The sequence below is a fragment of the Mesocricetus auratus genome, unplaced genomic scaffold, assembly GCF_017639785.1.
Source record: "Mesocricetus auratus isolate SY011 unplaced genomic scaffold, BCM_Maur_2.0 Super-Scaffold_4256, whole genome shotgun sequence".
In the NCBI taxonomy this organism is placed as follows: Eukaryota; Metazoa; Chordata; class Mammalia; order Rodentia; family Cricetidae; genus Mesocricetus; species Mesocricetus auratus.
In genome coordinates this window covers 88,141,211-88,413,348 of record NW_024429182.1, presented here as the reverse complement: position 1 = coordinate 88,413,348, position 272,138 = coordinate 88,141,211, and the positions used below count along the sequence as shown (strand labels likewise).

Below are 272,138 nucleotides of genomic sequence, written 5' to 3'. Positions count from 1 at the left end.
AATGCCTTGACTTCAAAATTAAAGTATAAGGATATGTTACTTTGGAAAAGAGTTTTGTTTATGTTTCCACAGAAAATGGAAAGCTGAGGATTCCTTCCAGGCTTCTGTGGTTTGATGAACCAAGACCCCCGGAAGCAGTGGCCCAAGTGATTCAACATCTAAAACAGCTAAGATGATACAGCCTTACAGACCCCGAAAATAAGGACTTATACAGGTTTCTGAATTTTGTCATGATCCCCATGGTATGAACAGCGCCCCCATCCAGCACGAAGCAGTTTGGAATGATCAACGTCCAAATCCCCATATTGTTTATAAATCTTTGTTTTCATTTGAATGGGGTTGCTTATAATTGGTTAATGATCACAACCAATCTCTTTTTAAAGGAAAAAGGGGATTATGGTATGGGAATGAGTACTTTGTATTGGTATGGTTTTTCATTTATTGATACAAATTCAAGGTCAATTTTGTGATGTGTATATTTCTCCTCTTGATTAAATATTGTGTTTATACTAATCTTTTAGAACATAATGCATAATTAAATACAGATTATAGATAGTTACTTATAATAGTCAGAACTTATAGTTAGGTAAGTTAGGTTTTCTAGATATACAGAGATATATTTGAGATAGATAGTCTTCAAACCTTTCAAAGACCTTTAGAAAATGGCATTTAAAATGGTTTAGGGTTTTTCTTAACAAAGAAATGTCTGCTCCTGGTATCACCAATTATGTCTGAGAGGAAGATGGGCATCGAAGAAACTCGTTATGGAGTTTGCTTTCAACATGGCAAGATTAGCCATTTGGGCAAGAAACTGCTCTTGCCTAGACTGCTGGGCTGTTGCTGTATAAACTGGATATGCAGGACCCACAGGGAAGTGACTGCTGAACTCAAATAGTCCTTCAGGGTTCCTGCCTCATGGAAGAGTCTATGAGACTTTCTACAGGACACAGAAAAATGACTTAGACTGCTGATGCAGATGGACAGTTTGAAATTTTCTGCTTTGCTGAGAAGTCTTCCAGACACACTGTGGCCTATGGGCTGAAGATGGATGCCCCAACATTACAGAGGAACTTTGGGTGACTGTTCAGGTAGCAAGATGTCTCTGTCAATTGTAGTGTTTATATATTATCCTTCTGTGGTCTTTGATAGAGTTGAAGGCAAATAGTTATAATCATAGTTTTCCTTAGTTATGATAAAAGATAAGCTACATATAGGACTTTGGACTCACAAGGATGGGATAGATGATATTTCCTTTAAATCTTGCTGAATGTTGATAGATAAAATGTTGTAACTGTGTTCTTGCTTGATAACTGTTACGTTATATATAATTTGACTATGTTAAAGTTAAGACCTTTCTTTTTGTTTAGACAGAAAAGAGGAGATGATGGGGAAGTCCTGTGTACATGTCAATAAAGCACTGTTGGCCAATAGGGAAGCAAGATAGGTGGGACTAAGAGTCAAGGAGTACTCTGGGAAGGAGAAACACAGGGAGCCACAATGTAGGCCACCAGAGAAGTAAGATCTTCCGACCCCTTTCTCCGGTAAGATAAATACTTAGATTAACAATTATGGAGTAGGCTGGGCGGTGGTGGCGCACGCCTTTAATCCCAGCACTTGGGAGGCAGAGACAGGAGGATCTCTGTGAGTTCGAGGCCGGGCTGGACTGATAGCCTCCAAAACAATACAGAGAAACCTTGTCTCGTAAAAACAACAACAACAAAAAAAACCAATTATGGAGTAAATACTTAAGTCAAGGATAGCCAGTAAGAAACCAAGCAAACTGCCAACAGCTTCATAATTAATACAGCGTCTTGTGTGTTATTTGGGGACTAAAGTATATGAAGAAACAAAGATAAAAGGGTATTATAAAAAACAATATAGAGAGATTTAGACTTTGATACCACACAGTGAGTTACTGTTTGTTTGATGGTCCTCAGGGTAGCTATTCATTCTTCTTCAGGAATCCATACATCCAGTATTCTTTGCTGAGTTTACCTGTGAAGACAAAAACCAAAACACTTCTCTTTCCTTTTATGTGGTCACTTTACCCATGGCAGAATATGATTTTATAGATGAGCTGTTATCTTTCCTCCTCCTGAAATGTCTTCTGTTCTGATCGAATCTTAATTAATTTCGATGGAACCCAAAGTTTTTCTTCTCCTGTGGAAACAAAAACAAAACCCCTTACCCAACGTAACACATATCCTGGTTTCCAGACTGAGGTCATAATATCCTTAAAATATACTGGTTGGCTCAATTCAGAAGTCTTCTCTGTAGTCCAGTGTCTTTCTACTGCAGTTTGTCCTTTTTCATCAGCATTAAGAAAATTCAATGTTAGTAAAGCATTATGTAACCTGTGTTTGGGGGTCTTTGTTCCCCCTGGCTGTTTATGAAGCATCTCTTTTAAGGTTCAGTTAGATCTTTCAACCACTGCTTGTCCTGTGGGATTGAAAGGTATACCAGTTACATGTTTTATATTATAATATTTGAAAAATTGTTCCAATTTACTGGAGATATATGCTGGAACACTGTCAGTTTTTATTTTTTTAGGTATGCCCATAACAGCCATCACCTCTAAGAGGTGTGTAATGACAGAATCAGCTTTTTCAGAGCTGAGGGCAGTAGCCCATTGGAAGCCTGAGAATGTGTCTATGGTATGGTTTACATATTTCAAACTGCCAAATTCTGGGAAGTGAAATACATCCATTTGCAAAAGTTCATTTCTGTGAACACCTTTAGGATTACAACCTGCTGGTAATGGAGTTTGATTGTAGAATGAGCAAGTGGGGCAATTTCTTACTATTTCTTTGGCTTGTTGCCAGGTGATAGAAAAATCCTTCTTTAAACCTTTGCTGTTAACATGGTGTTTCTTATGAAATTCTGAAGCTTCCAACACATTATGGAAAAGACTTCCCTCAACAATCAGGTTGTGCCATACCTTGGTTTATAAACAGTGATTTCCTGTTCCTTGTAAGGAAAGTCAAGTGGTCATACCAAAGCCTCACTTCCTGGCAAAGTCATCTTTTTCCTGACCTGGCTCACAAGCCTCAGTCATGGTGACATCTTTGCTTGCTCTAGATCCAATTCTAGGCCTTAACTAACACTGTTCTTTCTCCTGCCAAGGGTGCACATCTCAGCCAAGGTCCTTGTCACCACCATTTCCTTCTTCTGAGATGCTTACTTAGTCAGCTATTGCCAGGTAGACAACTGTCTCCCAAATCATCCTCTCTAGAGCACCATCTGGTTTTGCATCTGCTTGAAATATTCATGGTAGAGGCATGGGATGTATTGTTGCATACCTGTAATCCCAGCTACCAGTGAGGTTGAGGCAGGAGGATCATGAGTTTGAGGCTAGCCTGGGCTTCATAGTGAGTTCCAGGCCAGCCTGAACTACGAAGTAATACCGTGTCTCAAAACAAAGCAAAGCTTGGGGCTGGAGAGATGGCTCTGCAGTTAAGGGCACCCATGACTCTTCCAGAGCACTCGGGGTTGGCTCCCAGCACACACATGGAGGCTCACAACCGTCTGTAATTCAAGATCTGGGGTCTGATGCTCTCTTCTGGCTTCTGTGGGAACTCCACACATGTGGAAACTTATGTACAAGCAAAGCAGAAGCAAACAAACAAACTGGGAGGTGGAAGCAAGTGGCTCTTTCTGAGTTCAAGGCCAGCCTGTTCTACATAGCATAGAAAGTTCCAGGCCAGTCAGGAGTACATAGTGAGACACTGTGTTAAGCAAACAAACAAACAAACCCCCCAAACAAACCAAAAAACAACAATAATAGAGACAAGGGATAGAGATGCAGCTCAGTGGAAGAATCCTTCATGGTGCGTCTAGGGCCCTGGGCTTGATCCCTAGTATTACCACAAAAATAAACAACAACAGCAACAAAATCCTAGTAAGAATCACCCAAACTTGTTCAGGTCCTTCTTCACTTTACATTATCACCTGTATCTACTAAAATACTAACTCTGAAATTTAGCACTTATGAGACTGAGGCAGGAGGGTCAAGAGTTCAAGGCTAGCCTTGACTACATAGCAATTTGGAAGCCAGCCTAGGCTTTCAAAAAACAAGCATCTTCCACCCCAATTAACGCTAAGAAAGGTCCTTCTCTCTCTTCCCCTTTTTTTTTTAACTTTTGCATCTCTACTTAATGCACGGTTTGGAATATACTAGGTGCTCAATAAATGTATGTGTGCTATGCAAATGAGTGACCAGGTAAGCTAAAGGGGCCAGTTCCTTGAGATGTGGGCAGAAAAGGCATTCCTAAGTGTGCCTCTGGCACCTTTGCTCCATCTGAGGCCAGCTCGCCATGCAGTCTGTTGGTCCTATAAAAGGCTAGTGAGCAAACACTGGAGAGTCAGGTGATGCTGGGACAGTGGGTCGGGATTGTGACAGAGTGACCATACAAGAAGTTCCTGTCCTGCAAAGGTGTTGCTCCATTCCTCTGTCCCCAACAGCCTAGCTCTTGTACTGTAACAATCTATGACTTTCCAGGACTCTACAACTTACTGGGAGTAACTTTTCACGCGGCGACACAGCTCTATGGAGAGCAGCTTTAAGGATAGGACCCCACACACAGATGAGAGCAACAGAAAGACTGGAGAGGGGGGAGTTGGTGCCGCTGGCTCCCAGCTCTCCTTCGTGTGGGAGAGTCCTGGTGGGTGACAGAGTTTTCCTTTGTGGCTCCTTAAACAAAAAGGCTAAAAATGCTGTAATACTGTCACACTTACTCATAATATTACACCTAGGTCTGTTTGTATCCACATGATATGGCTCATAACCCATAATATTTCCCAAGTGTCTAAAACAATATGGTTAAAGTATTTGGCCTTTGGTCTTTGGTTCATAAAGCATCTTGGGACCAGATGCAGATGGATGAAGGCAAAAGGTGTGCAGAGAGAAGCCAGCACTCACAGGTATCCTCACAAACCGACTCTCTGACCTCTCTGTCTCCCAAGCTAAGCCAGATGGAGGAGCTAGAACCTCTCCTCCTTGAAGCAGGGTCATAAGAACCTCAAGTGGCACTCCATTCTCTGATATACTGTCCTAGTTTAGTTTCCATTGCTGTGATTAAACAGCAGGACCAAAGGCAACTTGGGAAGGAAACTAAAAGCAGGAGCCTGGAGGCAGGAACTGAAACAGAGGCCATGGAGGAGTACTGCCTACTGGGTTGCACCCCATGGTTTATTTGGACTCACAGTTAGGAGGCGCACAGTCCACCATGGCAAAGACATGGTGGTGAGAGCAGCTTGGTCTACGGTACTAACCAGGAAGCTGAGAATGGGGAATCCAGTATTCAGCTGGCTTCCTCCTTTGTTCCTTTTCATTCTACCCAGATATATTTCCATGGTGATTCTAAATTCAGTTAAGTTGACAGTGAAGACCAATCACAATGTATCCCCACTTCAGTATGGGTCCTGTTCTGGGAGGAGGGAGTGCTGTTGAGGGGCCAAGAACACAGTCAGGACTGGCTGAGTCCTCAGAGGCAGTTCCAGACCGCCTCTGTATCTGTCCTTTATAAGGTGTGAGAAGTGTTCTCCAGGCTCTGTGATTCCCACCCTCCCCCCGCCCCAGCAAATTAGTTGAACCAAGGGAAGGGATTGTGGAGTCTCCAATTTTTAGCCAGGCTGGGTGACATTTTAGAGGCTCAGACTTGATTTGCATTTCCCAGATGGCTAGGGATGTTGGGCACTTTCTTAAATATCTCTCAGTCATTTTAGACTCTTCTACTAAATTCTCTATTTAGTTCTGTATCCCACTTTTTGATTGGATCTTTTGGTACTTTGGAGACTTGCTTCTTGATTTCTTTGTAAATTTTGGAGATCAGCCCTCTGTCAGATGTGGGGTTAGTGAATATCTTTTCCCAATCTGTGGGTTGCCTTTTTGTCTTGTTGACTGTGTCCTTTGCCTTACAGAAGCTTCTCAGTTTCATGAGGTCCCATTTATTAATTGTCATCTTAGTGTCTGTGCTACTAGAGTTATGTTCAGGAAGTGGTCTCCTGTACCAATTCGTTCAAGGGTGCCTCCCACTTTCTCTTCTAACAGGTTCAGTGTGGCTAGATTTATCTTGAGGTCTTTGATCCATTTGGATTTCTATCTGCAATATTCTACATGTCAGCCTCCAGTTATGCCAGCACCATTTGTTGAAGATGTTTCTTTTTTCCATTGTATAATTTTAGCTTCTTTGTCAAAGATCAGGTGTTCATACATGTATGGGTTAATGTCAGGGTGTTCAGTTCTATGCCATTGGTCTACCTGTCTATTTTTGTGCCAATACCTAGCTGTTTTCAGGACTGTAGTTCTGTAATAGAGCTTGAAGTCAGGGATGGTGATGCCTCCAGATGTTGCCTTGTTGAACAGGGTTGTTTTGGCTATCCTGGGCCTTTTGTTTTTCCATATAAAGTTGATTATTAGAGACTCAGACTTGTAAGTGGCATAGTGACACTGACTGCAGGTAGGTGGTGTCAGTCTTGGGGCAGAGGGTGTTTCTGAGCGTTTGCCGCAGAACTGATTGCTTACTGGTAAGGAAAACCCTGCTTGCTGGTGAGGGAAACCCTGTGCATTTCAGAATCACAGAAGTGGGCCTGGGTTGTGAGTACACACAAGAGTTAAGTTTCTGTCATGTGCCTGTAGAGACATCCGTTTTGCCTCCCAGTTAGAGCTGAAATGTGTGGTTTCAAGCTCAGAACAGATATGAAGACACATTCTCCCCAGGAGTTTGGGCTGGAGCCTGGGACATGCCTATTTATCATGGTTTCCCTTCCTTTGTGAGTCTCTGTGGTTATTGATGTCTTTGGCTTGGGGAAAAGAACCAAAAACAAAAATAGCAACCCATTTATGAAACTAGAGGGAGAGACGCAATGTGAAGGTTTTGAAGAGTGGACAGGGAGAGAGGCAGAGCCTCTCAGAGCATTTCCTCCACAAGTGCCTGGGGAGGCCCCGGTGGGATTGCAGCATTCCCGTGGATCTAAGGGGGGCTGGGAGGGGTCAGGCAGGTGAAGCCTCAGAATGGTTCCAGACTGCTCACCGGCTCAGCATGCGCTGCAGGTGCCAGTGCCAGCTGTCCCGAGGAGAGCCCGAGGAGAGCTGGAGCCGGCTGTGCCTTGCAGCCCTTCCTCACTGCCAACAGCCTGTGGCTGTGGCTATCACTCTCTTAGCACTTTTGGGAAGAGGCAGTTTGAGAAAAATGCTCACTCATCTCACAGTGTCTTGGCATTTCCTAGCAATGTGTTCTTGTTGACTAACAGCCCAGTGGCCTGGCAAGCTTTCCTCTTGTGTTTTGCTTTTTTTTTAAAGAGAGCTTTAAGTGCCCCTGCCATTTTTTCTAAGATTATTCTGTTTTATTTTATATGTATGAATGTTTTGCCTGCTTATATATAAGGGCAACATGTGCATGCCTGGTGCCCACTGAGGCCAGATGAGGTATTGGATTCCCTAGAACTTGAGTTGCAGACAGTTGTGAGCTGCATGTTGGTCTTCTACAAGAGCAAGCACTCTTAACTCCTGGGGCCATCTCTACAGGCCCCTCCTGTCATGTTGAGTGATTGAGGTTTCTTTGGCCCCTTCACGTCCTATCTAGTTTTTAGTTTAGATTCTTCTCACAAACCCATGAACTTCTGTACTCTCTGGGACACCTATAAAGCAACGAGGCATGTGTAAGTTTGTCCTCCAACATTATGGCTTGTTCTACCATTTTTAGAGGGTTGGAGACAGTGGTTACCTGGCCTATTCCATATGAGCCTCAGGATATAATTGAACGACCCTACCTGCTGGAACGCAGCTGGCTTGCTGAGGCAGGAACTAGCACTCTGTAGGCATGGAGAGGAAAAGGGCCAATGGTGAAAACTACAAGCTGGCTACATAAACATGAGAACAAAGACATCACAGTTTAATTCATAGCTAGCAAGCAGATCCCTCCAAGGTCAGAAGTAGGCAACACCTGCAAGGTCATAGATGTAAGGAAAAAAGGGTCCAGCCAAAGAAACACACCCTGAGCAGAGCCAAAGAAACACACTTTGGTCCTGCAACCAGAACCAAAGAAATGCACCCTGACCCTAAAACCAGTGCCAAAGAAATACATTTTGTCCCTGGAATCAGAGCCAGTGAAAGAAATGCAAAGAATAAACCAAGATCTGCAGACCCCAGATGGTTCTGCCCCCAAATGTGCTAAAGAGTTAACCGATTTCTACTTAATTTCTACAAAATCTGTGAGCCTATTATTAGCCTTGTCTTTTTAGACAGTAAGTACTAAAAGTCATTGAGAGTGTCTACCATCCAACAAACACTTCTTTCTGTAAATATCCTGCATGTATCAAAAAAGTTCAGTGTGGGGCTAGATTTGCTGACAATCTGGATTGTAAGCAACAGAAACCAATTCTGGCTAGCAAAGAAAAATTTACTGATATGATGGTAGAGTATGAAAGGGACATCCTATCCAAGGGAGAGCTAGCATGAAAAACGTGGACATTTAGGGAACAGTTTTTGCCTGGCTTTATGGGTACCTCAGAAGGTGGATTTGGAGCTGAATCTGGTGTGGTCTCAGGAGCTCCTAGTCCCTGTTTCTGTTCTAAATCTCACATTCCTGGGAATGAGAATCTGATTGGCCTTTCTGGGGTCATATACCTGTTTTTGGACCAATCAAATTGAAGGATGCCGTAGCTCAGGCACATGACCTTGGGAGTGCCCATCTTTACATGGGGGGGTGTTTTCAGAGAAGCAGATTCACTCTGAGTCATTTATCAAAAGGCTAACAAGCACATGCTCATGTTTCTATCTGCTGGGATCCTGGTTCATTCAAATGTGGGTAATGGAAGAGAGGATTGAGTGGGAAGAGCCTGGGGCTGGCAGCAGTGTGTTGGGTTACAATCCCAGGCCTGAAAGAAGCGGCGTCTTCTAGGATCTGTGGAGGTGTGTTGTGCTACTTGGGAGGTCATCAGCCTTTCTCTGCCCCCTGCAGGGTGGGACCCAGGTACACAAGCACCAACGTGTCATGTGCCTCCCACCTTTCCATTCATTTTTCTAGTGCAGCTGGGAGGCAGAGGGCAGAGGGATCCCTGGAGTCTGTCTGCAAAAGGCCAGCCTTCCAGGGCACAGGTCAGGGTAGAGGAGGGTGGAGAGCAGATAGAGGGATGAGAATGGAAGTCAACACAGTAAACCTACTTTAGGGGGGAGTGAATAATCCAAAGTCTGGGGAAGGCAGTTAGTAACCCTTTAGGTTCACACAGTTAACTGGAGGGAAGTCTTCTGAGCTGACCTTTGGTTGTTTGTCTCTGTGTCTTACATGTAGCTCAGGTTAGCCTGTAACTCTCTCTGTAGCTGAGGGTGACCTTGAACTCATCATCCTCATGCCTCCCCCTCCCCAGCTCTAGGATTACAGATACATGCCACCACACAGGATGAAATGGTGGGATTTGAACTCAGGGCATCGTGCTAGGCAGGCACTCTACTGACTTAGCTGTGTCCCCAGCCCTAGAACCCACGCTTCTGGATGAAATTCTCTGTCCTCTTCCAGATGAAAAGCCTGAATTCAAATATTCCCAGAGTGCACCCACACAGTTTGGGTGAGAGACTATTTGCTCCACTTGCTACCTTACCTTTTAGCTGCAAGAGCAAGAACTCCTATCTGTCTCCTCAGAATGGTACGGAGAGAACTGGACATCTACGTTTTCTTCAGACTCTCTCCCTAAGGTTTTTGGGGACATGTGGTTTGGACACTCAGAGGAAGCCTTGGTACCATCTGTTCTTGAGTAGAGCACAGGCAGTCCTGCTCCCCTGCAAACAGGGATGCGGTGGAAATTTAAATCATTTTCAATTAAGCCTCGCTTCTCTCAGTCCTCAAGAGGGCACATCCAGACCCAGACATACACTTGTGAGAGCAAATGCCAGTGACAGGCGCCTGCTCATCACTCAGATGGGCCCACTGGCACCTCATCTGTCTGACCATTCGCTTGCTTGCCGTCACTTGGGGCCAGTCAGTCAAGCAGAGGGAAACCTCATTAATAATAATAATATTCCTTGTCTCATGGTTTTCCTCCTTTTTAGCCTGACATGCATTTACTGTGAATTAGGTATAAGGATTGCCTCATTTCATCTTGACAACAAACCTAGGAGGTAGGGTACTAATACTTAATCCCCACCTCATAAATGAGGAAACCAGAGCTTAATGTGGTGCCTATGGTAACATAACAAACAGCAGATCCAGGATCTGAGCCCAGGAAGATGCACTGCAGAGACAGCACAGCTTACCCATGATGCTGGTTAGTGTCTTAGATGACCTGTATTCATAAAAGAGTGGGCACTAGCTACTCTTCTCCCCTTTCAAATGTGAATTCTGATATATATATATATATATATGGAATAGGGACACAGTGGAGACTGCACGTGACACCAAATATGTGTGCTCTTTTTAAAAAAGATTTCTTTTATGTCTGAGTGGTTTGTGCATGTATGTACATGCATGTTTGAGTCTACAGAGGCCAGAAGGTGTCAGATCCTCTGGAACCAGAGTTACAGACAGAGGTGAGCTGCCATGTGGGTGATGGTAACTGAACCCAGGTCCTCTGCCTGAGTAGCTGGTGCTAACTGCTGAGTCATCTCTCCAGCCCCATGTGTTCTTTTAAAGTTCCCATTTCCACTGGAGTTGAGGCTGAACTATATAACCACTTCCTGTCTGTTAGATGGTGGCAGAAGTGGTCTGCATCATATTTTAGCTTGGGCATAACCCCCTCCCACCCATTCTTCTCCCTTTTCCTGTTTCCAGTATTGGAGGGAGGACTCTAAGCTGGCTGAGTTGCCACAGGTAAGGAGAGAGCCAAGCAGTGGAACTGACAACCTCTACTGAATGATAATATGTGAGGAATGGAGTTGTGTTGGTTTAGATGAGATTTGGGGGATATATTTGTTTTAATACATTTGCTAAGTACATGAAAAAGTCAAACTCAGAGTAAAATTGGACAGAGACTTTCAGAATGCATAAGAAACAACTCAACTATATACTCAACAAAATGTGTGTTAGCTTCAAAGACAGAAGCAGATTGTGAAGGGCTGGTGATGTGGCTCAGTGGGTAAAGGAGCTTGCTGCCAAGCCTGACAACCTGAGTTTGACCCCCCCCCAACCCACACGTGGAAGGAGAGAACCAACCCCTGCAAATTATCCTTGACTTCCATATGCATGCTGTGGCATGAAAGCAAACAAGACAGACCAACAGACACACACATACACCCCAAACAAAGAAACAAATGTAAAAAAATTAAAACAACAACAAAAAAGCTTTTTAAAAAAAGAAATAGACTGTGGGGGAGCAGGAAGGTTGAGTCAGGGGAAGAACAGAGGAGAGCAGGATGAGAGATACCATAATAGAGGGAGTCATTATAGGTTTGAGGAGAGTCTGTCACTAGTGAGATTTCCAGAGATCTACAAGGATGACACCAGCTGGCAAACCAAGCAATAGTGGAGGGACTACCTTAAATGCCCATTCCTGATAATGATTTTGACGACTATCTTATATACCATCCTAGAACCTCCATCCAGTGACAGATGGAAGCAGAGGCAGACACCCACAGCTAAACACTGAACTGAACTCCTGGAACCCAGTGACAGAGAGGGAGGAGTGATGAGCAAAGGGGTCAAGACTGGGCTGGTGAAACCCAGAGAAACAACTGACCTGAACAAGGGGAAGCTCTTGGACCCCAGACTGATGACTGGGAGGCCAGCATGGGACTGATCCAGACCCCCCTGAATGTGGGTGTCAGTGAGGAGACCTAGGCAATCTATGGGCTTTGGGTAGTAGACCAGATTTATCCCTGGAACCCAAATGGTTTTTGGGTGCCCATTCCACAATGAAGGATGCTCTCTCAATCTGGACACTTGGGGGAGGGCCTGGGCCCTCCCTGGAATGAAATGGCAGACTCTAGAGATCCCCCATGGAGGGCCTTACCTTCACTGGGGAATGGAGTGGGGATTGGGTGGGAGGCTGGGGGGGGGCTGGGGGGAGCGGGAGTGGAAGAGAGGGACAGGGAGCTGGGACTGACATGGGAAGCAAGCTTGTTTCTAATTTAAATAAAAGTGTTTAAAAAAAGCAAAACAAAAAAAAGAAAGAAAGGAATAGGCTGAAAATAAAAAGAATGATGTCTTGGTTTCTCTTCTATCGCTGTGATAAAACACATTGACCAAGGTAACTTATAAAAGAAGGCATTTAAGCATTTAACTGGGGACTTGCTTACAGTTACAGAGGGTGAGTCCATGACCATTATGGTGAGGAACATGGCAGTAGGCAGGCATGGAGCTGGTTCAGTAGCTGAGAGAATATCTGATCTGCAAGCAGGATGCAGAGGGAAGGGGACAGGAGGGGGAGAGGGGGAAGACACTGAGAAAGAAAGACTGAGCCTGGGCCTGGCATGGCTTTTGAAACCTCAAAGCCCAACCCCCAGTTACAGGTCTCCTCCACCAAGGCCACACCCCCTAACCTTTTCCCCAAACAGTTCTACCAACTGGGAACAAGCATTCAAACATGGGGGGCATTCTCATTTAAACCACCACAAATGGAAAAAGATATAGCCAAGAGAAAGCCAGTGTGGCTGCTAGCAGACAAAGTAAGTTGCCAGGCAAAAAACTGTTGTGAGAGACAAGGATAAACATTTTTATAATCATAAAACAGTCAAAGCAGCAAAATATGTAAAACTTTGAGTATATGTACATTCAATAACATAACCCAAAATGCATGAAGAAAAACTGGAAAACAATGAAGTAGTTATACAATAAAATTTAAAGAATTCAGCACCCCACGTTGAGTAGTACATAGGGCAACAGGACACATCACAGGGACAGTCTGGAATAAAATGAACTTCAATAATAAAAAAGGTATAATAGCAAAAGAACTCTCTAAATGGCAGCAGAATAAAAACTCCTCTCAAGTGCATCTGGGACATTGTTAGGAATAGACAAGACATCAGGCCATAAAAACAAAACACAATCCTCACGTGCAGAAGAAGCAGAGAAAAGAATAGATCTTCTAGAGACAAACTGAATAGAAGGAGGGCAAAGTTTGCTTCCAGAGAAGAGCAGGCAGTCCTTGAAATTAGAGAAGGCCTCAACAAACAGAAAGAGGCTCTGGATTCATGAATTCCAAGGCTTAATACTGTCACGATGGCTGTACTGGCCTAACAGATCTGTTCAGCCCAGACTCTACCAAGATCCAGCTGGATTCTTACAGAACTTGACAAGCTTATAATACAATTCATGTGGAAATACAGAAGATCCAAGATAACCAGAGACATCTCGAGAAAGAGCACAAATGGAGGGCTCACACTCTCTGCCTGAAATGTTAATAGACTAACCAACAGAGTGTTGTGTCGGTGTGAGTGGAGATACAGTGGTCAGTGGACATAACAGCATTGATTTTGTACGGGGATGTCAAGAGCATTCTGGGAAGAACGTATAGTCTATTCAATATATGGAGTGAGAAAAACTGAATAGCCGTAAAAGAGTAAGGCTGGACTCTCCCATAATGTACAAAACTTACCTTAAATTTTATTAAAGACCCAAGTGTAAGAGCTACAGTGATAATACTGTTAGATAAAAACAGGGGTGAATCCTCATAGCTTTGTGTTTTGTCTACATGCATGTACATGTACCATGTGCATGCCTAGTGCCCACAGAGGCCAGGAGAACTGGAGTTATGATGGCTGTAAGTCACCATGTGGGTGCTGGGAACCAAACCTGGTCCTCCACAGGGAAAACAAGTGCCAGCTCTACTCTATAATGATTTCTTTTTTTGTAGGGAGAGAAAAACATACGTTCTTAAAATCCAGGGTCCCATGGAAGACCCTAAGAGACTAATGAAAAGACAACACATAGAACAGGAGAAAACGCTTTCAAGTCTGATATGCCAATGATGTCTGATAAGGGCTAAGAACATATAAAGAACTATTATAAACCAACAACTAAAAAAATCTGTTTTTAAAATAGGCTGGCCATTAAGAGTTTAAAATAGGTTGGCTAAAAGGTTAACCATTAAGACTGAGTGGGAAGAGACCTACACACATGCCCAGGGCAGCCTGCCTTAGGCATCGAGGAGAAAACATGGGCCCGCCCCTTGGCAGTTGGGCACTATTATGGTGAGCAAATGTATGGTGTGGCATGGGAGAGAAATAGAGACAGTATGGCCCATGTCCTGTGGAGACAGGCAGATCTGAAGAGCTTGAAGGCAGTGAGGAGTGGGCTGAGATGGGTGCCACCCAGAGCCACGTTGATGTCTGCGCCTGGGCTGCCGCCAAGACCCGTGTCTGGGTTCATGGTCCTGCTGCAGCTGTGGTCTGTATTGATGTCCATGGCTCCAGATACCACTGAAGGCCTCGGGGATAGGGCTGTACAGAGTTGGTTCTGCCCCTCACTGGCTACAACACGAGGGAGAACTGGTCCTGCCCCTCACCTGCTGCAGCAGCATGCCGGACAGCATGTCCTGCACCTGGCTTGGGCAGCACGGTAGAGCTGACTCTCTTCACAGGGACACAGGTGAGCTGGCCCAGAGAACACGAGCATGGGAGAGCTGGCCCCACCCCCTCATCTGCCAAGTGGTGGCGTGGGTGATGGAAAGATGCCCTCGTCCCCTCTTGCCACCTGTGGCAAGTGAGAGCGCTGACCCGGCCCCTCAAATGCTGCAGCACATGGAGAGGGCCCCGCACCTCACCGGGCAGCACAGGAGAGCTGACCCTGTGCACAGGGGTGGGGGTGAGCTGGCCTGAGAACATGAGTATGGGGGATCTGACCCTGCCCCTCATCTGCTGTATGGTGGTGTGAGTGAGAGAGGGAGATTCCGCCACCACCACCTGTGGCAGATGGGCTAAGGTCATGAAAGCTAGAGAGCCGGTCCTGCCCCTCCCTGCTGCAGCAGGGTGGCCCCCGCACCTCACCTCAGCAGAGCTGGCACTGGTGGTAGAGGGGTGTGTGTGACACAGCCCTGAGGACATGAAAGCAGAAGAACCAGCCCTGCCCCTTGCTCATTGCTGCACAGGGGGAACTAGCTGGGATGGTGCTGGAGGGCTCACCCTGGTGGTGAGGGTGGGGGCAAGTGGGAGGGCTGACCACCCTGCAACCAGGCTATGAGATGGTCCACTCCAAACTAATACCTGCTGGAGCACATCAAGGGGCCATGTCTGTAGATCCAAAGCTACAGGATCTCTGACACATGACGACAACAGGATATCCAAGAGGAGTCCCAGTGAGGGCCCAGCATTGATAGTGCAGCAAAAACCAGAAGCCTCAAAGCAGACCAATGACTCTTTGCAATGAGCACTTTAAGTAAAGGTGCATGGACTAAAGGTTTTACTACATAACTTGCTGCGTCACACTACAGATTTTACAGTGAGATTTTTCTTTTTTTCTCTCTTAAAGTGTATTTTATTTTGGGGGAAATTTGCAAGGGCAGAGGGCAGATGCAAAGGGGCAGAAAGATGAATGGGACTGAGATGCATAATGTGAGAATAACAAAGAATAAATAAAAAGAAAAGAGAGATCTTAAAAAATAGGCAAAGGTAAAAAAAATAGGCAAAGGTTTTGAGAGGTATGCCAATAAGTGTACAAAAAGATGCTTTCTCTGTCAGACATCAGAGGGATGCAGACCAGACCCACAATGGGATGCCCCTTCAGCTTCCTATTCGATAACACTGACACAATCAAATAAAGACAATGGCAAAGGCTGCTGATCATATGGAGAGGTTGGAGACTCCCTCCCCATGTCTTATTGGTGGAAATATCAAATGGTATGACCACCTTGGAAGACAGTTTAACAGGTTTTTAAGATGCTAAACATAATCTTAGGAAGCTAACAACAGTAGTTGGCAGACTGTGCCCATAGGTCAGCTCTACCTTGTGTTGTAGTAAATGAAGTTTTATTGAGAAAAAAATGCTAAACATAGAATTACTGTATTATTACCAGTATCCCTCTAGGACTCTGTGTCAGAGCAATGCAATACACATCCATAGAAAAAGCTTGCACACAAAGGTATGTTGGCAGAATTATTCATATTAGCTCAAATTTGTCAAAGACCCTAAAGTAAGTGCTAAAAAGATAATATTCCCAAAAGGGAACATGTGTAAATCTCCATAGCTTTGGATGAAATAATACTTTCTTTTTTCCAAAAAAAAAGACTGTCTTAAAATTAAAGTAAGCAACCTATTATCTGTCAGCAGACGAGTAAGCCAAAAATGGTGTCGTCATTCAGCTTCATACCACACCACAGATGGACTTTGAAATATTCATCGAGAGAAACTAGACACAAGAAACCGTATATCATACAAATTCCCTGATCAGAAATGTCTAGAAAGAGACTGCTTTGAGGGTTTGTAACAGGTTTCTTAGACCACCAGTTCCCAAATCATGACACAGAGACTTATTGGTTATGAATGTTCGCTGTTATCTTATGCTTGTCCCACTAACTCTTATAACTTATTTTACCTGTTTCTCATACACATTTTTACCTCGGAGCTTTTTACCTTTCTTTCATTCTGTCTGTCCTCCTTTCCTGCTTCCTCCATGCCCATATGTCTGGTGGCTGCCTGGCTGCCTGGCCCCTGGTGCCTCCTCCTTAGCCCAGATTCCTCCTCCTACTTAGTCTTTCTGTCTGCCAGCCCTGCCTATCTCTCTACTGCTTAGTTATTGGCCATTCAGCTTTTTATTAGACCAGGCAAGGTAAAACAAATGCACCACATCTTTACAGAGTTAAACAAATGCAGCATAAAGAAAAGTAACACATCTTTGCCTAGTTAAACAAATATTCCACAACAAGGGTTGGTGAAAATGTTCTGAAATAAATAAAATTGGGGACTAGAGGGAAGGTTCAGTGGTTAAGAGTGCTTGATGCTCTCACGAGGACCAGAGTTCGGTTTCCAGTACCCACATGGAAACAGTTCACAACCATCTGTAACTCCAACTCCAGAGGATCCAACACCCTCTTCTGGCCTCTGCAGGTGCCTGTACACATGCAAGCACACACACATGAGTGAGTTCTGAGTTCAGTGAGAGACTGTCTCAAAAGATAGAGTGGAGAGTGACACCTGCTGCCAACCTCTGGCCTCCAAAGGCATAGTTACACTTCTGCACATGGACCCACATGCACATTTACACACATATATACTACATACACAATGAAACATGATGTTTACACATAATAGAATACTATGGAAAGAAAGAGATACCAGGGAAATGGCAGCATGTTAAGATATAGCAAACATATTTTGCAAGTATTGTAAGTTAAGCAAAATGGAATAAAACCCAGAGTATTAAAGTCAATGGAATTGGAAAAGCTGATTCCTTCTAGGTCACAGACAGAAAGATGTGGGAAGTGTAAAGGCTTGGCATGACAATGCCACAAGAAAAGTCTCAAATGACTAAAATGAGTAGTGAAAAATACTTGACTGAGGGTGTACTCCAGCTGGTGTCATTGCCATTTGGAAGGATCAAGAAGCTACAGGCAGGAGAACAAGAGACAGAATGTTTGAGACCCCTGTCTTGGCCAAGTGGTATTGAGTACGGTCACTGGTGAAGGGAACCCACTAGATAGTGACACTCCAGTAGCTCCTAGAGGAAACAGTAATGTTAAAGCGCCGGTCTACATAAAAACTCGGGAGTTAATTAATTAATCCTTTAAGCAACTTCAGGCATGAAGTGGCACCCCACCCCCAGTCTTGTGTTCTCCTCTGTTCCCTCTTACCACATGGCCAAGGGGAGTAAGGGGGTAGGAGGAAACTGCCCAGGAAAGGGGGGCAAGGATTGCAGCAAACAATGGGGGAGGGACTTCCTGCTTTATAATGTCTGCTGTAAACACCTTAGTATTGTTGAAGGCCAGTGACTCCATGGGATGCCTCAGAATTCCCTTTCAAGTGCTTACTTCCTGTCTCCATTCCGTGGTTTGTATGTTGCCATGAGAATCTGATCAGCGACAAAACTGCCATTTCAGTTCACAGGTCCACCCTCTAACTGAAGCGTGTCTGTTCTTGACTGGAAGGCCCATGAAATCCTGTGATAGATTTTTGTTTATCTTTTTGAGACAGTCTCACTCTGTAGCTCAGCGGGGTCCAGAACTCATGGTAAGCTTCCTGTCTCCATACCAGCTCCTACTTGTGGTGGCAGATTGGCCTTGGGTGGTTTCCCATGAGGCGCAGTAAGAGTTGGTCCACGTGTACAAACATGTTCATTCTGGCTGATATGTTGGCTAGTAATTTTCCTTTCTTGTAATGTCTGAATTTTTGGAACCAAATTTTTGCAGATTGTAAAAATGAGTTTGGATATTCCCCTCTGCTTGTATTTTCTGGACACATTTTTAGATCAGTATTATTTACTTCTTAAGTTTTATGATCCCATCTTGGCTACAGTTTTTTGTTGTTGTTGTTGTTGTTTTCCTGGGAATGAATTTACTTTCCTTGATATTTCCTTTGGCACGCTCACATCTCTATCTATATGACTATTAGTGATTTTTGTTTCTTTTTATGGTAATTTTGGCAAATTGCATTTTAAGGAACTTGTATGTTTTAAATACCAATTTATTAGCCTAAATGAAGGCATGTAGAATGCCATTTGATTACCATAAGGTTATTTATAATATCTGCTTTTGTTGTTTTATTTTGAGATAGGTTCTTACATATGTATCCCAGGTTCAAACTTACTACATAGCTGAGGATGACCTTGGACAAAAAATTTTCCCACCACCTCTTCAGCTGAGATTATAGGTGTGTCCCACTGCACCTGATTTTACATGGTGCCAGGGATAGAACCCAGGGTTCCTGTCTCCCAGGAAAGCACTCTGTTAACTGGCTTATGTCCTTCCCACTGCCTAAATTACAGCATCTTCTTTCTAAAATAAATTTGTATTATGTGGGGCGTGTGTGTGTGTGTGTGTGTGTATGTGTGTGTGTATGCGTGTGTGTGCACGCACGCGTGTGTGTTAGTTCACTTGAATGCAGTATAAAGCCAAGAGAAGATTTTGGATATCCTAGAGGTAGATTTGCCAGGCTTTGTGCTGAGATCCGGCTGAACTTTGGGCCTCTTCAGGAGCAGTGAAAGTTTTTAACTGTCCATCCATCTTTCCAGCCATTTTATACTGTTTTTTAATGAACTTTAAAAATTAATAAATAAATTTCCTGTTTGTCCTTAATTATCATGTTAGGAGTTCATCAATTACAGTAAGCTCTTTAAAATGTCCTTTAGTGTCTAAAGTTTAAACTGTGTTAGTGCCTTTCCTTGTGTGTCTGTTTTCTATTCCTCCACATCTGATCCTTCTTCTTCCCTTTGACTTCTTTGGACTTTAACTGACCTAGTCTGCCGTCCCCTCATTCCACAGGGGATTTTCAGAGTTTCAGGGTTGACTCTGTCCTGCTGCTGAATTTTGGGATCCTGTTCCTCCTCCTTCCCATCTCCTATTCCAGGGCACCCACAATTCCCCAGCATTGGCATGATATCTCTTCCTTAAGGAAAAGATTAAATCAAAGCTCAAATTCTCTACTACAGCCTCGTAGCTCTGGTTGACCTGGAGTTTATTATGTAGCCCAGGCTGGCCTTGAATTCAGAGAGCCACCTGCTTTCTGCTTCCTGATTGCTAGGATTAAAAATCTATGCCATCATGCCACAAAACATTTTTTTAAAAAATACTCATTTTCCTCATATTAAAAACACAAGGTCAGTTCTAAAGGGTGTAAGAATGGTGTGCTGGCTAGTTTGATGTCAACTTGTCACAAGCCAGAGTCATCAGAGAGGAGGGAGCCTCAACTGAGATCAGGCTGTAGGCAGCCTTGTAGGACATTTTATTAAATTAGAGGTTGACAGGGGAGGACCCAGCCCAATGTGGGTGGTGCCATCGCTGGGCTGCTGGTACTGGGCTCTACAAGAAAGCAGGCTGAGCAAGCCATGGAGAGCAAGTAGGTAAGCAGCGCCCTCCATGGCCTCTGCATCAGCTCCTGCCTCCGGGTTTCTGCCCTTCTTGAGTTCTTGTCCTGATGGTGATGTGGAGGTGTAAGCCAAATAATTAACCCCTTCCTCCCCACATTGCTTTGGTCATGGTGTTTCATCACAGCAATAGTAACCCTAACTAGGACAAATGATGAGCCACTCCCTGGCAAATTGGATGGTGTGGTCAGAAAAGAGTACATTACTGAGTACCTCAGTGAGGTGACTACTTAGACAAAGTTGTCCTTTGTATTAGGGCCATGATCCTTCTAGAGAGCCTGGCACCTTCAGCACCAGGGTTGTATATCCAGGTGCACTGGGGCGTGTCTGTACCAACTGTGGAGCAGGCAGGCTGCAGTCTATGTGCAAAAGTCTCTATGACAGCAGTTCTCAACCTGTGGGAGGCAACCCCAGAGACCATTGGAAAACACATTATGATTCATAACAGTAGCAAAATTATAGCTATGAAGTAGCAACAAAGGCAATTTTATGGTTGGGGTCACCGCAACATGAGAGCTGTATTAAAGGGTGGCAGGATTAGGAAGGCTAAGAACCCCTGTTCTAGAAGCCCCTAGAGGAGGATGGTTTTGTAGATGCTACTTGCTCTAGCTCAGCCTGAGAGGAGGCAGCTGTAATGGCATGTGATGTAACATGAGGCAGTCATGGAAACTTCTCTGGGATTACAGGGCCACTGTGCTGTGTGCTCTTTGTAAGAGTGACCACAGGAGACCATGAAGCATTGCAGGGAGGGTTCCTGCTCCCATCCACACTCATCATGATAGTTTCTGGGAAATATATTGGAAACAGCTGTGTAAGCCTCAAGCTGAGCTAAGTTACACTGGACTGGACCAAGAGGTCAAAGGCCTTCACACTGGGCTGCTGTAGGAACTGTCTGTGACATCAATGTTCAGCCTCACTGGGTACCACTCACCGCTATGAAAAAGGTCAGGGAGGTCAGAGGGAAAAGGTGGTGACCCTTAGGACTGTTCTGAGGTCCTCAGTTGAGGAGGGGGAGGAAGTGAGAGGGGCAGGTGGCCTTAGTCACATATATGATTGTTGCTGTGAAGTTTATAGCTTGCAGGCTATACAAGAGAAAGGAAGACTCCTCAGGTGAGGGTTTCTACATCGTGGTGGGTGGAGAGATCTTGTGAGGGGTTTGGAGACACAGGAGTGGATTGTGAGGAGAAATGCCCAGCAGTACAGCAATGCCCTCCAGCCCTCAGGGTTTCCCATGTCTTTCTCCACCTTTGTAAATAGTCCTGTTATTAAGTCAGCCATCCTGACTTGTCCCTCTACCCAGTCATCTTTCAGTGCTGTCCCTAATAGCCCTTCAATTAAATTATCTCTTAAACCTTCATCCCTGATGCGTGTACCATCTCTTGGGATCCGCTGATAGAAGGGCAACTCCGTTAATGGCCAGTGGAGGCCTCTGAGATTCTAGTTCTCCATCACTGTGCAGATGGAGGTTTCCTTGTCAACTTGACTAGATTTGGAATCCCCAATGGGAGACATCTCTGGGTGTGTCTGTGAAGTGTTTCCAGAGACTTTAGCGAAGAGGAAGACCTTCCTTGAATGCAGTCCTCTTGTAGGTTTGGTTTCTCACTGAATACAAAAAGAAGAAAGGAGGAAGTGAACTGAGCACTCTTGTCTTTGTGCCGTATGAATGCGGATGCAGTGTGACCTGTCACCTCACACTTCTGCTGCCATGCCTTCCCCACCACGACAAACCAAAGAAACGCTGCCTCCAAGAAAAGCCCTGCGTATATGATGGGTGTCTTTACTACGTAAAGGTGAGGGTGCAGCCCGGCACACCTCAGAGACACACTGATAGGAATTTGGTTAACCTTGGAGTCTGACTCATCAGGATAGGCAGAGATTAGGGTTAATTTGAGGAAGGGATGGTGTCTTATTTTCTCATTGATGATGTCTAATACCTGACAAGAGGCCACATAAGGAAGGAAGGAAGGAAGGAAGGAAGGAAGGAAGGAAGGAAGGAAGGAAGGAAGGGTTGGTTTGGCTCCTGGGTCGAGGGATACAGTCTATCGTGGAGTGGAAGGCATGGCAGTGGACCAGCTCCTGTCCACGGGGATGGGGGCTGCTCTCTCACATCTTTGTGGGCCAGGAAGAAGAACAAGAGCAAGGGAAGTGCTTGCATTCAGGTCATGTTCTTTCTTTTCTCTGTTTATTCATGGACCCCAACCCTGAGAATGGAGCTGGCTGTATCTTCACCCTCTCAGTTAATCTTCTCTGGGAATGCCCTTAGAGATGCACTTAAAGGTAAGTAATGTGTTTCTCGACCCCTTCAAGTTGTTGGAATGAACCATCACAGAGGTGGAATTAAGAGGCAGGTGGCTACAGTAAGGCCAGCCACCGCAGCTAGATCCAAAGCATCTGCTCTCTGGAGAGCTTAACAGAAGGCCAGGTTCTGGGGAAGCATGGGTAATTGTAGCTGGTGCCTACTATGGAAAGTCATGGGTGTACCCGACCCAGGAGAATTTCCTTTTGTGTGTGTGTGGTAATAAAATTTTATTTCTTCTTTTTTTTTACATACTAATCCCAGTTCTCCCTCCTTCTGCTCCCCACACCTTCCCATCACTACCACCCCCCCTTTAGCTCCTCAGAGAGGGTAAGGCCCTCGGCCCTATGTCTAGTTTGAGCAAGGTATCTATCTATAGGGAATGGATCCCAAAAGGCCAGTTCATGCACCAGGGATAGACCCTGGTCCCTCTGCCAGTGGTCTCACAAACTGCCCAAGCTACAAGCTGTTCCCTGCATTCAGGGGCCTAGTTCGGTCCTATACAGGTTCCCCAGCTGTCAGTTCAGAGTCAGTGATCTCCCTTTAGCTCAGGTCGGTGTTTCTGTAGGTTTCTCCATCTTGATCTTGACCCCTTTGCTCATATTATCACTCCCAGGAGCACTTTTATGAGTGGACATCTCTATAACCACGAAGGGAAAGCTGGGGTGTTTATAAATAGCTCTAGGCAGGAGAAGACTTCCTGCACTGGCTTCAGTGTCCACACACATGGAAGGAATCCTTGGGTCAGGAGAAGCTGGAAACACGCAGAAAATACCAGGGCCCCAGGGAGAGTGGGCATGAGGAATTTAAAAACAGGTTTGGGAGAGATCTAATAAATGCTGGACGAGTAACAGGGTTTGGAAACATTGATTTTTGAACAGCACTGCCCTGGAGCGCTAAATGTGGTTTTGCTTACCCAGGCTGTGTGCTACTTCCTCTCAACAAAGCAAGAAACACACACACCAAAACCCAGCTCTGGCTTTGTGACTGCAACAGAACATCCAGTCACAAACACCTGAGAGAAAGAAATGAGAGCCGGGTATTGTATTGTGTGTATGCATTGTCCTAGGGTCTTTGCACGTGAGTTTCTCCTGCCTGACGCCCCACCCTTTTTTTTTTCTTCTCTTTTCTTTTCTTTTTTTTTTTTTTTTTTTTGCTCATGTCTCTCTTCCATCACGGTTTGGGGTAGCTTTTTGAGGAATGTCTTGTCTTGACCATTAGCTGACAGTCTTCATGAAGGAGAGGACTACATTCTACCCTCCATTGCTCCTCTGGGACCTAGTGTTGACACCTGCTAGGTGCTCTGTAAATGGCTTCACAGATGACAACGTGTTTGAGGGTCCTTCCAAGTATGGATTAAAACTGGCCTCCTCTGTAAGAGGAGGGGAGGTGTAGTACCTGACGGTGGTGACTTTGAGTCTGTGTGACCCGAATTTCTGAGTAAAAACCTCTTTCTGCCATAACTGTAGTGAGTGGAACGTAGTGTGTGATTGATGCCAGTGTGGTTCCCTCCATACATCAGAGCTTCATGAGCAATGTAGTGAGGGCTTTGAACAACTCACACTGTGCCCTCAGCATGGAAGAGACACCCAGCTCCCTTTGACGTCCTTAAAGTTGCCCAATGTTTTCACTTAACTGTGGCTCTTACGGTGGCTTCTGCAACACTGCAGACACAGTGGCTGGGGGAGTTTGGAGGTGGGAAGATAGCTAAATTGCACTGGGTTGGTATTCTCTGTTTACTTTAATGTGAGACGCTAGGCCTGGCGCAACCAAATTAGCCATGGAAATCAATGGCAGTTATATTTGGAAAGGGAATACCATGGGGAAGTTATAAATGAGAAAAGAAACATAGACACGATTGGTTAGTGATGTTCTAGAGAAACTTGGAGTGGCCCATGAGAAGGTATTCTGATGGCTCCCTGTAGTGACATTTGATCTGGGCAGACTGTTCAGTAAGTAAGCACTGCCCATGTAAGCATAAAGACCTGGGCTTGATCTGCCAGGACATATGTGAAAAAGCCAGGCACAGAACTCACAATGTGCCTGTAAGCCCAGCACTTATGATAGGGATGCAGGAGAATCCTTGGAGTTCTCTGTCAGCAAGTCCAGTCCATTCCAATTGGTGAGCTCTGGGTGTCTCAAAAAATACATGGAAAGACAGTGAGGAAAGGATCAGCCATTGGCCTCTGATTTCTGTACACACACACACACACACACACACACACACACACACACACACACACACTTGGCCCCCTCCTCCCTTTTCCTTGTTCCATGGAACACAGCTGCAATTTCCAGAAGAAAAATCTTTCTTTGCTGTAAGGGTGAGGGACATATTTGAGGGATGGCACAGCGTGGGCTGGAAGGAGCCTGGGGGTTTGTGGAGTGGTATGCAGTTTTCAACTCTTAATTAGGAAAATGTTTTTCTTTTCTTGCTTAGGTCGTTATTTCAGGTCTGTTACCGTCAGCTGAAGCTAACTGCCAAAACCTCATTGTGAAATATTAAATTGTTGACGCACAAGTATTCACTGTGTTTATCTAGATAGGATCTGAGCTAGGATGGTGGTGTAGGGCTTTTAATCCCAGTACTCTAGAGGCAGAGGCAGAGGCAGGTGGGTCTCTGTGAGTTCAAGGCCAGCTTGGTCCACATATGGAGTTCTAGGACAGCCAGGGCTATAAAGAAAGACCTTGTCTAAAGGAAAAGAAAAGAAAGGAAAGGAAAAGACAAGAAAAGAAAAGGATCTACACTTTGCCATAGGTGATGGGGAGTTGATTCAGTTGGAATAGGAATTACCCGAGGTATAAGACAGACATAAAATTTACAGATGGTGGAAGTCAGGGGCTCATCTTTTGGGAGCAGCTGACACATGACAGACACCCATGATTCCTAAGAGATTTACTTCTCTATCCCAAGGACTTGGCCATTAGACAAGCAATGAGCTGAGGAAATTGTCACTTACCGAGAGCTGTTGGGGTTTTTCCAGTGCCTTCCAGGGTCTGAGGACCTGGACCCCTGTGTCGTAGTGACTGCTGGGTCTTGATTCCTCACATGTGCTCTTTCCCTGGCTCTGTCCTCCTGTTCCCCGGCCTGGCCCTTCTGGACTGTGACTTCCTGCTCTGCTTCCCAGAGCAGCCTTGCATCCTTGCCCTGAAGGGTTGTGGGAAGTTGCATAACTGATAACTAGCCATCTGCCCTGTCCTGTTCATGCTTAATGATGCAGAGAAGTAGTGAAATTCTGAAGTAGCATTGAAATTCCTTTTCAAGCTTTTGATTTGTATGTCCTTTATATTTTTATGATTTTTTATTATTTTTATAGACAAAAGGGCACATGAGTCATATGAGGACATAAGGTTAATTTTCTTCCATAATTTTTTAATATGGAAAAACATATCTAAGGAAAATTTGCCACTTTTACCATTTTACATGGGCAGTTTGGCAACACCAGTTGAATTTGCATAGTTGTGATAATTTCTTGTTCCTTTGTTTTAGAGACAGGATCTTGGTTTGTAGCCAAGGCTTTCCCCAAACCCTCCATCCTCCCAGCCCTAGGTTTACAGGCTGGGACCATCATGCCTAGCTTTCCTCACAAATTTTTTGGTATTTTATTTTCTGTATCAAATTAATCCCTTCTTCTCTCCCTACTCTTTTCCTTCTTCTCTTTCTTCTTCTCCCCCATGACTGGATCTCATGCATCCCAGTCTGCTTTGAACTCATTGTCAGCAGAGGATGATGACCTTGGATTTAGGATGCTCTTACCTCCACCTTTCAAGTGCTGAGGTTAGACCCTATGCCTGTTTTATTCAACATGGGTTAAACCCAAGGCTTTGTGCATGCTGACAAGCACTCTACCGATTGAGAGACATCCCTATCCCTTCTCTTTACCACTGAACCATCTCTGCAGGCCATCCCTAGCTCTTCTCATATCAAATTCTTTTCTAAAATGTAGCATATTTATTAGTTAATTGAGAATGCCATGCATGCATTCATACAATGTATCTTGATCCTATTCATCCCACTCCTCCCAGAAACTCCTTGCAGGTCTCTCCCCCTCCCTCTCACTCCTTCTCAACCTTACATCCTCCTCTCCTTTTAAATAACTATTGAGTCCAATTTATGTTGGATGTGGGGTCATTTGCTGGAGCATGATCAGCCAAGCTGGGTTCAAGCTCTTAGAGAAACTGACTCTCCTCCTGCAGCCTCCAGCTGCCAATAGCCCCTAAGCTGGGGATCTGGGCTCCTGAGCCCCTCCCTCCTTCCTGCTCAAGTGTTGATTGGCATGCTTGTGTGCAGGTAACCACAGCTGCTGTGAGTTTATAAGCATGATGATCCTGTCCTGTACAAAAGACAGTTTCACCTGAACCTCTGGCTATTAAAAACTGACTGTGCCACCCCCAACCATATTAAATTCTTAAACAGACTGTTTTTCCCTTGCCCAGAGGTATCTTATCCCAAGAGACTATAAGCTCATTCTTAAAGGAGTTCAGAAGCTTGAATCATATGCTTTTCTTTGATACAACTTAAGCTGGCCCTCTTCCAGGTGTCCCTGATGGAAACCACAGTACTATGGATAGTACAATGAAGGACTGATAGGAGCCAGCCTTCCGGAGCCTGCCACACAAATTTGATGCAAATACTGTACAACAGGACAGTTACATACCCCGCTTCTGCTCAGCCTTTGCTTGATAGCTTGCTGATTGGTTGTTGGACAGTTAGTCCTGAGCCAAGTAGAGAGAAGAGGATGGTCCAAGATTGGGAGTATTAGAAGGAACACTGGGAAAGAGTATGGCCTAATAGAGATATATGTATGAGTGTGGTGTGGTGTGATGTGAAGTTAGATCAATATGGCGAGCTCATCTCTGGGAAGCAAAGGTCCTAGCCTTGTCTGAATTCTTCACACCTCCCTCTCCTTATTCCCAAACATTATAGAGAACCACATTAGAATTAGAAACCCAGCTTTTAAACCACAAGGCAAGAGATAGTGGAGATTGAGGGCTGATGATTCAGAGTAGTTCCAAGAAAGGGCTAAATAAGCAAGGATATTTAAGGCTGTAATTCCTGTGTATGAGGAGTCAACTGTGTTCTTGCCAGAATCTAATTCCTTGTGTCACCTAGTTTGGTTTTGGATTGAGTCTTGGAGAGAGTGCAGTGACAGCAGGCCATTCTTGGATGAGAAAGGGACTCCTAATTTAATTAGACTTCATCTAATCGAAGAAACCATATGCTTGTTAGGCATTTTCCCCAAAGAGCATCAGCACCCACTGTGCTCTCAGACCAAGGAGAAACACAGGCTGTGGGCCCCAACCTCGAAACCCGGTTACTAATCTCCTTCAGCACAATCCGCAGAAAAGTGAGGGCCCTAAGCCCAAATACCCTGGTCCCCAAGAGACCAAAGCCCATCCTCCCGAGCTGTCTACCTGCCCCAGCCCTAGTCTCTTGAGACACCGATGAACTTCCTCTCCACTCCTGTCACAGACCCAGGAGCTTGTGCTTTGTGACCAGGGCCAAACTCCCCAGCCTGATCTCTCAAATGCTCAGACGGGACTGGCTCTTCTTAGGATCCCGTCCCACAAAGCAGGAACTGGCACTTCACAGTGAAGGGATCACTCCACCTTCTGCCAGTCAATGCCAGCTTGCTCAGGTTGGCTTGTCTCCATGGAGTTGGAGTCCTAAGAAGGAATCAGTCTGCAGCTGAAGTGTGTGTGGGGAAAGACTTGTACCCTGCATACCACAGCCTCTGGTATGCCATACCATACCATGTCCCTCTATGGCGGGAGCCCACACTGCTGTCCTGGGCACTTTCCCCCCAACTACTATGTATTCCTGCTGCCCTGTTTCTTCCCTGCTGTCAGGCCATATGCCATGACTTTAGTCCACTCAATTCAATTAGTAGCTGCCCTCAAGCCACTCAGGTTGGGAGCTGACAGAGGCTTGCTTGCACCTTTAAAACACTCTCAGAAGCAGAGCCGTCCCCTACGGCCTCCTTGTGGGGCTGGGCTGTGCAGTTTGGCTCCTCGCACAGGAGACCATGAGAGGAAGCACACCCATCTTGAACGTGTCCATGTTCATAGTGGGGCACCGGCCCAGAGGACATCATGCCTGCTTTAACTGCTTCAGCAAGCTCCACCCCCAGTGCATCAGAAGTACTTCCTGGGGGAGGGGTCCATGTCTCTGGCTCCATGTGTCCTCTAAGATGCCGAAAGGGCTCAGTGAATAGAACACTTCATTGGAGGCGAGGACCCAGTGTGGTGGGCTGTTTTCCCCTGGAGACAGAAGCCTGAAGAAAAGATTGTTGTGTGCGCTGCTGGGGCAGCCAGAGGGACAGGTGTCTCGGGGGAGGTGGCTGAAGTGGCTGAGGCTGTCTAGGTAGTACTCATACTGACCTGAGTCAATGGAAGGGAAGGCTTCATGGCTGGTCTTTAAAGTGAGGTGTGCGGAGCAGCCCCCCTGAAACACAGAGGAAAGCAAGAATCAAACCACGTTTTGTTTAGAAACTTCTCATGCCAGTATCTACTAAGTAAATCCACATAGGCACTCCTACTCCATCCCTAGTCTGGTGTCCATCATACATAGGTGGGAAGGGAAGGGAGCTTGGGAACCCCTGGTCCAGGTGCTTTCAAGTATAGAAGGGGGTGGGGACTTCAAACCGCTTCCAGCCCAGGCAGTAGATAGATGGAGTCTGCTGAAGTTGTTCTCATTAAAGGGTGGGTGGGTTGGGAAGACCCCTGCAAAGGCCCAGATAATGATATAAACAGCAGACTCAGAGAAGCAACAGAGTTGATGAGTTCCTAGGAGATGCCCTGCTTTTCCTTCTCCCTCTCCCTCCCCACTGCACAGAATTCAGGCCTTGTGCATACAATACACATTCTCTACCACTGAGCCCCATCCTCAGCCATGGGAAACTTCTTTGGGCTCTCATTAAAAGGTAAAATGTCAGGTGGCTTCTTTGGAGGACACTGCCTCTCTGTTTGCCATGGTTAAAGTGACTGCATTTGTTAAGAGAGCAGACAGTCATAAAGTGCCCTGGCTTACTTAGGGTTTCTGTTGCTGCGAAGAGACGCCATGGCCACAGCAACTCTTATAAAGGGAACTTTTAATTGGGGTGGTTCACTCACAGTTTTAGAGGTTCAGTTCATTCTCATCATGGCGGGTACACATGGTGCTGGAATAGTAGCGGAGACTCCTGCATCTTGCAGGCAACAGGAAATGGTCTGAGCCAGGCATAAGCCAGACAGACCTCAAAGCCCGTCCCCACAGTAACGCATTTCGTTCAACAAGGCCACACTTCCCAAAAGTGCCACTCCCCGTAAATTTATGGGGGCCACTTACATTCAAACTACCACAGGCACATATCAAAGCATACTCAGAAAACATTGTGAAGGAGTCAAAGAAAGGAATTTAGAATGTATAATGTGTTATGCAAGATGGGTATAGGCTTGGGTGTAAGTTGCTAACACATTCCATCTTGTCTTTGCCATGTCTTAGCTAGGGTTTCTATTTCTATTGCTGTGATCAAACACCATGTCCAAAAGCAACATGGAGAAAAAAAAGGGGCCTACAGTTTACAGTCCATCATCCAGGGAAGTCAGGGCAGAGACTCAGGGCAGGAACTTGGGGACAGGAGCTGCTGTAGAGGCCAGAAGGAATGCTGCTTACTAGATTGCCTCTCATGGCTTTCTCAGCTTGCTTTCTTAAGGTACCCAGAAACACCAACCAGCCTGGGGATGGCACTGCCCACTGTGGGTAGGACTGTCCCATGTCAGCCATTAATCAAGAAAATGCCCCACAAACTCATCTACAGGCCAGTCTTATGGAAGCAGTTTTCTCAATAAAATTTTCTTTTTCTAGACATATCTAAGTTTTTGTCAGGTTGACAAAAATTAGCCAGTAAACCATGCTTTTCCTCAATTAACCAAGTTAGTTCTTTGATGATTTCAGACATATATGTAGTGCATTCTGGGTACTCCTCTCAAGCCTGTCATCCTCCCCAGTCCTATTTCCTGCAGTCCTTTTCCCAGATTCATCACTTAGTTTTGTTTTATGTTGGGGCCAAATATGATATTTTGGATATAGGCCTCAGTTCAATTCCAAGAGCTCGAATCTCCTATTGTCTTTCAGATGTCGGCTGGTGGTTACCTCCGGATGGCCTGGTCACAGTGGATGGCCCTATGCCCATCATAAGGGCTAGTGGGATGTGCCTGAAGACTGGAGAGACCTGCTATGAAAGTCTGAGGGTTTGGGTATGTGCTGTGAGTTCTAGGACCATCTCTAGGGTTAAAGGAAGTGTTTCCTAGTCAGCCCTATATACATGATAATGGATGTTTTCTGCTAGTTTACCCCCCCCCCACCCCCGCTTTTGGAAAGCTATTTAAGAGGATGCTTGAATAAACAGTCATCTCCAGTATGGACTGAGAGCCCTCCTGAGATGACAAGATGTCTCTGTCTCATCTTTAACACCGATAGGTAGCTAGGATTTCCCTGATCCACACTCCCCCACTCAGGATTGGACCTGGGCTGTTTGACTGGTTCTGAACACAGTCCTAAAGACATCAGTACAGAATAGATTGCCCTTGCAGTGTATGGATGATACAGGCTGGACCCCGGCAGTTTTCTATGCCATTTAGTTTACGAGGCCCGTTGGACTGGGGTTATCCACTGGAGTATGGGGGACACTAGTAGGCATGCAGCTGAAGGGAATGACTCTTTCATTCCATGAATCTATGAGTGGGGAATACTTCAGTCCTGAGAGTTAAGGACCTCCAAGCCTCTGTTTCTTCCATGTCTTGCTGTTGATGGACCCACTCTTGGGCTAATGCAGGGCAGCCCACAACTGTTGAGCAATTCTGATTGCAGAAGATCCAGGTTCTGTACCCAACATCCCATAACTTCAGTTCCAGGGTATTCAATGCCCTCTTCTGACCTCCTTAAGCACCAGGCACACAGATGGTGCACAAACATACATGGGACAATAGTCATTAGAAACAAGTATCCCTATTAATTGAACTCAGAATAATATCTTCTAGTCTCATTAACTATTAAACTTAGCCTTAGTAAACTATTATTAGGGTTTAGTAAATTAGTTTAATCATAGTGCTCTCACCAAGCAGATTGTGGAAAACTTTAAAGTGAAAAGAAAAAGATACAACATATTATTTATTAAAAAGAAAATAATTTCTGGCCTTGATGGCACATGCCTTTAAACCTAGCACTATGGAGACAGAGGAAGGTCTACATAGCAAATTCTAGGCCAGCCAGCCAGGGCTGCATAATGAGACGCTGTCTTTTTGTTTTTTAGTTATTGGTTTATCTTTATCACATCTTTTAACACTTGTTAGTGTGCTTTGTAATGTATATTAGCAGTCATGTGTGTGTCATTTATAAATAACAGATTGTAAGCATCAGGCTATGAAGTAGAAAGAATAAAAATTGGTGCTTGCATGAGCCAGCTGTGAAATGGGTGAAAACACAGAGTGGCAGAAACTTAGAGAAAGAAACACAAGTCAAGGATGGGTCCTCAGTGTGGTTTAAAGACTGGTGCTTGGTGATGCCAAGGCTAGAAACACAGGCAGGCCATTAGGAGTTGGACCGGGAATCTCTGATTGAGATGCTATTATATCAGCACCTGCAGCTCTGGAGCATTTGGGCCTAAGATGGGATTCAACAGCTATCAGCAGGCTGTTAAAACCATGGGGGGATAAGCCTGGATTCCCTGAGTGAGCTGAGGGAATGATCCAGGCAGCTGGCATCCTGAGACTCCACAAAGCAGGAGCAGCATAATGGAAAAGCAGGCCATGGAAGCTGAGAAACCGGTCACGCAAGCCTGTGGAAACTGTGCCTCACACAGCGTGGTTGTGCGGGCGGCAGGCAACCGGTGCTAACTTTGGGAGCAGTGTTCCAGGAAGGAAGGCGTGGTCAGCAGGCTCCAGTGCTGGGAAGAGGTGAGAAAGGAAGGGTACACAAAAAGCTCCCGCTGGCCTTGACAACTCGGAGGTCATTTCGGACTTTGAGGGGCGGGCATAGAAACCAGACCGCAGAAGGCTGGAGAGCAAGGGAGTGTGTGTGTGTGTGTGTGTGTGTGTGTGTGTGTGTGTGTGTGTGTGTGTACAAACACGTACGCCTGTGTGTTGGGAGGGGCAGGAAGGTGATTCAAGGGACCCGGCAGACACCTGGAGAAAACCAATGCTTGATGATCGGTTTAGCTACCGAGAGTAAGTGTGCTGGTGGGGCTCGAGCCTATAGAATCTCGTTTTTTGGGAAAGTCCTGGTAGGGAGGAGAGGAGGTCGGCAAACACCTTGGGGCGCGGCGTTGCAGCTGGGTTGGTGGTAGCGAGGCACAGAACGAGTATCCCTGTTGGTATCTGACCCCGGATAGTGTCGCGGCCCCAAGGAGCCCGGGTGGAGCCGGGCTCGCTTCCGGCCGAAGACGGGGCGGCCACCGCTCCCGGGTGCTCAGGTTTCCTCCTGGCAGCGCGGCCCAGCGCCTCCGGTAGCCGCGGGTCCTCCAGGTAGTGTGCGATCCTTTGCGCAGGCCGCTCGCACGCTCCTCCCGACCGGCCACCCGGGCCCTGCCGCGCAGCGCTCAGCTCGGTCCCTGCCAGTCACCGGCTCCTGCCAGGTAGGCACCGGCTGCGAGCGCGGCCTGGTCGGGTTCAGCTCGGCGCGCCCGGCCCCGCAGACATCAGTGCACTGCAGCCGCTACCCTGTGCGCCCTGCCTGGCAAGGCACCTGCGCTTCAGCCAGGCAGCCAACCCCCATGGCCCTGCCCTCCGAACCGGGTGAGTGCGCACGATGCTGCGCCGCCGACCTTGGGCTGGCGTTCTGCGTCCAGTCCCCTGAGAACGAAGAGACCCGAACCTCTGCAGTTCCCACCCCAGACCTTGTCCCCTGTCCTGTGCTGCCTTTTCCTACCCGGCAGTGGCCTGGGCTCCACAGGCCTCCGGTGAGCCTGAAGCATCCAGGGTTACTGGCTAAGATCAGATTCGCAAGATTTAGGAAAATTTAAGGACTCGGGACATTCTGGCTCTTGAGCTCCTGGATAAGTTTCTAGGTGCTGGAGACCAATGAGATGTGTTTGGCTGGGGTGGACTTCTAGTAGGAGGCAGAGGTGTGGACGGGATGGGAGGGTGATGAGTTGTTTGAGGTCCTCTTCCTTACCTCCTCTGTTACTGGGCAAGGGAAGAGAACAGCCTTGTGCTCTAGTGGGTTGGGTTCCACATTGAAGTTCCTGTTGCTGCTTTGCGAGCATATTTGCTAATGGCTGGTCTAGGCTGACAGAGGCCTGTGATGTAAGAGAGAGAGGCCCTGGACAGGAGACTCCTCCTAACTAGATTGTCCCCAAACTGTATGCAGCCAAAAGCTTCTTGATGAGAAGTGCGTCAAGTTACTGAGTAAAAGCTGGTAGCACCAAGTCCAGCATGGTCCTGAGCAGTCGTGGTCTAGGCTGCAGCGCTGAGAAGACATGCCTCCCTGGATTCAAAGAGTCAAGGAGGAGTTGCTGCGGAGCCTCTGAGCCAGGCAGGAGCCTCTGTCGGCTCTGTTCCATCATCAGCTTCACCTCTGGGGAGCAACAAGGAGGGACTTGGCTTGCTCTAAAGAGGGTGTCCTCTCTAGGTGGGTTGGTGGGAAGACTCTTTCAAGCCTTAGTCCAGCCTCAGACCTGAAGTCTTGGATACAGGTTAATAGGCTTTCGCCTACATCAAGAAGTTCCTTGAGATAAAATGTCTGCTTTTCTTGCTCTCACTCTTGCTGGTCACTCTTCAGATGACTTCTAAATCAATCACAGATCTTGACAGTATCTTGGGCAAGTTAAATGTAGGCTTAGAATTAAGTAGAAATATACTCTTCTCTCCTAAAGCAGTGCATTGGCCTGGTTCTGCTACCAAGTATTCTAATCTATTTCCTCCATAGGCTGACTTCAGTTCTAGGACAAGAGACAATGGCTCTGTCTTTTAATACACGGTATGAGGGATGGATGAGGGTACGGGCTGATGGGTCCAGGATGTTCACAGTCACCAAGAGGTAGCAATGATAGAGGGGATAACTCCCCCACCCTTCAGGTCTGGCTTCACATTTAGGAATGGCTTCTGTCTTCTCATACCCGGGTAGGAACTTGGGAGAGTACCAGCTCCACCATGGTGTTTGATAAATGTCAAATAAAAGGAGTTGGTGTCTGTGTGAAACTTCACATTAATTTTCCTGCTGGACTCTCTGTCGGATATCATGATGATGAAGATAATGATGCTGACAGATAATACCTACAAAATACATATGCTGAGCTAAGGATGAGTCTAAACACTTCTCATGTGCTGACCAATTAATCAGGGCATCTCAAGGCATTGTTATTTTTTATAGGAAATAAAAAAGCCACAGAAAGTTTCATCATCTGCCCAAGGCCATATAAACAAGTGGTGGGACAGGATTTAATGCCAGGTAGTCTGGCTTGAGTCCATATTCTTAACCATACACACAACTGACTTGAGATCACCATAGGGGGAGTCTACCTCAGCTTAGACCATTCACTCATTCGTTGTCTTATGTATACCTCTATTTAACGTGTGTGTGTGTGTGTGTGTTGGTGCTGAGTGCGTTGGTACTGGGTTATAATCGCAAATGAGACAGGTGATGTGTGTGGAGGTGATATTTTGCAGCTGCCCAACTCTTGCCATACACATCACAGAAATAAAAAGCCTGTGCCTTGCTTTTAGAGAGCAGAGTGGTGTGTTTCATGATGACTCATAATTTGATTCCAATCTTTGCTTCCATGTAGGAACAATTAAGTGATAAAAGTGAACACACCCTGGTCTCTGGAGTAGGAGACTCAGGCCTTGGGTCTTGTTATCTTAGGTCATCCTGATACCCACTCAGGAGGGATCAGGAGGGAAGTGAGGAAGCTGGGAAGATGGCTCAGTGGGTAAAGCGCTTGCTGCTTGAGCATGAGGACCCGAGTTCAGATCCCCAGAACCCACATAAAAGTAGGAGATCAAGGCCAGGCTGGTCCGACAGCCTCCAAAACAATACAGAGAAACCCTGTCTCGTAAAAAACAAACAAACAAACAAACAAACAAAAAAGTAGGGTGCATCAGTGCTCATCTGTAACCCCAGTACTAGGACAAGACAGATTGATCCTAGGGCTTTCTGGCCAGGCTAACTGAACAGTGACCAGCTCAGTAAAGATAAGGAAACTGACATCAACCTATGACTTCCACATGTCCAGGTGAGTGCACCTGCATACGCGCACGCGCGCGCACACACACACACACACACACACACACACACACACACACACACGGAACTGAAACTTTGAGTAAGGAACGACATTTAGTCCATTGAGGCAAACATCTGATGGGCCACGAGAAACAATGGTGTGCAGTCTCAAGGTAAACCATCAGGTCTTGAGCATCACAGGTCCTCCTGAGATGGCTGCCCTTGGTCATTTAGTCATAAAGGCCCTCGGCCATTGTTCTTCTCCTGTCGTCAAAGCAGATCTGCTTCACTCCTCTGTCTAGACCTGGTGGAGTTGACCTCACAGTTAGCTTGTCTTGGGGTGGCAGCTTTCTCTAGACTGGAAACTGAAGACCAAGTGGAAGGTGTTTTCTAACTCTGATGCCACGAGATTTTAATATGTGTTCCTTTCCGTGATGGGATGGCCAGTGAAGTGTGCTCAATAGCTCTCTTTATTGTGGGACTTCTCACTGATGTATCTGCCAGTAGAAATTGTGGGGACTGGGCTGCACTTAGGAGACAGAGGCATGTGGATATCTGAATTTGAGGCCAGCTTGGTCTATGTAGTGAGTTCCAGGACAGCCAGGACTACATAGTGACACCCTGTTTTGAAAATAAAACAAAACAAAAAAACCAGAAATTGTGTGGGGATCCCTATAAAAGAAAACAGTATTTTCAGGTCTTCTTCCCTTCTGGATTCTACAGACTATACTTTATTTAGACCAAAACTGTCTAAAATCCCATTAAAGGTAGAGAATAAAATTGCCTGAGTGTGTTGGACTTAAGAGACATGGTCCAGGATGCTCTGATAACTTTCCCCACATATCATTGTCTTCCCAAGATGCCAGCAGTAAGAATCATTTGTCCCATTTGTCTTTTGACACTCTGTGTGTGTGTGTGTGTGTGTGTGTGTGTGTGTGTGTGTGTGTGTGTGTGTGTGTGTGCAAAGACCAGAGAGGGTGTCAGAGCTAGAGTTATAAGTAGCTGCTGGGATTGAACTCAAGTCCTCTGTAAGAGCAAGAAGCCCTCTTAACCACTGAGCCATCTCTTCAGTCCCTTGATAATTGTAAGAACCTGGCTTCCCCTTTCCCTATGCTATAAGCACATTAAATTATTTAAAGAATAAACATCCCCCCACTTCCAGGTTGTGGCCTGCTGACTATACTGTTTATGAAACAGTTGTATGGACAGGTGGATTGTGATCTCTGGGTTGCTAAAGTCCAGCACCAGGTCATGTGTCAGCACTGCAATCCTGCTCTGGGCTCACAGGCCTTACAGTGTGAGCACAGCAAGGCACGGCCTCTTGATTGGACATGAGGTGGTGACTCAGGTCCAGAACAGGGCCACAGCTAGCCTCCTGGTAAACAACTGACCTGTTCTTTCTGGGCTCCTTTCCCTAGGATTTCAACAGCGTCATAGAAATAGCCATCTCACTCAGGGGAATTTCCTAGACTCACAGTTTGTTGAAGTCACGGGAAGGCTGTGTGTATCGCCACAGTCTCCCCATTTTCCTAAAGCTCTGAGGAAAGGGTATACACAGGGCTTGTGTAAACCCTTTGTGTGTCTCTGTTGTCCTCTGTGGGTCACTTAAGAAAGGACAGTTATAGAATCCAGCCTGCACTTTGGGATACTACTGTGAGTAGTGGGGAGAGGAGGAGGGCTGGAGTGAACTTGGTCAGGTCAGGTTTGGGGTGCATCTGTCCTATCTGTGAGAGTGGTGTATGTACATGCATGTGTAGGAGAGAGGCAGAGAGACAGAGAGTGATCATGTTGAAGGGAGTCTGGCAGCACTTGTCAGGCTGTCCAATCACCTGGATGTATGGCTTCTTTTGTTAGGGTAGGCTTTTTGTCTCAGCTGCCTGCCCTTCTGCTGTCTGCTTCTGTGTGGAGGCTGCCCCTTATTCTGGGCTCTATTCTTTCCTGGCTAAGGAGGAAGCAGTTCATAGGCCTTTCCTCTTTCTTGAGGGGGAGGGGAAGAAGGAGGTGGTGTTGGGCTCTGGGTCCTCTGTCGACTCGTGGGGTGCTTGATGGGGCTTCTGAGAGCAGGCAGAGCAGTTCCAGCTATAGATGAATCCCCTCGATGACTTGAGCCCTATTGTCCCATCAGGCCTAAAATGGGGTTCATACAGGAAGCAGCCAAGGTGATGGTATCACCAGTCTCTGCTCAGCTTTCATTGGAGCCTGGGCGTTGGAGGGAGGGTAGCTTATCCTGTGTGGCTGCCCCGGGCAGCAGAACGGGCTGCTTTCATTTCTTCTGGTGAAGGCTGGGAGCAGAGCCAGGACATGGTGTTCAGGATCCTACATCCATTTTGCCTTGGATAACCGGCATTACCTGAGGCCTTTAGAGCTTTTGGAAAATTTCCATTTGCATTTCGTATTCGCAGGAGAATTTCCAGGCCAGACTTTTCCTGCTCACAGATATGCAAAGCAGAGACCTCCCACCCCAGTCACAGCAGGGAGGACTCAGCTAGCTGCTCCCGCCCTGACTCAGCTCCAGGCAGCACAGGCAGCACAGGCAGCACATCGCCTGGGTGGCATCCTCAGAATCAGTTATGGAGACACCAGGCTCAGGTCTGTGACATGGGTTTCTGCATTGAGGTTCTGGCAAGAGGAGGGAACAAGTTTGTTAGTGTATGAGAGGATTTTGGTGGCATTGAGCCACCTTTTCTGGTGGGGTCTTAGTGCTATGCAAAATTGCTGTTTGTTGAAACTGGTGGCGTTTTAGCGCTTCCTAACTCCTAGACAATTGTTCACGCTCATTAGAGGGTGCTGTGTGTAGCATTAAGATAAGCTGTATCGTTAGCCAACTGATACTGGTGAATTCACAGCTAAGCCTCACATGCCTGCTGGCTTCAGTTGGCAAATGATTGAGAGCCAGGCATGATGGGGCCGCTGGAGCTGAACTCTACTCGGCATCTGCAGAGTGGGCTTTCCTTAGCAAGGCTGGTCTGGCAGGTGCTAGTAGTTTGGGAGGGGCAGGATGGCAGGGTGTCCGTCTAGGATGCCCAGAAGGCAGCAGATGTGCAGCAGGGTTCGAGGCCCACTGAGGTCCATTTGCACACAGGTCCATTTACAAGACTGGGACCACATGAAAGCCTGGAACCCCCCATGTGTGTGACACTCATCATAATCCTTTAGCTGGTTCATGGCAGTTCTAAAAGGAAAATGATCTCAGTGGGAGGGTTCAGGAGAGAAGAGAACATGTGTATGTGTGCGTGTTTGTGTGTGTGTGTGTGGGAGAAATGACTAAAATATATCACATACGTGTATGAAAATGACATGCTGAAACCTGGTATTTCACGCAGTGAATTTACACTAATAAAATATTAAGGGAGAGAAAAAAAGGGTCCTATGGGAAGCACTATTCCATGATCCCGAAGTCTTGTGTGCCTGGTGGCCCCTGAGAATTCAGTGTCTCCTCCATCATTGCTCCAGGCTCCACCTAACCAGCATGCATCTTCTCTTGGGGCCCAGTTTGAGGGAGACTGACTCAAGCTAGGGAAGAAGGGGGAGGACCAAGAGTAAGGAAGATGTAGATGAAGAGTATGTTTGGTTGACTTGAATAAGTTAACAGTGTTCAGGGACGGAGATGGTGGGCCTTGGGTATAAGGGCTGTCCCAAATGCCCCTTCCTGAGGGGGTTCAGAGTGGAGTGTCTGGCTTAGGTTATGTGCATCTATTGGGCAGGGGGGGTGGTGGTGGTGGTGGTGGTTGTACACAGGATAGGAGCTAGGCAGAGAGTAGCTTTCTGAGTGGGTCAGCCAGGAGAGGGCCCAACTGTCAAACACTGGAGGAAGAAGTTTGACTTATTTTCCTCTTAGGGAGTCTTAAGACCACCATTTTTTCCCTATTATCTTAGTATCTTAAAAATAAAAATAAAAATTAGCTAGGTGTAGTGGTGCACACTTTTAAACCAGCACTCAGGAAGCAAAGGCAGAGGCAGGAAAATCTCTGTGAGCTGAAGATCAGACTAGTCTACAACAGCAAGCTCCAGGTCAGTCAATGCTACACAGTGAGCTCAAAAACAAAATGAAAATAGGAAATTAAGTTATAGTAGCATTAATTGTTAAAATAAGATAGCCCAGCTGGGTATAGCAGCTTATACATTATAATTCCAGAACTCAGGAAGCTGAGGCAGGAGGACTGCTACAAATTTAAGGTCAGCTTGGACTAGAACGAATATGAGGTTAGTCTGGGCTATATAGCAAGATTCTATCTTAAACTAAACAAAAACAAAGCAACCCAAACCAAAACAGCTATCCCCTGCCATCTGATGGTTTTGAGGGTGTAACACTCCCATGGCCCTGATCATAAGGGAATTCATTTTTATATCATTGCAGTCAAAGCACAGCACAATTTCATACATTAATTCTTTATTTACAATTATTTCACAGGGTTTTGAAAATGTGGCTGCTCCTGTTTCCTTAGTCCAGGCTATCTTCTTGGTGATTTCAGGAAGATTCACTTGATGCAACAGTGTTGCATCTGCTGCCCTTTGTCTGGGTCTCTCTGTGTCTACTTCTGAGATGTGACCTGAGGTTTAGGATACTGCACTTGGCCGATGAACTAGGAATTGGGGCACAGGCTCCCACTTTGCTCCTGCCCCAGCACCTGCCCTGTCACCTGCATCTTGAGCCTCTGCTCTGCTGGCCCCAGCCTCCCACACAGTCCTCTCTGCTTCTCTGTCTCCTCGAAGGGGACAGGCTTCTGCTTGTTCTTCGCTGATGTGCTGTCCCTGGCTGCTCTTTGGACCCTCAAGGTTGGATGCTGAGGTGGCCCTTCCTCCCCCTTCCCTTCTCATCTTCCTTAGACTGAGGGCCCAGGAAAGGCACATGTCTGGAGTGTGGGGGAGGGAGGATTTGGTTTCAGAATCAAGACCACAGACATGGCTCTGTTTTCTTCCTTCCTGTGTGTGTGTCATGAGTTAGCCACACATGCTACAGAGAAGAGCAGTGCCTCCAACACAGGAAACCTCTCCACTACCTAGAATTCCACCACTTACAATAAGAGGACCCAAGAGACCACTTACAGCATCCCTTAATCTCACAGATAAGAAAAATTTGAGGCCTGAGTGTGACTGACCCAAAATGGCCTAATGGGCCCTGCCCCTGTAATCGCTTCCTGTCCTTGACTGAGAGCAGCAATACCTATCCCATCCTCATCTAGCCTAGCCAACGAAAACACTGTCTCTTGAAATAGCCTTAAAGAAACTGGTAATAGGTGGTGATGGGGGACCCCTCCCCATACCTCACAAAGCTCCTGGGGAAGGCATCAGGACTGTTGACAAGGTGTATTTACCCAGTGCACAGGACAGAAAGGAAGAAGGAAGAGAGGGGGAGGGGGGAGGGGAAAAGACATGTGAAGGAAGGAGGATGGGGAAAGGTTCTATTAGGAAGTTAATTTTCAGCCGAGCAAAGAATGTTACTTTTCAAAGCCTTTGAAGTATTTGCCATTAGATAGTTCCTGTATAGTTGCTGTCAGATTGTGTTCTATTTGATAGTTCTGGAAGGTTGGGGGAACTTGGGATCCGAGTCCTTCTTTGCAGCACAAGGCCCCATTGCTTGCATGAAGAGTATTCCTGGATATCCCTGGGCTCTGCTGAAGCTCACAGTTAACCCTGAGCTTGGGCCTTTCCTCTTGGAGGAAACTGGGGTGGTGCAGTGCTGCCCGCCCCCTCCCCCAGGCAGTCTTGAGAAGGGCTGTTCTGCGCCCTCTTCTGACCCTCTCAGTTTTGATAGTGAAGAGGGTGGGGCTGCCATTCCCACAGGTTGGAGAAATGGAGGAGCTTAGATGATGAGTCCGTTCTTTGGTTTCTGACATTTGCTGCTTGTGAAATGTGAGCCGCCCTGTGCTCTCCACACCCACTCACTTATGAAGCTGAGTTTGAAATCTGGCCTGCTGGGCTTGCTCTGGGTTCCCATCCCACAGCTGACTCAAGGACCAGGCCTGGGGTCAGGGGCCTTCTGTTCTTTGGGGACTCAGGACATCCACAAAGCCAGGAAGGCTCATGTTTGTTCTTTCTTTGTCAGCCGAGATGCCTCGCCAATTCCCCAAGTTGAACATGTCCGATCTGGACGAGCAAGTCCGGCTGTTGGCGGAGAAGGTGTTCGCTAAGGTGCTCAGAGAAGAGGACAGCAAAGATGTTATGTCCCTGTTCACTGTCCCCGAGGACTGTCCCATCGGACAGAAGGAAGCCAAGGAGAGAGAGCTCCAGAAGGAACTGGCAGAGCAGAAGTCTGTGGAGACGGCAAAAAGGTTTGTTCCCGTGACCCAACTTTCAAGTGTGTAGAGTTGTGTGACCTGAGTTGGGACACCTGAGAGAGAGGACACATCCCTGGGTCTCTGATGCTTTTTTAATCAAGGCCGCTAATTCACTAGGTATTTTGTGAAGGATGCCTTGCTGTCTGCCCAGTTGAAAAGATCAAAGGTCATGCTGTTTGTGTGTGTATTCATGCAAATACACGTGTGGGGGTATGCATGCATGTGTGTGCACCTACATGTGGAGGCCAGAGGTCAACCTCGGGTGTTGTTCCTCAGAAACAGTCCACCTTGATTTGCATTGAAATGTTTTCTTTTCATTTAAAATGATGCGAAGGCATGTGTGTCTATGTGTGGGTATGTACATGTTTGAGTGTGGATGCCTGAGGAACCTGTCTGATACTCCGGAACTATAGGTAGCTGTGAGCCACCTAAAGTGGACTTCGGTCCTTTGGAAGAGCAGTATGCACTTTTAACTGCTGAGCTATCTCTTCAGTCCTAATACCTATTCCTGTGCGTGTGTGTGTGTGTGTGTGTGTGTGTGTGCGCTAGAGTATGAACATAGGTCCTTAAAAAGGCCAGAAGAGGGTATTGGCTCCCTTGGATCTTGAGTTACAGGTAGTTGTGAACTGCTTGAGTCAAGCCCTCAGAATGAGCAGTTTAAGATTTTAATTGCTGGAACATCCAACTCATTTTTTGGGTCTCTGACTGAGATCTGGGGCTCTCTGATTAAGCTAGACAGGTTGAACAGTGAGCTCCAAGAACCTGCCTGTCTCTGCCTCCTGTGTACTGGGATTATAAGCGTGTAACACCAGGCCCAACTGATTACATGGGTCCTGGGGACAGATCTTAGGACTCCATGACTGTGCTGTGGGCACTTTACCAAGTGAGCCATCTCCCAGGCTCCCCTGCTGCTGTTGTGGTAACAGATCACAGATGGAAACACACATCATTTTCACATAGCATTTCTCTCTTCGGGAATTTGAGGGTTTAGGTGAAATACCAGTTTTACTTGTTTTCATTTCTGTTAACATGCTTCACTGTTTGCCAAGCATGTACTGGAACTGTAGGTATCACAATGTGTACCATAGATAAAGTTTCTTCTCTGTGGATCTTACATTGGGTGGGGACGAGAATTAAGTAACTGTATAAATTAATAAAGGAATGACAAGTTATGATAAGAACTTGACTAGTTTCTGGTTAGACAACCAGAAAACAGGAACCACCCAAATACTAGAAATTGGGTTATAATGTAAGGAATTGGTTATATGACCCTGGAGATCTGAGAATACAAATAGAGGCGAGATTTGCCAGAGGCTATGTTCAGTAGAGGGTAGTCACCATCTCTAGGCGAGATGGAAATAGAGAAGATTCGTGGCTGCATCTGGGGTTGGGTCACCTGGGAAAGTTGGACTAGGCAGCAGCTGAGAACTGCCTTCAGGGCCAAGGATTCTTTCTTTTTTTAGCATGTATTAAATATTTTTATTTTTTATTAATTTATTTTTTACATTCCAACCCCAGTTCCCCCTCCCTCCTTCCCTCCCACCCCCTCCACTACCCCCTCCGAGCATCTGCTCCACCAAGAGGGTAAGGCCTCTCCTAGGAAGCCTACTAAGTCTGTTCCATCATCTCCTTGAGGCAGGACCAAGGCACCTCCCCACCCCCACACCCCTGTGTCTAGTCTGGGCAAGGTGTCTCTCCATATAGAATGGGCTCCACTAAGTCAGTTTGTGCATTAGAGTTAGATCTTGGACCCATTGCCAGAAGGCCAGGATTCTATCCCTTGCTTTACCCTTCCTAGACCTCTGTGTTCTCACAGTCTCTGCCATTGGCCAAATCTAGTTCAGAAGCCGGATGACACCTGGGAAAGGAAGGAGGGGGCATAGGTTAGATTGGAGGCAAATGGGCCTAAGAGCGGCACAAGTGAATAAGGAAGTGTGTGCATGGGGGGGGGGCTAGGAGTTGGGGGACGAATGAGAACAATGTGTAAAGGTCGTTGAGGGTGGCTTTAGTCCATACTAGCTATGGTTTGGCATGCGGCAGCCTGACAGGTAGACAAGCTAAGTAGAGCCATTGGCCCTCACACCTTCAAGGAAGCCCATTCAACCAGCAGGAGCAGTGCTCTGCTCCGTGGCTGGAGATGAGCTGGGACCCATCAGGCTAGCTTTGTGTTCCTAATAAACAGTGCAGGTCCCAGGTAAGAGCAATGGGGAAGTTCTCATTTTCTTATTTTACCGGGCAAGGAGAATTATAAAGGAATAAGGCTTCCAGGGGTCTCTAGTGGGGCTGTTAGCCAGGTCCCTGCTGGTCCTGAACCCTGCAGACTTCAGCAGCTAACAATGCCTTGGACCTTAGAATTCTCATTGAACATTCCTCTAGGATAGACCTCTTACGAAGTCCTCACTTTATTTTTTAATTATTTCTTTTTTTGAGGCAGGGTCTCATGCAGCCCAGGATGGCTGTGAACCTTTGACTCTTCTGCCTCCACTTCCTACACTCTGATGATACAGACGTGAGCCACCATGCCCGGTTTATAAGGTGCTGGGGAAGGAACCCAGGGTTTATGCATGCGGGGCAAGCCTTCTGCCAGCTGCAGCTGAGCCATTCCCCTAATGCAGAGGCCTTCCCTTTGAAAACAAGCCCCGCTTCTTTTTTCTTGGCAGGGTAGGATTTTGGCATTTCCTTGGAAGGATGAAGTTGATATTTGTCTGAAGAGGCAGGGGCAGAGCTTGGCCATCTGGAAGATCAGTCTCTGCTTCCCTCAGATGTGTCTTTGAGCCCTTGAAGGAAGGGGGTCATCGCTAGCCACTGAGTGCCATCCTTGTGTCAGGAGGTAGCTGGCTCCAGACCTACTGCCATGTCCATCTTTGCAAAGTAGGAGTCAGACTGTGGTGTCCCTTGTCTACACTGCCCTTGCATCACAAGGGCTCGCCTCAGGGGCTGAATGCTCGGCAGGGCCTTCAGTGTGCTGTCAATAGGGCATTCTGGGCCTTCATAATGAAAGCAGGAGTCCCTGGCATTTGGTATTACCAAGAATAATACGTGTCTAAGGCAAGTTTCCATCGACATCTTCAGAGGGAGCCTGTACTTTCCCATCAGAGCCCAAGAGCAAAATGGAAGCTTTGTTACTCTTGATTCAAATGGCACTCTGTGGTCTCCAGAGAGCCTGCTGCAAACTGCAGAAATGTATTCCGTCTTTTCCTGCTAGGTGGAAGTTTCCTGGTTTGTATCCATCTGATTCCCTGACTTGGGAACTGTGTCTGCCTCTCATTTCCCAGGGTCCAGTCTAGACCTCAGCTAGATTGGAGACCAGTGGGTGTCAGCAAAGAAGAAAGGGTCCTGCCTCCCAGTTGCCACCATGCATATGACAGCTGGGTTCTGCTACTCACTAGCATGACTCAGGGCAAAACAAAAAAATCTTTCTGGTTCTTCCCCATCTAAAAATGGAGGGTGATAATGGCCAGTCTTTATGGGGCATTTTGAAGAATGATGGAATTAACATATGTGAAAGGCTTAGGACATCATGTCTGGGTCATAGTTCACCATGTAAATATTGCCTCCTGGCTTCCTGCTTCTGAGATGGTTGGCAATAGCGCCCACTGCTGTTGGATGCTGGTGGTGTGACAAATCCTAGGCCTCCCAGTTTTGTAGTCCTTCTTTCTCTTCATATTAAGCCTGGAGTGGGTGCTCTTGGTGTCCCGAGTTGGCTCACCAGGCAAGTACAGCTCTTGGGAGTTGAATTGACTTGCACAAGGACACAGTAAGTGACAGAGCATGTCCTGTGACCCCACACTTTAACCAGGACACTGTCCTGCCCTCTGGAGAGACACCTGATGCTGCCTCCTGGAATGTCACTGCTGCTTCTGAGTGACATGTAGAGGAAAGCCTTCCATAGCCTCATTTCTGAAAGACACCTGGATCCTTGACTATTTGTCAGATGTCCCAGGGACCCCCGGGGCTGAGTTTACTCACCTCTTGGCTCATTGGAGGTGCCTTTATGCAGCCATTCAGATGCCAACATCTCCAGGGAGGATACCTTCCCAGCTCCTCGTCCATCCGTGTGTCCTCCCAATATTCTGGGATAAGTGGTGACAAGGAGCTTTGGGGCACAGGCCTGCCAACAGCAGCAGGTATCCAGACCCCCAGTCTATGATCTGTATTTCCAACTGTGACACAAAATGGATCTTCTAGTTTGGGACACACCCCTCCCCCACACTCCATCTGCCCTGAATGCCTGTGGTGCTCTTTGGACAAAACAAAACACCTACATCTTTTAAAAACTCTAATGTAGAGGCGCAAGCCGGAAGCTGAGCTGTGAGCAAGAAAGATGAGCACCTGTCACTTGGCAGCCTGCCAGGTACAGACTGCCAGCTCTTGGAACAGGGCAGGCTTTAGACACAGCCCTGGTGGAGTTGGGGACCAATTCAAGGCTGCTCAGAAAAGTGCTAATTTGTAGGTCAGGCCCAGGTCTGTAACCAGCAAGACTCCTCCCTGAGGACTACCTCCCTCTGACAATAGTGGGGGTGGGGTGGGATGGTAGGGAGGGGGGGTTGGGGTTCTGCTAGGCAGGTGGGTGGGTGGGTGAGGGTCTAAAGAGGGGAGGGTGGGCTGCCATTGAAAGTCAAGTTTGGAGGCAAGCCCAGACTGGAGGGCTCCGCCAGCGGCTCTTGCATTCCCTTTGAGACTCACATGTGTTTCCCAGCATGTAGAAGGCACAGCTCACAGAGAGCATTAGAAAAATCAGAACTGTTAAACATGCAGGCTTTTTTCTTCAAGGAAAGAAAATGACTGGCACCTGTTCACCGGGAAGGCTGGGGTGAATGTTGTCTAACAACCTGGTGATCTCTTGCTATTCTAAGAGCCAGCCTTCCTGAATCCCCCAAATCCTGAGCTTTGCCTCTCTGTAAATAGAAACCATCTTTATGAAAGAGGCCCCTCGGCAGTGCTCAATTAATAGACCCTGTCTTTAAACCCTTCCTCCCTAGGCCCCACGCCTGAGCACTCTTTGTCCGTCAGTAGAACTCATTCTTATGGGAAAGGTCACAGGTGCATTGCTACAGGGATGTACTTTCCAAGGGAGTTCCTACCCTGAAGCTTTATTGTGATAACTGCCACACAAAGAGACTTCCCCCCAACTTTGCTGTGTTTAAATGTGTAAAAACAGTAAACTACTTGGTCAGACTCTAGAAGCTTTTGACCCAGCATCAGCTAAAAGTGCTGACCCGAGTTTCATTTTTAACCTCACCTGACCCCAACACTAGCAGAGTTCACATCCTACTAATGCATGTACTGGAACTCCGCCAAATTTGAGGACAAGGTGGAACATTTTCTGAGTAACCAGTGTGCATGCTGGAGTGCCTCCATCTCTCCTGTTTGTTTCTTTCTGCCTTTCCCTCTTCTTTTTCTTTTACATACAATACCATGCAATCCATCCACTCACCATGTGTGTGTAATTCATATGTCACCAGTATCATGAATATATATATATGTGTGTGTGTATATATATATATATATATATGAATGAAAGAGAGAGGGGTGTCTTGCTATGAGACCTATACTGGCCTTGGGCCCATGGTCCTCCTGTCTCAGCCTTTTGAGTATGAGATATGTACCACCGTGTCCAGGCTTTGAACTTGGTGATCACTCCCAGAAGAAACCCTTGACCTGCCACCTCTTAGATCCTCCCACTTCTTCTCTTGTCTCATTTTAAGACATGTTCTAATAAGTGTGTCTGTTACGATAAAGCTCTTGCATGGGGGGCCTTGGCAGATTCCATGGCAGGTGAGGCTGACCAAGGCAGAGGGACAAACACACCAGGAAGACAGAGCTTAAGTGAGAAGTTTTATCAGAAGGGGGGGAAGAGACACAGACACAGAGGCAGAGAGAGAAGAGGGAGACAGGAAAAGTCCTGTCTGCCCCTTCAGAGGAACAGAGGGAAAGAAAACAGGCAAGAGGGGAGCAGGAAAGAGGCAGTAAGTGGGCCAGGGTCTTTCTTTTAAAGGGGTCCTTTGCACCTGGTGCAGACTACACAGTCATGAAGCCCTAGACTGACCAGGGCACTGCCTGAGTGCATTCTGTCAGGTGACAGGGGCAGGCCAACATAATGCCTGAATCCTTACAGTGTGTATCTTGCTTTCCAGTTCCATGGTAGGTTTGAACAAGAAGAGTAGGAACATGGATTTTGGTGGCCTGAGCCTGTCTCTTGGTTTGTAACAAGAATAGGATCAAAGGACCTGCCTCGGGAGCATTAAAGGAATGAAATGGACTAGCACCCTTGGCAGCCAAGCACAGTTCTGGGGACAACCCCGCGTTTGTTTGGTAGTCAGCAGTGAGGGAGGAGACAGCCATCAGGAAAAGTAAATGTGAGGACTGGAAGCCTAGAGGTCAGGGACTCAATGCCTCTAAGATCCTGACTGGGTACCATGAGGAGAATTTCAAGTCCCGTTCTGTGTGCTCTGATGGAGAGCTCAGGATTTAGGGATTTCCTTGAAGAATGCCTTGTACAATTACTTTTTAAAGAGTCAGCATATAAAGGGGGCAGACTTAGGGGAAGCATTTGGCTGTTTAGAACAGCTGCCTCCCTGAGAATGTCTTGAGGAAAATCGATAAATGGGTATTTGTTTTGAATTGAGTTTAGTATAGCTGAAGTGCCATGAAGTTACCTTGTTTTATGAAACTTACTAAACCGGAGATTCATAGTTATCTTTGTCTGAAACATCCAATTCATCTGCTTTTACAGCAAAGAATAGGGTGTGATGTTTACTGTGAAAAGGGTCTGGGGAGATGGCATCATTTTTAAGTGCCCGCTGTGCAAGCATGAGGTCCTGAGTGTGACCCTCAGCACCCACACAAAGAAGCTGGTCATGACTGTGTGCACCTACTGTTGCAGCTCTGCGAGGGTAGAGGCAGGAGGATCCCTGGCTCTGCTGGCCAGCCAGTCTAGCTGAATTGGCAGCTCCAGGTTCAGTGAGAGACCCTGGCTCAAAAGCTAAGGTAGAGATCCACTAAGGAGGATAACTGGTGTTGACCTCTGGCCTCCATATGCACACACACAAACATGTGCATACCTTCTTCATACATGTACATGCACATGAGCGTGCATATAAATACAGTAATGAATAAACAAATTGCAGTAAGGACTGTGCTTCAGTCTGACCACTGGGGTCTTTCAGGAAGAAAGACAGACGGACAGGGCTGGGGGAAGTGTGATGAGGCCAGGGGAATAGTGTTGAGGCAAATGAAGACCTTGGTTAGGCTGGGAAAGCAGGACAAAAGAAAAAAAAAAGGTGACCAAGAGAGACCCAAGGCAAATACAGAAGGAGGGCTGTGAGCCTCTATACCTCATGGGCTTCTGGGTGTAGAAAAGTTGCACCCTCCTAGTCAGGCTGCTGGTCACCTGGCCATGTCCACAGAAGGAGCGGCCTTGCCCTTGTTCCCTGCACATTGTCTGTGGATGCCTATTAGGGCAGTTAGCATGCAGCATGCCCACTGCCAGCTGTCTCCATGCCCCCCCATGGGCTGGGATCTCTGGTGTCAGGCACACAGCATGTGCCAGCCCTTCAGCTGCTCCCTCCTTACACCCGGGGTCTCATTTCCACATGGAACAGTTCAGTGACCACAATAAGCCACCAGAGCAACTGAGTCTATGAAGGTGCAGAAACCTGCCCCTCTCTACAGCATGCAGAGCAGGCTATTAACCATTCTTTGCTGGCTGCTGTCTCCAGAATTTAGAGTCTTGCTTTTTATCTGGAAGTGGAGGGACCACTAGAATGAACCAGTATGCTGCAGGGATGAACCCCGAAAGCCTGCCGTTCTGAGAAGCCCCCTCTCTCTCCCTCTGTCCCTGTTGCTCCATCATTCCCACGCCCAGTCTGGATTAGGTGTCTCCTCTGGGATCCCAAAATACCCCATGACACGGCCACATTGCATGTTAAACATCTGTCCAACTTTCCGGGCCCATCTCTGTGATCCTAGTGAGCCCATGGAATCTGGGGTTGTACCCAGGCCCTCAGGGGTTTATAAAGTGGGGTCACGAGTGGTCCCTTGCTTCACTGTGCATTTCTGAGAGCTTGGTGAGAGCCTTGCATTGGCTCTTCTGCTTGGCTAGCTGGCCTTGGACTAATGCACGAGAGCAGAGGCTTCAGAAGGCCCAGAGAAGACCCTCCATGCTAACTTCTGGACTTGGGTTTCGTATGTGCATCAGATATTATAGTAAGGTCTTGAGGGAATGGGCAGAGTGGGAGTGGGGACATGAATGGCAGGAATAGCCAAGGACTGTAACACAGGTGTGGACACCGGATTGGTACTGGGAGATAACATACCAGCTATGTCTTGAGAGCCTGGTCAGCAAGAAGCTCCCTGTGGCCCCATGAGGATGAAGCTACTCCCAAGCCCAGGCCTCAGGCTTGGTATGGAATTGGTACCTTCACAGTGGCACACCCTGCCAGCTCCTTGGCAACCAAGGGTATTTCTGCTAGACGGTTGGAGGTAGGAAGGAGCAGGCCAGCTGTGCCAGAGTGAGCTGGCTAAACCTGGTGCCCTAGAGGCCAGCACAAGGCGTGACAGGTGGGCTGTGACAGACAGTTGACGAAGTGCTTTATATCAGTGGCAACAGGTCACACTTTGTTCAGCTCTATGAGTGCTGGTGTGTCCTGCACTGGCCTGGCCAGGGACAGGTGTTTGGTAGATGTTTAATGAATGACTGATGCTTCACGCAGGAATGTAGGACTGGGTATATAGCCTTTCAAATTTACCTGTCAGAGACCCTATGGTTCTCTAAGTCTGCTGAAGCTTTTGGTACTTCTGTGTGACTTTTTATTATTGTGACACATGGAGGGTTCATACAGCCTTGGGAGAAGAGTGCATGTACGGCATATGTGCACACACCCACATATACGTGTGTGGATACTAGCATACTTGTCTACAGTCTATTGTAGGTAGAACTAATCGATTAATTAGTTAGCCTTTGTGTGTGTGTGTGTGTGTGTGTGTGTGTGTGCATGCATAGGCACATGTGTGTGTGTAGAGGCCAATCTTTATCAGGCATCTTTCTCTGTCTTTTTTTTTTTTTTTTTTTGGATACTGTCTCTTACTGACCATAAAGGTAGACATTCTGTCTAGACTTACCTGCTGGCCTGCAAATCCCCAGGATTCACCCATTTCTGCCTCCCAGGGCTGGGACAGGCATGTATCACCAACTCACAGATTATATGAGGGTTCTGGGATCTGAACTCAGGTCTTCATGACAAGCACTTTACCCTTGGGCCATCTCTCCACACCCCATAGGCAGAATTTTTAAAATGTCTCTCTCTGCCAAGATGTTGCGCTTTGATGTCCAGACTGTGCATATAAGCTGTCACTCTAGTGATTACCCTGCAGAAGAAACATCACCTGACATCATGATGGGGAGGCTGTCAGTGGACTGGATCTAATTACAAAGGCTGTCAAAACAGCATTTGTCTAGGCTTAGCACAGAGGAGGAAGTCAGAGAGACTGGGAGCACCAAACACTCAGGGGTTTCCTGACTGAAGACAGAGGGGTCTCCTCAAGAATCAGCATGTTATCTGTTATCTGTAGGGGCCAAGGTGACCTCTAGTCAAGTCACCAGGGAGCTGGGGATCTCAGTCTTCACAGTCATGTCGAACTGAGCTCTGCCAACAACCTGACTGATCTTAGAAGAGAATTCTTTCCAGAGAGCCCAGTGCAGCCAATGTCTGTTTTGGCCTTTGGATGGCCTGAACTTGGAGCCCTGCCAATCCCAGTTGACCTTCTCACTAACAGAACTGGGGAGTCACAAGTAGGCATTGGTTCAAGTCGTCAGGTCTGTGGCGATGTTACATAGGAACAGACAATAACATTTCTACTTCTAGATGCCAGCTCAGTGATTCCATGCCCCCACCCTGCCCCTCTCCAGGATGGTAGCATTGAGGAGGTGGTCCAGCAATTTTAAACTACCCCTGGACTTGTAAGTGTGAGCTCTCAGCCTGTGAATATTTTTGTATGACAGTCTTTCTCATGTAGCCGAGGCTGTCCTTGAACTTGCTGAATATAACACTATGTCCTTTAATTCTGATCCTTCTAGCTCTACCCCATGATTGATTCAATTATAGGTGTGTGTGTGTGTGTGTGTGTGTGTGTGTGTGTGTGTGTGTGTGATCATTCCTGATTTATGTGGTACTAGGGATCAAACTCAGGGCTTTGATGAATTCTAGGCAAGCACTCTATCAACTGAATCATATCACCACCCATGTGTGACAGTCTGGCTGGAGCCACATTGAATATGGGCAAGAAGGATAATTCTCTGGGTATAGACTGGTGGGTACTAGTTTCCTTAATGGAACAGATGTACTCATTGAGAATACATTCAGAAGCCTAGTAGGTTCTTGGCTTAGGCATCCTTCCAGATTATTTTTTTCAACCTTTCTTACCTGTTGCTCACCTGAGAAGTTACTCATTGCTTCTCCTTGGTTGGGCCAGACCTCAGGCTAGACTGAGGCATAAGGGGATAATGGTGTAGAGCTGAAACAGTGATTGACAGGCATGGATATGACACAGAAACTGGAGTCTCATGGGATGATTTGAGCAGAGTCAAGATGTCCAAAAGATGCCCACAGGAGAACCCTCTGTGCTCAGGGTGTATCTATCTAACACCCAGGATTGGCTGACTGGCCCACACTGGCATCCATCCTCCTTGGTACAGGATGTTGGCTCAGTTCCAGGTGAAGGAAAGCAGGCCAGGGAAACCTGAGGTGAGGTTTCCTGGGGCTCCTGAAGCAGCCTGGTTTGTCAGCCATGGGAGCTCTGGGGCAGTGCCTCCTGAAGGGGCCAGTTCCATCTCTTAGGCTGTAAACAGCCTTGTCTCAAGCGGTGGTAACACAGGTCCGTAGAGAAGGCAAGTGAGAGCCAGAGAGGACCATGGCAAGCAGGTGGGGTGAACTGGGTTCTGGAAGGTTGGACAGGAGGAGAGCTGGGTGGTGCCAGCAGGAAGCTGGCTGTTTCTGGGTGAGCATGGGCCCACTTGAGATGGGCTGCTTGCCCACACCCAGTGCCATCTTAGCTACTCTTCTATGGCCAATGAGCAAGACAGTTTATAGAAGAAAGCGTTTAATTGGGGGTTGCTTATGGTTTCAGAGGATGAGTCCAGCTGCTGCTGCTGGCATTATCCCGGTGCTGAGTCATTTCCTTCCTGAGGATCCCAGAACTTGGAGTGATGCCAACTGAAACATTCTTTGTTTTGTTAACCAAAGAAGTCATCACAAATCAGACTTACAAGTAACCATGAACTTGCAGCATTTTAAACTAGCCCAAGGATTCCTCTTTCAGTGCCAGAACCAGAGAGGTCCAGGGTCCAGGCCTCACACTGGTGCTGGTCAATTCCTCTCCTATAGCAGAGATGCAGCAGATCTGTGTCAGCTCCAGCTTATGCCAGGATGGCAAACACCAGGCTGGAGGAAGGAGAAGCTGGCTAATGGCTGGAGAAAGCAGTGCCTTGCTGTGTGATTTTGTTAAGGGCTCTTCTGTCTCTGGGCCCTAACCAAGGAGGCTGACAAACTGACTACTCCCATCCCTTCTGGTTCCTGTGCCTAGATTTGTAATTAAAATACAATGTTGTACCTTTGTAACACTGTCCACCATCTTCCTGGAGACTTCATTTTTCAGGGCTTAAGTTTGGCTTATTTGAAGAGAGCTGGCTGTCTACACCTTGGGGAATGCCTCTCGGACCCAGTGTTACTCTCACGTTCATGCGTTGTGGTGTTGGAGGCCCTGCAGTGCAGTCTGAGTCTGTCTGTTCCCTGTCACATTGACACACAGCAGTGAGGCATGACCATAGGTGCAGTGTTGGAAGGCTGGGTAGAGGAAGTCATAAGCAACCAGAGACTTGCATGTGTGCAGGTGTGAGTGTGGAGACCAGAGGTTGATGTTCTCTATTGAGCGCCACCTTATTTTTTGAGATAGTCTATTCACTGAGCCCTTAGTCTCTTCAGCTAAATTGACTGACTAGAGAGCTCTCTGTGGTTCACTTGTGCAGGGTCACTGATGCCCACAGTGATGTCCAGCCTTATGTGGGTTCTGGAGCTCAAACCTAGGTCCTCATTCTTGTGCAGCAAGTACTTTATCATTGAGCATCTCCCTAGCCCACCAGGAACTTCTTAGTGGTACCCAGCACCAGCTATTTATGAAAGTGGAATTTCCCACCTCCTGAGACTCTCCCTGTTAGCAGCTGATGTATCCCCTGTCCCTTGTCCTTGGCTCTTAGAAAGAAGAGTTTCAAGATGATCCGGTCGCAGTCTCTGTCCCTGCAGATGCCAACACAAGACTGGAAGGGACCTCCAACTGTCAGTCCGGCCATGTCTCCTGCAACCCCTTTGGTCCCTGGAGCTACTTCCAAGCCTGAGCCAGCACCCTATGCCATGCCTGAGTACCAGCGGGTCACTATCAGTGGAGATTACTGTGCAGGGGTAAGGTCATATCCACCCTTGAAGCCTGGCCCAGTGTGTGTGTGTGTGTGTGTGTGTGTGTGTGTGTGTGTGTGTGTGTGTGTGTGTGTGTGGTGGTGGTGGTGGAGGGGAACCCAGGAACCTGAAGAGAAGGGAGGCCCTAATGGAGACTCTGGGGTGTGGACATGTCTCTAGAGCTGCCCTATCCTGGTGTGCAAGACAAGGGCTTCAGGCTGCCATGCTGTGGCGATGCCCAACTAGTTCCCCAGCTCAGAAATCTGCCCTCTGGGAAGACTGCCAACTAGACCTGTCAACATTCCCAGTGTCCAGTGGCAACTATGTGATGGTCTTGACTTGTGTAAAATTAGCTCTTATGTGCTTAGGTCAATATGTTTACACATAGGCTAGAAACCCCTCAGTCAGCAAGACAAGCTCTTGATGAGAAAACGAATACGCTTTTTCTAGAGATGATACCATATTAATTTATGAAAGAGCTTCCTTGCTCTTCTTTATGGGTACATAGCATTCCATTGTGTGGTTGTACCGCATAGTGACTTCTTGGGGATGGGAATTTAGATGGTAACTAATGCATTTCCTTTTTGTCCAGGCTGCTGCTCTGCCAACTGGTGGCTTTCAGCCTTAGCCACCTGACCAGGGCGTGGTGTCCACATCACACATGTAGGCAGAGTAATGGACTAGAGGATAGAAGCGGGCTGAATGCATTATGAATGGAGCATGGGAGCGTGCACTGTTACCTCCCTTCTTCTTCCGTATCTAGAGAGCTAGGGGCTATGAGAGGCCTTGATGAACCTGGTGCCCAGAGGGTCTGGGGCTAGCCACTGGGCCTGTGGGGCCCACAAGCTTGGCTAATGGCTACTTCGTCCTGGGGACCCTGCACCTTCTCTGATCTCCTTGGTTACTTCCTTGTCAGGTGGAATCCTTTAGCTTTTCTGTGGGTGGGGACATGGCTTTCTCTCGGCATGTAGCTGCTATGAGGCCAGCCGCCTGGAAGGTGCAGAGAGGAATGAACGCACACTGGTGTGGGTATTTGAGACAGAACGGGCGGTGCTTCCACTTTGGGAAGCAAGAAGTCAGATTTGGTGAAATGAATGAGCAAGACCTGTGCTGACCGCTTCCCTCTGATGACAGAGTATGGCGAGGGGGACCGGAGGGCACTGTACCCTTGCCACTTTATTTATCCACTCCTGAAGGGCATCTGAAGCAATTAGGACAAATGTGAATATCAGGGCCTTGGGAGACAGGTGCACAGATGTCTGTAGATTTTCAGTCAAACCAATGAGGCTATGAAGCAGAGGAGGAACATTCCAGGTCCAGCTTCCCTCACTCTGCTCCTTCAGCCTCCTGCACCTCGATGTTGGTGTCCCTCCCTCCTGTCATGCCTGTCCAACTGCATCTCACAACGCAAATTCAGACTTCAGTGACGTTCGTCCTCACTGAGTGACTAGGGTGATGGAGGCTGGGAAGGCAATCAGAGATCTTACAAATCTCTTAGAGTGAGGAGAGCATCCTGGGGCTTTGTGAATCAGTCAGATCAGGGTCTGAAGGTTGACTTTGTAATTTCCTGGCAGTGATGGATCCTTTCTGGTCCTAGTTTCCCCAGTTCAGAAACAGAATGAACCCTATGGAAACACCTAGTGCTTAACATGTGACTAAGAGCCTGCTGACATGATGAGGCGGGTGGTGGCCAGATTGACTGACAGTTTGGGGTGGTCAGAGAAGCAGCCTGAGAACATAGATATTTTGCCTTTAGCATTTGAGGACCCATGGATTTTCTCAGCTGAAAATGATGGTGGTTGTCCTCAGCAGGGACAAGCCCCAGGTTCTGTATACTGCATGCAGCCACAGGCTTCTGGTTCAGCCAGCATCTTTGGGGCCAGTCTGGGGTGTGCAGACTGAGTATCCTTTTCCCTTCTAGCAACCCTATCTCTCTTCCTGTGTCTCCTGTGTCAGGGTCTCCAAGATCACTTGCAGGCTTTGGGACTTGCTAGAAGGTCTCTCAGGATGCAGAACCTGGTTGCACCTACAGTCTCAATTTATTACAAAAAGAACATAGAGAGAGTCACACAGGGTGAGGCCTGGGGGAATACCAGAACAGGCTCTGACAGTCTCTCCCAGTGAGGCACCAACACCTAGTGTCCACCAGGGAAGCTCATTAAAGACTTGGCTTTGTTTGCTCGTCTGCATAGCACATTCCCAATTTCAGACTCTTGGAAGGAACTCAGGTATCCAGCAATAATCCTGGTGTTTGTATAAACAGATCACACACAATGAGCCCCTCTTATCAGTCTGATGGGAACTGTTCTGAAATCCAGGCTCATGGGGGCCAGGCTTGCACAGATCTCTCCAAGCACAGTTGTCTCTGGCTTGTGGGCAGACTCTTTCTTGCATGCCTTCTTGCTGCAGATCACTGTCGAAGACTATGAACAGGCTGCCAAGAGCCTGGCCAAGGCCCTGATGATCCGGGAGAAGTATGCACGGCTTGCCTACCACCGCTTCCCACGGACCACAGCCCAGTACTTGGCTCACCAGGGGGAAAGTGTACCTTTGGAAGAAAGTCTCCCAGGTATGATGTCTTGGGAGCAAGTGAGATCCTATGTGTGGGCCTGACCCAAGAGTTGGCTGGGACTTTTTGTTAGCTGTGTATTTTTCCACCAGTAGTGTTTTTTGGGTGGGGCTCCTGATTGAATGGGCAGCACAGGATGTGCTGCACGGGATTAGAGACAGCGCCCATGTGCTCTGGCCAGAGGAAGCAGACCGTGAAGTGAAACACACTTGTGTTTGTATCTGGATCGTGCCAGTTTCTTGGATTCTGGGAAAACTGCTTCTCTAAATTTCAGTTTTGTGGTCTAAAAAATGGAATGCCAGTAAAAGCTGTCTCCCTGAGCAAGATTATGTGAATGCATGTGGAGTGTTTAGTGCATCTCTGGCATCTATCTATATGCCAAATTTAGGGACAGGAAATGAGAACGGGCAGGGTATCTTCCTGACATAGTGAGGGACCTAGGAGCAGGAGAGATCAGAAATGAAGTCACTAAAACAATGGCATGGTGACCTTTACCCTTGAAATCCAGGGATGGGGATGAGATGAAGGCCTGGGGATTACATCCAGCCCAGTAACCTGGCTGCCTTGGGGTAACAGGTGCTAGGTTGTCCCTGTTTCTGGCCCAGTTCTGTGCTGAGCATCCATTAACCCCAGGGAGGGGCCTGGGTAAATCTCAGCCTTCCCAAGGATATTGCCCTGTCTGTCTGAGGTGTGGGACCCCAGTAATGGAGGGGACACATGGGAATGACTGTCAGACATGTGCTTTATGTGGCAGAAGGCCTTGTGTTTGGGCCACGAGTGTGGTGAGATTGACACAATCTCTGGGTGGGTGGACTGTGACTTCACACGGGTCTTTCCAACTATCTGCCCCCTCGCAATCCTAGCACTATGGAGAGGTTCTTTGCTGGCCTCTTGCTGTGCCTGATGGGCCATCGACTTCCTGCTCTGCCATGTTCTGCTTTCTCTGTGACCATCACAGCTCAGGGTCAGCCTGTGCCAGAGTCTGAGGCAGGATGTTCTGGGCCCTGGGTATGTCTTCCAATCAGGAAAGGTTCCTCTTGCCTGGCAGGCAGCCGACCTGCAAGGTGCTGGCTGACTTTCTGTGTTTATTCCCCGGCCAGAGACAGCTGCTTAAGAGCCACAGAACTAATTAGAATGTAGATGCTCTCGACTGCTGATGATTTTGTTTCCAGTAAACCAATAGGAAGCTGAAAGTGCCCTAAGTTGAAAATGCATTTAATACATCCAACCTATGTTAACCATGCTCAGAACATTTCTGTGAGCCTACAGTTGGGCAAAATCATCAATCTACTTAGTAGCAAAGTGATGAATATCCCGAGTAACTCACTGAGTATTTTTACTGCCCGACAGAGACACTACACAATCCTAAAGTCAAAAGAGAAATCATTAAGTTGAGCCATCATAAGCAACGCCCTGAGATCCTTGTGCAGGGCACACCTGCTTATAAAGCATCCCCTCCCCACTTTTTACAGCGCTCACAGCAGCCTGTTGGGTAGGGAAGGGGTGTCCCAGGCTGGGAGTCAGGACCTGAGAGACAAAGGGGAAACAGCAAAGGTGCCTTACTGCTTGGGATGGGCAGGCTCTTCCCGGCTCCCTGCTAGGCAAACAACTACATCCTGGGCAGTTCCTGGGGGTGGTGGGTGGGGTGAATGGGAAGTTGGGGGCATGAGGGATGGGGGCAGGGAAGGGGGTGAATGGGGCAAGGGCCTGGTTGCTGCTCCTTATGCTTTTTGGGGGGGCAGGGTGGCTTCAGTCTAATTCCTTGTCTGTCTTGGGTTCAGAGAAAAATGTGGGAAAAGGGCATTTATTCCCCGCAGACATTTCCAGTGCTGTCTATTCTCTTACTGGGAGAATACTCAGCCATTCTGTTCTAAAACTAAAATAAAAACAAACATTCTTGAGGACCAAGGAGGGCTGAAGAGGGTGAAGTCCATTTTAATTAAGTGAAACATATACTTATGCACGCGCGCGCACGCGCACACACACACACACACACACACACACACACACACACACGCACACACACATTGATGTGCCAGCCTTGGGGACAGGGTTTCTCTAGAGACTAGACTATAGTAGCTAACAACACAAATCAGTGTGACTTCTGGTACCCGAGGTGTGAAGAACAATTGTTTCACGCAGTGTTGAGACTTTTACAAAGCAGTGAGGCTGGCAGACTGCACAAGGTCAGTAGGGTCACTTAGCCGTCACTCATCCTGTTTTGCAGACTTCCACCCTCCCCCACTGCCCCAAGAAGACCCTTATTGCTTGGATGATGCACCCCCCAACCTGGGCTACCTGGTCCGCATGCAGGGAGGCATTCTTTTTGTGTATGACAACCAGACAATGATGGAACGCCAGGAGCCCCACAGCCTGCCCTACCCCGACCTGGAAACCTACACCGTGGACATGAGCCACATTCTGGCACTCATCACTGATGGCCCCACGTAAGCCAGTTACCTGACTCCCCCTTTCACTGTGTGGGTGCTGTGGGAAGGAGCAGCAAGCTTTGATGCATGCGAACCATCCTGGGTTTTTCTTGTTGGGGTGGCACAAGCTTAGAGTTGTCGCTGTTGGTCCATGTTGCACACATGTGTGGCAGTTTCTGTGTGCAGTGGCTATTTGTGTACCTTACATCAGCTGTCATCCTCTCCTCAGGCCAGGAAACACCACGGAGAGCTGCCAGCCCAGGGCCTGGGCGAGCAAGCGTGGAGGAAGTCGTGAAGACTCTTGCTTTAGCCCTTGGGCTTTCTGTGTTTTTGAAAGTAGCATGCAGGGAGCCTGGGGCCCTTTGTGTCCCCACGCATGCTCAAGGGCTTGACTGGAGCTGACAGGGCAGGTGGCTCTCTTCCTGGCAGGGAAATGAGCTAACCCATGGTGAAGGGTCAGCTACCTGCACCTTGGGAATTGGAGTCTGGGGAAGGTGAAGGGCTGCCAGAGTGCCATGCGCCCTCTCTCCCATGCCTCCTGCCTTTTGGGTTTTGCTGTGAAGGGTGCAGGCCTAGTCTCTGAGAGAAAATAGCAAGACTGGTGAGGGTGGGCAGTAACTCTTGGTCCTCACTGATCAGAGGCCAGAACTAAGACCCCCTGGAGAGGAAGGAGCAATTTCTGGAAAGCCTTGCTTGACCAGGGGTGTGAGCAGTGACTGTTGTCTGAAAAGTTGTCAAGGAGAGACCTTCTTGGGACAGACACTGGACAGAGTAATGTTAACCTTCCTTTCCTACCCTGGGACCCCTGTGCTCACCCAGGGCTTCTCTCTGCATATAGAAGACGACACCGCTGTGCAGTGGCATTAAAAATGTTATCCTTGGCGGGCGGTGGTGGTGCACGCCTTTAATCCCAGCACTCGGGAGGCAGAGGCAGGCGGATCTCTGTGAGTTCGAGGCTGGGCTGGACCGACAGCCTCCAAAACAATACAGAGAAACCCTGTCTCGTAAAAACCAAAAAAAAAATGTTATCCTTGCCATTTACATATATGTATGTGTGTATATCTGCATATGAGGAGGTCAGAAGTCCCAAGGTCCCCTGGAGCTTGAGTACAGGCAGTGGTGATTTGGGCCCTTGGAACCAAGCTCAGGTCTTCTTGCGAGAACAGTATGTGCTCTTAACCACTGAGCCATCTTTCTAATTCCAAGAAGCTGCTCTTTGTGGAGGCCTAGGGGACTAGGTAAGAAGGCAGCTGCTGCCTGGGGATACTGTGGAAGCAGGATGACATGAACTGTGGTTAATTCTGTGTGGCTGGGCAGCTGAGCTGGGTGTGGGAGACATCTGGCCATAGCAGTGAAGCTCGCCAAATGCTGGCTGAGGAAAACTCTGTGAGTGCTTTCTCTGGGTGGGGAGCCTGAGGTGTCAGGCCAACAAAGCTTCTGTCCCAGTGCTCCTCACCTGCCTCTCACTGAAAATGTCCTCTTCTTGTCCCAAGAGTCTCGGAGCCCTCAGGTCTTGGGATCTAGGGCGGTTGATCATGGGCAAATGGCTGATATGCCTGCATCCCAAGCTAGTAAGGTTGTACAATATAGTCTGACTGTACTATTGATATTCTGGGCAATGAATTTTATCTTTAAAGGGTTAGGGGGGCTGAGGAGAGGTAAGGAGAACAATGGGAAGGGCTGCCCAGTCAGACACTGGCCTCATAACTTCAGTCTGGGGTGTTACCATCTCCATAGTTAATACATAGGATGCTTATCCCTGTGCTCAGACACATAGGACAACAAAACCCCACACCGGCCCAGAGTTACTGCTTCTCTCCCCTGTGTCTTAACTGTCTCCTCACGGGCATGACGGCACAGGCCTGCTGGCCAGGTCTGAGGGAAGCTGGAGACATCTTGGCATTTCCTCCTCATCCTATCAGAGCCCGACCCTTCCACTCAGGGGTCACTACCCTCTCTGGAGGTTGATAAACAGATGTTTGATGTGACTTCTTACTGTGGTCTCTATCGCTCACTGATTTGCAGGAAAACCTATTGTCACCGGCGACTGAACTTTCTGGAATCCAAGTTCAGCCTTCATGAGATGTTAAACGAGATGTCCGAGTTCAAGGAATTGAAGAGTAACCCCCACAGAGACTTCTATAATGTGAGGAAGGTACGTGGTGGTGAGTGTTCAAACCACTCACCTGGCTCCATACTGGGCCTGGGGAATGATGCCCTGAGTCTGTTTAGGACCAGAGCTGGGTGAGTGTCAGGTGTCCTGGCTGGTCAGTCTTCTTGGCCCTAGGATCTGGTGTGATTAGGTCACATGTGCAGAAGGAAGACTGTGGACTGCATCCTTAGACGGTACCACCCTAGATCCCGTGGCTGCCTCTGTTGGTACATGTCTCTTCCTCTGGAGTCAGAGCACAGCCTGCTCATTGGTCCCAACAGTTAAGCACTGGTGGTAGTGGATGTGTTAGAGTCATCTCAGAGGGAAAGCTGTTAGCTCTTCTTTGGACTTAGGAGGTGCGGGTTTACATCCTTTGGACTCAGGTCTCTTAAAGCAAATCACTAAGATGCTCCTGTCTCTGCCTATTGCTCTTCTAACTATGGAATGGCTGAATGTCTCTGGTACCTTCTGCCTGCAGGGGTGGCAGCAAGGACAGGTGTGTGTGTGTGTGTGTGTGTGTGTGTGTGTGTGTGTGTGTGTGTGTGTGTGTGTGTGTGTGTGTGTGTGTTAAGGGATCCTGGCCGGGAGCTTTTCCACTTTCTCCAGGTAAGTAAGACACACTGAGGTTTGGAACCATGCTGAGCGTGGCTGAGAGAGCAAGAGTCACTTCCTGCCCTGAAGAATTCCCAGAGATAGGGCTGTTATGAGGGTGGGAGTGACTTTCACAGAAAGGCCAGAACTGAGCAGGGGAGGCAAAGAGTGACAGAGGGGATTCCCACGGAGGCGCGGCACATGCAGGTGTCAGGAGAAGGGGAGAGGAAGGAGAGACGGGGAAGCAGGCAGGGCTGGAACTTAGGTATCAGCGAGGTGGGCAGAGGAGGCTGCAGGGCCCTGGGAAGGTTCTGAACCATGGAAGCCTATGGGCTTCTTAAGAATGCCAGAAGTCTCTGACTGACCACGAGGCTTCAGAAGTGAGAGTAGGGTTCGTGGGTTATGACAGGCTTCTCTAAGTATGCCTGGGCAGGGGTGAAAGGTCATGTCTAGACTACTTACCTAGACACAATAGCTACTATTCCTTCCCTGGGAACCTTAGGTGTTTAGTCAGGTGGTTCCTCAGTTACTGTAAGAGCTCAGCGCAGACCTGGCAGACCAGTGAAACACCTTACTGAGTCCAGCACAGCCCTGCCCGCCAGAGGCGTGAGCGCTCTGGGCCTCCTCCTGATGCTTGGGGCCAGGCTGGCCTAACTGACTGTGCTTCTGATGGCCATCCCTGGACTGCCATGGACTATCCCTGGGCTGTTCTCAGCCACTCCTTGGGACTGTGGGGAGAGCACAGAGATGATTCTTGGGGTCCCCTGGCAGTTTGGGGTTGATGCCGGCTCTGTGACACCAACAGTATGGTCTTGGGCACCTTGGTTAGTCCATAAACATAAGTCCAGAGCTTCTGAATTAGGCCTGTTCGCTCCTCCAGGGTGGGAAAGCTGGCCTACTGGGTGCTGGAGGCTTTATCCCCCCCTAAGACCTGTGTGCTAGGGACAAGACTGGGATTTAAAAATCCACAGTGGCTGGGAAGGGGCATCTTATTTCTGTGGTGGCTGTCATGTCATGTTCAGAGCCAGGCTCTGAAGACAAGAGCCTGGGCATGGCATGTGTCTGATGGGTGGTGGGGATGAGTTATGACACTGTGAGCCCCAACCAGACAGACCTTTAACTGAGACAGTGTTTTCTGCCCAGTGCTTAGACAGAAGGGTTGTGTTTGCCAGTTGCTAGTTGGGTATTAGATGCAAATGGGCATTGTCCACTTTGGTTATTAAAGTGTCACATCAGGGACACCATACATGTCATCTGGGCCACATCTGACCAGTAGGGATTGGCTCCTTGAAGCTATTCAAGCTTAGAGAAATAATAGTATTACTGATTACTCATGGGTGTGGGAATGGCCAGTGTTAGCTCCCAAATATCAGCCAGTCCTGCACTGGAATGTTACCGTTTGTGTGAACCTGAATCTCATGAGATGGTCTTCTGGTGAACTGAAGACACTAACCTTTAATGAAGACCTTTTTGAGTCACTTTGAGATTCTGAAGCTGGGACTGTGTGACTCCTGGATGGTCCAGCTGTTTTCATTCTATATCCTGTGACTCATGGGAGCCATGACAGGCAGTGTGTATGACCAGGAAGCTGGAGGACACAGCTAGAAGAATGTGTGGAGTCATGCTGAGATAGTAGAGGGAGGCCAGTGCTCGAGCCAGGCTGATCTGGTCTGGTCTCAGCGCTGAAGTGCTGGAGCCTCAGCCCTGCTCTGTGTGATGCTTCGGGCTTCGCAGCCTTGAGTTGTTTCTGTCTTTTTTGGAGGAGTGTCAGAAACTGATGGCAGGAAGGACCCTGTTGAGTGACTGATGTGCCTAACACCATGGGCTGGCTGGGATAATGTACACAGGAGTCCAATAGATCAAATGTCTGGCGTGGCATGGCTTACAGATGACCAACCAGCTGTAGACAGCATTCCCTGGCTGGAGGTCAGTACCTCCTCACCCTAGCCTTGGCAGAGGGCCCGTAAGCTGCAGCTCCAGGGTGCAGGCTGGTGTCAGGGAGCACCTCTCTTGACCTTCTGGGGCTCATGAAAGGTGACCCAGCAGGGACACTGAGACTTAGTCACCTCTTCCCTTAGCCTGGTAGGTGGAACATAGTAAAAAGAGCAGGAATAGAGGTGATAGGGGGATAGGACAAGGCAATATTCGGAGTGCCCTTGTCTTGGGTTTCTATTACGCTATAACCACAGCAGCTCTTACAAAGGAAAACATTTAATTGGGGTGGCTTACAGTTCCGAGGTTCGGTCCTTTATCATCGTTGTGGGACATGGCAGCGTGCAGGCAGACGCGGTGCTGCAGAAGGAGCTGGGAGCTCTACATCATGATCTGCAGGCAGCAGGTGTGAACTGAGATGCTGGGCATGGCCTGAACGTACATGAGACCTCAAAGCCCACCCCCACAGTGACACACTTCCTCAAACAAGGCCATACCTACTCCAAAACCCATCTCCTAATAGTGCCACTCCCTATAAGCTTATGGGGGCCAATTACATTCAAACTACCATGGCCCTCACCCTAAGATTAATGATGGTGTTTTCTGTTTTGTTTTTAAATCAACTCTAGCTTGTATGTGTGTGAGGTTGGCATAGTTGATTGAGGACAAGAGAAGTTGCAAGAACCAGGAAAGGGGTCCTTTTGAACTCGGGGTGAGAGTTCCTGGGGTGGCAGTGAGGTTGGAGCACATTTGTTTGGAGGGTACAACTGATGGGGTTGCCTGGTACTGGGAGAAGGGGACAGGAAAACTGCACATGCCCCATTTTCCATGGTGAGCATTTGAGTGTCATTTCTCAGATCCTGAGGCCTGGGAGATGGTCAGTCTGGGCTGTGGTCTGAGACGGAGAATACATTTTGGGGGGTACATAAATTTGGAACCATCTTTGAGTTTCTCAAATAGAGATGTCAGATAGGCAATTAGGTAGTTCTGGAGCTTTCAGCTTTCATATGTGGGAGTTGTTGGTGTAAAGAGAAAAGTTAGAGGCACAGATGGAGCCCAGAGAGATGGCTCAGTGGTCATAGCTCTTATTCTTGTAGAGAACTGAAGTTGAGTTCCCAGCATTCATGGCAGGAAGCCCACAAACTACATGTAATTCCATCTCCTGAGGATCCAGTACCCTCTTCAGAATTCCCCCACAGGCCTCCCCCTCTCTGTCTTGGGATCCCCTCTCCCAAGCCCCACCCCATTCTCCCAGGACACCTTTCCCCAGGACTTCTCTCTCCTCTTTCTCCTCTCTCCTCCACATTCAGTCACAATCACATACACAAATAAAAACCTCTGAGGGCACAAGTGGCTTAGGTCTGGGGTGAGGATGAGCTGTCACAGGAGACCAAGAAGAGGTCAGAGGTGAAGAGAAAACTTGATGTTCTAGGAGTTTAGCATACTATGGAAGACCTGAGACATTCTACAAGGATGCCAAGAGCCCGCTGGGCTCCTTGCTGGTGCCTCCTCTGAGGAATCTGTGTTTCCAACGAGTGTAGGGCAACCCAAGCCCCAGGTTCCTGTCTGAGTTAAAATTGGCTCTGAGGTCCGAGTCCACAAGTTGGCTTAAAGTCAGAACATCTGTTGCTGTGCAGGGCTCGGAATTCCTGGGTTGGGGTGAGGTAGAATTGACTGAGAAAGGTGGGGTGACCACCCTCTTACCTCTATTAGGGGGATAGCTTTGGGAATTCTCAGAGAAGTTAGTGGGAAGAGTGGAGTTTCAATAGTTATTTGAAACCATTGACACTGACGGCACCGTGGGTTTACCCATTCACTCATCTACCCATGACTCTCCAGATACTTTGGACCAATTCTTGAGTAGATACTGTAGACCTGGATGCAATGGACCCATCCTTGAGAAGATCCTAGGTGGATAGAAACATATGAGAGGAGTCAGGAGGATGTGCCCATCAGTGTGGATGACTGTACCAAGTGCCCAGGCTGGGCAAGGGAGAGAATACTCTAGCTGTGCCCAGGGGATCGGGATTGGCTTTCATGTGGAGGAGGTAGAGGAAGCAGATGCACTTGGTGGGAAGGAAGATGACCTGCCGGGCTGAGGAAAGGCATGGGCAATGTGATGCAGCATAGCTTGATGCCTGAGAAGCCATAAGAGGCTCCCCGAGTGTGGTGCAGGCAGCAGGAAGGGGAGAATTGAGTTTGCATGCAGCCCTGATTCCAGGCTAAAATTTTGGGCTTCCCCCGAGGATGTGAGGGCCACTGAGGACTTTGAAGAGGGGAAAAATATAAACCAAAACAAGAATATCTTAATGCTGTTTGGAGGTGGCAGGGCCACAGGGAAGGCGACTGAGGCCTGGAGGAAAAACAGGAAGAGGGATGAGGGCACTGGCCTCCTGCGTAGTGCTCAGGGTCTGTGCTTCACATCAAGGGCTGGGACTCTTGGGTCACCAGGGGACAGGAAAGGCTCATTGGCCAGTGGGGGATGTGTTCCAGGTGGACACGCACATTCACGCAGCGGCCTGCATGAACCAGAAACACCTGCTGCGTTTTATCAAGCACACGTACCAGACAGAACCTGACAGGACTGTGGCCGAGAAGCTAGGTCGGAAGATCACGCTAAGGCAGGTGTTTGACAGCCTGCACATGGACCCCTACGACCTCACCGTGGACTCGCTGGATGTCCACGCGGTAAGTGAGCTTCTGCCCTGGTATCTCTGCCCACAGAAGCCTCCATACTGTGCTGGGACAGTTGGTGGCTGGGGAGTCTTCTTTCTCTGCTTGAAGCAGAGGCTGTGGAAGAAGTCTGGCGTCATTGAATCATGGGGCTGGGAACAAACATGGGCCAAAGAAAGAACATGTGGCGTGAAGTCAGATGGTTCCAAGGTCTAATCCCACTTAGGAGTCATGTGCTCTTAGGTGACTCATTTAAGCATTTCCCTTGTCTATAAGATGACTGTGGGGCTGGGGAGCCAGCAATTAAGAGCGCTTATTTCTCTGGCAGAAGACAGGTTCAATTCCCAGAACCCACAGTCAGTAGCTCACTAGTGCCTGTAACTACAGTTCCAGGAACCCTGGCGCCCTCTTATGGCTGTTACAGGCACTGCATGCACTTGGAACACAACCAGCCAAATAGGCACACAAACAGAAAAAGATCAACACATAAAAAGATTTATAAAGTGATGGCTATTTTGTATCTTGTTAATTTTCAAAGTTGTGAATGATTGTGCTGCTGTGGAAACAGCATAGTGGTTCTTTAAAATTCAGAATTTCACATACACTTGAAGGCACTGAAAACTGGGACATCAATAGACACTTGCAAACTGGTATTCATAGCAGCATTACCTTCAATAGTCAAAATGTAAAAAGTAACACAGTATTCAAAGACAAGTAAGTAACCCAAACGTAACAAATACACACAGTAAAACTGTTCAGGACTAAAAAGTCACAGTAAAAACTATTCTTTTTTTTTCTGATTCCATTTTTTGTGGTGTATGCTTTTGCACATGTGTGGCACAGGTGTGTACACATATGTGGAGGCCTGAGGTGGGTGCTGGGGTTCTTCCTGGATTGCTCTCCCATCTTCATTAAAGCACGGTCTCTCAGTCAAACTTAGAGCTCACCATTATGGCTAGTCTTAGGCGGCGTCTTTGTGGATCCTCTTTCTGCCTTCCGAGGATAGAATCACAGGCAGGGCCACTACCCCTGTCTGGCATTGATGTGGGTTTCTGGGGATCTGAACTCTGGTCCATACTGTGAAGTAAGCACATTATCTGCTCAGTCATCTTCCCTGAGGTTGAATTTGTGAGCTTTGATTGTTCAGTGGTCTTGAACCCTCTGCTCTGTATGCCACTTGAATTCCTCGAACCTCCACCACTGCCCTGTCCAAAGAGCGCTATGACTGACTGAGGGGACCTGGTCCTGGCATTCAGAACTTCCAAGGTTCTAATGCAGGAAATTATGTAGAGCTGGGCATGGTGATTCATGCCTGTAATCCTAGCACTTGGGCAGATGAGGCAGGAGGACTGCAAGTTTGAAGCTGCCTTGCACTACATAGTGATATTCTATCTAAAAGAAAGGGAGGGAGGAGGGAGATAGGGAGGGAGTGAGCGAGGGATGGAGGGAGACAGAAAGATGGAGATGGGGGGTGACGACATTTTCCAGTGTGGCGGCTATCTTGTAACGGCCTGGAGAAACACATTTGGTAGCTACAGAGAGATGTGGTGGAGCTGGCTGGTGTCTCCTCCTCACAGGGTCGGCAGACATTTCACCGCTTTGACAAGTTCAACTCCAAGTACAACCCCGTGGGGGCCAGTGAGCTCCGGGACCTGTATCTAAAGACTGAAAACTTCCTGGGAGGAGAGTACTTTGCTCGGATGGTCAAGGTGGGTGAGCCTCAGTCTCGTCAGATTCCTGACATAAACTGTCCTCAAAAAGTAGGGACGTGTATGACCTCTGTCTCTTCCTCTCCCTGAAGGCCTCCCACCACCCAGCACAGACCAGTGCTGGTCTCCTGCTCTCAAGCATGGGCACGTGTGTTGTGTGGGCCAATGGCAGGGAAGGGGACAGAAGGGAAGAACTCTAGCCTCCTGGTGCAACCCCTGTCTGTTTGCAGCCTGAACTTGGCTGGTCACAGGCTGGCTCCAGGTGGAGACACGGCTGCTGCCCAGCCTGGTTCTACAGCCAGGCCTGTTTCTACTGCATGCCGGTGTCAAACCCTGGCCTCCCTCCCAGGAGAAGCCTCGGCTGGGGAGTGGGTGCTTACGTGGCAACACCAGGGATTTAGATCAGCCTTCCAACCTATGAGCAGGTAGCTAAAGGATCCCAGGGCTCACCTGGGGATTGGGGTCTCCCATGTGGCTGGGGGTCTCTTGGGCTGACTCCGTTCTTTTTGGTACCAGGAGGTGGCCCGGGAACTGGAGGACAGCAAGTACCAGTACTCAGAACCACGGCTCTCCATCTACGGCCGAAGTCCCCAGGAGTGGTCCAGCCTGGCCCGCTGGTTCATTCAGCACAAGGTCTACTCACCCAACATGCGCTGGATCATCCAGGTGCCCCGGATCTAGTAAGTATCGGGCCTTTGTCTGCCCTGGGTTTTCTGGGGACCACACCCTGTCCTGCACGGCTCCTGTGCTATTGAGGGGCAGGCAGAGCTGCCGGTGCTTGGCTCCCAGTACACGTCACTCTTGCTTTTGAAGAATATACGGCAAGGCCTTGGTGGGGGACTACCATCCCACCTTCTTCTCATTGAGGATTTGGGCCAGCCTGGGGCACGACATGACCGGCAGTGTCCTGCATTGCTGACCTCTCCCTGACTGTCACTCAGAGTGCCTCTCTCGTCCCCAGCTGGGCTGGGCATGGGGTTTAGAGCAGCCGAGTGGCAGAGTCTGCTCACTGGAAATCTGAGGAGTCTCTCATCAGATCTCAGCTAGCCTGAATCCCTCCACTTCACTCTCGGAGTGGCCTCTGGCTCGATGGGCACTGGAAGATGTGGAGTTGGCACAACACTCACCGTCCTGGGTGCTTGCTCTGCTGAGAAAGTGACGGGGCCACCTGAGAGATCAAGTCCTAACGAGCAAGCCTTTAATTTCCCCAGTGACATATTTAGGTCAAAGAAACTACTGCCAAACTTTGGGAAGATGCTGGAGAACATCTTCCTGCCCCTTTTCAAGGCTACCATCAACCCCCAGGACCACCGGGAGCTTCACCTCTTCCTCAAATATGTAAGTGTTGGGGCCTCTGGTGAGCTCAGTGTGGTAGAGGAGGGCTCAGCTGTTCCACAGGGGCCCGGCCTGGATTCTTCCTGCGCCCATTGCTTCTTTCCCCAGCTCCTGGACTCCAGGCCTCGGCTGCCAGCTCAAGAAGCTGTTTAAAGAAGAAATGGAGGGGAGGCTGCTTCTCTGTCCCCAGCAGAGAAGGGCAGCCAAGGGCAAGAGTCACCAGCTCTGAGCCTGGAGGCTGGTGTACCTGGTAAAAAGGATTTCCCAGGGGGCTCAAGATGCCTCTGGGGCCACTGCTGGGCCTGGCCAGGGCCGTTAGGTCTGTTGTTAGGCATCCTGGCGTCTCATGGTGATACCTGACAAACCCAAAGGAATCATCTACCCATAACACCAAACCCAGCCCTGACATAGAGAATTCCTAGTTGGAAGGCTCAGCCTGGCTCAGCTCTTTCCTGGCTGGCTCTTTGAACCTAACCTGTTTCTCTTTACCCGCTTTTTGCCTCTTGGCTACTACAGTTCTTCCTTCTGTATTTCTCACTTGCATGGCTGCTGCCTGCCTGGCTTCTGGCCCTGCTGTGTCCCTCTTTCTCGCCTCTCTCATTCTTCTCCTCTTGAGCCTGCATTTCTCCTATCTATTCTTTCTGCATGGCAGCCCTGCCTCTCCTTTCTCTGCCTAGCTGGTGGGCCATTCAGCTCTCCATTGGACCAATCGGGTGCCTTAGCCAGGCGAGGTGAAACAGATGCAACACGTCTTTACACAATTAAACACACATCCTTACGTTGTTAAACAAATGCAGCATAAACAAAAGTAACACACTTTTCTACAGTTAAAGTAATATTCTGCAGCATAAACGAGTGTAACACCTCTTTGCCCAGTTAAAATAATATCCTACAACAAGTCTTGGAGCCTGTGTGGGCCGAGCCTGGTCATTCTGTTTGCACAGCTTCCTAAATGGTACTAAAATGAGGCTTCAGTCACCCTTGCCCACACGGAGACACTTGAGGACCAACTAGCTGGTGAGCGGAAGGCCAGGAGGACTTGATGGATGGTGCATGGCACATCAAGTGTCCCCTCCCACCTCAGCCTGCCACTGCTGCTGCTGACTGTGGCTGCCATTCCTGCAGCACTGGCCTCTTTGGCATGGCAAAGGGAAAATGTGGCAGCTCGGACTCGCCTTCATCTGGCCCAGCCTCGGTTTCCTCATTTTCTCCACTGCCACACAGGGGCTGGGCTTTCTCGATGCTTGTCTGCTGGGCCCGTTGGGAAGCCTGAGGGGACAGACTGAGGTGCTGCACCCCAGCTCTATGCCCTTGAGGGATAAGGCTGCAGAGGCCCAGGGTCCCCAACAGAAGTGTGAGTGCCTGGAGCTGAGTTCAGTCCTGGATGATCCTACCCTGGTTCAGTGCCAGCATCCTTACTTCCCACACAGGTGACAGGGTTTGACAGCGTGGATGATGAGTCCAAGCACAGCGACCACATGTTCTCAGACAAGAGTCCCAGTCCAGACCTCTGGACCAGCGAGCAGAACCCACCCTACAGTTACTACCTGTACTACATGTATGCCAACATCATGGTGCTGAACAACCTTCGCAGGTGGGTGAGGTGGCCCTGGAAGAAATCCGTCCATGTTCCACACCCATGTGATCCTTGGGTCTGTGTTCACTTCTGCCAACCCGCGCACCCAAATTGATACTTAAATTTATCATTACTGCTCACACATGGGCGTATGCATGAGATGAGTCATGATGATAAGGATATGTGTCATATGTGCACATATATGTTCATATGTACATACTCACCAGTACATACCTTCATGTGGACTTGTAGATCCCTGAGACAGGAGAGACGCAGGGCATGCCAACACATATGCGTGCTTATTTACTGCTATGCAGCAATCTGCACACATGAGTTTGTGCTTTGGAAAAATGTAATTACCATGTGATGGGCACAGTCCAGGCACTGGGGAGATGGGGAGTAAAGCAGACTCAGTCTACATAAACCTTAGGGTGGTCTCCCGTGCAAAGGCTCCACAGACTGGAGGAAGCACATGCTGGCAAGGGCCCGGTGGCACAGCAGCATTCTCTTTTCTATAAATCTACTATTCCGCACACGGTCTTTCAGGGGAGGGGGCGTGGCTACTCACTGGCTAGTTCTGAGCCAATCCAAGTTTGTGGTGTGGCGGTTCAGAATGGGGTTGAGAGAAGGGCCTGGGACCAGGGTGGAGGTGGTACTGAGCTGAGCTCTGGGAGATGGGCTTTCCAGGTCTGGCTTTGTCACTGAGCTGCTCAGTATCTTTCAACACCTGTCACCCTCTGGGCCTTTACTCATTTCTTTGGCAGAGTTTGGACTTGGTTTCTCATGGTGGATGGAGGTCATAGTCCTGGAAAGCAGGGGAGGGAAGAAGGGTGAAGGAAGGCCAGGGTCTCTCTCTATAGGTAGTCTCCTCTGCCCTGAAAGCCATGTCTCTCAGCTTCTATGTTATAGGAGGGGCTGTTTCTAGGGTGCACTGGGTTAGCTCTGCTGACTATGTCTTGGGTAGGTCTCCCCTGGACAGGGTCCTGGGCTGGGAGTGTGGGAAGGATAAACCAGGGTCACATCCTGACCTAGAGCCTCCATTCCGCAGGGAACGTGGCCTGAGCACATTCCTGTTCCGGCCTCACTGTGGGGAAGCTGGTTCCATCACCCACCTAGTGTCCGCCTTCCTGACTGCAGACAACATTTCCCATGGGCTGCTCCTTAAGAAGGTACGTGGGCCACTCCAAGGCCATGCTGGGTGTGCTGGGATCCCATTCCCCACTCAGAGTGTTGGCCAGTGGTGCTGGGGCCATGACTCCTGGAGGGCTGAGCTACTTATAGTCTTTTTGGGTTCACTGACAATTTTATTTAATTTTTTCATATACTTTGATCATATTCTTTCCCTTCCAACTCTTCCCTACCTCCCTTCACAACTTCGTGCCCCCCCCTCTCAACAAAAGCAAATAAATAGCAGGAACAACAACAAACAAAAACAGTTGGGTTCAGCCTGGTCTTGGTGGCGCACACCTTTAGTCCCAGCACTCAAGAGGCAGAGGCAAGCAGATCTCTGTGAGTTTGAGGCTAGCCTGGTCTATATAGTGAGTTTCTAGACAGCCAGGTGTGTTACACGGAGAAACCCTCTCTTGAAAACAAAAACCAAAACCAAAAAACAAAACAATTGGGTTCACTTTTAGTCATAAAATAACCAAACACATGATTTAGATTAAAAAAGCAAATGGAAAGCTCCTAGTTACTTTAAGGAAATGGCACTACCAGTTTAGTATTTCTAACCCCCTTTTTCTTTCTTTTAAAAAGACTACTTTTAAAAATTATGATTATGCATGTATGTCTGTGTGTGGGTCTGTGTGTGAGTGCAGAAGCCCGTGAGGCTGTTGTAGCCCTTGTAGCTGGAATTACAGGCTGTTGTGAACTGTCCCCATCTGCACTCAGGTCCCCTACAAGGACATTACATGCTCTTAACTGCTGAGCCTTTGTCCCCAGCCACATTCATCCACAGCATAACTTTAACATAATGTTAAACACAGAATAGTGATTCCTCCATGGACCAACAACCTTTGTTCTGTGCTGCGACATTCCTAGCCCCCTCGTTCTAAAGGCCTTTGGACAAAGGATCCACCATTGGTCAGTAATTGACTTAGATCATCCCCAGGGTGGGCCCAGTGGCCAGCTAGCTTTTACTTTGTGTAGAGGATGTCACTGTGAATCTCTTCCAAAATATCCCCTTGCTCTGGTCTTGACATTCTCTTTCTGGCCACACTTAAAGGGACAAGTGCTATATCAGACGATAGCACAAAGCCTGCCTCTTCTCTTCCCTTCAGGTTAGGTCCCCGAGGGCTGGAGTGTGTACAGCTCTCTGTTAGTCAGTCACTTCCTCACTGCTGTGACCAAATGCCTAACTGTTGTAATTTTAAAAAGCAGCAAGTGAAAGAAAGACACCATGCAACAGAGCTTGGGTGGAGGGTTTTTTTTTTAATTATTATTGGGGGAAAGTGAATGGGGAAAGCGGGGAGGGAAGAGGGGGGACAGGCCTCTGGGGACAAGAGCAGCAGAAGAGAAGAGAGAAGGGGGGGCAGAGAGAGAGAGGGATGGAGGGATGGGAAGGGAGAAAGGGAAGAAGGGGGAAAGGGAGGGAGGGAGGGACTAGGCGGGGCCCTTTTAAAAGGGACTATAGTGAATGTGCACAGGTGGTACTTTTAGTGGCTGCAGCTGAGGGCGTATCTGGTCAGAACCCCAAGGACAGGCCAGTACAGATGCCTGAACACTAACACTAACAAGGAGCATCTTAAAGGGGTAGACCTTATTTTGGCTCACACTTTGAAGGATACAGCTCATCATGGCAGGGATGCAGTAATACCCAAGCTACATTGCATATGTAGTCAGGCTGTAGAAAAACGGGTAAGAAGTGGGTCCTAGCTATTATAAAACTTCAAGGCCCACAACCAGTGACCCATTTCCTCCACTGAGGCTCTATTTTTCTAAAGGTTTCACAATCTTCCAAAACAGTGCCACCAGCTGGAAACCCAGTACTCAAGCACACAAGCCTACGGGGTTTTATATCCAAACCACTGAGAGTGTGAACTTGATGTGTCTACACATATGGGGGCTCTTCTGGCCTGCCCACCTCAGAGGGCCTGTGGGGAGTGTAAGATGTGGCCTCCCTCCCAGAGCTAATCCCTACAATGTGGAGCCAAGAGTGGGGGCTTCAAACAGTGGGCAAGGCTCCCTGCATGTCATAAGAGGAATGCAGGCAGCATAGGAAGGTGGGTCTGGGCATCCCAGCTTTCCTGGACATGGAGGGGTCTCCAGCACTGCCCAGCCTCTGGTTTCCATTGGTATTGGGAACACTTCTCACACAGTACCCCCACTGGCACATGTCACATGAGTGTTTGTTGGATCTTTTGCAGAGTCCTGTATTGCAGTATCTCTACTACCTGGCTCAGATCCCTATTGCCATGTCTCCTCTCAGCAACAACAGTCTGTTTCTGGAATATTCCAAGAATCCGCTTCGGGAATTCTTGCACAAGGGACTGCATGTCTCTCTCTCTACTGATGACCCCATGCAGTTCCACTACACCAAGGTGAGGATGTTGGGGATAGGGGTGGGTGCAATGGTGTCCCAGAAGGTATCAGTCTTGGCCTGCTCCCCAAGCCCTGCCACTGTGAAGATGTGAGTCCACAGCCCAATTTTGTTTTGGGGGCAGTGTGGCTTGATGAAGACAAGGGGTGAGCCTGTTGTGATGTGAGTCTTTGCCTTTCTCTCCATTCCACATTTTTTAAATGTATCTCTGTGATCTTGGTAGAGTTATTATAACTCTTATGTATTGTATTCCTTTTTATTTGTGAAGTGGGCATAAAATCATTTCTTCCTTAAGTTAATGGAATCTAACTGGTAGTCTAATAGTCTAATACACCATGCATTAAAAATTGTAACAAAATTTTAAAAATTAGTAGTATTTGTCCCTTTTCAGGGGAGGGCTGTGTAACCACGGCTGACTAGAACTTAGAACACAGTATGTAGACCAGGCTGGCCTTGAAATCACAGAGATCCCTGCCTCTATCTAGGTATACATCTAGGGCACTGTGATTAAAGGCATGTGCCACCATACCTGGCTTTGTTAATAGTATTTTATGATTATGGTTTCTGGGAGGAGAGAAGAGAAAGATGATGTTATGAACGGGGAGCAGCCACAAGTATTCCCAGCATATTCTACTGGTGTTGACAAGATCAGCCACTGATTAGCTAAAATTGGAAGCTGCAGTGTCCTGGGCGGGGCTTCTGCAGGCGTGTAGCACCCGGACCCTAGACACCCAGAATGGAAGCCCTCAAAGAGCTGCCTCCCCTCTTTGTTGTGTCTGTTGCTCTTTGTGGTGTGAGAAACTAGGGATGCTTTAAAAAATATTTACAAACTCATTTAAAATTTCTCTTCTGAGTGTAAAAATCTTTCACCTTTAAAAAACAGTAATGTATCAGTTTGATGCCTATAATCCCAGCACTAGTGGGCTGAGGCAGTGGGACTTAGAGTTGGGGGCTGGCCTGGGCTACAGATGAAACCCTGCACTGAAACAAAACAAAAACAACCAAGAAACTAAAAACAATGATGACAACAACACCACACATAGACACACACACACACACACACACACACCCTTTACCCATCCCAAAATAGTAATGGAATCATTAAGCATTGTATAAATAGCAAAAAATGTTATGAAACTATTTCCCAAAACAACAATCCCAAGAGGAGTGGCGTTGTTCTGCGTTTGCTTTAATGTCTCACTTAATAGAAGACAGCTGGGTTCCCATCTCCGCCTCTGCATTCAATTTCTTGAAAAGTATGCTAAAGCAATCCTGTCTCACAACAGCTACATAGTTGGCAAATGGAACTGGCAAAAGGTCTGAGTCCCAGAGGTCTTTGTAACAGCAGTGCAAGCCCCTCAGCTGGAGGAGGTGGGGCAGGAAAGAAAGGACTGGTGATGGATGGCAGAGAGTTCTCAGCCAGAAGATAAACCAGGGCTGTGACTAAGCCAAGCCCCTTAAGGATTGCATCATGTCCTCACGTGGAGGGAGTCTTTTACATTTTATTCATTTTAACTTTTATTTTTGAACATTTTAATGAAAATCGTGTTAAATAAAAAGCAAAGCTAGCCAGGTGTAGTGGTGCACGCCTTTAATCCTAGCACTCAGGAGGCAGAGGCAGGTGGATCTCAGTGAGTTTAAAGCCAGCCTGGTCTACAAAGAAAGTTCCAGGACAGCCAGAATTGTTACACATAGAAACCCTGTCTGGAAAAACAAAACAAAAAAACGAAACAACAACAACAACAAAAAAAGCTAAGAGCAGGCACTGAAAGTATGCCTGATGGGGCCTGGAGAGGTGGTTCAGCAATTAGCCAGCACTGGCTGTTCTAGAGGACCAGGGTTCAATTCCCAGTACCCACATTGCAACTCAAGTCTAACTCTTGTTCTAGGGGATCCAACACCCTCACACAGACATAGACATAGGAAAAACACCAATGCACATGAAATAAAAATAATTATTAAAAACGTGCCTGACTGCAGGGTGCTGAACTTTTGAGGCAGGCGGTTGGCGCCAGGATAAGGGCCAACAGGTCAAATCAATCTAGACCTTGATTACAGCAATTCAGCTCCAGTTCGTTATATGAGGCCCTGGAACAAAACTAATTACACTGCATCAGTTAATTACACGGCAACAGTTAACTAGTTGAGCTTCTTGACCAATCTGTTGCCAGTTAGGGTTCCCTCTGCTCATGTCTGTTTTTCTGTCAAAGCCTCCATCACTTTGTTGGTCAATCTCAGAGGCTGCTGCTTTGGGGAGCTGTCCCACTCACAGATCCTTGTTTACACAAACTCCTACATTTTACTAAGGAACCTCCCTTAATAAAGACTGTCCCAGAAGAGCGGGACCCCAGCTTTCTGACACGCTTGGCCCTAGGTACTGGTGAACAAACAAATCTAGACGTTTCTTTGATTTCTATTTGGTAACCCACAGTTGCACATAAAAGGATCTCAGGAGCTTGGAGTTTAAGGTGTGAGTTTGTTTGGTGATGCAGGAGCAAGCAACTTGAGGACACTCATGGGAGAGTGCTGTTTGTGTAGCAAGGCTGGTGTTGTCTCCTCTAACCTGTGTGCTCTGGGGCGGGGTCTAGGAAGCACTCATGGAGGAATATGCCATTGCAGCCCAAGTGTGGAAGCTGAGCACGTGTGACCTGTGTGAGATCGCCAGGAACAGTGTGCTGCAGAGCGGCCTCTCGCATCAGGTGAATGTGGGCTTGTCTGTCCTGCCTCCCTTCATAAATGAGCACACACAATTCTGTGCACTTCTAGGCACCGAGATAGGTGACAAGCTGAGGAAATCAAGTCTCAGGAGCACTGACATTCAGGCTCCAGCAGAAACCTTGGGGGCCACCATGGCTGCCCCTCATCTTAGACCTGCCCTCAGCCAGGCCTTCCCTGGTTGTCTTCTCCTTCCCCCTTAACCTATTTTTCTCCATAGCCTGTACCACTGCAGACACTGTGCCATGCATTTCCTTCTGTGTTTTCCAGTTTCCCCTTGGAATGGATCCCCAGGCCCTAAAGTCCTGGCAAGAGCAGACACTGAGTGCACACACGAGTCTCAGCAGCCTTTGTATGGGTTCTTTAAGAGTGGGGTGTGGAACCAACACTGAGAACCTGGGCATCTGCTCAGGGGATGTCATTTGAAGGGGAAGAGGTGGTCTTACAGGGTCTTGGAAGAGATGACAGTTAAAGGCCTAAGTGACAGCACTTAGTTGCTCTGGGATCCAGCCTCTCCGGGAACACATGACTGCACGCCCATGTCACCCCTCAGGATGGGTTCCTTGTCCTGGTTCTTTACCATCCAGGGTAGGCCCATCAGTCCTGTGATTCTCTCTCCTCTCACAATGGAGGGAATGGCCAAGTAGTCAGGGTCATAACATGGAGGGTCCAATCCAGGGATTGGGAGTCCCATGGGAGGAAGATGTCCCCATTGAGGATCAGCTTCAGGGGCACTAGTCTATGTGCTGGGGCTCATGTCAAAGCTGCCTGTGTGGATGTAGAAATGAGTCTGGTCTCACTTTTCTTTCTCTTGGCCTACAGGAGAAGCAGAAGTTTTTGGGACAGAATTATTACAAAGAAGGGCCAGAGGGCAATGACATCCGAAAGACCAACGTAGCACAGATCCGGATGGCATTCCGCTATGAGACTCTGTGCAATGAACTCAGCTTCCTGTCTGATGCCATGAAGTCAGAGGAGATCACAGCCCTGGCCAAATAGGTCCAGCGTTCCACTCCCATGTTTTGGTTTAGTTTCAAGCGTGCTGTGGCTAATGGTGGTTAGGGCTTTCGTCTGTGACGAGGCCGCCTCTGGAGAAATCTCAAACTCCTAATTTTGGTTGCACCTGATGACCATGCCCATTTTGTTAGTGTTTCTGAGCCGGATGCTGACCACCTCCCATGGGGAAGCTGGGAGCTGGCACTTGTATGTACTTGTTCCTCATTTTCCACATTTCTCTTGTGATTGCCACTGCTTACATGGCTGAGGCTGGGACTTAGCAAGGTTGAATGCCAAGTGACACAGGCCTGTGTGGTGTCTACCACACTTCTCTCAGCGTGCCCTGTAGTGTAGTTCTCATTTCAGCATCTGGCTGGCTGGCTGGCTGGCTGGCTGAACCTCCCTTCAAAGCTCCCTTTCGTAAAGGGGCTGCCTTAAGAGAAAATATGAGGCTCCCCTGCTGATTTGTTAAGCTCATTTTTAAAAATGAGTTTCTTCACCGGTATAGCCTCTCCTTCTTTCTCGTTAGGAAGCAGTGCACTCACTGATGCCATCCCTCATCTGTGTGTTATCTTTCTCATCCAGGGCTCCACGAGTCATCTCGAATTGTGTTCTGTGACTCCATCTCATGGACCACTCCAGGGCTGGGGAAGGTGCAGGGTGAGGTTCTGGCGCTTTAACATTGTATTTTCCTTTTAATGAAGGCCTTTGAAGAGCACAGGACCAGAGGGTCCGCCCCTTGTGGCTCTAATGTCCTATGACTGCAGCTGTTACCACCTCCCCAGGAGTCAGACCAGGGCAGTGACTCTCTCTTAGGAGCACACAGGATTAGAACCAGGTCCCTGAACCAGTCTTTTCCTCACTCTTCCTTTAGGCTTCACAAGTGTCAGTTTTTTTTTAATCATTTTAACATGGTGCATTTTATTTTAAAAAACAGATTTCTTCAGAAGCTATCTTGGTCCCAGGACCAGGTAGAAAGGTTTTAAGATCCATATGGAGTTAAATTTGATCAGACTACTTATCTTTGTTACTAGTGCCTAGAACATAGTAGGTGCTCAATAAATGCATATGAAACAACTGAATGACTTTCTCTTTTGGCACCTGTATGTACAGAATACTCAAACATGTTCAAATACCTTCCTAACAAGTTACAAGGCAGAGGCCCTTCTGAATCACGGTTGGATGAACCCAATTTTATCTGGAAGATGCTTATTTGATTGTAGATTATCTTATCCTGTGATTGTCATTCTCCCAGGGGTCAATGTGGCTTATGGAACCATGCCATCCTTTTACTAGACAAATATGCTGTCTTACATGGCTGATCCTGAAACCGAATGAAAACCTGTCATCTGAGGGATTGTTTTTAAAAAGCCTCCATTTGTATATATTTGCCCAAACATAGCAAGTATTGTACAGTTTTTTTTCATTGTATAAAATACTTTTAAAAAACCTACAAATAAAGTCTCATAGGACTGTGACTTGGTAGAGCACGTGCAACATTAAGTTGGGGCTGAGTGAAAAGGTCTGAAGTGGAGGGCACTCATGAGGAAAACCCAGAATTTGCAAGTGGAAGCTCAGACCTTGCGGTGGTGTCTGGCACCTGTGTGGCTCCTGCCTGCCCACAGGGCATCAGCAGAGCTGCACCTGAGTTCTTTCCCTGGACGTTGTCTTTGTCTGCTTGCTAGCATGTGATGGGTCTTACATGTCCTGAAAGCTTCCCAGGCTCCTGTTTCTCTAACACTGCATTTTATCACATCCTGTACTTCACTGACCCTCTTGAGGGGTGGGAGGTGGGGGTGAATCCCTGCTTTTGCTTGTTTTACAGTTTGGAAGCAAAGGGAAGTGTATATGGACCCAGGTTTCTAAAGCAAAAGGTTCCAGACAGTGCTTTCTGGCTGATTCCTAAAAGCAGATGGTTGCCTTATATCCGACTTAAGTTGTGCTGTTGAATCTGTTACCTTTGAATGAAAGCAAGTCTGTGAGCATGCCTGGCTTCCTCAGTAGTTACTGCTTGCTGGGGGGGGGTGGGCTCATGAAACAATACTCATCTTCCCCTGGTCTTAAACACTGATGAAGGTGGTTGGTTGTGATACACATACTGTTCTGTGTCTGCACTGTGACTGTTAAAATAACCATAATGCCAATAAAAGGAACACACAGCGCAGACGAGCAGCCTCTGGCTTCTGTGCTTACCTCTAAGGGCGACTGTGTACAGCAGAAGGCAATGAAGAGCTAAGCCTATGGAGTGGCATATTTATCAAAGTACATCTGAGGAGGCTTTGTGATTCAGATAGATACCAGAGTGTCCTTCCCCACAGTGTGGTTGATGGGCACCAGCGAACTTGTCCCTAAGCCACCGCCTCCTTCTGCTTTCCCTCGTGGGCAGTGAGACTCAAGGCACTTCTCTACTGACATCCCTTTACCCAGGAAGTGCGGTCAGGGTGCAGTGCTAACCCTCTATTCTGTCTAAGGGGCAGCAGGGCAGAAAAGGCCAGCAAAGCCACACCACTGTTGATACCGCCATTGTGCTGCCACTCACAGATGTGTGTGGTAAACTGACAAAGTAGCCTTCAGTCCAGAAACACCCCCCAGAGCAAGGAAACTCTCAATATTACACATGCAAATTATTTGGACTATTTTTTAATGAACCCAACTTCCCAGTGTTAAAAATCAGGGAACCAAAAGGTTTCCAAGCAGCCTTATTACCCAGATATATATTAATATAAGGAAATCATCAAAACATAGCACGAAAACACCATGATCCTCAGAGCACAATATAAAACATTCTTCTAATAAATATAAATATTTAGTACATAAGAATGTGAAATTACATAAGCAAAAGTCTTTTTCATTAGCTAATGTTCACTTGCAAAGTTTACTTATTGCACACTGTATCAGTTTTTCCTAAGAATAAAACAGGTTCTGCTGTCTTTACACCAGTACACAGCCAAGTTCATTTTCTGAATCCAGTGTCTACAGCATCCCAGTCAACCCACAGTTACTGAATGAGCATAGAACAAAAACTCCCTAGAGCAGGAGGCAGCTCACACATCTCAGAAGGCACACGATTCTCTACCATGGTAAATGCATTTAAGTACTTCTTATTTTGAAAAGACAAAACTGTACAGAGTAGAAAAGTGTCTATTTACTCAGGAGACAAAGCTACAGCCTCTCTGAACAGCAGGTGGGCCCTATACCATTCACATCTGAAGAAAGATGGAATGAACAAAAAGCTCTGCTCCTTTACCTGATGAGGCAAGCAGAGACTCCGGCATTTCACAGTGGATCAGTTCGAATCTTGGAGCTCACACTATAAGGAAAGGGCTAAGGGCAATATCAAGTTACCAGACTCATTATTAATTCCTTCAAAAGTGAGGGATTCTGGGGAATAAAAGTTTTGGCTACTGCTGAAAGGAACCCAAACCAATAAAACTATGTTATTTACTTTCAGAAACATTTTTCAATTAGGCAATTTGAATTAAACCCAACAACTCTAATCCAAAAAAAACAATTTAAAATTTTAGGGTTGGAAAATATCTCAGAGGGTCACTTATCCCAAGGTTTTAAAACAATGTTCCATAGAGCACTTGAGAATCAACACGAGAGGTTGAATCATCTACAAATATAAATTTTAAAATGTTTTAAAGATTTATTTGTTTGTGTGTGTGTGTGAGAGAGAGGGGGGGGGAGGGAGGGAGAGAGAGAGAGAGAGAGATTTGTGGGGGTACCCTAGGAGGTCAGAAGAAGAAGAGGGTGTTGGATCTCCTGGCCCTGGAGTTAAAGGCTGTGGTGATCCACCAATGTAGGTGCTGGGAACTGAACTCTAGTCCTCTGCAAGAATAGCAATTGCTCTCAGCTACTGGACCATTTCTCCAACCTTACCACACACAATTTTTTGAAACAGGGTCTCAGTGTAGTCCAGGCTGGCCTTGAACTCAATATGAGTTGAGGATATCCTTGAACTTCTGCTTCCTCCTTTCAAGGGCCGGGACTACAGACATACACCACTGTTTGTTTTTATGCAGTGCTGAGATGGAATGCAGGGCTTCATGTATGCTAGGCAAGAACTCTACCAACTGAGCTACACCCCAGTCCTGAAATATTATTTTTACACAACAGAAGCTTTTTATCATACAAATATGTTATTCACTAGATTCTAATGAAACGGCACCACCAATCACTGTGACATTTTCCTACACTGATTTACTTTATAGTGACTATACTAAGTTTATAAAAGGACACCTGTATTAATAAAATGTAGCTTCTACAGAATGGGGTAGCATGTATACATACACTCAGTACATATGAACTCTCAAAATTTACTTGAAAGAAGTTTCACTGTTAAGGGTTGAAAGCCACAAATACAGTCTCAGTTTCTCAACAGAAACCAACAGTAGAGTAAGGCTGTCTCAGGCTGGGAAACCGTCACTGCACAGCTAAGCTAGGAGAGAGGACAGCACTGCACTTGCCCACACACCCGGCAGGTCGACTTGGCCATTTTATACTTCACTGTTCTATTGTGACAGTCAGTAGACAGTTTAAGTCTTTGGTATGGGGGAGGGGGTGCAGAATCAAGCCAGATCTTTTTCTTTGAAAGGGATTTTATTTGCATGCCCATTAATATCTTAATTAAAAATCAATAAGCAGCAACTTCAATTTCATACCTTTGTACTTAGGAAAATCTGCAATTAATCAGTGAGAAAATGGAATGCTAAAATTTCTTAACGGTGACTTGAGTTCATGCACTAGTTTTCTTATAGGCTGAACTGTTAACATCAACATTCTTATTCCAAGAGTCTCTTTAGACTCTTGAAGGAGTGCAGAGAAAAGAGAAGAAAGTCAATCACTCTCTGGATTTCAGGGTTTACAAATACATGGTGAAGTTTCTTCTGATCTTCCTTTTCTTTTAGTCTAAGAGACCTAAGGAAACCGAAGCCTCTGAGAGTTGCCTTTACCTAAGATAAGCACACTCTAGTTCAGTACTGGATGACTCAGTGTAACCTGGAAATACAAAATATGTATATAAGATAAAGAAAGATTTCCTTCTGAAAAGCCAAGCTACATGGGCATTATGAAAAATCCAGTGAACACCTCCCCAGGTCTGGAGAACAGCCATGACGATTCTTCCAGTAGAGTCCATTTGTAAGACGAAGTCCCAACCTCTGTGTGCTTCTGTGAGTGCAGCAGCATGGCAATGACACAGAATCGTCCTGGAAACCACTGCCGAAGTTACAGGTAACATCAGGAAGCAATTGGGCCACAGTAGTGGAGGATCCAGAATAAACCACAAGGGGGCAGAGTGCACTCGCTCAGGTCCCAGCAATAGCAACTCCCACTGAGACATTAGTTTCAGTCGTTTATCTCAGATGGTTACAACTTTCAACACCCTAAAATTTAAACCTAGCTAAAAACACCCCTCCCTGAAAAGTAGTTATGTCAAGTATTGCTGCTATCTGTAGCACAGGGCTCAAGAGCAACAAAGGACAGGTGGACAGTGGGGACTATGGCCAAACAGTAGCAAACTGTAGCCCACCCTACATGGAAGACATGGAGTTTATTTAAGAACGGGACATATTATCAGAGTAGCAAAAATAAGAGGGTGTGAACACTGATCTTCCTGTGTGTGCCACACATCCCTCTACTCCTCCTCTATGACCACAGCATATCTGTAGCTCATAAAAACAATCTTCCCCATCACGGCCTGTGGGGCTGGCCTGCCTCATCGGCCATATTAAGAATATAGTTAGCCATGTCATCTTCAGTGGGAGCATCTGACACCACCCACGATTCATTTGCTCCAGTCATTTGTAGGCGACAAATGGGGCAGTTCCTGTGCCGATCACTCCTGTCAGGGAAGTCCAAGCAAAACAAGTTTCTTTCTTTTTCTAAAAAAAAAGTTTGTTTGAAAAGTACACAGCTTTAAAAAATGAAACAACATAAAAGTACACAGTGAAGAATTAATATTTCTCCTCATCCCAACCTTTAATTCTCTTCCCAGGGTCAACCAGTTGTCTACATATTTTACCAGGGATGAATTAAAAACCTCAAGTTTGTAGGAAACGAGGAAGTAAGTATGTGTCTCACTGACCTTGTACTGCTATCCAAACATCTTAAAAACCATTTCGCATCAGCATATATTATGTTAGTCTTTTTGTTTTTTCTTTTGAGACACAGTCTTGCTATATCACACCTAGGCCAGCCCGGAACTTGCCATTCTCCTGCTGTCAGCTTGCTCAGTGCTGGAACTGTAGTGCATATTGACACACCTAGACTTCAGTTTACTCGTTGTTAAAAACATGTACTGTGTGGAGATGCCATAAAGTATCCAACTAACCTCCAGGGGAAAGAGCCTAGTCCCCATCTTGTCACACCAGCCAGGGTCTTTAATTCTTATTCCTGCACCCCCAGAAGTTTTCCTTCAGAATAAAAATTCCTATGAGTAATAAGAGGAAGCTACCTCGTACCAGTGGGAGAGTTGATCAAAGTGTAATGTTTAAATATTTATCTTTATTTAAGTAGAATCCACTGTGCCTTGGGACTCATGTTTGGCCAGTGGTGGGCACATGGTGGCATTACTAGTATTTACTAATTAGTATTACTAATTATTATTCTGAGTAATAAAGACCTTTTTTTTTTTTTAAGATAGGGTCTCTTTGCAGCCCTGGCTGGCACAGAACTTGCTATGTAGATTAGGCTGGCCTTGAACTCATAGATCTGTCTGCTTCTTCCTCCTCAAATGCTGAGATTAAAGGCATGTACCACCACATGCAGGAAAATACCTTTGACAAGTTAATTACAACTAAAGGTCTGATAAAATATTCTTTTGTTTAAGACCAAGAAAATGTTAGAAAATTGTACAAAGATGGATCATTTGAGGGTTAAAGCAAGAGATGACACTTATATACAGGATAATTTTCTGATACAGAATACATATATGATTATTTAAGACTATATTTTTTCAAATGGATTCTTCATCAAATACTACTTTGGAAATGTAAATACCATATTTGAGTTTCAAATACATTATGAAAGGAAACCTTCTCCCAGTGAAATCTAGGGCCAAAAATAACCAGTTCATCAACTGTTCTTTTGCTTTTGTGTAAAAACTGAGAAACTTATCCCAAAAACTAGATGTGCAATTTGGAGTTGGCATATATTATCCAGTTGATTTTAGGATCCCCAGAGATGGTTTATAAGATCATTATGTGTGCTTTCCTGTAAATAAAACATCACAATTTAAAAACAGCCAATTTTTGCTTCTGGACAGCAGAAACATGATTTATTTTCTGTGTTGGTTTAAAAGAAAATGGACCCCAAAGGGAGTGGCACTATTAGGAGGTATAGCTTTGTTGGAGTGGGTGTGGCCTTGTTAGAGAAAGGTGTCACTTGGGGGCAGGGTTTGAGGTCTCATATATGCTCAAGCCACACCCAGCGTCTAAGTACATTTCCTGTTGCCTTCTGCTCAAGATGTAGTTAGCACCATGTCTGCCTGCATGTCTCTGCGATGATAATGGATTAAACCTCTGAAAATATAAGCTACCCCAATTAAATGTTTTTCCTTTATAAGAGTTGCTGTCATCATGGTGTCTCTTGACAGCAATAAAAACACTAAGACATCTTCCCACTTAAAACAACTAACACACAGGACACAATGTCCAAAAGAATGGTGTTAGATGAAGTTCCATATAAAGCCCTGGACATAGACAAGAAGTAAGAAGCAAAGTGAGTCTGTGGTAGCAAGTCAGCTGCCCCGTGAGTTTCCAGGACTCAGAAAAAGAAGTAGGGGACCTGAGGCCTGCCAGACTATTGCAGCAACAGCTGAGGCGAGGCAGTTAGAGTTCAGGGCAGAGCACTGCCCAGCAGAGAGCCACACAGAGGGCAGTGTCAAGAGACAGCAGGCCCTTCACTCAACGACAGAGCGCACCAGTGTGAGCAAATGCCAGCAGCTGAAAGTTGAGAGGTGCACGCACAGGCCTCAGAGGGCACAGGGTTGTGTCCCCACAGCTAGACTGGACCCTTCTAACTCTTGGAGCATGGGGAGAGCACTCTGAAGGACTCTGCCACATCCGTGGGAATAAGTAAGAGGAAACTAAACTTTGTTCTGTTCCTGCTAACAAACTGTAACAGTAGGATCCCAAAGAGTCAAAGTACTTCTAAGGAAGCAAAGCTTGAATGTCAACAATAATAAAAAAATTGCTAACTAGAAAGGTAAAATTCATAATATTTGGTACTTAATAAAAACTACAAGGCAGATAAGCAGCAGAAAAATATTGTAAGACACAATAAAGAGGAAAAACAATAAAAATAATGCACAACTGACATGACATTAGAACTAGCTGATGAATGAGAAGCTGTAACTTTAGTCCACACAGTCAAAGTACCATACTCAGTGGACACAGAAGTGAGCACTAGAACATACAAGGCAAATAAACATCTAAATACTAGGGAGTGTGACAACACAGTGACTGCCCAAATGAAGTACAATTCAGAGAGCATAACACACAGTAATGGAGGCCACAGGGACAGAGTGGAAAAGGGTCATATAAGAGATATGAGAAAACAATGACTGAAAAGTTTCCAATATCAACAAAACCATGAACCTACTATAGCAACAAACTCCACGCACAAGAAACCTGGGGTGACAACGAGACATCTCCTACTCTTGCTTAAAAGAAGTTAAAAGATGAAGACCTTACAACAGGCAGAAAAGAAAAGAAGGCGCACTGCCCAGAGGTGAACAACAAGGAGACAGCTGCTCCTAGGAACACAAAGCAAGACGAGGTGGAGCCCAACACTAAAGTCTGGAAGAAAAAACACTTGACCTAGAATTTTGTATCAGAAAAGGTATCTTTGAAAAGCAATGGTTAGATGTTTAATAGAATTACCAAAATGTTCTATAGAATCTGCAGAAGAAAGTTTCCAAAATAATATGTGGTTCAATAAGACTTCAGGATACAAGATGGATGTGAAAGGACTATTGTCTTCTTATATACTAGCAACAAACAAAAACTAGTTAGGACAGTGCAAAACTGTAGAATACTCAAGGACAAATCTGTCTGATATCTGCAACACTGTGCACTATAAAACTGCTTGCAGAAATCAGAGGGCTAACTAAACATGATGAAGCCACTGTCCCAAACTGATGTACAGTATCAATGAAGGTCTCTGCAGGCTCTTTTGTGGAGCTTATACACCAATTCTAAACTTCTTATTAAAACGCCAAAGCCCTGGGCCAGTCCAAATGACGTTGGAAAGGAGGGGTTTGTAAAGCTGCAGGAAGCAGGACAGCATGTGACTGGAGTGAAACAGATTTACATCAGTGGACAGAAAAGTCCAGAACTGACTTATACTTGAACAACTAATTCCAAAAAAGGTTCAAAGCCAAATTTAGTGAGACAGTCTTTTGTCAAACTAACTAAAAATGTAGCATGTACTTAAATGTGAAATCCTAAACTTGTAGAAGATTAATAACTTCAGTGCCCTTGTGGCAGGAAAAGAATTGATAGATAGGGTCTCTCTCTGTCACAAATTGAAATTTAGCTTCATTAGAACAAAAACCTTCTTCTCCCTTTGTCTCAAGACAAAGAAGACAAGCCACAGAGAGGGAGAAATATGTGCAAATAATATGGTAAAGCAAAACTCTCAATAACAAAACAGGCAAAGACTTGAACAGACCATCATCTAAGATGCACAGGGCAGGAGCCACAGAGAACTACCCATGCTTGAAAACAATGCCGGCTAGCATGGCTAACGACAGTGGAAACTCCTATGTAGTGCTGGAGAGGGCACAAAAAGGGTAAGAAGCAGCCAGGCGTGGTGGCACACATCTATAATTCCAGAGTTGGGAGGTGAGGCAGGAGGATTGCTGCAAGTTCCGATTGAGGCATGCCTGGTCTATTACAAAGCAAGATCTTGTCTCAAAATTTTAAAAAAGGCTTTTCCTTTTAAAAAGTATGACTGCTTTGGAACTGAGTTGGCAATTTCTTGAGAAACGTCTGTTATATATGATCTGGCCATTTGAGGTAGCTACCAAATTAAATTACATGTCCATAAAAAATATTTGTTCACAAACATACAGAAGCTTTTTCTTGGTACTTACCTACACCTACAACATGATTAAATCTGAAGATAACTACACTGAAGGAAAGAACCTAGACAACAGAGAGGGCACCATATGCTGCCACTTTAAAAAGTCTAGCAAATTCAATTTTCAGCAAATGAAAGCATTTAACAGCTGCTTAAGGATCAGGTACAGGTGATTCTGGGGCGTGATGAATTGCTCCTCATTTTGTCGTGACAGATTTCATTAGTATGCACATAAATTACAGCATACCAGATTATATTTCAGATACATGTATAGCTTATTGCATGTCAATTATAAATTCTCCTAAGTGTGCCATTATCTTGTAAGCATACGACTTTAATTAGTTGACCAAACATCCCTCCAAATGAAGATCGTACAGCTGAGGATTTGTTCCTCTACATACATACAGTGAATTATGTATGGGCGGGAGGGGAGCCAAAGAAGGGGAAGTGTTTGATTCTAGATTCAAACCAGGCATCAGGATTCTTACAGTGTCAGGCAGGGCAGTGGTGGTGCACACCTTTAATCCCAGCCCTCAGAAGGCAGGGGCAGGCAGATCTCTGAGTTCGAGGCCAGCCTGGTCTACAGAGCACGTTCCAGGACAGCCAGGGCTACAAAGAGAAACCCTGTCTTGAAAAACCAAAAAAGCTTCTTGCAGTGTAAAAACCAAGTTGTGTCTCCACACTTCACAAACATTTGGTATAAAAAGTAGAACTAGTGGGCAGCACACCATAAAACTCAAAGGTACTAAAGAGCAAAGCTCCAGTGGCTAGCATTGAAGCATTTGCATTTCCTGTGGTTTATTCACAGTCCAGCTGACCTCTGCTATCTCCAAGGGCAGTGGATAACTTACCATTTATCAATACACTTCTGACAGAAGCTGTGAGCACAGGGCAGGATGAGGTCAGCTCGGCCGTCCATGCAGATACAACACTCCTCTTCATCAGTCAGCTGCTTCACCCTGAGTGTGAAAACAGCTGGAACAATGGCAGTCTCTGTCCACAGGCTTCCTACTCTGTTTCACTGCCTTAAGAAGCAGCGGTAAACACCCACAGCATAAAGCTCAGCATGACTTATGTGTAGAGCGAACAGGACACCATAATTAACATCTTTTGGGGCTAGCAAATACGTTAGGGAAGAAATTCTGTGCAGACTAAAGAAAATGAAATCTGACCAAAAACTGCATATTCAGGTCTTTCTGAAATAACTAAGTCCATTTTAGGCATATTGGATTTACATATAGGAAATGAGCCAGGCTATCATTTATTTGCCATAAAGGACACAATGCTGCCTCGTCAGCTGGGCCTTACAATGGCACTGACAGTATCAGAGAAGAGAAGGGACAGCACAGTGGTTAAGCATCAGATGCCACAGGAAACACAAAAGGGCTGGAGCCCACCTATCTCAGGGCTCCCAGGAAAAACCTTCTCCCCCTCAACCAAGAACCACAGGGACCGTGCTCCTTTGCAGGTGGAATTTAGTCAACCAACTCCAGCAGCTCAGCTTAAAACACCCATCTCCTTCTGCTCTCAAAATCAGATTCTGCCTCAATTAAATGATTTAAAAATTGCATACAGCTGTTTCATGGTGAGCCACCCCATAGGTTAGTTTTTTTTTAAATATAATGTTCCTTAAAGTGATTTAAAATGTTGTACTCTTTGTGCTTTTCTGTTGTTTTAAAGTATAGCATTCTTCTAAAGGTAGGAGCTGTGTCTGATGTATTTCCACCTCCTACTGTATTTATAGCATAGCATGTAAGGCATGGCAATAACAGAATCTGTTGATATGAACATAATATAGACAAATATCAAATGTGCAGCACATATAGTATGTGCTAAGTAAAGTAAATACTTTTGGAAACATGAGAGAGAAATCACAGAATATTGACAGAGAACATTCTAGGAGCATGAAGTAAGCCACGGAAGCATGAAACAAAACATGAAGTGTGTGTGTGTGTGTGTGTGTGTGTGTGTGTGTGTGTGTGTGTATGCACGCGCGCGCGCACGCGCAAGCATGTACCTGTGTAAAAGGTTGCATAATGTTCAGGCATTAAACTGAGAGAAAGGACTGCTTGGTGGTGCACGCCAGAAACCCTGTCTCAAAAAAACAAAAACAAAAACAAAAACAAAAACAAAAAAAAGAAAAAAGAAAAGACAATCTGATTCTTGAATATTAAAATAATAAATATGAATTTGTTTTACGAGGCAAACTAGAAGCAGTGTCTAATCAGGGGAACACAAATCCCCACTACTACAGGACTTCAGAGCGTGGAGAGAGCAAGGGGCAGTCTAGAGAGAGGGAACAAGGTAGAATCTTATCTCACAGCACACTTGAGAGACAGCCGGGGCCTGGTTTAAGAAGAATTAAACAGACATCATCAGGGTGGGGTAACAGATTAATGTTTGATTCAATCATGGAGAAAAGAGTGAAGTGGTGAAATGGGTGGGAACCTACATGCATGTGATCTGATATGTGTATTCATACATACATACATTTGTGTATGCACACATATATGCACATACATTAGTCACATACAAATATGCATACCAACATTTATACACATATACTGACACTTAAGCACCTTTTCAAATCCACACCAGATCCATATGGTTTAGCACTTGTGCTTATGATCGTTCAATCGTGACCTGAGGGTGTCAGCAGCTGAGAGCGCAGCCGAATCTACAGAGTGACAGGGTGTCCTGGCAGGGAAGTTTCAGAGTCAGGAGCAGAAGGCCATTACAAAGAATAGCATGGTAGCCAGAGAAAACGGAGACAGACTGCCAGTGTAAGCTGCTCCATGCCCACGCTCTGCTACCTTCCTAGCACAGTGAGCAGGAGGAAGGAACCTTGCTCTCTCTGACCACTTGGAGCTGGATGGGTGCCGCTTCCTACCGCAGCCCTGAGAGGCACACTGGCAGACGAAGATCACACAGGACACCAGTGCAGGAAGAACCCAGGAAACAAAGGCTGGAGACACTTAGGCTCAGTAGGAATTTGACTAGTTTTCAACCTTTGAAGGACGGAAGCAGTCAGACTTGTTTGGTGGAATTCCAGAGGCCATGCTTGGCTGCTGTACTGAGCAGGGCACGCTATACTTTAATAATGATGGTGACAGTTGATGCACCCACTATACCGATATGTGCCCGGCACTATTCTGTGTCTCATCTATTAACTCACTTAACTCTCTCACCAGTCCTCTGGGGCAGATGCCATTGCTCTCAAACTGAGGAGAGAAGGAAGTTAAGGTTTGAACACAGGCTGGTTAGTTCTAGGGTCTTTGCTGTGCTGCTTCCAGAGAGCCAGACTGAGATTACTCTGAGGATAAAGGCAAAAAGAAAACCTTCACAGTGGTTAAAGCTATCTGGATGTGAAGAGGATTGCTTCTCTGAGGCTGTGAGTCTCACAAAGCTGTGGGAGCTAGTGGTACTGCAACTTGTAAGTTTCCATTGGGTGAACTATGACACAGTCTTGATCCTGTAGAGCAGACAGAGCAGTTGCCTAGGATCAGCAGCATTGGAGCATCTCAGAGCTGGGAAATCTTTAGCTCCTCCTCCAAACCACTGAGCTACAATGGGCTAAATGTGAGTCTTTAGCTATGTCAATCACTATCTAGTCACACTTCTTCCTCTAAACCCGCTTCCTCACCTGACCAATTGTATTCCTGTGGAGTAACTGTTAGGATTTAAAGAACTGCAAGTGCTCAGCAGACATCAGCCACTAACAGAACTGTGCATCTAAGAGAAGCAGGACTGCAGAAGCCCTCAGGCTCACCTTCTGCTTTGATCTGGGTACCAGGGTACCACTAGAAGCCCATAACGAATGAAGCCAAGTGCTGGCTTACCTAACCAACTGGCACAACTTTTCCTAGTCTTTAAGAGCCAGTACTCGGGAGGCAGAGTCAGGTGGATCTCTGTGAGTTCAAGGCCTGGCTGGACCGATAGCCTCCAAAACAATACAGAGAAACCCTGTCTCGTAAAACCAAAAAAAAAAAAAAAAAAAAAAAAAAAAGCGTTAAAAAAAAAAAAAAAGAGTAACACTTTCACCATCTTCCTGACGACGACCCTAACAGGAAGAGAAAGGCTGCTTGCTTTTCAGTGGCTACAGACATAAAAACCACTTTCAGCTTTCAAAACACTCAGAATGGAGCAAAAATGCAACTGTGAATAAAGCAATAAAAGGAAAACTCCTGTCAAACACAGACTTAACTTAAGAAGGACACAGTCAATGCAGATTCTGCCATCTCCCAGTGTCCCAGTGAGACAAGATAACAACATGCCTGGAAACACAGAAGTCCTTTTCCAAGGAGGCACTAACAAATTCAAATATGCCATGTCAAGCAGCAGTAGGGAGCTTGCAACACCAAAAGCATGGACAAAGGAAAGTTCAGACAAAACACTAATATATGAGGCCTGAGTAAGCAGGTGCCATCATGGTAAACCCCAGCTGACATCATTCCCTCCTGCTAATGCAGTATCCATATGCAGACAAATGTTTGTTCTTTCCTGAGTAAACTGCCAAGGCCTGGAAACAACATTTAAACATTTAACTTCCAATTAGATAATTTCTGAAACAATTTTGCCAGATTCTTGGACCTAATTATAAAAATGGCTTTGACTATCTAAAAACCTGTTAAAGAGAAGGCATCAGTCATTAATGCCACTAGGTTCAAGAGACAGAGAGTGGGTTCCCAAAGAGTGAGCTGAGAGAGACATTTCCTGTCGTGAGCCACCTTAATCTGGGACTGTGAAATGAATGGAAGGAAAGGATAACCTATGATCTGGCTGTAACACAGATGGAGGCAACAGGACTGAGGGTGTCACCAGGCACTAGGGAGAATGTCACTGTAATCTCAGAAGTTTGCTTATTCACTGTAACTGTGTTACATGGTACACACATACCTGCCCATCCACAGACTAGCCTGACATGACATTGCAGAGGACGGGTTCCCATCGGGCTCTTCAGAGATGGAGCTCTGAGCCAACACTCCAGCAGCTTGACTTGTGATGTCTTTATAAAGCTGAATAAACTGGTATAAATTCATGATCCGTGATGCTTCCACAATACCACTGCTTTTGTTAATCTAGAAAGATAATGGGGAAAGGGAACACAGACACACGATTCAGCCAAATATCCTAGGAAACAGATTTATGGCATGGAATGTACCTAGGAAAATAAGAGTCTGATTAAAGAACACTCACATCTCTTCAGTTGTGGAGTTCATTAGAGAATTTACAAAATGTTCCCTTCCGACATTCAAAATAACCTTGCAAAGTTGATCAGGCATCCTGTCTGGAGTTGATAACAACAGGGTAGGACACTGGCTACTTGCTCTGTCAGTTTGAAGTTCTCTCACTTGGCCTGAAACTTTCAACAAACAGACTACCTGTCTCTACCACCTTGCTTCTGAGACTACAAGCATGCTGTAATGCTTGGCTTTTTTTCCCCCAACATGAGTTCTGGAGATCAAACTCAGGCCCTCAGGTTTGCACAGTGCACAGTGCACTCTACCAACTAAGCTATTTCCTCAGCTCCGTTCTTGAACATCTTTATGCTACTTTGTACTTTTAAACTAAAACCTAAATGTTACATTAAACTATAAAAAGTTACTGAATTTTGAGATTTCACAAAATTTCATTTCCTATGAAGTGGAACCAGTAGTCTGGAGACAGTTCCTTTGTAGATTGTTCCTCTACCCCTTCCACTTGACAATTTGATACAAGATTCTTGAGACAAGGATAGAATTCACTTTCATAAGACCTGAGAAAACCAGAGTGGAACATACATTATCTTTTAAAATAACTGAAGTCAGTAGAATGAGTCTATAATGCTTTTGAAGTGCTTGAGATAATCAGAGATTAGTCATAGGCAGGAAGACTTCTTTTCAGCAGATGAGGTGGTAGAGAGGCCTCTATGGTGCTGAGAGTGGTGGTACACCCCTGTAATCCCAGTATATAGGAGGCTGAGTAGCAGGGATGCTTCAAGTTTAAGGCCAGCCTGGGCTACATAAAGAGACCCTTGTCTCAAAAACAAACAAAAAGTACAAACAAATAAATAACAATATCCAAAGACTGTGAGAACAGAATAAGTTGAGAAATCTTATATGTGCATCAAAATAAATGGAACTACAAGGTTAGAAACGATGTAGAGATATGAACTGGCTGGGTGTGGTGGTGTACACTGAATGATCCCAGGACCCAGGAGGCTGGATGTCACAGCAAGACTGTCTCAAAAAGACAGAAAAGGGCAGGGGCAATAACAGTGAGCCTTAGGATTGTTAAATGTGCTCATGGAAATGAAAATATGAGAACACAGACTGTGCATAGATTTAAAATTATTACAGCAGTATCTGAATGAAAATGGCAAGGTATAACTAATCATTTATTAATTGTTTACTATCTGAGAAAGTAGCAAAAAATATTGAGACTCAAGAGAAAGGGTCAGATTCCATACTGTGAAAATGTAGAATCATATCGAATATTCAAAAACCTGATTAAATTTTGGGAAGCTAATATCTATGTGGAGATTCAAACATACAAGATTCTTTGCAATAAAAATATAGAGAGAGAACAAATAAAACATGACAGGGAATTCACAGAAACATTTAGAATAAGCCTTCAGAGCTGAGAAAAGTGGGCCAGTGTTCTTTTGAAACTGTATAACACAGAATACATTATGAGGTGATTCATATAAGGATCTTACTGTATTAGTGAAATGGGACATACAGTAAATATTCTAACCATAGAGTCCTTATATTTATTGAGTGTCCACAATGCAGGTGTTATGGGCATGATGTGCATTGCTTCTAGGGACTAAAGACAAAGTGTGTATAAAACAGAAACCCCTGCACAGACTAGGGGAGATGGAAATCAGTGTGGTGGACAAAAGGTGGGAAGAGAGAATTCTGAGGGGCAAGTAAGGTCCCAAGGTAAAAGAAACATTTAAGAACTAGAAGAGGGCCGGGCGTTGGTGGTGCACACCTTTAATCCCAGCACTCTGGAGGCACAGGCAGGTGGATCTCTGTTGAGTTCAAGGCCACCCTGGTCTACAGAACTGAGCTCCAAGACAGCCTCCAAAACAATACAGAAAAACCTTGTCTTGAAAAACCAAAAAAAAAAAAAAACAACTAGAAGAGGTACTGGAAGGAGTCACATATGGCTACCTGGGATGTTAGATGGAAATCAGTGTGGTGGGGATAAACCAGGGGGAGGGGACGCTGAAGGACAAGGAAGGCTTCAAGACAAAGGGGACATTTAAGACAAGAAGAGGTACTAGAATGACTAGACATTGTTGATATATTTGTTGCTTGCATATATTATATTGTACTTACTGTATAGTTTTTCTTATGTTAATTACCTTTTTATTTTAGACAAAAAAGGGGAAATGTAGTGATATCTTGTTTATATTCTAACAAATAAAGTTTGACTGAAATGACAGGCAAAAAAGCTTGTGAGAAGTGACAGAGCCCTGAGTTTGAGGCTAGCTTGATCTACAGAACTAGTTCCAGAACAGCTAGAGCTGTTACACAGAGAAACCCTGCCCTGAAAAAAAAAAAAACAAATAAACAAAAAACAGAAAAAAAAGGAAAGAAAGAATGTCAATAGAATACACTAATTTAAACTTAACTACACAGTAACATAGTTAAAGTTGCTGGGGCAAAAAAGAATCTGACTAATAATAATATCAAATAATAACTCTGTATCGAAAGGAGCAACAGAAAACCAAGGGATCAGAAGCCAAATACTACATTTATATTCTGATAGTTATAGAGGTCTCTTCCTTGTAAACTAAGTATTTTATGAAATAAAGATGGAGAGTGAGTATAATTTAGATAACATGTATGCCAAACAAAAGGAAAGTCTTAGCCCTGGCCATGCAAAGGAGAGTATTTCTTCAACAGGTTTTTGGTCATGTAGTACAAGCTGGGCCGCCAGATGCAAAGCACATATTTCAGCCATGACACATAGTTGCAAGGAACAGTTCCCGCCCAAGGAGCCTAATGGGGAAGTGAGGGACTAAACAAACTACTCTACTCTTTTTTAATTTATTTTTATTTTATTTGCATTGGTGTCTTTGCCTGCATATATGTCTGTGTGAGGATGTCAGATTCCCTGGAACTGGAGTTACAGACAGCTGTGAGCTACCATGTGGATATTGGGGATTGAACCCAGGTTCTCTGGAAGAGCAGCCAGTGCTCTTAACCTCTGAGCCATCTCCCTAGTCTATTCTTAATACTGAATGTTAGTGGTGAAGTAGAAAACGAGAACCAATGGAATTTAGAAGAGGCTAGAAGATTTCTGTGAAGGGAGACCATGAATGAATAAGATGGCATCTGAGATGGGCCTTTGGAGACATCATGTTTCAACATGCAAGAGTGACGGGAACAGCTGCTGACTGTTCAAACCTTGTTCCCACTTTAGTTGCTGGCACACCTGCTTTTATTTTGGCCTTCTCCGCTCCCTAAAATGTCTTAGGAATCAATACTGGTTAGTCTGATCTAAGCCAATCACCCCTCTCTGCCCCCCCCCCCCCCGCCCCGCCATCCCCTCCTGTGTGTGTGTGTGTGTGTGTGTGTGTGTGTGTGTAGAAGGTATGACTGAATATTGACCAATGGGTTATGGAGATCTGCTGGGCCTGTAACCACCTCTGGAACCGCTATATCAGGATTTGCTGATGCATGAGAAAATAAACGGTTTTTGTTTAAACTAGTTTAAAACAAGTGTTCTCTGACTCATAGCTGATGACCATTAAAGGTGAAGGAACAGGCATTCTAGTTGAGGGAACTCAATAAACAGAGGGTGTGAGTTGTAAAAGTAACACCTTCAATTCATTAACAGTGGCGGACATGCAGAATGCAAGGGGAATAGTGATTAAAGCAGAAAAGAAGCTTGGAGTGGTGGTAGGAGCCATGAACGCCACATACAAGAAAGAGCAGGGAGTTTTGTAGGCAGTGAGGGCTGTAGAGTGGTAAGCAGGCTAGAGAGCTGAGAAGAGCTGTGCATCACAATAGTCGTTTCACAGCAGCATAAACTGGAATCTGGAGGATTCTGGAGGTGTGGAGATTAGCAGAGTCTATGGCATTCTTTCTCAGAAGGGACAAGGGCCTGAACTATAAACAGTTTCCTTAGGACATGGCATTTGCTTGCACTAGTTCTAGTGTATTGCTCACATTTCTGCTTGAGTAAACAGGAAATAAAACACAGTGAGGTAAACCTGACAACTCACTATGGAAATGTGACAGACTACCAACGTAGTCTCTGGGCTCGGTGACTCACCAGCATTTATTTGCAGTATATTATACCATTTATTCTAGTGTATTACATATACTATCAAAAAGGTTGTTTTTCTTTTTTAATGATTGAAATCCAATGTTCTCAAAAGAAATCATCTTCTGAGATAATTCTCTTAAGACTGTCCTTTGTCCTTCAAGATTTGCTTAATAAGATTAGATCCCATCCATGTCCATAAACACAGTATTATCTTTTATATAATGTATTTCAGACTGTCAAGTGACTCACCTGGGTGAGAGTTTGATTGGTCAGGAATGGACATTAGGGCATTCATGACTGTGTAAATTATGGCTTATATGGCTTATTTTAGTTTTTAGAACAGGGATTGAAACTGAAGGAGAGCTAATAAAATTCATTTCCTCTCAAAGGCCTGTGACTAAGAACTGCTATTCTAATTAACTTACTGGGAGCAGGAAGTTTTCTAATACTCTGTAACAGCTGCCAAGATATTTTTAGCAGTTACCTAAAATATTAAAAACTCAACTACAAGATAGTACATTTCTGACAAAAGTTAACTCCATAACTCAAAATCAGCACAGCCTCTCCAGTGGATATGGTTTTTAAATGAATGTAAAACAATGTTCTCAAAAGAAGGAACTTCCTGAAATAAGTAATTTTTAAGGTTAACACCTCAGAGTTAACTATATGGTATCTTCTGAGGGCTCCATAGCTGATGAACCCTCAAAAGACAGATGTTGGGTAAGGATAAATTTACTACCACTTCCTCCCAAGTATAATAATCTCTACGACTTGGCAATTAGACAACAGTGAGATTCAAACAGCTCAAAAGCAACAAAAGTATCAAACAATGCTTTCAGGGCCAAGAAGGCCATTCAGCAAAGTGCCACCCACACAGGCACGAAGACCTAAGCTCAGGACCCACATAAAATCTGGGTACAAAGGTGTGTGTATGTAAGCCAAGCACTAGGGGAGCAAAGAGTAGACGATCCTGAGTATGGGGTGGGTTTCCTGGCCTGTCAGTCTAGCCAAAATGGTGAGCAAGTTTCAGGTTCAGTGAAAGACCCTGTCTCAAAACATAAGGTGAAGTGTGATAGAGAGGCAGGTGCCTGATGTCAATGTCTGGTCTCAACCATGATGTTCACATGCATACACAGACTAACACATTCAGTAGGCAAGTTCACACACACACACACACCCTATGTTCTACAGAATCAATAACATTTATTTATAGTCTATTACATTATTAAATGTGCCTCTAACTACCAAGGCAGTGTCAGCTCTGAAACAGAAGACTACCAATCTTACCTTGGTACAGACCACCCGTACAACCACTTTCCAAAAGGCAGAAGAATCAGACCCAGGTTGTACCTCAAAGAGAAGATGCTTTTCCTGGCCAGCAGCTACCTTAGCAGTTCTGAAAAGAGGCAAGCACATTTTTATTTTATGAAAAGTAAAACCAAATTCAAGAAACACTTTCCAACAGGGAAGGAAAAAAGCAGAAGTGACTGCAAAATGCGGATTCCCACAGCACAGAGACAGAGAATGTTTTCAATGTTTTTACAGTCAAAAGCTGTGTGGAATACTCGTCTCCATATCTGTATTTCAATTGTCTCTGAGTGTCTAAAACTGATTTTTGAAAAACTTCATCCTAAGCTGGGGATGGTGACACTAGCATGTGATCTCAGAGATGGAAAGGAGGAGGATCGGGAGTTCAAGGAGAGCTTGAAGCCAGCCTGGGCTGCATGAGGTCCTGCCGAAAAGAAAACATGCAATAACAATTAACCCTGACAAACACAGCCCAAGAAACCTGGCACTTTAGGTAAAAGTTTGCTGGTTTAATTTACACAAATGCTGACCAAATACACATAATTCTGAGGAATACCTTATTCTTGATTGAATCCTGTTTACATAACCACATTCACATACTTTTTTGAAAGCTTTTAATTTATACTAATTTTGGGTTCAGCCAAGTAAAACAAATAGTTTGTGATATTAAATATAACTCTACTTCCACAAGAAGTAGTTACAAGAACTACACTTTCAGAATCTTACTGTCAACACCAACTAAAATGGAGCTGAAGCCCTAAGACAGTAGCTCCCATTATCACTGCTGGCTTTTCTCTGAGCACCAGCAGCAGGAGAGTTGTATATAATCAAGTGCCTTCCAGCTAAGTAAAGCAACTGGCCTCAACAAGCCAGCCAAAGGGAGTAACTCAGACATGCCAGCTTCCATCTGTTTCCCAGATACCAAGCCACACCTCTGTGCAGGTCTGACTTCATGGTTGGTAGACATCAGGGAGCACTGTACTCATGAAATGCCAACTCTAGCCCATGGAAACAAGTTTCAAATTACACTGTTAGTATTGCTTAGTGCACAGCCAGCAGCAAGAGTTTAATTCTCAAGTTACCCACAATGGTCTGTAACTTCAGTCTTAGTGAATCCAGTGCCCTCTTCAGGCTTCTACAGGCACCAGACACGTGTGTGGTGTACAAACACACATGCAGGCAAAAATCTTATACAGATAAAATAAAATAGAAATATTTTTAAATATATCATTTAAAGTTCTTAGGCAAGTTTTAATTAAATTCCCCAAGAGACAGAAGATTGATACAGAATAAAGAAAAGTAGGAGGTGCTACCAGAGGAAGGTTTAAGAGAAAAAAATGTTACCCATACACCTGTTGCAGGGAATTGGGGGAGGGGGCAAACCAGCAGTACTGAGAAAGTACCAGGGTCTGAGACCATTCAAGGGCAAAGACCCCTTTGTACTTTAAAAAGCTTCTACATAGATCAACACAAAAACTGAGGTGAAATCCATAAAGAAAGACTAAGTTCAAGGTGGAGAAATTTACACTATCTTAGAAACTCACTCAGGATTGTTAAGCAGACTGTACTTCAGTGAAGAAACAGGCGGCCACACTCAACGGGCACACTGTGGTGCTTCTGACTGTCCAACTCTTGCTCTGGTGACCGATGGCAAATTCTCTTTAAGTCAGTTACAGCCTCTCAATACAGCTGCTGAGCTGCAGTTGCCACACCTGCTGCCTGTGTTCTAATTTTCATTTTAAGTTCCTCCCACCCCTCTGTTCCCTTTCCATATTTTAAAAATAGCTACATTAAAGTCTACTTGGAGCAGTCAATGTACTTCCTAAGTTATGCTAAAAAATTTCATTCTCATCATCAGTACATTTGGTTACCTTCTGTACACTCATAACCAATGGGATCACACATGAGGGAAAACAGAACGAAGAGGAACAAGGCTTACACATCATTGAGTTCAGCTACTCTCCCAAGAAATTCTTCATAAGTTAAAGAACTACTTTCTCGAACCAAGGTGACGTGTTTTGCTACTTTTTCTGGTAACTTGTTAATAACCAACTGCGTCTGATCCGAGATTTGCTGTCCCATGGTGAAATGGTGTCTTTCAGAATTCAGAGTTCTGCTTCACATAGTTTCTGTTAAATACAATGCAGAAGTCATTTGTACATAATTATAAAAGATACCAATATATTCATTGTCCTAGTTAGGGTTACTATTGCTGTGATGAAACACCATGACCAAAGAAACTTAGGGAGGAGCGGGTTTATTTGGCTTACACCTCCACATCATTGTTCATTATCAAAGAAAGTCAGGACAGGAACCTAAGGCAGGAACCTGGAGGCAAGAGCTGATGTGGAGGCCACAGAGGAATACTGCTTACTGGCTGACTTGCTCCCTGTGGCTTGCTCAGCAAACTTTCTTATAGAACCTAACACAGCCAGTCCAGGGATAGCACCACCCACAATGGGCTGGGCCCTCCTCCAGTGATCACCAATTAAGGAGATGACCTACAGGCCGGCCTATAGCCTCATCTTATGGAAGTAATTTCTCAATAAAGCTCCCCCTTCTCAGATGACTTTAGCGTGTGTTAAGTTGATGTAAAACTATCTAGCACACTTGTCCTTCAAAAAGCATACAAAAACTACAAGAACCTTAAGGGGGAGTCAGTCAACTCAAATGAATCTGAGATGCAATTTATTTAACCATATTTATGTTAAGTTTTTCAGAATCATACAGCTAAATGGTTCACTTATAATAATGGAAGAGGGATGGGCCTCTTAACTACCAAAAACAAAAGCCATTCACATACATTTTCTCTCTCCTCTCTCTTTCCTCCCCCCTCTCCCTGTCTGTGTCTCTCCTCCCTCCCTCTCTCTGTCTCTGTCCCTCTCTCTCTGACACACACACACACACACACACACACACACACACACACACACACACACACACACACACAGAGGCAGTCCAGTGACTGCATTTTCCTAAAAACATTTCCAGACTGTCTACTATATGTCAGATTCCAAACTAAATGCTTTCCATCTATGACATCATTTATTACCCACAGCATCCTACAGGGTAGATGGATTTTTTTCTCCTCTCTTTTTTTTTAAATTTAAATTAGAAACAATCTTGTTTTACATGTCAATCCCAGTTCCCTCTCCTCCTCCCCTGCCCCCCACTAACCCCCATCCCATCCCTTTTCTGCTCCCCAGGGAGGGTGAGGTCTTCCATGGGGGATCTTCAAAGTCTGCCTAGGCCCTCCCCTGTGTGTCTAAACTGAGAGTATCTCTCTATGTGGAATAGGTTTCCAAAGTTGAATTGTACAGTAGGGATAAATACTAATCCACAGTAGATGGATTTTTTTATATCCTCATTATATGGATAAGGAAATGGTTAAGTCTACGGTATGGGATAGATGTGAACTTTGAACTCCCACCTCAGGAAATTCCATTTTGTTTACCATCTATCTTTTGCTTTTACTCAAATTAACCCCTTTACCATAAAGCAAGTAAAGTAGTAACAATTAAATAGAAAAGAATTTCAGCAGAAAGCTTGCTTTATCATTTAATCAAAAAATGATACTATAGCCTTAAATAGAAAACATGTGACTTTAGGACTAGCAAGGTGGCTTGTAGGCAACTGCACTTTCTGCCAAGCCTGAGTTCTATCCCAGGAGTCACATGATGGAAAAAACAACCCTCAAAAGCTGTCCTGACCTCCATACATAAGGGTGTAGAGTGTGTACCCTTAGACACATATATGTATACACACAAGACAAAAAATGTGACTTCAGCTGGGCAGTGGTAGTGCGCGCATTTTTTTTTTTTTTTTGTGGTTTCTCTGTGTAGCTTTGTAGACCAGGCTGGCCTGGAACTCACAGAGATTCACCTGCCTCTGTTTCCCCCAGTGCTGGGATTAAAGGCCTATGCCACCACCTTTTGGCTTTTTTAAAAAGATTTATTTATTATGTATATAGTGCTCTGCCAGCAAGCCAGAAGACAGCATCAGATTTCATTATAGATGGTTGTGAGCCACCATGTGGTTGCTGGGAATTGAACTAGGGACCTCTAGAAGAGCAGTCAGTGCTGTTAACCTCTGAGCCATCTCTCCAGGCCCTGGTGCATGCCTTTAATCCCAGCACTCAGGAGACAGAGGCAGATATATCTCTGTGGTTTTGAGGCCAGCCTGGTCTACAAAATGAGTTCCAGGACAGTCAGGGCTGTTAACACAGAGAAACCCTGTCTTGAAAAACCAAAAAAAAGAAAAAAAATGACTTCAAACTAAAGTATATAACCACAAATATGTATCACTTTCAGTATTAAATTTAATGTACTATGTGGTTTTTTTAAAGTTACTTTAAATATAATAAAAGCACAATTACACTAAAAAAATAAATTCCCCTATTACTATTTTGGATCTGAACCTATGTGGTAACAATAAGTACCATACTAGAGGAATAATGAAAAAGGAAACCTAGACTACTAAAACATAATCTCTGAAGGCAAAAGATTATATTTTAAATATGTCCAAGTATAACAGACTCATACCAACTATAACCAAAGAGGAACCATTAAAATTGCCAGCTTAGAGAAGGTGTTCAGGGAATTTACATTAGTGGTTTTTGGGCAGCACAGACTAGTGACATGCTAAAACACAATAGTGTTGAACTCCATTTTATCCTAAGCAAACACAGTTTCAAAACAAAAATTCCCAAATGCCAAAAACCTAAGAAAAATGTAAAAAACAATGTCATTAGAGTAAGTCCCTATCAAGAAAAGCAGTAAGGTCACCCTGCCATTGAATATAGATATTTAAACACATGCTATCTTTACTTTTCAGGTAAGGTCACCCTGCCAATGAATATAGATATTTAAACACATGCTATCTTTACTTTTCAGGTTCTGATTCAAATGTGTGGAAACATAAGCAAATGACTACATAACAGTTGGAAACCACTGTCATACATGGTCTTCCTAAAAATTCTGTTTAGCCAGGCTGTAATGGGACATGCCTCTCTGCATTCAAGGCTAGCCTGGTCTATGATATGAATCAAGTTCTAGGACAGCCAGGGCTACATAGTAAAACCCTGTCTTGAAAAACTAAAAAATAAATAAATAAAAATTACATTTAACAAGTACTGTTTGTGGTGTTTATGGCCTGGGGACAGGATGGTAAGCAAACAAAATGAGGTTTCTTGGCACCACAGGGTATCCAATATGGTTAGGGATGGAGCAATAGTCATACAAGTAAGTCTATAATTACAAACCAAGAAACAGGAAACCAAACAAGTACAGAGTGTCTTGAAAGCCTAGAAGGGTGAGAGACACTAGTCTTGAGTTGGAAAAGAAATCCTGGGCAAACACTTGAGTCCAGAAAGTCTGGGTTTGAAAGAGAGTCAGGACATGGTGGGGGGGGGCATTTTTATGCAGAGGTTTCCAAGTCTCTGAGATAGGTGGGCCATGGTGCCTTTGAGGGAGATAAAAACAGAGATTCACCTGCCTCTGTTTCCCCGAGTGCTGGGATTAAAGGCCTGTTCTACTACCTTTCGGCTTTTTTAAAAAGATTTATTTATTATGTATATAGTGTTCTGCCTGCAAGCCAGAAGAGAACATCATATTTCATTTTAGATGGGAGATGTTGACACCAAAACAAAATCAAGATAGGTGTTTAAGATTTTTCTCAGACAACTGGAAGACAATATTAAGTATGCTTGCCAATCCAGCTGACCAGGACTGGAATGAATGAATTGTATCTACTAATAAGTCTCTGGTTTGCTAAGTCTATAAATACAGTAAGAAGTTAATTCTTCAAAGTATGCTGAAAAGCTGACTGCACGAAGGAACCCAGTTAAGATGTGCTTTAGAGCAGCACAAAAATAGGAGTCCTGAGGTTTTAGATTAAAGTAACAGCACAGTAGGTTAATCAGGGATCTCAAAATAACCCTAACTCTTGCTAGAAGCAGATGTCTATAGTATCAGACATTTCACTCAGCTCAAGGCAGCCACACCTTTAAAGGAGTGTCAATACATTAGAACACATTCAAAAGTCATGGGTTTAGAAACAGAAGTGACTGACTGTGGCTGAGTACAGCTATGTAATGACCTGTGCAGCACAACGGCCTGTTCAAATATTTGAGGAACTGTCACAAGGAAGAAGAACTGAGTTTTTTTTTTTTTTACATGTCGATAAAGAGCAGACTGGCCAATAAGTACAAAGGGGAGGGCCAGACTTATGTAAGAATGACCTACCAACACAGCAATGGAAAGTGCTGTTGTAACATATGTGAACTTTTCAATGACATAATATGAACATGTTTAAAGATTGGAAGTTCCTCTAATGAGTGACACAGCAGAGAATTTTCCAGGTGCAAAATGGAGGTGCTAACCTATAATACCCAGTGGTTCTCAATCTGTGGGTAGGGACCCCAAGAACAGCCAGAAAACGCAGATATTTATACTCTGATTCATAAGTCACAAAATTAGTTATGAAGTAGCAATGAAAATAATTTTATGATTGGTGTCACCACAACAAGAGGAACTTTATCACAGGGTCACGGCTTTAGAAAGGCTGAGAACCACTGCTCTAACCTAACATTTTGCTCTCAAAATGAGGCTTAACTTTCCTCAAGTTTTTCTGCATTAATTTAATAAACAGACTAATCAGCTAGCCTGATACTTACAATTCCAACTACATTATCTAGCAGAGAAAAATAAACTTCTGAAATGGCCTCAATCAAGACTTAATGGAATTCATGACAACCAAATCAACATTTGTAGAGGAAGCAATAGTCCCCTCCTCTACCTTCTCAGGGTCCCCAACTCTTCCCAAGATTAACTAAAACTAACAGGAGAAAATTATACACATTTTGGTTTTGTGTTTATATATGAGGAAGTCCTCACAAGAAAAATAAGACCTTAAATAGGACCCAAAGCACAGACACTCACTAGACAGAGCACAGACACTCACTAGACAGAGCACAGACACTCACTAGACAGAGGAGTAAATTGTGAAAAGATGACAAGAGGCTGGGGCTGCAGGAAGTTTCCCAGGTAAAAGGCCAGTGCTTTTACATGACTGCTTCATCCCTTTCTCTAGGAAAGAAAAGTAAGTCCCAGCACACTTCTTTTATCTGCTACTTTAGAAAGTATTTGTACCTTAAAGACTTCTTATGCACTGATTTGGAGGGAGGGTCCTGCATTTAACCAATGTCATCATTGTGTGAAAATATGATGATTATTTATGTGTAATATAGAGGCACTGACAGGAGTATCCACAAGAGCAATCTGCTGAAGTCACACTTCAGTCACCAGCCACAACCGTTTCAGTATCACTCTCTGATGATCTATGTGTTACTACCATAGCATGTAGCACTCACTCAATTAAATCACTTACATTCCTGCCCCATGAGATCTTCAGGATACCTACCTGTGTTCTTGCCTCTGGACAACAGGTAAGTGTATATTTCCCTAGTCAACATACTGAATTTTTTAAATCACTCATCTCGTATTCTTTTATTAGCTCAGTCATGCATCCACACTAACATGGAGTTGAAGTGAAAATATATCTACGGAAAATGTAAAATTGTAACAACTTATCGTGTGTGTGTGTGTGTGTGTGTGTGTGTGTGTGTGTGTGTGTGTGTATACCTGCACAAAAATATCTCCCTTGAAATCCCAGAACAGTAGTGCTGCTTACAGACATAATTTTCAGGCAAACCATTGGCAATAAAATTCAACAAAAGACAAGTCAGTGGTCAAGACTCCTCAAAGAGCTACTGGCTCTCAAACCACGGAGCCACCTCTAGCATGGCCCCTTCTAACAAGAGTTGTGTTTCCTGAAAGCAGCTGGAGGATTTTCTAAATAAGAGCTGTTATTTTGAAACTCACAGGAACATCAAGGATTCCAAAAATGCCACATTCTTCAGTGGGTGGCGCAGACAGTTGATCACTTCTTTTTCTAACAAGTGAGTTGTTGTCACCCAAGTATTCCTCATTAGAATACAACAACTGCATCACTAATAATTCTCACACACGGGAGCTCTAAAAATTAACCATAAGCCATTCATAAATGGATTGGAGGAAAACTGAGACAGTAAAAATGCAAGATGACTAGATAGGGCTAGAGAGCTCAGCTAGGAAGTGCTTACAGGAGGCACCAGAACCCAAGTTCTATCCCTGGGTCAGCATGAAAAGACAGTGTTTGCACACTTGTAATCTCATCCCTGGGAGCTGCTATCCAGCAGGTGTAGTTTGGTACGCATGCACTCACGCACGCACGCACTCACGCACGCACGATGATCAGTTGACATGGGCTGTGGTATTGAAGGCACCTTTGAAGTCTTATATTTTGTAACATCTTCAAGATTAGTAATAAATACTAAATCCTACAACTGGGGAGTCGGTTGGGTATTTATGTACATATACATGTATATATGTATGTACATATATATATCTACACACACACACACACACACACACACACATATATCTACTGCTCCCTTTTGTCAAATGTCAAAAGTATGCTTGAAAACCACAATCAAACTGAGGAAACTGAAACCAGATAGCATGAAGGGGGAGAGGGGAACCCATGCTACTTTTGAGTGTTCTAAATACAGGAGACATGTCTTCTCAAAGACAACTATCAGGACCATGGGTTGTTAGGCAGCTCACTCCCAAGGTAAAATTCTGAAGGATGAACTTCATTGCATAGCAAGAATGACAGGGGGAGTGGAAACTATCAACTTAGTTCAAAACATATGACTTAAAAGCAATTGGGAGTGTTACTGCAGTTACATAGATCCAAAAGAAGGACTTGAGAGTCTGGGCATCATGAAATGGAGCTGGGCCAGAATATGAAGGCACACTGTCATTTATTTAATAGGTAGGCTGGAGAAAGTCCAACAATAGTAAACCCACATTCTGTAATGAAACTGCACACAGAAGGCGACTTACCCTACAATTACGATTAGCAAGGAAACTTTTTAAAATGTTAGTTCTCAAGGTAGCAATTAGTTTGACAAGAAAAGGCCCAGGTAGACATCCAGGGCGCGTTCAGAAGGAGGGTTGGCCAACGCTACAGGCCTAGGCTTCCCCCTCAGGAGCTCTGCCCTGTGCCACCCTCCCGTCTCGGCCCCCGCCCCTCGGCCCCTCCTCGGCGCACCTTCTCTGCTAACCAACAGCTAAACTGCTTATTGCGCCAGCGCCAAGATTCAAAACAGTCAGAGCTGGTCGGAAACCTCTCCTCAGCACCACTGCGAAGGCGGAACCAGCGCATCCACCCTTCCTGGAAGCCGGCGCCCCAAACCCGCAGCCGAGGCCCTAATCAGGGCGGCCTAGCTCCCCCGAAGCCCGGCCCCTCCGCAGCCCGATGCTACCCGGGCCTCCACTCCCTGCTCCAGGACTGTGGAGCGGCTAGGAAAGGACACGGGAGGGGGCGGCGCTGCAAGGCTCACCCCGTTGAAGGCATCGCTCTCCCGGCTGCCTCGGCCGCTGCTTAGCTAAACCCGCTAGGCGGCAGCGGCGCAGCGGCGGTCCCAGTCGCACCTCAGTGACGCAAAGCCACTCCCTCGCGCGTTGCCCGGAGACGGAGCTCCACCCCTCCTACTCCCTTTGGAGGCCTTTGTGGCTCAAGGCTGCTGACACTTGCAGGCAAAATACTCACATATATGAAAATCAATTAAAAAACATATTTTTAAAAGACAAAAAAAGAAGAGGAAAACGCTGGCTTGGAAAGAGCAAAATATTTTTAACAAAGGACTTCTAATTAGAATACACAGACAATTCTTACAACTCAAAAAAGAAACAAGCACTTTTTTCAAATGGCCAAAGACTGGACAAGCTTTCTAGATTATGGGTGGTAAATAAGCACATAAAATGATGCCTGACATTATTATTCATTAAGGAAATGTAAACTAGAAGGAAAACGAAGTGTCAATGCACTACCACAAGAGTGGCTAAAATTGAAAGGACTGTATTAAATGTTGACAAGAATGCTGAACAACTGGAATTATTATTGTAGATTGCCTGTTGCATGTATGTACGTGTGTGTAAGATGACACAGTCATTGTGGAAAGAGATTGTGGCCAACCACATAATCCAGTCATCCTGCTTATAGCACATATCTACACAAAAACTGGTACTCCAAAATTGGAGTTATTTATAATATACCCAAATCAGAAACAACCAAATGCCTGTTGTTGTGGTTTAAATGAAAATGGCCCCCTAGATACACAGGGAGTGGCACTATTAGGCCGCGAGGCCTTGTTGGAGTAGATGTTGCTGGAGGAAGTATGTCACTAGAAGTGGGCTTTGAGGCTTCAGATGCTCAAACCAGACCCAGTGTCTTATTCTCTCTTCTTGCTGCCTGCTGATCTAGATGTAGAACTCTCTGCAGTACCATGTCTGCCTACATGCCATGATGCTTCTTCCTACCATAACAATAATGGAGTAAACCTCTGAACTGTAAGCCAGCCCCAATTAAGTGTTTTCCTTTATAAGAGTTTGTATAGTCATGGCATCTCTTCACAGCAATAGTACACTGACAAAGACACTTGTCAACAAGTGAGTGGGTTCATTTTTCCATACGTTCATAAAGCCACACGATGGAATACTACTTAGCACTAATAATACATGATTAACACACTCAACAATGTGGCTGAAAGAAGATAGGTCTTCCAAAAAAAAATCTAGAAAAGGTTCCTCCTTCCCCAAGGGATCTTTAGTGACAAAAATCAGATCAGTGGTTGCTTAGAGAATGGTGTCAGGTGGGAAACACTGCAGTGACAAAATGGGGACTAGAGGTGGCTAACACAATGGTAGAACACCTGTCTAGTTTCATGAAGCCACGGTTCAGACTTGAGCACCACCCCTCAAAACCTTCAAAAGAGTAGGAAGAAACATCTGAGGGTGCTAGCCATGTTCATTGGCTTAGTTGCTGATTTTACAGACATAAACACAATAGAACATCTCAAATTGTGCACCTTATCCATCTGCAATTTATTGTAGGCCAACTACACTTCAATAAAGTTATGGGAAAAGATGTAGCTAGTTTATTTTAAAAGGCTCATGGTTCTGCCTAATCTGAGTTTAGAAGTCAGAAAAATTACTCTATATATTGTCTACACTTTTATAAGGTGTATTCCTTTTTATAGCGAGTACAATGAACATTGGAATAAAAGAGAGATTTTTAAGACCAAAATAATATAAGGTGATAATCAAATGAATAGCATCAGTGATAAGTCTAGACAGTTGTTGCTTAGCATAAGTTTTCTTTAACTTTTTCATAAGTATGATGAATTAACTAGAACATAAAACAAAATAGGATCACTATCTTATTAATATGTGTTACCCTAAACATATGTTAATCACTGTTCTATTGCTGTGAAGGGACACCATGACCTTGTGCAACTCTTACAAAAGAAAGTATTTAATGGGGGGGGGCTTGCTTACCATTTCGAGGTTTAGTCTATTACCATCATGGCAGGGAACATGGAGGCATGTATAGTTGAGAGCTACATCCTGACCCACAGGTTGATAGAGAAAGAAAGGGGGGGGGGGGGGGACTTTTGAAACCTCAAAGCCCGCCCCCAATGACACACTTCCTCTAACAAAGGCCACTAATCCTTCTACTCCTTTCAAACAGGGCCACTCCCTGCTGACTAAACATTCAAATATGTGAGTCTATGGGGGCCTTTCTTATCCAAATCACCACAAAGTATAAGTGATTAGCCACCATCTGTCATAAAGCTATTCTATAGCAGGGCAAGGAAACCTTTTTCTTACGTATAACAAAGTGTCAAAATGTTTATAGGAAATCATACATATAGATGATAAGTTATATAAGGACCTTTTTAATTTTTTTATAAACACTGTAATTTGTCATGAGTACTCAGAGCTCCACAGTGTAGAGATTTTCCAGTGAGTGATAACCTGAGGATTGAATGCAACGTCAGTGAATACAGACAGTCCTGTAGTGAAGCTCGGAATCTTTGCCTTTTGAAACGTATAATCGTGTTTCTAGGAAGGCGTGCCCTAGGCTTCCTTGTCATCTGTAAGGTCACTAAGCACCTGTGACAGGACTGTGGGGATACTGAAGGAAGACTGTGAGTGCCTGTGGATGGTAAACATTATCGACTTCCTGAATGTAGTTGATGAAACTGCAAGATTGGCAGGGCTGCCAGCATGCTTTATAGAGGAGGAAAACAGAGAGCCAGAGGTAGGAAGTGATTCACCCAAGAACTAGAGAGCAAATAGATGAAAACTGGTTAGACTCCAGATTTCTCTGGCTGCCACTCTAGTGCTTTCCCTCTGAGCACGGTACTGCCTTCAATTCTCGGTGCAAAATAGAGAGGAACTAGTTATCGACAGCTAAGATCAACTCTCTGGCTGGGCAGTGGTAGCACATGACTTTAAGCCCAGCTGACACCATTCTCTTGGGAGGCAGATACAGGTGGGTCTCCAGAAAACAGTCTGATCTACAGAGCAAGTTCCTGGGCCCAGGGCTACACAGAGAAACCATGGTGTCTCAAAAAAAAAAAAATCAAGGCCTCCTTGTGCTTACCATAGGCGGTGTTCTTACACTGACTGTATAGAAAGAGGAGGCAGACAGATGGAATCTGCCTGGGAATTTATCCTTATGGAGAATACAGTCAAAATGTGTGCTTATTCCAGCAAGACTAATGGAGGGACTCATGAAGTTCCACCCCTAGCAAAACTGGAGGTGCGCAAGCAGGCAAAACCTCCAGAACTCAGTGAGTGGGTCATTAAAACATGATGAGATGAAGATGGATAGAGCATGATATGAGCAAGAGACATTGTATTTACTATGCAACTGGTAAAGAATAAAAATAAAAAAATAAAAAAGAAAGAGGAGGCAGAATAAACCTACCCCATGTACACCTCAGACTAGGCCATTGTGCCCGGTCTGTATTGTGAATGGGGAGACATGGATTAAAAAAAAAAATCAAATCCCTGTCATCTTCCAGGATGCTGCACTCTGAGGCATGCTCTGCCCTTAGCCCTCTGATTTTAATTTTAGACAATTTGGGAGCTCATGCCTTCCTAGCACTAATTTTATGTGTTGCTAATTTTTATGTTTCTTTTGCAATCCAATCATGCATTGCCGTATTCATAGAGAAGAGCTTCTATGGGCACGAGCAAACTGTAGCAATGGCACCAAACATCAACAATTTTCACATCAAGGTAGTAGCTTCAGGATCCAAGCATCAGTGCTGAGGTCAGCAATAACAGCCAACGAGATGGCAGTGTCTGTTGTTCTCGGTGGTGGTGGGAGAAAGGTGCCATTGACAGGGAGCACTGTGATACCCAGGAGAGTGCCGGGGAAGCAGCATGGAGGCTGGCAAGCTCAGTGGGTGTGGCAGTGACAGGAAGGTATAGAAACTGTGCTTAGTGGAGACAGTAGACCTGGTAGATGAGGTGACACCTTGAGGAAACGGTCTCAGTGCTTGTTGGGAAGAGGAAAAGCCAGCGACGGTGGTTGGTGTCCTCTACAGAAAGTGCAGTCACTGTGAGCAGAGTAGAATTAGGTCAAGAGCAACGGGGAAAACTCAGTGGTGTGTGGGTGGTAACCACACTGGCTTGTGGACACACTGAGTAATACGCTTGTGGGTAAGCCTGGAGGGTTGTCACATTGATCCAGGAGTTCCCTTCTGATTTTAGGCAAACCAGAAGAGTTGCGTTTCTGCTTTAACAGATCAAGGGGAATGAAGGCTACAGCAGTGCCTCTAAAACCATGGTTTTGGGAGAGGAGAATAAAGGAAGTCTATCCATTACAACAAAAATAATTAACCTCTTTTCCTTGCCATGCTGTGTTAAATCAGCCTGTTGGACCCAGTGCGGAGGTCTCTGTGGAAGCTATTTTGTGCACATAGCTGGAGACTTAAGTAGGATTTATAATGAGAAATATGTAACTGGAGCTGCAGATCCATTTATCAGACCTTGTGGTAGTTTGAATGTAATTGGCCTCCATAAGCTCATAGAGAGTGGCACTATAAGGAGCTGTGGCTTTGTTTGAGTGGGTATAGCCTTGTTGGAGGAACTGTGCTATTGTAGGGGTTGGCTTTGAGGTTTCTTATGCTCAGGACACCACTTAGTGTCTCTGTTGATTTCCTGTTGCCTGCAGGATGCAGGAGTCTCGGCTACTCCTCCAGTACCATGCCTGCCTGCACATGGTTATGCTCCCCACCACGATGATAGTGGACTGAACCTCTGAAACTGTAAGCCACCCCAACTAAATATTTCCTTTATAATGTTGCTGTGGTCACGATGCTTCTTCACAACAACAGAAACTGTAACTAAGACAGATCTCATTTCTCAGTTCTGATTGAGCCCACAAGACTCTTCCTCCATACACACAAGCAAGGCTTAGCTTACTCACTGAATTTTTGTCATGCTGAGCGAGCATCTTTGTGTTTGGGTTTACCTGCACTGGGGTTTCCCATGCAGGGCAAGATTCCTGGCAGACAAAGCCTTGCTTCCTTCCAAGTTATGCTCAGGGTTATCTCTTGTCTCTGACATTGTTTCCAATGCCTACCAGTTCCATACACCTAAATACAAATAGACAACAAAAAAAACCCCAAAAATTTTCACATATTTATTATATTCTTGATTTCAGAGGTGAGTCAATTTCAACTCAGAAAAGTTAATAGTCTTAATTTATCCTTTGGTTAGTTCACAGCTGCATTCTGCACCAAGAGAAAGCCATCAAACAAAACTTAGGTGGGCAGGAACCATTGCCTGTATGGTAAATATTCTTAGCACTTTGCCCGGTAGTGGTGGCACCTGACTTTAATCCCAGCACTTGGAAGGCAGAGGCAGGTGGATCTCTATGAGTTCGAGGTCAGCCTGGTCTACAAAGTGAGTTCCAAGACAGCCAGGGCTGTTACACAGAGAAACCCTGTCTTGAAAAGAAAAGAAAATATTCTTAGCACTTATACAGATAACTGGTCTCAAAGCTTTTATACATTCACTCATTCAGCATGTGCTGACAGCTACTTTGCTTTTTTAAAAGCATTTACTTATTTTTATTAGTGTGTATGAATGTTCTGTCTGTATGTATGTCTGTGCACCACCACATGCATGCCTGGTGCTCACAGATCAAAGGACAGTGTTGGATCCCCAGGAACTGGAATGCCAATAGCTATGAGCTGCCATGTGGGTTCTGGCGTAGGTCTTCTTCAAGAGCAGCCAATACTCTTAACACCCAGCCACCCCTTGCCCTCCGAGAGCCTTTGTTGCTTGTGATACCTCTGTGTATCTGCACTGAAGGCAAGAATGAAAGGAAAGATAATGTGTGTAATTATAATAATGCAAGGCGGCATATGCTAGCATGGCAGCAGGAACAAGCTGCACGGGAACAAGAAGGATTCATTACTGTAGTAGGAGACAATCTTCTAAATTGGCTCCCCAAGTGCCCGCATCCTGGTATTGTATAAGCCTCACCTTCTAAGCATGAGTGGGCATAGAGAGACTTATTTCTGAATAAGGGGTTGCTATTTCCAAGACTAAGTCTAAAAGACTATGATTGCTTTCACTCTGGGTCTTGTTCTCCGGCTCTTCCTTCAATGCCTCTCATGGGAACTCTGAAACAGATTGGGGTGTGGGACCCAAAAAAAGGATTGCTGTGTGTGAACTTGACTACGTAAGTGAGTCTTTTCTCATGGCTGTGACCAAATGCCTGAATAGAGAGGAAGAATTTGTTCTGGTTTCGTTTTGGCATGGTGGTGGGAGCAACTAGAGCCGGTGACAGCAGGAGCATCAGGCCGCTGGTTCATGCCACTGTGATCCAGGAAATGAAGAAAGGGCAGGAAGTAGGGCTGGGCTATAAACCTTAGAGCCCACCCCTAGACCTCTTTCCTCTAGATAACGCCTAGCTCCAAAGCTCCACAATCCCCCAGTAGGGCAAAAACAGGAGCAGTCCAATTGTTCAAACACACAAGCCCATGAGACATATTTCACATTAAAATCATGACACTGACCAACTTAAATGAGACTATTTGAAGGAAAGACAACCCACAGGGTGAAGTATATGCTTCTGTGTCCATTTTAGTTTTGCTAAGTATGGATTATGATGTAGGCCTTGAATTTTGCACAAGTGGTGTTTCTATGGAAATAAAAGAACAGAAGAGTTTTCTAAATGCTTTATTTGTTTGGGCCACAACATTTCTTCACCTCTCAAGTTCTCCTTTCTGGGAAAGCGAGAGCTGGTAATACGTTTGTTAAAGGCACGAAAAGATATGTGTTTGTATGTAGAGGTAAGAATACACTTTCAAATACGTTAATAATAAATTAAGGTTGTAGTAGTTGCTGTATTAGAGAAAACGAATGGATTAGCTTCAGCAACAATTAGTTTGGAAGAAGATAAGCTAGGGATATCAAAACTGGAAAAATATTAGCTTCAGACAACAATCCACTATTCACAACTATTTGAAGAACAATATTCAATTACAGAATGTCATACCTTACCTAGCACCAGACAACTTTGCTCAAAAATCTGAAAATCAGTCTTTTACCAAATCTTGAGAGTCAACATGACACCCCCAGGGGAAAATGCCACACAGTGAAAGTTTATCTCATGGGAAAAGTTATTTTTAAAATATTGTGTCTACAGGTATACATGAAACATAAGTAAATTTCATATTTAGACTGAGTCCCTCTAATATATCATTATGTAGATGCAAGTATTTCAGACTTCAAACATAATCTGAAAATGATTCTTAATGCTGTTGGTCGCAAGCATTTCAGGTAAAGGATTCTCAGTCTGTAGCAGATTATCTGGCATTTTTCTTTTACTTTATTACCTTTACACATATTTGGTTTCTCAGAATGGGTCTGTAACAGGTAAAAATGGAAATGTGTGTTTTTGTTTGTTGTGTTGTGTGTATATGGGGTGGGTAGACTCTGGGGTTTGGACTGGGAGCTTTGTGCATGCCAGGCAAATGTTCTACCACAGAGACACCCCCCAGGCCCCTCTGTTTTTGGTTTCTTACAAAAGTATATCTAACTATAGGGAACACCAGCAGCAGTAGAGAGAAAAGAAAGTGAGAAAGTGTTTCTATGTTCTAAAAAGTAACTCTGGTCTGTTTTTGGAGTAGTTTCCTGGCCCAGCCTGTATTTACAGAGGCGGACAAGGTTGCTATCAGTACCAGCCTCCTCCCTCCCCCCTTTATAGTGCTCTGTTTATTTTGGCTTCCTAGAGATTAATTAGGTCTTAAGTCACCTGGCTCTCCATGACCTCCTGTAGCTTTCCTTTCCTTATTTTACTTGTGCCTGGTTCCAAAGGATCTGGCCAGGTGGCATGTTTCTAAAGAAGACTTTAGACTGTGTGGCTGGCTCTGTCTCAGGACTCTGGCCCTTGGCAGTGTCAGGCAGCCCCGAGGCCTGTTTATGAATGTAAGCTGAGGAACTGTTTAGGTGCTTTGAAAGTTCCCTTCACTCTCTGGCTGGGCTGCTGTAAGACAGACGGTCTAGGGAGGTTGTGGTCAGGTTGGAGGTAGGAGGGTAGAGTCCGGAGAGGATTGCAATACGGAAGACTCTGTAGCCTTCGGCTAATTAGGAACCAACAGTGGTTTGCTTCTTTGGTTGCCTGGCATGAAACTTGCATCAGGTAGAGCCTCTCAGCTCTCTCTCATCTAAACTTCAGCTTCTAAGCATCGCACAGTGGTTTTGGGTGGACTCTTGGGCTCCTCTGGGTTTTTATCAGTTTTCTTTGATTCTTCATTAGAGTTGATGTCATCAGATTTCTCTTCCTTCACTACCTTGGTTTCGATCATTTCCTTTTTTTGATTCTTGCTTGTGAAAGGGAAGGCCTTCACATACCTGTAGGTGTACACATACATCACAATGAGAGACTTCAGGTGACATGTATCACAGCAAATAGCACTTTGTCCACCTCTGGATACGCTGCCATAGTCCCCTGGGCACCTTTATTTTGATGGTAATATAGGTATACTTTAATATATCACCTCCCATTTTAGTGGATTCATTCATATTGGATAGTACCTATAGGGACAACTCTGGATGTCTTCACGATTCCTTCACCCAAAACAAAGACCCCCCAACTCAAATACAGCCTAAGATGTTTCCTAATGTTGATCTCTCCTTTTTTATTTCTTGAGTTTGGTGCCCATTGACCAATATCAACTGTCTATCTAGATAACACACTTATGCTGAGGTTATAGGGTAGGGAGGTCAAGAGGGGTGCCATCTCCATTTTGACCAAATTCCAGTAACAACCATTGAGCACAACAAAAGTGACAAGATCAGAGATGTGTCAACAGCCTCACCTTTTCACATAGCAAACAGCTAGAACAGCGGCGGCTGCAAAGAACAGGAGGGCGAGCACCAGCAGGGTTGTGGGGACACCTGGAGGAAGACAGGTTTGTTGGTCTTTTGCTTGCACATTATGTTGTCTGTGCACACAATGATTTGTTTTTACATGTGATGCGGATGAGAGCTGGCGCAGAAGACCCTTCTCTGTGACTATTTTTAATCATACACATATAATTTTAGTTTTTACATTGTGGTGTGTGTGTGGGGGGGGTGGGTGGGTGGGTGGGTGGGTGGAGGTGGGTGGGTTGGTGAGGTGACTCTAATGTGACACTGTCCACATGCACAGGCCAGAGGACAACTTGTGAGAGTCACTTCTTGCCTTCCATTAGGTGGGCCCCGGGGATTGAACTTATGTCGTCAGGCTTTGGCAGCAGGTGCCTTCACCTACCCAACCATCTCCCCATCCCTCTACTTACAATGTGGGGCGTTCTTTACTTCTCCTTTATCATTGCAATGTGAAAAGTAGACCAGTCTCAAAGGTTCATGTGAGAAACTGGTGTTTGGATTGAAGTGATAGGCCATGCAGATATATATTTTTGTGTCTACAGTAAAGGCTAATAATTTATTTGTGAAAAGCAGTGAAGGTCTTTTATGCTTATGATGTGTGACATGACCCTTGAGGCTCTTTGCAGATCTAGTTCTAGTCAAGCTTGTGCTAAGTTTTTGTTTGTGCCCGGTAAATGCTGAGTGATCAGCCTGGGGATGAGTTGGGTGATGTGAATTTGTCTGCCACACACAGTTGCCCATGCCCAATAGACCCAGAAGACATTCACCTCCAAACCCAGCCGCTTCACTCTTGAATGCTACTCCACTTTCAACAATTGGTTCTGTTTCTGCAGCTACGGTGTTAGGTTCCGTATAAACTTCTGTAAAACAGATCTTTTTTGTCTTCCGTGCCATGGAGGTGGATGGTGGAGCCCGGGTTGTAGCAGGGGCATTAGTTGTAGAGTCTGGGGATGAAGCCGAGTAGGCGCTGTTGGTGACAGAGAACTCCATTTCGGGTGTCTGAGTGTCGACCATGGGGTCGAATGTGGTGATGATTTCTGGTATGCACGAGTTAGCCCAGGTGTCTGTTTGAAGAAGAAAAAGGAGAAGTAGGCATAGCAATAGGACCCCACCAGACCCCTCACTGCAGTCAGAACCTAGGTCTTACCAAGATTCAAATCTAATCTCAATTTCCTTCCATAGCATACTGCAGCTTCACTGTAGAATCAGGACCTCAATGACCAGCAAAGATGATAACATGAGGCTAGGAGACTCAAAGCTCGAGCTCTCTCTCAACAGTGCTGCTATCCTGCTAGCCCTTCAGTTCTTGCTACACTTTCTTAAATCCCTGGATTTCTCAGTGATCCCTTTTCCACCTTTAAAACCTCTGTCTGATCTTTACTTAGTCAATTCCCCCCCCAGGCTTCATACTTCTCTAGGCTAGGTCTCTAGACATATAATCTTGTCCTTGCCTGATCTTAATTGCCATAATTTTGTCTCCCTCCCCACTGACTGTGAGCTGCTGGCAGTAGAGCACTTGTCGGATTGGATTATTGTGCCTGGCATGCAGTATATGCTCAGTGAAATCTGATAAAGAAGAAATAAAGAAAGGAAAAGATGAAAGGGAAGAAGGAGTAACTTGGGGGAGTAGATATTACTCTAGAACAAGATCTAAAATAAAATCTCTCGGTGTTGAAAGAAAGGGGAAGAAGGGGGAGGGAGGAAGAGAGGGAGGAGAGAGAGTAGTGTTTTCCAATCTGTTGGATAGACTTTCAAGGAAACACATCTGTCTGTCTTTTAAGTCTGAGTCAGCCATGTTACCAGATGTATCTCATGAAGCACTTATCAAGCCTTCATTTACACAGAAAGATGCTGAAGTTCATAGATGCTGAAGTTCATAGATATCTAGTTCACTTGCTCAATCATGGTTAGGAAACGGCAGGACTGCACAATGTCTTACAACACAAATTTACATCTATTTTAAACCCCTGATTATAGCACTGGATACCACTGGCCAGAATTTAAGCTATACAAGAAATTGTTTCAATATGTTGAAGGTCAAGAAACTTGGTGATAAAATGTTTGACTACACATGCATCAAGTGAATGTTTTATCCTATTCATGGTACTTTGAAAATAGCCCTGTTCAAATAACCATCATTGTTGACTTTGTGGCTCTTCCTCCAGAAAATGAACATTTTTTTAAAGCAAGGGTAGAAAACACAGAGAACTCAATAGACACTGTTGAGTTCTAAAGCACACAGACACATAAAGGATAGTTCCTGCTTCTGGCCAGAGGAACTTGGGTGAAGTGTGGCAGTCTGATGGTGTACATTCTGCAGATACTTACGGGGTACCATCTCCATGCCAGGCATTGCTCTAGATACCAGAGACAAAGTCCCTGTTCTTAAGAAGCTTCTAATCCATTAGAAGAATAGAGAGAACAAAGGATAAACAAGCCATGAATTTCAGGAGATTTTAAACAGTGAAAAGAAACTTAAGCAAGGTAGGGGTTAAACTGATAAGGGTGGAGATGAAAGATGGATACTTGGCTAGGGTGGCAGCAGGAAGTCTCCTGGGGAGGCAATACTTAACCAGAGCCCCAGTGGTTAAAAGCAGCCAGTCACTGGAGATCTAGGGCAGATGCTGGAAGGAAACAAAATGTACAAGAGCAAGAACGTGACTATGCTGAGCCCATTGCATGAACAAGAAAGCAAGCCAGTGTGGCTGAAACAGAGCAGAGCTCATCTGTAGGGAGAGAACAGGATATCCTGGTCAGCAGGATGTGCATGGTTCAAGAATGGAGAAGTGGGAAGGTATAGTCAGGTCAGGAGAATGACAAGGAGCATAGTGTGGCCTCAGAGAATGGTGTGAGTGTGACCAGTAGGAGAAAGTTTGCAAGCAGGTGCGGCTAAAGAGAAAGATCTGGCCAGGATATCAAGATTGTTAGTTGCCCTGTTAAAGGGCTTGGGGTTTATTCTGCAAGAAAGGGTCTTTTCTATGGAGATGTGCAACCCTTTTAAACCATATCTAGAGTTTTCATATGCATTTACTGTTATATGCAAAAGACATCACATGCTACATACTACATTATATGGGAAGTCACCCAAGGCTGTAGGGCAAACAGAAGAGTAACAGTTACCAAATGGATGAGTGTGTGTGGGGGGATCAGATGTAAAGGGAGAAAGGACATCCAGGAACAGAGAAACAGGGTTCTTGCAAATTGCACAGAAATAGGATCTAGAGATGTCTGGTTCCTAAAACTTAGAAAGATTAGGAACCACACAAAAGTCCACTGATAGAAGATGGACCGAATAAATCACTATATAGAAAATCACTGGAATACATTGAAAACACAGCCATTAAAATGTCTCTATGAGTCAATCTAGACTAATTTCACAGAGCCATGTGTGGTATTACACTTTCTTTTTTGTGAGAAAAGCAAACAGTATCCCACAGATCTTTCTATATGACCAAAACAAAGGCACAGACCAGAAATGAAAAAAACAGAAAGACTAGGAATAAGTCCTCCTTGACTATTTTGGACAATTTCAGCATGTTGATGTTGTATGTATTTGAGAAAACTAAAACAATAAAATCTGTACCCTATAACAGACCACAAACAGAAACAAACGAACCTCTTCTATTTAAAATGAGATTCTAATCCCAACAGGGGTGGGTTGTCTGATCACTTGTCACCTGTCCTGGCAGGAATTTCTTTGGGGGCAGTGAAGAAATCCTCAGTTATACTCAACATATTTGTTTCCTAAAGATACTGACTTTGCTATTTTGAAACTGTTGAAGTACAAGAAAATGTGTTCTTTACTAAGAACTAAGATATTAGGTATAGGAGAAGACAGATAATGTGAAATCAGAAAAGGTAAATTATTAAATCTGAGTTGTAAACATCAATATAAATGCATGGTTTACATTCTCTCTCTCTCTCTCTCTCACTCGCTTATTCGCTCTCTCTCTCTCTCTCTTCTCCACCAGGAGCAGAGAGAACATAAAATAAGCCAGGGCCTGTCCACTGCTAGGAAGCAGTAGTTACCTCTAGGAATCCCCCATGCCAGATTTGGAACATGTACATGACTTAAAAGAATAATGAGTATAAAATTTATTGTCATATGCTTGGCACATTGAATAAATCAAATGTCACATGTCTGCGGTGGTATAAGGTGGAGAAAGTATGTGTATATGTGCATGCATGTGTGTGTTGTGAAGGTGGGGCTAGCTAATAAATGTAGAGAGGAGGGACGATGTAGAAAAACCCCTACTCTGTAGTGCCCTAGGTAAGAACCATTTTCAGCAAGGACCACAGTGGTAGTTTGGAGTGAGGATATTTACATCCTAGATTGCCTACTAACTACAAAGGAGAAAACTTACCTTCTCATTTCATTTTTAGTCTGTTAGTCACTGCCTTAATCAAACACTCAAAGTTAGAGCAATCAGTATTGGGAACTACTGATATTTGACGCCATTTGCAGTGATGAGATTCCCAGCTACACAACACTACCTACACCAGAAAGTGAAGCCTCTTGACCTTTTAGGGTGTAGGAAATAACAGGGACTAAGAGTACAATGTAAAGGAAAGCAAGAGGAAACAGACACGTCTGAGTCCCCTTCCTCTCCTGTTTAGTCCCGGATGGGTACCATAGCACTGTGCTGCCAGCAAGTGGAGAAGCAAGACAGCCAGGAGGCAGGGCCAGCTCCCAGGAATGGTGGCAATGAGATAAGCAGGCACACAAATCACTAAGTTCTCTAGCTAGGACAGGCTGGCTGGAGGGTCAGAGAAGGGTGGAGACAATTCATCATTTTGAAAGGAGAATCAACTAGAAGTCTTGACTCTACCACTAAACTCCCAACCCAACACACACACTGAACTATTGGTGGCGGGAAGTAGGACAGATGTCTCTAAGAATCCTTCCTATGTCAAAGCCCTTTAGTTCAGAGAACTGCTTGGAATTCCTGGACTCAATTTTGCTAAAGTTGATTAATAAGCATTATTTATCTCTCAGATCTTACAAATCAATATTGATGTCTGTCTGTGTACATATGACCACTCACTAGCTGACCTTCAGAAAGTTGTACATATGAGCATATGTGAAAAGAAATGGGTCAAGCAGCCCTCTTATGACACAGAGAACAGCTGGGTATTAGTTGAAAGAAATGTTCTGAGAAATGACTTAGGAAAACCACTAGGTTAGGGCAACCAAGGCCGGTGGACAAGACCATCAAGATGACTACAAACCATGAGCCAATGATTCCTACTCTCTATGTTTCTACTTCTTTCTTCAAAAGGGAGATGGGGCCTTGTTTTCAAGATGTCAGGTGCAGCATGTGAGTTATGTGGGACAGTAGAAAGAATACAATGTCAGAGTTAAACCCAAGTTTGAACCTCTTCATTGAGACTGTACTCTGAATATGGGTCCCAGCACCCCTCAATATTTATGTGTTAGAATCCAATGGTGCAATGCTAAGAGGTGGTGGAACCTTTAAGGGGTGGAGCCTAGCAGGAGATCATAAAGGGTAGGGAAGAGATCAATGAGCTTTCCTGGGACCCTGGCTGGACCTGGGAGAGCATTATATTCCTGAATCCCTCTCTGGCTTTCAATCTCAGCACATGAACACTCACTCTTTTTCCCACACAGTCCTGCCTTTGTGATGACATGAACACCTACATCTCCATTGTCAAGTTGTCGCTGTGCCTAACTGGGAGCTAACCTTCCTTTCTTTATAAATTGCTCAGCTACAGTTATTTTATCACAGAAATGGGGAATGTCCAACACAGAAACATTAGACAAGTGGATCAAAGTCCCCAGAGATACATCTCATTTTATGAAGATGGGAAGAAAAGGCTTCCTCAGAGGAAGTTCAAGGTTCTTTGAGACAGCTAACCTCTCAATTGCTTTATCCAGGGGGGATGCATCATATACATCTATTTCTTTCCCACTTCCTGTTTACCTTTCAGGAAACCCTGAGCCCTGGAAACGCCCTGTCCTTATGCTACCACCCAGTTGTATCATCTCTAATCTTTTCCTCTGAGAGGCACACTGATGTCCCTAGCCTTGTTTCGGGACATTTAGATGACCCATGACTGCTTCTGCTGCTGCTCAGAGTTACTCATCCCAGACAGGTCCCAGGTCATAAGACTCCCAGAGAAGAAGTGGGTCCCGACTTACCAGATGAGTTGTGACAATAGGCTTTGAACTTTAATTTGAGTGAAGCGTTCCAAATCAAGACACCTTTCCCATTCTTCCCGCACTTGGGGTTTGAGAAAATCCGAGGGATGACAGAGATCCGTTCTCCAACCCACCCGTAGCTGTAGAAGAATACACATTGGTTGAATGGACAGAGGGTAGAAGGTAGCAAGTCTACCCCGAGCAGGACACCGGCTTTAATGAAGCTCTTTCTGACCTGCAAGTCTCAAAGCCAGACTTCTGCGCTGCTTCCACCTGGTCCTTGCTGGCCAGAGTCAGCCCCAGCACCTTGCAGGCCTCCTCGGCTTCTGTGAAATTCATCTGTTGGTTTGCCTTCCTGCCCACGAGGGCGACCCCCATGTATCTACATGTGGAGATGGAAAGTTCTGGAAAGAAATCATAAAGTCCTCAGTTTGCTTCTGGTTTGCTCCCAGCTCTCAGGCTTTCCTTCCTCACAGAGAATCATTGTTTTGATCCAGGTCTGTGAGGCTGGTGCTGGACTTAGAAATAACAATGCAGGCCCAGGAATATCCTGCAAGGACTGCCTGCTGGGTTAGATCCTTGTTCTGCCTGGTGGAGGCTGTAAATCTCCAGATCAAGAGCACACAGAGCACTCTGCACCAAGGAACCTGCCAATCACATGAGGGCTTTAGCTATCCATCAGTTCCTGGGGTGGGACCTCGGGGATTTAGATGCCTCCAACATTGTTTTTGAAGTCTATAAAAGGAGGCCTCTGAGACTTCGAGGAAGATAGAAGTCAGACCTTTGGTTAACAGAATAATCATTAGCAATACTCCAAGTAGTGTGGCCAGGGACATTCCTGTTTTGACAGGGGCTGGCCATGTGCTTGCTAGAAGAGAATGTGAGTTCTCCCTTTCAGTCCTTTCTGGCCATTGGAGGACAGGCTTACTCAGAAATTCCTGAAGGAGCAAGCAGGAAATCTTGCAGGGCAGGGGAACTAAGTAAAGGAAGTTGAGTTTGAGTTAGGGCAGGGCTTGGTATCACCTATGCTGTTCTGTAGCTCTAAGACCTTGTGCTTGTTACTCAAAAAGATATTTTTGAGCCCATTTTCTTATTTGGAATATAGAGAGCAACGGTGGGAGCTACATAGGACTCAGCATAGCAGCTGCCATACTAGGTACTAATAGATAACTATAGATAACACTGTCATTTGGTCTTTAAACATTCTGGTGTATCCACCACAGACTGATCCTCCTGGGAAGGCTGAAGCAGCTGGACTTGTCAGAATATTTTTTTTCTCAAAATATAGTGGATTTGGGAGGTCTTTTGACCTACTTTACTGGTATGGACCTATATAAAATTACCATGTTGTATTATATTCTAGTACCTTACTCCCGATGGACTTTATCTATGAAGGTCCATAAAAAAAGACATTTAGCCTTGTAAGTAATGGCTATGCAAGGCCCTGGCAGAGATGTCCAGCTTTCTGCTCAAGGACCTCATGAACCCTAAAATAGCTTAATGGCCCAAAATTGTAAATGTAAATTTACTTAAAGCAACATGAAATTTTCTTGTGAGATACACACACACACACACACACACACACACACACACACACACACACACACACGGCTTTATCTATGAAAACCCATTTCAAATTTCCAAGCCTGTGCTAAGTACTCCTTGCCTCTCCTGTTGGCTTTTGGGATCTTGGGGACAAGTCAAAACTTTCATCTGTGAAATTACACCTTGTCAGGCCTCGTGTTTGGAATTAAACCAGGTAACGTGTACCTAGCAGAGCTTAGATCCATGGGAGGCAATCAAATACAGAAACTTCATGCTTTGCAGTTTCATTTAGAAATTCTGACACCGAGCTGGAATCCAAGGGTGCACTCCTATCACAGTTTCTATAAGAGTTCGTAGAAAACATCACAGATTGCAGGAATAGTGTGTTCTTGGGAATCATATAACGCAGAGTCAATGGCAAGTGCCAGTATTTACTACTTGCATGACATCAGTCAAAGTCCTTGACTGCACTAATGCTTTTTTTTCTATAAACAATGTTTTATTGAGCGAGGAATCAAAGAAACTCTACCTATGCTCAGTTCTGAATCTCTCTGTAACAAGCCCTTTAAGAAGTTCCTGTCTGTGCCCACTCACCACATCACCAGAGTCCAGTAAGACTTTCTGCTGGTAAGCAGCTAACTTTCAGCTCTTTCCAAGAGTTTAATCTCCTTGGGAAAAAGTTGCCATTATTGAGGATGAAGCAAATAGGTAGAGTCATTGTGAAAGAATGGTTTCTAAGGGCTAGGGATATGGCTTAGTTGGGAGAGCTTGACTAGCATGACATAATGCCTTCAGTTCACTCTTCTTCATAGTTAAGACTGGACATGGTGGTACACATCTATAATCCCAACAGCCACAAGGTGAATGCAAAACGGATCTGGAGTTCAAGGTCATTCTTAGATATGTAGTGAATTTGGGGTTAGCCTGGGCTATAAGAGACCCTGTCTTAAAAAAAAAAAGACTCCAAAATAACGTGTGTAATGGTAGCATTGTGTAATGGTAACGGGAAAGTGTGAATGATCTCCTGATGGGATTTCTAAGAGGAATAAGTTTATTTAAAAGTTACATTTCTGGTATTTGGGGGTGGAGAACTAATCATCTAACTCTAACCTCTCATAAAAGCCAAGTCCAGCAATATATCAATCAACACTGAATGTCTATTCCTGATACAACTCCTGTCTCAGGGCATCTTCAGCAGAAGAATAGATTTTCCTTAATAACCCCGTTACATCACTTGCCCAAGAGTGTAACCAGTGATTTGTGGTTCCAGTGTTTTTCCTACTATACAGAAAGAAGTTTCCATGCATGCATCCCGCAAACAGAATCCACAGAGTCTCTCCCGTCATAGCTGCTAATGGTAACAATTTAAACCTGTATTTTTTTCAGTTAATTTCCTGCATATTAAATTTACTGCAAATTAAAACATTGCATTTCACTAGTGGCAGAATAACTTTGTTATTAAAACAATTTCACAAACAGTAGTATAAAGTGGGTGATATTTAATAAGTTACCCATTCCTCTTCAAGCTTAGAGATTGCTTTAAATATCCACAACCTTGACTTGCTTCTTAAATGAAACCCTTTGAAAACAAATGACTTGTCATGTTTTTATTTCACACTATTATTATTATTAAAAGTATTCAGTGAATGTAAGTCATTTTGGTAAAGCTGTCAACATAGTGAAGGCATCGTTGGCTGAGCAATAAGACCCATTCAATCTTCTGTTGACCCCAAGACTCTCCCGCATTCCCAATAGTTCATAGTCAAGAGCAGAGTGGGCTTAGGACAGTTCCCAAGACCCTGTCTATCCTCAATTTAGAAACCAGGTAAGACACCTACCTTGCACTCTGATGGCACCTTGGACTGGGAGCCTAGTTGTCCAAGTAGAGGTGAGAAGCAACACCAGGCTAAAGTGCTTGATCATTGTGCAGACCCCCTCAGAAGCCCTGTAGCTGGCCACCAGCAGTAAGGGAGACAGAGGCTCAAGCACCAGGCTGGATGGAGAGTTCTGGAAATATGTTGAGGATTTCCCTGCTTTCAAGCTTCTTATTTGTCAAAATCACTAGAGGAAATGAGTGACATCCCTTGAACGCCCAGGCTGTACTTTGTGGATGGCTTTCTGGAACATTTAGCTAATGCTGACTCAGAAAGCACACAAATGAGGAAGGCAGATAGCACAGTGTCAGCTGCCGAAGATTTCCCCAGTTCCCATATTCCCCTGTGGGCCCAGTTCCCACATTCTTCATTGTGCTGGTTTGCAGAGCCCATTCATTCATATACTCCTGTGACTGTCTTTGCCTCCAAGAGAGACTGAAGATGAATTGTGTTTCTTTCCTTTCTACAATCAGTTGCCCCCCCCCACTTTCTCAGCCGCATTGCTTTGTGGTGTGTAGAGAAATAGTAGTGAGGCTTATTATGATAGCAAATGCTCATTTAAAAAACATTCATTCCTTTGGCATTTCTTATATATATTGGACATATCAACATTGCTAGGAGATTCATTTGTTTTCAAAAAGACCAGACTAACAACGTCTCATGCAGAGTGGCTCAACAGTCAAGAGTACTTGCTGCTCTTCCAGAGAATCTGAGTTTGGATCCCAGAACCAACACTGGGCAGTTCATAACCACGTGCAATTCCAGCTCCAGGGCATTTGATGCCGTCTTCTGACTCACTCATACTCATTGCACATACCCACTCATAAGTTTGCATGTATACATGCAAATCATCTTTTAAGATTCATACTTATAAAAACAGAAATAGGAAACGATTCAGTTTTTAAATTAGACATTTTGCACCCTATAAAAAGAGTTTTGATTTGTGTGACAGTTATCACCATAGAGATTATTTATTTATTTTGGCTTTTCAAGATAGGGTTTCTCTGTGCAGCCTTAGCTGTCCTGGAACTCGCTCTGTAGACCAAGCTGGCCTGAGACTTGAAGATCCACCCACTTCTGCCTCCTGAGTGCTAGGAGTAAAGGCGTGCACCTTCACTGCCATGATTATTGTGTCACAATTTCCTTAGTAACTTCTGCTGTATTCTTGTGGAATTCAACTTAGACTCCATCTTCTTCATCTGAAGCAGATAAGAGATACCCACACTGTGTTAAGTCAGAATGCACTGGGTATTTCCAAACTGAATTTTCAATGGCTCATCTTCTTCAATCATTATAGTTAGAGCTCTCGAGTAATACATTGAGCAAAGGTTTGTGAGTTTTCTACAAAACAAGTATCCATTATGGGCTTGGCATTGCCTTTCAAAGATTTATTTTGATTATTTTTAAATTAATGCATATGTGTGTGTCCATATGTGGGTATGTGCACATGAGTGCAGGGATCCAGGGAGGTCAAAAGAGGGTGTCAGATTCCAAGGAGTTGGAGTCACAAGCAGTATGAACCATCCAACAAGGTGCTGGAAACTGAACTCTGCAAGAACATAACTTATTTTTAAATGCTTAGTCATTTCTCCAGACTGAATGCTGCCTGTTTATTTCAACACATGCAATCACAGGGGTAACTAGTTCTACATAATTGGAACTGGTAACAAATTTAGACATATGTGCAGAAAATACCAGCAATGAAAATCTTTTCTTCACAAACACTGAGAGCTTCTAAGAGACCAGGAAATAGCCCCCTGAATATCTCCAATGTAAATGAGTTACTTATTTGTGCGCAAGCCCTGGGTACTTCATAAAAAAGTGTGACGCTAGCCCTGAATTTCCAGAAAGAGAGGTAGGAATCGTGTCCTTTTGTGTTATCTTAATGCTTAGCATCATGAAGGGAAGAATAAACTATCACAAGAAGGGAGAGGGGATGGCAGGAAGGGAAAAGTTAACTGCAGATGGCAAAGCATGTGAGAAATAACTTAGGAGAAGCCAGAAGACACTGACTTTTGTAAACAAATGGACAGCTGGGGAATTCTCGGATAAAGAGGGTCTGAATGACTGTACTGAGGCTGAGCAGTGAGTTTCCAAAATAAGGAAACAATTTGTTAATGACCTGCGTGAGAGAAGAATTTAGCCACTGTTAGAATATGACTGGAAATAAATATTTTCAAGACAGGTTCTTATTGTGTAGCCAAAGCTGGCCTGGGCCTTTTTTTTTAAAAACAATTTTACACATATATATAATGCATTTTGGTCATATTCACCATTGCCCTCTCTTTTTGTCTCCTCCCACTCTTTCCCAGCTCCCTCTTCTCAGCAACTCCCCCCTCCTGTGCTGCCTTTCCCCATAACCCCTGATTTTAAATAGATTGTTTACATGTGCATGGATGTAGGGTTGTTTCCTGAAGAAAATGGATGATTTCTTCTCTGGCAGCCAGTAACTGCCAATAGCTGCTCATGAGCACAATCCCTCCCTGGCTGTGATGGAAGGTGCATGGTCTCAATCTTGTCCAAGTGACCATAGCTGCTGTGCTTCTGACTGCAATGGCGCAGTGTTTCACAGCTCTTTTTCCTACCACAGCTCTTACAGTCCTTCTCACCCTCTTCTACCTGTATTCCCCCAGTCGGTCTTGGATGGGGTGGGGGTGGGGTGGGGAATGGCATAATATTCCATTCAGGTCGGAGCACTCAGCTGTCACCTAACCTCAGAATTCTGAGCTGCTATGAGCCTTCTGTACTCACCATCTCCTCCTGAAGAAGGAGATTCTCTCCCTGAGATGGGTGATTGGAAACTTGATTGGAATTCACCGCCTCCCAGAGTTAGAATATGCTCAGTATCAGCCTCTAAGCTTCTGTATGCAATAAGCCTATTCTAGTTTCCTCTTCTGTGGCTAACATAAACCAGAAAAGGCAGCATGGTGAGGAAAGCATTTATTTCATCTTACATTTCCAGGTCCCAGTCCATCACTGGGGGAAGTCATGGCAGAACTCTCGTCAAGAACCTGGAGCAGCTGAAGCACAGATGATAGACGCACACGGCTTTACAATTTCTGAGGATGTGCAGGACGAGGAAGGGTAGCCCTCCATGCTGTCCACTTCTAAATAACAGCTCATGCTATCACCAAAGAGAACCAAAAATGAGAGGAGAAGTTTGTACAATTAGGAATTTGTAAAATAAAATGAAGGGATTATCCATTAATTTCCAAAGGACAGCAACAAATATGGACTATGCAGGCCAATTTTACTTCAGGGTTATTAAAACCAGGATCAAAAGTTCATAGGTCACCAGACCAGACCACAAAGTACCATAGCTGGACCTGATGCCAAAGACTGAGCTTAACTCAGAGATCATGGGCTTTGATATGAAGAAGATTTTTAGTTGTCTTTTAAATTCAACACATGCAATTACAATTTAAATAGAGTGGAGGCTTTGCAAAGTGGCAGCATAAAAGTACAGTACAATCCAGAATGCTGGGCTGAGGACGGTGTCCGCATTTGAGTTTAAATCTTACTAACACTAACAATCCATGTGTCCTTGAGCAATATTTTAAGGAGCCCTGAAATTCCCTGGGCCTTGGTTTCATTGCCTATCAAAGGACAGAGTCACATGAACTTGAAAATGGCAGTAGTTCTATGGTGGCAAATATTATAAAGATTATTTTTAAGAAATGTACAGGTGCGTCAGGCAGTGGTGGCACACACATTTAATCCCAGCATTCAGGAGGCAGAGGCAGGAAGATCTCTGAATTCATGATCATCCTGGTAACAGAGTGAATTCCAGGATAAACAGGGCTACACAAAGAAAACCTGTCTCAAAAAAAGAAAGGAAAAAAGGAAGGAAGGAAGAAAGGAAGGAAGGAAGGAAGAAAGAAGGAAAGAAAGAAAGGAGAAAGAAATACACAGGTGAGCAAATGTATTAGTCATTGCATTCTAACTACTGCAACCAACACCTGCATGCCTCAGTGGCTTACTTGAAAGGTCTGTGTGGCATTCCAACGGCTGACAGGTGGTGATGGTAGTAATGGTGTGTGTGTATAGTGAGGATTCCACAGCACAGTTTATTCAAAGATAGAGGCTGTTTCTACCTGATTCCCATGGCACTCCTGTCTTCTAATATCTCTGAGTTCTCTTTCTGGATCTTCACAGTGAACCAGCAAATGTAGATAATGGTGTTGAAGATTGCCTTTGAGGCCAACCCTGGAATATATCACTCCTGTTTATAGTGGGGTAATCAGTACTTAGTCACATGTTCCCATCTAACCTGATTAAGAAGTTTTAATTCAGCTATGTACCCAAGAGTAAAAAGTGCTTGAGTGGCTGGAGAGATGGTTCAGCAGTTAAGAGCACTTGACTGCTCTTCCAGGGTCTTGAGTTCAATTCCCAGCAACTATTAGGTGGCTCACAGCCATCCATAATGATATCCTCTGATACTCTTCTGGCATAAAAATAGAGCACTCATATAAAAAAAAGTGCTTGAGTGTCCCTGCCTAGTCACCCAATATTGGGCTCACTATTTCTCCCTTTTGCAGACCACTATACTCTTCTCAAGGAAGGCCACCCAAGGTCCTACCCTGCACAGAGTCCTTGATCTCAGAGTTATTCCCTGCCTTAGTTAATTTTCAGTTTCTATGATAAGTCACAACCAAGGTAACTTATAAAAGTAAACATTTAGTGAACAGTTATAGTTTCAGATGGTGAGTCCATGACCATCATGGTGGGAGCATGGTGTTGGAGCAGTAGCTGAGAGCTTACATCCTGATCCACAGGCACGAGGCAGGGGAAGCTAACGGGAAAGACTTGGGACTTTTGAAACCTCAAAGCTTGCCCTCATTGACACACCTCCTACAACGAGGCCACACCTCCTAGTCCTTCCCAAACAGTTCCACCAAGCTGGGGACCAAGTATTCAAATAGATGAACTTGTGGAGGCCATTCTCATTCAAACCACTACATGCCCAGTACTCCAATCTGTGGCAATCTGTAGTCTTGCACCTATGAGTATAAAGGGGTGTATACCACTCCCCGATGTACTAGTGAGGCAGGGTCTGGATGATCTCAATGAAAGCTCCCACTTGTCAAGGGGAAAGATGGCAGTCACAGCAATTACCAGACTAACATGGTTCAGGAATGCCAGAGAAGTGGCATGATGAAGATCATTGCTGTGGACAGATGCAGTTTGAATGTCACTCAAGGGTCTATTGTAGGTAAATGGTTGATCTCCAGGGTGGAACCATATTAGGAAGAGGGGTTAGTGGGAAGTTTTCCTTGTGCATTTCCTTTGGGAGCTCTTGGGATAGGGTTGTTATATAAGGAACAAGGCCACCCCTTTTCTCTCTGCTTTTTTGACACTTGACTGCTTGCTCTAATATCCACTCCTGTCACTATCATTTGCCCTTCACTAGAAATGAACTGGCGAAGGCATCATGACCTTGAATCTCCAGCACTGTGAACCAAATGAACCTTTTTTAAAGCTGAATGTGGTGGTGCATGCCTGTAATCCAACCACTCATAAGATGGAGGCAGTAGGATCACGAGTTCAAGGCCAGCCTAGGCTACAAAGTAAGAATTGGTTTCAAAACAAACCATTAAAAACAACCAAGGCTCAGGGGACTGTTGAAGTGATTCTGTGGGTAAAGGTGTGCCTCACTGAGACTAATGACCTCGTTAGATCCCCAAAACCTATATGGTGGAAGGAGAGAACTGACTCCCACAAGAAAATAACTGGATACTCTGTCTTAAGGCTAACAGTCCCATAAAACCTAACATATGAACAAAAGTTGTATCTCATATTCAAAAGATGGAGGATGGCCATTGTCAATTTTACCAAATTTAGAGTCATCTAGGTCCTAGGAAATGAACCTATGGACATGCCTATTAGTGGATGGTCTAGATTAGGCCAATTGTGGTGGGAAGACCTGCCCACTGTGGGGGGTACTATTCCCTAGGATGGGATCCTGGACTGTATGAAAAGGAGAAAGTGAGCTAGTTACTGACTGCAGCTGCAGTGTGACCAGCTGCCTCTAGTTCCCGCTGCCAAGAATTCCCCACCATAACAAGCTGTACCCTTGTGAGCAAGATAAACACTTTTCCCATCAGGTTGTTTTTTCCAGGGTATTTTAGCCCCAGGAAAAGTCACAGACATTTTTGGAGAAAGATCTAATCATTCCAAATTAGATCCTGACTGTGTTCCCCGAGAGAAGTTCAGATCTACAGTTCTCAATGGATCTAATTCAGCATTGGAGAAAGATTAGGGTTCAGCTTCACATAACAAAGAGGCATTTGACTTCTGCCAAAGGTTTGGAAATGTGCGTTTATTTTCAAACTCATCTATGTGACATTCTACAGTTCAACACTAGCACACCTACCTGTGTGAGCCTTAACATTAGGGTCTGACAGCCGGTGATATGCAAGTCCAGTGTCTCCCTTGCCATTCCCTCTTCCAGGCTGCACAAAGGAAACAGACTGCATGGTGGCTAGAGAGTGAAGTTCCTTTTAGAAAGTGAATCAGTGGTGATGCAAGCACATTGCTCTGAAATAGAAAGCTGCAACCAGACTCGCAAGGCTAAGCAGAAATGCCAGGTTTCGGAGGCATCTTGAACGGGAACCTTTAATTTTACTGTTATGTCTGGAAACACAAGGTTGGCTTCCATGTCACTGACTATGTGAGGCAGCATCTGTAACTGCTTCAAGTTATCCCTTCTTTTCTTGAAAAGGTGGGCCAACACCTGTGTTTTCAGTCATGCTGTCCTAAATATGGCTATGCTCTTTGGAGATGTCCTTTTCCTCAACTGCCCTTACAGATGGAGTAGTGTGGTTGCTGATCTAGGCCCAAGGACTCCTGCAGGCTTCAGAAGCCTGTGACAATGCTGAAGCAGTTTATACATGCTCTTCTTGACTTTGTCTCACCTAGAACAGGGGTGACAATCTGTGACCAAATGGACGATAAGCTCACTCAAGTTGTACCTTCTTTTGGTGTGGAGATTAGACATTGACTTCCTAGAATCCTAATGGCTGTTCTCTCTGCAATCCATCTACAGCTTGTCTTTGGCTATATGATGCTACTAGTTAAATCTCCTTTGACTGGATCTAGTCCCATGGAAGACACCAGGAAAGCCATCTACCTATGCCTGCAAAATCCCACTGCCTCACTCTGAACCTCATTACCTTTAATGGTACATCCTGGGGCTCCTCACTCAGCCATGTTCCAGCCACTGTAAAGGGTGCCCCTTCAAAACCAGTGTTTTAAAGTGAGGCCTAGTTGGGGTGAGTTGTGGGGGCATGTCTCTCTAAAAGTAGTGATTGCATGGAAGCTTGAACTTGGGAATGGGATTTCTGTAGTCTCGTTTCATTCTTGTTCTCTCAGAGTAAATAAAGATAAAAGTAAGCTAAGGTCAGGAATTAGTCATGACAAGTTTCTCATGGAGATAAGAATGGTCCTGAGGGAGATGGTATTGGGAAGCCTCAAAATTTCATGTTCTAGGCTACTCTCCACCTTGAATGGTCACTTTCTCTTTTATCCAACATTAAATGACCCTCTCCAAAGTGTTTGCCATATTAAGTACCTATCCAAGAGATGGTGAGACATAGTATTTGAGGAAAATGTCCAGGGAGACAGATGTATAAATGGGTTAGATAGTAGGTGCAGGTCAATGATTGAAATTTAACAAGTGCCAGACGCACTAAGTGGGGTGCCACCATGATGTTGGGTATGGTAAGAATGTGGGAGGAGGTCTCTGAGGGGTAGAGAGGGATGGTATTTGTGCTTGAGGGGTGGTCCTCAAGAGTGGTGAGAAGAGGACAATGGCAGGAGAGATGCTTATGGGTTAAAGTGCAGTGGGAAGAGTAATTTCATTTGAGAATCGTGGCTGGTTTGGAACAACTGAAAAGCCAGTTGAGAGAGTGGGATCAGACTGGAAGGCACCTAGGAGACCAGAGAAGAGTCAGGAATACAGTCCCTGGGGCCAGACCACTCTAGTTTGAATGATTTAATTACTAGCTATATGTGCTTGACAAGTTGTTTCTCTCTCTCTCTCTCTCTCTCTCTCTCTCTCTCTCTCTCTCTCTCTCTCTCTCTCTCTGTGTGTGTGTGTGTGTGTGTGTGTGTGGTCTTTCTGTGTGTGCATACTCTTTTATCATTTATGCTTCTGTTTCCTTATTTGTCATGGAGAGAGAAATATCCATTTCAGATTTTGTTTTTCTTGAGGACTAAATGAATTACTACCTATATAACACTGAAACACTTTGGGCTCACAATAAGTTCTACATGAGTATTAGCAACAAAAACAATGAAACCACAATAGAAGCTCCATCTCCAACTGATGAGAGCTGAATGAGGTTGACAGCTGAGCAGGGTGAGAGAAACCATGCTGGAAGCGGGATGCGCTCCTTCTGTTTGGCGCTGAACAGGTCTTCGGTAGGACACATTTGGGCCGGAATTACATGAGAACAGCAGCCCTGAGGTGCAAGGCAGAGTGAGAGTCTGGAGTGGAAGGCACACCTTTTCTTACCCAAGGGGTGGGTTAACTGTATAAGATCACTTTCAAATGCAGCACACAAGCAGGGAACAAACTGTGCAGCTCCAAACTGGCATCAGAAGTGCAATGAAGAAGACACGATTTCTTGGGTTCTCAAACATCTTCAGAGGTGTGGAGGGCTCCCTGTACGGATGCCTACCGACTACTGTTCCATACCTAGTGAAAACCAATTGGTTGTCACAACATGGATACCACTGAGCAGAGCATGCTTCCAGAGAGTGGGTGTCTGTGCACAAACACGTTGTGTGTACTGTCCATATGTATAAAGATAAGTTATATATTAACTCACATCTTCCTGTTTCCTTTCGAGCATGGGGCTACTTTTAACCTGTGTACTTTTGTGAGTAAGCTTTCCCACTCCAACAAGAAATGGTGATTCTGAAGGGGAGAGAGAAGGCTAAAGATTGTTCATAGGAAGTGGGAAGACATCCACACTGTGACTCCAAGTACCAGGTCTGATCCTTATGGTCTGTACTGGCCATTAAGTACCATTCTTCCTGATTATGAAACACAGGGAGGATAAGGAGGAGAGCAGGCTTCTCACTGTCCCCTGAATGAAGGGGTTTCAGTTCTCCCAATCCATCTGAGCCAGGGGCAGGACTCTTCCCTGGGGCCAGAGTCCTTTGCAAAGGTCTCCATCAGACACTTTCCTGCAGTTTTGCCGATCTCTTCAAAGTATCAGGTTACTGAGTGAGAGTAGCTTCCATGGAGGCGATGAGGGTGAAGAGAAAGCCTCTTGGTTCCCCGATGGGATGGGTGACCACATGTGCACATGTGGGCCTGACACACTGAACTTGGGGGCAGAGTGTTGGGTGAATACACTAGAGCAGGGCATGGCTGAGGGGTCCAATGTCCTACTGCTCTGCTGGCTGCTCTTGCTGGAGTCCTGAGCTCCACCAGGAGTCCCGCTGGGCTGCGGAACAGGTGGACCTCCCAGGGGGCCCATCAACCTGCTCTGTACAGGAGTTATAGGAGCTGTAGAGGCCAAGCACAACACTCAAGACAAGCATTACTGAGGCCATCATCCAGATCACTTGCCAGTGTTGACACAATTTGGGATACAGGACTTGTAGGAAGCGGACCAGTTCTTCAAGTTTGCTGTCAATGAAATACAGATAGATTAGTATATCGAGCACGTATCTGATGCCCAGACCAATACTTCCCTGTCTGGGGATACCCTCTATGCTGTCTAAGGCAGAGGTTCTTAAGCTCAACGATACAGAGAATCACCTGGCAGATCATATTCAAAATTTCCCAGGCCTTCTAATGAGGATCCCAGTTAGATCTAAGAATCCCTGGGTGACTCTGGTGCCACTGGTCCACACTGTGGGAGACTCGTGCAGATGTTTGTCACCTTTATTGTACCCATCTTCCACTTTGTTCCTCCTTTTCTCTCCACTCTCTCTAAAGTGTTCTCTCCATCCCTCTTTGTCTCTCTCCTCTGCATCTGTCTCCTCTACTTTGACCACATTCACCCTTGCTTACTTCCCAGCTTCCTCTCAGCCCACCCTCTTTCTCTTCAGTTTAGTAAAAAAGACATTTGATCAGAGTCCCATCCTAGAGGCTTCTGGAGATGTCCTGTGCATTTTAAGCAAACTATACTTTTTCTCCTGTGTCTATTCCAACTCTGTGATTTGCAAAGCAACATTACTGAGGGTTACCAGATGGAAAAGGTGGGGAGAGGGACTGAGGGCTGCCTGTAGACCACATGTCTCACAAAGACACTGTAGTTAGTGCTCGGGTCAGCTGCTCAGGAGGATGGCAGCTTGAACAGAGAGCGGGTGGGAAGTAGATGGGTTGCCGTAGAATGAAATACTCGGCAAGTGCCCTCCAAAGCCAGCTTCTTGAAATGCTTGTCTTGGATGCCATGGCCACAGGGGACAGCAGTTGGTCCCGTGTCTGTATGAGAACCCAACAAGCAATTTCAGCTGTACAAGTCATTACATGACTTGGAAGTGGACCAATTTCAGCTGTGCAAGCCATTTCATGACAGTTTAGTACATTTGCTTCTAAGGAAAGTCACTAGCTATTTATGCAATTATTAGGAAGGGAGAGATTGGAAGTGCAAGCTTCCTTCCTTCTAACCCCATTTATCTTTAGATTCCAGTGGGACATAGTTGGAGTCCAAAATGGAGTCATTTTTGAACTGTATTTTTGTGCTCCCAAACAGGCTGTTGGTGTGGGCTGAAGCCCACTCTAAATCTGCATTTATAGATTTCCTTTTTAATTATATGTTGGGAGTAGGGAGTATGCCCACTAGTGCCCATGTGTCTGTGGAGGCCAGAGGCATCAGATCCCTGGAAGTGGATTTACAGGAGGTTGTGAATTCAGGTCCTCTACAAGAGCATAACGTTCTCTTCATTGCCAAACCATCTTTCCAGCCCCTTAATCCATTCTCAGGCTACAAAAGAGGCAATCAAGATCTGGGTAAATGATCCTTAAGAGAAACTGGAAACAAAATTAAGCTAGAAATAGAAAATTCCTTTGGGTCAATTTTTGATACAAAAGCTTCTGCTTTCAGAGGATTATTGGAAAAGTAAAGGCACCACTTAACGGTCACTCAGGCCCATAGAGCACATTTGAACCAGTGGTGAGAAGAAAGAGCCGTTTTTCTGTCACGTATTGTGAATCTCAGCTGTGTTACAAAACAATCTACAGACCACGTTAAGAAGGTGTTGGTTGCTCCACACAAAGTTCTTCTAGAGATCAATATTTATAATAAACTAGTTCATTATGTGGAAGATGAAACTTACAAGACTTAGAGTTTGATGTTGAAATCAAATAAGGAGCTAGTTACTGGGCTTACTTCGTTCAATGTTTCTTTATTTATTTAATGTGTGTGTATGAGTGTTTTGCCTGCATGTATGTGTGTGCACCATGTACATGCCTGGTTCTCATAAAGGTCAGAAAAAGGCATCAGATCCCCTGGAAATGGAGTTAGGATAATTGTGAACCATGATGTGTATGCTGGGAGCTAAATTCAGGGACTCTGCAAGAGCAACAAGTGCTCTAAACCACTGGGCCATCTCTCCAGACCCAGCGTTTTGTAAAATGTACAAAACAGGCATAAAAGTCTCTGTGTGTGCCGGGCGTTGGTGGTGCACGCCTTTAATCCCAGCACTCAGGAGGCAGAGGCAGGCGGATCTCTGTGAGTTCAAGGCCAGGCTGGACCAACAGCCTCCAAAACAGAGAAACCCTGTCTCGTAAAACCAAAAAAAAAAAAAGTCTCTCTGTGTGTGTGCATACGCATGTACATGCATGCATGGGTATGCGAGTGCATATATCTAAGGATGCACATGGAGGCAGGAAGAGGGCATCGGATGATCTTCTGTATCCCCTTCTCCTATTCCTTTGAGGAAGGGTCTCTCTTTCACCCTGAGCTCATGTTTGCTCAGGTAGTTAGCTGGAAGTCAGCCAGCTGCAGCGAGCCTTTCCTCTCTGCCACTCTTGGAGCTGGGGTTACAAAGTGTTCATGGGATGACTGGCTTGTTCTGTGAGTTCTGGAATCCAAACTCCAGAATTCGACTGAGTAGCAAATATTCTTAATAACTGAGCCATTTTTCTAACCCATGGAATTTTTGATAGCTTCGGACTTTGCTTGCTAGTGAGGTGCCAACATGTCACAGGGGACTCATATTCAAGTGAAGGTTTCTACAAGCAACTCCACTTCTAAGGGACTCTACAGTGGGCTGAGCATCTTCTGGCATTAAGCACGACAGCTCTTGCAACCAGTCTGGCTTGGGTTATGGGTGAGAGAGGGACTTTTCTGCAGTGGGTGCACAGTTTATATGATAAATTTCCTGAGAAGATGGGCTGAGCCTGAAAAAGTGAAGCTGTACCCCTTGCTGAAGGCTGAGGACCCTGCTCAGGTCTGGGATCAGCCATCCAAGTAAGTCATCTATTCAGAACCTAAAACAACGCCAATCAGGCATGAAGGATGGGAGTCTGAATGAGGCCTCTAAAGATTCAGGTGCAGCAGACGGCCATTGCCAGAACGGCTCACAAGGTGAGCAGAAAAGGACCCAGGCAAAACATTGCTTCCCCGAGCTTTGATGAGACAGGAAGGAGCTGCCAACTGCCAGAGATGGAGTTAGGTCTGCCTTTTGTAAGCCAGACTGTTTACAGCCACATGCTTGCTGTTTATTTCTCTTTTGTTATTTTGCTGTGTGTGAAAGTGTTGGAAATTCTAGCCTGTCTTAGATGAGTTCAAGGTGCCAAAGGAAGAGCTTGGGCTTAACAAAGGCAGCCTGGTGGTCTGCAAAATAAATGCAGATGACCCGCAAGAGGAAGGTGAGACGGTAGGAGGACCGGATGCCGTTGCTTGGAGTCAGGGTTGTGTTTCCATGGTTAAACTTGAGGCTCTTTCAGCAGAGGGGGTGGTGTAACTGGCACAGGCATGCTCACCCCGAGGAAGCATTTGCCCTGGCACTCTGAGAAAGCTCTTTCATTGACAGTGGGGTTGACCCAGGCAGGCTGAGTCCCCTCCTGCTGGTTGCATCTTCCACTACTGGGCTCTGTCAATGGCATCTACAGGCTTGGAAACCCAGTTATCCTCTTTCTAATCTTCACTTACTACTTTATTCATTGCATGTGAGTGGGTTCTGGAGCTTGCCAGCGGGAGGCTCAGATTACAGACACTGTGTCTGGGATCAGGGGCAGGTGATCATACAGCTAATGGTTTTGTCTGGAGAAGTTCTGGACTCCAAGATAGTCGAGAGTATCTAAAAGAAGATTTCAGTGAAGTGTTCCAAGGTTGCTACAACTATATTTAAGGAAAACAAAACAAAACAAAAACAAGACTTATGGCTTTGATGTACTGATGGAGATAGTTGGGCAGAATATATGACATTGGGGCTTTTTTTTTTTTTGGAAAATCTAGAGTGTTGGTCTGGTCCTTATACTAATAAAACAGTGCATGCCTCCTCCTATGGATAGTTTATTCTGTCCTTAAACATACTCCTATGTGGGATAGTCCTGGCCTATAGCATCGTGACCTTATTATATAGAATACCCTGCAACTAGACAAGGTTATTTCCATTGTTCTTGGTGTGGGGATGTATATCAGCAGAAGAGTGCTTGCCTACCATTTGCAAGGTCCTGGGTTCAAACCCTGGTACCAGTTTTGTTTTGTTTTTAATTTATTGTTCTGTACGGTAAAGTGAGACCTACAGCTGTAGTGGAGCAAGTCGTAGGATACAGACTTTCTTTCTGTGTCCCATCTCCTCTTCCACTCCATAGAAGCAGATATCTTGAAACAAAAGAGACGTTATTTCCAGCCTAAAGTGAAGAGACTGCAAATGAAAGTGTTTGGTCAACATAGCAGGGACCTGTTAGAGACTGAACTTTGACCTGAGCAAACTTCCCTGCCTGACACTGTTCCCTCTGTTTCTCTCTACTGTTCTTGTTTTTGTCCAAACCCTCTCAGGAATTCAGGCCAGCTCCTTTGATCTGAACTCATCTGTGGTTGTGGCTGTGGAATGGCCTGACCATAGTGTGGCTAGGTGTCCACTAAAAGCACCTCTCCCTTTCTCAGCTCCTAAGAGCTAGTAATGGCTTTCTGCCCTGCCCATGACCTCTGACCCATCAGCATTCGCAAATGTGCCATTCCTAGCTTAATTTTCTCCAGTTAGTGCCTTCTTGAGTTCTGTTGTCCGATAAATGTAGGCCCCAGACCTACTGCTGTCTGGGAAAGGCATTTCCATCCCTTTTGTGCAATTCAACAGTTAAATGACTTGAGATCCCTTTGGGCTCCAAGTGTAGGCTTCCAACCTGCTTCTCTGATCTGTCTCTTCCTCCTCAGGTTCTTCTACCTCCACTGGTTCCTCGGGACTCTCCGTCTTCTGTTCTTCCTCCTCCTCCTTTAGGTCTTGAAGTTGTTCGGCCTTCTTTACCCCTTCCTGGCATCTGGAGAGCAAAAAGGAAGAACTGTATCTGGGAGGGTTGGACACGGGACATTCTTGCCTGAGACCCTGGGGGAGGGGACTGAAGAACCTCCACTTCCTGTGGCTCCATACGACAGGAAAAAGCTGGGAAGCTCTGTTGAACCCCAATACGACTCATGTCAGTACCATTTCCCCTCACTCCTCAGCCATCCTTCCTGTTTATGTGACAGTGTGACAAATTGATTGGGGAAAGAATGTGGGACAAGGTCTACTGCTGGTTGTTATCCTACAAAACATTCCCCAGAGATAAGATTGCATTTTCCCTATGGAACCCAGGGGCTTTAACTTTGGGGGACCTTCATCTCAGGGTACTGGGGCGTGTTTCAGAAATGCCAGGCTTGACATTGGAGGAACCCAGACAATGTTCATAAAACCAATAGAGGGACTTTGCTCTTAAGTCTTCTGAGAAGAAGCCCACCCCCCCACTCTCCACCCCCCCCCCAACCATGAAGCCCAGAAGTGGTGGCGCACACCTTTAATCCCAGCACTAAAGAGGCAGAGGCAGGTGGATCTCTGTGAGTTCGAGGCCAGAACTCACAAGGCTAGTTTCAGGTCTACAGCACTACTTCCAGGACAGGCTACACAGAGAAACCTCTCTTGAAAAACAAAACAAGAAAAAAGAAAGAAAGCCTCCCCACCCCCGATTCCTCTTGGAATCAGTATTTCCCTGAACAGATCTGCTCACTTGTCTTACATACAGTCAGGTGTCTAACTTTACTAGCTTGACTGGGATGGCCCCACCCACCACTGAGTGACTGTCATACAAATACCATAGGATTCTGTGCCCATGGTAAGCTGAACCTCCCTCAGGAGCCATGGAACACTATGCTTAGTTAAAGGTGAGTTTCTATCTTGAGTCCTGGGCCTTGGGCCCTGCCCAGTGCTCTCTCCGAGTGGCTGAGCTGGCTCTGGTTGTTAAAGTGGCTCCTTTAGAGATAGGCAAGGGTGGAAATGGGGGGCAAGGGCAGGAGAGAGGAGCTCTGACTTATAGGGGACACCAGGGCTATTCCAGGAAGCACAGTTGAAGGTGCCCCTGGGCACTGTTGGCAGCAACATGACAACACTACACATGTGTCAGGAAGCCTCGGGCAGTACCAAGAGGAACCTATGCCAGGCTTCTGATGTTTAGTTCTAGGCAGTGGTATCATGCCTGAAAAAGAGAGGGGTCCAGTTGAAGCTAGCTGTTGTCTAAGCACATCCCGTGTCCTGCTTCCCTATGTAGGGCTTTCTTGACTAAAGAGGTTTTGGGTAGCTGGGTGGTGTTGGCACACGCTTTTAGTCCCAGAACTCATAGGCAGGCAGATCTCTGTAAGTTAGAGGCCAGCCGGGTCTACAGAGTGAGTTTTAGGTCAGGCTCCAAAAGCTACAGAGAAACCATGCCTTGGAAAACAAAAACCAAAACAAAAAACAACAAAAAAAGAGGCTCTGGGCCCATTGATTGCTTGCCCTAAACTCCCCAGAAGCCAGGGTGTGGGAAGCTCCCTTCTGAGACCTGCCAGTTGCCCTTGGGGTGGCCAGGTCTGACTCACCCTTTGTTGTAGGCGTCTTCCTCTGCCCTGGCCTTGGTCTCCTGGCTCATGTCCTCCTGGCAGCTGGGGAGCGGCACAGGGGCACAAACTTCACAGTCAGCCTCTGCATTTGTCTTTCCACTAGTGAGAGGAGGGAAGCACAGGGTGTCATTGCAGCGACAGATGGAACAGCTAAGGACAAAACCGTGTCTTTGACCTGGTTCCTGATTCAAAGAGGAAACTTGGACTCTTTCACTGACTTTTGAGTTTTTAAACATCTACCTTGAGACAAGGTTTTATAAAGAACTGCTCTACGAATCTTCACCAGCCCATGGAGGAGGCAAACACTACAACAGTTCTCTTAGCCTGATGTCCCCAAATCCAACTTTATTCTTATTTCAGGAGGTGCTGTGAGTGGACAGGCAAGTGTCACAGTGTCACAGACAGCAGAGTCCTCCACGAGGAGGCAGACTGAAGCATCCTAGTTCCTTCTTTTCTCATAGACTGTGTCTATGACTTTCACTTAGTCTTTCAACTGTGCATTGAGTGTGATAATGTGACACATACAAGGTAATGTGGAATTATAAAGAGGAAAAGATAAATCTCTTTTTTGCCAATGTAGAGTTTTATAGAAGGAAAAAGTAATCATATTAATTATGAATTATAATATTTATGAAAGAAATTATTCAGTTACAGAAAATGAAAAAGAGAGGGTGTGTTTAGAGTGGATGGTCAAAAACGGCCTCGATGAGGTACTGAAACAAAAACCCTAGCCTCAAAAATGAGATATGCATACAATGGCCATCTGAGGTAGAGGATGGAGGATATATAGACTTGGAGATGCAATGGGTGCCGGGAGACCTGAGCTGATGAGAACAATCAATGTAGCAGGAGCTAAGTTTGGAGCGAAATAAATTGTCATGCACATGAAGTGTCCAAGAAGAAATGTTGGGTAGACACTTGGAGATGCCAAGCGAGGCAGAGACACTCACTTTATGTTGTAAGAATATAAAGGATGGATGATGGCCTAAGGAGAGATCACAAGGAAAGAAAAGCAGAGATCTCAGAACCAATTCCCAGTTATCTTTAAGAGCCAACTCCCAGTTATCTCCAAGCTCATCTGATGAAGATGAGGACAAAGACAAAAAGACAGAGAAATAGAGAGGGAGGTGCAAGCCAGAAGGGGGTGGAGGCTTGGGAGTCAGGGAGAGAAGGCTCACTGTGTTTCACTGTGTCTTCTGAAAGTTTGTGTCCCTGGTGGGGTTTGATAATGCAGGGGTCACATTGGGCCTTGAGGTAACGATGAATGCGCGATAAGGAAAGGGAAACGAGAAAGGTACAGCCATGATTGGGAGTGCATTGACAGGGATGCTCAGCTGAATGCTTGGGTCAAGGGCTGCAGGACTGTTCAAACACAGGTAGAAAGGGCCCAGAGGAGGCAACGAAAGAAGATGGCCAAAGGGAAAGTGCCTTTGACTAAAGGAACCACGCCTTTTGAAAAGTAAGAGAAACCTCTCCTTGATTGGACAAAGAGTAGAAGAGAAGGACAATGAGGTGGGGTCCTGACGAACAAAGATGAGCTGACTCCTATCCAAATGGGAAAGCTCTTTGTAAGAACAAGGCCAGGCCTTTTGCAGAGAGCAGGAGTAGAGGGTCTGAGAAACAGCAGGAAGTGCAGGCATCATGTGGAAAGGTAGGGAAATCACCTCAGGATAGCTGGGCATGCTTGGAGTCCATCTAATGTATGAGTGCACCATAAGTTCAAAGGAAGCAACCTAACAACCTAATAAGATGGATTCTGCAGCCATCTTGGTGCCCTTAATCTGACTGAGAGTGGTGGCATCATGGAGGAGCCCAGAAACAGCACCACATTGTAAGATGAACCTTCTAGAAGGAAGCTCAGGGTCACTGCTACTTTTCCTTAGGCAGAGTCCAAAGTGAAGCCTGCTCTCTGCTCTTAGCATCAATTTCCTGTCTTGTAGCTTTCCCTCAGACCTTGAAAAATATGTTTCATCAGGCTAGAAACCAAACCCCATCATGAACAAGAAAGATAACGCTCTAAAAATACCAGCTATTCATAATGTTTCTCCTCCTGCAAATTATACTCTCCACTCCCTTCCCCGTGACCTTAGCCTAATGTGCAGTTTCCTATTTGTCCAATGACTGGAGCAAGCTAAGAAAAACACAACTAGAGTCAAGGGTGGGGACAGACATTATCTCGTGAAGTGTATTTATATATTAGAAGTGAAATATGGTCACCCCACTTTTTCTTTTCTCCACAGCTGCCCACATTAGAGAGTCCTTAAAGCTAAACGAATATGAAGAGACTATGCCTGAGACAGACCTGGTTCAAACCCCAGCACTGCAGGCTCAGAGACCTTAAATACCAGCCTAAGGCTTTGCAATCTTGTAACCCCTTGCCTTGCAGGAATGAGGATATTCCAATGGAAAAGACACCTGTGGCCTCCCCTTGGCTGACAGACTACCTGAACAATGTACCCCGAGAAATTGAAATCTCCTCAGGAATCTCATGCTGGTAGAAGCCTAGGGCAACCAGAGGGGAAAATTGTCTCCCAAAAAGAACCTTGTAACTTGCCAGATCACCTTTCAGGACAAACCAGAGCTGATACTGTAGGGGGTCAATGATGGGAGGGACCACACCTTGACCAGAACTTTCTACTTACCCTTATCTCTGGCTCTCTACTTAAACTCAACCCTCCCTCCTGTTGGGACTGAAGATGTATTGGGTAGAGGGTCACTGGATCTCTTTCTTTTTCTTCCCAATATAGCCATATTGAATAAATCCTTTTCTGCTTTCTACTATTAATTTGGCCCTTTTAATTGGCTGATTGGGCTATGACATTAACTCCAGTAACAATCAGTGTGTGGGAGAGCTCAAATTTGGCCCTGTTGCAGGTTGGTTCTGACCCATGCTTTAACTGTACTACTATCTACCGTCCTTGTGAAGCATTCCTTTCTGGCAGCTAAGAAACACAAGCTCACTACTTGCCTACATTCACATTACTGATGTTGGCTGCGCTGTTCACTTTGGCCCACTAGCTTCATGTCAAGATGAGCTATCTTCCTTGGTCCCTCCTTCACTTCTCTCCTGAGGCTCTAAGTGGTGTAGAAGGCCCAAGGAATTGACTGAATGAAGCTATCCCCATCACATTCCCATAGCCAGCAATGCTCCTTTCTCCACAGACTGCTACAAATATGAGAGATTTTGAGGGCCTTGGTTTACCACCAAGCAGGATGCTGGAATTGGAGGTGGGACAAATATAGTAATATATAAATTTTGTTGTTATTTTCTGGCTTCTAGCCCAAGCTTGGAGTTCCCTAAATACCTTCTCCAACTACCTGGAGTTTCTCTTCATGTACTTTTAAGACTCATATCAAATCCTTCTCCTCTGTGAGACCTTTGCTGATTTGCTACTGTCTCCCAGGCCAACTGGCTAAATAAAGTGGATCTGTCACCTCACCTCCGTAACAAAGGGAGAATGTTTTCCCACCTGCCCATCTCTCCCTCTGATCATGAGCACATGGCAAGGGCTGTGTTTGCAAGGTGCCTGGTGCAGACCGGAGTGCTTTTATTACTCCAACGTCACAGTGGCCTGTCTAATCCCTGTTAGTGAAATGAACAGATCCTATCCGTAAATGAGGATTTCCTGAGAACCTAGAATTCAGCTTGGGCTAAGAGAATCTGTATTCATCTCTGTAAGTGAGAGCTGGGCACAATCTGTGCCCATTCCAGGGATAACTGGGTGGATTGTGTTTTCCATTCTTAGCCTGGAATGCCGTGCCTTCTTTCTGGAATGATTCATTAAACTGTGGCTGTGTTATCACTGTGCTTGGCTCTCAGTCACTTGAGTTCTTTTTGTTCAAAGTAAACTGTTGGCCAAACTGGTTATCAGTACATTGGTGAGCAGTATTTGAAAGTGACTTCAAGCCTTTCCAAGGGGCAGATATTGCCTCTTGGATTCATTGATGTTACTAAATCATCCCAATTCAGTGGCTTCTTTTGATAATCCCACCCTAGAGGACCTTAGCTCTGGGGCCTTCCTTACCCCCTTACATCCAGTCTCAGATTCTTGGGTGATAATTTTCCTGGGATATAATTTTCTCCATAATACAATCAATAAGGGGATAGATTGCTTGCTGTGCAAATTTAATGACCCTGGCTGCTTTAAAAACATAGAAAACAGTGATTTTAAAGACAATATCTAACACTGCACTGTGACACCAGCGTCATGGCCTATCCATAAAAATAATCTACTAACACCCCCACACCATGGCTTTGCTGATGCTTTGGTGAGTGGCTCTGCACACACCGTCTCATATCCCACTCTGTCCCACTCTCCATGCCCATATGACCACCGGGTTCTCCCTCAAAGAGGTCTCCTTCCCACCCTTTCCTCTATAGTACCTCTGAATGTCCTCTGTTCTGTTAGGAGGTTAAGGGCATGAGCCAGGCAATCTAGCTGTGTAAACTCAGGGAGCATATCTCTGGGCATCATCTTCCTCATCAATAAGACAGAGATATTAATAATGTATCCACCTCATGAAGTCCTTGGCAGAGTTAACAAGGAATGGACAGCAATTAGGGGGAAAGGTACCTGGCACACAAGGAATGAGTTTTAACTAAGAACAAGAATTGTTATCACCACCACTGTAGCCATCATCATTCTTTGAATTCACCACTACCTTGGAATGCTGTCAATCTCTTATTCACCTAGCTGATGGTAAAAACCTTTAGGCTTAACTTTTAAAGCAGATTCCTAGGGGGAAACATTTTCTGAGCCCCACCCCATCTTACACCCACACAGGGTTAGGGGCACATTTTCTCATGTGTTGGTCTCTTAGCAACAAGTACTTCCTTATGACAACATTCATCGCACCATGGAAAAATAGGCTGCTTCCTGTCTGGCTTTCCCACTAGACTAGCTCTCCTTGAGAGCATACCACGGGACTGACCCTGAGAGCACTTGTCAAAAGAACAAAAGAATAAAAGACCACGGACATATAGCTCTCCCTATACATATCTTTAAGGATAACTAAAAACCATTCTCTGGCCATATGTTTAAATCTATGCATTTCTAGACCTTTGTTGAGTTGAATATTGTTTTTCTATGAAATAGCCTACAAGAACAAGACTGGGAAAGCTCTAAGCTCACATTGGATAGACAGTGTAGTCAGCTGCTCTGTACTATGGACTGGCCATGGGCTACTTGATCATCCTCTCACATGCCTAGCCAGTTCCCTTCCTTATATGGAACACTTAAGAAATGGGGTATCATTTAACAAGAAGCTCACTACAACTACAAATATCTGATAAATTATAACACATTATTTCTCTTCAACAATGTGACTAGGCTAATAGGAATTGGTGCATCTATATATAACTAGAGAGGACATGAATTCATTTTCACTTGAAAATTGTTTCATTATTGACCACTTGGGGTCTATGATGCTTCCAGGTCTGTGCATTTGGAGGAAAAATCAGTTTATATCTTTTATAAGTCCACGGGGAGGAGCTGCTATTGTTTGGAGTCTCTGGGGTCCCTCCTTCCTTTAGAACCCCCCCTCTTTGCAACCATCTTTTTGGGTTTTTTTGTTTTGTTTTGGTTTGGTTTTGGTTTTTCGAGGCAGGGTTTCTCTGTATTGTTTTGGAGGCTTTCCTGGAACTTGCTTTGTAGACCAGGCTGGCCTCGAACTCACAGAGAGCCGCCTGCCTCTGCCTCCCGAGTGCTGGGATTAAAGGCGTGTGCCACCAACACCTGGCCCTGCAACCATCTTTATTTGGAAATGTTTCTAGTAGGTGAGTCAACCACAGTGTACACATGGCCAATGACAGTTTCTAACTAACCTAGGAAGGAGCTACAAACCCATCCTGGGAACCTCTGGCTTGAATCTGAGTCTCACTTTGGCCTTTTAGCTCCTGATGCTAAACCTATGAAAGGTGCCACCATGCCTGATCCTCACTCAATGATACTGAAGATTTGGGGCTGTCCCTCAGATTCTCTTACAGAGGTCATCTTGAGTTCTTTATAGTCCCCATTGCCTTGGACATGAGCTCTCAGTTGTCCTGAACATTAGTTATGAATGACAGTCTATCACGAAGAGCTGAGACCTAGATCTTCCGCCTTGACTGTGTCTGTAGGCCTACAGCTGGGGAGAGGACTTTGTTTTAAATGCTCTGAAATGTATTGATGAGCCCAAAGTGAAGGAAGACAGAACTTCAGAGAGTATAGGTGATCATTTCTCGGTAGATTCAGAGGCCAGGAATTAGGCATTGTGGTTCTATGTAATGAGATTTTGTAGCCTTAGGTACTTGTGTTTGATGACTAATTCATCATCTCTTGAGTTTCCTTGGAATAATCAAGAAATGGGAAGCGGATACACTCCATGATGAAAAGGAAGAATATGCTGGTAGGTGACAAAGGGGTCAAATACTGGGCAAATATTGACAGTTGCCAGAGGGGTCTTGAGTGGGAACTTGGCAATCACACACCGAGAATGAGGAACACAGTCTGGAGATAGGGAGGTTGGGAGTGTCTCTGAAGAGACAGAGGGCCCAGCAGTCACACTCCCTGCCAGACGACACACAAGGCCTACTAACAGCAACAGAAAATGAAGGACTAAAGCTGCTTCAAGGCAAAGAAAGAGAAATGAGGTCTGCACTCCACCAGCTGAGGGAAGAAGTGGCAGCTGTGATCCAGATGTTTTCCAACAAGCAAATGAAAACAGTTCAAAAAGTAAGCCGTAAACCCTCCCATCTCCTAACTCCCCACCCCCCACCCGGGGTGCAGAAGAATGCCGTAGAGCTCTGGCTTAGCATGAGAAGGCTTATAAACTGCATGGCTGCCTAGGAAAGCCAGACCCAGGAGGCCCTCTCGGCTCTTGAGCAAGTATGTACCTTCCTTCCCATTTCTTGACAGAAAGACTGCTTTCTGTTGTTTTTAAAGCAATTTACCCTTTCCAAAGTCACCATGTTTTGAGGAACCTCTCCCCATCTCTAGGATAGTTTTAAACCCATATAATGATTCTATTCCTAAGTGGAAGAATTGTATTCGTCTTCCTCTAGATATAGTCTTGTTCAAAGGGAGCCACGGGGAGCTAGCATCCCACCACGCTGGAGCAGCCTACCCTGGACTTGTATCTAAGCCCTGTTGAATTAGAGCTTTTTTGTCTCCATAGCCCCAAAGAATGCCAACTAATGAGGAGGCTTTTTCCCCCTCAGAGGGTCTTAGGCAGGGGGTACTTGACCTCAGCCATAGCATCTCATGGTTCAAGAATTGTATAAAGTAAGACCTGAAATCTTTGCGGGTCTCAGAGTCCTATTCAATTCTCCTAGAACTTGATTTTCTTTCTATTTCGGTTTTGGGTTGAGGATGAGAATAAAGAAAGGGTTTTTCTTTGCCTAAGGATCCCCAATATTAAGTGGAAAATAGAGAAACTTACTTTTCCAAAAGTGCAGGCAGCACCGGGGGGACAGATGTGTTGCCTTTTCCGTTGGGCGATTCAGACTGGATGGAAACAGGAGCCAGAACTGAGGATGAGTGATGAAGGAAGCAGCCAGGCTTGCTGGCCTCGGGCGATGCTGGGGAGGGCTGCTGCTGCTGCTGTCCCTTCTGTCTCCATCCTTCTCCCCCCACCACTTTGCAGTCTGCATTCTGAGGCTCCATCCTAGCAGGGAGCCATAGGTCTTCCTGTCCACGTTCCTGAGTACGGACCGGTAGGCCTCCTGCCAAATGTGGGTCTAGAATTCCTTGGGATGGACTCACATAAGCATCACTGTTCCCACAGGGACTGTTCCAAGTACAGAGTCAGGAGATGCCTGATATCACAGACATTTCTGTGCAGTTTACCTGGGCCCCTGTGCTGCTCTGCTTCAGTAGTCCTTGCTAAAGCATACACTTTCAGCTCTGCGCCTATGCTAGAATCACCTGAGTTTGGGTAAATAGTATGGAAGCATTCCAGAGTTTGGGGGTGCCACCCACAACTAGGATGTTTTCAATGTAGCCTTTTCGATAAAAAAAAATAGTTCTCATTGTCAACTACTTGTCTAAATTTATACATTCTGAAACCATAGTTCTGTTTAAGAAGGCCTATTGCTAACTACTCTTTCTGGTCTCTTAAAAAATTTCAGTTTAAAAAATTTTATTTTATGTGCCTGAATGTATGTCTGTGCACTGTAAACCTGCATTGCATGTGAAGGCCATAACAGGGTGCTAGATATCCTGGGCCTGGAGTTGCAGATGGTTGTGAGCTACCACGTGCATGCTGGGAATTAAACTTGGGTCCTTTGGAAGAATACCCAGTGCTCTAAACTGCTGAACTATCTCTCCAGATCCTCAGGTTTCTTTGTTTCAGTGATTTTGGAGTTTAATCCAAAGACAAAATAGCTATCAGTATGGTGGAGCTTGAAGCAACGTGGTCGGTTTCTTGAACACTTAACCTGTGCTAGTGTGCACATGATTAGAGAAACCACTGCAGAAGGGTGTTTAAAAGTTTAGAGAGAAGCCACTAGATCCATAAAGGCCCTAGGTATAGATTTTCTTGGCTGGGCATTGGTGGCGCATGCCTTTAATCCTAGCATTCGGGAGGCAGAGACAGGCGGATCTCGGTGAGTTCTTTGCCAGTCTGGTCTACAGAGCGAGTTCCAGGACAGTCTCCAAAACAATACAGAGAAACCTTGTCTAGAAAAATCAAAAAAAAAAAAAGAGAAAAGATTTTCTTATATATAGAAATTGCCTTCATCTGGAATGAAACAGACTTTTTTCTCTGCCTTTCTTTTTATACCCTATAGAAATATAAAAAATGAAGAAGAAAATTAAAGTGATCTGTTTTGTTTTATCATTGTCCAGAAATAACCAATATTGTGATGGTTAATTTTTAATTATCAACTTGCCACAGCCTAGAGTCACCTGGGAAGACGGCCTCAATTAAAGGATTGTCTAGATGAGCTTGGCCTGGGGCCATGCCTGTAGGTGCTTGCCAGCGAACACAGGAAGAACCAGTCCATCGTGGGTATAGGAAGACCCAGCTATGGTCTGTGGATGTAACAGCTGAGTTTCTGCCTTGATATACCCTTAATGGTGAACTATAACTTGGGATTGTAAGCCAGATAAACCCTTTCTTCCCTAACTTCTTTTGGTCAGGATATTTTATCACAATAGAAATGAACCTAGAACAATTATTAAATTTCAAATGATTTCTTCCATAATTTTCTGTGTTCTACGCAGAGACACCATTTTTAAAAATACAAAACAGGATGCTGGAGAGACAGATCAGTAGTTAAGGGGACTTTCCCTTCCAGTGGCCCTGGGTTCAATTCCCAGCACCCACATGGCAGCTCACAAACATCTGTAACTCCAGTTCCAAGGCTTCTGACACCTTCACACAGACACACACACAGGCAAAACACTAATTAACATCAAATCCAAATAAATTGTATTTTTTAAATAAAAAACAGAATTATATTACATATACTCCAATGTATGTGTTTATTATATATAGAAATTGCTATTTCTTCATAATAAATCATGGGTAATATTCTACAGAAATGCTTTATGATGCTATTCACAATTTGCTTGCCTATCTCCTGTTGATAAGCATTGGGTTACCCTCAGGGTTTCATCCCTGAAAACAAGGATGAATGAGTTAAAACAGCATGAGATCAAGTTCACGAACTCAGACTCTGCGATCAGAGCCTTGCTTCAGATCTACCTGACACAACCCACTGTAAAGTTTGCTTGTTTTTTGTTGTTATTTTTTAAATCATCCCCTCCTTAAAGGTTTATAGTTCCTATTGAAAGGGGTGGCTTATTTTGAGGTACACCTCCTGAACCATCTGGGATTTGCTTGGGAGCCCAGAGACCAAGTCTCAGAACAGTGGCATGGTTTACACTGGGTTACTTTCTGTACCTCCATCCATATTCTCTGCTGGAAATTTCCTACCCCTGCTGACCCTGAACCCAACTGCATCCTCTCCATAGCACTGGTGCGAGGGAAATGTAGAAAAGGACAGGAGGCAGGCGACATCGTACTCACCAGAGCAGGTAGGGAGGGGATGGGTGATGAGCCGGGGCCTTGGCCAGGAAGGTTCAGGGCATTAAACTTGGGAACCACAGCAACACTGACCCTCCGGCGGGGCATGTTCTATGGGAAGAGAAGCGATTCAGGCCTCCTGTCTTGGGAATAACAACAGTCATAGCTCTGAGGGTATTGGAAAAGCTTGCTAGTTTCTAACATTCAGTAGATTATTTGGTTTGGGGGTGGTGACTGTGTTAGGAATCAGCGTGGAAAGAGTGAACCAAAGTTGACTCAAATTTTCTGTTGGTCACAAGTGATCTCTCAACACATCACCACTTTACATTTTGAGACCCCATTCTCTGAGTAGCATGCTAGATAGTGTGCAAAAACTGCCCGTGGCAAAGCCAAGGTGTATGCATCAAATGCAGTGTCGGGAAGACTACAACTTAGCAAGAAAGTTGGGGCATCAGAGGCCGTGTGAACAAGTGTGAAGGCTGAGCACCCTGCTGGAACCCATAGGCCCAAGAGTGAATGAGCTCTTGAGTGACCATGAAAACTGTCATGCTTCTTCTGGGAGCCCTGGGCTTCCTTGACCATGCATACCTTGCCCATCGTGAGGGACATAGATCGCGCCGTGCGGGGGACCCCATCCTCTATAGTAGGAAAGAACAGAAGAAAATGGGTGTGAGTTTCAGGTTGGGGTCCAACAGGACACAGAAAGGCAGAAATTAAGCCAAGCTACCTGTGGGTCATAGCTGGCTTTGCAGGGATGGCTCAGAATTCTGGGTATTAGGGATCTTTCATTCTTCAATGTTTCACCCTCTAAGAAGACCATCTGCAGCAAAGGGACCCACTTGACAAAATGTTTATTCTATCTCTACTAGACACTATGAGGAGCCCCAGTCTTGGGCTTCTGGGCTTTATTTGACATAGCCTCTGGGGTCACCCAAGGAGGTGTGTATGAACAGACCTCAGCAAGCTTGAAGCATATGGATTCATTCCATGTTCACTCAAAGGATGGCAGTTGGAAACACTATATCCAAGAAAGATTTGATGCTCAGAATGAAAATTTGCTAACTGAAGTAGTTTTAATGTGCTACCTACACTATGACTCAGCACAAGGGAGCTACCACTTAAGACCTTTTTCTCCTTAGAAATGCATATTAAAAGACACGATTTATATTCAGTGTTCAACACCATATCTGCATAAGAGTGTTGCCAGGAAACAGCTGGGTACATGAAAAATATTTTTATTTTTCAAAAGTGTAAATCTTGTTCTTTTGAACTTATTTCCAAATATGATTTGTCCAAAAATTATCAGAAAATATCTTCAAGATCAGTTGAATTTGATTCAGTCTTACCAATATCCTGGAGTCTGTATGTCTGTCTGTCCTCAATAGTCCTATATTTTATGTATGGTCCTTGAAAACCATATAGCTGCGTGCTTTATTTTGTTTTTTTTTCTTAATCTGAGGATCTTTGTCAACCAACAGCATTACACTGTCTATAATTCTTGTGATTATTAACACATTTATGCTTATTTCTATCATCTCATTATCTATATTTTATTTACCTTGATTTATTTTTTGTTTTTTTTCTAATTTTTCCCATTCTAAACATCAGTTGAGAAATTATCCTTTCTAGTTTTAATCTTTGAGACGTGGCTTTAACTTCTGATATTATTTAGCTTTAATTTTAAAATTAATCAAGATCTCTAGTTTTCCTAAATAGAGCTCAAAGCAATAACTCTCTCCAACCTTAATCATTTTTTATATCACCTTGTGTATCCCCAAGTTATGCATTATTCATCCAAATAGCTATTACCAGATGCTTCTTGGCTCTGCTTATGATCACATGCTTATGATCATCCTTGATCACCATCCTTTCTTGCATCCTACTGATTTGTGCTTCATTCCACCCCCACCCCAGTACATTATTTAATTGTCCTTTCAGCAAGGACATATGAGGGGAGCAGTCTCTTACTATAGCCTTCCCTAGCCCTCAGCCTTGTATGACCACCCATTTATTTCCCCTTAGTTCTTTGAGAGGAAAAGCAATTGTCTTCTAGTGCTATTGTTGCTCTTGAGAATTGTTGTCTACTTGCAAATTTTCTTTTCATTATTTTAAAGATCTTTACCTATCTTTTCCTTTTCTATTTGTATGTGAGAGAGAGAGAGAGAGAGAGAGAGAGAGAGATGCACACACGTGCACCACAAGTGTGTGGGCATGCTCATACATGACTGGGGTCAACATTGGACATTTCTTTCTATCTCTGTTGACCTTTTAAGATAAGATTTCTCACTGAAGCTGGATCTTGATGTTTCAGCTAGACTGCCTCTCTCCAATTCCCCAGCACTGGAGTTACAGGTGTGCCACCGTACTTGAGTTTTGTGTGGGTGCTAGGAATCCAAACTCAGGTCCTCATGCTTGCAAGGGCTTTACTCACTAAGCCATCTCCCCACTCCTTATTTTATCTTTTTTTGCATTTCCATTTCATGCGCATTAATTTTTTTCATAAACTTTCCTATACTACTGAGCCCAGTGATTTGTGTCTTTCTTTAGCTATGGAAAATGCTAGGTTTTTTCTCTGAAGATTTTCTGTGCTTCCCTGTAGGGACCTCCTGGCTAGTGGACTGTAGGCTCTTCTCCACATCCTGTGTCCTAAAACCTTCTTTCATATTTTAATCACTGTATCCATTTAACTGTATTTTGGATAACTATCTCAAATCTCCCAGTCAAGATGAACAGGTTGATATTCTGGGAGGCTGGCATTCATCAGATTAGGAGGAAGAAAACCAGAGCCATTTGCAGGCTAGTTCTTATGGGCTTCAGGCCAGATGCGACTTGGCTCACCCACGAAGCCCTCCACAGTGCCTGGTCTATCTTCTAAGGGATAGAAAATAAGACAGGGGAGGAGCTCAGCACTGAGAAACCCCCTCTACCATGGCTACCACACCCTCCACACCTTCCAAGTCTCCCTTATCCCTGACTTCTCATTTTGAGTTCTAATTTTTTTATAACTGTTATTTAGTTGTGTGGGCTTTTTGTTGTTGTTGTTTGTTTTAACACAGGGCTTCTCTGTAGCTTTGGAAACTTGCTCTGTAGACCAGGCTGGCCTCAAACTCACAGAGGGCTGTCTGTCTCTGCCTCCTGAGTGCTAGGATTAAAGGTGTGTGCCACCAATGCCCAGCTTGATCCTGCGTTTTCAGTCTGCCTTTTCAGATCTCGGCCGATTTCAACATTCTAATTACTATTTGATGTTCTTAGGGTGTAATCTTATATTTGGTGGATCTAATGATTTGTTTTCCCAGTGGGCTGTTTCACTGTATATTTTCCCCCCGTGAACTTGTCTCCATCCAGGCCCTGTGGAGGCTTCTGTGTGTCCTGGTGCAGGGTGTGCCTCTCTGCAAGGACTGACAGTATTCCTGGAGACACCATCCTGCTGTTCTTTCAGATTCTCCACAGATTGCATCACTGCGGCTGTTACTCGTGTACTTTTCCTATGAGGAAGGAGAGAATATTTTGTTTCCACCAGGGTACAGGGTGAAACAGGCAAGCTTCCGTATTTGCTTCTCTGCTGGCTGGTGGGGGAGAGTTCTTATTCCTTGTGTAGATTCTACCTCAAGGCAGTCCCTAGAAGGCCTTCGCTCCCCACACAGCGCAGTGTCCACTCTGCGCTCTGCCTCCGGAGCTCAAAGGCTGCTCTCAAGAGAGTACTGAAAGCGAACACTTAGTTCCAGATAAGCAGGGTGGCTCTGTCCCCAGCAAGCCGCAGGGTCAGTGTGGTTTCAGTTCTCTTCTTGTTTCTGGCTATTTCCATTTCCTTTCTTGCGGGCTCAGCTGTTCTTTTAGACGACCTGTTTTATTTTGTCCAGCAGGAAGTTGTAAGCACTTCAGTTAAAAGATTTTGAAGTTTTCTGGTTACCCCAAAGAGCAGAACCAGAAAATATCCAATAAGTGAGAGTTCAAATACATTCACAAATTTCAGTCTTGCAGGTGGAATAATCAGAGAATTCACAAAATAGACATGTAAGTGCCTAACAATGAATCAAAACTATGAGACAAAGCAATTTATGTCTGTAAAACCATAAATATGTTTCAGAGGAAAGAACAAGTTTGCTGACCAATGTACAATGTACAATCAAGCATTTTTGTAACCCACTAAATGACTATGCCAATGGATTACTTGAAAATAAGTAATTTTTAAATATTTCTTTTCCCTAATATAACAGTGTTTTGTTTTCATTGTATTTTTAGTTAGGAAGCAAAAGAACATGTTTTATTATGGCATTTCATATGTGCATGTCATTGTAGGTAGGTTTATTACATATGTGCATGTCATTGTACTAGGCTTATATCTGCCTACCTCACTGCCTTCCCTGTCCCTTGCCCACTGGTCTCCTTCCTCTCTACAAATACACTCCTCTTTCAGCTAGTATTTATATTTCTAGAAGTTTGTCCAAAGAAAATAATCCAAAATATTGATAGTCATGCTGCATGTTCAAAAAAAATTTTTGAGACAGGATTTCTTTGGTAGCCTTGGCTGTCCTAGAACTGGCTCTGTAGACCAGGCTGGCCTCAGACTCACAGAGATCCACCTGCCTCTGTTTCCCAAGTGCTGGGATTAAAGAATGCCCCATCAACACCTGGCTCCAATTTTTTAAATAAGCAACTTACTTTTTAATCAGGGGATATTTTATTCCATTATAGTCTTCAAAGTCTCAGCGAAGGCAGAAGTCATGTAGAGGCTTTTTAGAAGCATGCAGTTAGAGAATGGCCATGACACATCGTCCAGACATACCCGTGGACACACAGATGTACTGGTGCTGGACTCTCCACAGCAGCTACAGTGGAGGCAGAGCTTGGAAAAACAACCCAAGTGGTACCGAATATCTCCAACCATTATTCTTTGGTTAGGACTTGCTCTTGAGTTTCTTTTGCTATCATTTTCTCAGCTCCCAGACTGGATTGTGGGACTCTGGAGTCTACCTCACTCCAGAATTCTATATTTCTCCGTGGGTAGATGCACCTGTTCAGGTGGCTATGTGCAGTGTGTGTTAAGGAGTGTGTGCATACAGAGTGCCTTCCTTTATTTCTCTCCACTTTATTTTTTAGATGGAGCCTCTGAGCCAGGAGCTCACCAATTTGCTAGACTATCTAGTCAGCAAGCTTCGGGGGCCCACTTGTCTCTTCCTCCCCAGCACTGGGGTTACAGATCAGTGTGGCTGCATCCAGCCTTTTCACATAAGCCAGGGATTTGAACTCAGGTCTTCATGCCTTCATGACAAGCACTTTATTCACTGAGCTATCTCCCCAGCCCAAGAAACCAGCTTACTTTTGTTGCAGCACTAGGACTGGAGTTATGTCATGTGGGCATACCAAAAGTGCTCAAAAGCATCCTAGAATGAATAAATGAGACCCCTGGGTAACAGGTCACTCCATAGAGCATTTTGATTTTTGTTTTAGACATGTTCTTGTTCTATTGCCCAGGCTGGCCTCAAACTGAGAGTAATCCTTCCTTTGCCTCCCAGGTGCTGACGTTGTAAGCATCCACTGTGAAGACACTAATTTTATCCCATTAAGTGTAGACACACTGGTTTGCAGGAGACCCTGAACCTTGTGAAGAAATAATTACTGAACCAACATACTAGGATTTTCTTGGAATCACCTCCTATTTGTATCCAAGAGCAGTTTGTTAGGGGCCCAGATGCCTGTGGGTCAGGAACCTGGCTGCTAAAATGCCAAGCAGACAGCCCTGAGCATGTGTACATGGCCTTTGGACTCTGGGAAGTGTCGCCGGTACTCCAGGAAGCTCGAGAAACAACCTGTTTATAAAGGCTTCTCTGTCTGTTATACTTTCCCTCCTCCTGCTCTTGGTAACACGGATGTTTGCATTCCAAGGGGATTCCTGATGTGACAAGCTGCTTTCTCCAGCTACTCACCCTCCTAGACCAAACTCTGACTCCTGCAGCACCCAGGGAGAGATTCTGCTCCAATGCACTGAAATTTCCCTGCTGGACTGAGCAAGAGCCTCTGAGCTCATCTTTCCCCGCTTCAGCTTTGACACTACTAATGCATGGTGCTTGCTGAAGTCAGAGTAGCACAAAAATAAAATATGGACGTGTCATGTGACATGCTCGCCATCGACTCTCTGCTCCTACAAAACAAAGGCCTAGTAGCTAGTGTGTTCTGGAAGATGGCCTTGGTCTGCCAAGTCTTATGTTCAGCCTCTCAACATGGTCCCAGCACTGCAACTATGTCACATGGGTTGTGCCATCCTGTCCCCACTCACACCTCCACCCCTACACACACTGCTTCCTCAGCCTGTTTGCTGACTTCCTCCTCTGATTTTTACTTTCAAACCCTGCAGGGGTGACCTCCCTGAATGCATCTCCATCCTTGACAACCTTGAGCAGAATCAGATGGGCCTTTCTCTGTCTTCTTGCACCAATTTGCGTAGAGCTTTTAAAACATTAAGAAAAGAATCACTGAAGCAGGAGTCTTAGCCATAAACCTGCTGTTTGTCCACAATAGCTCACTTAGCTAGGCTCTCATTGTGCCCCACTGACTGGACCCCATCCCTCCCCTGGACTGTTGCAATATCCTCACAAATACAGAGTGTTTTCTGGCTCTGCTCTTTTGGGGCTGGAAAGCTTAAATATCCTTTGGCTGAAATGCTTAAACATTTCTGCTGGACACAATGAAATGAGCTGTACCGTGAGTTTGAGGCCAGCCTGGACTAGGAATGTGATTTGCTCCAGATACATGACTGATGTACTACACTTAGAGGGTGAGCTCCAGCCAGGAATATGGTCATCCATTTCCCTGATGGAAATCCTTGGATCCCTGATGCTTTCCAGAATAAAGTCCAAATTTCTTAGCATGTGATGCCCAAAGGGTGATCCCAGAACACAAAGACTCATGGAGTCCGGACACTCATAAAGTGGGTGTGGCATCTGTCATCAGCCTTGATTAACTCTCAGGAGTTGGGGGGCCCTTGCTTCCTTTCATGTTTTCTGATGCTAGGACCCCAACCTCACTGAGCAGCTGCTATAAAAGCCTCATAAGTAGCTCTGAACAGAAGTGTGGAAGGTTCTCAAGGCAGAAACAGCCCTGAAGCAGTCCTGATCCCTGTGGCCCAAGCTGAAAGCCATTGGGAACTTGACCTCACAACAAGGACAGAAACCCAGTTCCTTACCAGAGGGACCACAGCTGCGACTTGAATTCTGATTTGCGAGTTTTTTAAATTCCATGAGCTCGGCATGGTCCTTCTCGTATGTTCTCTTCAGATTCTCCACATACTGCATCATCACTTCCGTTGCCTTTGACATACGCTTTTCCTGAAGGGAAGGAGGACACAGTTGCATGGAGGAGGACAGTGGAAGAGAGGGCACCATCCACACTTGACCGCTCTGAGCTTAGCCCTTGACTGCCAGAATAAGAAGGCTATGGGGATCGTCAGATGGGAATCTGTCCTGGGAGTTTGTTGCCTGTGGCACTGGACTGAGAGGTGCACTCTGGTACCCATGTCCAGGGAACAGAAGGGCAGTCACACACCGTAAAAGTGAGAGGAAGAAGGGATTGCTTTACTCTGGGAGAGAATAGGTGGGGATGGCTTTGTGGTGATGGCCTGGAGTCACAGATGTGGGGTGTGGGGACATGGACATGGGCAGAACAGACAAAGGCCTGAGGCCAGGGAACTTCAAGGCATCCGGAGGCAGAGGCAGTTCCTCATAGGACTTGTACGTAGAAGATTTATCCTCCAGACAGGAATCCTTTAGAATGAAAGTGGGCACCATTCCATATTATGCTAGGACACAGCCATTTCAAGGACTTCTGCAAGTCAGCTTAGCACAGACATCCCGCTTCATATCAAAAGTCAACAAGCTCTTGGGTTTTCGGGGAGGAAGTGCTCTAGGGCTGGGTTGCGAAAGACTTTATATGCTAGATGAAGGAATCTTGGCTTACTCTGCAAGAAAAGAGGAATTTCTGAACGTGTTAAAGTGAGGGGTGACTGAGTATGAATGGAGACAGGGCAAGAGTAAATGAGACTAGAAGCAGTGACAGCAACAGGGAACAAGTGTCTGAGCTGGTCCTAAGGAACCAGTGAGGAACCCCAGCACTGAGACAAGGAAAACAGGATGGGGCACCGCAAGGCAGGGTGGGGGACCACTTTAAGAAGGCTACAGATGGGGTGGTGGTGGGACATGCCTTTAATCGCAGCACCTAGGAGGCAGAGACAGGCGGATATACATGTGTTTGAGGCTAGCCTGGTCCACAGAGTGAGTGCCAGGACAGGCTCTAAGGCTATACAGAAAAACCCTGTTTTGAAAAAAGAAGACGAAGAAGGACAAAGAAGGAGGAAGAGGAAGGAAGAAGATGAAGAAGGAGGAGGAGGAGGAGGAGAAGGATTTAGGTCAGGCATGATGGTTCATGTCTGTTCCTTAGCACTCAGGTAGTTGAGACAGAAGGGTCATGAATTGGAGGCCAGCCCAGACTGTATATTGAAATCCTGTCTCAAAAAGTAGGGGCTAGAGAGATGATCTGTTCAGTGATGAAGAGCACTGACTGCTCTTCCAGAGGACTCAGGTTCAATTCCCAACACCCACATGGTAGTTCATAACTATCGGTAACTCCAGTTAGAGACAGGGATACCCAGGGGATCCAATGCCCTCTTCCGGCTTTTGCTGGCACCAGACAGACATGTGGTGTGCAGATATACATGCAGGCAAAATACCCATGCACATGTAAAAACAAAAATTTAAAAATAAATAAGTAACCATAAAGAAAAGAATGGTAAAATAGAATCAATAATATGTTAGGATAAAGTTTGAGGGAGACCTTGGTGGATTCCATGGCAAAGGTGAAGGAGGCTGGGGACAAACATGCCAGGCAGACCGAGCTTAAGTGAGAAGTTTTATTAGAAAAGGGAGGGAGGGGGAAGGAAAGAGAAAAGAGGTAAAGACACACAGAGACACGGACAGAAGAGAAGAGGGAGACAGGAAAAGTCCTGTCTGCCCCAGAGGAACAGCTGGAAAGAGAAAGAGAGGAGCAGGAAAGAGAGCATAAGTAGGTGGGGTCTTTCTTTTAAAGGGGTCCTTTGTACCTGCAAGCTGACCAGGGTACTGCCTGACTGCATTCTTCCAGGTGACAGGGGTAGACCAGCACAATGCCTGAATCCTTACAACATGGGGAACCAGAAACATAGTTGGAACTGTCCCCCCTCCATACTTCCTAGAGTTCCCAAGAGGACCTAGCTTAGGCACGGTCTGTACTACAGGGATTTCCCTATGAAGGTCCCACAGCCATGTGGGACTGAGACCCAACACTTCCCTAGCATCCTTCTGGTGTTGTTCCCATCTGGGCTACTTGCTAAGTCACTCTGCTGAGTCAGGCGCTCTTTCTCCAGAAGGACGCAAGGGTGGGTCAGCCCGGTGGCTTGGCTGCCGTTCATTTCACAGACAGTGCTTGGGGATGCACCCTCGGAACCACGCACACAAGCAGTGTGCCAGGACATGGTTGCAGCAGTGGTCAGAGGATCTGCGTGCTTTAAGTGCATCAGTCCTATATGGCAGGCATCGTAAGCACCCCTGCTTTACAGCCCAGTGACTCTCGAGTGTGGAGAGCTCTGTGAAGTCCAAGGCCACAGTGCGCATGAGGAATAGAGCCTGGAGGGGAACTGAGGCAGTGGTCACTGCAACATTTTGTGAAGGCTCCACGTCCTTCAAGACTTCAGAGTGGCCAAGGTGCGGAGTCTAACCTGAGCCTGCACCCAGCTTTGCCACTCACTAATGCTAGAACAACTTCAGTATCCCCGACTTGAGACACTTACTCTAATGTTTGGGGTTTTGTCAGGTTTGGGAATATTGCATATACACAACGAAGTATCTTAGGAATAGGACCCATATCTAAATACATTACTCATCGTATTATACATGTTGCCAAGAGATAATTTTGTACATTTTTCGTGCATCTTGGCTGTTTCTTGTCACAGAAAATTAGCTATTTTCTGATGGGAAATGTCCTTCTGTATGCTTTGAATATATGTTTCTCTTATTGGTTGATGATTAAAGCTGTTTTGGCCAATGGACAGGCAGGAAGTATAGGCGGGGCTACCAGACTAAGGGAATTCTGGGAAGAGGAATGGAGAAAAGGAGTCAAGGGAGAGATACCATGTAGCCATCAAAGGAGAAACATTCCAGATTACTATGGGTAAGTCACAGCCTCGTGGTGATACATAGTTTAATAGAAATGGGTTAATAATTAAGAGAGAGCTAGCCAATAAGAAGCCTGAGCTACCGGCCAAATAGTTTATAATTAATATAAACCACCAGAAACTTCTGTCAATAATTTTCTACTTGGGACATGATGAAGGCACTCAAAACATTTGGAATATTTGAGAATTTCTACTATCTGGAAGCTATCTTTCTGAGAACATGCAACTTCACTGGAGACAGAGATGAGGGATAGAAGCCACTTTATGAGGTTACTGGGTGAATTAGATGAAACAGCACATTTCCCTAGAACATGCTCTGCCCAACACTGGTTCTGTAGGTGCTGAGTATGTATTTTGTGAAAACAATAAAGAGGGAGGGGTTCCCCAGTCACATATATTTACAAAACACACAGGAAAAGCTAAATAGAGTTCTTTCATAGAGAATTCTCTAACTCAACTATAGTGGGCCAGCTCTAAAGGAGGAAGGCAGTACATAGTCTACCTCAAATTTCAAAGTCTACAGAAAACAATTCCCAAAGGAATACCTTAAAGTCTCAATAGGCTCCAACTATGTTGAATATCTCAACAACCTACATAGAATGCCTGGGGTAAGCCAGTCATCAAGGGAGGTACCTCTTCCTGTCCCTATTTGTGTCACGGTGCTAATTACTCTGTAGGAACAGTGCCAGCCAGCAAGGACCAGTGCTGCGGGGCTCACCTGGCGCACAGCCCCCACCACTTCAGCCCGGCTGGAGAGGCGGGCAGCCAGACGATGCAAGACCGCGATGTCTTCCAGAAGCTTCTGATAGGTCTCTCGGTGCTCACAGTTGTACCAGATGGATGCTGAGGACTGAGGGATGACAAGGGGTATCACCCAGGGTCTTAAAACTGCTTTTCCACATAGGCATGCTGAGAACCTAACCCCAATGTGCAGATGAGAGAATAGGCCTTTGGGTGGAGCCCTTGAGAATAGGAGTGGTGCTCATACATCAGGGGCCCAGAAATTTCTCTTACTCTCTTTCTACCATGTCAGGCTATAATGAGAGGTAGGCAGTCCGCAGGTCTGAAGATGTCCTCAGTAAGGACCTAACTATGCTGGAACCCTGAGCTTGAACTTCGAGCCCATGCACTAAGAGAAATAACATGTTTGCTGTTTAAACCACCCAGCCAATGGTAATTTCTTTAGCAGCTTGATCTGACTAAGATGGTGCACACCAAACCTGGATTCATTTTCATGAGACAAGCTCTGGATCTCATGTGGGCTAGGAGAAGAAATTCCTACAGAGCTCAGGCTGCAGTGTCTTCTAGATATTGGAGAAGCCCAGTGGAGATGCGCTATACATCTGACTGGCCTGAAAGGAGTCCTATCCAAGCTAACCAGCCTCCTCTTAAGGAGCTGCCAGGGGGTCTGAAGCCAAACCTTCAGGACCTCTGCCTCAGCTCCTCCCTGCCCTCTGAGGAAATCTTGTCAGGACCTTGACTCCCGTCTCACTTCCAGATACTATTTTGTTAGTGAAAGAAGTGTGATATTGGGCATCACCCTTAGAGACAGTGAGTAGCTCTGCAAGGACTGCTTAAACGGGACCCCTCAGTTACCGTTATGGAAGCTTTGAAGTTTTCCAGTTCCTTCTCAGTGTTCTCTTCGGTTAGGTTGCGTTCCCTTTCAGCCTGGCTAATTCTAGATTCCAAGGTGTAGCTGTCATTTCTGAAGGCCAATGACAGTTGTATAAACACGTTCTGTTGGGAACAAGGGTGTAGTTGAGATGCTAGAGGAGTCACTGCCACCAGCAAGGTCACGGGTGGGATTCTTGCTCAAGCCTTTCACCAGAGTCCTTGGAACTAGTCACCAAGGCCTCCATGTGCAGATGAACTCCCTTCACAGTGAAGTACACAAACGTGGGCAAATGGCAACCCTTGAGATCCAGAGGACAACTGTAACCACCAGACAGTGGCATTGTGTCTTTCCCCAATCAAGAGTGTGAGTGTTTGGGTTGAGATAGATTTAGACCAGTGCAGCTGGCTGTGTAAGCAGTCTGGACTCATACTGGGATGTAGTGTGTGTGTGTGTGTGTGTGTGTGTGTGTGTCTGGAGGATTGGGGGTTTGCATAAAACTCTGTATCTAAAGAAGTGCCAGGTGAGTTTCAGGCTTGTGAATTTAAAGCAAACTTCAGTCTGTAGCCTTTTTATTTATAATTCCTATGCCAGCTTTAAGTAACTTCCAGATTAGACAAGTTCGGGCCTGGATCTGTTAAGATAAACTTCCAGAAATAAATATTCCAGCCCAAGATGAAATATGCCATATGGAAAGATTTTTTTTATTTTTAAAACAGTTTGTGTGCATGGGTATTTTGCCTGCTTGTATGTCTGCACACAGTGTTCTCGGAGGCCAGAAGAGGGAGTTGGATCTCCTGTAATGGGAGTTACAGATGTTTGTAGGCCCCCTTATGGGTGCTGGGAATCAAGTCCAGGTCCTCTGGAGCCAGTATTCTTAACCACTGAGCCATCTCCAGCACCTAAGAATGAGTTTTTAAAGGTGGCATTGATCAGATGTGGAATTCCTAGGGTAACAGGAAGCTACCAAGAATTAGGTTCATTCTATTAATACCACTCACCATAACATATCACTATTGGGGAAGAAAAACAGACAAATAGACTCCACACAAGAAATAAGAATGGAGGGAGGGAGAGAGGGAGGGAGGGAGAGAAGGAGGGAGGGAGGGGTCTTCGATTCCAATTGCTTCATCTGCCCTGCCTGAAGCAAGTGGGAGCAGCTTGCTTTCTTTCTCTTTCTTCTTTTATGGTATGTGTTGCAACAGCATACATGTAGAGGTCAGGGAGTCAGTTCTTTCTGTGTACTGTGGATCATGAGGTTGGCAGACTTACTCACTAAGTCATCTCACCTGCTCATACTCTGTGGTCACTGACTCTGCCTGGCTTCTGAAGTTCATATAACATGGCCAATGGCAGTTATCTCCAGAAAAGAGCCAATTCCTACATGATGATGGTGGTTCTACTCAAAATGACTCTTTATTGATCATTACATTATTGTGAATTTTGTGAACCTTGCTACATTTGACCCTACAACATCTCTCTGGAGTGAAGACTCTTACACCCATTTTATAGGCAAAGAGACCAAGACTAGAGACATCATTAACTTGTTCAAGATGACAGAAGAGGTAGAAGAGCAAGGACTTGACCTTAAATGATCTAATTCCTGAGTCTGTTTTACTTCCACTGTGCTGATGTCCATGCTAGCACACATCGAATTGGGCAATAAATGAGCTGCTGTGGTCAGTCTCCATAGATGCTAGAGTGGGCTTTGACTCACAGACCAGTGATGGAGGTTCTTTCTTACCCAGCCTCAGTCTGAGAACAATTCTCAATGCTTAGCTCTCTAAGCTTAACTCAAAGGGTCCTGAAGTCAGCTGGAATATTTTTGCAACTATTGACCTGAGTCTGGGACCTTGAGTGAGCTGTTTTATTGCCCAGCTTCTCTTCTGCTTTAAGTCCTGCTCTATCCATTTTGCAGAGCTACTAGATCAGTTGCATGGACGGTTATGAGCATGCTACAGTAACAATGTCTGGTTCACGGTCACTGTGCTTCCTGGCGGTAGACATTTTGGGTTATCTATCTTCCTTTGTTTGCTTATCTGGTTCACTGCACCAATCTTGCCTGTCTCACCTCTGCTATGTTTCTTGTCCATCTGTCCCTTCACCAGAATGAAAGTTCTTCTCAACTCATGCATCTCCCAGCATTGGGATTAGAAGGCCCACAGGATCGTCATGGTCAGATCAGAGAAGGCAGTGCCAACAGCTTTCACACCATCACCTGAGCTGGCCTTCTTGCTGCCCAAACTCTCAGAGGCAAGCAACTTTGTCCTCCAGACCAACGTTTGAAGCTTGAAATCTGGCCACATTTTTAAAAATTGAAATAAATTTGATGTAATTGTAAAGTCTCCGGGCTGACTTTGTATGTCCCATCCATCAAGGGACATTGACAGTCTTTGAAGGTGGAGGCATCAGCAACCTTCTCACTGACAAGACTTGTCAAAACCTCTCATGGATGGAGGCAGGCAAGGGAAACTCAGTAGTGGGCTGGGAACAAATATCCAGACTGTTCTGCAGTCACTTATTCTCACTCTTGTGTAAAATGGTTAGGGCCATGGGCTAGAGGAAGTAATGTTTGGATAGACCTCATCAGAGAGGATCACTGAATTCCACAAAACCCTTGAGTCACTTACCTCAACTTCCTTTTCAGTGAGTGGAGGGGCGCTGTGAAGAAGAAAATTGAACAAGTGAACTTTATCCAGCCTAGTAAATAAAGCAGAAGGTGACTTTGAATGACCAGCCTGCCATGCACTGCCAGAAAGGAAGAGGACGCAGAATCTTCTTTGTCCCCCCTTTCATCTGTGAGACCCTGAGCTTTACAGAGGTGGTGGGGAAAACATTAGATGTTGGGCCCAGCCCTCTGGGACAACCACTATGAACACTCTAAATTTCAGCTTGCTCATATGTAAAATTAGAGTAACAACATCTATCTTACATAAGCCTTATAAGGAATATACATACATGCATACAAACACACATACACACACACATATATATATGTTTGCACATACACACGTATATGCATGAATGTATATGTAGCATTGTGTAAATACAATGCAGTCTTTTACACACGCAAGTTCCATATTCCTGGAACCAACCAACTATATATTGAAAACAATTGTGTCTATACAGAATCTATTCAGACTTCTTTTGGTCATATTCTCTAAGCAACACAGAATAGGAGCTATTTACATAGAACTTCTACAATATTGGATATTCTAAATCATGTAGAGACTATTTAAAGTATGGGAGGGGTCTATAGACTATATGTGAGTGCTGTACCATTTTATACAAGGTCTTGAGCGTTTGGATTTTGGTATCTGTGCTGTGTGTATGTGTGTGTGCTGGAACCAATGCTCACTTTGAGTGTTGGCATCTTGGTTATTATCATTATTCACCCATAGGCTGTGAGGAATCAGAAAACACACGTGCATTTGTCACTTACTAACTACGCATTTGAGCTGAACTGTAGCTTTTAGGGGCTTCTAGCTCTGCAAAGACTGGTCCTTCCTTCCTAGACTCTGAGGGCTGTGGCAAACATCTATTAGGTCCACAAATTACAAGATAAGGTAGAGATCCTTGCAGCAATGAACCTCTGAAGTCAGGGTGACGGGTGAGTACCAGCTGAAATAGAGGTTCCTATGCAGTTTCTACAGCCTGGCCCAGTCAGCAGACTCCTTGTCTGCACGCCCACTCCATGTGGCTGCCAGTGCAGTGCTTAGTAACTAAAAGCTGGCCCCACTGGAAGCCCAAATAACGTAAATACCACACAGGCGCTTTCCTGTGCTGGGTGGGGAGGCCAGGAGGGGTCCAACTCGCGTCAGAGGACTTGGCGAGCAAGCAAGCCATCAATAAACTTCTCAGGAAACACAGTTTTCCTCCCTTGGATGGGTATGGAGGGACCCCGAGAGCAAAGGTAGGGGTCAGCCATCTCTGCAAAGGGCTGGTTCTCACCCTTGACAAGGGACATCGAGAGCCTTCCTGTCAGGATGACACAGCAAGGCCCTGTGACCATCAAGCTGTCAGAAAACAGAGCACGGGGACAAACAATGGCAAAGATGTTCGATGCTTTCAATGCTTGTCACAGCCACACCCCACAGGCTCTGTCCTCTGAGGGTCAACACACTCACTCCACTGTTGTGTAGACCAGTCATATACTGTCTGGGGGTTTATCAAAGTGCTCAGAGTGTGCTTCTGACAGCTGGGTTCATTTGGGTATTACATGAAATTTACATCTTCCCATAATTAATTCAGTGAGCTTTGTTCTTACTTTGGTGACATTCTGCCTTGGGCTACAGAACACATCAATATATATGGTAAGGAACAGGATGGAGTGATGCAGGCCAAGTAGTCACATGGCACAGCTGGTTCTTAAAGCAGAGCTCAAGACTTGCATAGGCAGCAAGGAGGTGAAATATGGGTCTCCAAGACAATGGAATAACGGAGTGTCTTCCCACGTAATCCTTGTGCTCTCTTTGATGAGTCTGTTTAAATCCTTTGCCAATTTTGAGAAACTCTTCATCTAAATATAATTGAATTACAGGAATTCTTTATAGACTGTAGAAATGTGTACCTTACCAAAGTGAATATTTTTTCCCATTCTCTGTGTTGCTCTTCACTTTCTAGACAGCATCGACAGCACAGGCTTTTTATTGGTATTATTAAGATGATGGCATACTTTTCACCTGCTCTCTTTAAATCTGCTTGTGATTTTCCTGTCCTAGCTAAAGCCACGAACTAGCCCAAGCTCATAGCTCATAGGATTGCCTCTTGTAGTTTTTTTCTATGCATTCTACAGTATTATCCCTTGCATTTAGGTTTGTGGTCCATTTTGAGCCGGGCATTTGAGTCTTATGGTAGCTTTACTCTTTCTGCCTGCGATCTGCCAGTTGTCTCACTGCCATTTCTTAGCCCATTCCTTTGTGTTGGGAAAGCTGCTCACCAATTCTTTGCAAGTGTGGCTTCTTCTTGTGTCCTGGACCTCACTAGCCTGTCATAAAGGTCTTTTTGGCTCTCCCAGTGCCTCACTCTTTCACCATTCTCTTACTGCCCTGTCTCATGGTCCTCCTAGCAACGTCATTATCTCAAATCCCTATGCATTATGCTCCAGTCCAGTTGTCAAGGATGTGTCCTGTGCTGATACCGTCCCAAGTCCCACCCCACAGATGGTCGCATTTAGTGTACCCTGCCAGTGGAAGAACACCTACTACTCTTGTAAGGGCAATGAAGCCAAGATTCAGAAAGTAGACGTCTGGGAGCCTTTCTGCCCAGTTCTTCACGTGATTTTGGATGTCCCACAGATAAATGGTTTATCTGGATTGAACCATGTGTCCTCTGGTCCAAAGCCCACCACTCTCACAGCTCTGGTGACCCTTATGTCCTCAAAGGTTCTTGCCTGTGAATCCTGTATACTCCAGAAGTTGGAAATGCCAACATGGCCATGCTTGCACTCTGTGTTTGGAGGCATCAGCTCTTCCTGGACCACTGGACTGGGATAAGAACCAAGACTGATACTCCTTTGTGTTCCACCCAGGCTCTAACATTGGTGGCCCCTGAAAGATTTTCAAAAGCTGATGTTCTGATTTTACCTTCCGGTGAGTGACTTGTGAACCCTCAGTTTGCGCAGCAGTAGGTCAGAAATGTTGGGCATCACATCCAGACCGCTCTTTGACTCTTCCTCCTCAGTTGCTGGGGCGAGTTCAGAAGAGACCCCTGGAAAATAGAAGTGCTTCCCTATAGGCATTGGCTTCAGGTCCCAGGAACCTTGTAAACATTTTGTTATATGCCAGAGTGCCAGAGACCTTATAATTGTCATCGATCTTACTTTATCCTCACAGTGACTAAAGAGCTGCTTCTCTGCCATGCCTTTTTACAGGTGGATAATATAAGGCTCGATACAGTTGGTAACTTGCTGGAGATTACAGGTATAATGAATGGCACAGTCTGACTGCAAACCAACATCTATCTTTCCCAGTTGTTTCTTCCCATAACTCTCCACTGTATCAAGTAGGATCGCATGTCAGTGTCTAGTTGTGTTGGTTTCTGGCAACTGGAAGCTGGTTGGTTCTTTGGTTATGGTGTTTGGGGAAAACCTGTCTATTTGGCAGACTCTTCAAGGGACCTCTTGACTGATAATTCTTCCACAAATAAATTCAAAAGCGTTATCTTCTAGCTCCTACCTAGAAATCAACATCTGGTTTGCCACTAGATAGTAACAGAAGTGGGTATTTTCCAGGATAAAACTAAGGTCATCAGCCCTGTCACAGATCTCAGAAATACGGATGCCTGCTAGTCAACAGAGCCAACAAACAGCCTTTACTGCCTCCTGAAATGATTCAGGATTGTATCCGGGAAGCAGAGAGAGCAAACCATAAATCTCTCTTCTGCTTGAACAGCTCTTGTACCTATGCAAACCAGACGTTTCCTGGATCTGTCCTTCATTTCCCAGTTGCCCTTTAGGGAATCCTATGGTTCATGGTCTCTAGACACCAACCCTTGTCTATATATAAGCTGATTTGTTGCTGTCTGAGAGACCCAGATGTACCCTAGCAACTTTAACAGGGGATATTGGCCAACCCTTGGCATTGACCTTCGAGTACATGCGGGATAGACTTGCTTTGACTTACTGTGTATTCACAGCACATTTAAAGCAAAGTAAAAGCCTCGGACTTCTTTCATTTGAGCCAGTTCAGGATCCATACTATAGAGCGAGTGTTCTGTATTTACATGTATTTTCTACTGACTCCTGGGGCCTTTGACCTAGCAGTGTTTCAAACTTGCTTGTCCATTTACCAGAATTGCAGGCCACGCTAGAGATCAGTACTGAAGGCAGAGTTGTAGTAATTATCTGAATGGAGTTAAGGCTGGGACTCCTATAACCAAGGGAGACAAAGCAGGGAGAGGAAGAGGAATACTTGGGTTCACAGTAAATAAATTTTAAACAGTTCAATCCTTTCCAATACCAGAATGGTATTATAGGTTCCCTGGTATTTCAGTTACTCAAATGAAGGCTAAAGGACCATCTGTCAGGGACAGAACAGTTAGAACTGCATTTTTGGGTATAACATTAGACTAGATGTTCCTGTAGCTACTTATCAACTCGTGCGTTTTCCACTGGCATTTATTGCTCCTGGACAGTTTCACGTGTCAAGTGGCAAAGCAGTGTCACAAGTGGTCTCATCCTATATTTATGCACCACACTTGGCAGAGGACAGGCACCCCCACCACACTTAGTTGAGAGCTAATAAGGCAGGGAGCTCCTGAAACTGGGTCTGTGTGACTGAAACATATCAAATCTAATGTCAAGTAAAGGACATCCCAGAGGCTTCCGTATAAAAAATTCCTCTAAGTTGAGAAAAATGAGGAGAAGGAAGAGGAATGAAGATAGCAAGGAGAAAAGGAACTAATCAGTGTTTCCAGCTCTTGTAAAATAGCAATCCCATAACTGGATATCAGAACCAAACACCATCTTCCTGGATGCAACCAAATTAACAACCAAAAAGAAAAAAATCTCTACATGCAACAACATTCAATATTGGAAAAGGCAATATTTTAAAAATGGCTAAAGACAGGATTTCCTAGAAATAAATGTGGTACCCCCCACCTTTGATGTCCATTCTTCACCCCTTAAAAAAGCGGGGATTTTGTTGAGTTTGTTTGTTTTGAGATAAGAGTGTCACTGTATAGTCCCAGCTAGCCTTGAACTTACAGTGATCCTCTTACTTCCTGTTCCTGATTGCTGGTATTACAAGCATGCATCTCAACAGCTGACTCAAGAGTAAGTTCTGGATAAGAGGAAAATGTCCAAGAGTGCAAGAGCATAGAACAAGAAAGGAAGTGGACAGAGTGAGTAGGCAGCCTGTGGAGGGGAGTCAGAAACAAAGTTTCTCTAGAAGGTTCTACACTCTACCATACCATCACTGTGCCTGTCTTGGCATGTAGCTTTTCTTGCCAAGAAGGAGGGGAGAGGAAAGGAGGAATGGGTGTCTGATATTGTATTAGAATTTTTTATCTTGAATAATATGTTGGGGATTACTAGAAGGGAAGATTAAAAATAAACAAATAAAACAAGCCCTTCCAATGGAGTGAGTGGCAGGAGACATATGGAAATCTCCAACTGACGCTACCTCATGCCTACATGCCTTCTGAAAAACAGCACAGTGACCAAAGTCCTGGAATTTTGTCTATCTTTTCCTCCCTTTGCCTGGCAGAAGAGTGAATGGTTCTTGGGAAGGGTTGGGTCAAGTCTGAGCAATAAACATCTGTGCAGACTCTTGCTATAAGTCTACCCTAAACTGTGTTCCAAACCCCACTAATCCCCAGCTGCAGGAACAGAAATATCCCAATTTGGCACAATTCACTCAAGTTTTAGACTCTGAACAAAGTTATAGAAAAGAAGCAGAAAGCTGATTCTACAAAAGCTGCTGCTCGCAGCTTTGTCTGAACTTCCTCTTTCTTCCCACCCAGGCAGCAAAGAAGCTCACATGAGCACCCAGTCTGCAACTAAACTACCAAGGAGGAGGACAGAGAGAGCTCAGTGGAGGCAGGAGGGAGTGAACGAAAATTAACCTTCCCCACATATAAAGAGAAGAGGGGAAACCCAGGTAGCAATGGCCAGATCAGAAAGAATTGAAATGAAAATGAATGACATGGCAAATAGACAAAAATACTGGAGTTAAAAGAGGAAGGAAAGACAGAAGGTAGAAGGGAAGGAAGAATGGAAACACACAGGAGGCAGATGTCAGCATGGCCATAGAGATGCAAGGAACACAGAAAAAAGCAAAACTGCATTTCTGTGCAAAATATATACTGTAAATGCTTAACTCTAGGGGACATTAGAATCTGAAAAACTCCAAAATGCGAAACCAGAACAAGATAAGAAGATCAAACATAGATGGACAGGGATTTCTATTTAAGGAAACAAATTAAAGAACAAGAGAAAAATGAATAAGGAATTGAAAACAGAACTAGTCGGTATATTGGAAAATGAGGATATATATATATATATATATATAGTTTTACTTGAATTAGTAAGGTGGTTAGGACAGGTTATGATCATAATGAATGTAAAGAGAAAAAGAAGGATGGAAGAAGGTGAGTCCTAAGTTGAGCCCTATTGACCATTTCGTCATGTAAATAAGATATTAAAAAACAAAATAGGAAAAAATTGTCCTCAGTGGAGGGGAGAGATGAACTTGGAGGTTGACTGTACATAGGATGTTCTTGTCTTTAAGGCATGTCTGCAAAGAAATGCAACTGCTGTTGTTTGTAACAGAAAAATATAGAGACACATCACTGTGAATGTCACTGGACACTGGAAATCAGCTGGCCTTGGGCTCTTATACCACACTGAACACAGTGGGATGACAGCATTGCATACGAAGGAGTTAGCCAAGAATTTTATAACTATGCAGGCTATTTCTAAATAAGACAACGTTGTCAAATATGCTACAACTCGGGACACAGAATACCTCTGGTACTTCTCAGGGAAACCACTAAATAATGAAGGACAGCTAAACAAGACATAAATCAAAATAAAATGCTTAGGAATGGTCAGCCACAGGAAGGAACTAGTGGTAAATGTGAAACCTCCTATTCCAGTCCAGCTAGACAACTGTAAAAACTGGTTGCAGAGTGGAATACAAATGTTATAACCTGGACAACATTGGAAGAAGAATTCAGCATTTAGACAGGCAGAGACAAGAAAGCAGGAAGACATCGCAGGCGAAGAAAATGCTTAAGGAGATGTTCTGCTCTTTTTGTTTTCTCAGTGCTCCAGCTTTAGAGCCTTTTTAATCTGGGCAAGACTGCCTCTCCTAGACTGGTTAATTACAGAAGGGGGGGAGAGCTCTCCTTTGAGTGTAATTTTGACATCTAAACCAGCCCAACCAATCTAGAACCTATATAGCCAACCACCTTCTTTATCCTCCATCTCTCATACACCAAGTCAATATTCATCCTTGCCCTACCTCATCAGGTAGCCAACACTCAGACACCTCTCTCCCTTCCAGAGCCTGCTAAAATTACTCAGACCATCTCATCCTAAGCTTACTCGGGGTACCATGAAAACCCCAGGAAAGGGACTGAGACCACCTCCCATCCACCTTCTACCTCCTGCCTGACCCTGGTCTTTTCCCAGTTGGCTCAGGTGGTACTGTGTCTCTTATGTTAGGGAATCTATGAGTATAAACTTCTCTCATGAAAATTATTCCTGGATCTTCGTGTCTTGCCATACATGACCCAAACTTTGCTCGTTAAAGAATTTACAACAATTACCTGAAACCAAAGCATTAATGCCAGAAAAATCTACCACAACTCTAAACCCTTAATGTATTTCCTAAAACATTGTCAGAACTAATTTCTCCTCTTTGAAGGAAGTAATTACAGAGATTCAGCAAGTTGTACAGTTTCACTTCACTTCAACACAAACTCAATTGAATTGTAATCTTTTTTATCTTGAAAGGTACATCTAGTATACTCCCCTTCCTGCCTCTCCTCTTCTGTATTTGCGGGAAAGGGACATTCTGATGCAAGAAGGTAGTTTTTCCTCTCTTCTATCTTCCAAGGTTAAAGCCACAGGTTAAAATAAATTTCTTTGCATCTGTTTTCTCAGAAAGGCATCTTTCCTGAGTGAAACTTGTGATTGTGGCCCAGCCTTAAGGTAGGTAGAAGAGCCATCTACCTACATTAGGATCCTGCTCCAGATATCCAACCACCCCTTAAATAGCACCAACTGTTGAAGTTGTGTTATGGTGTATTATAATGACTCTGTCGATCCTTGAGTTTCCTGTCACAGATAGTGAAGGTGAGTCCATTCATTCATGAATTATTTCCCTATTGAGCAATTACTTTGTCCCAGGCAAGGGGAAGGGGTGGAGCTAAAGATAGATTCCCTGCTGAGCAAAGCAGTCAACAGATGTCCCTCTCAGAGTTACTATTTAAGAGGATGGAGATTAATCAAAGGAGAATCCAAAATTGGAGCCCACTGGGCAAAGGAGAAGAAAAACTTCCATAAAGAGAGGAAAGAGTGTGCCCATCTGAGAGATGGAGGACAAAGGAGCTGCAGAAGGAAAGCCCAATGTTAACAATTCAGGAGAGAGCGGGTCTAGACGATGCTTGGGAAGTGAGTGGAGCTAACCACAGAGACTTGCAGGGCCCTCAAAGGTTCATTGCTCATCCTGAAAGCAGAGTGAGGCCTCTGAAACTAAAGTGCACTGCTGAGTCTCTGGATACTGTTTGGTTATCAAGGAGTCGAGAATGTGGACTAAAGGTCCCATTAGGAGACAGCTGAAACAGTAATGGATGTTGGAACAAGGCCATCTCCTTGATGGTATGGTCTGAGCCCCCATGCCCTTTTTGTATCACACTCCCAGATAACAACCCAAGGAGTGGCCCATATCCGCCTCATGTGTTTACCTTGAAATAATGACCAGAGAGTAACACATTGTACAAAACACTCCCTGAGAAGGAAACAGGTTGAATTGCCGGGGAAGTCAGACTGATCAGGGAAAAGAGTCCTCAGACAATGAAAGAGCTGAGCTTCTGAAGACTCCAGAATGCTAAGATGAGGCTTTCCCATGAATGGCCAAAAAGTTTCAGTGTGAGGATTGCTAGTTCTGGGTCAGTTCAGGCTGCAGAATGAGACTTTGTCTTAAAAAGCAAAAAAGGAAGGAAAGAAGGAAGGAAGGAAGGAAGGAAGGAAGGAAAGAAGGAAGGAAGGGATGAAGGAAGGAAGGAAAAAGACAAAAAACCCACTAAAACAACATAAAACAAAAGAAAATAAACATAATCAACAATAAACAGGACCCCTGCTCCCCCATAAATATGCCATGAATGTAACATATGACTGATTAAGTCACAAAGAAATAGAAACACTACTAAAATGTTATTGTAGTTATGAGCTCTTAAGTCTTAAAATATTTCTTAAAATGAAGTTCAGAGGGCATTCAAGACCATCGGTCTAATAATATTGATCTAAAAAAAATGAGTTCCAGGCTACATAGTCAAAAATCATAATACAGTGCAGCTTTTAACTATGTGAAGCATGGCATGTGCATTCACCCAAACATCATGTGGGGGCATGCCCTGAATGCCCATGCATCATGCTCTCTCTCTCTCTCTCTCTCTCTCTCTCTCTCTCTCTCTCTCTCTCTCTCTCTCTCTCTCTCTCTCTCTCTCTCTCTCTCTCTCTCTCTCTCTCTCTCTCTCTCTCTCTCTCACACACACACACACACACATACACACACAAATAACAAACTAAAAAGGTTTTAAATATTGGAGGTTGGAAAGATGGCTCAGCAGTTAAGAGAACTGGCTGTTCTTGCAGAAGATCTGAGTTCAATTCCCAGTATCCACATGCTGCCTCTAACTGAATGTTACTCCAGTTCCAGGAGATCCTATGCCTTCTGGTTTCTGTGGGCCATGCACAAACATGATGCATAGATATACATGCAGGCAAAACTCCCATGTACATAAAACAATTTTAAACACTGAGAGAAAACATTCAGACAAAGCATTTATATCTGTTATGCACAGACATCACATATATTATTAACAGACAAAAAAACTAATCTGGGTCCCAAATGGGTAAATATAAACCAAAAAGTTAGTACCAAAAAGAAAAATTTAACTTTAAGCGTGCTAGAAAATCAACTGAAATAAAAACAAAAGTGTCATCTTACAGCACTAATAATAGCACATTATAACTGTCATCTTTTTTGTTTGCTTGTTTTGAAATATAGGGTCACTATGTAGACTATGTAGCCTGGGCTGGCCTCAACTTGGGGTCCTCCTGCCTCAGCCTCCTGCTTGCTAGGATTACAGGCATGCTCTACTTTGCTTCTCTGTTGCTGTGATGAAACACTGACCAAAAGCCATATGAGGGAGGAAAGGGTTTATTTGGCTTAGGTTATAGTCCATCATCATCGAGGGAAGCCAGAGCAAGAGGCTCAAGGCAGGAAGCTAGTTCCTGGAGGTAGGAACTAGGGCAGAGCCGTGGAGGAACACTGTTTACTGGCTTCCATTTTAGTTGATTCCAGTCAAGTTGACAATAAAGCTCAGCCACCATCTCTGGTTATGATGTCATGATTATTGATCACCTGTTTCCTATTCTACTATATTCTGGCCAGAAGTAGCAAGTCAAAGCAAAATTCAGAATTTGTCATGCTTAGAAGAAAAACATACACAAATGTTTGGAGCATTTGATAAGAGACAAGTATTTCTACATGCTGAACCGGAGACTCTCAAGTCTGAGAATTTATCCCAAGGGAATTCCTTAAAAGAAAGAAGAAATAAAACAAAAAGAAACAACCACACAAGCACAAAGACAAACTGTTTATAACAGATAGAGAACTATAAACGTCTGAAATATTTACAATAGAGATGGTCACACAGAAGGAATACATCTAATTAGTTATGATAACTTCAGCGGAATATATATATATATGTATATAAAATCAAACAACAGGAAAAATTGTAAAAACTGGAAAGAATAGAAATGTGATGGGGCTCCGTATAAAAACTGTTTTAAAAATTTCTTTATTTTATGTGTATGAGTGGTTTGCATGCATATGTACTATATAGATGCTTAGTGTTGGAGGAGGCTAGAAGAGGGTATTGGCTCCCTGGAACTAGAGTTATAGACAGTTATGAGCTGTCCTGTGGGTACTGGTGAGCAAACCTATGTCCTAGGCAAGATCAGCAAGTACTCCTAATTGCTGGGCCATCTCTCCAACCTCATGTATAGAAAATAGTGAAGAGGAACACATTTAGAAGAAGACCTCTAATATGGTTAATGTTTTTGTGTATGTGTATTTATGTGTGTATGTGAGAGAGAGATATTTATACCTGCGTGTGTGTAGAGAGGGCAGAGGAAGATGCTGGGTGCTCTTGCTCTGTCATTCTTTGCCTTACACCTTGAGCTTTCTGTAGGTAAGCTGACAGCCAGCAGACCACATCAGTCCTCCTGATTCCATCCCTCACAGCTCTGGTGTTACAGACTTGCATTGTGGCCACAACCAGCTTTTTATGTGGGTGCTGAGGACCCAAACTCAGATCCTCATGCTTATAAAGTAAGAATTCCTACCCCTGAGCTATCTCCCTAGCTCCAAGATGGTTTGTTTGTTTGATTGTTTTGGCTTTTTAAGGCTGGATCTCAATACATAGCCTGGAACTCATTCAGTAGACCAGGCTGACCTTGAACTCACAGAGATCCTCCTGCCTCTGCCTCCAAAGTGCTGGGACTAAAGTATTTGCCACCACACCTGCCTCAAGATGGTTAATTTAAAAAAATAATTCAGTCCTTTAAACATGTTTTCCTGGAGATTTTACATCTGGGAGCCTTGGTAATGCTGAGTGGGTATTAGTCATTATATTTCAGCCCAGAAATTTTCACTCCCCAGTGATACCCAGAATTTTATGTGATGGTTTATGACTCACACCATCCATGGGCAGCCTGAGGGGGAGTGTGCCTTTCCAAAAGTGTTCTCTGAAGCCTGGGACCCACTAGTGCCTACAGGAGAAAGGTAGAAGTTTCCAGAAAGTGGTCTTGCAGTCACTGTCCTGCTCCCCGTAAGCTGGCTTCATCTCGATTAGCTTATCTAAAATAAAATGAACCTAAAACATATTTTAGAACAGCTCCTGGGATGGCAAAACCATGTGAAGTCAGTAACTCTTTGGGCCTCAGTTTCCCTAACAGTAAGACGAAAGCAAAAATCCCTGCCTCTTAGTTTCCTGGGAGAAGATTAAATCTGAGTCCCAACTGACTTAGAGTCTGCAATACCCTAGAGAGAATTTACTGGGATGACATTAAAATATTAGGGTGGAATCTTGTAGGGCTTCGTTTATGTGAGGGAACTGGGGAAGGCAAGGGGCTGGGGGAGGGGCAGGCATGAGCAGCTGGTGTCATTGGGTGTGGAGCTGCAGCTGGGGAAGACGGAAAGGTTCTGTTGCTGGACAGTGATGACGGCTGCACAACATACCATGGCAGGACTTAAAGCCACCAAACCACATGCCGGAAATGATTAATACCATGTATATGTTATACATAACATTGTATACATCACCACTTAACAAATCAGTAGATACCAACAAAAGAAAAAAAAGGTGTGGGCATAAATACAAAACGAGCGAGGAAAGGGGTTTTAGAGCAGGTAGACTTACCATTGCTTTACCCGCAGGTACAATGGTTCAGAGGGGAGGGGAGGCGGCAACAGAGCATATACAAAGCATAGAGGCAAGGTGCTGAGTGTCCATGGGGTACAGGCCTGGGGAAGGGGGAAGGACAGAGAGCCCGCCTGGAAGCGTCCCTCTGAACACATTCATTCTCTGACCACCGTGGCGCACTCTGGCTATAGGTTGCTTTTATGTGTCTATCTCAGAGGCTCCTATGTGAACTCTTTCACAACCTCATCCATTCGTTCATTCATAAATACTTACTCAGGGCCCATTAGTGCCAGGCACCACTGTAAGCATGTAGTCTACAATATGTGCACAGACACACGTGTACACATAGATGAACCACCCCCCCCAGACAGATACTGGCTCTTGGGGCCGCCAGAGATCTTGACATGTACCAAGTGTTGTTCTAGCTACACTGTAAATACATTTTAATTCATGTACTCTTCTTGATAATCTTTAAGGCAACCATGACAGCCCTGTGCTATAAGGTGGGGCTGCAGATCGGGTTCTGTGAGGCCAGGCAGCTTGTTCAGTCAGTAGCAGAGCTAGGATAAACAGTTGTGCTTCTCACTGGAGCATCAGTGAACTCAGGAAGAACAGACTAAGACAGGAACAGGGAGGGTCCAGCCTCTTGATTTATTTTCAGAGAAGTATGGTAGAGCGTTTGTGGGGGTGGTGGAGAGCGAAGCCTTGGAGGAAGGGATGTGCAGTCACCCAGGAGGGCAGGGCTGGGTTGTGGACTTTGTGGTGGCAGCAGATTAGAAAGAGAGAGCTCTGGTGTCTTGAAAAGAGGAACCAATCTGTTTGGGTGGCTTCCTGGGTGTGAGGGAAAAGGCAATGTCAAAAGTTCAGGCCTGGGGCACTTTCCAGACCCACTGTCACTAACAGGGCTGGGGATGAGGGTGACAGGAAGGAGACGGACTTGGGCATGCTGTGCCTCAGTGGGCTACTCAGTTGGCTTCCATCACTCATGCCCAAATACTGATGAGAAATCTAGTGTTCACACGTAGAACACCCTTGACTTAGTAGGCTAACTAGTCCGGGGGGCGCACGAGGACAAGCAGGAGGGCAAGCCGGCCCCAGTAACCTACCTTTGTCCTGCTCTGCAGCTTCACTCAGTTCGGGAAGCTTGAACCCCACCAGGTTCTGGTTTCTCATCATGATGTGTTCCTTGGCGAGAAGAGGAAGAGACACAGTTCAGACAACGACAACAGACTAGATTCTTCTCTTTGCTCCCTAGTGGCTCTGTTACCACTCAGCCTTAGATGGGTTTCTAAAGACTGGCCAGAGTGAGTGAATTGCCATGACAAGGTGTGGTGAGGCCAGAGGGGCACAAGGTCCTCTCCAAGCCCATAAAAGGACCTGAAATTCCACCATTTGTGCCACGCTCACTGTGTGAAGAACTACCTCCGACATGACTTGCTTGTTGAAGACGTTGTGGGCCTCAGGGGAAATGAACTGCCTAGTCTGACTGTGAGGAAAGTGTGTAGGACTTAGGACTTTGGGGACAGTAATGTCCTAGATACCCATGCAGCTGCTTTGGGGAGCAATTCTTGAAGTACTCATAGCTTCCTGCCTGCTCTTCTGTGTAAGTGTGACACTCCTTCCTCAGTGACCTTTATGGCCTGAGAGTCCCTGCCTAGGGAACTGAGCAGACACAGCTAGGTTGAGGGTGTTGGACCCAGTAGGCCACCCTTTCTCCAAGTCAATTCCTGTCAGACTAGAGCCCTCTAGTGGGATGCCTGCTTTCTCTCCTGGTCCCTGGTGCTGTCCAAGGGTTTTCATCCTCTCTGGTGACAGAAGTCACTTGAGTGACTGGCCAACAGAGAGTACTCAGGATCCAAACAGAACCCAGATATACTCAACAAGCCAGAGGTCCAGAGCCTCTCAGCTGTCAGCACACTAGACAGGGTACAGAGTGTGTGCTCAGTTGTCAGACGCTGGTGGCATGAACTTCCGTGCTCTCTGCAACCTCCTTTGCTGAGTGAGAGTGACCGGAAGAGGTGTGGGGAGTTCTGAGGGAATGGCTTACTCTCCCAGCATTTGAAGTCCATGAAGGTGATTCCCCAGATAACTGTCCCTTCATTTTCCCTTGCCTTCACAGATACAGGATGTGACTCACTGTGGGTAGCTCTGCCTGGCCTCGTTCTAAGCTACCAGGTACCCTGGGATCCAAATTGGAGGCTGGGGATTCTATGTGAATTGTTCATCTTCCTAAGCCTCTACTCCAAAACATCATAGAAGATTATGATTTTCTATCTGTCTGTCTGTCCATTTATCTACCATCTATATCTATCTCTGACTGGCTTCAAAGTCACTATGTAACTGAACGTGACATTGAATTTCTGATCCTCCTGTCTCCGCCTCTTGGGCAATAGGATTACAGGCCTGAGCTACTACCACACATGGTTTTATGTGATTCTGAGAAGCCAAGGTTTTGTACACACTGGTGTGCATGCATTCTACCAACTGAACCACTTCGTTAGTCTGTAGACACTCTCTGAACAGCACAGTGGCCTGTCAGGATGTGTTCTTGCTAGCATAGATATTCTCATTTGAGCTGGAGCACAATCAACCCTCACTTCCTCCCTCACCCTCACTCACTCAGGAGAAGAACCAGAATCTCCTTGACTGGGATTGACATTGGCCTTCTGAGAGAGAAGGGACTGGATCATGACTTTTTTTTTAATCCAGTTAACCCCTCCCTTTTACAATCTGGCCTCCTCTTCCTCCTCAGCAGTTACTCATTGTATAGCAGGGCAGCCCCTTGACTGACCACTGTTCCTAGTTTGATGACCAATGGAAGTTATGGACACTGGGTGAAATTCACCATGGAGGAGTAGCTCCTAACCCTAACCCTAATCCTAATCCTAACCCTAACTGTAACTCTAACTTTGTCATAGTGGTTCTTGGGTCTAAAAACCTTGGTTAATAGGTACCAGGAAGGCAGGCTGAATGCCATTACAAAAGAAAAACCCTCTTATCCTGGTCTTGCCCAATTCTAAGCATGACAAGATACTCCATCAAAGGCTCTTGTCACCATGTCTAGCTAGGAGAAGAAGACAGTGCAGGATAAGAAGTCCATATGACCAACTTCCTCTGAAGTGTGACCACTATGTGTAGGTGGACTTCTGTCTATTAACAGAGCAGAAGGCACCTTGTGCTGCTGCTTGCTATGGAGATGTGATACTGATGGGACCAGCTCCTCAGGGTCAAGAAATTTGGGACTCCTTGAGGTCAAAGCTGTCCTGTCCCAGGGCCGAGCCTGAGTACGAAAGTCTGTAGCACATGGGGAACCTGGCGTGTACACACTGAGCAGCGGGGCAGGAACCCACCTCCCGGAGCTTGGTCAGTTTCTGCATGCGCACTGGTTGTACTTGTATCTGGAAGTCTTTGAGCCCAGGTGGCTTGGCTAGCTTGGCTTTGCCTGGAAACCGCTTCTCTTCCTCTGACAGAGGCAGTTTGGCAAGTACCTTCTGCAACAGGGGACCAGGTTCTTCAGGGCTGCTGTCCCAGGAGACTCCCCGTATCAAGGGAGGCCGGGACACAGGGGGCCACAGCTCAGATTTGGAGCCAGCCTTAGGTCCCACAGACTCTCCAGCAGCACCTTGTCCCTGGGGATGTGAAGAGCCAGTTCCTCCTGAGGCTTGGGCTGTGCCTCTGGGCAGAGAGCTGCCTTCCCTTGCTGTCTTCAGGAGCTGCTTCCCAAGCTCCATCTCAGCAGGGCCAGGCTGGGGGCTGTTCAGGGCCATTTTCCCACTGATGCTTGCTCCAGAAGCCTGAGCCATGGGCGTGGCCTCCGGATGCTGAAGGGGATCAAAGTTCTCCTTTTGTTCTACTGTAAGTTCTTTGGATTTCTCCACTGTGGGCGAGCGAGGAGCCAGTCTGCCTTGAGACACTTTCCGCTGGTCATTCTGCTTCCGGTCGGCTAGCCCTTTGGAGATATTCTGGAAGAGACAAGGTAGACTGGGGATCCTGGAGGCAGGTTGAGAAGACTCAGATCTTGACAAGAGACCTATTTATAGACATCCAAATGGGGTATGAGAGTCCCAGCTTTCCTGCAACTTTTCTGGAGCTGAGAGGAGCAGCTCTTATGTCTGGCTGGATTTGGGGGGTGCAGATCACCTTCCAGGGTCCTGCCTTACCTCTTTCCCTCTGAGACTTCCATCTCATAAGAGGAGTCTTCTGCTCACCCTGGCACATGTCCACACAGCTGTGGGCTGCTCAGGGGCCAGCCTATGCTCCTGAGACCACATTCCCCACATTCACATCATTGTAAGACAAGCAAAGCACAGACTTACAGGCTCTCCGAGGTGAGGTGAGGAGATGGTAGCCTCATGCCCCTTTTGCTGAGGAAGAAAACACAGGTCAGCAGCAGTGGAAAGAGGCCTGATTGCTCCTGAAGCTTAGCAGGGTGTAAATGCCACCCCCTCCCCAGCACCTCCCTCATTCAGGGGTTACAGAGGGTCCAGCGATTAGTTAGGAACAAGAGATCTTCTGACCTAGAAGAAGCATACAGGAGTGTTGTTACCTGTGGTGGTCCTCCTGGCAAAGAGGACTGTGGGCCACTGCATGTGTCGAAACCTGCAATGGGCCAGTGAAGGTAAATGATGCCCATCGCCTAGTCCCGTACTTGTCACTTTAACATCAATTCACTCCTGTCTGCCCCGCCACCACACACACACACACACACACACACACACACACACACACACACACACACACACACACACACTTTGAGCCATCTGTTGTGAGGTCTGGCAGCCATAAACACGGTTGTTGCTCACCTGCCAACATTAAATCACCATAGAAACCAAATAAGGAAACTGAGTCATGGGGGACCTCAAGGTTTGATAATCAGGAAGCATCTGTGAATATAGGATCCTGGGCTTGCCCTCCAGCACTGACGAGGGCAGGCTGTCCACCGTGGTACTCTGGTGTCTGAGGGTGCGGCTCTGGACACAGCCCAGAAAAAAGGAAACTGAAATGCCTACAAAGCTTGGAGGTGTAGCTCAGTGGTAGAGTGCTTACCCAGCATGTGTGAGGACCTAGGTTCAACCCCCGGCAGCACAAGGACAAACGAAACTCACAGTGGTCCAGACAAGAGGATTCAAAATGATCTGTGATGGTCTCTCTCTGAGCCGAACACCCATCATAGCCACCTTCCTGAGACCCTATCCTCACTCAGCCTGTCTCTTGTTGCCTGCCATACTATTCCCAATCCTTAAAGCCTGTACGTCTGCCCCCACTGGGGCAGGGCAGAGTCAGCCTCACCTGGCGGTGTGGAGATAGTGAGTGAGCAGCTTCTAGAAGGTGCAGGAGAAGCTCCAGGGCTGAGGTTTGGGGAAACAGCTGTGGAAACGAACAAAACACCTGACTGGCATTCATGAAGGCCTAGGACTTTTGCCACTTAAGAAATGATCCCCTCAGGGAGGTTCCACCCCTGGGAACCCAGATTGCCTTGTCAAGGTCAGAGGCTGGTTCTGGAATGCCATATAAGGTTCCTCTTACAACCCAACTTTCCCTATGGCTGGCCCCAGCAGAGGGGCCCTCAGGTAATTTCCAGTATATGGGGTCACATTCCTTAGCCTGCTGGACCTGACCTCAGAGAACTTTCCAGAAACTGAGGACGGACCTGGCATTATTTGACAGGAAAAGCATACAAGACTGCACTTTGTAGATGCTGTAGGACCACTCTGATTTCCAATACTCTTCTAGTCCTCCAAGGTCACTTGGACTAGTCTAAAACAGACATCATCTTTGCACTCAGGAAGGAGAGGGACCACAGTACAGCATGGCAGAGAGGCCCAGGAAAATCATCTCCTTAGCCCAGAAATTCCCTTAAAGTTGGTCTCTTTCCCAGAATTGGAGATGAGTGTGAGGGCGCCTAGACAGCCTCCTTAGACCTTTGCTGGGGAGATGCCCGCCATAGAGCAGGGTCTTCATAGAGAGGGTGGGAATGTTAGGCAGACTCTGCTGTGCAGGGCCACCAAAGGGTCTATTCATATGGGGATTGCACAGGGTTTCTCTGCATGAGTGCTAAAGACCTAAGCATTTGTGAAGGAAAGATGCTGAGACCAAATAAGAACATAGGTATTATATGGAATGACATTTGTCCACACATGGGGAAGACCCAAAAGCAAAGCCTAGGAGAGTTCTCAAAGGTGGAGTTGTCTAGAAGTTTTGGAACTCTGGAAGCTGAGTACAGTGGCTTCTTGAGGGATCATCTCTGCCAGGCTTAGGCATTCTAGAACCTGGAAGCAAAGAGGACAGGCCACCTGAAGTCCACCCTCTTGAAACAAGGTCCTCCTGCAGCTGAGCCTGGTCCTCCCCTCCCTCCCCTCAGCCTGGCCTCAGGGGGCTCAGGGCAGCTACCTGCCCTGCTGCTGGCCCTGCCCTACCTGATGGGGAGTCTCCGGGGCTGCTCCTTGATTTCCTCCCGCGGCGGGTCAGGAATCGCTCACTCACCGACTTGGCTTCTTCCAGAAGCGCCAGGTTTTTCTTCTTGTCCTCCTCTGAGATGCTGATGTCTGGTAGCTGGTCATTTACCAGGTCAATGACATGTCCCGTGGGGTCTGTAGAAAGAGAATGAGCTCCCAGCGAGAGTCACCTCACCTTAGAGGCCCTGCCACCTCAGAACTCAGCTCTATGCCCATGTCAGGATGGAGGGCATGGGGGCAGACAGTGGCTTCCTCAATGGGCCTGGCGCCTGTGGCTTGTAGCCTGTCAGAAAGGTTTGTGAAGCATGCTTTGGTTCCCAGAGTTGTCCTAACACCTCTCTAAAGGGAGTCCTGCCTTCATGCTCTGTTTTTTTACGAGCTAGTTAGTCAGTATGTAGCTAGGGATGAAGCTCAAAGCTGCTGTCCCAAGCCCCAGCTGCAATCCATGGCCACCTTTCTCCTTCTGCTGCTCATCCTTCCCCAAACTACCCCTTCTCCAGAAGTGCTCTAGATGAGTTGAGTGGGTGGCATTGTCTCCTTGCCAGGTGCCCAAGGAATAATGGTCACTCCGGGCACCCTTCTTCCTCAGTTTCCATGTCCAAACCTGGCCCAGGCATAGCATTTACCTATAAGTGTCTTCTCCAATTCCATTCCTGCTCATAAGCTTTTACTTGAACAATTATATCAGCCCCCTGAAAAGCCCCTGCCTTCAAACCAAATTGAGGACCTGGATCCCATAGTACCTGCAACCATAGACCCTGAAGGAGGAAAAAACAGCGGTGGAGGAAGACATGGGGGAGGGAGATTGCTATTTTAGAGCAATCTAATATGAGTTGGGGCTTCATCATTTGCAGGGGTTGTGTCACATATACATGGCACAGCATTTGGGCATTTGGTTGCTATTTTACTCTGGGTGGCTCCTGCTTCCTACCACACCCTTCTTCCACCCAGAGAGCCATCCCTCCCTCCACACACAGTTTATCTCTTTAAGGGGAAACTCAAATACTACTTTCCCTGGAATATCCCCATACTTTCTACAGTGTGATCAACACTGAATACAAAGACCAAGTCTGTGTGACCCTTATCCTTGAACGGTCCCATGAAGGTGTAAAAAATCATTAGGAGGAACCAGCAGGAGATCATAGCCACCAGCCTTTGACGTGAGTCCTCTCCACCTGGACCTGGACCTGCCCAGTACAGCCCCATGACTCTGCCTCTTGAGCCCAGTGCTAAGCATAACTTTCCTGTCTTTGCTGACTTCCTCATCTTCCTCTTCATTCTCACACTGAAACTAGTCGTCATTTCTTCTTGACCCAAACATGGAGATCTCTACTCTTTGGGCTTGGGGAGAGGAAAAGGGGCCGAGTGTGACTAAACTTAGCCAGCTCATGCCTGCTACTCAAACACATCCTCATACTGAGCCAGCCCTTACCCACAGAAGTCAGCGAAGCTGTGGAGGCCTTCAGTTGTCTGTGGGAAAGCCTTCGGTGGGGACTGGGAGCTCTGAAAGACAGGACATAGTCATCTACTCAGAGACGGATAAATGAGCTGTCTCTACAGCCTCTCAGTGTTTGCCCCGGACATCATCTTATGGGCACACTCAGGGGTCCTCTGACTGTCACTTTGGGAGCATGTTAAATGGACGAATTCCCAGGCCATACTCCAGTCTCCCACCTCAGAGCCCCTGGGAGCAGGGAGCACCACTGACTCAGCAAGTCTCTATGCCACTCTATTGCCCACTCAAGGTATCCAAGCCCAGTCTCAAGGAATAAACTTTACTACTATGTAGGTTTCCTGTGGAGACCTCATAAAACATCCATAGGGGCTGGCAGAGACAGGATGATCTCTTTTTGAAAGAGAAGATCAGAACACGGTTTCACTGACCTGCAAAACATGAAGGTTTTTGTTTGCTTGGTTTTGGTTTTTTGAGACAAGGCTTTGCTGTATAGACTTGGCTGTCCTGGAACTTGCTCTTTATACCAGACTCACAGAGACCTGCCTGCCTTTGCCTCCTGAGGTCTGGGATCACTGCCCGGCTACATGAAGCTCTTTTTAAGGATTTATTTTTAATTATGCATGCATGTGTATGTGTGTGCAGATGTATACAGAGGCCAAGGCATCTGATTCTCCTGGAGCTGGAGTTAGAGATGATTGTGAGCCACCCACTTTGAGTGGTGAGAACTCAGGTCCCCTGTAAGAACAGTGTATGTTCTTGACTCCTGAGCCAATTCTCCTGCCCCATGAAGCTGTCTTATATGACTTCACAATTTTATTTGGCTTTTTCCAACCCCCTCCCACATTGATCACACATGCATATTCATTTCTTACATCCTCTTTGGTATCCACTCTGCCCTTTTGCCTCTACCCTTAATTCATGGATGAAGAAGGCTTTGACATGTATACTCATTCTGTCGTATGAGAATTACCCTCTAACTAATGTCTGTAGTGTTGCCTGTCAAAGCCAGGGCCTTGTACTTAGTAGGCCTGGACCTTCCCATGGACCTGGATCCCCATTCCATAGAATTATCTTTTAAATTTATTAAAAGTGATACCTAGACAACCTTATTCCGGCTAGACAGTGCAGGGACCCTGTGATGATGATCCAGTGTTCCTCCCAACCAATTATCTTCCAAGAAGGACCTGGTTTGTCCACAACAGTATTCTATAGTCAAAGACCTGTATCCTCCAGATTTGTATGGGAATCCCTGGGCTGATAGTACGAGAATTTTCCCTGCTATGATATCTTGTGCTTTTCCTAAAATCTCACAGGGCCAAACCAAGAGCAAGAGCATCATTTCAGGAAAGAAGATAATGGAGAAAATAATCCTAAATTCTCTTTCCCGTTTTGAAAAGCTACCTGATAATACTTATTTTTATTTTTGAGATAAGGTTCTTGTATCCCAGGCTGGATTTGAACTCCCCATGTAGCCAAGGATGACCTTGCACTTCTGCTGTCCTGCCTCCACCTGAGTGCTGGGGTTACAGGTATACCCAGCATATCCCGACTATGATCCTGGGGATCAAACCCAGAGCTTCACACAACATGGCAAGAAGCAAGCTACCAACTGAGCTCTGTCCCGAGTCCTCTTTGATAGTGTCTTTAGCAGTAAAGTGACTCAGAGAAGAAGAAAGGCTTTCTGGAAATACAGCAGGTGCTCATCTGCCTGGGCTGCGTACCTGTTGATCAGGTTTCTGTCCGCTTCTCCTTCAGGTGAGCTGGCATCCCCCCGTCAGGATGATTGTGGGAGGGCTGCAAAATGGTCCTGCAGAGGGAGAGTCCTGGTGGTTTAGAGCAAACACAAGTGGAGTTAGGCCTGGGCTGGGGGGGAACATGCAGGGCCTTGGAACTGCAGCATTCCCCACAGTGTGACGCCCAAGGTCATTGCCACAGGTCACCGGCTAGCTATGTTGGTTTGTCTGTTTCAGCTTTATTGAGATATAACTGAAAAATAGAAATTGCATATATTCAAGGTGTGATATTTTGATGTGGGGTACATTGTGATATGACTACAAATGAGCGAATGAACATATAGACTACCTCAGTTCTCTCTCTCTCTCTCCCCCTCACTTCCTTCCTCCCTTTCTCCCCCTCCCTTACTTCCTCTCCCTCCCACCCTCCCATATGAGGATATGTGCTGCCACGTGGGTGGGTGCCAGGAATCAAACCCAGGTCCTTGACCAGTGCTCTTAACTGCTGAGCCATCTCCCCAACCCTTCGGTTTCTGTGTTCCTTGAAACCGAGTAATAAGCAATCTCCATATTTCTGCATAGGAACTGTGATAAAAGTTCTAGCCTGGCCTATGGACCCAAACACTTCTGTTATGGCCTCTCCGGTGGCTCAGCCTGACCTGCCTTTCTGGTGTGTAAGACATTTAGGTTTGAAATCTCCCTGACTCTTGTTCACAGGAGATTCTTGCCACAGGAAGGCTAATCAACACTCCTATAATGTGCACAGGATTTTGTCTCAGCTGAATATTTGAACTCTGGAAATTGTCTTTTTTTGTCTGCCTTACTTAGAGCCTTTCTCATACGAATCCCCAGGTGAACAAGAGATATATGTTGGCTAAAATTTCATTTTTCTACCTATGTATCACATGTTTTCTGCCATCCTTGTGGTGGAGCTTTCACAAATTAAAAGCATGCTTTGGTGCTGAATAAAAGAGATTTTATTTTAATTCATTGACACTCTGACTACTTCCCACTACTTCCCAGAAATAACCAATACGAGAAATCTGAGAGCACACATATACACAAATCCTTAGAAATTAAACAAATTGATATAGAAAAAGAATGTCCAAATAAAATACAAGATTCCCAGTTATATTTGAATTTCAAACGAATAGCAAACAGACTGGGGGCATAGGTGTCCCAATATTGTAAGGCCCTATCAGCTATGTTCATTTACCAAATCTCTTAGCCCCAAATGGAAAGGTCATGGAACTAACTGCCCCTGGCTCATAGTAAGTGCTTAGTATTACCTTCATGGCTAAGTTTACCATTTTGGGATTTTAGTTTCTAGGAAACTGTTGTTTTTGGTCTTGGATCTGGTTGACAAGTTAGAGCTAAATTAGGAGTTCATTAAGGCATCAGACTGGCCCTTCTGGTAACAGGGCCAACAAGCACCTCAGCTCAGACATCTGACCATGTAAACCCTGTTGGTCAGTGACTCATCTTCACCTGGTTCCATTTCTCCCTCACCAACTTCTCAAACAATAGACATCCCATATGGGTCATAGACACCAAGGGAAAGGCCAACTCCTCAGACCTCTTGCACCCTGGCCTTGTCCCAAACCCTCATGTTCTCTCAGTCAGCCATCAGTTCTGCAGGGTACCCATCAACACACTGGGGTACTCATTCTCACTACCCCCTGCAATTGTGAAAGGAGACTGAGTGTGCAGTCGGCCACTGCTTTGCCCGGGGCCACACAGGTAGCATCCTTCCCACTGTGTCATACAGCTTCTCCATCTGTCAGCTAGTCTTTATTGACACTGCCCCTGGTTTCTGGTGTCCTTCAGACAATAGCCTCTTAACCCTCTATGCTGAGCACTTCCTCATGGAGATGCCTCTTCCTCCAAGAAACTTGAACCCAAATGGGAAAGAACACACAGCAGGAGGGAAGTGGGCTGGGGCAGACCTGCCCTGAGGTCCTTGTCCCTCTTCCCAGGCTAAGGGCCCAGCCTCCCCAGGGGTCTATCTCTCTTCTCCTTGGGGGTCAGCCAACCTCTGTGGGGCTGTGTCACCTCCAGCAAGCTCACTCCAATCAAAAGCAACAGGTCACATTTTGTTCCTCTCTAATAAATTTTACAGGAACATTTAAATGTTTATTTCACTCATAAATTCCCAGGAGTGCACAATAGTTTCCTATGCTCCTGCACACAGGGATAAATATAGACCGATGTCACAGATGGGTTTCAAATCCTCGATATCACATGACTAAGTCTGGGCTAGGACACGTCAGGAACAGCTCCAGGTCTAGCCCAGGCAAGGATGGGGAATGTGGTTTCTGTGATGGCCCTGGGTGACATTAGAATGAGGACCCTTCTGGGTCAGTGTGAACAGGGAATGAGCTGGATGAACCTGCAGTGGAATCTCAGCCGGGTGACCTCCGGGGAGATATTTCATTTCTCTGATCTTCATGTTTATAAACATCCAATGGAGCTAGTACTCCCTAGACTGACTTTAAAAATAAACACATATAAAACAACAAGAATGACAGTGGGGGAGGGATGGGAGGTGGGGGCACATTGTTTGACTATATCCACAGTCTCTCTGCTATAGCCCAGAAGGCAGGCAGGGACTCCCTTGGGAGACGAATTTGTGCTCTTAAGACAAAATAAAAAGATTCTCAGGGGACTTACAATAAAATGATGACTCCAGTGTCAAGTCCTAAGGCCATGGGAGAGAGGGGAGGACTTCTGTTGGGCATGTGGCTCCTCTGTGCACAGCACGGAGCATTCTTTACAGTCCTGAAGGCTCGCTCCACAGTGTATGCTCCCATGCTCTGTCAGTCTCTGTCAGTGTCCATCCAGTTCCCAGAAGTCAGAGATTCTAGTCAGCAGAACTCCCTGATCTCTTTAGCCCTGTTCTTACTCTCAGACAATCATGTTTCAAAAGTGTGGAGCAGTACAAAATGAGTATCGGCCATGCTTTGTAAAACGCCCCTCAGCCAGCCAGCCATTCATCCACCATCATCTTCAGTCCTCCCTGGTGTTATTCCTCCTTTCATATCTTCCTCCCCTCAGTCTAACCATCCAATTACCCAGTCTGTCACATGACCATCCCATCCATCCATCCACCCATCCACCCATCCATCCATCCATCCATCCATCCATCCAGGCATCCACCCAATCATCCATCCATCCAATCATCTTTCCTTGTGTGCACCATCCATCTAACATCCAACCAAACAACCTTTCTTCCTACCCTAAGCTCCTACCACACATGTGTGTAAGATGTGACCCTTGACCCCAGGTTGCTCACATTCAGTTCAACAAGGGGAAAGAGAAACAAGACAAGCCACTGTATTGCTCACAATGGGAACCAAGGGTGAACCATCGTGATATGCATTCCTGACTATAATCACCATTTCTGAAATGCATTCTCCTTTGATTGAAGCAATCCTACCACTGGTCTCAGAGCTCATGTACTGTGACAGTATTCTTGATTCTTTTTCCTCAAGCATCCTCTCCATCTCATCATAGAAAATGAAAGGTCAGTACCCTCTCCCCATACCTGAGGCCACAGGTGCTCAGAACACTGGTTTTATTGGTGAGAAGGGGCAAAGAAGGCAGGATCAGGTACACAAGGAATGTTCAGTTGAATCTACACTTAACTGTGACACCACTATGTGACCTTTGACAGAGGCATACATCTTAGGTCCGGTATCTTCATCTATAATAAGGTGGAGTGATAATATCTAGCATGGATTAATGAATAGCAGGTACCCAATAAACATTATTATTATTGCTTCCTACACTGGATCCTAATGCCTTATTGATAATTTCTGCAAAGATACTTCCTTTTAGCTCTTAAATGAGACCATCTTAGAAGGATGTGATGACCTAAATGAATGCTATTTGGTTCAAATATAAAATGTCCCCATAAGCTCATAGGTTGAAGTCTAGGTCCCCGGTTGGTGGTGCTGTTTTGGTGGGTACTGCAAACTTTATGGGAGTGGAGTCTAATAGGAGGCAATTAGGTCAGCTCACCAATACCCTAGTAAAATATACCTTGTCACCACTTTTTTCCTGCCAAGCCTCATGTTTCCTGTTCTTCACAAGGTGAGTGGCCTTGCTTTACCACGTACTCGCTGTTGTGACTTCCCGCCTCACTCTGAGCCCAGGAATAACAGGGACAAGGGAAAATGGGCTGGAACCTCTAAAACCATGAGATGAAGATGAGTAATTTCTAAGTTGGCCCAAGTTGGTCCATGTATTTCAATCATGGCTATGGAAGGCGAATTATAGAAGTCAACAAATGCTCTCAAGGACGATCATGTCAACGTTCCAGATGGAGTGAACGAGTACTTCCAGTTCCGGAGGTGAGTATGTACCTGGATCACTTGGGTGTTCATACCTGTAAACTAACAATACCTGCCTCTTGGCATTGTGAAGCTCCCTTGTGGTGAATGCATACAACAGTGCAGGCTTGCAGGAAGATAGAATGAGGATTCTTACTGGGTGGTTGTGGGGGGACATCCCTGCTCCAAGGAGCCCTTATAAGGTTACAAGGATTTTATATGCATCATCGATTTCATCTCCATCTCGTTCCTTACAGAAGATTGGTTGTTTAGGTCCTGTAATAGTGTTAATTGTCACCTTGACATAATTTGAGAATCATTTGGAATCACTTGGAATATGAAGCCCAGGGGGTTTTACTTGGTTCTCTCCTCTTACAAGAGGACAGACCAGTGTTATGGGGAAAAACAGGATGGGTCTTGACCTCATTGACACCAACAGAGAAAGAACTTCTGATGTGCTATAGTGGCACTTGCTATGGTCTCCAATTTGGATCCCAAGAAGTGAAGCCTGGTGGCTTTAAGACCAGAGTTTCCCAGGTCTCCACAAAGAGATTGCCTCCTTAGAGCCTATACTAGTTATTGTAGGAGGAAGTCTGATGCCGCCATTAAACATGTGACTTACTAAGTCTATGCCGCCATTAAACATGTGACTTACTAGAGGCGCATACAGATGAGGTAATAAAAGGGCGGTTTACCACACCGCTAACCACACCCACTTTAGGCAGGACTAAAGACGTATACGGCTGGACGTAAAGACGTATACGTACGTAGGTGGAACTACGTCACTAGCCAAGCCCACTTTTGGGCATGGCTAGGGGCGTTACGGGGGGGGAAGGCATAAAAGACAGCGCACAGGAAGTCTCGCTCTCTTTTCCTGGAGTTCGGCTTCCGGTCCAGTCGCTAGCTGAGATCTGCTGGGCTTCTCTGGGTTTGCGTCCGTTGAAGCCAACAAGTTATATTTGTCACTGTTGTTCCAAAATACCTGCCAAAAGTAGCTTAAGGAAAGAAAGGGTGACTTGGACTAATGGCTTCAGGGGACAGTCCTTCATGGCAGGAAAGGCATGGTGGCAGGAATGTGGGGTGGCTGGTCACACTGCATCTGTAGTTGGGAAGCAGAGATAAGTGAATGCTGGTGCCCAGCTCACCACCTTGTATTCATTGTGGGAGGCCAGCCCATGTGACAGTGCCACGTACATTCAAGGTGGATCTTCCCACATCAGTTAAGCTTTCTCCCTGGAGATACCCTCGTAGACACACCCAGAAGTTGCGGCTCTAAATCCTAACAAGTTGGCAGTTAAGTTTGACAATTGCAGGGCCACACACAGAGGAAGGGCTGCTTCTCTGGAGCCCAACTCAACCTCATCTCAGTTATTCACAAACTGGAGACAGGAGAGGGAAGTAATGCCAGTCACCAAATAGCAGAGTACCACAATGATCTTCAGCCACCAGAGCTGCTGTGTGACAGGACAGTGATGTCTGTCTAGAGCATCAAAACCTGAAGCACAGAGCAGCTGCTTTGGGAGAACGAGTGTGTCTCAGAGCTGCAGCCTAAGATAAGCTTAGCTTGGCAGAGTGTGAGTCAGAGAACCACACTGTGTTATTTTATCGTCTGGCTGAAGGAGAATGAGGAATTCACAAGTATATTGGAAGGACATGTGACCTGCACTTGTGCTCCTGAGGAGGAGAGAGAATTTGGTAAGACCCTCTGCCACAAGCTACAGGTTTTTGAGGGAGTCACAGGACCACCTTCTCTGGCTCCTCTGTGACCATGGCTTCAAGAGCACAAGGCAGTGTCACCATGGCCCAGGCTGCAGACATCTCATGGAAACTCCAGAGGCAAAGTCAGCAGGGCTCAGTACAAAGTAGAAACCAGGAGCATGGTGTTCCGGGCCAGCACGCCAGGCTTGAAGTCCCCAGTTTTCTGCTTGTGGGTTATGTACTTTCAGAGCAAGTTGGTTGCCTTCATTATGCCTCAGTTTCCTCAACTATAAAATAGTATTTAATCCTAACTCGCAAAATGGACTAAAAGTTAAATTTGGATACAAGACATAAAGTAATCAACCCAGAATGTCCAGGAAACCCTCTCCCTGCCAGCAAGCTTACATAGTGCCAGATGGTGCTATGAAGGATGCTGGGGAAGAAAAGATACCAACCATTTTATCCAGTAATGGACTATGCATGCTGTAATATTGACATACCTCATAAGATGCTCCCACTGGTCCAATAGTGGTACATTTGCTAGAGGGATAGCCAATCACTTTCTGATTGAATATGAGGCCTACTCTCTAGGAAGGATTTCATGGCTAATGTTATACTACTGATTGAAAGCCCATGATTTTGGGAGATCCCAGGGTAGAACATACTGCTGTGTTTTACTAAATGGTCATACTGTCTAACTGCTGTCTAGATGTGTATGTTTATGTCCATAGATCTGTGCTACTCTCAACTTTACAGAGAAACTTCCTTTTGCAGTGGCTGGTAATTAAATGCAGACTCTCAGTGATGAGTGTAAGTAACTGAGTGCTCAGCTGTGGATAGGTCATCTTATCAACCTCCCACCATCCGAGGCTCAGGGAGCATTTCAGAATAGGAGACAAAGAGTGTAAGAATCAGTAGATGGGAGGAGAGCTATAAAATGCTGGCTTCTAGACACGACACAGCTGTTGCACACACTAACTCACAGCAACTGTGCTTACCTGCACAAGACCTTCATAAGATCAAGCCAGCCAAAATTTCAACATGGCTGGAGAGGGACTCTACAGCTCTACCCTTAGCAGCTCTACCCTTATCGGCAATTGGTCCTTCTCTGTCAGGAAAGAAGCTGCTGGTAGGCTGACAATGCCTCTTTGTGCGTATGGAATACACAGCAAAAAGTAGACTCAATAACAAAGAACATGAAGTAGGGAGGGAGACAGGTGGGCACTATGGATAACTGAAGGAGGTGATGGTGGATGGATAGGACCAAAATACATTGTATAAACATATAGATTTTTCCAAAGAGTAATTTTTTTAATATAAAGTGAACTGTACTAATACAGTTGCATAGTGTCTGGTGCCTACCTGGCTATTATTATTGAGTGGCTTTGTGTTAGGGAGGTGGAAGAGAGAGGAGGAGGAGGGAATGTCAAAGTTGACAATAGGAAGGCAGATGGTCTGTGTATGAGCTACAGGACCTGCTCCTGGAGGCTTCTAGAAACACCCAAGGTTGGAAGGGGCGGAGACTTGGACAAGTAGAACTCGGGCTTTTACTGACATGAGCCCCTGTGCCCCAAGTGTGTTAGGCACCTCGAGGATGCCATGCCATCCCAATGAGTCAGCTTCTTAAATGGCTTCTGGTCACAGTTCAGGGGATCAGAGAAGACTTGACCACATTGAATCTGCGGCTACACAGTGAAGAAGAGATGGGCCAGCTTTCCTCTGCACTTTCTGCTCTAGGTTCCTGCCCTGACTTCCTTCAGTAATGAGCTGATACTTGGAAGTATACGATAAAATAAAGCCTTCCCTCACCAAGTTACTTTGGTCATGGTGTTTATCCCAGCAACAGAAAGCAAACTGAGACATATGTGATCTAGGATCCTTCCAGCTGACAATCTGTCATTCTGTGGTCCCTAAACGTCCCAGGCAGGTGTCCTGACAGCTTCAATTCAGTCAGAATCCCTGCGCCTGGGCCCCACAGAATGCAAACTGCTGAGAACACACTGCAGAGTCATTGCTGGAAGCCTTTGCTTCACTGTAGGGATTGTTTACAGCTTCCAATTAACAGTTTCAGGGCAGAGGACAATTTAGTCCTCCAACTTCAGTGTTTTTGTTGTGAGGATTCAGGCTAGTGGTGGGAAATGGAGGGTTGAGACCTGAGTATTCAAAACTAGGACTGGACCCCGGGGAGCTATAAGCTCCAAGGGAAGCTCTGCTCCTTCCTGCTTTGCAGAGTGGGAATTCACACAGACTGGCTTCCGGCTGAACCCTGGGCAGCCTCGCTTTCCTGCCTGCCTGGCTTTTGTGCTCCCTGGGAGCCAGGCTTCTGCCCCTGGAGGCCCCAGCTAGCTTGGGATATCTGAACCTCCCCTGAGGCTGCGCTGTGTCAGGCACTCAGTGTGGGCAGAAACTGCTTATAAACCATGCATATCTGGCTTCTGGAGAACTCAGAGTGGCCCAGAGCCTGGTAGTCAGACCTGAAAGTAAAAGAATGTTGACTCTCATGTGGACCTTGAACCTCTGTTTAAGGATCTAAACTGCCACAGGACTGAGCTAACCAGGCGGAACGGAAGTGGCAACAGCTATACTTGTTGGGAACCATAGGGATGAAAAATCTAATGGGCTCCCAGGCCTCTGGATGAAGATGTGGAGGAGCTGGGATGCAGAGCCCATGGGGTCTGACCACAGAGGTCATAGTTTTAAACCTTGTTCTCTGTCTTCTCTGAGGACCTGGACCTCCTGGATCCTAGGTGGCTTGAGTCCCTCACCATCCTATTCCAGGTGCTGGCCCTGCCTCAGCCACTGGAACTTGCAGACATCTTCAGGATAGCCCCAGATTCCTACAAGCCCAGAGTCAGAACCAAGGCTGGTGGAAAGTCTCAGAGACCACCACCCCATTATTCCGGCTCCAGGTCACAGGAGGGCTAGCTTGGGGGAACTGGCATTTAACTCCCACTGGCCAATCAAGGTTTTTAACCCTTGTCTCTACAGCTAACTCATGGATTCCTCCCATACTGTGTCACTAAGAAGCTCACCTTCACCTAGACCCTGGCCCTCATGTAGCTGGACCTACAAGCAGCTGACAGCCACAAGAAGGAGAGTAGCTTTTGCTGTCTTGTGAGGATAAGGTTTTAAACCACTTTTTAAAAAAGATTTACATGTGTTTGTGGGGGGGCAGGACTCCTGCAGGCAGTTGTGGGTGGGTACTGAGAACTGAACTCAGGTCCTCTACAAGAGCAGCACCCTCTCTTAAACACTGAGAGCTACAGATGTAGGAAGCATGGGACTCTGGCTTTACAAGGGAAGAAACTGTATCTTTGCTGATCTTTTATTATACTTGCATTGGGGTGCTTTTATTTGTAGGATGCTCATAGACAAGCACTAGGGGGACCTGGAATGATAAATACACAAGGTTGTTCCTTCGAAGGAAGAGATGCATAACCTATTATCCAAACAAAAGGCTGGGAGAGTAGGTGGTTAATAGGCTGGTGACCTTTGTGCTATATGTGTGGCTGAGACCACATCAGAATCTCCCCTAGACCCTTATTGTAAGCTTGTTTGTCTTAATCTATAGAACCCATTTTTATGGGTGGTGTTTTACAAAGTTTTGATGTAGTCATGTCTGATCTTTAGCTTAATTTGTACTTTATTTTGCACATGAGACTGAGTTAATTATCACCAGGAAAGTTTTTGCCAAATTATTCTGTGTTTAAACATGCCTAAGAAAACTAAACTACTCAGGGTCAGACTTCCAAAGTTTGAGCCAACACCAGCTACTTGGTCATGTTGCACCAAACTACCTTCTTGCCTCCCACAGACTGTTAGTTACTCTGTTGGCTGTGGGGCCACAGAGACTGCCACACTTATTCTTGGGTTAACTGTTTGGGGAAACTGCCAACATTTGGGATCCAGGTGAATGTGAGTTCAGTATGTTACCATGGTTAGTGAAGTGGGGGCCAGAGATGACCACTATGAGAGAAGTACAGGAGTGAAGAAAACTAGTGGAGGATGGGGAGAAGTCACACTTGAATTCACTCACCAGTGTTTGCCTTCCGTGGTCACTCAGTTTTCATTCTCCCCAAGCTCCCAGACCTCAGCCACCTTGAGGGTGGCTGGTGAACAGTGCCTACTATGGTCCTAGATGCCATAGTAGGGTGTGGAGCATTCCCTAGAACCTTGAGCTATGGTCTGCAGACAAAGAAATGTGAACTTGGCTCACTATTTTCTTTTTTAGACCCCTAAGCTGCCAAGTTCTCATCTCAAACTCATGGGCTTGGGAAGTGGAGATACAAGGGACTATTCATTTCTAAGCATTTGCTATCTTAGTTCCCACGGTTATAACATGTAAGAAAACAAATGTCATCACAACATGAAAATATTCACTAGGAATCTGTCCATCTGGAAAAATGATGCTCACTCACATACTCTTCTCTCACTTATTAAGCCTGTGTTGTCTGGCTCCGATTAGTATGGGCCATAGTCAGATACAAGAGCATAGCACAAGTTCAGTGCAAACCAACGGTGATGTTCAAGTCAAAGAAAATGGTGATGGTGACCTTCATAAGCAAGGCCTGAATCTAGGAGGATCAGATGGAGCGGGGCAAGTGACCAGATAAAGAAAAAATGAGTACTATGGGTAAGATAGGTTCTTTAGAAGGGAATGGCTTCAGTGTTTTGGGGAAATGCATGGCCTCACATTTTAAACATTCTTCTGATGGAGTTGCTATAAAATAAAATAAAGTATGAGGAATGTAGTATTATGTGAACACATTGTTTGATTGATAGAAAAAAATAAGCAGAGCCTGTGGAGATGGCCCAATCAGAAAGTCCCTACCATACAAGCATGAGAATTTGAGTTTGTATCTCTAGCACCCACGTTTTAAAAAAAAAAAAGACTAGGGGTAGCATGGGAAACAGATAGCGTTTTCTGCTTAGCCAGTTTTATTGAATTAATGACCTCCAGGTTCAGGGAGAGACTCTGCCTCAAAAAAAATAAAGTAGAAAATAATAGAAGACACTCAACATCAGCCTCTGGCTTCCACGTACATGAAAACATGTGCATACACTACATATACAAAAATTTAAAAAGAAAACAAATAATTACTTATCAACACCAAGACAGTTGATTCTTTGTTCAATTTGAAAATTAACATTTAACTGATACTTTATGATTATATATAGCTAAAAATAGCTTTTCTTAACTTCATTTGCAAAATAAAACTTGGGTGATACCTTCTTTGATATTGCCATTGCTTTTGTTATGTCTGGGTTTTTGTTTTGTTTTGTTTTTCTGAGATAGGGTCTCAGTCTGTAGCCTAAGCTAGTCTGGAACTCATAGTGACTACCTCAGTTTCCTGGAGGCTGGGACAACAGGGATAAGTCACCATGCCTGCCTTAATGAAAATACTCATAATAAACATTTTAAAAATCATTTTCTATTCTATTATCAACTTGTACTGAAACCCTTTCCTACCCTTTACTATGAACTTTTGATATTCATTTGAAGCAGATTATTTCCAAGTGGCCTTTGGCTATGTCCACTACCCTGTCTTTTCTATATCTTTCTCAAGCGTAGAAGGGAGCATTCTGGGCCACGGTGGTTTGAAATCTCATGAAGCCTTTGTCATATGCTGTTTAGATAGTGCCACACTCAGGATTCTTGGGACCCTGGCCACTTAAGTGAACTCAGGGTAGCATGTTCTCCAGAGTGAAAGCCACACACCTTCCCCGACACCCACTGCAGCCTGCAACGCTGTTGGAGCACTCTGTGACCAGCTTTAAAGTGGTGGCCTCAGCCCAGCATGCTTAGCTTGGCCCCCAGCCAGGCTAACCATGGGCAGGAAGGGGCACTTACTTGGGTCTGGGCTGCCTGTGGCTCTCCAGGGGGCTCCTCATCCTCAGGAATGTGGGGCATGGCAGCCTCCTGGCTGGAGTGGCTGTGTGTGCCCGGAACCTCTGCTGTGTCAACCCCAAAGACGCTCCAAGAGGCTTGGGCTCTGCAGGCTGGGGAGATGCCAAAAGGACAAGTCAAGATCCTTCCCATCCCTGTCCCAAGCTAGGCTCCATTTCCAGGATCCAAGAGCCACAGATCGGCTGCTTGGTTTTACATCAACACCAGAGGTCAGTCGAGGCGAGGCTGGGAGCAGGCATTGGGAGTTGCATTGCCTCCTGCTCTCTGGCTTTGTTTACACAGGCAGGAGTGACCTTTTGCATCTAATTTGGTCCTTACAGTAAACACATCTATTCCAGAAGAGGAACATTTCATCTCCTCAAAGCTACAGCTGAGGGAGGATATGTCACTGAGATCAGATACCATCTGTATGCCATCTACTGAGCTTCTGGTGGCTACATGACTACCATTAGCAAACTGACTCCTCGAGACGGCCTTGGACAACGGTAGGCATCAATAGTCCCATTCTGTAGGTGAGGGAAGAGCCTCTCAGGGTGGGAGCCACTTGTCCTGAGTCACACAGAAAACTAAGTGTTTGCACCCAGGGCTTCTTGATTGGTGTCCATGCCTCTTCCCATTACAACCCACATCCTTTCCTGTGGTCCACCTCCTACCCATAGGGAGAACAGAAGACAATGCCATTTCACTGAGTAACTCTGTATCATACTCTCTAGATAAGTGGCTGCTGACTAGAGCCTTTCTGAAAAGCCAGAAAGCTCTGCTGCTTCCCATGACAAAAGATATCCTTCCTGTCCCACAGAGACGGCCTGGAAAGTTCCCTAAACCAGAGCACTGCAAACCAGGCTGATACCTGGCATCATCCTCTGGGCCCAGCTCTCCAAGGCATGGAAGGTGTCTGATTTATTATGAATATTCAAAAGATCCATCAAAAATGGTGGTTTACTGACCTAGTGAGAGCTAGGGAACCAGCATTGGACTGAACCAAGCCCTCTGAATGTGGGTGCCAGCTAGGAGGCCTAGGCAGTCTATGGGATCTCTAACACTGGAGTCAGAGTTTATCCCTAGAGCACAAATGGACTTTGGGAGCCCATTCCCTAAGGAGGGATACTACTGCAGCCCGGATACATGGAGGAGGGCCTGGACTCTCTCCCAAATGATGATCCCCGTGGAGGGTCTTACTATCCCTGGGGAGTGGGTGGGGGGTAGGTTGGGAGGCTGGTGGGGGGGCATGGGAGGATGAGAGGGCAAGGGAATGGGGGGATGGATATGTAAATAAGAGTGTTTCTAAAATAAAAACATAAAACACAACAGGGTAGAGAAAAATGGTGGTTTAAAGAAGTTGAACCACATTTGTATTTAAAGAATTGGACACATTTAGTCCTGGAGCTGTCAAAGGGGGCACTGTCTTAACTTTTGTTTTTTACCCCAATAGGCCCATTCAGCATTGAGGCATTTGGGGTGACCCCTGCTGGTCATCTTGGAAATCTCATCTCAACTAGGCCATTCATGTTGTGGAATATTCCTTTACACTGTGTGAAAATGTGTCACTGTGATTGGTTTAATAAAAAGGTAAATGGCCAATAGCTAGACAAGAAGCACTTCTGGACAGAAAAAGTGGAGTGGCCAGCCAGATGCAGAAGAACCAGGATAGGCAGAAAAGAGATGAGTTAACGAGTATGTGGAAGAACATAGTTTTAAAAATATGGGTTAATTTAAGCTATAAAAGCTAGTCAGAAACAAGCCTAAGCTAAGGCCAAGCTTTCATAATTAGTAATAAGTCTGTGTCATTTTTTGTGAGCTGGAGGCCCAAAAAGAAAAGTCCATCTACACATGCACTGAATCTCTTTTTTAAAATGGTTTAAGACAGCCGAAACTAGGTTGACTTTGAACTCATTGTATAGCTGAGGCTGGCTGGTTCTCTTTTCTCCACATCCCAAGTGCTAGGATTCCAGGCATGTGCCACCATGTCTGCATGAAGCATTCATTCTTTCTTCACAAACAAACTTTTTATGCTAGGCCTGTGACCTGTGTTGCGACGCAAAGAGAAAGGAGTATATAGTTTTGGGGTCTTGAGTCCAGTGTTGGTAGGCAACTGAAAACCGTGATTGTCATAAACACTTCAAAATGAAGAATGATAAGAAAGAGCCCCTAACTATGCAGACTGGGAACGGAACTGGTTTAGTGATGGCTCTATGTCACAAGGGCTGTTTGAGCTGAGCCATAACACAGAAATGCGAATGGAACTTATCTATTTGCAGAATAGCCTGGGGCTGAGCAGGGTAGATGAGCTGGCAGGGAAGAAGCCATGCTGTGCTGGCCTCCAAACAGCTTTATCTTGACTTTAGAGTCTAAAAGCCGTGGGTCCAGGACCGCTGTGTCTTCCGTCCTCAGAGATGACTAGATGAAGAAGTAAACATCGGATTCCCCAAAAAGTGAGCTCTCTGGATAACTTTATCATCTTTACTTAGACACCAGGATCATCAGCAATGGCATCAGTAGTGCTGAGGGGACTGTGTTGTTATGGGAATAGTTGGCTCACCCTTCCCAGGGAACATCATGGCCTCACCCCTGCAAGTTCAACCTATCTCAATAGGAACAGTTTCCAAAGTATGGGGGACAGTCATTCCACTTTCCGTTTGTGTCTTAATCTACACAAAACATATTGTGTACTGTAAAACAAAGATTCAGACAAACAGAAGAGAGAAGATTCCAGGAGGACAAGAATTTGTATTTAAGAACTCAAGACTTCAGCCTGGGCCAGAAAAGCTATAAGGGAAATCGATCTCTTCTCAGATATCTAAAAGGTAGTCATGTGACCCTGGGGTCTCCAGATGACAGGTGTATGGCCAAGGACTCAACAGCCAAGTTAAAAGGCAGAGGAACCTTTCCTAGAGTCTGGAGCCAGCTAAAGATGGAGGATAATGCTCACCAAGGTCAAGAGTTTCCTGTGCCTGGGGGACTTTCAATACTGACTGGCTCAAGGGTCGTGGGAATTCCAAGCTTGGCAGTGGCCTTTTCCAACTCAAGAAGTCCCAGACTCTATCTAGTCACAACCAGCTACTAGGATGCTCCCAGCCTAGGGTTCATTCTGAGATCCTAGGATTATAAAGCCATTCCAGAAATATCCCATTTCTAACAGTCCTCTCTTAGAGACAGACCTCTGCCAGCCCCCGGGGCAGAAACAAAGCCTCATGAACCAGGTCAGACAGACTTGGAGATGCTGGCTGCAGCAGGATGGAGGGTGGCTGCAGTTCCATGGCTGAACAAGATGGAGTCTGTGCAGCTCCTGGGGAGCCTCTGCGGCCCTGCTGCAGGTCATTCCCATGCTGCTCAGGCTCCATGTGCTTTCCCACCCATTATTATAAATTCACTGCTTAAAATAGCAAGGTAAAAACCAGTCCAGCCGGCAGGGTGATATCTGGGGGGTCTGTGGGGGCTTTTGGGCATGTAGGCCTCACATTCATCAGGGCACAGTTTGGAATACAGCCTCCAGGAAGCCATGGTCTGAGTGCCAGCCCATAAAAGGAGAGAACACTGAGTCATGTTTGTCTCCCCGCCTCCTTTTCAATCCACTTCCAAATATTTCCTGATGCTTCTCCAGCCAGGTCAAGTTAAATGAGGCATTCCAAGAACCAATCATCTCTTTGGACTCTTACCAACAGTTAAACAGATCCTGGCCCATTTTACAGGAAAGAAAACTGAGGCATGGAGAGGAGAAACAAACCAGACAGTTTGTTTGTACCTAAGGCAAACTACCCAAGAGCCTCTGCTATGATAACCATGTATAAGTGAAGGGGCTATATATCCATCTGCAAACCACCCTAAGATAGTTGACCTACTTCATGAAATAAAGCAGTTTCCCTACTGGCTATCCCACACTACTGTGTATGGTCAAGTGCTATCTTCATGCTTAACCTCAATGAGAGAGGGTGCATGTCTATTTAGTTTTGTTTTTTAAGTTTTGTTTTTGCATAGTACTGAGATTTGAACCCAGGACCTTGAGCATGCTAAGCAAGTATTCTGCCACTGAGCTACCCCCAACCTTCTGCTGTATGTTTTACTATTTTCATTTAATATAGTAAAGCACCAACACTCAGAGGTGATCAGCAAGGCCATGTAGCTGGCAAGGCTTAGTCCAAAGGTATCATCTTCTCTCTTACCCAGGGCACAGCCAAAGAGCCTTGTGCAAGCCCCTCTTCAGCAAGAAGAATGAGGTATAAACTCCCAGAGGCATGGAAAGGAGGGAACACTGAATCTTTGGTTGTCAGGCCAAGTGTCTTTTGAGGGTAAAGGAAGGAGCCCAGCTTAGGGAGATTCCTCAGTGTGTCAAGTGCTTGCCACACAAGTGTGAGGACCTGAGTTTAAATCTCCAGCACCCACATAAAACTGAACATGACAGCAGGCATCTGCAATCCCATTGCTCATAGGGAAAGACAGGAGGAGAAGACAGGAAAGTTCAAGAAGCTGGTAGGCCACCTCACCTGCTGTATGTAGCATAAGCAAGTGATCCTGCAGCAAATAAGGTGGAAGACTAAGCTGACATCCAAGGTTGTCCTCTGACCTCCAGACATGAGCTGTGACACATGTGTACCTGCCCAGAGAAGGCCTGCAGCTTGAGGTTTCATGTTTCTTGTGTGCTGTGGCAACAGGTTCGTTCATAATAGGGGAGGGGGTGCAGCAGCCCCTTCGTTGGCCTTACTTCTTACTTGTCCAGTACACAACTGTGCAGAGACTTGTTCATTGAATCGTTCGTGCCAAGAAGCCTTACACTTAGGCCAAAAGCGTAGACTCTGTCCCATAAGAACCTTGTGGGCTACCAGAGGGCAGGCAGGAGGGTAGGAAGGCAGGAGGTCTCTGGCAATAGAGGACACATACCTTTATTCTATTCCCAGCAGTCATCAGGGGCTTCCTGTGCTCATTGTCCTGGGGAACTTAAGTATCTAGGGTAGACGAAGGAAACTCGGCCCACCTGGTAGGTCCCAATGGCTCGCTGTGCCTCAGCAAGCACCAGGCTGTCTTCAGGAGTCAGAGAGAAGACATGAATAGTCTTTACATAAATACCCTTAGTGCTCTCAGCCCCCTGAGAGGTGGTAATGGAAGCCTTAACACTGGTAATACAATTAGTTCCATTTGGCAGATGACAGAGGTCTGAAGGAATTGCAATGGTAGGCATGCCCAGTATATCTGCCTGTGTAGGGCCCTTTGGGAGCCAAGCCTGTTGGCCTCTCTCAGAGCCTTGTGACATGCCCAGAAAAGATCAAACCCCTCAGTTGAAGCCACAGTGTCCCAGGAGCATGGCCTGCATGTTGTGTGGCTCTCACTGACTCTGCTAATCTAGCCTTCAGGGGAAGAGCCAAGAGGCCCTTATGGAAAACAAGGGGTTAAGCCATCCTCATGGACCTCACTGGGGTGGGGTGACTCAGTCTCAGAAGGGAGGGTTTGTTCTCACAGCTTAGGATTTTTGCCTTCATTTAGCACCCAAAGAATGTGAGTATGATTAGGCTGCTATTAATATCCAGCCTAGCCTCTCTCTGAGCAAAGGGCTGAGGCAGGAGACTGCTTGGAGTAACTAAACATGCATCTCTCTCAACCCCTCTACAAATCCACAGGGGCAGGAGGCTGCTTCCCCTGTTCCCACTCTTGTAGATGGGGTGTTGAGGCTGAGAGAAGGGCAGGGATTTAACCAAGGCCACGTCGAGGAAGGACAGCATCAGGAAACATGGTATGAGTGTGAGGTTGGCCGAGGGCAGAAGGCCAGCCAGTGTGAGAGCGGAGCTTCTAGTCTCCTTTCTACTAGTGGTCTCGCTCGCTGGAGAGGAAGGACCCTCTTTCTTGTCCTCACCCTGAGTGGCCTTGCAGAATGTCCTCAGATGACCACAATGAGCCTGAGGTACTGGGCAGCGTCTCTGTAGCCTGGCCAACTGCAGACCTGTGTCCTGCACCCAGAATGCACCAGATCGACCTTGTGCATACTTTGAGAGAATCCAAGAGCTCAACAGATCCAGTTGCACCTCTTGTAGCTCTACCCTGCTGAATTAGTCACCTTTGGCTTCCATTTCCTCATTTGTAAAAAGAAGGTGATGGGGCAGTGGTGGCAAACACCTTTAATACCAGCCCTGGGGAGGCAGAGGCAGGTGGATCTCTGAGTGCAAGGTCAGACTGGTCTACAAAACTACACAGAGAAACCCTGTCTCGAAAGACCAAAGAAGAAGAAGGTGATGGTGCCTACCTTTTAGGGTTGGTATAAGGGTTAGAATAGTAAATTCCTAGAATATGCAGACACACAGCATGCTCTCTAGAACTTCCCATGCCCACTTTGGATAGGCATCTGAGTTCTCCCAGCCTCAGTCACCAAAACCTGAGATTTTGTTGCTTATCCCAGTGGCTCAGAATCACAATAGGGGCCTCAGCCTGGCTAGGACTGTATGCACCAGTAGATAACTGAGCATTAGACAAGACAGGAGCTCTGAGGAGTACAACCCCTGGCAATGCCCACACTCCCACACAGCCACCCGCTTCAGGGGGTGGCCTGCAAGGCATTCAGCAAACATTGCTGGGCTGAGGAAGAGGGCACAGGGCTAGGGGTATTCTGGTCCGTGCCGTTGTCGGTCTCAGCCTATGCCATGGCAGCTATGGGTCTGTGCCATGACTAGTCCTAGGTCTGTCTGGTTCAAAGGCCCAGTTATCTCTCTCTCCCATGCACAAACAACAGGGCCTGCTGCGGGGGCTGGTCACACTCACACTTGGGTTGTCAGGACAGATGGACACATGAGTGAACACTCACCCCAGCTATCTGACAACAGGCTCCCTGGCTCTCTCCTAAAAGCATATTTGGGCTGCTGGGGAGAATGGGGAGAAGATAGAAATGGGAAAATGAACACTCAGAAGGCATTTCCCTAGGACTGTTCCCTCAACACCACTTCTGTAATCTACAGTGGCCAAAAGCATGGGGCAGTGGCCTGGCTGTGCCCTCGGGAGACACCTCCAGCACACCAGATTCCAGGATCTACCCTTGTCTGGGACACAGTCCTGGGACCCCGTTTTCTCTGGTCACACCAGCCACTCCTGGAGGCTTTCTAGCAAGCAAGCCCTGCTCAGAGTGGGCCAGACCACACTAGGAGAGTCTGGCACCGACATGTTGGCTGTGTAGGGAGCAGGAGAGTTCCCCAAGACATGAGAGCCACTGAGTCACTCCCGCAAAGCCTTTCTCCTCTTATGTATGCCTGTGGAGTGTGAGAGAGAGAGAGAGAGAGAGAGAGAGAGAGAGAGAGAGAGAGAGAGAGAGAGAGAGAGAGAGAGGGAGAGGGAGAGGGAGAGAGAGAGAGAGAGAGGAGAGAGGAGAGAGAGGGGGGATAGAAGAGGAGGAGACTTGGTTGTGCCTTGTCAGTTTCAGACAGAATGGAAAGGGCGCAGAAAAAAAAAGATAGCTCCAAGTCCACCTGGGCAACAGAGTGAATTTAAGGCCAATCTGGACAACTTAGTGAGACCCTATCTTGACATAGAAAATACAGAAATGCATATGGATATAGTTTGGTGGTAGAGTGATTGGCCAGCATGAAACTCTGGCTTTGATCCTCAGCTCCACAAAAAGAAAACTGAGCATTAAATCAAGGAACTTCATGCATTTATCCTGCAGCCAGACCCAGGAGGGAAGAATGTTAAGTGTATGAAGGCTGTAGCTGGACACAGGAGGGATGAGTATATAAATGCTGTATAAAAACCACAGAAAAGTAACAACAAGTGGTATTTATCAGTATGTGGTACAAATTGAGAACAGAATTATTCACAGTGTGTCTGAGCAAATTTCCTTAGTTCTCTGAGTCTTGTTCTGTGTCGTTCTCCCAAGGTGAGCTCTTGTGGCAAGCTACTCTGATTGTGGTTTTTGTGATTAAATGTGAATACACAAATACGGGGGTGGGGTGGGGGAAGATACCATCTCAAGTAAAGGCAACCCTCCTTTCCCAGTACAACAGGGTGAGGGGAAAGCAGAGATGCTGGGGAGTTCCAGAGGGACCTGCTCCCTGCTTCTCTTGGGAGGTGAGCAGCCTATTTCCCAGACAGAACTCTAGGGAGGAGACCTCCAGCAAGGTAGCTCCTTGGTGTGTCAAAATAGACCATGCCTGTGGACATGCTCTGGAGGCCGTGACAGCCCAGGATTGGGGCAGACCTGGAGCTGCCTTGAGAAGGACTCAGCTGCGTAGTTGCCACCCACTTGTTCAGTCGAGCTGCAGTCATCTCCAAACTATGCCCATGCATGTTGTGTTCACTCTTTCCCTGATGCTTACAAACTCCTGGGTACACATGCTCCAAGGAGGCTTTGGCATTTGGCATTCCCTGATTATCTCAACTCTAGATCCATTGGCCTTTGAAGAATGCTCAGGCCAGGGCTAGACCTCCTTACTCCAACTTCCCCTCCCCCATCATGACAGGAAATAAGCCAAAGCGTCGCCCCAGGTTTCCTTTCCAGCTTGTTCACTTCAGCAGTTCTTCTTTTAAACAATAAGTCTGCTTGAAAACGTTTTTTTTTTCTTCTTGGAAATATGTGTGATTGCTCAATCCAAGACAGTTCAAAGGCACCAGGAATGGCAGGGAAGTGTCTGAGCCTTCCACTTAGCTCCAAGCAGAAATAAATCTTACCCAGTTCCCTTTATGCCTGGCTGTCCAGGGACACTTCCTTGAGTCACTCACTCCAGGGTGATGTGAGTCATCTGTGGAGTCAAGGACCACACGGTATGCCAAGTTCCAAGAGCCCCCATAAAGGGCAGGGCCCGAGGGATGCTCAGAGGAAATGAAGGATCAGGACCTCTCTCAGGCTCCGGGATTGGCTCTGCCTTCCCAGGTGGATGGATCTGAGACCCATTAACCCTGGCTGAGCCTGGCACCCTAGGTCTTTTCTACATAGAGTTTAGACAAGCTTCTGCAGTGGGATACAGAGACTGCTCACCCGGCTCACGAGGGCCAGCTCTGAAGTTTTCCAGGCTGACCTAAGAGATCCCCAAGTTCTGAGAGGCCCTGTCTCAAAACAACATTTCTCTAGGATCAACACTAGCGGTTGATCTCTGGCCTCTATATACATGAGTGCACATGCCAGGGTGCACACGCACACACACACACACACACACACAAACACACCAGTACAGATACATGCACAAAATCAAGTTACACAGACTTACAACTTAATAAGTTAGCTAAAACTGAAGGATGTCAATACTCAGTCACTCTCTCGAAATCTAGCTAGGTCTCACTATGATCTGTGCTCTTGCTGGACTTCTGTACTGGAAACTGTCCAATGACATGCAACCGTCCACCTCATCTCCGATGTCATTAGTGAGATCCATTTAGCAGTAATGGGAGAATCCGCAAACAGGCCTGAGTGAGTGCCCCCTGTGAGGGTTACTGCTTTTCCCAGAGTGCTAGCTATTAGCATCTACTGCACACTGTCAAACTAGGAAAGCCTGGCTTTCCACCCTTGCCGGGTAAACACAGAATGCTATCACCCTGGCTATAAGCCTGCCAGCTGCCTTTAGACAAGTCTCCCTGGAGTGCCACAGAAACTATGTTCTGACCACAGTGTCCAACAAATAGCCACCCTGGGGATACTTGCTATGTTTTTATCTTCTCCCTATGCATGAGCTGTTTCTATCCCTGACAAACTCCTATCCACTCTTCAAAACCCAATTCAAGTACACCCTCCTTCTTAAACCATTACTCCTCTTTACCCCAGAAAAAAGTGATTCCTTTCCTGTATTTTTCCTACTAATCACCACTAACTTAGTGACATAAAACAACACAAATTTATTATCCTAAAATTCTAATGTTGAAAGCCAGGCAGTGGTGAAGCACACCTTTAATTCCACCACTCTGGAGGCAGAGGCAGGTGGATCTCTGTGAGTTTGAGGTCAGCCTGATCTACAAAGCTAGACAGAGAAACCTTGTCTTGAAAAATCAAAAACAAATCTGATGTTGAAAGTCAAGTTCTATTTCAGTAGCTAAACTCTTCATGTAGGGCACGGGCTGGAAAAGTGACTCATCAATTAAGAGCACTGGCTGCTTTTCCAGAAAACCTAGGTTCAACTCCCAACACCCACAACTATCTGTAACTCCAGTTATAGGAGATCTCACACCCTCTTCTGGCCTCTGAGGACACCAGGCATGCAAGTAATGCACAGACATACTTGCAGGCAAAATACCTACACACATAAAAATATCAACATTTCAGAATAAATAGATAAAATGTGAGTGTTTTGTTGTCTTCCTCCTGGAGGCTGAAGGGAAGGAAGTGTGTCTTTACCCATAGGTTCTGGGGCTGCCTCAAGCGCCCCCCCCCAGAATCCCTTCTCCCTGCTCCCCAGTCTGCAAAGAAGCTGGCATCTTCTCTGACCTCTGACCTCAGTCTCCACACGTGTATTTCATTCTCTGACATTGTACTCCCTGATGTACACCAGTGACTATGATGTATCTGTCCCTGCAGGTGACCCGGTTGGATCTCCCCGTTTGTGATCCTCTGCTTGGCTCCACCTGCAGAAACCCTTTGTATTTCAGGTGACACACTCACAGATTCCACTGTGACTTCTCCCAGAGAACTCATAGACCTCAGATGAGTTAGAATAAAAATGCCTCAACAGCAAGAACTTGTCTCTTTCGTACCTTCACAAATATCCTTATAAATATTCATTATAAAGATATGAATGTTCATATCCCAGTGCCATCCAGTGCTGCGACAAACACAGGAGAGCGGCTTTCCAAGTGTTTGTTGAGTGAATCAACAACAGCCCATCTGTAATCTGTAGGTAAGGGGGATTGTTTTAAATAAGAAGCAGCTTCCTGAAAACAAGGTCCATGAAGAGATAGTACACACATCTCCTTTTGGGGTCAGGCAAGTAAGATGAATGGCAGAGTTTCCGTCGACTGATGGGGTCTGTGGTGACAGAGAGTGCAACTGTCACTTAACTAGGGCGGCTACTATTCAGTTTCAGGGTCAGGAAGAAATACCGTCTTTCGTTGGCAAGCACTTTCAGTTTCCAAGAAAAGCCAAAACTCTAGTGCTAAAAATAAAACCACCTGATTTAGAAATGTTAAAGCTAATACCAAAAAAAAAAAAAAGAGGGAGAGAGAGAGAGAGAGAAATACCACAAGGACCAAACACATGTCTCTGGGGAATTAGACTGCAGCTACCAGTTGCCGCCTCTGATTTATGCCCTCAAGTATGCTCCTCTGAGCCTTACATACCAATTAATCTAATTCAGCCTCATCAGGAGTGCCAGCCACAAGTACCTCAGGAAGGCCAGTGAGCAAGGAGGAGTCCGGTCCTTCCAAGAGGCTGGTGGTGCCTCATCAGGTGCACATAGAGTTCTGTTCTCAGGGTTGTGTGGTCCCTGGGGTAGCTCCTTGATGTATGGGCCTAGATGTAATTGCCCTGTATTGGCCTCATTCCTTCAGGAAGGCCAGGTCTTGCATCTCTCAAGCCAATGACTTTAGGCCTAGAAATGTCATGGCTTCAAACACAGCCCAGCAGTGACGTAAACCACACACCACATCTCAGAAAGGGTGATAGGGGTCTTAGTGGGAGTTAAACCTGGCTCCATCCCACTCTGCCTGTGAGCTCAGTAAGCCTGACAAAGCAGTGAGCTTCTCTGGCTTCAGTCTGCGGCTGGAAAAGAGAGCTTATCTACTCCTAACAACTGTCATGGCTATAAACAACAGAAGTATTCAAGTAAGGGGCACATGCAGACATTTGCCATGTGTCCTTAATTCAAACAAGGATAATGCTGACAATCTAAGTCTTTTGTGACAGTCTGAACATAAAAATGTTTACCATAGGCTCCTATGTTTAAACACTTGTTCCCAACTGGTGTGCTGTTTGGAAGGCTGTGGACCACTAGGGATGTGTGACCCAGCCGGGAGGAAGTGGGTCACTAGAGGGTGGGCCTTGAGGCTTATGGCCCAGCTGGCTTCCTCTCGTCTCCGCTTCCTGTTCCTTGCCTCACACTCCTGCCACAACCTGAGCAGCAACACCACCATGCTCTCCCACTCCCTTACTCCTGCCTCCCCACCCCCGCCCTCCAGCATAGCGGACTGTACCTACAAAAGAAATCATCGCTTACTCAGGTTACGGTCTGTCAGGCATTTGACTGCTGTGACAAAAAGAAAAAATGTCGGTAACTCCCTTTCCTGGCATCACACTCGCATGTGCTCTTCCTCACTCGGCTACATTTCATTTCAGACTCGTGTACAGTGGGGCCTGGGCCAAGGGCCAGCTCGCTTCAGCTCTGAGGGTTCCTTGAGAAGATGGTGAATGAAGGAGTGAAGGAAGGAAGCTGTCACACAGTCCACAAAACATGTTAGAAGTACAAGTCCTGAGTCTGAGGGTACTTTGGGAGCTCTGATCGCTTCAGGACTGATTTTCCTGGTGATCCCATCATGGCTCTTGGACCGCCCCACACATAAGGTGGGGAGAGCCCAGCCCTGTGCTACATCTTTCTGGAGAGATGGGAACATATACCAGTTGGGCCACTGTACATTCAGGGGTGTGGCCATGTCAACCCCACCCAGTTTGAATGTGAACTGTCCCCACTGGCTCATGTGTTTGAACACTTGTTTACCAGATAGTGGCGTCATTTAGAGTGTTGTGGAGCCTCTGGGAAGGGAAACATCACTGGAGAAAGAGGGTGTCAGGGGTCCGGCTTTGAGGTTGTGTAGCCTAGCCCAACTCCTGGCTCCCTCTCCACTTTCTGAGTGTGACACGGTATGACCAGCTGCCTCTCACTCCTGTTGCTTTGCCTTCCCTGCCACGATGAACTGTAGCCTTACAATGTGCGCCAAAAGAAGCCTTTCTCCTCAAGTTGCGTCCTGCCAGGAGTGTGTGTGTGTGGGTGGGGGGGGGGTAATTGGGTCTCACAGTGAGAAAAGTAACTAATTCAACCACATTTATGGTTTTTCTGCCACAGTATGTGCAGTTTCCTCCAGAAGAGTCCATCCACAGAACCCTCTCAAAGCACAGGCTCCTCCTCTTTGCCTCCACCCAGGAGTCCTTTGCAAACTGACTTTTAGGACAGACTTAGCAACAGGACCCGTGCTTCAACCTCAGCCTGCAGCAAGATCTGTAACATCTCCCGCTGCTCTCTCCAGCACCCCAAGGAGCTAGCCACAGCACCCATGAAGCTGGGGTGTGTTCTCAGAGGAGGCAAATGCCCAGGGTCCACTGCCCGGGTACTTCTGGGACCACCACCTTCTCAACAGAGGGCAGGCAGCCTTTGGGGTCTTCAAGGATACTTGCAAGTTCTGCTCACTTGGTGCCCGGAATCACCCACTCCTATGAGGCAGGCCTTTGGGAACACTTGTCCCTCGTGACAGGCAGAGGACCAGAGGTTTCATATCAGTTTGCCAGCCCAGCTCTGGCTGCACTGCACACACAGACCCTCTGAAGCCTCTGGTGCGTCTAGACCAGCGTCAACAACAGCATCCCATGGACTTTGGACATCTGCACCTGAAGCAACTATTACTTAGGACAGGGATGAGGGCTAGGGAAATGGCATTTTGTCCACATGAGAGCTGAAAAAATGTCAATCCAGAAAACCAGTGGCAATAGCCTTTTCGTCCAAACTTGGTAACAGACAAAAACAAAACTTCAGCCCAGTTTCCCCCCCTTCATCCTTCCAAACTGCCCATTTTCCAGCATGCTTCTCTTTTTCCCCCACTTTGTCCCTTTCTTTTTTATTTCCCTTCCAAGTTTCATTCTGGGAAGTGCCCATTGGGGTCTATATGAAGGACCCTGTTTGAAAATGCCAGGAAAAAAAGATGCCTTCTGCAATGGCTGTCTGAGTCATCCATTCCCTCAACAAGGCCTGTCAGGTGCCACCATCCCAAGCACCAGGCACTGATCCAGGCCTTGGGGCTTCACGGAAAGACTTTAAAGGATGTGCCCTCCCAAAAGCCTCCCCTGACCTCTCCTGGATGTTGTGTCTTCTTGACCTGAGAAAGCACCTGTGGCTACCTCTGCTGGCCTTGTAGTAGCTTCTGTTTTCTGCACATGTATATCATCAGCCCAAACCCAGGGCCAACAACTCACTTTCTGGAAGTTTCTGTGGGAATGTCGCACTGGTCCAGCAGTTGCTCAGTATCCCATAGTCTCTCTTTTTGATGTACAGATTCTTGTGATCAAACTCATTTTCATATCACATTCTATGTCCCCAGGACAGATAGAGGCTCTGGGCAGGGTATTATGGCTCCATTTTACAGATGAGAAAAATCAGATGCATTATGGGCCGGGCATTGTGGTGCACGCCTTTAATTCTAGCACTTGGGAGGCAGAGGCAGGCAGATTCTGAGTTCGAGGCCAGCCTGGTCTACAGAGCGAGTGCCAGGATAGGCTCCAAAGCTACACAGAGAAAAAAATGTCTCTAAAAACAAAAACATAAAAAGATGCATTATGGATGCTAATCACACAGAAGTTACAGGATTAAGAAGACCTCCTAACCCAGCACGGGGTCTCCTAGCTTAGCACGGTTCCTCATGCTTGTAATCCCAGCACTTGGGAGACTGAAGCAGGAAGATCATGACTGCTAGGCTAATCAGGGTTATATAGCAAGATCCTGTCTCAAAAGGAAACAGAAGAAATAAGCTGGGGAGATAGCACAGTAGAATCAGGTTTGCTGTTTCATAACACAGATAGGAAGGAACCACAGAGAACTTCCCTCTGGGGAGCCAGGATATAGGAGTCATTCCCAGGCATCGTTAGGAGAGTATTGACATTTATCCCAACACAGGCTTTACCTGACTTATCAGCCTTAGTCTTACCTAGCTCTAACAACAGCCTACATATACTAAAACTCAACAGGATGAGCCAGAATGTTCCAAGTATCATGGCTGCTAGATAAGCACCATAAACAGGTCTGAGCTGAGGGTTGTCTGACTCCCAAGCCCAGGGTTCTGTTCAGTATCCTAGGATGAGGCTTCTGGAACTGTAAAGAACAGAGTAACTGGGGCATGAACCTCAACAATAACCACCACCCAAGTCACTGACATGGGCCCAGAGGCAGTTTATCTGGCTGAACCTTCACCAATTCATCATGGAGAAGGCCTTGTCTTTAACAACCAGATCCACATTGTTCCATCTGCCACCCTACCATTCATTATCCTTGCAAGGGCTCAACCTAAGTTTTAACTGTTAGGTAAACAGAATGAAGTTCAGTCCCAGGGCTAAGCTAAGCCATTCTCATGGGGCATTCCCTGCCTCTATAAAAACCTGAATTACAAGGGGGAGCAGCAGCCAGGGACAGATGAGACAATGCTTCTGTGGTCCTTCAGGGGGCCACCCTGGGAAGGAAGGGCAGGCCAGCAGGCCCCCTTTGCAAGCTGGGGCCCAAAGACCCCAGACCCTAGGAAGTCATTGGTGTTGGCAGGGTTTATTAGGTCTGCCCAGGTTTTCAGAGCTGGGAGCTCCCACACCTGAGGAGACATTTGCCCTTGGGGACCTGTGATAGGCTCCTTCTCTAGCCTTCTGCCCTGCTTGCTAATGGCATTTTGAGTCATTTAGTTGTGAACATAGACTTCAACTTTACATTTGCTCATCTTAGTTCTTGACTTTGACTCTTGAATCTCAAAGTCCTCTTAAATTGCTATGAAAATGAATATGTAAATATATATAAACCAAACATACTGTACCTGCTATTGAATCTATCACAAAGCAACTACCAGGATGGTAGTTTTGTTATTGTTATTCCCGTATTATTTATTACAAGCATTCCTCTAACAGAGTTCAAGAAATTATTCCCTGTGCAGCAACCATGATTGTCTCAATAAGTAAATGTGTATTCGAATACAGCTGTCCACATTCATTTATGTAATGCGATTGTTTTTTCCCTACAAGAACAGTTGAATAGCTGACACACACATTATCTAACCCCCAAACAAAACAAAAACATGTATTTACTATCTTTTTGCAGAAAAGTTAGCCAACATAGTTACAACCATTTGTTTTCAAGATGATGTCCCCCACTTGGTTAACAACTTATGTGTCCTTCCAAACTCTGTCTCTCATCTGTGTATTTCTGAACCTTAAGGTGTAATTAGCCTCAGCAAATGTTGTACTGAAAAGAATCCTTTCCAATCCAATTAGAGCACACACCCCTGAGGACCGAGGCTGAGGGAATCAGTGACTAATGGGAATCTTAAAAAGGGCATTCATGAATCTGAGGTGTTCTCAGCACCCCTGTTCTGAGGCTGCCTCTCCCTCTAGAGGAGGGGACATGCTGACTCAGTCTCCCTGTCTTGCTGCTTCCCACCACTCACTTCAACACCCTGGGCCTTGGCTAGAGACTAGTTTTCCCTTATGGACTGGGGAAAGAAACCCCCTCTTTTAGGATGTTGCCTTATAAAAGTTAAAGTTACCGCTATCATCCTAGAGGGCACAGATGGGTGACAGACATGTCACAGTGATCCTTCTGGTCCTTACAGGGGCCAATTTGGCTTACCCATTTCCAATAAATGAACTGGCCAATGTTTGGGGTCTTCTCTGCAGGTTGACATTTTGTTTAGTTTCAGACACCCATTCATTCACATTTTCTGAGCAAACCTTGAGGGAAGAAAACTAGAATTTTTCAAAGCAATATGACCAACCACTCATGTTGGTGGGCAGCTTCCCACCCCAGCCTTCCACCCAAGTATCCCACCCCAGCCTCCCACACCAACCCCATGGGTTTGGCTTTTCAGATCTGATACAATGGTTTTTAGACTTCCAGCTCCCTGGAGTGCTGGCCAAAGGCCTGGCCTCCCCCATATCCTAGTGACCAAAGGCTGACAACAGACACCCTGCCCCTCCCACACCACTGCACTGCACGTATGACAGCCCTTCCCGTTAAGTATGGCAACTCTCTCCTATGGCTCTTTCTTCGGGCTTAAGGAACATACTTTAGCCCTGAAACAGATCTTTAGAAGATACATATGCTGTGGAATAATTCTTCTATAGACTGTGAAAATGTGTTGCTCTCATTGTTAATAAAAAGTTGATTGACAGCTAGGCAGAATTTTCAGGGACGAGGAATGCTGGGAAGAATAAGGGCAGAGCGAGAGGAGATCATGAGTCTCAAGTCAGACACAGAGGAAGCAGGATGTGTAGAAAATGGGGTAACTATCCATGAGCCACATGGTAGAGCTTAGATAAGAAATATGGGTTAATTTAAGTTGTAAGAGCTGGTTAGTAACAAGCTTGAGCTATAAAAAAAAATTTAAAAAACAAGCCTGAGTTATCAGCTGAGCATTTATAATTAATATTAAGTCTCTGTGTGTTTATTTTGAAGCTGTTGATCCTAACAAAAACTCCACCTGCACCCCCCCCCCACACACACACCAGAGAACTCGGAACGTACTGCTCTCCCCAGAGGCCTGATGGGAAGCTACGTGCAGACAAGAAGCAATACCCATTCTTCATCATCCAGGACCAGGCAGCCCACCACTTGTTCGCCTCCCCCTCCTTTCTCCTGTACGTATCCCATGGACCCAAATCTCAAGCCAGCAGCATCTCCTTTGTCTGGGGGGGAAATCCGTCCTCCTGGAGTTGGCTTTCGATTTTATGAATTGCCCATGAGTGATTTATAACTGCCTGCTTCCTAAAAGGGCTTTCAGCCAGTTATAAATAAAAATACTCAGAGGCTGAGAGAATTCAAAATAACAGCTGTCAAAGGATCAGGGAAGAGGGAGACAGCTTGAGCTGAAGTGGGATGGCAACCGAGCACCAGAAGCCCCAGTGGAATCTCGAGACTCTGGTGGAGGAAGACCAGCAGGGTGCCATTCTTGCTTACTGAAAGCATCCAGGAAAGAGCAGTTAGCAGTCAGATCATCCCAAACGGACCCTGAGCTCCAGTGAGAGCTCAAGTTCATGCACAGAAGGACTCCGTGTGCATGTATGTTGTAAGTCATCATGCTGTTTACACACCAGAATCTGGGGTGGTTTTTGCTGTGCTTTATTTTTAATTTTTAAAGTTGATTGCTATTGTTATTGCAGTGGGGAGGGACTTGTGTGTAAAGGTCAATGAGAAATGTGTAGAATCCATTGTTTCCTGTTTTTATCCACTTAGCCATCTTGCCTATCTGCTTTTTCTTTTTAAACTAGTTTTTAGGACTTGGGAGATGGCTCAAAGGGTAAAAGTGTTGGCTGTGTGAGCGTGAATATCTGAGTTTGGATCTCCAGCACACATTTGTTTGTTTGTTTGTTTGTTTGTTTGAAGGCAGGACCACAACTGTAACCAAAGCACTGAAGGGTGGAGACAAGAGTATCACTGGGGCTTGCTGGCCACCAGCCTAGCTGAAAAGCTCCAGGTTCAGTGACAGACCTTGTCTCAAGGAAGACTGAGAGTGTCTGAGGAGGACAGTCAGCATCCTCTTTGGGCCTCCACTTAGGTGTACGCACTTACAGGCATGCACCCCTACACACACACACACACACACACACACACACACACACACACTACACATACTACGCAATATATTTGCACAGTTTTTAAGACGATTCATCTTATTTGTGTGTGGGGAGTGGTGGTGTGGTGTATGTGCCTCCGGAGGCAGAAGAGGGTGCTGAATTCCTGGAGCTGTTTACAGACAGTTTTGAGCTACCCAATGTGGGTGTTGGGGACAGCTAAACTCTGTGTGGTCTTCTGGAAGAGTAGCAAGCACTCCTAGTCACCGAGCTATCTCTCAAGCCCCCAAATTTATATATATTCAAGATGGGGTGTGTGTGTGTGTGTGTGTGTGTGTGTGTGTGTGTGTGTGTGTGTGTGTGTGTGTGTTCTTAAATAACAGACAATCATCACCTCATAGTCCTAGCACTGGAAGTCAAGATCAAAACCTGTCTGGTACAGACTATGGACACCCCTATGGAGGGCCTCACCCTCCCTGGGGGAATGAGGGGATAAGGGGGGGGGGGTTGGGGGGAGGGCACGGGAGGAGGGGAGGGAAAGGGAGAGGGACCTGGAACTGACTTGTGAAGCAACCTTGTTTCTTATCTAAATTTAAACTGGAAAAAAAAAAACAAAACCTGTCTGGTTTGGTCCTAATGAGGTCTCTTCCTGGCTTACAGGTAGTTCCATTTTCACTGTCTTCACATGGTACTGGGGAAATGGTGTGGGGGTCAAGGAACAAGGGGGAGACTCCACATAATAGGAAAAAGGGGATATTTTCTGAGAGACTAGTATCTAGGATAATGAACTATTGTCTCTCATTAATAAAAAGAACGTAATTTTTAAATGGGTAAAATTCTTGAATAATCTCTAGAGAATATACACAGATGGCCAACTAAGGCTTAGGGCTTGGGATATGGCCCAATGGGTACAGGTTTGCTATGTGAACATGAATATGGGTTTGGATTCCCAGCGCACACATTTTTAAAAAGCACTAATTTTGACCATCTGCAAAAGTTTTCACCATCGAAGATGCTCAACCACCAAGGAAACGGAGCCCAGAATAACAGTACATTATCAACCTGCTCAACAAGAGGGAAACCATGCCTGGTACTGGAAACCTAGCCAACTGCTAGCGAAGTCATGGATCTTGGAGGAGAACCTACAACTACCACTTTACTAAGCCAGCATCATCCCTGACTACATTCTAACCTTGGTCTGTATACCAACAGGTAGGTGTAGTCCTCACCCCTCATTAAAGAAACTTCTCTTTGCAACAGACAGAAACCATTACTGAAAACCACAACCAATCAAAATGCAGAGTTATAGAGCCCAGTCCCATACTACCACACAACCCCTGCACCTAAGGCTCAGGAGGCATTGTGGGAGAGGGAGTGGAAAGATCATAAGAGCCAGAGGAACATCCAGTGTGCTATGGGACTGTATCTTCTAGGAGCATCAGAAACTGCATCTGTAAAGGCTCACCAACATGACTGCCTAAACATGAGCCAAACAGGGATGACAGCAATACATGAATCAAAGAGGACAGGGAAACGATCATGAGGCCTCAAGCCTACAGGCAACTAAGGAATGCTGAGAGTGGGAATACGGTCCTCTCTAGCAAAGAGCATACATATTAGTTATCTGATACCAAATGGTCAGCTTTGAAGACACACACATCATACAAGAAACATTACCTAAACTGAGTAGATTGTATTTATGTTTATACATATGCATATATATGACAAAATTAATGAAAAAAAGAGGCCATGGATTTGAAAGAGAGCAAGAACATATGGGAGGGTTTGGAAGGAGAAAGGGAGAGGGGAAAATAATATAGTTATAAGCTCAAAAAAGCAATATGAAGAATGCCATAACAATTCATTATAGTAGCAAAACCTCACAAAGTCTCACGAGGATGTAAGAAAATCAGAGAACATATGTTGTTGACAGAAACAGTAAATGGTGAAAGCATTTTGCCAGGTCTTTTACAGCAGGGGTTCTCAAACTTCCTAGTGCTGTGACCCTTTAACACAGTTCCTCATGCTGTGGTGACCCCAACCATAAACTTTTTTTGCTACTTCATAACTGTAATTTTGCTACTGTCATAAATCATAATATAAATACTTGCTATACAGGATACTTGATATGCAACCCTCAAAGGGTCATGACCCACAGGCTGAGAACTACCACTTTAGAGTCTAAAGGTTAAACAAAACCACACTGATCAATCAATTCCACTCCTTCAGTTTACCCAGAAGAAAAGAACCTTTGTCTACCCAAAACATGTACACAACACCCACAGCAGCCTTTCCTGAAAAGGTGAACACATACCAATTCTTATTAATTAATCAGTGACTAAACAATTAATTAATCAATAACTGTAACCATACAACAGAATACTATTCAGTCTAAAACAAGTACATGCTGGACTAAGCATGCATCTGGGGGAGGGAGATACAGAGATGGCTTAGTGGTTAAGCACACATTGCAGAGCACCTGAATTCTATTCCAAGCACCCTCATCAAACAGCTCACAACCATTTGTAACTGCAGGTACAGGTAGATCCAATGCCCTCTCCTGGCCTCCATAGGTACTGCACTCATGTGCACAGAACCCTTCCCCCACACATATGTAATTAAAAATAAAAATAGCAAATGAAAAGATGAATCTTCAAAATATTATGCTAAATGAAAGAAATAAGTTCCAGAAGACATATTATATGACTTCACTCATATGAAACTTCAGAATTCAAAGTAAATTGTGGACACAGGGCAGGGGGACAGAAGGAATGAACAGTGGCTGTTAACATGAAGACAGTGTCTTACTCTGAGGAATTAGACTGTGATGATGACAACATATCTCTGAATGTAATAAAAACCAGCGTAGTCACTTAAATCAATGGGCCATATGGTGTATGAATTACATATTAATAAAGCTGGTTTAAAACTTGAGAGGGAGTAAAGGCAAGCTGACCCTATATTTTTACTTCTGTGGGAAAGTTCCTCCAACCCAAGGTGTGGACTGGAGCCCAAGTTCAGAGAGAGTGCTTGCCCGCCATGCACAAGGTCCTGGTTCACTCCCCAGCACTGCAGAACTGAACCAAAAGATAAAAGACAGTAAATGAGATAGGGTCCAAATCTTTAAATGTACCTAATGCAAGAAAAACGGAGGAGAGAGGAGGAGTTTGCTTCTCTGATGGGATCATGTTGGAAGGTGTGAAGGGGAGACAAGGAAAGGCTTGAAATAAGAGGGACAAGAGACACGGACGAAACAAAGCTACTGTAGACAGGCAAGTACAAGCAGGGCCAGTGCCAATGAGGATGCCACAGTCTGGAAAAAAGGTCACAGGTGCATTCACACGCACGCGCACACACGAGCACGCACACACACACACTCACACACACACACCAGTTCCAAAGTATATGCAGTTTCCCATGGGATGCACTTGGAATTCTGCCAGCAAAGGCATTCACAAAGATGAGCTTTATGAGGACAGGCACAAATGGAGACTGTGTCATGCAGTTCTCACCCTGAAGTCTCTATGAATAAACAAAGACAGGATTTACCCCACAGTCAGAGATTCCCAGACCTCTTTCATCCTCATCTGTAGGGAAAGAGCGGGGAAATGGACTGTGCTCTATTCCAAACTCACTAGACCATTCCTCTGGGATTTTAGCTGAGAACTTCCCAGAAGATGCTCTGGCTGCCTCTCTGTCCATTTCTCCCAACGTGACCATCACGGTGAGAAGATCGCCTATTACCCTGTCCCCTGGCTTAGGCTACCCTGCTGGTGATGCATAGGCTCATCAGGAAAAGTGGCTGTGACCTGTGAGCTGCACACAATGTTGGCTCCCTGCCAACTCAGCAGAAGACAGAGGACCAGAGACATGTCTGGAAGGTTTTTGTCCTGATCGCTCTTCTCCCAAACTCGAGGCTTAGCCAGAGTCCAAGCTGCCCAGTGTGCCTGGAATGGCCTTTGTTGTCTCCCAAGATGGCAGACTGGAGAAGTTGGTGTTGGGTGCTTCCAGCTCTGGGTACCATAAAGAAACAGGAAGCAATCCCATGAGGGAGAACACACAGACAAGATCCTGCAGATTCCAAGCATGCTGCACCAGTGCTCGGTGGGGAGCAGCCCCTGAGCTCCTGCAGGGCTCCTAAATGTCCACCATTTAAAGCAGCGGCAAATGAATGTGGTTCTGTCTCCAAAAATAGTCTTAAGAGAGTCTAAAATCGCCTTCTAGCCTAAGCCGGACCAGTCCCTCGGGAATGATGTCGCTATTTCTAAAACATCCCTGCTTTCCCAGCACGCCTTTGTCAGATCCCAACTTCCATCTGGGCTCTCCCAGTCAGTCATTCCCCTCCTGCCTGGTCCCTCTCTACCCTGCATTGCCTGAGCTATCTCTCAAGCAGGAAATTCTCAAATTGTGCCTTCCTCTTGATGTTACTAAGTTTGAGACCTTTTAATCTGGCACGTGGCTTAGGAGAGCAGAAACAGTTCCCTTGGAAGCTCCTAGAAATTTGGAGGTACAGAGAGGAGGATAAGGAGTTCAAGGCCAGCCTTGGCTACATAGAGAATCTGAGCCCAGCCTGGGCTCTATGAGACTCTTAATAAAAATGATAATGATGGTGAAGATGACCATGGTAATGGTAACAATAATGACAACAATGAAACAAATCTTTTAAAAAAATAAATGGTTCCTTGGAGAAGTGACCTGTAATGCAGTTGTGATATCATTCCTAAGAATGAAGGTTGCAAAGTAAAATCATATTCCCACAGAGGCTGGACCTCTCTAATAGACATATTCTGTGAAGTGGGAGATAGTTCTAATTTGCTTTCTCTGTATGCAAGTTTGTCTGTTCTGGAAACATACAGTAGGTAATTTCATGTTTGGCTTCTCTCACCTAATCAATTTTTTGAGGCTAATCTGTGTTGTAGCATTTACCAGAACCTCTTTTCCTTTTATATAGCTGAGTAATATTCCATTGTATAGATACACCACATTTTGTTTGTCCATTTATGAGATCATAGACATATGGGTTATTTCTGCCTTTTACCTGTAAGAAATAGCACTGCTGTAAGTATTAATGAACCTGCTTCTGTTGAAACACCTACTTTCAGTTGTTTTACGTATATGCTTAAATGTGGGACTTTCAAGCCAAGTGACTTAATTCACCACCTCTCATTCTCACAAGCACAAGTCGTCTCAATTTAGATGCTGTCATGAGAGGAAAGGCCAAGGCTCTTTAGTGGGATTTCATCATTGTTTCCCTGTCTTTGTAGCTCCTTGAAGGGGATTGTTTTAATGCCAATCTCTTTCTGTTTGGAACCTTTCCATTGTACAAGGTATTTCCTGTCTACTGCTGAATATACTCAGACAGCAATACTGCCAGGCAGATGCTGTTAGGGTTGTCCTACAGACGCAGAAAGGACTTGTCAAGACCACATGGCCATGAAGGTCAAGCCAAGACTGACACACCAACCCAACCCTCTCTACACCAGCACAGGGCCCTCTGTCCATCGGTCTCTCTGTCCAAGGTCATTCTGAAATTGTTGGCCTTTCTTGAATTGGTTCTCAGATCACTATTGTTCAGATACAGCCCCTGCTGGGTGGTGGGTCAGGGCTGTCACAGGCTTCTGCTGACACTCTGCCAGCTGGTACCTCCTTAATATGCTTTAAATTTTATTCTGCAGTACTGGAAATGGAATCGGGAGGCCTGGACATTCTAGGCAAGTGCTTTGCCACTATACTATATCCCCGGCACACTTTCAACGTTTTAATTCTAAATCAGGATCTCACTAAGTTACCCAGGCTGACCTTGGATTCACAATCTTCCTTCCTCAGCCTCTCCCATAGCCAGGGTCACAGGCTTACACCACTAGGCCTGGGTGGTATCTCATTTCTAACCTGCCCTTTCTCCTGGGGCAGATCCTGCCCAGACCTGAGAATAATGCGTATTTTTCCTGGGTGCTCCCCTACTCTCTTAGATCCTAGTTGGGTGATCTTATCTCATCCTACTACCAAAGTGACCCTACCACGGCCCACAGCTCAGCCAAAGCTCTATAGATTTCCTCCCTGGCCTTTTGTTGGACCCAGGAGTGTCTCTTCTCTTCCTATGGAAACATCAGCTCTTGAATGAAGATGTCTCAGTGACCTTGAAACCAATGTGATGGAGCCATGCTGGCCTGTGTACTGGAGGCTTTTAGCCCTAGTATTCCACATTGGCATGAAACCAGGAGACAGGCAAGAGGTGACAGGACATAGTTCCAACCTTCCCTGTCCATAGGTGGCCTACCACAGGCCTGAAGCTTGAGACACACAGCTTCCTATGGGTAGACACCATTTCAAATAAGGAGGCTGAGGCTCCATGAAGTACCATAGTGTTTCCAAAGTCTCAGAGATGATGGATGGCTATGGGTATTAAGAACACTCAGAGCCCATGATTTCCCTATTCTCACCTACCACTGGCCTTCCAAGCAGGAGCTTTGGGGACTGATCTGGACTTCCTCAGTGGTTCTGTAAGAGCTGAGGATCCCCAGGTACTTGGAAATCTACTCCACATCCATTCAAGCACAAACACAAGACTAGCTGTTCCCAAAGCATGGCAAAGTGATGAGCAGAGCTCTAAACATCAAGAGTTCACATGCCACTCCATCTGAGGACATCCCAGAGCACTTGGGACACAGATGCACAACATAAATCTCCAGAACAGGCAGGGCATAATATCTTCCAACCTTATTTGGTCAAGTCATTTTTTTTCTAGGCCAAGTGACCCCTGTAAAACACAAGAGTGGGGTGCCCTAAGGCCTTTTGGATTAGATGGTATCTGGAGGTGAGAGAGGAAAGTGGTTGTCAGAGTGACTAGATCTGTGTCACCCCTGGGCTGAGGGTGGCTTCCTGTAGAGATGGCTCCAAGGTACCGGTGCTTCATAAGAAAGCTTGTAGAAGTAACTCAGAGGAGGATTAATGTCACTCTAGCTCACTTGCCCACTGGGGATGGCATAAAGGAGGAGGATACATGGGGTCATCCAGGAATTTTGACATTGCTGGATACACTTTCCATACTGGACTGTGTGTGTCTATGTGTATGCACATGTGCGCATCTGTATGTGGAGTCCAAAAGCCAGGAGCCATTCACCTTGTTCCTTTGCTTGTTTGTTTGTTTGTTTGTTTAGGACAGAGGTTCTTGTTGGCCTGAACTCACCAAGCATGTGCCGTCACACCTCACTTTCTGTGCAGGTTCTGGGGATTGAATTTATCCTCACGCTTACCTAGCAAGCACTTCACTGACTGAGCCATCTCCCGAGAGTCCATACTGGACTTCCTGTCATGAAACTTCTCACTGAGCTTTGAAGGAAACTGTGTTTCCTGAGATCCAGGCATTTTCCGTGTGCCAGGCAACAAATCTGCAGACTGTCACCAGGGCCTGGTGAAGGTGCAGAGTGTGGAGCTGTGCATCTGAGGATTCTGCAGCTGTCCCCAATCCCAGGTGATGCTAACACTATGGTCTGCAGATGACATTCAAGATAACAGGGTAATGTGGGCAGGACTAACTTCTTTATCAGACACAGAAGGACCAGGGCCAAGGTCCCAGGAAAGCACTCCAATTCCAAAATCAAAGGGAAAATAATGGACTTTTAGGTTAAAGAACATATTTCAGTGGATATGTTTATCTTCCCACCAGCCTAGAAAATAACACTTTAAATTTGGGTTTATTTTTCACTCTCCTTAGCCGAGGATGACCTTAGACTCCCAATCCTCTTCCCTCTACCTCTTGAGAGCTGGGATTCCAGATGTGGGTCATCACTCCCAGTTTTATGGGATGCAGCACAGGGCTTGTGCATGCTAAGCAAATATTCAACCAAGTGAACTGCATTCCTGACCTGTAAATATTTTCTGAAGGCAGAAAAGATCCATATAGACAAAAGAGCCTGAGGTCAACACAAGATGCTAATGAGAGTCTGGGGCAGGGTAGGAGGTTGTGAGCTTGATTGTGCGGTCTAATACATGCCTGAAACTGAACTCTGGAGGACTAACTCATAAAAAGCTCTCCAGTGCAGGCTCTGTGGTCCTCAGGAGGCTATAAGAAACAGCCCACCCCAGAGCTGTGTGGGCGTCTGTTGACTGCACAGTCCATAATCCTGGGTCTTCCTGGGTTCACCAGTTCTCTCCGACTCTGGAAACTTTGAAGGTGCCCTAAGTCTGCTGGACTTCTGTAGTTCTGATGTCTATAAGGTCCATCCCTTCCCAGACTGAGCTTCAGGGTCCAGGAGCACTGTTCCCAAAGCCAGACAGCCTGGAGCAACTGAACCTACAGTACGAGGAAAAGGAACCAGGCTCTCACAACTTTGTTAAAGATGCAAACAAGACCATTGGCTCTGACTTGAGCTGTGATTGTCTAAACTGAAGCATGAATCAAGCGTCTTGTTAACAAAACGATGGGGAAATAGGCATTCCTCCAACAGTAAATGTTTCCTTAAACACAGTCTGATGCCAGCCCAGCTGTCCCCAGGGGCACTGCAGGACCTTTTAGAGAGTGAGCCTTAACAGCTGCCTCTTAAACACACCTGCAAGGTCCCTCCTTGTCACCCACACAGTGTCTGTCTCAATTATTGCCCCGAGATGGCTTCAATCACGCAACTGTCAGGTGGATCCCTGTGCCTTGCAGAAACAACAGTCTACAAGTGAGGAACCGAGCCCTTGGAAAAGGAGCAACAGTTTGCTCACAGGCACAGTGTGAGCCAGGCTGAGAAACAGGGATCACCCCTTCTATGTTAGTTTGAGAACCACTATCTTATATGTAGGTTTTCCTCAAAAAGGAGCAACTGCTGAAATCAAAAGTGTCCTCAAAAGAAGTTTTGACTTGTCAACTTGGTTTGGCCTTTCTGCCAACCACTGACTGTTGCTGCCGATCTCATGCTAGTTCATTCGAGATCTTTCCTCTGAAAACTGAGAGTAGGGGTCATTGGAGCCTGGTCAGGCTGGGTCTGAGCCCTAGAGAAATGACCCTCATAGTATAGTTGGTGCATCCATGGAATACAAGACATGCCAGGACTAAGGGTATATACAGGTAATCCCAGCAAGAGGATCATGAATTCAAGGCCAGGCTGGGCTAAGATTTTGTCTCCAAAACTAAACAAAACAAACAAACAAAAAAAGAAATACAAGATAGCCTGATAGAACACAGGAAAAAGCTTGGAAACTGTTTTCTATTTTTATTTTTAAAAATAGAAACAAATAAACTTCCTTAATATTTCATAAGTATTTCCCAGTGGTGACATTATGTATCTATATGTTGAAAGGTCACTGTCATGATCACCATGATGTCTGTCTCTACGATAGTTGTTCTTGATTGTCAACTTGATTGGGTTAAGAAACACCTAGGGCATGGGTGAGGCATACCTATGGGTGTGCCTGTGGGGGTATTTCCAGAGAGAAGACCCACTCCAAATGTGGGCAGCACCACCCTATGGGCTGGGTCTTGAACTGAATAAAAGGGAGAACAGAGAAAGCCAACTGTACACCAGAACCCCCTTTCTCTGCTTTCTGATCTGCCCAGATGTGAGCGAGCAGCTCGTCCTCCTGCTGCCACAGCCCCAAGCTGCTCCTGTGGCCATGTTTTCCCACCTTTTGTCCAAGGGAACATCTTGTGGAGCTAAGGTTTGATTTCGGATCTCCTGTTCCTTTTGGCTGCCTCTGTTGAATGTGGCAGTGCCTGTGAACTCTAAGGGCAAAAACCTTGATGAACCATAGACAGTGACACAAAAGTAACTATGCAGGACATGGCATTTCTTGCCGCCAGAAAGCTCATGATGTTAGACTTGTGTTTTCCTTCCAAACAGAGGAAGGGGCTGTTCATGGGAAAGATTATGAGACCTTAGAAAGGTTGTCACACACTGAGGGAAGACAAAGGAGAGGGACAGAGTGAAGCCGGCCTGGGCTGGGGATGCAGGTGCCCCAGGTTCATGCTCCAAGAGTCAGGGCCTCTGTTCTGAGTAACTGCACTGGGGCCTTCTGGGATTGGCTCTTGAAGAAGGGGAAACAGAAGGCTCAACATCCTCCCCAGTCCTGAGTCCAAGTGTGTGAGTTACAAAGAGACACAAGCTGGAGACTTGGGAGTGTGGTGTTTGTTTGATTTACCTTGCCACTAGTAGCTAGGTTGGTGGCTCACATGTGTAACCCCAGCACTTGAGATGCTGAGGCATAAGGATTATCACAAGTTCCAGGCCAGCACTGGCTACATGGTGAGTACTAGACCAGCCTAGCTATATAGCAAGACCCTATTTCAAAGAAAGAAAGATTTGTGGTCCTGACTAAGTGACTTAGCCTTCCCACGTCAGTCAGTTTCTAACTATCACCCTTAGATGGTGTCTTAGTTACTTTTCTGTTGCTGTGATAACCATGACCAAAACAACTTATAAAAGGAAAAGTTTACTTAGGGTATATGAATACAAAGGGTTAGCATCCGTGACCATCCTGGGGAGCATGGCTCCAGGGAGGCAGGTATGGCACTAGAGAAAGCGCAGATCTTGAGACACAACTGTGAGGCAGAGAAAAAGACTCTGAAAGGCAATGTGAACTTTCTGAAAACTCAAACCACCACCACCACCACCACCCCTGTGTCCTCCCACCCCCAACAAGGCCATACCTCCTAATCCTGCACAAACAGTTCCACCAACTGGAACCAGGCATTCAAATATATGAGCTCATAAAAGCCATTCCCATTCAAACCATCACAGAGGGCTAATATAATGAATTTAATAAGGTACAATTGCTCAAAAATGGCAGCCCAGAAGTAACTCAAAAGGAGGTAAAGAAAACATTTAATTCCTGCCTGGAATCACCTACATAGAACTTAGATTGTAGGAGGAAAAATCAGGGGTTGGAAAGACAGCTTAGTTGGGCTGAGTAAGGTCCTGAATAAGGACGTAAGTTCACATGTCCCAATCTGTGAGAGACCCTGTCTCAAAAATAAGGTGGAGAGTGACAGAAGATATGATGTTGACCTCTGACCTCTGCACTCAGATGTACATGTGTTCAAGAACACATGCACAAGTATACAATACATACCTACATAATACATACATACAAAATAATCAGTCTAAGTCCTTCTAGTTGGAGCAAGTCGTATGCAGGGAAAGCTTATATTGCACAAGTCCTCTACCATGTAAATCTGAAGGCAAAAAGTCACTCTCAGGTGATTATGTTAACCTCAGGGTTTCTCACCAAGGCAAGTGCCCATCTCTTGAGGCTCCTGTCTCCTGAAAGAGCAGCTTTGCTACTAGGTATGGGCCAGACACTCACTGTGTTGCATGAGAGACGATGGTACCAGCTGGCTCCACAAAGACAGGGCTGATGCAGCTCAGAGACATGCTCAAGTGGAAAGCTCAGCCCCCTCTCCCTGCTCTTTCTCTATGGAAGCAAGTGCTAGCTCCTCCAGCTCGGAGGATTAAAGGGCCCTGACTCCCCTCTGGGTATGACGATTTAAATAAAACTAGTCCCCATAAGCTCATATATTTAAATGATTAGTCACCAGGAAGTGGCACTATATGAAAGGATTAGAAGGGTTGAGAGGTGTGGCCTTTTTGGAGTAGGTGTGGTCTTGTTGGGGGAAGTATGTCACTGGGGGTGGGCTTTGTGGTTTCTAAAGCTCAAGCCGGACCCATTTTGTTTCTCTCTGTGTGTTTGAGTCAGGATGTAGCTGTCAGCTATTTCTCCAGCACCACTCCTGCGTGCTACCATGCTCTCTGCTATGATGATAATGGACTAAGCCTCTGAAATTGTAAGACGCTCCCAGTAAAAAGCTTTCCTTTATATGAGATGCCTTGGTCATAGTGTCTCTTCACAGCAATAGAACAGTGACTAAGACAATGGGTCAGGGGTCACTCTGCTCAGGGTACTATTCGAAAGCCTCTGGCCTCCATATAACTCATTCCCCCATTGGAGCTTTACCTACCATAGCAGGGAAATTAGTCTCTGAATCTCAACAGGCCTTGAGGAGTAAAGGAAGGAGGTAGCCCTCATGGGGCCTTCTGAAGACTCTACCAGAGGTCAAAGGTAGTCCTCTGGACAATGAGTCCCCTGCTGGCCTTGAGCTGTCTACACAAGTGAGAACAGGACACAGGGTTATGTATGGTCAGAGCCTCAGCTGGAGAGCAGGAGTCTTCTTTATGAGACTTCTGGTGAGGAGCAGATGGTGCCTGAACACAGACAATAGACTGAGGGATTCCACTTCACAGTGTAGACAGTTTGCATGCCACAGGGGAGGAAACTGAGGCTACTGCACTCAGTACAGTTTGAGATCTATGTGTGGTCAGTGAGAGAACCACATGCTTAGCCCAGAGCACCATGCTGACCCCTGCATGAGTTGCCAGTTCCCCATTGGACTATGAGGGCAGAGCTGGTCAACATAGAGCCACCTCTCCACAGAGGTTCAGTGTGCACCTCATCACACATGTACATGTCTATGCTGTGTCTCCCGCTTGCTTCTACTGAGCCAGGAGCCTCCGGAAACATCCACTGTTTAGTAGTCAGCAGGAGAACTGACCATGGCCTGTGTGTCCCTCCCTAGGAAGGCCACTCTAGGAACTGCCTGTCACCACTACAGCAGGCTGTGAGCCGTGTACATGCTCATCCCTCATGGGGTTGACCTCCCCCAACACTACTAGCTCTGTTACCCACTATTCCACAAGCTATTGGCCAACTGTGTCCTTTGCGCGTGGCTCTGACAATTTTTGCCAAGCCTATATATCTATTTACTTAATATTCTTTCATTTGTAAGCCATGAACCAAAGTTCAATTCTAGGCTCTACCACTTACTGACTTTATGTTGCTGGGCAAGTTCCTTTCCCTACGCTCTCTATGCCTCGTCTGTATACTGAAGACGGTGACGACAACTACCTGGAAGGGTTGCTGCGACAGCTTCCTGAGCCACTGCTGGTGAAGTTCTATCACCCAGCACACAACAGGCATTCAGTGCATGCCAACAACCACTGTTGCATTTATTTGAAGGGGAAACTCTAAGTCCTATCTAAAGTGATAAAAGTCAGTGCCAGTTAACACAAATAGAGAGCTATAAATGCAATGAAAACAGTTATTACATTCCAGCTATTGCTTACCAAAGGTTCCACGCCAAGATCTGCTCCCATTGTACCAAGAAGAGAGACAGGGAATCATAAGAAAGCTGTTGAAGGCACACTCAGCTCACACAAGGGTGACCACTTCCCTATCTGCCTAAGCCTATCTCGCTTTCAGCAACTCTCATTCCCAGACACTGAGCTTCAAACACAGAATCCCTCCTTGGTACAAAAGACTGAGAGGATCTTCAATAGTGTCCTGACCGTGTGATTGTTTGTGCTTAAGGCTGCCCAGAACCACCCCACTGACAGACATCTTGAAGAATGAGTCTACACTTCAGGACACCTCTGAGAACTGAGTTCCCAAAAATGTGGAAAAGTCATCATGTCATGTGTGTCCCTCAGATAATCCTCTAGGGAAACCCGCATTACAAATACCACTAACAGGAAGGCTGACTAAACTTCCACAGCTAATATGACTCTGCACAGTGAATCCACTGCAAAAACCATTGTGCTTGAAGTATTGTTAATAATGCAGAGAAGAGATCACACTGGAATGGGAAGCTTAAAAATACCAGACTACAAAGCCATTCGAGGTCTTGATTTTATAAAAATACAGAACAATGTAAAGATTCTACAGGGCTGGGCTCAGTCGGTAGGCTGCTTGCCTAGTTTCTCGTTTGCTCTCTGGGATAAACCCATGACCAAAAGCAACTTGGGGAGAGAGAAGCCAAGGCAGGAACTCAAGGCGAGAGCTTGGAGCAGAAACCACAAAGGAATGTTGCTTACTGGCTTGCTTCCTGTGGCTTGCTCAGCTACCTTTCTTAGGCCCACTCACCCAGGGATGGAACTGCCCACGCTGGGCCCTTCCACATCAGTGAGGATTAAGAAAATGCCCGCCACAGACTGCCTACAGGCCAGTCTGGCGGAGGCAATTCCTCAGTTAAGAATCCTTCCTCCCAGGGATTCTTAGGTTTGTGTTATGCTGACAAAAAGAACTATGGCATCTAGAGCACATGAAGCTCTAAGTTTGATAAGCTGCAACACATATACTGAGAGTGATCAGAAGTTCAAGGCCATCTCCATTTGAGGCCAATCTAGGCTACCTAAGACCTTGTCTCAAAAGCAGGAAGATGGAAGAGAGGAGACGAGTAGAGAGGAATTTATAGATGTATCTCCTGAGACGTGCCTAATCTCACAAGATCGTAGAAGCTAAGCAGGGTGTGGTCTGGTCAGTCCTTGAATGGCAAAAATGTAAATAAGAAATACACCATAATAGTAATGACTTTTAACACTTCTCTTTATAATTACTTCTGAGTTTCTTTTTATATGCTTGTCTGTATTCCCCAAGGAAGTTTAGCAAGCGCATAACTACTGTTACTACCAGAAAATAATTGAATAAAAATTATAAAGGAAAATAATAAGAAGTAACCAGTGCTGATTAAGACAGCTCCTTTCGTAGTAATAACTTTAATTACATTATTTAACCGTGTTGTTATTGAGAAGACACTTGGTTGAATTTAAGATTTTTTGATAGTTTCACACATGCTTCCCCACACACAAATGAATTGTGAATCATATTCACCCTCAATACTTTCTCCTATCCCCCTCCTGCTCCCCCCTCCATTAGTCCTCTTCTTCTGTGTCTTTTTCGTTTTTATTTATTTTTGACCCACTGAGTTAACTAGGGTTGTCTGTGTAAGCATGGGTAGAGGGTTATCACTAGAGTATAGGCAACTTAATGGCTACACCAAGGAAGAAAATGACACCAAGGGAATCATTAACCGCCAATAGTTCCTCAGGGAAGGGTGGGGCCTTGTAAGCCCCTCCCTAATCCATGATGGAAAGGTGAAGGGACCAATCTTGTGACTAAGCCCAGTCTTAGCACACTTTTTTATATATGTCACTGGTTGGGGGCGCTTTTCTGTCTGACTGTCACTTGCTTTCTATCTCCCCTAGAGAAGTCCCTGGCAGATGAGACAAGGTTTGCCCAAGGTCACAGGCAATAGTTCCCTCTGCTCAGGTGCCAAGTTCAAATGTCCATCATGTGAGATTGACCAAGGCTGTCATCTGAAGCCCAAAGTCCGCAAGGCTGGTGTGACAGCCCCCTTTCCTCTCTTCTTGATTTCCCTGTCTGGAGAACACCACTCAATAACTAGCCCTGGGACCTGAATTACTAACTACAGGCAGGACAGCTAGCAGAAGTTGCCTGATCCTAGAGAGAGCCAGCCTGAACTAGACCCCACCCTCCCACCCCTGGTAGCAGCTGTGTGCCTGTAAGCTACAACATTCTGAGTTATAACATAAGTACTGACTCAAAGAGCACACCTGGACTAGGTCTGACCACACAGTAGGAACTCAGTGAATGTCCCTTTCTTTTCCTTGCACTCCATTCTCCATCTCCCTGCTCTGACTTAGGTAGCTCCCCAAGGTGCAGGAGCAGAGTTATTGTCTCTCCACCTGGACCCTGGGCATTAAACAGGCTGTCAAGCCACATTGAAGATGGCTGTGGAGCATCCCTGTGAGTGACCCTGTGGGGCTACTCAGTTGACAAAGCAAGGAGAGGGAGATAGCCAGAGCCTCCCCATCCAGCATCCTTCAGACAGCAAGATCTGAGCATCATGTGTTCAATAAACCTGAGTGCTGTTTAACCAGGACAAGCCTTACAAGTGTTCCATCTGTTCATTCATTCAAAAATGGTTGACTCTGAACACTCAGTAGGCTCATTCTGGGTATGGAACACACAGTGTGGACTCTTTCTCACAGACTTCAGTCTCCCAACTGCTGGAGGCCACTTATCACGTAAACAATCCAGTTTCCTCCCAAGAACTCCCAGAATGCTTTATCCCCAAACTAAGAGCCCCTGGGCCTATTGGGAATTGGGAGTCACCCGGTTCTTACTCAACCTACCTAAGACACTGGGTCACGTGGTGGCACTAAATACACTAGTCCTGGTGCCCGCACCTGTAAAGCTGAAGGACAGATATATGTCCTAGAAATGCTGTGGGGTTCTGTGACACTTCACATCACAGCCCCAGATGCAGCATGATGGTTTGTGCTCCTCCCACCATCCTCTCAAGAAACAGGATCCAGCAGAGGTGAATGGGGCACTTGGAGGGGGGCTGTCAAGAACAGAACCTCCAGAGATGGTCAACGGTGGTTAAATCAGCTGTGCAACTTCTCTGTGCCTCAGAAAATACAATGTCTTGTTCAGGTTGTGGCAATTAGCAGTTTTCCTTCCCAGAGGGTCATAACGGGTGCATGGAAATGACTCACCACCACGCATGTGGGAGGAGACATAGGCTTGAATACAAACAGCCACCTCCGACACATGTACACACATGCCACTCAATTCTGTACACACATGCCACTCAATTCTGAACCAAGTGTAACAATGACAACCATCTTGTCCCTTTGTTGAAAATCAGAGGCCAGTATTGGAGGTGCTCACAATCTTCAGGGGGGAACCCACATAGACCTGCTTTCAAATCCTAGCTCTGACCCTTCTGTGTGATGGAGGCAAGTCCCTGAACCAAAGAGGAGGGAGCTGCACGGGCCCCACTGCATGTGTTACCTCTCTGTGGGGAGGCCCTTCCTCCCAGGTCCTGCCTGGCAGCCTTGGCGGCTTCCTCCTTCTCCATGCAGAATGAAGCTCAGCCAAGCACAGGGCTTCCTGGCTTGCTATGCCACCCTAAAGCAGCCTGAAGAGTGTTAAAGAGCAGCAGCTGTCACTTGTGGAGGCAGGAGCGCCAGCCAGGGGTCCTAGGCCATGCTGTTGTTTATGCAGACTGTGAGGCCTCTCCAACTTTTACAACTGTTTACTGCGCAGAAGGGAGCCCGGCAGCTGGGCCTCTCCAGGCCCATGTTCTCCCACCTTACCTTTGAGAAAGCCTGTCTGAGTGCCACTCACTCTAGGAATAGCTTCCAATGGCCTCTGGAGGGTTACAGGTTGGGACGGACGGACAGACAGACAGACAGACAGACACACACACACACACACACACACAGAGCCATGAGAGGGTGTAGGATGTGGTGGGCTAGGGGACAGCTGAAAAAGAGAGATGGGGACGGAGATGGAAACGGGAGCTGTGAACAGGTCCGGGAGATCAAGCATAGGAAGGGAGCAGCGTCAAGGATAGAGTTGGCTCACACACACAGACCTGAGGGGAACAAAGTAGAGACTCGGGAAGTCCCGGGGAAGAAAGCCCACCCTGCCCATCTTGCACAGCTCGGTCAGGCATTACTCCACTGCCATAAAGGATCCCACAGGAAAGCCGTGGCTGAGGGTCCCAGTGAGAAGCCGCTTCTTCACCCCAACCTGAGCGTTCTTCCCAGCAGCAAGCAGAAGGGGCAGGATTTAGTGAGGATCGAGAGTTTCATTTCTTATTTAAAACTTAAGACAGCAACAATAAAAAAATACTCAGCTAAAATAGCACCCAACCAAGCCACTTCCCCGGCAACCTAAAGTGAAGTGCCCCCATCCCAGCACCCTGTACCTTTAAGGAGAGAAGGCGCCTCTCTGCTTTGCTCGGGCTGAAGAGGCAGGTTATTCTAGGCAATAGCGATGACTTACCTAAAACTGAGTTATTCCCCTTTCCTCCCTGGCCAGCCTCTCTTCACTCTGGGGAGCTTTTACCATTTAAGGTCAATGTTACATCTGGCCGCAGAGCTCCAAGCTGAAAAGCTCTGGCTGCAGAGCCCAGGCTGCTTGCCTCCTCCTCAGAGAGGGGCTGGGATGAGGGGCTGGGACCGGGAACCAGAGTTCCACCAGGCCCCCTGCAGCTCTGGGGATAAAGGCGGGAGAAGCCTCCCAGCCAGCCTCAGTACAAGGAAGTTTGGGCCTGAGTGGTAGTCCGTTACCCTGGGCTCTTGCAGGGGCAACCCTGTAGCCGATGGCAGAGCGTCGTTGGAGATGCCCAACACTGTCCTTGCCAGAGGGGGGTGAAGGGGACATGTGCAGAGCAGCCTCCCACCCCTGAGTGTCCAGCTAACATGTGAGCCTAGATAAGATCCTGGCCCAGTTCCAGGAGAAGCTGGGAATGTTTCCTGTCCCAGGGATTTGGGGGCGGAGGCTACTCCCATCTTAAACCCTCAGGATTGCCAGAGAGAAGGGCACAGAGAAAGGGATTAGCTAATTCCAGGCCTGGCAGCGACCCCAAGAGTAAGTCCCAGCTCCTCCACTTAATCCTGTAGCCTTGACATGGCAAAGCCTCAGTGTGTTCATCTCTGAAGTGGGCCAATAGTGATCAGTACACTGTGGGCCAGGTTCTCATGGGTTCAAGAAGAGCATGAATGAATGTCTTGCCCCCACCACACCCCTCAGTTCAGGTGGGGATGGTTGCCTCTCTCCTGGAAGTCCACACCCTGCCTACGAGTCGCGTTCTTCACCTTCCTCATATACAGTGCCCAAGGCTAGGATCACAAAATGTCAACCTTAAGACAACCACACGGGGGCTCCACTATCACTTCTGCCATTAGAGAAAGCCCTTGGGTGGGGTAGCCAGATAACCACGGGATACTCAAATTTAAATCTCAAATGAAATGCAATTATCTCCATATAAGGATGCCCCAAATACTGCATGAGACATGCTTATGCCACAAGATTGTATGTCAATCATTTGAAGTTCTATGTAACCCGTCATTTCACTTGCTAAACCCAAGAACTCCGGCCCTGGATATCATTTGTTAGTCCTGGGTGAGAGAGAGCATGAGGGATTGGAGTTCAAAGTCCCATGGCCTCTCATCTTCTGCCAGGATGAGCACAGGCCGGGTCTCCAGACCCTAGCCACAGGCAGTCACCAGAGCAAGTGCTCTCAGACTCGTCTGAACCCGGCGGTATTCCACTGCACGCCGGGCTTGCTTCCAGCACACCATCCCGGCCTCGGCCTCTCTCTTTCTGGGTGTTGAGTAAGCTTCCTGCTGGGTAGCAAATCTGCCTGTTGGCCTCATTAGTCACCTTCTCCCGGGAATCCACATTTGTCTGTGGATGTGTGTCCCACTGGCAAGGCCACCTGTGGAAACTACTAACATCGACCGCTGTCTAGCTGCGTTCCAACAACCTCAGAATGACTCCAGTCTCTACACCTGGGCTTAGAGGCTCTGGAATCCTCTTCCAAAAATTCTAATTTCATAGATCTGAGTCTGAAACAAGACACAGGCATCTCATCCAAACTAAGGTCCTCTGTGACTTGACATTCTGAATTTTAGGACATGTTGCTCTAAAGCAGCAGTTCTCAACTGCTTTGGGGGTTTAATGACCTTTTTACAGGAGTTGCATATCTGATATTTTCATTATGATTCATGACAATAGCAAAATTACAGTTATAGAGTACAATTAAATAATTTTATGGTTAGGATCATCATAACATAGGAACTATATTAAAGGGTTGCAGCATTAGGAAGGTTGAGATCCACTATTCTAAAGGGTATTACAGAAACCCCTGGTAACCAGAGGCTAAAAATGAAGTCTAAGGCTTTGTGTGCTTATGAGTGTGTGCATACGCTTGTCTGTGTGTAAGCCATTTAGTAAATGCCCACTATATTCCTAACAGTGCATTAGATACTTTTGGTGAAAGCACATGTCTATCTCACAAGGGTCTTATCAGACAGAATTGATGTGTTTTTCCTCTGAAAACAAAGGAAACGCTTCTTCAGGTGCCTTGAGCGCCTGGGCCCAGATGTGAACTGAGGTAGTTCCATCTACAACTCCTTCCTCTTCCCTATCTACCACTAGTCTCTGAGGCAGCACTTAGAGTTTCTCGATTTGTGTTTCTCTTGGTAGAGGCCCAAAACTTTCACCAGACTCACCAAGCAGTCACCAAGTGGTTTTTCAAAACTCACTTCAATGAAAGCATTTTGTAAAGCATCACTTGGTGAATGTGCAAAGCGGAACAAGCTCTATGGAGGACCATCAGCACTGTCAAGGTTATGAGGCTCATGCCCTTTGACCCAGTTCTACTTCTAGGAATTTATTTTATAAACAACTCCCACACTTGGGAAATGACAGATGTACATGATTACTCATTGAAGCATTGTTTATAAAAGTAAAGACATTAGGAATGACATAAATGTGCACTACATGGGGGTCACAAAAGAAAATAGGATGCAGCCATAACAAAGAAGGAGGGAGCTATTGCTCTAGTGATGGGAAAAAGACCCTAAGACAGTGGTTCTCAACCTGTGGGTTGTGACCCCACAGAGTCACATATCAGCTATTTACATTATAATTCGTAACTAGAAAAATTACAGTTATGAAGTAGCAATGAGATAATTGTATGGTTGGGGGGTCACCATAACATGAGGAGCTGTATTAAAGGATTGCAGAATCAGGGAGGTTGAGAACCACTGTTCTAAGATATATTGGTACATGGGGAGACAGCCAAAAGAAAATCTTCTTCCACATGGGTGGGGAAAGTGTGTGTAGATGTTATTTACATACATATGAAGATACTTATGTCCATTCATACATACCCACACTCACAACTGCATACAAAGGCTGGCACAAAAGTCATTAATATTGAAACATTATCCCTGGAAAAGGAATCTAAGTTGTGGAATAAGGATAAACCATGGGGTTAGTGAGATGGCTCATGGGGTGAAGGTGCCTGCTGGCAAGCCTGACCCCCTAAATTCAATCCCCATAGTAGAAGGAGAGAACTGACTCCCACAAGTTGTCTTCTGACCTCTTCGTGCCCACCATGGCACTTACATGCATAAAATAAAATGAAATAAAGAAATTTAAAGACTAACCACTGTATTCACTGTGTCTTACTCATGCACTTAAGATCTTGGGCAACAGGACTAAGTCATATGTTTACATTCAATAATAACAGTAATAATAAAAAAAGCAGTGCTCTGAGCAGAGATTTAATTAATTTGTCTTCCAGCACTGCCTTCTCCAACTGTCAAGAGTGCTGGGAAGATTGTGACCAAAGGTTTTTGGTGAGTGTGTGTGTGTGTGTGTGTGTGTGTGTGTGTGTGTGTGTGTGTGTAACTTTTATTTTGGAACAAGTACAGGCATACAGGAAGTTATAAAAATAGTAGAGTCCCAAGTACTACTTCATCAGCCTCTCTCAGTGGTGGAATTTACATCACAGTTATGATTTCAGAACCAGAAAATTGACATCAGGATGTTACTGTTAACAAGATGCTTTTATCCCCATGTTATTTTTTAAATGTAATCTTCTCGTTCATGCACTTAAAATGTCCATTGATGGGGCTGCTGAGACGGTTAAGAGCATGCACTGCTGTTACAGAGGACTCTACTTCAGCTCCCAGCATGCAGCTAAGTGCCTCACAAGTCTGTGACTCCAGCTCCAGGGGCTCCAACAGCCCCTCTGACCTCCGTGGGCACCTGCACTCACATGCATACATACACACATATACACATAATTAAAATAACAATTAAAGGCAGACAGCGGTGGTGCACACCTTTAATCCCAGCACTTGGGAGGCAGAGGCAGGTGGATCTCTGTGAGTTCAAGGCCAGCCTGGTCTACAAAGTAAGTTCCAGAACAGTCAGGGCTACACAGAGAAACCCTGTCTCAGAAAAAAAAAATTTTTAAACAGCGTTGACTGAGTACCTTTGGTGAGCTGATGGAATGTGGTAAGAACACCTGTGACCTATCTGTGCCCTCTTAATGACCCCTAAAGTCATGTGACAGTAGCGTCACTGAGGCCTAGGATGCAACAATGCACGAGCAGTGCTGGCCACAGCTCTAAAAAAGGAACTGTGTCCCTCGCTGTCCTGGTCACGGAGCTTCACAGCTTGCCCAAAAGCTGACTTTTAATCCTTAAAAGAACACAAGCAATTACTCTGGCTATATTTATCCGCGTTCTGGAGCCACACAGGGATTTGGCCTCACTCTACCAAAATCTCCAGCTCATCACTCATCCCATCAGCGACCGTCATGTGTCCTCAGCATAAAAGCAATGGGCCAACAGAGGCATACTGGCCCACAGCTCGGGCAGGCTCTTGACTGGCCATCTGACCTTTGGCCAGGAAGAAGTTTTAAGGCTCAGGAAAACAAAAAGCTCATCCTGGGACAGAAGGACGCCATGGGAGGAGACTTGGCTTCTTGCCAAGAATGCAGCCAGCGCTGGGGGTTGATTGCTAGACAGCTTCTCTGGGAGCTTGACTTGCCTGCCCTGTTAACTTAGTGACTCTGAGAAGGCTCAGCACTTAGCAGACCCTGAGTGAAAGGACAATGAGAGCCAGCTCAGTAGGTATCATTCACTAAACTCGGGATCAGGCACTGTGCCAGCCACTTTGTGTACATGGTCCAATGATGCCATCATTCCCAAATACACATGATGTGTAGCTCCCCACCCCCACATGCCTCCATCTTGCAGTTTGTAAACTCCGGGCTCTCTAATTCTAGAGTCCCCAAGTGACCAACCAAAGACCACAGACTGCAAACACAAGATCCCGACCCCTGTCCCTCTTCCAAGATAATAGTATCCCTTTCCTCCTGTCATCCCAATAAAATGCTAGCGGGGACTCCTTAAATAGGAGTGCACATTTAAGCTGGGAGTGGTGGAATACACCCTAATCCCAGAGCTTGGGGTGGGGGAGGTGTGCTAAGGAAGGAGGATAGTGAGTTCCAGGCAGCCTGAGCTATATAGAAAGATGCTGCCTCAAACAACAAGTAAACAGAGAAAATAAGGTAAGTGAGGAAAAGATAATATATGTTAGCCACAAATAGAACTAGAGAGAAGAGACATGAATGGACATTTCTTCAAGTTTGCAAGAGAAACTGGAGGAGTGGTGCCTATTAAAATCAGGGCATGGGCTGGGCGGTGGTGGTGCACGCCTTTAATCCCCCCCACTCGGGAGGCAGAGGCAGGCGGATCTCTGTGAGTTCGAGGCCGGGCTGGACCGGCAGCCTCCAAAACAATACAGAGAAACCCTGTCTCGTAAAACCAAAAAAAAAAAAAAAAAAAAAATCAGGACATGGGAGATGAGCTCCACAACATACAGGGAGGGGTTCTAAAGCCAAGAAGCAGCTCGTACCTGCTCTAAGGCTCCTGAGAGGTTCAGGTGTGACAAGGACAGGAATGAGATGGCCAGAAAGAGGTGACAGAAAGTTCTGGGCAGAGGTAGAAAGGAATGGATCTGGATAACCTTTGTACAAGATGGGTGATCTTAGGTTAAAGTCAGAGAGAGCTATGAACTAGGTATTGAATATATTTCTTTTTCATAGACAGATGAGTATATAATTCTGAAAATACTTTCCACATATTTTAACATGAAGAAAATTAGTAAGCACAGTGTGACCAATGAGAGCCAAGTTTTTCACTGTCAGCTCTGGAGAAAGAACAGAATAAATCATGTACTATACTGAAATGAACAAGAGAAAGACAGAGAGATGGAATGGCTGGTGAATAAAGAAGTCAATAGATGACTCATGATGGAGTCACATCCCAACATACTCATTGTAAGCTAAAAATAATGTTACTTGGAAATGTATTTAATATACATAACCTACCCAACATCATCACTCAGCCCAGACTACATACACTCATTAACAAGTGGTCTGTTTTATAAGAAATGTGGGATAACTTATTGATCACCTATATCATAATAGAAAACAAAAACAAAAACTAGCAACAGTTTGGTGTGGATTCTAGGTTGTTTCCAGTGGATTTATATGACTGAATGGGATCTGCTATTCACTGCCACCACCCAGTATATGAAAGAATATGATATGGCATATTTCTAGCCTGGGAGTTTTTAATTAAATTTTTTGTTTCTACTGAACAACTTGTAAAATTGAAAAATCATTGAGCTGAACCATATAATCCAGGCACTATCTATATGTGTCCTTATATAATACATATATAACTATATATGTGTGTGCATAAATCTCCCATTTTCCAGCTCTGACCTGTAATAGGGATGCTCTGGGAGCAATGAGCATATTTTACTCTCATTTTTTTGTTTGTAAATACTGCTCTCCAATAAAAAGGAACCAGTGTCTTTTCTTTCTTTCTCTTGTGTGTGTATGTTGTACACATGTGGGGAGGGGCATGTGTATGCATGTGCCTGTGGAGGGTAGAGGCTGATGACACGTGTCTTCCTTAGTCACTGTCCACCTCACTTTTTGAGACAGTCTCCCACTGAACATAGAATTTACCGATTTGGTTATACTGACTGCCAGAAAGTCCCAGGATTTCCCCTGTCTCAGCCTCTCTGGCATTGGGATTACTACCAACCCGGCTTTTTTGCGTGGATACCAGGACAGGAAAAGTGTGAGGTGAAACTTGAGCTTCTTATGTCACAAAGCAAACAGTGTCAAGATGTCCAAAGTATGTAGGGCTTCTTGAAGAGGCCCCGAATGGCCATATCTGAGACAACACGAGTGTGCTGGCTAGTTTTATGTCAACTTGACACAAGCTGGAGTCATTTGGGACGAGAGAAGCTCCATTGAGAAAATGCTCTCACCAGATTGCCTGTGGACAAGCCTATGGTGCGTTTTCTTGAGTAGTAATATGGAAGGGTCCAGATCACTTTGGGTGTCCTGGGGCAGGTAAGCCTAGATGCTGTGAGAAAGCAGGCTGAGCAGCCCACCAGTAAGCAGCGCTTCCCCACAGATAGCCTCTGCTTCAGTTCCTGCCTCCAGGTCCTGCTCTGACTTCCTTCAGCGATGAACTGTCATGTGGAATATAAGCTGAAATAAACCCTTTCCTCCCCAAGTTGCTTTTGGCCATGCTGTTTATCACAGCAATAGAAAAAGCTAAGTAAGACACTGGATAGCCAAATAAGTAATGCTAGCGAAGAGTTATATGCCACTGAATAAAATAAAAATTATGAATTCATGCTGATAAAGACAAACCAAGGAGAAAGAGAAGTTCTACTTTGCAGTGGAACGAAATCTTTGATAAATGTAGAAGAATGATAAACCTAGACAATCATGATTGGTAGTCATGCTATTTATTGATGGGGAGGGGACACTAGTGGATGTTAAAACTTCTGATTGAAAGTTTAAGAGTCATAGTCATTTGCATAGTCTCAAAGTATTTCCTCCATGATATGCTAATTAAGAAGCTTTATATGGAGAAACTTGGCAGAGCCAAGAGAACAGGATTAGCAGCACCTGTAGTGGGAGAGACCAACAAAGGCACGCCACAGCATTGCTTCCACCATGCTTCTGCCAAAGATGCAGGGTTCTGAATCCTATCACCAGGGCAGACTCAATTCCAAGAAAACCCTCCAGGATGGCATCACAATTTTATTACTCCACAGAAAAGGGAGCTCAAGAGTCTTAGCAACTAAATGCAACAAATGATCTGGGGTTTTCTTGGGACATTTGGCAAAATCTGAATAGAGTCTGTAGACAGTTCCAGGGAAAAGGATAAATGCTAAATAAATAGACTATAAATGACTAGATCATACATGCACACATAGGTAATACATAAATGTACAGGGTAGATGACTGGGTAAATATGACAAAATATCAGTATCTGATTATCCAGCTAAAGAGCATACAGTAATTATTACTACTGTTCTAGAAGTGATTTACTGGGGATAAGAGGAGGGCCTGGAGATCAGAAATGACAAGGGGACTTGGGGCAGCCAGAACAACTTGGAATCCAGAATTAAAAATACATCCTTGCTAAGAAAGAGAGACCCAGGGGGGCTAGGGAGATGACTCGGTTGGTAAAGTGCCTCCTGCACAAGCTTGATGACCTGAGTTCAGATCTCAGCACCCATAAGAAAAGCCAGATGTGGTAGTCATCCCAATACTGGGGAGGCAGAAACAGGAGGATTTCTGGGGCTTGGGGCTTGCTGGCCAGCCTGTATAGCCAAATCATAAGTTCTAGGTTCAGCCAGAGACCTTGTATCAACAAATAAGGGTAAGAAGGACTAAGACACCTGAAATCAACAGCTAGCCTCACATGCACATGCACACACAAGCACACACAGGCACACACATGCACATAGGAAGAAGGGAGGTAGGGAGGGAGAGAAGGAGGGAGGCAGGGTAGAAAGAAGGGAAAAAGAAGAAAGGGAAGGACTATGCTATCTTCCCCCATCCCTTTTCTCCTTGTCTCTTTAGCTGCACACTCTGGCTATGGCCCATAATAGTCTTACAGCTCCAGGCTTGTCTATGCCTTCTTTCAAACTGGCAGAAGAAATCCAACCTGCCAGTGTGTGCTTAATCAGGTCTTATACACCATGAGCTGCCTTGGAGGCATAATCCTAATGGGTGACATAATATCTGGGGTCATCATATAAGCACCATGAGCTGCTTTCCTGGGCTGTGAAGCAATAAATGATGTCACTGAAAAGGAGTGGGGGAAGGACCTCACATTTACCAAACTTTTTCACCACATGCCAAATGTTTACTTGGTGACTGGCTGGCACAGTGAGGTGGATTTCATTGTTCTTATTTTACAAATGGAGGAATCAAGCTTAAAGAAAGTTAAGCACTCATCTGGAAACTCAAAGGTAGAAGCAGCAGCTGAGAATATAAATAGAAGCTTGCCCAAGTACAAAGTCCACATTCTTTCTTAAGGCACATTCTGCTTGGGGACTTACTATGTCAGAGCCCATGAGGACCACAGGACTTAGTGTAAGAAGACCACAGAGGTCTTACAGCCTCCATGCTCTTGTTATGCTAAGACAGCCCTCTCTTAGCACTTTTTAGGTCCTCAGATCCCTGGAAATCTGATGAAGGCTATGGACTCCATTGCCAGGTAACCCACACATCACAGTAAACTTGGCTGGAGTGTATAGCACCCCCACCTCCGTGCCCCTCCACTGCTCTCCTCAAGCCTCTCTGCAGCATTCCCGGTTACCAGTGCTTCACGTCCCCATTCCAACTCTGCAGGACAGCCAGCTTGCTGCTTCCTGTAGGTTCTAAATAGGTCCCATGACACAACAGATTGCTTATCTCACCAAAGGAACAGTCCAACCTTTCTCAGATTCTCCCTCCTGGCTTCCCATGGATTTTCTGTTGGATGGAGAAGTGAAAGAGATGTGAAGCAGAAGATTCTTGAGGTTTTGGAGCTGACATTCCACGGAGATGAATGCTAACAAAGGCCTAATTTTACTAATCCTGAAAGGGATGCACTGGCCTTCCTGGGTCACTGCCTGCACCATGCAGCCTTCCTCCCCAGCCCGGGGCATAGAGCTGTCTTTTGAGAAGCCTTTGAAGTTGCAAAGAGCATACATTACTTTTTAAGAGCAACCCCTAGAGATGTTTTGTAAGCACCTTTCCTCAAGTGGCTGCTAACTGAATAAAATAAAATAGCTGCTTTTCATAAAGATAAACAGAGAAAGAAGCAGGATTGGGGAAACGGTTCCTCCCTATCTCCCTGATGAGCAAATACTGAACTGCCTCAGGCTCAATCCTCAGACCTAGATCCTCCTCTGTAAACATTCATCATCAAGAGTATCTTATTCAGATCCAACCAGACTCCCTCAACATAGATGACAATGGTGTGACTGGGACAATATATGAGGCCACTGGCAGTGGGTCCAAGATCTAACTCTAATGCACAAACTAACTTAGCAGAGCCCATTCTATATGGAGAGATACCTTGCCCAGCCTAGACACAAGGGTGTGGGGGTGGAGAGGTGCCTTGGTCCTGCCTCAAGGAGATGATGGAACAGACTTAGTAGGCTTCCTAGAGAAGGCCTTGCTCTCTCAGAGGAGTAGAGGGGAGTGGGGGGGGGGAACAGGAGGAGAGAAGGGAGGGGGAACTGGGATTGGAATGTAAAAACTTAATTAAAAAATGTTTTTTTAAAAAAGAGTACCTTATCCAAGCTAAAGGTTTTAAAAGCTATCTGTACACTGAAGACCATTTTCTCCTTATCATGAAAATCTATGTGTCTGTTCATGTGTATAAGCGCATGTGAATTCACACATGTGTGAGTGCCAGAGGTCAACCTGAGGTCTGCTTTCTTAGGAGATGGCCATCTTGTTTTTAAGAAATGGTCTCTCACTGGCATTGGTGGCGAATGCCTTTAATCCCAGCACTCAGGAGGCAGAGACAGGCAGATCTCTGTGAGTTCGAGGCCAGCCTGTCTACAGAGCTAGTTCCAGGATAGCCTCCAAAACAATACAAAGAAACCCTGTCTCGAAAAACCAAAGAAAGAAAGAAAGAAAGAAAGAAAGAAAGAAAGAAAGAAAGAAAGAAAGAAAGAAAGAAAGAAAGAAAGAAATGGCCTCTCACTGCAGATTTGGCTAGGCTGGTCGGCCAGTGAGCTCCAGGGATCTGCCTATCTCCTCCTCTGTGATAGGATTATCTGTGCTTGTCGCCATGCCCAGCTTTTCCCATGAGTTCTGGGTCTAGAGTTTAGGTCCTCATGCTTGCACAGAAAGTGCTGGACCAACTGAGCCTTCTTCCTAGCCTTCACACTCTGAACACTATGTCTCCGTCCAGCCTGACATCCAACTGTCATCCAACACCTCTTCTTGGATGTCTCCAGACCCCTCTAAATGAACACATCCAACCTGAATCCCTGCTCTTCCCTCTTCTGCTTCTCAGTAAGCGTCAATCCATCCTCCAAGTTTCTCAAGTATAAATGCAAACAGTGCCCAGTGATGCCTGTCTCGATCACCGCATGCCCCTCAGGAAACTCATCCAAAAACTCTGCCAGCTTATTTACATGTGTCCAGAATATGACCATTTCTTACCACCTCCCTCCCAACCCTGCTCTAAACCACCACACCTCTCTGTAGTATGATCAGCTCGGTCACCCTCTAACTGCCCTCTTGCCATTTAGTGCAGGAAGAGTGATTCAATCCAGTTGTGTTGGATCTGTCACTCTTCTTGTCATGCTCCAGGGGCTTCCCATGTATCCATTATAAAAGTGAATATGGGACCATGAGTGGTGGTGTGTGCCTGTAACTCCAGAACCCAGGAGATCAAGGCAGGAGGAGAGTTGACCATTCTGGACCACATAGTGAAACTTCACCTCAAAATAGCATGAATTTTACAGCTGTGACAGAGATCCATAAATGGCCAAAATTCAAAGATTAAATAAGCATGGGGGTGTCCAGCCCTAATTGGTACATCTACAGTGCAACCCCTACACCTAAGGCACAGGGAACCTCCTTTTTGAGGTGGACTGGAAAAGATGTGAGAGCCAGAGAACCAGGATGCCTACTGTGAGATTGTGTCTTCCAGTAGTCACAGGGAAGTTGCACCCATGAAATCTCAACAATATGGTTGCCTGCAAATGAGAGAGAGAGCTTCATTCTCTAAGATCTGCTACTCTGGAGAACCCTGACTAATACACTGACTTCATCATTCCTCCAGCTTCGTGTCCACCTCTGTGCTCACTGCTATTCCATGCCCTTCCCCAGCCACCGTCTGCTGGCCATTCTCTCCACGTGCTTGAGTCTCTTCTATAAGCATCAAATCTAAAGCTGCCTCTTCCACCCTGTAGCTCTCCACCCACTCTTCCATTGCCGTCTTACTGTTATCACTACTAAAAATGTATATGTAGCTCATGTTGTCATCTGTCAGATCCCTAGTGCCTTTAACAGTGCCTGGAGGCTGTTTATATTTTGTACTTGACTAACTTGGAGGATGGATTGGCCACTCACTGAGATAAAGAAGACCAGGGGAGGTGCACACTCAGAATACATTTAACTTCCAGGATGAATCGATGAATGGACTAAGTACATTCTGACTCACATTTACCCAAAAGTCATCTCGAATTCAAAGAACTCTTAGGTGTTAAAAGCCAAGATGTGAACCCATATCCAAGGAAGGAAACTGGAAATGTTGAAAGGGAAATGGGGAGGGGTTCAGAGGAGAAGAAGCAAGCAAACACCCAGGAGCAAAGCCTAATTGCACACTAAACCAAACTCACCTCAGAGTACACTCCTAAAAGTGCTTGGTGTGTATCTTCCAGTTAAGAGGCTGAAGCTTGGAGAAACAACACCTTATGCAAGGTCACACAGCTGCTCTGTGACAGAACTAAGCCTAAACATCCCAAGGTCTGTGTTCTCTCCTTCAAAGAAAAGGAAGTCCTGGTTTCCATGGATGAAATAGAGTTCAAGAACCACCTCAATCACCAGGAAACAGACTTTTAAAAAGATGTCTGATGGAGTCAATGCCATATAAATCCAAGTTAATAAAAGAAGGTTGTTATAAGGAAGTCAGGCAGGCGAGGATAGAAGAAGGCAGACCACATTCCTCGTTCTTGGCAGCAGCTTGCTGGTCCATTGACTCTACTGAGCCAGTAGTCAAACATTGAGCTAAATGTCTGCTAGCTTATTTTCATGTTAGCGTGACTAAAATACCTGAGACGCTTTAAGAGAGGGAAAGCTTATTCCAGAGGGAGCCATCTACCACTCAGAAGGCATGGCAGAGTTCCTGGTTGCAGGAGCATGTGGCAGGCCACGAGTCAGAGAACACTGGGACAGGACTATAACCTTCAAAGACCAGCCCCTAGTGACTACACATGCTAATCGGTTCCCAGCTTCTAAAAGCACCACAGCTCCCCCAAATAGCACCAGCATTTGGGGAGTAAGTATTCAAAACAGGAGTGTGAGGGGCACAGTTTCCATTTAAATGCTATTTGCAAGTGTTGGTCCTTCTGAAGTCACGTAGAAGCAGTACCAACCAGGGTCGCAGTACCAACCAGGGTCAGTGCAGGGTCAGTGCTGTGTGCAATGGTCTGTAGCCTCAGCACCTCTTTTATTTCAACAATGCCTAAAAATTCGCACAATTATTTGAGCATGTCCTCCAAACATGGAGAAATATCTTTGTCTCAGAACTCACAAACACACTGGGCAAACTGTTTGTTTTCATAACCTTGAACTTTCACATTTAAAAGAAAACATGTACTAGACAAAAGAATTCACTTTGGATGGGAGCCTTCCTCTCTTTGAATGAAAGGAGAGTATCTCAGAGCCTCTGAGCCTGTGTTGGTTTCTCCCAGTGACAGTGTTAAGGGGAGCTAGGACTTCTCCCATGTCTCCTAGGTTGAACTAATGCCTGGTGTGCTTTTCTGGATGTTGAAAGCATCTTGGCGTTGAAATACTACAACACAAGACGCTGAGATGGGTACTTGAATCATGGGTCCACAGGAACAATGAGTCCTAGCCTGTTCTCTGCTTCCTGTTGCTATGATGACAGACCAAGAACAACCTGGAGAAACAAAGGATTTATTTGGCTTCCACTTCGCATCACAGTCCACCTTTGGAGGAAGTCCAGGCAGGAACCTAGAGGCAGGGACTCAAGCAGAGACCATCAGGGGATGCTACTTATCCGCTTGCTTTTAAACTCACATTCATCCACTTTTCTTATACCTCCCAGGATCATCTGCCCAAACATGGTACCTCCCACAGTGAGCTGGGTCCTTCCACATCAAGATAATTCCCCCACAACTTGCCTACAGGCCAATCTGATGGAGGCATTTCCTTAGTTGGAGTTCTCTCTGTAGGAGGAAGTCTGATGCCGCCATTAAACATGTGACTTATTAGAGGCGCATACAGATGAGGTAATAAAAGGGCGGTTTACCACACCGCTAACCACACCCACTTTAGGCAGGACTAAAGACGTATACGGCTGGACGTATACGTACGTAGGCGGAACTACGTCAATAGCCAGGCCCACTTTTGGGCATGGCTAGGGGCGTTACGGGGGGAGGCATAAAAGACAGCGCACAGGAAGTCTCGCTCTCTTTTCCTGGAGTTCGGCTTCCGGTCCGGCCGCTAGCTGAGAACTAGATCCTCTGGGTTTGGTATCTTGTGAGTATTTTCTATATTAAATACTTAGCCTTATTTTCAGTAATTGCGTGTCGAGTATAGTTACAGCGTCCGTTGAAGCCAACACTCTCCTCCAAGGTAACTCTAGTTCACATACTGTTGACAAAAACTATCCAGCACAGTCGCTTACAGGTGCATAGTCCTTGGCAGTACCATGACTCTGCATGTGAGCTGCCATCGTACGGCCCAGAGATTACCTACCTGTGCTTTGAGTTTAGATATAGGGTCTAAGGGGTGCTAGTTGGATAAAAATGATAAAAACAGAGAAGCTATGAGAGGGACCATTATGCAAACTACAAGAGATGGATAAATGAAGTTCACCAAGCACAGAACTGGACTTAGCATCAGCTACTGATGGAGTTCCAAAGACACCAGCCATTCCAAAAAAGGACAGGAAGGTTGGAGTTCAGCTGGTGGAGTGCTTGCCTAGCATGCACAAAGCCCTGAGTTCAGTCCCCAGCACAGAAAACACAAAACAACAACAACAAAAGAAGAAGAAAAAGCCCACAGGTATAGTAGGACATGCCTGTATTGCCAGCACTCACAGGTAGAGGCCAGCCTGGCCTAAAGACACTGTGTCAGTTCATAGAAGTCAGAAGAGTGGGGGAATCCAAGGCCTTAGGAGGAGACTGGTTTTACTTCTCTGGGAGCCCAAAGACTCACCACTGTCCTTAGAGAATTGGTAGGATCCAAAACCACAGTTTAATAATAATATCCGCAGCTCAGTACTCCTTCTTGTGTTCATTCATTTAAGAGATGTTGTTACATGACTCTTCCATTCATGCCATCTGGCAGAGAGGCCCAGCTACCAGCAATAGAAAGGACTCTGTCCTCTACATTCCCCCTTTCACATTTTTTGTCCATTTTTTTCTTAAAGACTTCTGCTGTTGCAAAGCTGGGAGCCTTCACCAAGAGGTTGGAAGACCCTCATCTCCATCTTTACCCCTGAAAATCCAAACACCTGCTATAAAAACCAAATCCAACAAACAACAACAAAAGGCCAGGTATGGTGGTGCACACCTTTAATCCCAGCACTCAGGAGGCAGAGGCAGGTGAGTCTCTGAGTGTGAAGACAGCCTGGTCTTCATAGCAAGTTCTAGGCTAGCCTAGAGCTACATAGTGAGACTGTGACTCAGAACAAAACAAAACAAACCACCACCAGTTGCCCAGCTCCAGCTCCAGCAGCCAAGGATGCTCTGGGTACATTTAGGAGTACTCCGTCATAATAAGGTCCCAGTTACAAACCAAATCATTATTACACCAAAGTTAAGCTTGAGCACCAAATGCATTAACTGAGCTTTCTTCCCAAAATGGTAAGGGGCTATTTTCAGGAATGTGGAGAACCCCCGAGTAGTCACACTAGAAACTTCATTGCACACAATGATGACTTCTCCAAAGCTACATAGTTGAAGACCTCTCCTTAAGTAGTCTGCCCCAGCCTATGTATGCTCTAGCCCCTCCTGGAGACGTCATGTGCAATTGGGGCAATTGTATACAAATGGCTGAGAGGAGCAACTCAAATCTCAGATGAAGATCCCAGGACCGCCCTACCCTTTCCTTCTTTGAGGGAATATCAACTGTCTTCAGGCTTGACGGGTGGACTCTTGTAAGAGGCACAGCTCAGATGATGAAGATGGCAGCTGTTTTGCCAGGAAGATTGTGACTGAGGTCTACTATAATGCTACTGACTCCATGCCCCTCCCTCACTGGTCATAAATGGCCACCTTCCTTATGAGGCCACCTCTGACTGCACCACACACACACACACACACACACACACACACACACTATGCTTTCCAACTTGGCTGGAAAAGAGAAGGGAGGAGTAGTTCCCCAGAAGCAAAGCCCTTAGTGGGTGGTATAATACTTGGCCTTGTTAGAAGAAGAGGTCCCCATTTCTGCGTGAAGCAATGCTATTAAGCAAAGGCCACCTCCAAGTCTTTAAAACACTAAGTCACATAAGTAACTTTATCAACCCGGACTTGTCAAGACAGTCTTAGGCAGCTCAGCCTTGGCATGTGACAAGTAAATTCTAACAGTTGCATCTGAACAGATCAAGAAAGCAAGCTAACAGGGGTGGGGCGGGGTGTTCCCTCCTCACTGACCTGTAAACAGACTTCAGGAAGTCTGTCATCTCTAACAAGGTTTCTGAGAAGCATGCCACTGAAATCTAAGAATGGCCCCAACTCATCGAAGACAAAAATAATGATTAGAGAGCTCATGTAAAATGAAAGTTTTAGAGTCTCCCAAATGCCTGCAAGTTCTCTAAAAAAAAAAAAAAATACTCCATGTAATTACTTGCAGAAGACTACTACAGTGCTCTAAATAAGGAAACAAGGATGAGAACACTTCCTTTCAATCATAAGAATAACAGTTCTGGACTGGGGGATTCTTAGAGGTGGGAGGACCAAATAGAGACGGGACGTTCATGTTTGGCAGGTATCCTCACTGACAGGCAGCTCTCAGAACACCTGCCTGTCTAAGGAACAAGAGACAACCAGTGTCTGACAGGGCTGCTGCAACAGCCTCCACTCTGGCCTCCCTGCCTCCAGCTCTAACATATTAACCCAGTCATTGCACAGAAAACTAGACAGCCAGGCCTGGTGTTGTGGCGCATGCCTTTAACCCCAGCACTCAAGGGGCAGAGGCAGGTGAATCACTGTGAGTTAGAGGCCAGACTGGTCTACACAGCAAGTTCCAGGACAGCCTAGATTGTTACACAGGGAAACCCTGTCTTGGAAAAAAATGAAAGGAAAGAGGGGAGGGAAGAGGAGGGGAGGAGAGGGGAGGAGAGGAGAGGCAAGGCGAGAGAAAAAGGGAAAGGAAAAGAAAAGCCTAGATAATCAACTGTGTGTGTGTGTGTGTGTGTGTGTGTGTGTGTGTGTGTGTGTGTGTGTGTGTGTCTGTACGCGTTGTGACAGGGTCTTTCACTGAACCTGAAGCTTGACTTACTTCTGCCTAGACTGACTAGTCTGAAAGTCTCATGCCCCCAGTGCTGGGGTTATAAGCACATGTGGCCATGTCAGATGGGGCAACTGAACTCAGGTCCTCATGCTTGCACAGCAAGCTTTCTTACCAACTAAGCCATCTCCCTCTCCCTGGTTAATCTTAACATGGGATTTTAATTGTTTTGATTCTGCATATGTGTGTATGAGTAAGTGCGTGCGAGTGCAGATGTCAAAGACACATCACATCAGGCACCAGATCCCTGTAGAGCTAGAGTTACACACAGGTAGTTGTGAGCAAACCAGATGTGGGGACTGGGAACCAGAGCCGGGTCCTATGCAAGAGGAGTGCATTCTCTTAACCACTGCACCATCTCTCCAGGACCCTTAAGACACAGTTTTGATCAGACTGCCCACACAGCATAAATTCCTTTTTAAATGCCACCCATATTGTTTACAGAATAAATTTAAAACCCTCATGCTAAGATCCTACACAACCCAGACCATCTTTCTGCTTTCGTCTCCCTCTTTATCCCTCCAGGATGCCTACCACCACCCCATGCTCAAGCGGCTCCTCAATATTAGCTCATGTGAATGCCTGAAGGTTTTGGCTTCCTGTCTTTGCTTTGCCTGCTCTTCACGCTCCTCCCTCTCTGGACTCATTGAAGTCCCACCCATTCTTCACAACTCCAGACTAATAAGCGCTTCTGACAGCCACTGTGCATGTGTGCGGACTTACGTACATATGTGTGCAGGTGCACACGCATGTGTGTGCAAGTGGAGGCCAAAGGTCAACTTAAAGCATTAGGCCTCTGGAGCTGTTCATCTTATTTTTGAGCCTGGGTTTCACACTGGCCTGGGGCTCACCCATTCAGCTCAGCTGGCTGGCCATTGAGCCCTAGGGATCTGCTTATCTCTGCCTCCCCAGCAAAGGGATTACAAGTGTGTGTCACCATGTTCAGGTTTTGGGAATTGAACTCAGGTCTCTATGCTTACACGACAGCTACTTTACTGACTGAGCCATCTCCCCAATCTCCTCTCTGTTTCTTAGTACCAGCTTTCCTCCAAATAGCCATCACTGTAACTCTCTGCCTATATTTCCATGTGCTTTCCCACACTCTTTTCACCGTGGAGAATGCAAACTTTTAAGTCAGTCATGTACAATGATCTTACCTGTGTATACTTGCTGACATGACATGGAGAGTGTGGTGGTTTCAATAAGAATGGCCCTCACAGACTTATGTATTTGAGTACTTGACCCCTAAGAAGTGGCACTATTAGGAGGTGTGGCTTTGTTGAAGGAAGTGTGTCACTGTGGGGATGGGCTTTAAGGTCTTATATGCTCAAGGTACACCCTGTATACAGTCTGTCCTCTGATGCCTGAAGATCAAGGTGTAGCACACTCAGCTACCTCTCCAGCACCATGTCTGCCTGCATGCCACCATGCTTCCCACCATGACAGTAACAGACTAAACCTCTGAAAACTGTAAACCAGCCTCAATGAAATGTTTTCCTTTATAAGAGTCGCCTTGGAGCCGGGCGTTGGTGGCGCACGCACGCCTTTAATCCCAGCACTCGGGAGGCAGAGGCAGGCGGATCTCTGTGAGTTCGAGGCCAGCCTGGTCTACAAAGTGAGTTCCAGGACAGCCTCCAAAGCTACAGAGAAACCCTGTTCGAAAAACCAAAAAAAAAAAAAGAGTCGCCTTGGTCATGGTCTCTTTACAATAGAAACCCTAACTAAGACAGATAAATACTTGCTGAATCTGAGTTTGGGGTTAGAAGATAAATTGGTGGATCGAGGGTAGTTCCTAAAGGACAGAGCCTTGTCCCAGGTCCTCCACAGGTCAACACAGACTCAAGAGTGAAGACAGGGCTAAGTCACAGCATCCCAGGCTGGGCCACACCCAAGGGTTCACTAACAATCCCGAGGGGCCACCAGCCAGGGGTCTGAACTGCCAGGGCACTGTTGCAATGTTCATAAGCAGATCCTTGACCTGATGAGAGGCAGACATGACAACCGACCAAAGGGCAGGCTACATGGATGCTGATGCCATCAGTAAGCATTCCAAATATTTAAATGTCTCTCTCTTATCCCTGCCTTTCAGCGTGGAGTCTTCCCAAATATGGCTCCCCTTGGAAAAGCAACCATGGCATTAGACTCCAGGTAATGGTATAAAGATATATTGAGGGGCCAAGGATATAGCTCAGATGGTAGAGTGTTCATCTAGTATGCATGGAATTCTAGCGTAGCATAAACTGAGCAAGGTGGTCTGCAGTCCTCGAGGTCCAGCATGATCACCTGGTTCGTGTGTGGCCCACATGACCTTTGGATGCTAACCTGTCTTTATCACCATCCCTACTGCCAGACTCTGCACATGAGCTGCTCTTACTAGGGGTAACTAACATGCAGCTGAACAGAAGAGCTGTCTGAGGGGGTTCCACAAAAAGTCCCTTCGGTGACCAAGGCTTTAGTAAAACTTCTGGAGTGTGCTAATCACTACTATGAGTTGTGCTGTCACCCCAAAACTGACATATGATAGTACCTCAGAACACGACCTTATTTGGGAATAAGGTTGTTGTAGCTGTAGATGTAATTAGCTAAGATGAGATCATTAGAGTGGGCTCTGGCCCAATATGGCTATTAGTTTAAAACAGAAAGGGAAATTCGGGCACTGAGTCCCTCCTAGGGAGAGATAGAAAAGCCATCTAAACCAACCTTCCCTCAGAAGGACCCAGCCCTGCAGTGCTTTCATTCCAGCCTTTAGAAGCATGAGTTAATGGATTTCTACTGTTTAAACCAGTCAGCCTGGGGCGCTTTATTACAGCAATCTTAACACACTAGTGCTACATTAAAAAATTTCTCACTATAAATCACGATTATTTATGCCAGTTATCTTTATATTTGTCTTTACATTAACCCAAATAATTATTAGGTACTTTCACTTGTTCTGCTTGTCCAAATGAGGACTCCAAAGTTCTGAAAGGTTAAGAAATATGCCACTCTCTATGAGTTTGAGGTCAGCCTGGTCTACAGGGCAAGTTTCAGCACAGCCAGGGCTACACAGAGAAGCCCTGTCTAGAAAAAAACCTAAGAGAGAGGGAGGGAGGGAGGGAGGGAGGGAGGGAGGGAGGGAGGGAGGGAGGGAGGGAGGGAGGGAGGCAGGGAGGCAGGGAGGCAGGGAGGCAGGGAGGCAGGGAGGCAGGGAGGCAGGGAGGGAGAGAGATGCAAGGCATTACGTTGCTGAGTCATTATTGGAGCTCTGCTGGCCCTTTCTGGAGTCTTGTTCTTTGCTCCTTGTCCCATAGAAGAGATTCCTTGTGGGTAATGCTGCCATGTGTCTCAACACTCACCATCTTTAAGACCAGCTCTAGGAGATCTGAGGGCAACTACACTCCAGTGCGCACACACACACACACACCACGGCCTGGCAACCACAGACTTCATGTGGTCATGCTATCAACACAAATGGGCTTCCTGCTCATGTTGCTGAGGACATGCAGCTTGTGTGACTGCTCTAAGATGGTCACACAAGAGCTGGGGTGGTAAGGGATGGCAGGGGAAACCTAGATGGCAGCAGGAGTCAGGAAGATGATGCAACCGAATGTAACGGCTTGCACTGTGCTGAGAACGAAGCCGAAGTACGTATGAAAGGGAAATAAGGGATAGGGAAGAGTGGCAGGGGCTCTACCATCTGCACAGGTGAGACCAGCTAGGGAGATCGTGTCAAAGTCCCCTTGAATAAAGGAGGCTTGGAGATTTTTATCTGTGCCCACAAATATTTATGTGGGGCACTTTGGAGTCTGGCACATTCCTGAGCATGCTTAAGATATATGCTCAATTTAAGATCATACATCAAAAGGAAAAATGGGGGCTGGGAACACCCCTGGGTATTTTTAGTTTGTGTCAAAAGATGACAGTGGCCTTGGTGCTGGGCCTGGTGTTGGGCCTGTTCCTGGTGGCCTGTGCAGTTTTAAGAACAGTCTACTAACTACAGGCCATAAATAAGGGCTAAAGAATGTCTTTGCAGATGTCCCAGAAAGGGTTTCAACTGCCACTAAAAGAGAGGGGACTTTGAAGACGAAATAATAGGTGACATTTTCCTCCCTCCCAACCAGGCTGTCTTACTTAGCTGCTAACAGTTAACCAGTGCTAATGGCCTCGTAGACTAGGCCTAAGCTGTGTAGAGTGAGCTGGGTACCAGGGGAAGGCCATAAGAATCCAGGGTGGGCAGAAAACAGCTCAGCAGTTGTGTGGAATGGAGAATAGGGGTGTGGGGGTTAAAAGGGAGTATAGAAATGGAGCATCTAGGACTCAAGAGGGCAGAAAAGCTTCAGCTCAAAGACAGGATGACCTCAGGGCTGGCCAGATGGTCAGGTGACGAGCATCCCTCAAGGAAGATATGACTGGTCTTGGGGGCTGACCCACTTGGGGCTTGGTTGGGTGGGAATGAAGTGTAGTTGGAAGGAAATAACTCCCTTACAAATAGAAAAAAAAAAAGAGGGACCTATGCTTGGTGATCCACCCAAAATCACATGATGAGCTTACATTCATGCATTTTCATGTGTCCTTGGTTCAATTTTAAGGTCAGCGTCTTGCCAAAACATGACTCCTTGATTTCTCCTCTGACTCCAGGCCAGATAGCGTACTGACGGACCCAGAGGATTGCCCAAGCCACTTCCGGGGGTTGGACGGGTTTGGGGTGTTGTATCTCCTATCAACTGGCCACAAGTGCTTCCCTGAGTGTCTGAGGTCTCAGATATGGGCTTGTAGACTCACTAGCTGGGGCCAGGGCCAGCCTGCAGGAAGCTGGTGGTGGGGATGTGGAGAGTCAGAAGGATCAGAAGCTCAAGACCAGCTTAAGCTGGTACAGAGAACCTGAAACCCTGTCTAGAAAACAAACAGCAACAACAACAGGATAGAAAATAAACAGTAAAACCTATCACAAATCTGAGTCTCCACTTCCTACCCTACATACATGAAATTTAGTCACTCCTGTAGACCAGTGCCTCAAAACATAAAATCACACCCAGTGTGTGCACAGTCTTTGTGGAAACAGGAAGCTAAGGTCCTGGGAAAGGATGTTACAATATAGCACCTGGACTGGCACCATCCAGGGCCCTTCTGCCTCTCGCTACATTTCTGTTCACCTCTTCAGGCACGTCTTAGTGACTCCTTTACACACACACACACACACACACACACACACACACACACAGAGAGAGAGAGAGAGAGAGAGAGAGAGAACATCTCAGCAACTGAAGTCTCTCCATCCCTCTTGGATTGCTTAGCTGAAGGAAGTAAAGTCCTCTCTGGCCGGAGTCAGCCAGTCCAGAGTCACAACAGGGATTAAGCATCTTACAGAATCACTAGAAGGGATTTAGAAAACAGTTTAGGCTGAGCTTTCAACAAGGCTCCCAGAAGACCACCAAGCAAGCAGCAGGGCCCCTCTAACCAGGATCTGACCTTCTCCAGAGCCAATGCTGCCATAGGCACCCGACTAAATGTGCACCCCTTGCTTCCCAATGCCCAAGCTGGTGGCTGGAGGAGGATGTCTGCCTGTACACTCAGAGGAAGGCCAAGAAGCCCCACCATTGCAAGGCCAGTGGGCAGTGCAGGAGCAGAAGTGTGGCCTCTGATCTCCACAGTGCTTCAAAATCCCCTGAGGCGTCCCAGCTGTATGGGATCATGGGAAATGAAGGTTTTAGCTTTCCAGTCTTTGCTGTATTGTAGAAGTCCAGATGGCAAGAAACTGAAGAAAGCTTCCAGGCAACAGCTAGGAAGGAATCAAAGTCCACAACACACGTGAGTAAACTCAGTATGTCCCCAGTCACATAATGACTACGCCATAGGTGACATCTTGATCCTATCTGTGGAAACTCGAACCAGGACCAGGTGAGCTGGGCCAGAGTCCTGAATGTGGAAAGTTTTGAGAATCTGGGTCAGATGGGCATAGATTCTGAGGCACTTCCCTTCACGGTATCCTCAGCTCCATTATGGGACACAGCTGCCCCCGTGCAGAAAGATGAGAAAGAAGAGGTGTACTTGCCTTGTGTAGTTCCTTGTCAGACCTGAGAGAATATGGACCTGAGTCAGATCCCCTAGTCTACCTAGAGGTTGATGTACCCACCTTGAGATGTGAAACACATGCGGGCACACACACACCCACACACACACACACACACCCATGCATATACTCACAAACAAGCACACACATGCACACACCACACACACATGCATATACACACAGGCACACACACGCACACATACATATACACACAAACAGACACACACACCATACATACATACATACATACATTCACACATGCATACACATACACACACATACATACATACACACAAGCAGGCACACACACACCACACATACATACATACATTCACACATGCATATACACACACACATACACACACATATGCATATACACACAGGCACACACATACATGCACACACCACACGCACACATACATATACACACAAACAGACACACACACCATACATACATACATACATACATACATTCACACATGCATACACATACACACACATACTTACATACATACAAACAGGCACACCCACACACCACACACACACACATACATACATACATACATTCACACAAGCATACACACACATACATACATACATACATGCACACAGACACACACGCGCACACATATACACACAAACAAGCACACACATGCACACACCACACACACATACACACATACATACATTCACACATGCATACACATACACACACATACATACATACACACAAGCAGGCACATACACACACCACACATACATACATATATACATTCAAACAAGTATACACACACATACATACATACCTACATACACACAAACAGACACACACACACCACACACATACATACATGCATTCACACACACACACACACACACACACACACGCAGAGGCACACCCTCCACCTAGCGGACACCATCTCCCTTGCTCTGAGACAGGAGCAGTGGTAAGAAGCCTGCTTCCCATGGCCCCAGAGTGAGGAAAAGGTGAGAGTGAGACAAGGGGGTACCTCAAGTTCTAGGTTTCCTAGGTTACGGGAGATATGCCCTGTTAGCTCATGCAGGGTCAGGGTGCCAAGAGAATCAGTCTCCATAAGCGCATGCCCTGTGTACCTCTCCTGCCCCCTCACTCACCTACTCCAAGAGTAGGCCTAGCACACACTATCCCTGGGGGCCTTGGCCAGGCACGGTGGGCAGGCTTCCTGCCGTGTCCTGTTTGAGTGTCAGGTCGGATATGAAAGGGCTCGGACTCTCTGGGAACCAACTCTTTTATGCCGGGTGTATTAGCCAGTCACGTGGCTTGTTGTTGTAACAGGAATAACTGACCAGAGCAGCTTAAGGAAGGAAGTCTTTATTTTGGCTCACAGTTCGAGAGGTTTCTCATGACGGTGAAGGCACCAGTCGTGGGATGAACCTCCTTGGTTAACTCTCTCCAGAAACACCAGACACACCAGCGGTGTATCTCCTAGGTACCTCTAAGTCCAGTCAACTTGGCAGTAAAGATCAACATCAGGCTGTCTGGATTCAGAAGACTTCAGCCATTTCCTGATGTCTCCATGGGGCCACCAGCCTTCTGCCCATGTGGTAAGAACTCTTCCTTCTTTCCCACCAACAGTCGGTACCAGAGGCAGCATGTGACTCAGCCAGCTCCATTGCCCACCAACCTGCCCCCACAAGGGGAAGAATTAAAAGGAAGAGTTGTCCATGCACTGCCTCCCTGCTTCCTCTCGGACTGATGTGGCATTTTTTTTAATGAAAAAAGGACTCCAGGGGCCTTCAAGCCTGCTCAGAGCTGTGTATCTTATGCAGTGTGGGAACAGCTGCTCATTAGGAGTCAGGCACTGACTAGACTTTACTTGTGGTCTTTTGGTTGGACCTCACCAAGACCCAAGGAAGTAGCTCTCCTGTCCAGTCCTGAAACTCAAAACTTGCTAGATTGCTGTACTCTTGATGTTGTAGAGCAAATAAATCATGGCCCTAGAACTTAAACCCATAGTTGGGCTCCAAGTCTAGATGCCCAGTTCCTGTGCTACAAGCCTATTGGGTCTATTTCCTTCCTTCCTTTCTTTCTCCCTTCCTTTTTCCTTTCTTTTCCTTCCTTCCTTTCTTTCTTTCTCTTCCTTCCTTCCTTCCTTTTTTCCTTTCTTCCCCTCTCTCTTTCCTCCTTCCTTTTGTGTATGTGTGTGTGTGTGTGTATTTATGTGTGTGTGTGTTGATGTGGGTGGTTGTTTATGAGAGTGGCTGTTCATACAAGTGGGTATTCATGTGGGTGAGTATTTGAGTAGGTAGATATTTGTGTGGGTAGGTGTTCATGTGGGTGGGTGTTCATGTGGGTGGGTATTCATGTGGGTGAGTATTTGAGTAGGTGGATGTTCCTATGAGTGGGTGTTTATGTGGGTGGGTATTCATGTGGGTGGGTGTTGGTTAAGTGTGAGATCATGTGAGTGTACACACATGTGGAAGCCAAACTACAATCTCAGGTGTCATTCCTTGGGAGAATATTGTTTTTTGTTGATTTTCAAGGTTTACTTATTTGTATTTCATATGTATGAGTGTTTTGCTTGCATGTCTGTGTACCAGGTGTTTGCAGTACTAAACAAGGCCAGTAGAGGGTGCTGAATCACCTGGAACTGAAGTTACGGATAGCTGTGAGCTGCAATGTGAGTGCTGGGAATCAAATCTAGGTCCTCTGAGGCACTGGGCTGTTTCTCCAGCCTTCCTTCTATCATGATTTTTAAGACAAGGTCTTTCACTGGGACCAGGGGCTGGCCTAGTGGTCTAGTCCTGACTTTGTGTCCCCAGATTACAAGTGTGCACTATCACACCCAGATCTTTTAAACAAGGGTTCTGGGGCTCAGACTCGGATCCTCATGCTCTGAGCACTTCACCAGCTGAGCTATGGCCTCAGCCAAGAAAATGGCTTTCTAAGGCCCAACTGCTTCCCCTACCTACTGCAATTAGAATCCACTGTGAGAGGCCATCCTCCCTGCTCCCTCCAGAATTCCTGTGAAAAGTTAATAGACAAGACTATTTGAGGTCTTAGTTCTTCACAAACCCTTTCTCTTCCCAAAAGCCTACCCAAAGCAGACCATACACAGGAGTTAGGGCACCCAAGTTCAGTCATTTCACTCAGAAGAGGCACCAACAAGCTTTTGAGTCAAAGGACCCTGGACTGAAAACTGAGCTCCACTATGTGTTAAGTGGAAGACACCACTCTGAGACATCTTCATCATCTGTCTACAAAGTGGGATAAGTAAGGTTCACTTCTTGGGGTAAAGGCTGGCAGTGGGGTCTACTGCCCACCTAACCCAAAGGCACTGCCTTGAATCTCATCTCAGCCTCTACAAGAAATTAAGATCCACATAGAGAATCATTCTTCTCCAGGCCTGAATTGCGTCCCTTTCCGTAGAAGGCAGAGAGGCTGCTATGGGTCCTAGTTTACATTCTTCTCCTCCATGAAGTTTCAAGGACTGTGCCTGTGCTCACACTGAGGATCAACAGGCCCAAAGACAGAAAGGAAGGGGAGAGGCTGGGCCTGCTCCAGGCCTTCCCATCAAGAGTTCTGACAGAGCATGACTGTGGCGGCACACGACTTCAGCCCCCTCTCTTGGGAGGCAGAGGCAGATAGATCTCTGTGAGTTAGAGGCCAGCCTGGTCTACAAAGCTACACAGAGAAACCCTGTGTGGAAAAATAAAAAATAAAAAAGTGAAAGTTCTGACAGGAGTTGCTGCTCATTGGGAATCCTGGATAGAAGAGACAGAAAGCAGAGTGTGACTGATTTAAAAACCACGGCAACATAATAATGGAATCTAAAGTCCAGAGGTGGCACAGGATGTTCTCAGTATGGGGCAGGGGCATTGCCGACCCTATCTGTAAGTCTCTCATCCACATATCCCCATCAGCTTTTTCTAACCCGGCCTTTTCGGGGGAAACATTAATAGTCCTCTGCCTCCACAGCTCCTTTGCTTCCTCGTTCAATCTTAAAACAGTTGCAGTCATCAAGGCAATATCAAGCGGCTGGGGTTGCAATGGTGCTGGTCCGCAGCTGGGGACTGAGAAGTGACTTCTCAGGGACTTAAGTCACACATTAGTGCACGCAGGTGGCGTGTGGATCTGTGTGTTTATGCAAAGTGGATGAGTTTGAGAAACCAAAATCCTGGACTAAGCAGTTTCCTGGAAGGACCTTGAACTCTGGTCGCTGCTGCTGAGACCTTGATGGCCCCCAGGAACCTCCGCAAAATCAGTTTCCCCAGCAGTGCCTATAATAGGTTGGACAAAAGGAAAACCAATTCAGAGAACAAAAGAAACGAAGTTATTTCTGAACAAGTATGTCCTAGGACTACTTTCAACCTTCCTAGCTCCCCGCTTGGCTGTAGCAAACGGGGCCTCAAATCCAACTTGTAGTCACCATTCCACCTGGGTGGGTGGGGATCGAGAGTGGGGAGGGCAGCCTCTTCATAGCTCCCACCCCACCCCACCCCCACCGGTCTTCCCATCTCGTTTTTCCAGGAACTCACAGGAAGATACTGACACTCAGTGCTGATACAGCACATCTCAGCACAGTAGTAAGGCTGCTCAAACTATCTACAAGAGTACTTTGAAGAACTGGAGATGCCCAGACTGTTGCTCAACCCAGGACCTGAGGGAGGATCCCGGAATCCCGGCCCTGAGCGGCCCTCTGCTGCCCCCTGCTGGGTCCTGGCTTACACATTCACCTAGCAACCGTCCTAAAACAGGCTTGCCCACCTTTTTACCCACCCATCACTACTCAGTATGCTGGAAGCTGTGAGAAGTCACTTTCTTGTTCCAAGGATCCTGTCCTCAATGTGTTCCTTAAAAAAACGAAAAGGGGGGCTGGAGAGATGGCTCAGTGGTTAAGAGCACTGGCTGCTCTTCCAGAGGACCTGAGTTCAATTCCCAGCACCCACATGGCAGCTCACAGCTGTCTATAACTCCTGTTCCAGGGGAGCCTATGCCCTCAAACAGATATATGTGCTGGCAAAACACCAATATACATAAAATAAAAATAAATAAAATGTTTTTTAAAAAACCGAAAAAGACTGAAAAGGTAGAGGTGCAGTGGCGGCGCATGCCTTTAATCTTAGCAGGGGGGTGGCAGAGGCAAGTGGATCTCTGAGTTTGAGGCCACCCTAGTCTACAGAGTGAGTTCCAAGACAATCAGGGCTACACAGAGAAACCCTGTCTCGAAAAACAAAAACAACAACAAAACCCAAACCAAAATGAACAACAACAAAAAAGTAGAAAAGGGTTAAAGCTACAGAGTCCCAGTCAATCCATTCATGAATCATACTGTACGCCTGCTATTTGTTAGATACTAAGTGTCAGAACTAAGGATAAGAAAAGGAACAAAAAAGAAACAATCCCTAGAGCATCTTGCCCTGAATCAACACGACAGTGAATCAGGCTGAAAATAAGAATCTGTGTGCAGGGTGGGGGTAAGAAGAGGCAACCGACTGGTAAGGGGGCAGGGGACAATGGGACAGAGGCAAGGGTTCGGGGGAGATGAAGACAGGAGCACGGGAGGACCAGCCTGAGCAGTGGGTGGGATGGACACTGGCCTGTCCCCTAAGAGCACTGGAAGCCATGGAAGGCTGCAGGGCAAGGATGGGAGAATGTGCCTGTCTCTCTGCTCCTGCCCCTGGCTGACCTTTCCTCCTCCGGGCCCTGGGAACCGGCATTCCTCCGTGTTTGTCTGCGGCTTTTTTCTGTCTACACTCTCTTGCCCCATTGTTCTGAGTCTAAACAACATTCACAAGTGGGCTGGTGTCTCATGTGGACCTCTCTGCAGGCTACACGACATAAACTCTTTTCTGCCTGGTTTTGAGTTTCCTAGGCAAGACCTTAACATCTCCACCCCACACTCGCCATTTAATGCTGATCTCCTCCCCTTCACTCCAAACCCCATTTCTTTAAACTTTTTGATTAGCACACAGAGAAATGAGTTGTACTGCCACATGTTCATACACATATGTTATTGTACCTTACTTATTCACCCCACATTCACTGCCGTCCCCCATTCCACAAAGCCCCCCTTTGCTGGTTCCTTTCCTCTCCCCACATGGTCCCCTTCTGCTTTTGTGACACTCATGTTCCATCATCCTCAATTGCCTGACACCATGCCCTCACCTTGATTGCTTCCTTAAGAGCATGTCACACATACATACATACATACATACATACATACATACATACATACACACACCCCAAAACAAATTTTTAATCTAGGTTTTGTTTCTAACTGAAAATATATAGTATTTATCTTTCTATGGCTTATTTTGATTAACATAATTTTTCTAGTTCCATCTACTGAAAAATGTCAAAATATCTTTCTTCTTTACAACTGAACATAATCCTACTGTGTATATGTGTCATTCTTCCTTTTTCTATGCATCTGTTGATGGACTATAAAACCCAGAGGCCTTAAAGAGGGAAGGCAATAAATTGGCACAAATAGCAATATTATTTAGGTATTAAAAGAGAAAATTATTCAAAAGACTAACTTTCGAACCAGAATATCTCCTCTGGTATAATTGAAGAAATTAAAATAGTTTGTTTTTGTTTAGCAAACTGGCAAAAAAAAGAAAAACAACCCACCCTTCTCTGGTGCCAGTAGGACTCCCCTCCTCTCACTGAGGGTGCAGGCAGAGCAAATGTGTGCATTCTCTCTCTCTCTCTCTTCCCCGGCCCCAGACAGGGAGGCAGGGTTTCTGAGATGGGGTTCCATCTGTCCTGGAACTAGCTCTGTAGCCCAGGCTGGGCTCTAATTCACAGAGATCTGCCTGCCTCTGCCTCCCAAGTTTAGAGGTGTGTGATACTACTGCCTGGCACATTCATTCTTTTTCTACTGCCTGGGGGGTCAAACCCAGGAACGTATGCTTGCCAAGAGTATAAGCCACATTCACAGCCTGATGCATCAAACTGCAGTTTCATTTTAGAATCTATATCAAAATTTAAAAGGTATATATCCATTCACATAGCAAATAATTTAGTTTTGTTTGTATTATACTTAAATACACATGGAGATATATGTAGACACTATCTGTCTTTGTTAGGGTTTCTGTTGCTGTAACAAAACACCAAGACTAAAAGGCGAGTTGGGAGGAAAGGGTTTATATGGTCTACACTTCCAGATCATAGTCCATCACTGGAGGAAGTCAGAGCATGACCTCAAGCAGGGCTGGAACCTGGAAGCAGGAGCTGATGCAAAAGCATGGAGGAGTGCTGCTTATCGACTTGCCTTCCCTGGAGTGCTCACCCTGCTTTCTTACAGAACCCAGGCCTACCAACCCAGGGGTGGCACCACCCACCATGGGCTGGGCACTCCCCCACTGATCACTGAATAAGAAAATGACTTACAGCTGGATCCTTGGAGGCATTTCCCCAGCTGAGGTTCCTTCCTCTCTGGTGACTCTAGCTTGTGTCAAGTTGACACACAAAACCAGCCAGTGTACTATCCTTGTTTGTGTAGAGGGTTCTTCTTTGATACGAGCAAAATGCAAAGTACACATCAAAGTATGCAAATGAAGGCCTGGAATAATGGCTCAGCCAGCAAGAGCACTTGCCCCACAACCGTGAAGACCATAGTTCAGATCCCAGGACCCACATAAACCAGATATGGCCCTGCCAATGCGGAGGCAGGAGAATCGTTGGAGCTCTCTGGGTACCAGCCAGGCTGAAACTGAAAAGCTGGGTGACTTGAGTTGATAACTGATCACACCTGCATGTTGGAGCTTCCATGAAAGTCTCCAAACCATACTATCCAGATGACGGCCGAGATGCCTGGATACTAGGGGTGGAGTACCTTAGGAGGATGCAGAAGCCCAGCACCCTTCTCTACCATACCTTGTCCAGAGGTTCTTTTTCTCGCTATTAATCTTTTTCACTTGCTTTTCAACCATAAGCAGCCTGTAGTTTAGTGTGGCTCTAAGTTTGTGAGCTTCTTTCACAAGGTGATGGACCTGGAGGCAGCGGCACTGGAACCCCCAGTTTATAGCTGAAGTCAGAAGTGTTGGTTCACAACTTAGAACTTGAGATCTGCAGCTGAAAGAGGTAACAGTCTTGAGCCATAATCTGGTCTGTGGCTCTATCTCCAGAAGATAGTGTTCAAAATGAGTCAAATTAATAGGACTCCCAGATGGGGTCTTCAGAGAATTCACTAATTCATGGGAAACACCTCACACACATTTTAGTGACTGGAAGTGTCTATGTTGGATAGTAAGTAGGGAAAGAAAAAAAACATTGTATATGTCAGCAATCTCAGCATTTGGGAAGTGTTGCTCGGAGAATCAGAGGTCATCTTCAGCGGCTTAGCTGTGTAATGAGACTTTGCCTTAAGCAGCAAAACAAGAAGTCAGGTGAGGTGGGTCACACCTGGAACCCAGGCACTTAGGAGGCTGAGAGAGAAGGAGCTGGACTGAGAGGCCAGCCTCAGGGTACATAGCAAATCTGAGATTATTCCAACCTATAAGAGACCCTCCCTTGGGCTAGAGAGATGGCTCAGTGATTAAGAGCACTGCTGCTTTTCCAGAAGACCTGGGTTCAATTTCTAGTACCCCACATGGAAGCTCACAACTTTCTGTAACTCCATTTCCAGGGGACACCTTTACACCAATGCACATAAGTTAAATGAGAGAGAGAGAGAGAGAGAGAGAGAGAGAGAGAGAGAGAGAGACAGAGAGAGAGAGAGAGAGAGAGAGAGAGAGAGAGAGAGAGAGAGAGAGAGAGAGAGAGAGAGAGAGAGAGGAGAGCCTCCCTCAAGAAACTAAAACACAGCTGGGTGTGGTGGTGCACGCCTTTTAATTTCAACACTTGGGAGACAGAGGCAGGTGCATCTCTGTGAGTTTCAGGACATCCTGAACTACACAGAAAGACTGACAGACTTTTCAGACTACATAGAAAAACCCTCTCTGGAAAGAGAAAAAGAGGAGGGAGGAAGGGAGGAAACTAACACAAACAAACAAGTATTCCTGAATGCAGAGGGAACTAGACAAAGCTTCATCTAGACAGATAAAGTTACTTTAACAGATATAGCCTGGATCTGAAGACAGAAAATCCTTTCTGTTCTGTGTTCTTGGACAATTCAGTGAACTTTCTAAGCTTTAGGTCCTTCACCTGAAACAGGAACAGTCACTCTCACTTTTGGAGTTCTTACACAAATTGGACATACTGTGTGCTGAATGCCTGCCACAAGACCATTTTTTCTACTGTCTGACTCAACAATCCTCCATCCCTAGGCTCTCAAAGTGTGGGCCCTGGACCAGCAGCATCAGTATCAGCTAGAGACTCAATAAAAATGAACATTATCCACTCCTAAGAATCAGACATTGGGGAGCCATTCAGAAATCTGGGTTTAACTCACCCCCAGTACAGCCTGCTACAGTGTCAGATTTGACCAACAGAGCTCTCAGAGACAGGTTTATCTCTGAAACACTTTCCCTAAACCTTAAAAGGTTCTTCTATCTGAGCAGTGGCACACACCTGTGATCCCAGCACTTTGGAGACTGAGGCTAGAGGATCTCTATGAGTTTGAGGCCAGCCTGGTCCACATAGTGAGTTCCAGGACAACTAGGCCTGTGTAGAGACACCATATCTCAAAAAACAAACAAAGAGATCCCCTTCCATCCCATCATAATAGAAAGTTATTTTAAAATGCTATTAATGTTGGAAGAGAATCTTTCCAAACAAAGCAAAAAGACTTGAAATAAAAATAGTGCTGACATTTAAATCCCAATGCCTTTTAAAACTATCTTTGTAAACAGGTTTGCTGTATGGGAGCAGCCTGCCCTGCCGCAAAGGCATGTCAGTATGACCCGGACTTGAACTCTCCTTGGCCAAAACTCACGGATAAGTTGGCAAGGTTTACTACTCTGCTTAACAGTAATTTCACTGCCACAAATTCCATAGTCAAGTTGGCTTTTCACATAATTGATGGAATAAGCAGGTACCATAGCTGGGAAAGAATTTCGTAAGGCATTGTATTATTCTTTAGGCATAAAATCACACTTGGGGGATAAGCAAAAAGAGTCCTCACTGGCCGGGCGTTGGTGGCGCACGCCTTTAATCCCAGCACTCGGGAGGCAGAGGTAGGAGGATCTTTGTGAGTTCGAGGCCAGCCTGGTCTACAGAGCGAGTTCCAGGACAGCCTCCAAAGCCACAGAGAAACCCTGTCTCGAAAAACCAAAAAAAAAAAAAAAAAAAAAAAAAAGAGTCCTCACTGAAGAGCAAGTTGATTCGTTTTGTTTTGTCTTGTCTTGTTTTGTTTTGTTTTTCTCTGCCATAACAAGTCCCAGAATTCAGTGGTATGCTTTTAGTTTTCCTTTTTACCTGTATGGGTGTTTGCTTACATGTATGTCTATACACCACATACATGCCTGCTGCCTACAGAGAGCAGAAGGTATCAGATGCCCTGGAACTAGAGTTACAGAGGGTAGTGGGGCAGCCCAGTGTTCACCATACTGGGAACCACACTTTTGACACGTTTTGGCTGGATTTTAGCGGGAGGCTTCCTAGAACAGAAGTAATGCACAGCAGACAGCAAAGAATTTAAGTTTCAGTGGTGGATCTACTCGTCGCCGGCCTTAAAGCATATTCTTATCAAGATTCTATTCTGCTTGAAATCTGTTTAAGACTTTTTAAAACTTTTTTACTTCCCTCCTTCAGAAACCTTCAATAGTAAAGCCTTTAAAAGGAGAAGAGAGCGATCGAGTGGCTCTCTGGATACAAGGAAAGCAGGGGAGAAGCGCTAAGAGGCTGTCCCACTTTGAGTGAGAGAGAATGCAAAGGACACACAGCCAGTGGATGACGTGGGCACAGCATCCACCAAACATGACGCTTCATGTCACTTTCCCGTCACCTGGAGACAGACGTGACTGCTGCCTACCTGCTGTCACCTGCACCACAGACAGACTCACTGCTCATGTCATGTCTGAAAAAATAAATGACTTTCAGTAGTATCCATAGCCGGCTGGTTGCTATTACTCAATTACTACCAGAGGAAATAAGGATCAACCAAAGAGGTTAAGGGACCTGCCCGGGCATTCTGAGGACAGCACCCACTTAAGGACCATTTCTACATTTACCCAGTGGCTTGGGAAGAAGTCCCAGACAAGGCAAACCAACCTGAGACACAGACCTGTGCAAACACCATTTTATTCTTTTTGAAAAAGGTTTATTTCATTTTAAAAAATCTCAATTCTTCTTCCCCTCTCTTCCCTCCCCTCCCCCCACTCCCGATATGTGTGTGTGTGTGTGTGTGTGTGTGTGTCCAGGTGACTTTGGAAGCCAGAAAAGGCCATCTGATCCCCTTTGGAACTGGAGTTAAAGATAGTTTTGAGTCACTATGTGAAT

At 45.8% G+C, this 272,138-nt stretch overlaps 4 protein-coding genes, 3 long non-coding RNA genes and 2 other non-coding genes across 17 annotated transcripts; 6 read left to right on the top strand and 3 right to left on the bottom strand.

Annotated features, from left to right (window-relative positions):
- Positions 1-31,865: 31,865 nt before the first annotated feature.
- Positions 31,866-79,858, top strand: Ampd3 (adenosine monophosphate deaminase 3). Of its 6 annotated transcripts, none has more exons than XM_013117556.3 (15): positions 31,866-32,173; positions 41,485-41,710; positions 53,970-54,171; positions 56,575-56,734; positions 58,962-59,181; positions 61,189-61,318; positions 66,332-66,526; positions 68,089-68,220; positions 68,737-68,900; positions 69,432-69,558; positions 70,986-71,149; positions 72,180-72,300; positions 74,497-74,670; positions 77,258-77,368; positions 78,207-79,858. In XM_013117556.3, the coding sequence occupies exons 2-15, from the start codon at positions 41,490-41,492 to the stop codon at positions 78,381-78,383; spliced, it is 2,298 nt and encodes a 765-aa protein (XP_012973010.1). In that variant the 5' UTR covers positions 31,866-32,173; positions 41,485-41,489; the 3' UTR covers positions 78,384-79,858. The 6 variants fall into 6 exon arrangements, with proteins under 6 accessions (XP_012973010.1, XP_012973009.1, XP_012973011.1 ...); XM_013117555.3 differs by lacking the exon at positions 31,866-32,173 and adding an exon at positions 32,292-32,443; XM_013117557.3 differs by lacking the exon at positions 31,866-32,173 and adding an exon at positions 32,608-32,850.
- Positions 79,859-81,004: 1,146 nt separating this feature from the next.
- Rnf141 (ring finger protein 141) lies at positions 81,005-108,587 on the bottom strand. 3 transcript variants are annotated; one of them, XM_005075681.4, is made up of 6 exons: positions 108,484-108,587; positions 100,978-101,167; positions 99,018-99,126; positions 93,363-93,544; positions 89,318-89,425; positions 81,005-84,225 (listed from the first exon to the last, which is right to left on the bottom strand). In XM_005075681.4, exons 2-6 carry the CDS (start codon positions 101,118-101,120, stop codon positions 84,075-84,077), a joined length of 693 nt encoding a protein of 230 aa, XP_005075738.1. In that variant the 5' UTR covers positions 101,121-101,167; positions 108,484-108,587; the 3' UTR covers positions 81,005-84,074. The 3 variants fall into 3 exon arrangements, with proteins under 3 accessions (XP_005075738.1, XP_040612298.1, XP_040612301.1); XM_040756364.1 differs by lacking the exon at positions 108,484-108,587 and adding an exon at positions 108,192-108,320; XM_040756367.1 differs by lacking the exon at positions 100,978-101,167 and having other exon boundaries at positions 108,484-108,576.
- Positions 108,588-111,573: 2,986 nt separating this feature from the next.
- Positions 111,574-111,678, top strand: LOC121135648. Its single transcript, XR_005872750.1, has one exon. It is a non-coding gene; the product is annotated as a small nucleolar RNA SNORA51 (small nucleolar RNA).
- Positions 111,679-111,836: 158 nt separating this feature from the next.
- On the top strand, positions 111,837-111,978 carry LOC121135646. The gene has a single exon (XR_005872747.1). It is a non-coding gene; the product is annotated as a small nucleolar RNA SNORA51 (small nucleolar RNA).
- Positions 111,979-115,173: 3,195 nt separating this feature from the next.
- Positions 115,174-127,218, bottom strand: Lyve1 (lymphatic vessel endothelial hyaluronan receptor 1). The gene is made up of 6 exons (XM_005075680.4): positions 126,929-127,218; positions 123,781-123,949; positions 123,546-123,685; positions 118,153-118,449; positions 117,334-117,412; positions 115,174-116,866 (listed from the first exon to the last, which is right to left on the bottom strand). The coding sequence occupies exons 1-6, from the start codon at positions 127,011-127,013 to the stop codon at positions 116,680-116,682; spliced, it is 957 nt and encodes a 318-aa protein (XP_005075737.1). The 5' UTR covers positions 127,014-127,218; the 3' UTR covers positions 115,174-116,679.
- A 6,046-nt stretch (positions 127,219-133,264) lies between these two features.
- Irag1 (inositol 1,4,5-triphosphate receptor associated 1) lies at positions 133,265-237,967 on the bottom strand. Its single transcript, XM_040756317.1, is given in 22 exon segments — positions 133,265-136,604; positions 141,276-141,410; positions 142,978-143,097; positions 150,418-150,482; positions 153,010-153,117; positions 153,595-153,644; positions 160,190-160,331; positions 163,926-164,057; positions 164,804-164,944; positions 167,450-167,480; positions 170,405-170,528; positions 181,085-181,163; positions 183,329-183,940; positions 184,295-184,342; positions 184,525-184,577; positions 185,268-185,345; positions 186,395-186,568; positions 187,866-187,936; positions 189,611-189,660; positions 189,662-189,712; positions 201,503-201,651; positions 237,526-237,967. Coding segments are annotated over 21 exon segments (2,568 nt in total). The 5' UTR covers positions 201,563-201,651; positions 237,526-237,967; the 3' UTR covers positions 133,265-136,360.
- Positions 149,512-167,161, top strand: LOC121143882. Its single transcript, XR_005881175.1, has 2 exons — positions 149,512-149,711; positions 166,928-167,161. It is a non-coding gene; the product is annotated as an uncharacterized LOC121143882 (long non-coding RNA).
- LOC121143885 lies at positions 220,857-225,062 on the top strand. Its single transcript, XR_005881177.1, has 2 exons — positions 220,857-221,183; positions 223,631-225,062. It is a non-coding gene; the product is annotated as an uncharacterized LOC121143885 (long non-coding RNA).
- A 13,735-nt stretch (positions 237,968-251,702) lies between the features above and the next one.
- LOC121143880 lies at positions 251,703-271,750 on the top strand. Of its 2 annotated transcripts, XR_005881170.1 has the most exons (6): positions 251,703-251,742; positions 252,638-252,764; positions 256,811-256,869; positions 260,238-260,508; positions 262,240-262,354; positions 271,452-271,750. It is a non-coding gene; the product is annotated as an uncharacterized LOC121143880 (long non-coding RNA). The 2 variants fall into 2 exon arrangements; XR_005881172.1 differs by lacking the exon at positions 256,811-256,869.
- Positions 271,751-272,138: the final 388 nt, after the last annotated feature.

Coding starts and splice junctions, on each gene's coding strand:
- Ampd3 (XM_013117555.3), top strand. CDS start 32,422: ATGATCGGTTTAGCTACCGAGA. Junction 72,301..74,496: donor ATGGGCTGCTCCTTAAGAAG/GTACGTGGGCCA, acceptor GATCTTTTGCAG/AGTCCTGTATTGCAGTATCT. Junction 74,671..77,257: donor TGCAGTTCCACTACACCAAG/GTGAGGATGTTG, acceptor GGCGGGGTCTAG/GAAGCACTCATGGAGGAATA.
- Rnf141 (XM_005075681.4), bottom strand. CDS start 101,120: ATGGGACAGCAAATCTCGGATCAGACGCAGTTGGTTATTAACAAGTTA. Junction 93,545..99,017: donor TACGGGTGGTCTGTACCAAG/GTAAGATTGGTA, acceptor TTATCTTTCTAG/ATTAACAAAAGCAGTGGTAT. Junction 89,426..93,362: donor GCTAGTCTGTGGATGGGCAG/GTATGTGTGTAC, acceptor TTTCACACTCAG/GGTGAAGCAGCTGACTGATG.
- Lyve1 (XM_005075680.4), bottom strand. CDS start 127,013: ATGATCAAGCACTTTAGCCTGGTGTTGCTTCTCACCTCTACTTGGACA. Junction 117,413..118,152: donor TGAAGCGGCTGGGTTTGGAG/GTGAATGTCTTC, acceptor GTCTTCCTCCAG/GTGTCCCCACAACCCTGCTG. Junction 116,867..117,333: donor GCTGTTTGCTATGTGAAAAG/GTGAGGCTGTTG, acceptor GTACACCTACAG/GTATGTGAAGGCCTTCCCTT.